Source organism: Pseudonaja textilis, chromosome 3, assembly GCF_049901715.1.
Source record: "Pseudonaja textilis isolate UNSWEBS1 chromosome 3, rPseTex1.2, whole genome shotgun sequence".
NCBI classification, from domain to species: Eukaryota; Metazoa; Chordata; class Lepidosauria; order Squamata; family Elapidae; genus Pseudonaja; species Pseudonaja textilis.
In genome coordinates this window covers 5,833,008-6,121,365 of record NC_141992.1, presented here as the reverse complement: position 1 = coordinate 6,121,365, position 288,358 = coordinate 5,833,008, and the positions used below count along the sequence as shown (strand labels likewise).

Genomic DNA, 288,358 nt, shown 5'->3' with positions numbered 1-288,358 from the left:
AGTGGAATCTGGATCCCCCATTTGACTTTGCTTCCCAGAAGGTCACCAAAACGGACCACAGGACTCCGGGAAAACCGTCCTAAATATGAACAAAGCGCCTGAATTTGGATCCCGTGGCCACGAGGAGCCTGCCACGGTGGTAACGGTGGGAAAAAAACGGTCCCAAGTCCCTTTTATTTTGTGCCGTTGGAACGGTCACTAAACGAACTGCCGTAAGTCAAGAACTACCTGTATTCTACTTCTGTGGGTTGTGTATTTGCACACGTGGAGTGTTCGTTTGGTTCAGTGACTTTCAGTGAAGGTTAGCCATATAGACTGCGGGCCAGAGCCATAACCAAATTTTCCACCAACACCGTGGTCTGCACCGCCGAGTAAACGGTGCTGCTTGAGAAAGAAGTCTCATCGCGAGTATCTTCCGGTTGTGGGGCGCAACGTCAGTTGTAAGCCAAAACAGCCGGCCAAAAAGTCCCTCTAGAGGAGGCCACCCAGATTCTCTTCCAAGTGCCAGCAAGGCGGCTGTCCGAGTAGCAGATTCATCCTGTGATTCGTTGCTATGTCGAAAATGATCCCTGGTTACGACCAGCTTCCACTAACAGGAGTTTCCTTCCGTGGTTTGCGACACCTGGCAGGGCTACTTCCTTTTTCTAAGGGCCGCTCTTAGGCCACAAGGTGGCTTTCCTCTGAATTTGGCAGTTTCCTCACAGAATAGGTTTATGGGATATTGGCACAGGCTGGTGAAAACCGACGGAAGATTCCCGCCCTTTTCACCGAATAAAAAGCGGAAGCTTGCTGCTTTCTCAATGGAGCCCAACATTCCCGTTGCTAAGTTAGACCTTCGTTAAAGTTGAGTTTTGCCCCATGTCACGGCCCTTCCTGCCACCGTTGTTAAGCGAATCACTGCAGTTGTTCAGTTAGTAATCCGGTTGTTAAGTGAATCTGGCTTCCCACCGTTGCGTTTCCTTGTCAGAAGGTCGCAAGAGAGGATCACGTTGCAACCGTCCTAAGTACAGTTGCCAAGCATCCAAATTTTAAATCATGCAACCATCAGGGTGCTGCTTGTGAAAAAACGATCTGGAGAAGTCACTTTTTTTTCAGTGTCGTCGTAACTTTGAATAGTCACTGAGTGAACTGTTGTAAGTCAAGGATTATCTGTAATGGAATTTTGTGGAAAGGCACCTCACTTTGTTCCTTGAAACTCAAACAGAAGCAGGCAGTTCCTCTGTATTAGGGCCCAGGAGGGTTGTGAAGATTTTGATGCTGAATATGCCTGGGTCTTCTCCTCCTCCTCTTCCTCCCCTCTTTCCTTCATTCTCCTTTTCTTTTTCTTCCTCTGTTTCCATTTCCCTTCTCTTCTTCTCATCCTTCTCCTTCTCTCCCCTCCCTCCCTTTCTTCCTTGCTTCTTCTCCTTTTTCTTCTCTGCCTGCATCTCTGCCTCTTCTTTTCTCTTTCCTTCCTTCTTTCCTTTCTCTCTCCCTCCTGCCCACCCTCCCTTCCTTATTCCTTACTTCCTCCTTCCCCTTTTCTTTCTTTCTTTCTTTCTTTCTTTCTTTCTTTTTCTTTCTTTCTTTCTTTCTTTCTTTCTTTCTTTCTTTCTTTCTTTTTCTTCCTTTCCCTCCCCCTGTCCATCCTTCTTTCCTCCCTCCCTTCTTTCTCTCTCTCTTTCTTTTCCTTCCTCTCTACCTCCTTCCCATCTTTCCTTTCCTCTTCCTCCCTCCCCCATTTCTTTCTCTCTCTCTCTCTCTCTTCCTTCCTCCCTCGCTCCCCCTTTCTCTCTCCCTCTTCCTTCCTCCCTTCCCCTTTCTCTCTTTCTCTCTCTACCTTCCTCCCTCCCTCCCCTGTCCACCCTCCCTTCCCTCTTCCTTCCTTCTTTCCTCCCTCTTTCTTTCTTTCTTTTCTTTCTTTCTTTCTTTCTTTCTTTCTTTCTTTCTTTCTTTCTTCCTTCCTTCCTTCCTTCCTTCCTTCCTTCCTTCCTTCCTTCCTTCCTTCCTTCCTTCCTTCTCTCTCTCTCTCTCTCCCCTCCCTCCCTCCCCTCCCTTCCTTCCATGGGATGGATGTAAAACAAACTTCTGAGAGAAATTTTCTCTGAATCAAAGAAGAGAGAAGGGCTGGATGGGAAGGCAAGGGACCTGCAAGTTTATTTCTGTGCCAACAGTCGAAGGACAAGAAAGGGAGGCAGGATTCTGGAGGCAAAAAGGGTGTTTTCAACAAATAATTTGGGTTCAAAGACCAGGCCCTGCATCCGTCACAGATGGGTCTCTGGTAGTGATGACAGAAGGACAGAGAAAAAACGTGGGAGGCAGGAGCCTTGCAAACTTAGCGAAGGTTTACATTGGCTTGCTGGAGCTGGATAGACATCATTTGAATTTAAGGGACGAGTAGGGGGTTGGACTGGATGACCTCATGGCTCCTTTCTTCCTCATCCACACTAAAGATTCCTTATGATGCAGAGTCTCTGTGTATTGGACGGCTTTTAGGAGCAACTAAGAGGCTCTCTGGTTTTCTGGCAGCCAAAGCGAGGGTGAAATTGTCCTTTGTGTTTTTAAAGGCGGAAATAATTGCAGTTAGTTATGCTTTCTTTTAAAATATTCCAAATTATTATTTTTTCCCTGAATCAATAAAATGTCCTTGTTTTTTACTATAAGGCAAAGGAAAATGCTGGCAAAGTTGCAAACACCGGGGATATTTCTAAAAGCCCTCATTTTTTTTCCCAACAGCACCAAGCCATAAAATCCGTCACGGGTCATTTTCTGCATTTACTGCCTGCGGTTTGAATGATTCTTGGCAAAGCACAAAGATTGGGCTTGTTCTCCCACATGCAGAGAGGAAGCAGGAAGTCTTCCTACGAAAGGATATTAAAATAAAATAAAATAACCATTTCCTGATCCTTCCCCCCCCTCCAAAATTAAGCATTGGGACAAATCACTCTACCTAACTTAACGCAAAATTGCCTGGTCGCCTTAACACAACACCCTTAGCCCAGGTCCATTCAGGACTTCGTAGCTGCAGATACTCAATTTTGCTAAACTTGGTTTGGGTTAACTTGGATGACAAGGAGTCCTTGACTTATGGCCATCATGGAGCCTGGAATTTCTGGTCATAAGTTGAGCCACCCTTGTGACTTATTGGATTCTACGACCTTGTTTGCAGTGATGAAGCAAACAGAGACAGGTTAACAGACAGGTGTTAACAGAGAATCAGAGTTGGAAGGGACCTTATAGATCATCTAGTCCAACCCTCCACCCAAGTGGGAGACCCTACACCATTTCTGACAGAAGGCAGCCCAGTCTCTTGAAAATTTCAAGTGATGGTGCTCCCACAGCGGGTTGGAGGTCCCTTCCAACTATTCTGTTGCTCTGCTTCTTGAATGAGACAACCAGCAGATACAGTTGTGTCTTTCTTTAGGCCCATAATAAATATTACCCACCTCTTAGGGATGTAGATAAAGGCTGAAAGACAATAGTTTAGATCAAGGGTGTTCAAACTGGGCAAAGTTTAAGACTTGTGGACTTCAACTCCCAGAATTCCTGGCCTAACCTGACTGGAGGAGGAATTCTGGGAGTTGAAGTCCACACGTCTTAAAGCTGTCAAGTTTGAAGAGCCCTGGTTTAGATGAACAGGTCCAACCGGATAGTACAGTTTGCCCTCGGAAGTTGTGGGAGCGCCATTACTTGAGACTTTCAAGAAGAGATTGGACTGCCATGGTGTAGGATCTCCTGCTTGGGCGGGGGGGGGGGGGAGAGGGTTGGACTAGATGACCTACAAGATCCCTTCCAACTCTGATTATCTGTTAAAAATCTGTTACCTTGATAGCAATTGAGGTCTTGTGACTAATTTGCCTGAAATTCAGCCTCTTCTCAAAGGTGCATGTCATATTCTCCAGAGGATAATTTACTGGTGTATAGGACTCCATGGCAACTGCTGCCTCTTAAGGAGTCGTAAGCATCTTTTTAGCAGCTGCCTGTGGAATTAACCAGTTGGATTGGGGCCATGTGTGATTTTTTTTTGCTAGCCGTGTAAGCCGGAAAAAATGCAGGCAATCCTCAACCACAATTGATCCCAAAAAACTTGCTAAGTTTGGAGACCTCCGTTCTATACAGTTGCTAAACGAGACAGCTGTTAGTAGATTGCTGCAGTTAAGTTGGTATAGAACGGAGGTCTCCAAACTTGGTAACTTTTAAGACTTGTGGACTTCAACTCCCAGAGAATTCTGGGAGTTGAAGTCTACAAGTCTTAAAGTTGCCAAGTTTGGGGACCCGTAGTATAGAATCTCCTGCTTGAGTAGGGGGCTGGACTAGAAGACCTCTAAGGTCCCTTCCAGCTCTATTCTGATTTTTAAAAAGTTAGCAAGTTAGCAACAGGATTGTAAAGGGAGCCTGGCTTCCCTGCACCTTACAGAACTCAAAACAAAATCATTCTTCTGATTCATTCCAAATTTTTATTTTACGGTAAATCCAACAGGTGACTTAGTTCATTTGTAATTTTCCAAAAAAGAAACCCCAATGTTTTAATCACCCTTTTGCTGTTTATCCTGAAAGGATTATTTTAAATCAGGGCTCTTCAAATTTGACAGCTTTAAGACTTGTGGACTTCAACTCTCAGAATTCTTCCTCCAGACATGTTAGCTGAGGAATTCTGGAAGTCCTAAACTTTCCCAGTCTTGAAGTCTTAAATTTGCCCAGTTTGAAGACCCTTGTTTTAAATCCTTTAAACTTGCATTTAAAACTGATTGGTTGAAGGAATCACACCCATGCTGCAAAACCTGTCAATCCAAAAGTTCCTGAGAGCTGAAAAACAATCAGTAAGCCATATCCAAAAAATGATCCGAAAAGGAAATATAAAAACTTAACTTTCCTTTTTTAAGGCCCCAATCGTAGTTTGAGCAAAAAACGATGTCTATTCTTTCGTCTCTCAAAGCTGGAGACTGCTGTTTTATGAGGAATAGCTGATTCTGGAGCATTTGTGGGCCACCTCAAGTCTTTTCCTTGTCCAGAAAGGAATTAAGAAGAGTCCATTTTACTTGCTGGATCTTCATTCCACCTCAGTCATCAACTCCGCTTTCAGTAGAGCCATTTTCAATTTACCCTGTACATATTCACCCTGTACATATAGTCTCCATATTCAGTTACCACTTCTTCCAAAATTAACCTAATACCACTTTTTAAGGCCTTGGTAAGTGGTGTAGGGTTTCCTGCCTAAGCAAGGGGTTGGACTAGAAGACCTCCAAGGTCCCTTCCAACTCTGTTATTCTATTCTAACATTGACAGTCTTAGCATGGTGATGTCCAACTTTAACCTATTTACAGTTGGTTCATGGTACTGTTGTGCGATGCTCTATGTCCCAAGGCAAAAAGCTGCTTTGAGATCTACTGGGCGTGCAAATACCTCTCTAAAACATTATAATTTTTCTCCAGAGTCGCATAACTGCCTTCTCTGCAATTAAAGACAGTTTAGGTTGAAGGATTTGCAGAAGGATCCATCCTTTCTTGCTGGGTTGTCTTTGGAATCCAAAACTGATACTTCAGACAAATCTGGAAAAACTAAGTTAATTATGTTGCATCCACACAACTGCTTAATTTTTCTGAATTATTGGAAATGTCTGTTTCTGGAATGCCATTGTCCTCTTCCTTTAATCAATACATTTGAAAAAAAAAAAGATTAGCTACATTATTTTTATCAGCTTGGAGGTAAGCCAATATATCCATAATTTTATTCCTGCAGAAATAACCATTATTAAAACAGGTCGGTGAGGATGGATTCATTGCTGATTAGGAATAAACACGTGTCAATATTAAATTCCTTTTAACGTGTCACAAAGAGGAGAATTCCTTGTGTCTCCAATCACACTTGGCCAATATTCTATTCTATTCTATTAAAATAGTAGTTGTGTAAAGACACACGTGCCTGTTCTTAGCTTATTATAGCAAGTGCATTCGCACAACTGTTTTTCCCAGTATGGTTGTGATTCCCAGTCCTGTTAGTGAATTAATTTGCATGGTGATCATCAGTCAAGGTAGTCTTTAAAAATAGTCTTGAGTTCTTGCTGAAACTTTAGAATGATTTATTTTTATAAGATGTTTCCAACGGTCTATTTGAATTCAACTCTTTAAATTTGCGTTGGAAATTTAATGAGTAATCTGTCACATGGATTAATCTCCCTGTGGCTCTCCAGCAGATGGTGATCTTAAAAAAACACACACACACACACAAGCCAAGCAGACACCTAATGCAGGCAAACATAAATGTGATGGAATGTAGTCTGGATTCCTAGGAGGGAGGAGCTACATTACAGAGGAGCAAGAGACAATTCAGTCCAGATAGTTTGTGTGGGAGAAAGAAGGTGAAGACAGCTCCTCCCTAATAGTTCCCAGAGTAAGTACTTGTTGGGGATATTAGCATGCTTTAGTTTGGCAAGATTCTGTCTATGGGTGAGGAACAATAAAGAAATCTGCTAGGAAGAATCACATGGTGTCTTTCTTGATTTTGGGAGCCTCCTTCCTTCCTCCCTCCCTCCCTCTCTCCCTCCCCAGATTCCCAGAAGGGAGAGACAATTTAGTCCAGATGGTTTGAGAGAAAGAGGGTGAAGGTGGCTCCTCCTTAATAGTTCCCAGTGTACATGCCTTATGGGCTGGTAACCGGTTTTAGTTTGGCAAGATTCTGTCCAAAAACAATAAAGAGATCTGAAGAAACACAATGCGTCTTTCTTGGTCTCTGGAGCCTTACCATAAACATGATTAAAAGCCAAGTTTCTTCACGTTAACGACCATAATTGTTCGCTTCTTATTCTAAGACATTTCAGTACGAAGTGCTTGCAGAAACATCCTTTAGCGAATGACGGAAATCTCTTCCTTATATCTGTGTGAAGGTTTTAAGGTGTTTTGACAATCAGCTTCTCTATGGGACTGGTGAACTGGGGTGGAACTTGTGGATCTAGTTGGGCGACCCTGATTCTGGGTGGAATTAGGTGATGTTCAGCCAAATGCTTCCCAGGTTTGGCGCGTCCATAGGGTAGAAATCCGTTTGGGCCATGTGCAGAGTACGAAAGCATAGGTTTCTTGCGTCCGTCAAACTGAAGGGGTTGAGTTTGGTTCTCGCCACACGCGCAAACTTTGGAGATGAGGAAGCCCCAAGCAAAAACTGACACCTCCTCCGGGAGACAAAGTCTGGCCAGAAGGCAGAGGATGGCACCAAGGTCTGTTTTGTAAGTCCCCCTGGGTTATGACCCAAGACGGGGTTAGGTATTCCTGTAGATTTCTCTGGCTTTGCTCCACAGAGACCCAGTGTTGCTCCTTGGATACTCTAATTGTTCTGAGCAAGAACTGAAAGCTTGGGATCAGATAAGGGGCTGGTGGTGCCTGTAATAGAGTGAGAGGATATCACAGTTCAGCAGGATTTGGGTTTTGGTGCAAGAGTGTTAATTTAAATCTGCCTGGCCAGAGGGCTGTATAAGCCCTTCAATATTGATTCATACACATGCCTGCCATCTTCCTTCTTTCCTTCCTTCCTCATCAAGATCGTCCTTCCTTCCATCCTCCCTCCTTCCCCTACTTTTCCTTTCTCTCCCCCTTCTCCCTTATCAGTCTTCCTCCCTCCCTCCTTCCCTATTTCCTTCCTTCCTTCCTTCCTTCCTTCCTTCCTTCCTTCCTTCCTTCCTTCCTTCCTAAGATCATTCTTCCTCCCTTCCTCTTCCTTCATCAGTAACTTCCTACATTCCTCCCTCCTTCCTTCTCTTCTCCCTGCCTCCTTACTTTTCCTTCCTTCCTTCCTTCCTTCCTTCCTTCCTTCCTTCCTTCCTTCCTTCCTTCCTTCCTTCCTTCCTTCCTTCCTTCCTTACTTAGATCTTTTTCTTTCCTTCTTTCCTAGATCATTCTAGGAATAGTTAGGAGCCTCGGTGGCGCAGTGGTTAGAGTGCAGTACTGCAAGCTACTCCTACTGTAGTTTGGCAGATCGAATCCCACCAGGCTCAAGGTTGACTCAGCCTTCCATCCTTCCGAGGTGGGTAAAATGAGGACCCAGATTGTTGGGGGCAATAGGCTGGCTCTGTAAACTGCTTAGAGGGGAATGTAAAGCACTGTGAAGCAGTATATAAGTCCAAGTGCTATTGCTATTCTTCTTTCTTCATCAATTTCTCCCTCCCTTCCTTCTCTCTCTTCATCAATATTTTCCTTCTTTCCATCCCCTTTCTCCATCAATATCTCCTTTCCTCCTTCCTTTCTGTGTGATATTGATTCCGGGGCATCTCCAAATATCTCTCTGTTTCTCCCCAATGCCAACATTAATGTATAAGTGTATTTTGGAAAATTAAAAAAAAAGAATGAGTTTCAATCTATCACTTGTAATCATATAAATAAATATATATATATAAATATAAATATATATTAAGAAGTGTTTATTTGCAAAAAAAAAAAAAAAGGAGAGAGAGAGAGAGAGTGAGAGAGGAAAAAAATGTTTTAAATGTAAAGTATCTTATAAACTCCTGATTTGTGATGATCTGTCTTTTTTGGTAATCATTTGGAAAAAAAATTCTCCGATAGAGTACTGTAATAAATAAATATTAATATCAGCACCACTGAAACCCTTGATGGGACAAATCTATGTACTGTATGTATTAAAAAGAAAAAGAAAAACCCACAGCTGTATCAAATAAATGTTTATTGACTTTTTTGTACTTTGGCCTGAGTGTCTTTTCTGGAAAAGCAGGGGGCTGAAAAATAACTTCGTTTTTAAATCCAGTACTTGGTATATTGGTATATTCTGCCCCTCAAGCAGAAATTAGATAATCTACTGTCTGTTTAATCATGACTTATCAAATAAATAAATTTTATCAAATAAAAACATTCACGTAAAGTATTAATACCACTTCATAAAGCCTTAGTGAGGCCACTCCTGGAATCCTGCATCCAATTTTGGTCACCACACTACAAAAAAAGATCTTGAGACTTTGGAAAATGTCACAGAAGAGCAACTAAGATGATTAAAGGGCCTGGAGACTAAAAAAATACGAAGAACGGTTGCAGGATTTGGGTTTGACTAATCTAGAGAACTGAAAGATTAGGTGGTGACATGATAGCAGCCTTCCAGTATTTGAGAGGCTGCCCCAAAGAAGGGGGCGTCAAATTATTTTCCAAAGTACCTAAAGGCAGGATAAGAAACAATGGATGGAAACTAATAAAGGAGAGAAGCAATCTAGAAGGAAGGAGAAACTTTCTGACAGAACAATTAATCAGTGGAACTGCTTGCCTCTAGAAGTTGTAAATGCTCCAACACTGGAGGTTTTTAAGAAGAGACTGGACAGCCATTTGTCTGAAATGATATAGGGCCTCCTGCTTGAGCACAGGGCTAGACTAGAAGACCTCCAAGGTCCCTTCCAGCTCAATTCTGATAAAAGTAAATACAACAGCTATTCAGTTTCATGCTTAGTCCTGCTTTATTTATCACAAATGCATACACGTAGCCCTTGACTTAACAACCATCCGTGGAGCGATGGTTTATAACACCACTGTAAACAGTGACTTGCAACCAGTCCTCACACTTACGACCGTTTACAGCATTCCCCGTGGTCCTGTGATCAGAATTCAGGTGCTTGGCACCTTTATTGTCATTGCACCTCGTACAACGAAATCAAACACCATCTTCAGTGCACGTCATGACCATGAAAATAAACACACAAACATCCTTCACACTCCACACATTGAATTGAAAAACCTCTGATATTGCATTCATATTGCACTATACAGTAGAATTCAATAGAGTTACTGCCCTGGGATAGAAGCTGTTTTTCAGGCTATTTGTTCTTGTTTTTATTATCCTGTACCGTCTGCCAGATGGTAATAGTTCAGAAACAAGGGTTCCCGGGATGAGATGGATCTTTGAGAATGTTTTTAAGGCAGCGGGAGCTATGAAGCTCTTCCAAAGAGGGGAGAGGGCAACCCATGATCCTCTGGGCAATGACATTCACCCTCTGAAGCGCTGTCCTATCTGCCACTGTGCAATTGGCAAACCACACAGAGGTGTAGTAAGTTAAAATGCTCTCTATGGTGCAGCAGTAGAAAGTCACCAGCAGTTTTCCATTCATTTGGTTGTTTTCCAAGAAGCCTCAGGTAATATAATCTCTGCTGGGCCCTTTTGACCAGGGCTGCAATGTGAGCCCCCCAGGTCAGGTCCTCTTAAACTTAAAACTGGTCACTTGCTCCACTCGGTCTCCATTGATAAGCAAGGGCTGGATGTCTGATCTGTTCCTTCTGTAATCCACTATAAGCTCCTTGGTCTTATTGGTGTTGAGGACCAAGTTATTGTCTCCACACCACGAAAGCAACCGTTGGTCCACCTCATCTCGATAGGCAGACTCATCCCTCCTGGCATGTATTCACAACGGTTGCTGGGTTTTGGAGTCCTGTGAGGGCCAGTTGCAACTTTCCCAGCCGGCTTCCAACACACAAAGCCAACGGGGGAAGCCGGAATCTCTTAACAATTGCAGTGGTTCACTTAACAACTGTGGTAACAAAGGTCACAAAATCAGCTTGGATTCTCTTAATCTCCCCCGCCCCCCTTTGTTTAGGAATAGAAATACTAATCCCAGTTGTGGTCGTATGCCAAGAATTGCCTGTCTGCATCGAAAGGATAAGAGAGATGCTTTTTAAAAATGCAAGTAGTTCTTGACTTACAACCACCATTGAGACCAGCATTTATGTTGCTAAGTGTGATGACCCAGGGTGGGATACAAAATAAACACGGTCACAAAAAACAGGTGAAGCCCCTTTTATTCCTTCACTTTGATTCCAAGCTCCAAATATCCTTGACTGGAGATAAAAAAAAAACTCCCACACAAGCAGTTACCAGAAGGAGGAAATGCCATTTAAATTATAAAGAGTAAAAAACAACACAAACCAGGCAAAATAAGGGCTGGAAGACGTCCACAGATATCAGAACACACACATCAAACTCAGAGAGGAACAACAAACTAGAGATATTTCCATGCTTTGTTTCCAGCACTGTACGCATGTCTGTCCTCTTATCCAGTTGTCACAGCTGCAGCCCATGAAGAGGATCAAGGCCCTTTCCTCCCCCATAGACCATGTCTCTCCTTTATCCTCTCCTCCCTGCGTGCCCTAGGATGGAGAGGGGATGGGCCTGGGTCTTCCTCTGACTGCCCAGCCGGCCTCTGCCCTTCCCCAGCCTCCTCCACAACCTCCAGAGCCACACTTCCACTCCCTGTCGGCTGTTCCTCCTCTCCCTCAGAGTCAGTCTCCACCAGGGGCATGACACTAAGTGAGACATTTGGTTAAGTGAGTTCGTTTTATGACTTTCCTTTCCAGAGTTGTGAAGTGAATCGCTGCAGTTGTGAAATGAGTAACACGGTTGTTAAGCGAATTGGACTTCCCCCATGGATGTAGGTCGCAAAAGGGGATGGTGCAGCCCCGGGCCCCTGCAACTGTCATAACTATGAGCCAGTTGTGAAGCAACTGAATGTAAATCATATGACTATGGGGATGCTGCAATGGTCACCAGTGTGAAAAATATAAGAGCTGTGGGGGTGCAGTGGTGAGAACGCAGTACTGCAGGATACTTCTGCTGACTGCCGGCTGCCTGCAATTTGACAGTTCGAATCTCACTAGGCTCAAGGTTGACTCAGCCTTCCGTCCTTCCAAAATGGGTAAAATGAGGACCCAAAATTCTTTGGGGCAATAGGCTGACTCTGTGATTCAGGTGCTTTGGAAAATAGCTTGACCTCCTCCTCCTCTCTGTGGCAGCCCCCCTCAAATATTGGAAGACTGCTCTCCTGTCTCCCCTGGTCCTTCTCTTCACTAGAGTAGCCAGGCCCAGTTCCTGCAACCATTCTTCATGTTTTAGTCTCCATATCCCCGTATTTTAATAGATCTTACAACCCCGACTCCTAAATTTGGGGGCAGCTGTCTTTTAAAAGGCCCCATTGACCCCGGTGCTATTAATGGCTCCCTCGGACAGCTGCCCCGATGTGCCAGCAAGGAGGCAGTCTTCTTCAGCGCTGCGGCTTGCGTGAAACGCATGTTTGTGATTTACAGGGGCAGATTTCAACACCTGTTCCGTTTTCTAGGCCAGTTGGTGCCAGGGGTGCCCAGTTTGGAAACTGGCAGCGGGGCGTGTGTGTGTGTGAGAGAGAGAGAGATCTTTCTTGTTTCCTGCAATCAAGATGGGGAAATCTCTTTGCTAGGAATTTTAATTCCCAGGCTTCATTAGCTCAGCTTTGAATCGCAACAGGCTGTAGTCACACAGGTACAGAGAGATTAATGTCTCTGGTTTGCCTTAAATAAAAAGTAGAAGCAGCAGCCAGGGGGCTTACTAGCACCTTTACCTGATACATACAATAAAAATTTGAAATATTTGATTGTAAATGTATTAACAGCGGCTAGGATTGTATTTGCTAAAAATTGGAAGAGTGAGAAAATACCATCACAGGAAGAAATTATTAAGAAAATATTGGAATGTGCTGAAATGAGTAGATTGACATTTGAAATCGGAGAACAAGAAGATAAACAATTCTATGAAGTTTGGGACCTTTTCTATCAATGGCTAGATAATAAAATATAATAATAGAATATTTAGAACCTTAGGGAACAATGAATACATACTTCTTTTTTTTATTTGATACTATCTTTATAAAATTCTATTAAGATAGACTTGATAGGACTTTATGATTTGCTATAAAATAAATTAAGTAAACTATAGTTATCTCGTTAAAGTATGAACTAACAAAATTATAGTCAAATGATTGTTTAATAATGATATTAGGTTATATAATTGTTGATTGATAATATGAGCTATTTTGTAGTATAACTACAATGGAGACTATGAAATGGATGCACAAAAAATGGTAAACCAACCGACACACTGTCTGTAAACTCATGAAAGAAAGGATGATGTTTCTATGTTTTATGTGTTTTTGTTTGTTGTTAAAATTAATAACACTGTTTTTTTAAAAAAAAGCGGGGGGGCTTACTAGCACCTTAAATTCTGTGAGGGAGAGTGAAAGGATCCAATGAAGCAGGGATACAGAGAATCAACAGCACTGTGAGTTCGAGTCCTGCCTTAGGCATGAAAGCCTGCTGGGAGACTTTGGGCCAATCACCAGGAGACAGTGAGTTCTAGTCTTGCCCTAGGCATGAAAACTGGCTGGGAGACGGTAAGTTCTAGTCCTGCCCTAGGCATGAAAACCAGCTGGGAGACTTTGGGCCAATCAACAGGAGACGGTGAGTTCTAGTCTTGCCCTAGGCATGAAAACTGGCTGGGAGACTTTGGGCCAATCACTAGGAGACGGTGAGTTCTAGTCTTGCCCTAGGCATGAAAACTGGCTGGGAGACTTTGGGTCAACCACCAGGAGACAGTGAGTTCTAATCCTGCCCTAGCCATGGAGAACAGCTGGGTCAATTTGGGCCAATCACCAGGGGACGGTGAATTCTAGTTCCACCTTAGGCATGAAAGCCAGCTGAGTGACTTTGGGCCAGTCTCTATCTCTCTCAGCCTAACCAACCTCATTGGGTTATTGTGGGGAAACTAGGAGGAAGAAGCACATGTTCTGTGCTTTGAGTTATTTATAAAAAACTATAAAAGAATATAAATAAATAAAATTAATTAAATCCTGTTGAGAATCCCCTTTCTTCCTTCCTTCCTTCCTTCCTTCCTTCCTTCCTTCCTTCCTTCCTTCCTTCCTTCCTTTCTCTCTCTCTCTCTCTCTCTCTCTCTCTCTCTCTCTCTCTCTCTTTCTTTCTCTTTCTCTTCTTTCTTTCTTTCTCTTCTTTCTTTCTTTCTTTCTTTCTTTCTTTCTTTCTTTCTTTCTTTCTTTCTTTCCTTTCTTTCTTTCTTCCTTTCTTCCTTCCTTCCTTTCTTCCTTCCTTCCTTCTTTCTTTCTTTTCTTTCTTTCTTTCTTTCTTTCTTTCTTTTTTCTTTCTTTTCTATCTCTTTCTGACCCCAATAATTAAAACTAAGTGAGAATGACCGTTTTAAAAGGAAAAAGCTTTGTGAGATGAAACTTTCTATCCAGATAGTTTGTCACTCCCTTCTTCTGGGGTGGTTTCCCCTCCTGCGCCCCCCTGCCCTGCCCGGGGCTGCCCCCAATGTGCCAATTTAGCCAACATCCCTGGGATTTCCTAGTAGTGAGGCTGTTGGTTTGAGCTCTGAGCTTGGCCAATTTGATTGCAAACATTTCGTCACCATGTGAGGAGACATTGTCTGTGCATTTGGAGTTTTGCTCGTCTGTCAGATCACAGGTCTTTAAATACCTTTTTATACCTTTTCCAGAGCTTTGTTCTGACAGATGAGCACAACTCAAAATGCACTGACAATGTTTCCTCGAATGGTGACGAAACGTTTGCAACCAAATTGCCAAGCTTGGAGCTCAAACCAACAACCTAACCACCAACCCGAGTTACTAATATTCAAATGCATTTCAATTTCCTGGTGGTCTACCATCCAAGGAGAGCGCGCCACAATTGCGGTACATCCCTATTTCCCCCATCAAGTCCAACAGAAACCCGCGAAAGCAAAGAAGCCAAAACTTTGCGAATTTGCAAGATCTCCATTTTAGCTGGAAAGAAATATTCCCTAAGCCAGAACCCCTGAAAAACACACAAGCGGGTAAATTGCAAAATTTCGCCCCTTTGGCTGATTTATTCTCTGTTCTTTCAACATTTTCTCCCTGACGGGTAGTCCTCGACTTATGAGCACAGTGGAGCCCAACATTTATGTTGTTAATTAAGACAGTTGTTAAGGGAGTTTGGCCCCATTTCAATGACCTTTCTTGCCACCGTTAAGTGAATCACTGCAGTTGTTAAGTTACACAGTTGTTAAGTGAACCTGGCTCCCTCATTGCCTTTGCTTGTCAGAAGGTTGCAAAAGGGGATCATTTGACACACACCCCCGGACATTGCAACTGTCATAAATACGAGTCGGTTGCCCAAAAGCGTCCAAATGTTGATCCCCTGATGATGGCGATGCTGCAAAGTTCGTCCCTGTAAGAAATGGCCATAAGTCACTTGTTTTGGTGCCGTTGCATCTTTGAACGGTCACTAAATGAACTGTCGCAAGTCGAGGACGAGGATATTTAAGGGCAAGGGTCAAAAATGGATATTCCTAAGGGAAAGTGTTAAGACTGTAAGATAAACGCTGGGGAAATTCCACATAATATGCCTGGAATCTTGAATGGTCACTAAACAAGCTGTTGTAAATCGAGGACTATGTGGGATTTGCTTTCTGGGGCCGTCCCACTCCCGCCAAAGCGAGGCGCCGTCGTTAAACGGCAACTTCCCCCCCCCACACCCCGCCCTCCTTTCGCTTTCCTTTCCTTTGGCGCCGATCCGCCTTCCCCAGCCGGGCTCCAAGACTACAACTCCCGTCAGGCCCGAGGCCGCGAAGCTCCCTGGGCCGCGTAGTCCATCGAGGCGCCTTTCCGCCTCGGCCAGAAGGGCTTTCCTCAGCGCGGGGGAACTGCAACTCCCAGAAAGCCGCGGGCGGCGGAACGCCAAAACCCCGCCTCCCCCTCGCCCTGCCTTGGCTCTCAACAGCTGATCGGAGGAGCGACTATGGCTGCAGCTGCTCTCGCCGCCGCCGCCGCCGCCGAGCAAGGAGGGACCGACGGGGCGGGCAGAGGCGACGGCAGGTCAGAGGCCTCGCCGGGCTGGAGGGTGTGTGTGTGGGAGGTGTTGGGGGGAGTGCGGGTGCGGCGGGACCTGGGGCCCAAAGCTGGGAGGACGGGCTTCCTCTTCGGGGGTCTGGGTGCGAGATCGGACGGGCGCCGCGCTTCGACTTGGGGACGCCTGTTGCTTTGCTTTGGCTTCCTCCCGGGGGCGCCTTTTGGGCACCAATTCCGGCTTAGTTAGATTTCTCTTTAAAAAAAAAAAAAAAATATGTAGCCTTTCCTAAGGCAAGGTTTGCAGGTAGACTGCTCCTGGAGTGGGAGGCTCTGCCTCAAGGGGTGTGGGGTGTGGGGGGTGGGAAAGAAGGCGGGTTGGGATGGGGGAAACTGATCGAGGAGAGAGAGAGAGAGAGAGAGGGAGGGAACCTTTTTTTTAATTTTAAAAAAGCAAACCTAAAGCGTGGGAGGTCTTCAAACTTGGCAGCTTGAAGACTTGTGGACTTCAACCTCCAGAATTCCTCCTCTGGTCATGTTAGCTCAGGAATTCTGGGAGTTGAAGTCCACAAGTCTTAAACTTGCTAAGTTTGAAGACCCTTGCTCTATTCTATCTATCTATCCATCCATCCATCCTGTCTATCTGTCCTATCCTATCTATCTATATCTCTGTCTGTCCATCCTATTCTACCTCTCCTGTCTATCCTATCCTATCTATCTCTTTTTCATCTATTCTTCTCTCTCTTCTATCCATCTATCCATCCATCCATCCATCCATCCATCCATCCCATCCCATCCCATCCTTTCTATCTATTCGACCTCTCTATCTATTCTGTCTGTCTGTCTGTCTGTCTGTCTGTCTATCTATCTATCTATCTATCTCTATCTATCCATCCATCCATCCATCCATCCTATTCTATCTCTCTTTATTCTACCTCTCTATTCTCTCTATTCTCTCTCTCTCTCTATTCTCTCTCTCTCTATTCTATTTATCTCTCTTTATCTATTCTATCTCTCTTTCTCTCTCTGTTCCAGGGGTCTTCAAACTGGGCAAGTTTAAGACTTGTGGACTTCAAACTCCCAGAATTCCTCCTCCAGTCAATGTTGGCTCAGGAATTCTGGGAGTTGAAGTCCGCAAGTCTTCAACGTGCCCAGTTTGAAGACCTTTGACCCAAAGCAAGGAGACCTATGTGAACCATTTGAACCAGCAAGGAAGGCTGGCCACCAGAGGTGGTGGGTGCTACTTGGCTCCATCCCTGGGAGGTTTGGGAGAGGAATGAGACAACTGTGGTCAAGAATGTCTGTAAGGGAGATGCTCAGGCATCCAGATCGTAGTGGTCTCAAAGGGGCTTTATAAGAGGCAACTGGACTTTCTGGTTGGTGTTGTTGTTTTTCTTTGAAGAGGTTTCGCTCCTCATCCAAGAAGCTTCTTCAGCTCTGGCTAAGTGGTGGGGAACAGAAGGTTTTATGCTCCTTGCAGACAGCTGGTCATTTGCATCCTTTTCAGAGAGGCGTTGAGGCCACCTGGCGGTTGATGTGTGTCCTCGGGGTCACCTGAGTAGGAATACCATTTGCCAAGAATGGTAGAGGAGTCTGCTGCCTGGGCAGGGTGGGGGTTGGACTAGAAGACCTCCAAGGTCCCTTCCAACTCTGGTATTTTGTTCTTTTCTGGGGTTTTCTGTGCCTCCTCTCCTTTTTAATCCCTCACCCCTTCTAGAAGCCTTTGATGCAGGGGGGGACAGTGAAATTGTGGTTTGGCGGCTGATGCAGCGGGCGTGGCTTTTCTTTAACGGCAAATTGGTGTGAGACAATCTAGGATTAAGATAGTTAATGCACAGAGTTTAGCATGTTGTCTGGGGGAGAGAAGGGGTCTGTGAAGTTAGGCATTTTGGGGTACAAAAGTCCAGTGGGGGCTGAGGAGGTGTGGAGTTGTTGTTCGTGATATTCCTGTTGTGATATTCCTGTTGCGTGCCCATTCATTCATTCATTCGTCCAATCAATCAGTCAGTCAATCAATGTCTTTATTAGATTTATTTATTAGATTAATTTAAAGGTAGTTCTCAATTTACAACCAACATGTGTTAATGACCGTTTGAAATGAAAATGACACTGAAAAAAGTGACCTGACCAGTTGTCACACAGTCCTTGCAGCCCATTCATTCATTCATTCATTCATTCCATTCATTCCATTCATTCATTCATTCATTCAAATTCTTTATTGGATTTAGTTATTAGATTAGCTTATGGGTAATCCTCGATTTACAACCATTCGTTTAGTGACCATTCAAAGTTACAATGGCCCTGAAAAAAAGCAAAAGTCAAAGCGGGCATCCAGATTCACTTAATGCCTACATCATTCACTTGAATCTGCAGTGATTTTTGTTATAACAACTGTGGCAAAAAAAAAGTCATAAAATGGGGCATAACTCAAGTTAACAACTGCCTTGTTTAGCCACAGAAATTTGGGGCTCCATTGTGGTTATATGTTGCGGACTACCTATGTATTTTGTTCATTTTGAGAAAGGAAAAGGAGGTGTGAGGTTATGGTTTTGAGTCAAACTCTTCCCTCCAAACATAACAGAAGCATGGATTTTGCGGTCACCTGCTCCAAACTTTTATATGACTCACTGAGCATGGAATTATTTTATTTTTTTTGAGTTTTCACAACACACCAAGCAGTGTTTGTGTGACATGCAAAATCAAAATGAAAAGTTATTGAGCTTTGTCGTTTGAGTTGTTAATTTGGAGCCGGTTAATTTTAGTGGTTAACCACCAGGCTGGAAAGCAGGAGACAGTGAGTTCTAGTGCCGCCTTAGACATGAAAGCCAGCTGGGTGACTTTGGGCCAAACACCAGGAGACAGTGAGTTCTAGTCTCTCCTTAGGCCTGAAAGCCGACTGGTTGATTGTGGGCCAATCACCAGGAGATAGTGAGTTCTAGTCCTGCCTTAGTCATGAAAGGCAGCTGGATCACTTTGGGCCAGTCACCAGGAGACTGTGAGTTCTAGTCTCTAATTAGACCTGAAAGCCGACTGGCTGATTGTGGGCCAGTCACCAGGAGATGGTGAGTTCTAGTCCTGCCTTAGTCATGAAAGGCACCTGGATGACTTTGGTCCAGTCACCAAGAGACGGTGAGTTCTAGTTCTGCTTTAAACATGAAAGATGGCTGGGTGACTTAGGGCCAGTCAGCAGGAGATAGTGAGTTCTAGTCCTGCTTTAATTTTGGGTTCAATTGTGGTCATAAGTCAAGAACTACCCATATATATATATTGTTATTCTTATGCCTTACGCCCTCGTCAAGTTTTTGTCGAATTTCCAGATTCTGCAAAACACAGTTTGCAATCCTCGTTTACACCTTCCCTTATTATGCATAGCCATGCTTGATTTATGACACCGGATTAGCTCCGTACAAGCCATGGCCTGCCATCTCTTAATGGAACAAAGTGCATTTCTTTTCCACAATGCCAAAAGAACAGAGCAAGTGGAACAGATGTGTTCGCACTCCTGGGAGAATAGAGAGATGCAATTTTTCCCCTGACATGTTAAATTTCAGTCCATGCTGTGTCGTTTCCAATGGGAAATAAATTTTGCCTTCTTGGCAAGTTCTTGATTATAGCTAGTCCTCTATTTGCGACCATAACTGAGCCCAACAATTATTTATGTTGCTAAGCGAGACATTGGTTGAGGATGTTCTGCCCCATTTTACGGATTTCTGTTGTGGTTCACCGGCAGCAGGCGAGGAGCCTGTGCCCAATGTGCATGTGCTCAGGGCTGCTCATAGGAAAGAGCAGCTGCATCGGCACAGGTGACTCGGGAGTAAGGTTGTAAGATGATGCCCCCCCTCCCTTAAGGGATAAAAGCCAGCCCTCAGAGGTGGGATTCTTTGCAGGAAGCAAAGAAGTTCTTACACTTCAAGCCTTGTGGAAGTTCGGACTCTCTGGGTTAGGGTTAGGGAAGGACGGAAGGAAGGAAGGAGAAAGAAGGAAAGCGGGAAGGAAGAAGAAAGAACGGAGAATGAAGAGGGGAGGAAAAAGAAGGGAAGGAAGGAAGGTTATTATGAGAGGGAGGGAGGGTCTTGGGGAAGTCTTGCCTTAACGCTTGGCCATCACAGGTCCTCCCAACACGAGTCCTATGTCATGTCACCCCAGCCCTCCGAGGTCAAACACAACCCCGATTCAGCCCTCAATGAAATCCAGTTTGACACCCCTGCTCTAGGCCTTTCTCACACATCATTACAGGGGGTCCTCAACTTACGACCACAGTCGAGCCCGACATTTCTCTTGCTGAGCGAGACATTTGTTAAGTGAATTTGGCCCCCGTTTTATGACCTTCCTTGCCATGGTGGTTAAGCGAATCGCGGCCATTCGTCAGTCCGCAACACAGTCGTTAAAGTGGAATCCGGCTTCCTCCATTAACTGTGCTCGTCAGAAAGTTGGATGTGACCCCCGGGACACGGCGAACGTCGTAAACACGAGCCAGTTGCCAAGCGTCTGAATTGTGATCACAGGGATGCTGCCGTGAAGCAAGTGTGAAGAACGGTCATAAGTCACCTTTTTTTTCAGTCCCGTTGTAACTTTGAACGGTCACTAAACAAACTCTTGTAAGTTGAGGACTACTTGTATACTAGACCAGTGGTTGACAACCAGTGGGCCGGGGACCACTGGTGGTCCGCAGAGAAATCTCCTGTCCCCCCCAAAGCAATTTATCCAGGCTGCGCAGGAACACAAGGCATTTCTGGCAGAGTTTGGGGGAGAGAAAGAAAGACTTCTGCTGCTTCTGCTGCTTTCCTTGCACGAAGCCAAAAGTCTCTCTTTTCTCTCTCTCTCTCTCCCCCCCTGAGAACGGAGCTGGAAATGGTATCCTGCAATCCCAAATAATGATTGATCGGTAAGAAAAATGGGATGGGGAATTTTCCTGCAGCCTTTTGGGGGGATTTTCTCAGGGTCTCTGGTTTGCGGGATTGAAAATTATGACTTTGGTGGTCCCTGAGGTCCAAAAGGTTGTCGACCCCCTGCTGTAGTAGCCATCTGTGGTACTGTATCAGGGGCTGCTCATATCTGCCGCTAGGGGGCAGTTTAATCCTTCCACTGTGTCAGCGTTCCAGAAAACCTCCACTCCAACAAATAACTCCGAGACAGACATCTTCTCAAGTTTCCCTTTTATTAGAGTAGGAGTAAACTGGCACATCTGGGAAATCCTGAATCGGAAAGTTCCGTGTTTCCCTCCAATAAGTAAAAAAAAATTACAAATCCACCCCCTGCACCCGTCACCGCATCACATGCCCCAATCACCATCCGTCCCAACTTGAGACGCCCCCTCAACCACTCCTCAGCCAGGTGCCGAAACAACATGGCCTTGACTCTAAAGAAGAATGCTATTATGTCTAACCACAGACGCTCCATGCAATTCTCCCTTCCCATCTCCCCAGGCTCAAGAATGTGGGAGCGTGGAAGCTTCTGGTGCTAATATGGCTTCCAAAGCTGACACACTGATTAGAAAGCAAAGGTGAATCAGGAATAGAATGGAATGGAATGGAATAAGGAGTAGGGTAGGGTAGGGTAGGGTAGGGTAGGGTAGACTAGACTAGACTAGACTAGAATAGAATAGAATAGAATAGAATAGAATAGAATAGAATAGAATAGAATAGAATAGAACAAGGAATTGGAATAGAAATAGAGTAGAGTAGAGTAGAGTAAAGTAGAGTAGAGTAGAGTAGAGTAGAGTAGAGTAGAGTAGAGTAGAGTAGAGAGTAGAGCAGAGTAGAGAGTAGAGTAGAATAGAATAGAGTAGAGTAGAGTAGAGAAATAAGAATATGGAATAGGGATAGGGATAGGGATAGGATAGGATAGGATAGGATAGGATAGGATAGGATAGGATAATAGAATAGAACAGTATAGAACAGAATAGAACAGAACAGAATAGAATAGAACAGAAAACAGTTGGAAAGGACCTTGGAGGTCTTCTAGTCCAACCCCCTGCTTAGGCAGGAAACCCTATATACCACTTCAGACAAATGGTTGTCCAACATCATCTTAAAAACTTCCAGTATTGGAGCATTCACAACTTCTGGAAGCAAGTTGTTCCACTGGTTAATTGTTCTCACTGTCAGGAAATTCCTCCTTAGTTCTAGGTTGCTTCTCTCCTTGATTAGTTTCCACTCATTGCTTCTTGACCTGCCTTCAGAAGGTGCTTTGATTCGCTCTTCTTTGTGGCAGCCCCTGAGATATCGGAACCCTGCTATCATATGTCACCCTAGTCCTTCTTTTCGTTAGAGTAGACCAGGGGTCTTCAAACTTGACAACTGTAAGATTTGTGGACCTCAACTCCCAGAATTCCTTCTCCAGTCATGTTAGCTCAGGAATTCTGGGAGTTGATGTTCAGAAGTCTTAAACTTGTCAACAAAGACTTTGGTAAGCTACACCTGAAATTACACAATTCTAAATAAATAACCTATTTTTTGTAGCGTGGTGACCAAAACTGGATGCTGTACTCTAGGTGTGGCCTTACTAAGGCTTTATAGAGTAGTATTAGTACCTCTCTTCAGGACTACCTGTAACGAAGGGCTAACTTCCGTAACCAAGTAATTTAAGTAATAATTAACTTTAAAGTATTAAAGCTTAAAACACTTTAAAACATTAAAGTAATAATTAACTTCGATAATAAATAAAAGTGCTCAATAAAACTTAACAATGGCTGCAAACAACAGCGTGACACAGTAGCAACAATGGTGCATTTTGTGGATTTGCAAGAAATAACATTTTGCCTGCAGGCAAAAACCGTGGTGGGATTCAAAAAAATAGAGACGGTCGTAGAAAGTGAAGAAGCTAGATTGGGATTTAGAATCGAAACACACAGGCCCCTGCCACGTAACACACACAACAATTGTCAATAAGCAAGGCAAAAAAAAAGGTCAGGATAACGGAGGTGTCAGCATCTGGAGAGAGCAGAAGAGAAGAGAAGGAACTGGAGAAAAATCACAATATACACAGACCTGCAAATAGAGAGAGAACGCCCGTAGAAGGAGAATGCAAAGATGGCACCGTCATAAAGAGGAACCAGTTGCCCAGCGGATGGGTGTTGATCACGTGACCCTAGGGATGCTGAAACGGTCGTAAGTGTGAAAAACGGTCATAAGCTGCTTTTTTCCAGTGCCATTGTCGTAACTTAGAACAGTCACGAAATGAACTGTAGTTAAAACTCTTTTGGTGTACAGTATCAAGGACTGCCCATATCTGCCACTAGAGGGCAGTTTGATCCTTCCATGGATTAAATGAAATATAGACTTTTTTTTTTTTGCCACTTACCCCAAATCCAGAGAACCTGCAATCCCCCAAAAAACCGCCCCTGCAACAACTGTAGGCGTTGATAAAATCACCATCGCATCACCAAAATCACCATAACAGCCGTGGTGACGCAGTGGTTAGAATGCAGTACCAGAGGCTAATTCTGCTGGCCGCTGGCTGCCTGCAGGTTGGCAGTTCAAATCCTGCCAGGCTCAAGGTTGACTCAGCCTACTGTCCTTTCAAGGTGGGTAAAATGAGGACACAGATTGCTGGGGGCAAGAGGCTGGCTCTGTAAACCGCTTAGAGAGGGCTGGAAAAGCACTGTGAAGCAGTATGTAAGTTTAAAGTGCTATTGTCCCTCTCTCTCTCTCTCTCTCTCTCTCTCTCTCTCTCTTTCTATCTAACAATAGCTATTGCTATTGTTCTCTCACCCCCCAACCCACTCATCCATCCATCTCCCTCTCTCTTTCTCTCCTATCTATCTATCTATCTATCTATCTATCTATCTATCTATCTATCTATCATCTACAGTATCATCTATCATCTATCCATCCATCCATCCATCCACCCATCCATCCATCCATCCATCCATCCATCATCTATCATCTAGCTATCCATCCATCCATCTATCATCTATACATCCATCCATCCATCCGTCTAACAACAGCTATTGCTGTTGTTCTCTCTCGCCCTCCCCCTCTCCTTAACCTATCCATCCATCCATCCATCCATCCATCCATCCATCCATCCATCCATCCATCTAAATGCAGCATTGCAGGCTAACTCTGCTCACTGCCAGGAGTTTGATCCTGACTGGCTCAAGGTTGACTCAGCCCTCCCTCCTTCCGAGGTTGGTAAAATGAGGTTACATGAGGCCGACTCTGTAAACCGCTTAGAGAGGGGCCGTAAAAGCCCTGTGAAGCGGTATATACGTCTTAAGTGCTGTTGCCATCAGTCGATGGCAAACGGACGCTTGACGTTGGAAGAGATTACCTCCTGCCACGATACCTTTAGATGCCACCAAACCTCCGCCTCTGCCTCTCCCAGGGCAGGACTGCAGAGCTGCTGCAGAAAAATGCCAAATCCAGTCTGAACATCTGTCTGACCCCATCCTATCTCTTCTGGCCCAGAGACTTGCAAATACTGGGGAAAGGATGTCGACGGAGAACCGCACAGTCTTTTTGCAATGCCACACCTTCCTTCCCCGTATCCTTCCCCTGCGGCTTTAAGACCTGGTCTAAATGCCCGATGCAACCACAGTGTCTCTATCCCTGGGTGTTTGTTTTGTTTTTTGCTTTTTCGTTGTTGTGCACCATAAGGGACTTCAGGCCGAGCTGCCGTTCTCTTTGGAAAGCCAGAGCTATTAATATATCAGGTAATGAATCTAATCTCTTGGTTGAAGTTATCCTCTTAGGCATGCTGGCTGATCCAGTTCTCGGTCGCTGCTGCGTTAACTCTCTTTTTTCCCACGTCCGTCTTGGTGTGACAACATCAGGTCTCTTCGGGCGTCCTGGGTGGGCTCTAAATTGCACCCCCACAAGAAAAAGAAAGCGTCTTAAAGACCCCCGAATGCTTCTAAGGCTAAGATGAGACCTCAAGGCGATAGGTTTGAGCCCATGACCTGAATCAACCCCAAATTTTTTCCTCTCTCTTCTCTTTGCCAATACCTCTCCTCATCCCTTCCCATCTCTCTGAGATTATTTAACCAAGATGAACCAATCGGCGGCATATTCAGGGGTCAGGATTTCCGGCTTTAGGGCTTTGGGAGCTGACGGTGGCAGGTGAGTATCGGGCATCCAGAGTGTGGGTAAACCTCAATTATTATTATTTCCCTAAATTGCTTTTTCCTGGCTTTCTGCAAAGGAAATGCATGTGTATTTTTTTACAGGAAGGCTTGAAGAAAAGGAGATAGGTTGTGGTGCTTGGTTTAAATCTGGGGATCCCTCAGACCAGGGGTTTTGAGTCATTTTGGGGGAATATAGCCGTATTTGGGGTGCACCAGAAAGTTAATAATCCTTAGAAAGATGTTTTTAAAGGGTTAAGATATAGAATAGAATTCTTTTATTGGCCAAGTGTGATTGGACACACGAGAAATTTTGGTGCAAATGCTCTCAGTGTACATAAAAAAGAAAATATACATTCATCAAGATTCATGAGGTACAACACTTAATGATAGTCATAGGGTACAATAAGCAGTCAAGTCATACTAGGAAACAGTCAATAAAAATCATTAGGATACAAGCAACAAGATTACAGTCTTAAGTGGGAGGGGATGGGTGAAAGGAAGGATGGGAGGATTAATAGTAATACTAATAGGTTTTTTTATATTTATTACCTTTATTGAAAAATTAAAACATTAAAATACAAAATACAATACAAATATTTAAAATGAGAGTGCTATGTATGTTACAATCCACTTTGACAGAGCTTATATTTCAGTTATTATTTCAGTGCATATTTTATACTCCTATTTGTTCTTATATATATATGTCACTATCTTTCTAAATTATACATTCCTTATTGATTGATGGATTGCTTATTTCTATCTTTTATTCAGTGGTACCAATACTAATAGTAATGCAGACTTAGTAAATAGTTGAACAGTGTCGAGGGAATTATTGGTTTAGCAGAGTGATGGCATTCAGGAAAAAACTGTCCCTGTGTCTAGTTTTATGGGCTGGGGGCAAGTTATAATAATCTTTCTTTCTGGCTTCTGCGTTGCATTGGAAATAGGGATTATAAAGAATGTACAGGTAGTCCTCGAGTTATGACCACAATTAAATCCAATGTTTCTGTTACTCAGTGACACAGTGAGTTTTGCCCACTTTTCCGACCTCCCCCCGTTGTTAATTGAATCACTGTAGTTGTTAAATGAGTCATGCGGTCATTGAATGAATCTGACTTCTCCCTTTGACTTGGCTTGTCAGAAGGCAGTTGCCAAGCGCCCAAATGTTGATCACAGTACTACGGGGATGCTGTGACGGTCATAAGTGCGAGGACTGCTTGAAAGTCACTTTTTTAAAGCACCGTTATAACTTTGAACAGTCGCTAAATTAATGGTTGTAAGTTGAGGAATACGGGTAGTCCTCAATTTACAACTTTTCATTTAGTGACCCTGGAAAGTTGAAAGAAAGGGACTTATGACTGTTTTTCACATTTATGACCGTTGCCGCATCCCCGTGATCCCATGATCAAAATTCAGACCCTTGGCAACTGACTCGTATTTATGACGGTTGCAGTGCCCCTGGGGTCACATGATCCCCTTTAGCGGCCTGCTCTGGTCATCCCAGAGCAGCTCCTCCAGTCCATGGCAGGCCGTTGCACACGGGTGGAGGAGCAGCTGCTCCGGGATGACCAAAGGGCCAGTCCTGTGACTCCTGCAGCTCTGGAATATGGGACCGACTTTCCCACCAACGTCAGCAAGCCACCGTCAGTCAAAATTCATGTTAGTGGTCCGCGGGATTTAAAATTATGAGTTTGGTGGTCCCTGAGGTCCAAAAGGTTGGCAACCCCTGCTCTATAGTGTTCTATCCACGGCTGTCAAGCCAGCATTACTACACCGTAATGCAATATGTGAGTACGCTTTCTATTGTAGACCGGTAAAAGGAAATTTAGTTGCATCACACTGAAGAACTGGTTGGGAGTTGTGGGAATTGCGGGAGGGGGAGGTGTTGTGGGTTTGTAAGCTATTTTGGATGTCCCAAAGCTGGGTTTTTGTTTTTCCCTTTGACGAGGTTTCACTTCTCATCCGAGAAGCTTCTTCAGCTCATCGGAAGGGATGGTATTTATTCGAAGCTGATGAAGCTTCTCGGATGAGAAGTGAAACCTCTTCAAAGAAAAAAACAACACCAGAAAAATCCAGTGGCCTCTTGAAAAAAACACACACACAAAAAAGTACCTTTGGGACAACCATGACCTGGATGATTGAGAATCTCCGTAGACTATTTTGGATGTGTTTCTGCTGAACTGTTTCGGTTGCTTCTCTGTCCTGCAACCTTACCCTGTGAACAGAAACTTGGCATCCAAATCTCTAAGCCAACTCAAGGCTGCTGTAAACAGCTATATCCTTAAGATACCCTCTTGACATGCCGGACCTTTGCATGCTACTCTTCTCCAATCTGGTTCCTCCTAGGTGAGCTTGCCGATTTCCCAGGGATTCCACAAAGTTCAGGATTTTGCTAGGGACTGAGTCCCAACCGAACTGGGGAAAGGCTGGAAGGGCGGGAAACCTGTTTATACGTATATAGCACGTGCTCGATTAACATAATAGTTGTTCGGTATGTGCAATTCTGCATCTTTTTAAGAGGTTTATTACTCTTGGTATGTGTATACGCACACATCATCTTCAATTCGGCTGTTGCACACTTGTATCAGGCCCATATTTTACCTAGTGGGGAAGGTGATTGCCTAGAAACCAGGAGATGGTGAGTTCTAGTCCCGCTTTAGGCATGAAAGTAGGCTGGGTGATTTTGGGCCAATCACCAGGAGATGGTGAGTTCTAGTCCCGCTTTAGGCATGAAAGCAGGCTGGGTGATTTTGGGCCAATCACCAGGAGATGGTGAGTTCTAGTCCACCTTAAATATGTTGAGCTGCCTGGGTGACTTTGGCCCAATCACCAGGAGACGGGGAGTTCTAGTTCTGCCTTAGGCATGAAAGCTATATGGGAGACTTTGGGTCAATCACCAGGAGACGGTGAATTTTAGACCTGCCTTTGGTGTGAAGGTTGGCCAGGTGACTTTGGACCAAACACCACGAGACAGTGAGTTCTAGTCCTGACTTAGTCATGCAAGCCAGCTGGGTGACTTGGGGCCAGTCACCAGGAGATGTGACTTCTAGTTCACCTTAGACATGTGAACTACCTTGGTGACCAGGAGAAAGTGAGTTCTAGTCCTGCCTTAGGCAGGAACGCTATATGGGAGACTTTGGATCAATCACCAGAAGACAGGGAGTTCTAGTCCTGCATTAGGTGTGAAAGCCAGCTGGGTGACTTTGGGCCAGTCCCTCTCTCTTAGCCCAACCCACTTCCCAGAATTATTGTTGTGGGGAAAAGAGGAGGAAGAAGGATTAAGTATGTTTGCCACCTTGAGTTACTTACAAAGTAGTAAAAGCAAGCTTTAAAAAAAATCTAATAAATAAACTATTACGCACAAATGGAAAAATCAGAGCTATTTTTTTTTTAAAAAAGAAACCAGCCACAATAGCATCGTGCATCAATTACCTGTAGATATTGATCTAGATCAGAAGTCTCAAAAGTCCCCTTTACAAACTGAGTTGCGTTGAAAATCTTAACCAAGCGCCTGGTGCGTAAATAAGTCACAAACTTTCCAGGCACTGATTTGTTCGTGGCATCGTTTGCTCCTCTTGACGTCACTCTGGGAATAACAGCCGGTTTGTTTACCGCTCGTGGAACAGTTTAAAGCATTTGGGGGTTGTCTTTTGCTCTCCAATTCTCTGCTGGGGGACTTTGCTGATTGCTAAATACTTCGCAGATGAGAAGAAAAATAATGGCCGGATTGCTTCCCCCCGCCCCCAAGGGATTGCGATTTGTGCTGGGAATGGTGCAGTTTTCCCAATTATTTTCCCTCCCGGTTGTCCCCTTTGTGTTTAGTTCGCTTGAAATTTAGAAATTTCAAAGGATTGTGTCCAAACGTAGTGGGGGTTTTTTTGGTGCCCGTTTCCCCTAGCGTGCTTTTGCAATTAACAGTTGTGATTGCGATTTGGCTTCTCAAGCACAGGTTTTGCAGATATTTCCCTTCAAAGAATATAGAATAACAGAGTTGAAAAAGACCTTGGAGGTCTTCTAGTCCAACCCCCTGCTCAGGCAGGAAACCCTACACCACTTCAGACAGATGGCTGTCCAATCTCTTCTTAAACACTTCCAGTTTGGGAGCATTTACAACTTCTGGAGGCAAGTTGTTCCATTGGTTAGTTATTCTCACTGCCAGGAAATTCCCCCTCAGTTCTAGGTTGCTTCTCTCCTTGATTAGTTTCCATCCATTGTTTCTTGTCCTGCCCTCAGGTGCTTTGGAGAATAGCTTGACTCCCTCTTCTTTGGGGCAGCCCCTCAAATACTGGAACCTTGCTGTCATGTCCCCCTTAGTCCTTCTTTTCATCAAACTAGACATACCCAATTCCTGCAACCGTTTTTCATACATTTTAGCCTCCAGTCCCCTAATCTTCTTTGTTGCTCTTCTCTTCTCTTTTCTAGAGTCTCAACACTTTTTTTACATCATGGCAACCAAAACTGGATGCGTTATTCCAAGCGTGGCCTTACCAGGGCATTATAAAGTGGTATTAACACATCAAAGAATTCATTCATTTCACTATTGTCATCAACATTTTTTATGCTTAGTAAACTTTTCTCTAATTTTCTTTTTCTTTTAAATGGGGTAGGAGAACATGTATGAATGGTTTTTGTAAAATAAAGGAAATGGTGCGTTTGGAAGAACATCTTAATTTTGCCTTGGGTATTCTGTTTCGTGCGCTTGAAAATTCAAATGCAAACGGAAACATATTTTTTCTCGCATCCCGAATACCCAACAAGATGCAGTTCCGTGGTGAGACATGTAAGATCCTGCACTGAGGCAAGAAAAACCAAATGCATAGGTGTAGAATAGGTGTTACCTGGCTCAATAGCAGTAACTGTGAGAGGGATCTAGGAATACTAGTGGACGATCACTTAAATATGAGCCAGCTGTGTGTTGCAGCTGCCAAAAAAGCCAACACAGTCCTAGGCTGCATGAACAGAGGGATAGAATCAAGATCACGTGAAGTGTTAATACCACTTTATAAGGCCTTGATAAGGCCACACTTGGAATCCTGCATCCAGTTTTGATCATCACAATATAAAAAAAGATGTTGAGACTCTAGAAAGAGTGCGGAGAAGAACAACCAAGATGATTAGGGGGCCGGAGGCTAAAACGTGAAGAACGGTTGCAGGAACTGAGTATGTCTAGTCTGATGAAAAGAAGGGCTAGGGGTGAAATGATAGCACCGGTCCAATATTTGAGGGGCTGCCACAAAGAAGAGGGAGTCAAACTATTTTCCAAAGCACCTAAAGGCAGAACAAGAAGCAATGGACGGAAACTTATCAAAGAGAGATCGGACCTACAATTAGGGAGAAATTTCCTGACGGTGAGAACAATGAATCAGTGAAATAACTTGCCTCCAGAAGTTGTGAATGCTCCAACACTGAAGGGTTTTAAGAGGAGATTGGACAGCCATTTGTCATGTCGGGGCTGGACTAGAAGACCTCCAAGGTACCTCCCAACTCTGTTATTCTGAATTCTGAAACAGAAGAGCCTCTGTGGCAGGAAATTTTGCAGGGAAGACGTTTGGGTTCAAATTTCCACAGTGACCTTGTTTTGATCTCCTATCCTGCCAGCTGGCCAAAACCCAGCCTTAATCTCATTTTAGCTGGGTGGAGGTTTCCTTTTTAATTTGAGTCCCCATCTGGAATCTACAGATAAGAATGAACTCACTTAAAAACAAGCAAGAAAAAAAAAACACCATTTCCTGGTTTTGCACTGGTCTTCTGTCTTTAATAAGTCAACTGCAAGCAGACCTTTAAAGCAGAAATAAAGATAAGATTATATGCATCAAAAAAAGAAATAAGAACGGCTGGACCAATGCAAATTCTATGTAAGAGGTAGCTATTAAGAAATTCCTAGCAAGCGACTAATCATAAAAAGGAAAAATTGAGACCATTTTGAGGACAGTAATCTCTTAAAATCTACTCTTTTTTCCCCTTTCATGTCCAGTTTTCTTGAATTAGAGGTGCGTTCAGACTCTGAAATCCTGAAAGAATACAGTTTAGCTTATTGATTGATGAGGGAAACTTTTTTACCTGGAAACCGAAATGTTTTTACTTTTTTAAAAACATGCTTTTACTGAAATTTTTATCGTTTTTTACAATACAATACAATATAAACAGAGGCATAGAATCAAAATCATGTGAAATATTAGCAGTACCACTTTATAAAGCCTTAGTAAGGCCGCACCTGGAATTCTGCATCCAGTTTTGGTCACCACATGACAAAAGAAAATGCAAAGAGCAGCGAAGATGATTTAAGGCCTGGAGACTAAAACATATGAAGAACGGCTACAGGAATTGGGTATGTCTAGGCCAGACAAAAGGGCTGGGGGTGATATGATGGCAGGATTCCAGTATTTGAGGGGCTGCCCCAAAGAGGAGGGCGTCAAATTATTCTCCAAAGCACCTGAAGGCAGAACAAGAAACAATGGATCAAGGAGAGAAGCAACCTGGAATTAAGGAGAAACGTCCTACCAGTGAGGACAATTAGCCAGCGGAACACCTTGCCACCAGAAGTTGTGGGTACTTCATCACTGGAGGCTTTTAAGAAGAGACTGGACATCCAACCTATCTGAAATTGTGTAGTAGCTCCTGCTTGAGCAGAGGGCTGGACTAGAAGACCTCCAGTGCCCCTTCCAGCTCTATTCTGATTCAGTGTTTGGGGTTTTGGCAGTTTAAAGCAAACAAAAAAAAAAAGCCCATTTGGAAGAATGGGTTCGGACTTACGACTGTGTGATATGCTTAACAACTTCATGATATTCAAAAAAAAAAAAACAGTTGTAAAATGGAGTCCAGTCAGATGGGTGCCTCGACTTACGACTGTCATGACTTATAACCAAAACTGGGGTTCCGATTGGGGTTGTGACTTGAGGGCTACATGTATAAGGAGCCTCGGAGGCGCAGTGGTTAGAATGCAGGATTGCACGCTACTTCTGCTGCAGCCAGCTACCTGCAATTTGGCAGTTCAAATCCTGCCAGGCTCAAGGATGACTCAGCCTTCCGTCTTTCCGAGGTGGGTAAAATGAGGACCCAAATTGTTGGGGGCAAGAGGCTGACTCTGTAAACCGCTTAGAGAGCACTGTGAAACGGTATATAAGTCTAAGTGCTATTGCTATAACAGTGCTTTGGCCTCTTAAAGATACCAACAAGCTAAAATAACCCGTGGAAAGGTTTTAATTTCGGCTGAGGCCACAGCCAGAGTTAAATGATTTTTCCAGGACTCCCAACTCAGGTAGTCCTCGACTTAGAACCATTTAGTGACCTTTCGAAGCTGCAACAGCAGTGACAAAAGTGATTGATGACTGCTTTTCACTTGACCATTGCAACGTCTCCATGGTCACATGAGCAAAATTTGGATGCTTGGCAACTGGCTCATACTTATGACCGTTGCAGTGTCCCGGGGTCAATGTGATACCCTTTTGCGACCTTCTGACAAGCAAAGTCAATGGGGAAGCCAGATTCAGTGAACAACTGTCAGGATTCAGAATCAGAATAGAGCTGGAAGGGACCCTGGAGGTCTTCTAGTCCAGCCCCTGCTCAAGCAGGAGACCCTATACCCGTGATGGTGAACCTATGGCACGTGGGCCACAAGTGGCACACAGAGACATTTGTGCCGGCACGCCAGCCGCAGGCAAACCTACCTCACCGTGCATGCGTGTGCATCAGAGCTGATTTTGGGGCTGGTTTGAGGCCTTTTTCGGCCTCCCAGGCTTGGAAAAAGCCTCTGCAAGGCTTTTCAGGATGAATAGGCCCATTTCATCACTTCCTGTGATACCGGAAGTGATGAAACAGGCCTATTTTTTAGCCTGCCAAGCCTGCAGAGGCTTTTTCCAAGCCTCTGGGAGGCCGAAAAGGCCTCAAATCAGCTGAAAAATCAACTGTGAGGCACAGTGCAGATAACAGGGGTGGGGTGGGGATTGCGAGCGCATGCACAGGGGGTGTGGGGGGGGGCGCGCATTGCATTCTGGATGCTGGCACCCAATTTTTGCCACAGGAACCCCAAAAGGTGAGCCACCACTGCCCTATACCAGTGATGGCTAACCTTTCTGTCCTCGCGTGCCAAAACCCATAAGGCAATGTGCACGCACGCCCCACGCCTCTCTGCACATGCGTGTGCATCTCCCCCAGGCGCCCCGCACGTGTACAGCAGCTACCTGATCTGGCAGGCAGGAGGTAGGCACGCATGTGCAGTGGAGCTGCTCCGGGGTGACGGCTTGCGTGACGGCGAAGATGGCTCTGCGTGCCACTTCTGGCACACCTGCCATAGGTTCGCCATCACGGCCCTATATAATTTCAGACAGGTGGCTGTCCAGTCTCTTCTTCAAAACCTCCAGTGATGGAACACCCAAAACTTCTGAAGGCGAGCTGTTCCCCTGGTTAATTGACCTCACTATTAGGAAGTTTCTCCTTAATTCCAGGTTGAATCTCTCCTTGTTCAGTTTCCATCCGTTGCTTCTTTTCTTGTCTTCAGCTGCTTTGGAAAATAACTTGACCCCTTCCTCTTTGTGGCAGCCCGTCAAATATTCTAATCCTGAGATCACGTCCCCCTTAGACTTTATTTTTTCTAGACCGGCCAAACCCAAATCCTCCAACCGTTCTTCTTACGTTGTAGACTCCAGTCCCCTCTGCACGCTTTCTATAGCCTCACGATCTTCCTTTTGTATCGTGATGATGATCCACTTAATAGCTGTGGCAGGAAAGGTCATAAAATGAAGCATTAAACAGCTGCCTTGCTTAGCAACAGAAATTTGGAGCTCAACTGTGGTCATAAGGGGAGGACTACCTGTAGCACGCAAAGCAGGGCAGAGGGTGTAAAATGTGTGTTGCGATAGGGTGAGTCACAGGTGTTTGCAGGGTGGGTGACCTACAAAAATTGGAGGGGAGGGGAGAGGAATTGAGGTCCTGACCTCAGCAACACGACTGCCGTGATTTGTGCGGCCACGATTACATCAGGGTGTGCGTGTGAGACACCCTCCTGTGGCTGCCACCCAAGGCCTCTGGGCCTTTAATCCCAGCAGCATGCAAACCGACGCTGGCTGAGCTCCTATTCCGACAGCGATAATCAGGCTGGGCCAACATGAATGGCAAGAAGACCTCCGGCCGTCGGGACACGACCTCCGTCATTGAGGTCCTTGTGTCAGATAACGTCCCTGGGCGCAGGATCCTTGCATTATCCTACCCGTTGTGGAGGTTGTGAGGTCTGCAGGCGGATTACAACTTTGTTCTTTCCTGATTAGCTCCCAAATCTGATATTTTGGGGGTGGGAGGCATCTCCAGCCTGGGGGCTTGCAAACCCCATCAGCTCCAGCCAACAGGGGATGATGGAAAGTGAAGTTATGAGTGGTGCCAGGTGGGGAACTTCTCATCTCCTCGTCCTTCTTCTCCACCTTCTCCTTCCCTTCTTTCTCTTTTTCCTCTTCTTCCTCCTCCTCCTCTTCTTTTTGTCCTTGATTCCTTTTCTCTTCCTTTTCCTTTTCTTCCTTTTCCTTTTCTCCTCCTTCTATTCTTCCTCTTTCTCCTTCTCTTCCTCCTCCTCCTTCTCCTCATCTGTCTTCTACTCCTTTCCTCCTCCTCTTCTTCCTCTCCTCCGCCTCTTCCTCTTCTCCTCTTCCTGTCCTTGCCTGTCTTCCTCTCTCCTCCCCCTCCTCCTCTTAGCCCCCCTCCTCTTCTTCTTCTCCTTTTCCTCAAACACCTGGAGGCTGGCATGAGAGGCGTCACTCATCACCTCAAACACCTGGAGGCCGCCCGTTGAGACCAAGGAGTCCTTGTTGGCTTTGATTCTTTGCCCGAATGCAGAATCCTTGATCTCTTTACCTGAAACACCTGAAGGCAGGACAGGAAGCCATGGATGGAATCTAATCAAAGGAAGAACCAAGCTGCTTAGTTAATTCTCCGAAAAAACAATTAATCAGTCTAACGGACTTTAAAAACTTGGAAGTTTTAAAGAAGCGATTGGACAGCCATTTGTCTGAAGCGGTGTAGGGTTTCCTGCAAGGTCCCTTCCAACTCTTGTTATTCTGTTATTCTGTTATTCCGCTTCTTGAATGAGACAACTAGCAGATACAGCATTCTAAGACTTGCCTTCAGACATTGCAGGTGCTTCGTCACTGGAAGTTTTTAAGAAGAGATTGTCTGAAATGATATATAGAGTTTCCTGCTTGAGTAGGGGGGTGGGCTAGATAAAGGACATCCACCCAATTGGTTGCTGAACAGTTTTGGTAGATACATTCGTGTGTGTTTATATACACGTTCACAAGTGCAGCAAAAAGCAAATCCGTTTGTGAATTCTCCCGCAGGCTTAAAAGACCTTTAGCCCTGTAATCCCAAATAATTCCAAAAAATTCTTGCCCTTCCTTCCAACGTCTCTCGATGCCCATCTAGGGGCTTTTACCTGCAGTCGTAATCGGCGCAGTTCTCAGTCTGGTTTATTGAGCGGTCATCTGAAACATACTACCAGGAGTTGTTTTGAAGGAAATCCTGTTTTGTTTTATTCTTTTTTTAATGGCCTATTTTAAGGAGCCTGAAGCTGCTGTTGTGCTGAAGTTAAGCAAGCCGCAAGAAAGTTTGTGCTCTTTTTCCCTTGGTGCGTGTGTGTGTGTGTTTTATTAAAGTAAATAGATTCCTTGGGTTGAGCAAGGACATTTTAGGAAGGACAAAGGCAAAATGGACTGCTAAATTGTCCATGCCTACCCAGTCACATGACCACCTAGCCACGCCCACCCAGACACATGACCACATAGCCATGCCCACCCAGCCAGTCCGTCCCCCACAACAGTCTGAGGGACTGCGAATCGGCCCCCTGTTTAAAAAGTTTGAGGACCTCTGGGTGTCCACTCATAAAATATTTCTATGGTCTTTTTACAGTTGCCAACAGAAAGGGAGGGGGAAGCAGCGCAGCAGCTTGGAAACCGAAAGCGCATTCCATAAATGTTTTCAAAGATAGTAACTAGGTGACTGAAGTTTCTGCCGTGCAAAATTCTAACTGGAGAACATGATTGATGACTCTGGGCTATGGAGGTGTCCCATTGGAGAATATGAATTACGATACACCCAGGGGTTAGGGGGAAACCAGGGTCAAGGGTGACAATGAAGGATGTGTCTCGGAGTCGGCTACACCCAGGCAGTGCCGGACATGTTAACTCCCAATAAATCTTTAAGTTTTGGAAGTTCGGCTACAGCAGTGGTGGCTCACCTTTTCGGGCTTGTGCCAAAAATTGTGAGCACGCTTACGCGTGGCCGCTCACGTGCCAGCACTCAGAAGGCGCGTGCCCCCCTCACCCCCTGCACATTTGTGTGCAATCCCCCACCGCCGCCCCCTTCCTGCACTGCGCCTCCCAGCTGATTTTGGGCCCATTTGAGGCCTTTTTCGGCCTCCCAGAGGCTTGAGGACAGCTTCTACAGCCTTTGCAGGCCGAAAAATAGGCCCATTTCATCACTTCTGGTATTACAGGAAGTCACGAAACGGGCCTATTTTTCGGCCTGCAAAGGCTGCAGAAGCTGTCCTCAAGCTTCTGGGAGGCTGAAAAAAGGCCTCAAACGGGCCGAAAATCAGCTGGGAGGCACGCGCATGAACATGAGGTAAGTTTGCCTGCAGCTCGCGTGCCAGCACAAATAGCTTTGCCTGCCACCTATGGTACGCATGCCGTAGGTTCGCCATCACGGGACTAGAGTCTTATGATTTAAATGGGGGTAACTGCCAGAGGCCTGACACTGGGCTAAAAGACCTCCAAGGTCCGTTCCAGTTCTGTTATTTCTGTCTGCTGATGATCCAAAACTGATCTCTCTCTCTCTCTCTCTCTCTCTCTCTCCTCCTTTATAGCAACCACAGTGCAGATACCTTGGAACGTCTGCTGCCCACAATCGTCGGAACCAAATCCCCCCGGAAACGTACCACCAGCCAATCCAAATCGGAGCCCCCCCTTCTACGAACCAGTAAAAGGACCATCTACACCGCAGGCCGGCCCCCCTGGTACAACGAACATGGCACACAGTCCAAAGAGGCATTTGTTATCGGTGAGGGGGCGCCGTGTTGAACTGGAGGGGGAGGGGTAGTTTGGGACAGGAGGTCGGAGGGAGCTTCAAAAAATGTCAGCAATGGGTTCTCTGCCCAGTTGTTGGGTGGGCACGGTCATGGTGGGCGTGGCCTAGACAGCCTCCTGCACCACAGCAGGGGCTGTTTTCAACTTCCCCAGACTCCGGAGGCTTCCCTCGAGCCTCTGGAAGGGCCAAAACAGCCTCCCCCAGGCTCCGGAGGCATTCCGGAGGCTGGAAACGGGCCCATTTCCGGACTTCCGGAACTTCTGGGAGGGCCGTTTTTCCCCTTCCTTGAGCCTCCACGTGGATCCTGTACTTAGCTGGCATCCAAAACAGGCTGCATGGAGACTTGGGGGTGTGTGTGCAGAGGTGGGTATTCAGCAGGTTCTGATCAGTTCTGGAGAACCCGTAGCAGAAATTTTGAGTAGTTTGGAGAACCGGCAAATCCCACCTCTGACTGGAGTTTTTACAGTATCCTTCCCCTGCCACGCCCACCAAGCCACGCCCACAGAACCAGTAGTAAAAAAAAATTGAATCCCGCCACTGGAGGGGCAGGGTGGGAGGGGCAGGGCCTGTCAGGAGTGGGATTCGGCGGTTCTCCGATCCAGCCATAACATTAGCAACAGGTCCTCCTGAATCCGGGCGAATCCGTAGCAGCCCACCCCTGATGGACCACCCATTGAGGCATCAGGGTGGTTTGGATTTAAATCAAGACAATTTAAATCACGACTTAAATCACTAGTAAAAGGGCTTGATTTAAATCAACTCGATTTAAGTCGGTAATTTTTAAAGAGCAACGGTCATCTCTGTCCCACAGCAGCTGCTCCTCTGATCCGCTCTTGACTCACCGAAAGTCCCAATATTGCAGAATATACACCCTCCTGCCACGTAACTCAACTCCGTTTCCTGCGGAATAAACTAAATGTTTCGTATATCTTAAAGAGAAAGCTATCTTGAGATGGATTTTTATTCCAACAGCATTTTATAAAAAATATATTTGGTAAATTTTAAATTTGTTAAAAAAAACCAATTTGTATTTTTTTATTTTTTTTAAATTATGATTTTTTTATCCACCCTGGATGGCGGTTGGGCCCCGATCCCTATAAATAAAGCAGAGATGGGCAACTATGAACAAATTTGCAACGTGTGGACTTCAGTTCTCAGAATTCCTGAGCCAGCATGGTCCTCAAAACGTCATAGTTGCCTGTCCCTGAGTGAAAACAATGGCAACTAAGAAATTCAAGGTGAGGTTTACAGGTTGCAAGCCGGTGTGGGATTCTACCGGTTTGGACAAACCGGATGTTAAATTTGCATCTGGTTTGCCAAACCGGTATTTGAACCGACCGGCTGGCCTCACCCACCCCGCCCCTCCCGTCCCCGGAGTCTCCACATGGCCCATTTTTCAGTGGAGGTTAAGTGCAGGGCCTGGCATGGAAGCTCTGAGAGAGGAAAATCCGGCCCTTCTGGAAGTACCGGAAGTCCGGAAATAGGCCTCCAAAGCCCAGTGGAGGCCATTTTCTCCCTCCCAGAGGCTCGAGTGAAGCCGAAAAAACAACCCTTCCGGAAGTTCCAGTAGGCCGGGCCCACCATGGCCACGCCCACCCAGCAACCGGGCAGCGAACCGTTTGCTGGGATTATTGAATTCCACCTGTTCTGACCCAAACCTTGTTCCAAGGAAACAAACACCAAACGGAGGTAACAGCAAAACCTTTTAATGATTCTTTATGAATTCCGTTCCTTCACGGTTAAAAAGGTATTCAAACTAATTGTCTCTGATAAGAATGAGCCTCGCCAAGGTTGTGCAAGGCTGCCAAGGACACTAGATAAAGTTGCCAAGAAATAGTTCAAACACAAAGAGCCTCCAAACACCAAGTAAGAGAGTCCGAACGTCCACAAGGCTTGAGTGCAAAAACTTCTTTGCTTCCTGCAAAGAACGTCTGATTCTCAGCTGGCTTTTATCCCTTAAGGGAGGGGCCATTACGCAGGCCCCTCACCTGAGTCCTCGCTCTCCGAGACCTCAGCCATCCGCACCTGCTGCTGGCAAACCATAACGCCACCCCTGGTTGGAAGTCTCCCTTTTCATCAGGGTGGAAAGCATTCTTGATCTGAGCCTACCTTGCAAGACCATGGCCAACCTTCTGCCTTGGGCCTTCGCTCCTCTCCAGGTCTGGGTGGGGGCAGCGCTTCCGGGAAGACCACAGTGGCCAGGATGATCATCGAGGCGTTGGACGTGCCGTGGGTGGTCTTGCTGTCCATGGACTCCTTTTATAAGGTGAGAAGAGCCCCACGGATCCTCCAGGGGGGGGGGTTGAAAATCCAGACAGGCGGGATGAGGGGGCCACCAGTGAGAATCCTCCCTCCCCTTCAACAGCTCAGGTGGTGGGTACGGAGGAGTCAGGTAAAGAAAGAATCAAGAGAACAGCAACCAAAGAGGATGAGGGGGACGGGAGGCTGGAACACACCAAGAACGGTTGCAGGAATTTGGGGCTGCCTAGTTTAATGAAAAGAAGGGCCGGGGGTGACATGAGAGCAGTCTCACAATATTTGAGGGGCTGCCTCAAAGAGGGGGGGGGGCGGTCAAGCTGTTCTCCAAAGCCCCTGAAGGCAGGAGAAGAAGCAATGGATAGAAACGAATCGAGGAGAGAAGCAACCTTGAACTAAGGAGGAATTTCCTGACAGGAAACAACCAGGGGAATAGCTTGCCTCCAGAAGTCGTGGTTGCTCCAGCGCTGGAGGTTTTTAAGAAGAGACTGGACGGCCATTTGTCTGAAACAGTATAAGGTTTCCTGTCTGAGCAGGGGGGTTGGACTAGAAGATCTCCAACCTTCCAACTCTTGTTCTGTTCCTTTCCTTTCCTCTATTTCCCTTTCCTCTCCTCTATTTCGTTTTCTTCTCTGTTTCCTTTCCTTTTCCTTCCTTCTTTATTTCCTTTCCTTCTCTATTTCCTTTCCTTCTCCTTTCCTTCTCTATTTCCTTTCCTTCTCCCCTATTTCTTTTCCTTTCCTCTATTTCCTTTCCTTCTCCTCCATTTCCTTCTCCTCTATTTCCTTTTCTTCTCCATTTCCTTTCCTTTCCTTCTCCATTTCCTTTCCTTCTCTGTTTCCTTTCCTTTTCCTTCCTTCTCTATTTCCTTTCCTTTCCTTCTCTATTTCCTTCCCTTTTCCTTCCTTCTCTATTTCCTTCCCTTTTCCTTCTCTATTTCCTTTCCTTCTCCCTATTTCTTTTCCTTTCTCTATTTCCTTTCCTTCTCCTCCATTTCCTTCTCCTCTATTTCCTTTTCTTCTCCATTTCCTTTCCTTTCCTTTCCATTTCCTTTCCTTCCATGTTTCCTTTCCTTTTCTTCCTTCCTCTATTTCCTTTCCTCTTCCTTCTCTATTTCCTTTCCTTCTGTTTCCTTTCCTTTCCTTCCTTCTCTATTTCCTTTCCTTCTTCTCATTTCCTTCCCTTTTCCTTCCTTCTCTATTTCCTTTCCTTCTCCCCTATTTCTTTTCTTATCTTCTATTTCCTTTCCTTCTCCTCCATTTCCTTTCCTTTTCCTCCATTTCCTTTCCTTCTTGTCTATTTCCTTTCCTCTCCTCTATTTCCTTTTCTTCTCCATTTTCTTTCCTTCTCTATTTCCTTTCCTTTTCCTTCCTTCCTCCTCTATTTCCTTTCCTTTCCTTTTTCCTTTCCTCTTTTCCTTTCCTTTCCTTTCCTTTCCTTTCTATTCTATTCTATTCCTATTCTATTCTTTATTCTATTCTTTTCTATTCTATTCTATTCTATTCTATTCTATTCTATTCTATTCTGTTCATTCCATTCCATTCCATTTCTATTCTATTTCTATTCTATTTGTCTTCCCATTTCTAAATGTTGGGCTCAATTGTGGTTGTAAGTCGAGGACTACCGGTACTTTTCTTGGGCTGTCCATTACCCCCCCCCCTCTAAATCTCATTGTTTTGGGGGACAGATTCTGACCAAAGAGCAGCAGGAACTGGCCGCCAGCAACGATTTCAACTTTGATCATCCGGATGCTTTTGATTTCGACCTGATGATCGCCACTCTCAAGAAGCTCAAGCAAGGGAAGAGCGTCAAGATCCCCGTTTATGACTTCACCAGCCACAGCCGCAAGAAGGAATGGGTGAGCCCGGCTTCGGGGGTGGGGGGTGGGGGCTGGATCCCCTTCATTTTAGTCCTGCCCCTTAAGCCCCGCCCCCTTTAGGATGACATCACTCCTTTGCCTGGACAGCCTGTCGACTCCGTCACCTGCTTTGGTTGTGAATTCTTGGTTTCGAGTGTTGTGATTCGCCCAGAGGGTTGGCAGTTGGGCAGCGCATGACTTTAATATTTAGTTATTTAGTTATTTTTTAGTTATTTAGGTTTTTTTTAGTTATTTAGTTATTTTTTAGTTTAGTTATTTTTTAGTTATTTAGTTATTTTTTTAGTTATTTAGTTATTTTTTAGTTATTTAGTTATTTTTTAGTTATTTAGTTATTTTTTAGTTATTTAGTTATTTATATGCCGCTTTTATTATTTTCACAAACAACTCACGGCAGCAAACGTATTCAACTCACCTTCCTCCTCCTGTTTTCCCCCAAAACAACAATCCTGTGAGGTGAATTGGGCTGAGAGGGAAACGTTTGGCCCAGAATTGCCCAGCCGGCTTTCACGCCTAAAGCGGGACTAGAACTCCCAGTCACCTGGCGATTGCCAAAGTCGCCCAGCTGGCTTTCACGCCTAAAGCGGGACTAGAATTCCCAGTCACCTAGCGACTAGCCAAAGTCACCCAGCCGGCTTTCATGCCTAAAGTAGGACTAGAACTCCCAGCCACCTGGCGACTGGCCAAAGTCTCCCAGCCGGTTTTCATGCCTAAAGCAGGACTAGAACTCCCACTCACCTGGCGAGTGGCCAAAGTCGCCCAGCCAGCTTTCATGCCTAAAGTGGAACTAGAACTCCCAGTCACCTGGCAACTGGTCAAAGTCTCCCAGCTGGCTTTCACGCCTAAAGCAGGACTAGAACTCCCAGTCACCTGGCGATTGCCAAAGTCACCCAGCCGGCTTTCACGCCTAAAGCGGGACTAGAACTCCCAGTCACCTGGCGATTGCCAAAGTCGCCCAGCTGGCTTTCACGCCTAAGCGGGACTAGAATTCCCAGTCACCTAGCGACTAGCCAAAGTCTCCCAGCCGGTTTTCATGCCTAAAGCAGGACTAGAACTCCCACTCACCTGGCGAGTGGCCAAAGTCACCCAGCTGGCTTTCATGCCTAAAGTGGAACTAGAACTCCCAATCACCTGGCGACTGGTCAAAGTCTCCCAGTCGGCTTTTATGCCTAAAGCGGGACTAGAACTCCCAGTCACCAGGCGACTGGCCAAAGTCGCCCAGCCGTTTTTCATGCCTAAAGCAGGACTAGAACTCCCAGTCACCTGGCGACTGGCCGAAGTCACCCAGCTGGCTTTCATGCCTAAAGCAGGACTAGCTGTAATCAAATTTTGACAATCTCTGTGTAAAATTCTTGTTTCCAGAAAATGCTTTATGGCGCCAACGTGATTATATTCGAAGGTATTATGGCATTTGCTGATAAGGACCTCCTGAAAGTAAGTAAGACTGGATTCCCTTCTTCCTCCTCCTCTTCCTCCTCCTCCTCCTCTTCCTCCTCCTCTTCCTTCCTTCTTTGTTTTTCTTTGTCTTTTTCTTTCTCTCTTTCTCTTCCTCTCTGCCTCTCTTTCTTTCTCTCTCCCTCTCTCTTTCTCCCCTTCTCCTTCCCATCCACTTCCTTCTTGCATGGTTCTAATGATCAATACTTCTTTTAGATTTATATTTCCCTTTCAACAAGTCTAGACAGCTCATCCAGCACCCCCTCTTCCTGTTTCCCCCAATAACAACAACCTTGTGGGATTGGTCCATCTGGAGGGGTGTGGGGGAGGGACTGGCCCAAAGTGACTGTCCCAGGAATTCTGTGGCTGACGGGAGGGGAACAGAGTCCACTTCTAATCCAACCCTCTTCCCGCCAACCTCCTGGCATTTCCTAAAGCAGTGTGTCTTTCAACCTTGGCACTTTTAACATGCCTGTTCTGACCAAGGCTTCTGAGATCATAATTACGCATACGCTTTTTTTAAAAAAAATTCTTATTTTATTGCAGCGCTGGGAATTGTTTTCATTCCCAGCCGGTAATTAATCTCAAACAGTCCCTCGAGATAAGCATCCACCTTTCTTTCCTGGGAAGTGTTTAATGAACTAGAAAAAAAAAACCCCAACTGAAATACAGAGAGCTTCAAGAATGAATCTGAACTGACTGAACGACTTTGCTTCCTGCAAAGGTTTCTCTACATTTGCCTGTCCTTTATACCTGAAGGAAGGGGCAATCACCTCCCAGCCTTACTCCCGAGTTGCCCCTTCTGCTTCAGCTGCTCTTGCCTTCTAGCAGCTCTGTGCACACACACACTGGGAACAGGCTCCCTTTGTTCCTCTGCCTTGCTGCTGCCAGACTCTGGAGGCTCCGGAGTCAGCACACAACTCCCAGATGGTCCAGGCCCCATCTCTGCATCGGTCGCAGGACCCTTGTCCGAGTCCTCTTCAGACTCCCCACTGTCCGATTCCGCTATTGTCTGCACAGGCTGCCGGTGAACCGCAACAATGCCCAGACTTCAACTCTCAGAATTCCCTGGCCAATTGTGAATTCTGGGAATCGAAGTCCATGTTAAAGTTGCCGAGGTTGAAAGACACTTCTCTAGATGTAGTGATGGTGAGCCTTTTCGGCGCCATGCATGGAAAAGGTTGCATGGAAACGTCGCGCATGCAAGCATTTGTCAAGGCCACACTCTGAACTTCCCTGTTCTAGCGCACATGCACACTTGACCATCAGCTGACCGGCGATCGCACGCAGGCCGGTTTTTGGCACTACCGCGCACGCGAAGCAATTGCACTCTGGAAAAGTTGAACTTCCAGCTTCTGGCGCGCATGTGCACCTGACATTCACCCGGGCGGCACACATACACAGTCCGGTTTTCGGCACTGCCGCCCACATGAAGGACAGCGGATCGTCGTGCACACATGCACACCAGAAACCCGGAAGACAAACGGGCAAGGCTGCGCGTGCCAGGCGACATGGCTTCGCATGCCACTTTCCCGTGCCATAGGTTTGCCATCACATGGTTCTGGAAGGATCTGGTTTGGACCCAAATGTCACTTTTTTTTTTTTTCCCCTCTGCAGCTTCTGGATATGAAAATATTTGTGGACACCGATTCGGACATCCGTCTGGTTCGGCGTCTGCACAGGGACATCAGTGAGCGAGGCCGAGACATTGAGGGGGTCATCAAGCAATACAACAAGTTTGTCAAGCCAGCCTTTGACCAGTATATCCAGCCCACCATGCGACTAGCCGACATTGTGGTCCCGCGAGGTAGGCCTCTTTCTATTGGCCGCTGGCTGGCCCGGCTGGATTCCTGACCCTGGGGATCCCTTTGCCAGATCTCTTGCTCAAATTGGCCTGATTTTTCAGCTTCTGAAAGTGTTTGGGATCCAGTTAGAGCCAGCTTGCAAAAAAATATATATATTTGAAAGGATTTGGTCTCTGGGACCTTAAGGTAGAGTGCCACTGAATCTGGAGGCTCTGCTGACAGCTGCCAATGGACCACTCCAGCCTGCCCTGCAATTTGCAAATTAGCCTTGCCATAATTTCAGGGATGTAATTTTTTTTTTTTAAAAAAAATTCTACATCAAATCAAATTATATTAAAAGAAGCTTGGAAGGGCTTTCTATCCATTTTGTTCTCTTGCTTCCAATAGAAGCGAATTTTTACTTCCTAAAGGTTTGCATTTGTATATTTGCCAAATACATTGTGATGTTGTTGTTGTTGTTGTTTTTTGCCAGAAACTGGCATTTACTTCCAGGTTTTGACAAAATCGGCCCGTGGTGAAAAATGGGTTCATTTAATGACGGTAGCGGTTGCTTAACAACCATAGTGGTCATTTTACGATCACAGTCCTTTGCTTAGCAACTGCTGCAAAAATGATTGTAAAGTTGGGTCCTCATTTTACAGCCGCCGTGACTGCAATGGACAGGCTCCATTATGGACATAAGTCGAGGAATAGCTGTACAGGTAGTCCTCGACTTATGACCCACAATCAAGTCCCAAATTTCCACTGCTGAGCAAGTTTTCCAGTCTTTCTTCCCACAGTTGTTTAGCAAATCGCTGCAGTGGTTAAGTTAGTAACCCGGTTGTTAAGTGAATCCGGCTTCCTCCATGGACTTTGCTTGTCAGAGGGTCACAAAAGGGGATCACGTGACACCCCCCCGGGGATATTGCAATTGTCATAAATATGAGTCAGTTGCTAAGCGTCCGAATTTTGATCTCACGTGCCCATGGGAATGCTGCAATGGTCGTAAGTGTGAAAAATGGCCATAAGTCCCTTTTTTTCAGTGCCATTGTAACTTCAAACTTTTTTATGTTGAAAACTACCTGTCAGCATTCCAGCAAACTGTGATGACCCAGAACGTGACACAAAAATAACCAAGTCACAAAAGTAGAATAAATTCCCTTTAATGCCTCCAACTTGGACCCCCAATATCCAATTATCCTTGGCTGGGTAACAAACTCTTCAAAAAACAGTCTACAAAGGGCAGAATTGCAGTCCGAATCCAAAGTAAAGATAATTAGAATTTTAAAAAACCCAACACAAACCATACTGAATTAATTAACACAGCAGGCCAGGATGATAAATTACAGACTTTCAAAGGATAAAGCGGCACCCACGGTTGACGCCAAATTCCAGATAAGCCTCGACCAAGATAATGCACGTGTCAGATCCGTGTATCTGCCATTCTTCAATGGAAGAAGGAGTGGGGGTGTGTGGGGGAGTTGGTACTAGTAATCCTTTTTGATGTAACCTGAATATATTAAATCTTATATTGACTCTGTATAACTGCACATGATATACAACTGGAGGACTGGAGCTAGGTGGCTAGAAACTTGTCACCTCTTGGAGAGATAGCAAGAGGAGAAGAGACCATAAAAATTCCAACTCTGGAAGATACTCCAGATAATGGAGATGCGAATGCTCCGATGGTCGGTAGGCCTCACCCTACTCGATCGCGTCAGGAACGAAGAAGTGCGTAGACGGTTCAACGTCGTGCCCATCCCCACGGTCATGAGGCAGTCCCGGCTACGATGGTTCGGCCACGTGAGCCGCGCCAAGGAAGAATCCATCATCAAATCTGCAATGAAGGTGACTGCCGGAGGAGTGAGACCGCGTGGTAGACCTAAGCAACGCTGGATGGACACGATCAAGGCCGATCTAGAGATCGCGAAGGCAGACCCGACATACGTGGCAGACAGAGAGGTGTGGAAGCAGTACTCAAGGACATTAGCGGACCTCGCCAGAGCGCGAGACAAACGCTGAAGAAAAAGAAGAAGAAGACTTCCTGGGAAAATCCTCTAAGATACGTTCCCAGGAAAGGGGAGGGAGGAATTAAAATGTTGGTTCTTTGTTTGAGTAAATCCATATCTAAATAAGGGAGGGGTTCTAATTCCCTTTATCTATTACTGTATGCCTGGAAGCACCTTAGATTCTGCTTTCGCTAGTACTGGATTCACTTCCTTTCAATAAAGGATTCGTAGTTTTCAGAAGTTCGTTCTTTTCGGTTGAAGGGGAAAAGTCCATGGCTTCCAGCACGCTTTGCTTCCAGCAAGGAGCCGTGTGCAAACGCCCCACTTATATCCTGTTCTCCCAGCTGCAACTAATGAAAGGGATCAGGGCCTTCTTCTCTCTCACAAGCCAGGTTGCTCCCTTCTCCATTCCTCCCTGCATGCCCTAGGATGAAGAGGGAGCGGACCTGGGTCTTCCTCTGAATGCCCAGCCGGACTGTGCTCTTCCCCGTTTCTTCCACAGCCACCAGAGCCACACTCCCACTCCCTGTCAGCTGCTCAATCTCCCCCTCAGAATCAGACTCCAACAAGAGCATGACACAAACCTCCATTTCACTCAATAACTCCGGGACAGGCATCTCTCAAAAATTCCACTTATTTAGATAGTAACTGGTCCGACCGTGGAATCCCGAATCTGAACGTTTCTACAAAATCCATCCCCTGCAACCATCATCGCGTCACATGGCCCAATCACCACCCGTCCCAAGTTAAGACTTCCTCTCACTTATGCGCTAACATGATCTGACCTTGAATCAGAAAAAGAATGTTATTATGTCTAACTAGATATACTCCAATATATTTTTCCCCCCTCCCGCTTTCTCAGGCTCAAAATGTGGGAGCGTGGGAGCATCGGGTCGCAATATGACTTCCAAATCTGACACTACCTGTAGTTGTGGGCTTGTTAAGTAGGAAGTTGGTTTGAGAAAAGTACAACTCTATACAGATGGCGTTTCGCCCCGGCAAGACTGGCAAAGATGTTTAAAGACAAATCAGCGAAATATTGGAAATGTCATCAGACACCTGGAACATACTACCATATGTGGTGGACATGTAAAGCTAAAAGATATTGGACAAAAATACATACATGGTTGGAAAAGATGATAAAGCAACATATAGATTTAAAACCTGAGATATTTTTATTGGGGATTTTACCTGAAAATTATAGTAAATAAAAAAGCAAATTTAATTATACATAATATCAACAGCAGCTAGAATTGTATTTGCACAAAATTGGAAAAATGAAAAGATTCCGATAGAGGAAGAGGTAATTATGAAAATGTTGGAATGTGCAGAAATGAGTAGATGAACATCAGCAATTAAAGAAAAAAGAAGAAGCAGAATATTATATGATATGCGATTTATTTTATAAATGGTTGGAAAATAAAGAAGTTAAATGGTAATTTTATAATGATAAGATATATATGGTTGAGGAGGTTGTAACATGAAGTAATCCTAGTAAAAAAATCTATACAAAATATAAACAAGATATATGTACCCAGATGACATAAGGTATAACTGAAAGATGGATTTGTTTTAAAATTTAAAAAAATTAATATATATATAAAAACAGAAAGAAAAGTACAACTCTTAATTTTTGTCTTGCATGGGGATCTGTAGGCTGCTTGCGCCCTCTAGGGGTTTTCCCAGGTCATTACAGGAATTAAACTGACATTCATTTCTCTGAGTTTGGTTGCTTTCTTGCAGACGTTTCATTACCTAATTAGGTAGTGTCTTCAGGGCTATTAGGGAGTGGGGTTTGGTCTCAACCAAGAGCATCAAGGACCCCTCCTTCCAACCCTGAGCTACAAGTCTTCTCCTTCATCCGTGACATTAACTCTTTCTCTCTCTCTCTTATTTTCCTTTTAGGTAGTGGAAATACCATTGCTATCGATTTGATCGTTCAGCATGTGCATAGCCAACTAGAAGAGGTGAGATGTGATGGATGTTTAAGGAAGATCCTGCATTGGGTGGTGTCAGGTTTTCCTCTTTGCTCTGAAGCCCTGGTGGAGCAATGGTCAGAAGGCAGTATTGCAGGATAATTCTGCCCGCTGCCAGAAGTTCAGTTCTGACCGGCTCAAGGTCGACTCAGCCTTCCATCCTTTCGAGGTCGGTAAAATGAGGAGCCAGATTGTTGGGGGAAAGAGGCTGACTCTATAAACCGCTTAGAGAGGCCTGTAAAGCACTGTGAAGCGGTGTATAAGTCTAAGCGCTATTGCTATTGTGTCGGCCATTTTGATGCAAAGTTCAGGATCTATTCCAAACTGTTTTCTGTCTCGCTTAGCAACACCAATTTTCGGGTCGGTTGTGGTCATAAATTGAGGATTATCCATTTCTAAGATTTTAGGGGGAATCAAAATCGCCCTACATTTTTACTGGAGACTTCCTATTTGGGGCCAGGCAATTTAAGAGCTCCAGGGAAAATTGGAAGAATTCTATTAGACAACATTTATTGATGAGACAAATGTATATGGCTGCCCAGCTCACACACGGGTGAGTCCTGATGGTTTACAACGTTAAAAATCCACAAACTGAGCAACATGGTAGATGCAGTACAATGCAGCGAGACATACGGAGCTCTATACCTTAGGAAAACAAAAACAGCCACTTCATAAACGCATGGCACAACATAGGAGAACAAATCCACCAGGACTAGATTTAGCAGTCCATCTGCTTTTAAAAGACACAGGCCACCCTTTGGAAGACAGCAAAGTCCATGTTGTGGACAGAGAGGAACACTGGTTTGGAAGAGGAGTTAAAGAGGCCATCTATGTCAAAATTGAACAGCCTTCACTCAACAGCTCTTGATAACTCTTGGTCTAGTCTTAAGGTTCTAGGCTAGAAAGCCGAAGACTGCAAGTTCTAGTCCCACTTTAGGAATGAAAGCCCGTTGGGTGACTTTGGGCCAATCACAGGAGCCTGTGAATTCTAGTCCTGCCTTAGGTGCAAAAGCTGACTGAGTTACTTTGGGCCAATCACCAGGAGACTGTGAGTTCTAGTTCGGCCTTAGGTATGAAAGCAGGCTGAGTGATTTGGGGCCAGTCACCAGGAGTTTTAGTTCTCCTTAGACCTGTGAGCTGCCAAGGTGACTTTGGGCCAATCCCCAGGAGACGGTGAGTTCTAGTCACCCCTTAGGCATGAAAGCCTGCTGGGTGACTTTTGGCCAATCACAGGAGATGTTTCCATCTCCTGTGATTGGCCAAAAGTCACCCAGCAGGCTTTCTAAGGAGTTCTAGTTCCACCTTAGACGAATTTTAGTCCCACTTTAGGTGTGCAAACAACTAGGTGACTTTGTACCAATCATCAGGAGTCTGTGAGTTCTAGTCCCATTTTAGGCATGAAAGCCGGCTGAATGCCTTGGGTCCAGTCACAGGAGATGGTGAGTTCTAGTCCCACCTTAGACATGAAAGCCAACTGGGTGACCTTGAGTCAATCACCAGGAGACGGTGAGTTCTAGTCTCTCCTTAGACCCAAAACCTGTCTGAGTCACTTTGGGTCAGTCTCTCTCAGCCCAACTCACCTCACCGAGTTTTTGTTAGGAGGAAGTTTGAAGGAGGATGGTACGTTGGATATGTTCACCACCTTGAGTTACTTGTTAAAAATAATAATAATAATAAAGGCAGGATAGAACCAAACAAAGAAATGACAAATATTTGAAACCAACACTGAACCGAATTGTTCCATAAATTTGTTCTGAGCAAAACTGAGACCGTGAATCCTTTAAGAAAAAAGACTAAAACATGAATTTTGCAGGGCAGTGAATAGAATAGAATTCTTTATTGGCCAAGTATGATTGGACGCATAAAGAATTTGTCTTTGGTGCAAATGCTCTCAGTGTACATAAAAGAAAAGATACATTCGTCAAGAGTCAAGAATCATCAAGTGCAACACTTAATAATACTCATAGGGTACAAATAAGCAATCAAATCATACTAGGAAACCGTCAGTATAAATCATAAGGATACAAGCGACAAGGTTACAGTCATATAGTCGTAAGTGGATGAATATGGAAGGCCTATTCTTGTTTTGTTTTGATTTTTTTGAATTAATTTCCTTCCCGGCTTCCTGTTTCCCTGCTGGTATTTTAATAACTGATTTTGCTGTCTGTGTTGTGTTGTTCCTGCAGCGTGAACTCAGCGTCAGGTAAGGATGGGTGCCTGTTTACCCCCTTGTCTTGTCTCCTTCCTTCTGCATCCCCCTCAGAGGCATTTGAAGCAGGACAGAGGCCAGCTCCGTTTGCTCCTGGGTGCCAAAATCTAGCAAACCGTATAACAAGAAATATTTCTCTTACGTATTTGAGGATTAAAATGTCCTCAAATCGTGGGTCCGTGTTGGCCTTTTCAATTTTAAAAAACAAACAAACCCAACTCTTTTAGTTTTAAATTCAACTTATTTGGTCTTTGCCTTGTTATCTTAGGGCAGGAGTGGGATTTGGGACATCTCTGAACTACGCAGAATCTTAGCTAGGGGTCCTTCAACTCTGGCTGAAGAATTCTGGGAGTTGAAGTCCACAGATCTTGCTCTGAGTCTACAATCCCCCCCTGGCATATTTGGGTCTGGGAGTGGGGGTGTAGACTTCTCATTGACATCCTGTGGTCCAGGTGGGGTGACATAGCCGGCTTGGAAACTGGAACAAGGACCAGATGATGAACAGGTTGGGAGACCACTAGAAAATGCAAAGTTTTTAAGATGTGCAGATTGAGGAAAATATATCCGGGAAGAAGATCTACAAGATCTGTCCTCGACTTAAAACCACAATTGTGCTCAAAATTTCCATTTGAGCTAAGCAGATAATTAGAGTTGGAAGGGACCTTATAGGTCATCTGGTCCAACCCCCTGCCCAAGCAGGAGACCCTATACCATTTCTGACAGATGGCAGTCCAATCTCTTCTTGAAAGTTTTAAGTGATGAAGCTCCTACAACTTCTGAAGGCAACTTCTGTTCCATGGGTTGATTGTTTTCTCTGTCAGAAAGTTTCTCCTTATTTCCAGGTTGAATCTCTCCTTGTTCAGTTTCCAGCCATTATTCCTTGTCTGGCCTTCGGGTGCTTTGAAAAATAGCTTGTCCCCCTCCTCCTCTCTGGGGCAGCCCCTCAAATATTGGAAGACTGCTATCCTGTCTCCCCTGGTCCTTCTCTTCCCTAGACTAGCCAGGCCCAGTTCCTGCAACCGTTCTTCATATGTTTTAGCCTCCAATCCCCTAATCATCTTTTTCTAGAGTCTCAATATCTTTTTTATAGTGTGGTGACCAAAACTGGATGCTGTACTCTAGGTGTGGCCTTACTAAGACTTTATAGAGTGGTATTAGTACCTCCCTTGATCTTGATTGTATCCCTCTGTTAATGCAATTTAGGATTGCATTGGCTTTTTTGGCTGCTTGTGCACACTGCTGGCCCATATTTAGCTGGTTATCCACTAAGACACTGAGACACTAAGCAAGACAGTTGTTAACGGAGTTGTGCCCCCTTGTTAAGTGAATCACTGCATTTTTTAAGTTAAGTCACCCGTTTGTGAAGTGAATTCGGCTTTCCCATTGACTTTGCTTGTCAGGAGGGGGTCACAAAAGATCCTCCGATGACTTTGGGACACAGAAATGGTCATAAAAAGTGTGAGTCGGTTGCCAAGCATCTCAGTTTTTGATCATGGGGCCCTGGAGATGCTGCCATGGTTGTAAAGTGTGAAAAACAGAAGTTCCTTTTTCAGAATGGTTTTTGTTAATTTCAAGCGGTCACTAAATGAACGGCTGTAAGTCAAAGGCTGCCGATAGTTAAACACAGGAATTGTACTCTGTTCATCCTGGCTGACCCCCACCTGACCCCAAAGCTAAGGACTGACCAAAAACGTTAGCAAAGGGTTCTGTGGCCCAGGGGTCACCAACCTTTTGGGCCTGAGGGACCACTAAACTCATGGTTTTAAATCCCGCGGACCAGAGACTCTGGAAAAAAACCCCAAAAGTCTGCAGGAAAATTCCACACCCCGTTTTCCTACCGATCGATCATTCTTTATTTGGGATTGCAGGATACCGTCTCCAGCTCCGTTCTCAGGGGGAGAGAGAGAGAGAGAGAGAGAGACTTTTGGCTTCACACAAACACCAATCAAGCAGAACACAGCAAACTCCAAGACCAATAAACACAGACCAAAACTCCCAACCAATCAGGATGAAGAAAAAACCATTCTGGCACAGCAGTAGGCTAGCCCCAAATTTAAAACTGAAACCACTGTAAAAGTCTGACTCACAGATGAACACAATACAGAAGCCTGATGATGGCAGATGAGATTCTGCTGAAACGTTGCTACAACTTTAAAAGCACAACTATAATGGCGTGGGAAAATACCCGAACAAAGCTGAATGCCATACATACATTCATACATGCATACATATATGCGCTTTAATGTTTTTATGTTGTAAGCCACCTGGTATCCTTGGATGCGAGTTGGGCGGCAAATACATTTCACAAATTTATAAATAAATAAAGTAAAATTTCATAAATTTCACAAATATATATATACATAAATTTATAAATAAAGCAAAAATTCATAATAAATTACACAAATAAATGTCCTAAATTTCATAATAAATAAATGCCATAAATGAATGTCATAATAAATAAATAAATTCCATAAACAAATTTCTAAATAAATAAAATTCCATAAACAATTGCACAATAAATAAATAAATTGGATAACAAGCAAAGAAACCAAATCACCGCCCCGGTTCAAAAGACTGGAGCCCATTCAAAGCAGCCTCTGTCTTTGCTTGAAATGCCTCTGTTGGTTGGTATCGTTTTATCGCCTTGTCTTAGGTTTTCTTTTTCTTTTTCTTCCGTTTCTCTCTTCCTGCCATCAGAGTCTCTTTGCTTGCACTCTCCAATTCGAGCTTTGGTCTCGTGAAGGGAAGTTGAGGAGGAAGGACCGAACCGCCGGTTTTCAAACGGGGTTTCTGAAACATCAAAGCGGAAAAGAACAAAAAGAAAAAAGAAAAGCCACACACAAACCAAATGACCAGATTTTTCCACTGCCCCTCCCCACACCCCGAGTAGAGATGAGACAGAAAAGAAGGCGATGGAGGGCGAGAGGCACTTTTCAGGTCTTGGGTGGAGACCTGCTACCTCTTTTGAGTATATGTTTACAACCAGGGGTGGGATTCTACTAGTTCGCACCTATTTGCTAGATCCGGTTGTTAACATTCTAAGCAGTTCGGAGAACCGGTTGTTAGAAGAAATGACTGGGCTAATCCTGTCAGGAAGGCAGGAAGGAAACATTCTGGTGTTGCTTACAGAAACTGCCTCTCCGTCAACCCTTATTATATTCTTGGCAGGACTAGACTTCCTGTCTCAGGAACTTCTCTGGAGTTTTTTTCCCCCTCCTTTGCTGATACTTTGCTTGTGTGGAGGGACCATTCAAAGTTACAATGGCACTGAAAAAAGTGACTTACGACCATTTTTTCACACTTACGCCTGTTGCAGCATCCCCACAGTCACGAGAGGCCAGGCGAGGAGATGCATGCCTCGATGTGAGTGATATTGAGTTGGCCACGCCCAGCCAGTCACATGACCACCAAGCCATGCCCACCTAGTCACATGACCACCAAGCCACGCCCATCACCTAAGCCACGCCCACAGAACCGTTGTTAAAAATTTTGAATCCCGCCCCCGTCTACAACTCACATTTCCTGTGCAGGGGTGGGCTTCCAAAATTTCAGCAACGGGTTCTCTGCCCGGTTGCTGGGTGGGCGTGGCCATGGTGGGCGTGGCCTAGTCAGCCTCTTGTACCACCGGGCGGGGCATTTTTTTTTACCTCCCCGGGCTCCGGAGGCTTTCTTCGAACCTCCAGGAGGGTGAAAATGGCTTCCCCAGGCTCCGGAAGGCTCTGTGGAAGCCGGAAATGGGCCCATTTCCGGCCTTCCCAAACTTCCGGGAGGCCCGTTTTTTGCCCTCCCGGAGGCTCCACGCTCGCCCTGCCCTTACCTACATCCAAAACAGGCCGCGTGGGGACTCCTGGGAGGGGAGGGGAGGGGCGGGGTGGGCATGGCCATCCAGGACTGGGATTTGGGGGTTCTCTGATCTTCAAAGAATGTTAGCGAGGGGCTCCCCCGAACACCTGCAAACCCCCAACAGCCCAGCCCTGCTGCTACCTTTTTGGAGGATAGGTCTACAACTCACATTTCCTGTGTCATAAAAAGTGTTCCCCCTCCCCACAATAAAGGTAACCTTTGAGTTACAACCAAGTGGATCCTGAAATGTATGTCGGTGGGTGAAATATTTGTTTTAAGTGAGTTTGTCCCATTTTCTGCCATGATTGTTAAGAGATTGGACTACCATTTGTCAGAAATGGGGTAGAGTCTCCATCTTGGGTGGGGGGTTGGACTAGATGACCTATAAAGCCCCTTCCAACTCTGATTACCTGTTATCTGAATCCCTGCATTTGTTAAGTGAGTAACACGGCTCTTTTCAGTGAATCCGGCTCCCGCTTTTCTGAAGGTCGTAAAAGGGGATCGTTTCACTCTGGGAATACTGCAAGCATGATCAATATGAATCGGTTGCCAAGCGTCTGAATTTTGGATCACGTGACCGCACGGGGGGTGCTGCAACAGTCATAAGTGTGAAAAATGGTCCTAAGTGTGAAAAATGGTTAGAAGTCCCCTTTTTCAGCGCCGTGGTAACTTTGAACGGTCGCTAAATGAGCTGTTGTTAAGTTGAGGACTATCTGTAACCTTTCCAAACAATGTTTGCAGGTAGTCCTTGAGCTACAACCATTCATTTAGTGACTATTTATATAAACAATGCTGTGCTTCAGTGGTTAGATGGCTTAGAGGACATTGATATTTGAACGTAGATTTTTAAAAACATTTATATTTTACTGGGATCCACTAATCTAAAAGTAGAAGTTCCCCTCGCACATACGTGCTACTCGTTTCCGACTCGGGGGCGGTGCTCATCTCCGTTACAAAGCCACAGAAGAGCCAGTGCTGTCTGAAGACGTCTCTGTGGTCATGTGGCTAAACACCTTCGAAGGCGCATGGAACACTTTTCCCTTCCCACCATTGCTTGCATTTTTTACCTGCTTTCGAAATGCTCGGTTGGCAGAAGCTGGGACAAGGAACGGGAGCTCACTCCATTACACGGCGCTAGGGATTCGAACCGTCAAACTGCCGACCTTTCTGATCGACCAGCTCAGCGTCTTAGCCACTGAGCCCCCTCCTCCTTTTCCACTAATCTAGTCGAATATTAATACACATTCCTAGTCCACATATGACACGCCGTATGTGAAATGATAATAGGGACTCTTTGACATCACAACGGCACTGAAAAAAACCTGAGTTATGACCATGTTTTACGCTTAAGGGCCATTGCAGCATCCCCGTGGTCAGGCGATCAACATTCAGGCGCTAGGCAACCGGCATGTACTTATTGACCGTTGCATTGTCCTGGGTCTTGGCGTCCCCTTTTGTGACCTCAGCCAGTTTCTGACAAGCAAAGTCAATGGGGAGGGAAGCGAGATCCGTTTAATGACCACATGATCTGCTTAACGACTGCAGCAATTCGCTGAACTGTGGCAAAAAGGTGCAAAATGAGGCACAGCTCACCAAACTGCCTCAATTGTGGTCATACATCGAAGACTACTTGTATTTGATTTTTGGCTGTGTCGCCGATGCTCCTGGTGGTTCGGCTGCCTTCCTAAAGTTCCTTAGGACAGAAAATTCTTATCAGAATCATCTTCTCGTCTCAATCACAGATATTTTTGGATGGGAAGCTCGGTGGTGGAACTCCCAAAGGTGCTTTTTTTCTTTCCCCAAAAAAGCAACTGGACTTACTTTCTTTGTTTTTCCTTGAAGACGTTTTGCTTCTCATTCAAGAAGCTTCTTCCGTTCTGTTCTTCCGTTCTGTTCTCCAGAACGGAAGAAGCTTCTTGGATGAAGAAGCAAAACGTCTTCAGGGAAAACCAAAGTAAATCCAGTTACTTTTTGGGAAAAAAAAGCACCTTTGGGACAACCATGACTGAGAATCTCCACAGGGACATTCAATGGTCACCCTTCCTTCCGTGTCCTGTCTATTTGAACCCTGAACCATCTCAACAGGACTTCGATGGTGAAGGTGCTGGCCTTGGTGCTTGACCTTCACACCTCCACCCGTGTTTCTACTTGCCTCAGAAGCCCATTTTCGTTCTTCATCGGGAGCGTTCTCATTTGACTTCTTTTTTTCTTTTGATTTCTCTCTCTCTCTCTCTCTCTCCTCCACCCTCTCCCCTCCCTAAACCTCAATTCTCTGGCACGGGGGACTGCTCTGTCGGTTTTCCTACCTGGTTTCATCCCAAATGTCTCAACCCTCCTTGATGATCAGAGGAAGCTGCGCTGGGATATGTGAGGAACCAATTGGCATCCTGGCTTGATCTGAGTACTAAATTGTGTGAGCTTCTGCTGCTGCTGATCAAAGATGCAAGGGTGTGGTTTAGCTTGGCCTTCCTCTAACCCAGCTGGTGTGTGGTTTTAGGGTTGTCTTCTCTAAGCAAACACAGGGTTTTGTGTCTCTGGTCCCTCAACAAAGTCAACCTGCCAACAATGACATCACTGGGAAAACATTTGGAGTAGGTTTCCAACTTCTGGACTCGAACTTGATTAGGTAACTTCTGGAGGCCCATCAACATGATGAGGTGATTCCACAGACATGGGAGTCACCATGGTTTAGGTGAGGTCCATGGACCTCAGAAGGTTCATGAACAGGGCTGGAAAGGAGAAGAAACCCAAGTCGGGGCTTCCATTCCAGATAGCCTCCATCTTAGGTGGCCTCAAACACAGGTCTGTGTTTGAGGTCATTTAAGATGGTAGAATTCAGTTGAAGTCAATGAAGACTGTCTAGCAGCCTTGTTTTTAAGGGAGTGGATATCTTCACAGAGGGAGTATAACATGTAGTTTGGCCCCGTTCTTGAAATCAAAGCATGAGGTGATTTTTGTGAGGTGGAAACTTGATACCCTGTTTCCCCCCCCAAAATATGACCTACCCTGAAAGTAAGTTCTAGCTTGATTTTACACATGCACCCAATATAAGTCCTACCCCTCAAAATAAGCCCTAATTAAGATCCTGCCCCCTCCAGAGCGCACAGGTAAAAATTAAGCTAGGGTGAGGATGTGGAGGTTGAAGCTGTCCTACTACTTTGGACAGTTGTAGTCAGGCCTCGCACACCTCGACACCTGCCTTACCGGCCCATTTCTTCTGCAGCTGGCAAGGCTGGAGGCCTGGAGGCCTCTGTAGCTGATAACAAAGCTCTGGATCGATCCAGAGCTCTGTTACCAGGTGCAGAAGCCTTCAGGAAAGCCTTACCGGCCGCAGAAGTAGTAGTTCCTGAAGGCTTCTGACAGCAAAAAGGAGGCTGGGAGTGACGTGCACAAGTGAGGTTAGTCAGTGGATTACATCCCTCGAAAATAAGACCTGGTGCCTTTTTTGATGGCAAAAAAAACCCCACATAAAACAGGGTCTTATTTTTGGGGGAAACACGGTATTATAGGAGGATTCTTCAATCTTTTTTAAATGGAAAAGCAGAAAAGAGCCCTATGAAGTAATTTGGTGGGTTAGCGCAGTGTCTCTAGCAGTGTTTTCCGAACGTAAGTTGTATGGACTTCAATTCCCAGAATTCCCCAGCCAGAGAATATTATCTCCAGAAACTGTGTTTTCCTCAAGCTTGGCAACTTTTAAGATGTGCGGACTTCGACTCCCAGAATTCCCCCTGCCAGCCCTGAGGGAATTTTAAACTGGTGATGCCAAATGGACCGAAATGCAGAGCTGATTCCCCTTGCTACACGCTGACGCTTTCAGAGAATTTTGCAAACTTATTTGGACTCCTGATTAATCCACGTTGTTGGGATCTCTGTCTGTCTGTCTGTCTGTCTGTCTCCCTGTCTCCCTGTCTGTTGCTTTGAAACCAGTCTGGCTTTTGAATGACACCTGCTTTCATTTGTGTGGGGGTGGTTAAAAGACAGCATCCTATTTTCTTGCAAAATCCCGGGGCTGAGGGTGTCCTTGGACCCATCCCAACCAACCACACAGAACTGGCAGGGTGGCTGACCCGTTCCGTTTTCCTGGTTCGGTTCCCGGTAACTTTCTTTGAGACAGGATAAGGGGGCAGCCCCCAGATATGGGAAGGATCAGAATAAGGCACGTCTTGAATAAATCATTTTTGAGTTTTTTTCAACTTTCTGGCCAATCCCTTCCTCCGTCGTTCCTGTTGTCTCCCTTCCCTGTATAATTATTGGCAGCCTGAATTCTTAGCTGTCATTCCTTATAAAAATGTTCTTGCTTCACCTTGTGCCCTCAGAACCGCCGTCTTCTGGAGAGATCCCTGGTCCTCTCTGAGCTTGGTGGGTTTTTTGCAGACATTTCGTCGCCCAACTACATAACATCCTCAGTGCTCTGTGCCTACCTAGTTTGGTAATGAAACGTCTGCGAGAAAACCACCAAGCTCAGAGAGCACTAAGGAACGTACAGTCGTTCTCTTCCTCCTCCTCCATTCTGTAAATCCCACTTTCTTCTAGCACTGATGATGGTTACCTAGTTGGGTCATGAAACATCTCCAAGCAAACAACCAAGCTCAGAGACTATCAAGAACCGCACAATCCCTCCTCCTCCTCCTCCTCCTCCTCCTCCTCCTCCTCCTCCTCCTCCTCCTCCTCCTCCTCCTCCTCCTCCTCCTCCTCCTCCTCCTCCTCCTCCTCTCTGTATCCTGCACTCCTTTCTAGCACTGATGATGTTACCTAGTTGGGTCATGAAACATTGCAAGAAAACTACCACGCTCAGAGACTATTAAGAGCTACACAATCCTCTTCCTCCTCCCTGTAGCCTGTACTGCTAGCACTGATGACGTTACCTAGTTAGGTCATGAGACATCTGCAAGAAAACCACCCAAATCAGAGAGCGCCAAGGACCCCACAGTCCTCTTCCTCCACTCCACAAACCCCACTCCCTTCTGTCACTGAGGAAGTTACCTAGCTGGCTCATGAAACGTCTCCAAGAAAGCCACCAAGCTCAGAGAGCACTGAGGACCCCAACAGTTCTACAAATATTCTTCTTAAAATGTACGAAGTAGAACAATATTGAATACTTCACACTACCTAATAACTTGGGTAGTGTCGCGAGACTACCGTGTTTAGCTCAAAAGAAGGCTCAAAAGTGTCTTCAGGGAAGACACTTCTTCCCTGAATAGCCCAGGAAGGGTGGCCAGGAAAGCCTGTGTGGTTAGTTGGGGTGGGAAAAAGGAGACCTTGGGGAGATCTATCCTCAAGTTGACCCGTACTTTCTCTTCATTTCCAGGGCAGCGCTGGCTTCTGCTCATCAGTGTCACCCCCTTCCCAAGACCCTCAGTGTCCTGAAGAACACCCCGCAGGTCAGGGGGATGCACACCATTATCCGGTGAGTGTTCAACCTCCAAGTTGGTGCAAATGTCCACCCTCATTATTTTGCATATTCATTTAGTCATGTTTATGTATAGTGTGTATTGGAGGTGGAGACCCTTTGAGAGCTGGATGCGACTGTTGGAAGGAATATCCTTCTGAGTTCAGTTCCAAGTGGGGAAGGAAGACACTGGAAACATGGCGACTGCTTGGAAAGATGGTTTAATGGTGGACAAGACCACGTGGATTGGGGGATCCTGGGCAAAAAGGGGGAGAGGTGCTAAGAGTCCCTGGGTTTTATGCCCTCTCTGGGCTTTGAACTTCCTGGGGCACAGGAAGAGCATCCTGATTGGTTGCTGCCAGAGGTCATAGCTAGCTTTGTAGGTTGTCTTGTCGGCTAAGTTTGCTTGAAACTTGGTGGGCGGTGCAATGAAGGGCAATTAAATGGCTCTGTCTGAAGGAGTAGATCTTTGTTATGTAGAATAAGACCTAGGCCCCAGGACTTAATGGCCCGTTAACAAAGGTTGGGGTGTGTGTGGGTTTCTGCCTTCTGAGTTTCTACTTCCCTTTTAGGGGACATATTCTACCTTTTTAGTATATTCTAAAATATTTTGTTTTTCTAGGAGATGGGTGGGTTTTAATTTCCAACACAACGAAATTTCATTTTAATGTATGCCGATGTCGACTAAAGAGAGACTCCTTTGGTCTTTTTAGCTGCTAGAAAAAGGGAGTGGGGAAAAACGGTGCATTCCTTAAGTGCCTAGATAATCATCCTGGCAGCCCAAAGTTGTCAGAGTGCAAGAATGTTACTGGAGAGCATGATTGATGACTCTTGGCTATGGATGTGTCCCATTGGAGAATATACATCCAGGGGGTATGGGGAAGACCTGGGTCAAGAGGGAAATGAATGATGTATTTTAGTATCGGCTGCATCCAGCCAACACCAGCATGGCCTCTTCTAATAATAAATCAATTTTCTTTTCTCTGAGATGTGGCTAGAGACTTATGATTTGAATGGGGGTAGATTTGTTGGGAGTCCTGACAGCCGATTCGTGTACATCCAAAAGTGACGATAAAGTTATTCTAAGTTCTAAGTCAATTCTAAGTCTTCTAAGTCTCCTTATCCTCCCTTCCTCTACTCTGCTATCAACTCTGGTGTGTGTGGAATACAGGTTGTCTTTGACTTACAACAGCTCACTTAGCAGCTGTTTGAAGTTGCAAAGGCCCTGGAAAAAGTGACTTAAGACCGTTTTCACAACTACAACCATTGCAGCATCCCGCAGAATCGCGTGATCAAAATTCAAACCCTTGACTCATACTTATGATGGTTGCCATATCCCGGGGCTCATGTGATCTCCTTTTGCAACCTTCCGACTGTCAAGCGTTCCAGAAAACCTTCACTCCGAGACAGACATCTTCTCAAAAGTTCTGCCTTAATTGGATAGTAAACTGGCGCATCTGAGGAATCCCGAATCTGAAAGTTCCAGGCTTCCTTGCAATAAGTAAAAACTACAAATCCATCATCCCCTGCACCCATCATCGCATCCCATGCCCCAATCACCCTCCATCCCGATTTGAGACATCCCCTCACCCAGGTGCAGAAATAACATGACCTTGAATTAGAAAAAAGAATGTTGTTATGTGTAACTACATATACTCCCAAGAAATCCCCCACTCCCATTTTCCCAGGATCAAAATGTGGCAGTGTGGGAGCCTCTGGTCTCAATATGGCTTCCAACAAGCAAAGCCAATGGGGAAGACAGATTCACTGAACAAGTGTAAGTGTAAAAATAGGACATAAATCAATTTTTTTCAGTGCCATTGTCACTTCAAATGGTCACTAAACGAATGGTTGTAAGTCAAGAACTCCCCGCAATGTCATTCTACTGTATTATCAAGCAGCATTAACCGAATCTGGCAAGTTCCACTGTACAATTCCCTCACCATCACCTTTGCAGCCCGGTCACTTGGACCGAAGGTCAGTTTTGAAGCCTAAAATTGGTGGTTGAGGGGCGCTGTGCAGGCGCGCGAAGCACTCCCTCATAGAACCGGTAGTTTTAAAAAAGGGTGAATCCCACCACTGTTCCCATCCCTTTTTTGCTTTCCAGAAACAAGGGGACAAGCCGGGATGAGTTTATTTTCTACTCCAAGCGGCTAATGCGTCTTCTCATTGAGCATGCGTTGTCATTTCTGCCCTTCCAGGTAGGTTACTCATCAGAGAGAACAAAAAGAAATGTCTGCTTTATACGTTGGTTTAATGATGGAGACCTGAACATAGAATGGAATGGAATAGGATAGAATGGAATGGAATAGGGACAGGGATAGGATGGGACGGGACAGGACAGGACAGAATGAGGAAAGAATGAATAGAATAGAGAAATAAGAATATGGAATGGAATAGGAATAGGATAGAATAGAATAGAAAAAAAGAATAGAAAAAGAATGGAATGGAATGGAATAGAATAGAGAAATAAGAATATGAAATGGTATAGAAAGAAATAGAAATAGAATAGTATGGAATAGAATGGAATGGAATGGAATGGGAATAGAATAGAATAGAATAGAATAGAATAGAATAGAATAGAATAGAATAGAATAGAATAGAATAGAATAGAGAGATAAGAATATGAAATGGAATGGAATAGAATAGAATAGAATAGAATAGAATAGAATAGAATAGAATAGAATAGAATAGAACAGAATTCTTTATTGGCCAAGTGTGATTGGACACACAAGGAATTTGTCTTGGTGCAAATGTTCTCAGTGTACATAAAAGAAAAGATACATTCATCAAGAGTCAAGAATCATCAGGTCCAACACTTAATAACAGTCATAAGGTACAATAAGCAATCAAATCATACTAGGAAACAGTCAATATAAATCGAAAGGATACAAGTGACAAATTGAACATCATTGAACACTGGGCCTTATCTAACAAAATGCAGTTCAGTGGTGAGAAAAGTTAAGACTTTACTCTTAGGCAAGGAAAATAGAATAGGTGGTACACAGATCAACAGCAGTAAATATGCGTGGGATCTTGGAGTCCTAGTGGACAGTCACTTAAATGGGAGCCAGCCATGTGCTGCAGCAGGCAAAAAAGCCAACGCAGTCCTAGGCTGCATTAACAGGAGGATAGAATCAAGATCATGTGGAGTTTTAATACCCCTTTATAATGCCTTGGTTAGACCACAGTTAGACCAGTTCTGTCTGCCATGATACAAAAATGATGTTGAGGTTCTAGAAAGAGAGGTATAAAAATGATGATTAGGAAACTGGAGGCTAAACTATACGATGAGCAGTTGTAGGAACTGATGTATTTAGTCTAACAAAGAGAAGAACTAGTGTGACATCTCTGTGGAGATTCTCAGTCCTCCAGGACATGGTTGTCCCCAAAGTGCTTTTTGCAGGAGGAAACTGGACTTTCTGGTTTTTCTTTTGAAGACGTTTCCCTTCTCATCCAAGAAGCTTCTTCAGCTCTGGCTGGATGGTGGGGAATGGAAGGATTTATACTCCTTGCAGACAGTTGGTCATTTGCATCCTTTTAGCAAGTCACTGAGGCCCCTTGGAGGTTTTATCTGTGTCCTCAGGGTCACCTGAGTAGCGCAAATGCGTGTGGAGTCTTCTTGGTCCTGCTGAAAGGACAATTCCCAGAAGGTTTTCAACAGTTCCAAGAAGGCTCCACACTCATTTGCACCACTCAGGTGACCCTGAGGACACAGGTAAAACCTCCAAGGGGCCTCAGTGACTTGCTAAAAAAATGCAAATGACCAGCTGTCTGCAAGGAGTATAAATCCTTCCATTCCCCACCATCCAGCCAGAGCTGAAGAAGCTTCTTGGATGAGAAGTGAAAGGTCTTCAAAGAAAAAGAGGGAAGTCCAGTTGCCTCTTGAAAAAGCACCTTTGGGACAACTAGTGTGACATGTTAGCAGTCTTCCAATATTTGACGGGTTGTTGCAGAAAAGAGCGGGTCAACCTATTCTCCAAAGCACCTGTGGGCAAGTCAGGATATAATGTATGGAAACCAATCAAGGAGAAATTCCAAACTAGAACTAAGGAGAATTTTTCGGACAGCGAGAACAATTAATCAGTGGAATGACTTCCGTCCAGAAGTTGTGGGTGCTTAATCACTGGAGGTTTTTTAAGAAGAGACTGGACAGCCATTTGCCCAGCAAGGTAGAGGGTCTCCTGCTTGAGAGCAGGGGGTTGGACTAGAAGACCTCCAAGGCCCCTTCCAACTCTGTTATTCTGTATCTCTCCAAAGGAGAGCAAACTATGTTGAGTCACAGCATGGATGCTGCAACAGGCAACCTAAGATGGGCATGGATGCAACCCTTTAATAAGGTTACTTTAATCTTAAGGTAAATGACCCTTAAGGTTAAAGCAACCTGTTGTCCACAATGATGCTTTTTTTTTTTGCCAGAAACAGGAAGTAAACTCCACATTGCAGTCATGGGACCATGAGGCAATGCAAACCGCCACCAAATGTGGGCCAGTTGCGACCAAGTGTCCAAAATGCGGTCGGAGTGTGTGTGTGTGTGGCTCTTTGAACTTTGAATCCTGCTTGTCCAGGACCTTTTTTGGCATTGGTCACAACTTGGAATGGGTCGCAAAGACAAGGACCAACCGGAATGTATGATTAGTTTATGCCGTTCTCCTTTTGTTTCCAGAGCTGCACGGTGCAAACGCCACAAGGCGAGGACTACGAAGGTTGTACATATAGTGGGAAGCAAGTAAGTCCAAGCCGCAAGAGAATCCTTGAAAGGGAAATCATGTGACTGTTTGTTAGCATGTGTTTTTTTTTAACGGGGAAAAAAAAATCATTTTTGTAAGGCTGTTTTAATACGGAGAGGGTTGGGCAGTTGCTAAAATTGTTAGAGCAGTAGCAGAACGAATTCGGAGCAGAACGAAGATGTAGAGCCACCCCCCAAAAAGTGCGAAATGTAATGCAAATGCTTCGCTCTGCCCCGGGGTTTGGATAATATCAGTATCCTCTTCTTTGCGTCTGTGACTAAAAAGAGAAAGAGGGCGAGAGAGAGAGAGAGAGAGAGAGAGAAAGAGGGTGTGTGAGAGAGAGAGGGAGAGAGAGAGGGAGAGATTCGAAAAGAGTTTTAAGTATTTTTATAACTGCAGTTCTGAATTCACTTGGGTTACGTCTGGGCTGATTTAGTTTGATATGTCTTCAATTTGGTTTTTCAGCGTTGCCCAAAGTCACTGTATTGTGAGATGGGGGAAGGAAGGAAGGAAGGAAGGAAGATAGGAGACATGGGAGGAAGGGAGGAAAGGAGGAAAGAAGGGGGAAAGGAGGAAAAAGGAGGGAGGGGGGAAGGAAGGAGAAAGGGAGGGGGAGGAAGGAAGAAGAGAAGGAAGGGAGGAAGAGGCAGGAAAGGAGGAAGGAAGAGAGGGAAGGAAGGAAGGAAGGAAGGAAGGAAAGGAAGGGAGGAAGGAAGGAAGGAAGGAAGGAAGGAAGGAAGGAAGGAAGGAAGGAAGGAAGGAAGGAAGGAAGGAGACATGGGAGGAAGGGAGGAAAGAAGGGGGAAGGGGAAAGGAGGAAAAAAGGAAGGGAGGGAGGGAAGGAAGGAGAAAGGGAGGGGGAGGAAAGAAGGAGAGAAGGAAGGGAGGAAGAGGCAGGAAAGGAGGAAGGAAGAGAGGGAAGAAGGGAGAAAGGAAGGAAGGAAGGAAGGAAGGAAGATAGGAGACATGGGAGGAAGGGAGGAAAGGAGGGGGAAGGGGGAAAGGAGGAAAAAATGAAGGGAGGGAGGGAGGGAGGGAAGGAAGGAGAAAGGGAGGGGAGGAAGGAAGGAGAGAAGGGAGGGAGGAAGAGGCAGGAAAGGAGGAAGGAAGAGAAGGAGGAAGGGAGGAAGGAAGGAAGGAAGGAAAGGAAGGAAGGAAGGAGACATGGGAGGAAGGGAGGAAAGGAGGGGTAAGGGGGAAAGGAGGAAAAAAGGAAGGGAGGGAGGGAGGGAAGGAAGGAGAAAGGGAGGGGGAGGAAGGAAGGAGAGAAGAAGGGAGGGAAGGAAGGAAAGGAGGGAGGGAGGGAAGGGAGGGAGGGAGGAAAGGAAGGGAGGAAGGAGGCAAGCAATGAACTAAAAATGTTGTTCTGTTTTCCTTATAAAAATGACACTCTGGGATTCCATAGAGAGGATGGTTGTCTGACTGGAGGCAACAAGTCAAATAATAATAATAATAATAACAATACTCTGAGCTTTTATCTAAGCCGGAGAAGATGGAAAGCAAAGAGGATCTGGTTCTCTGAAGTGCCGTTAAAATGGCGCCTTCTCTCTCCTAGATCACGGGGGTCTCCATTTTGAGGGCCGGAGAGACCATGGAGCCAGCCCTGAGGGCTGTTTGCAAGGATGTCCGGATCGGCACCATCCTGATTCAGACGAATCGATACACGGGGGAGCCTGAGGTAAAGTGCTCAAAACGGGAGAAGACGAGGAAGCCCCAGAATGATCCAGGACCCCTTTTACGAAGTTGTTCTTGACTTATTTACATTTATTCTCTCACCTTGCCTCAACCTCAGCAGCTTTTAAGATAGGTGGACTTCAACTCCCAGAATTCCCCCGCCAGCCATGCTGGGTCTGTTTAATGTTTGTCCGCCTGATAGAGAAAAATTAGGGGATTCTAGCTGCTCTAACTCCTCCAATTTCATGTTACCAATACCTTTTTCCATTTTTAAAACAGTTCCTTTTCCCCCCAGTATCTTATTTTTTAAAAGTTTGGATCAAAATTATACATAGTATTTTCTGCTTGGTCTGACGTTAATCCCTGCTAATCTGGGAGTAGGTTATCATGCGTGTGTGCATGCGTGTGTGTGTGTGTGTTGTACATATACATACATGTATATGGGATGAGCCGGAGGGTCCCACAAATACAACAAAAACCAAAATATAAATAAACGTTCTTAAGTGCCTTCAACTTGGCTTCACTGTTCAATTGATCACAGTTGGAGATTAAACTCTTTCCAAAATAACATTCCAAACGAAAGAAATACAGTCCAACTCAAAAAGCATTAAAAAACCAGAAACAAAACGCACTGAAGTAAGTTCCAGGACAGATCAGGATAATTAATTATAAACTTCAAGAAGATAATCCGGTATAGTCCATTGGAAGAGCACTAACCAAGATAAACCTCATCCAGAGTTTGTTTCCAGAGTTTGCTAGCACGCAGGTCCTAACTCTTATGCAGTTCTCACACCTGCATCCCATGAAGAGGGTCAAGGCCCTCTCCTCCCGAGTAGACCACGTCTTTCCCTTATCCTCTCCTCCCTGCATGCCCTAGGATGGAGAGGGGATGGGCCTGGGTCCTCCTCTGCCTGCCCAGCCGGCCTCTGCCCTTCCCCAGCCTCCTCCACAACCTCTGGAGCCACCCTTCCACTCCCTGTAGGCTGTTCCTCCTCTCCCTCGGAGTCAGTCTCCACCAGCGACATGACAGTATATGTGGTGACGTAATAGTTCAGCAATTAAAGATGCTCAGTTTGCCATCTGGAAAGCAGCCAGCCTTTGGTTCAAGACCCAAGTGCCGTGCGAAGGGAGGAGGTTCGAAAGCATGCAAGTGCGAGTAGATCAATGGGTACCACTTCAGCCAGAAGGTAACAGCATCCCGTGTTTGGCTCCATCATGTTGCAGCGTGATGTCATGCTGGCCACATGACCGCACAAAAAGGTCTTCGGACAACACCGGCTCCTTCAGCTAAGAAATGAAGATGAGCGCTGCGCCCTAGATTCTCACACGACGGGATAGGGGAAACCTTTACCGTTATATCAAACAAAGAGACCAGAACACATTCTCTCCAGCAGCTTACACCAGTGGTGGGATTCAAAAAATTTTTACTACTGGTTCTTTGGGTGTGTGGCTTGGTGGGCATAGCAGGGGAAGGTTACTGCAAAATCCCCATTCCCTCCCGACCCCACTAACCTGCTTTCCAGCTCCATTCTCCTGTGCAGGGCAACCAAAGGAGACCCAGCCAATCAGCTGGGACTCAATGGGAGTCAGACAAGAGAGGGGGGCGGAGCCATTCAGAGGTGGGGTTTGCCAGTTCTCCGGACTACTCAAAATTTCCGCTGCCGGTTCTCTAAAACTGGAAAACAATACCATAATCGAGGAGCTACTAAGGAGAAAAGCCATCCTCCCTCACGGCAAGCTACTGCATATAAACAGGGAGCAAACCCCACACTCACTAGCACTGATGGTGTTACATAGTTGTGTTATAAAAAGCAAACAACAACTGAGCTGTTTGTCCTTTGTTTTCAAGTAATATTGGGGCATTGTTGTGCACAGATCTTGATGGCACTTTGAAAACTGCTTTGGGAGGAATTTTACCCTGGAAAGCGTGATACAAATCCTTTGCAAGGAATAAGTAGACAGGCAGTCCTCGACTTATGACCACAACAGAGCCCAACGTTTCTGTTGTTAAGAGAGACACTTGTTAAAGAGAATTTCGTCCCATTTTACGATCTTTCTCGCCTCTGTTGTTAAGTGAATCACTGCAGTTGTTTAAGTGAGTAACCCGGCTGTTAAGTATATAATGGCTTCCCCCTTGAAGGTCGCAAAAGGGGCACTGCAACCGTCATAAATGTGAGTCAGTTGCCAAAGAGTCCGAATTTTAATCACGTGACCATGGGGGCGGGGGGAATGTTGCAACAGCGTGAAAAAATAGTCCTTAGTCACTTTTTTCAGTGCCGTTGTAACTTCGAGCGGTCACAAAATGGACTGTTGTAAGTCGAGGACCACCTGTACGTAAATGAATACATCAATAAATCTCTCAGCTGCTCCGTGTTTACACCTTGATGTCTTTCTCTTCCCTTCCAGCTACACTACCTGAGGCTCCCAAAGGACATCAGTGAAGACCACGTGATTTTGATGGACTGCACCGTCTCCACGGGGGCAGCGGCGATGATGGCCGTGAGGGTGTTGCTGGTAAGGGGAAAGGAGAATCTCTGTAGTCCTCGACTCACGATAGGTCGGTTAGCGACCGCTCAAGTTTACGACAGACTTACCTGGGGGCTACTTATGACTTGGATTCAAACGTACAGATCGACCTCCGCTTACAATCACCATTGAGCCCCGATTATTATGAGCCCTGGTGGCGCAGTGGTTAGAATGCAATACTTGCAGGCTACTTCTACCGACTGCCGGCTGCCTCCAGTTTGGCAGTTCAATCCCGACCGGCTCAACGTCGACTCAGCCTCCCGTCCTTCTGAGGTTGGTAAAACGAGGACCCAGATTGTTAGGAGCAAGATGCTGACTCTGTAAACCGCTTAGAGAGAGCTGTAAAGCACTGTAAAGCGGTATATAAGTCTAAGTGCTATTTCTATTGGTATTCGTTCCTTCCTCTCTCCCTCCCTCTCTCCCTCCATCCTTCCTTTCTTCCTTCCTTCCTTCTAAAAGTTGACTCAGCCTTCCTTCCTTCCGAGGTGGGTAAAATGAGGACCCAGATTGTTAGGAGCAAGATGCTGACTCTGTAAACCGCTTAGAGAGAGCTGTAAAGCACTGTAAAGTGGTATATAAGTCTAAGTGCTATTTCTATTGCTATTCCTTCCTTCCTCCCTCCCTCCCTCTCTCCCTCCATCCTTCCTTCCTTCCTTCTAAAGGTTTCCTCAGCCTTCCTTCCTTCCGAGGTGGGTAAAATGAGGACCCAGATTGTTAGGGGGAAGGTGCTGACTCAGTGTAAATCACTTAGAGAGGGCCGTGAAGCGGTATATAAGTGTAAGTGCTATTGAATTGCTATTTATTTGCCCCTCTCTGGGCAATTTACAATGTAGAAGTATTATTTGCATCTCACCCCCAACAATCTGGGTCTTAAGTACTATTCATCCTTTTTTAACAACCCCATAATCCCTTGCGGAGTGGAATCTGGGCAACTGAATGGAACTGAGTGTTTTAATGGCCGGATGCCCTTCCTATCACCAATACGGAGTTTTGTTCAGCAGATATATTCTCATTGTGCCAAGAGAGGGAAATATCTGCCTCTACCTAGGATCGAACTCATAGCCTCCTGATTGTGAGGCGAGAGCTCCACCTCTAGGCCACCACACCACTCATAAGTCTTTAAGTGCTATTGCTACCTGCAAACCATGTGTGAATTGGCGGCTCACAGAGGGTCAGATTAGGTAATCATGCCTCTTCAGCCCTTATTCTTAACACTGGTCCACCACAGGGTTGTGTGTTGAGTCCTTTACTCTATACTCTTTATGGGCATGGCTGCATCCCCACTCACGCTAGTAATACTATTGCTAAATTTACAGATGATACAACAGTGGTGGGACTCATCTCCAAGGGGGATGAGTCTGCCTACCGAGATGAGGTGGACCGGTTGCTTTCGTGGTGTAGAGACAATTAACTTGGACCTCGACACCATTAAGACCAAGGAGCTTTTAGTGGATTATAGAAGGAACAGATCAGACATCCAGCCCTGGCTTATTAATGGAGACTGAGTAGAGCAAGTGGCCAGTTTTAAGTTTCTGGGTGTTACCTTAAAAGAGGACCTGACCTGGTGGGCTCCCATTGCAGCCCTGGTCAAAAGGACCCAGCAGAGATTATACTACTTGAGACTTCTCAGAAAATAACCACTGGATGAAAAACTGCTGGTGACCTTCTACTGCTGCACCATAGAGAGCCTTTTAACATACTACGCCTCTGTATGGTTAGCCAATGGCACAGTGGCAGATAGGACAGCGCTCCAGAGGGTTAACGTCATTGCCCAGAGGATCATGCATTGCCCTCTCCCCTCTTTGGAAGAGCTTCATAGCTCCCACTGCCTTAAGAAAGTTCAAAACATTATCAAAGATCCATCTCATCCTGGGCACCTTTTTTTTTAACTATTACCATCTGGCAGACGGTACAGGATAATAAAAACAAGGACAAACAGGCTGAAAAAACAGCTTCTATCCCAGGGCAGTAGCTCTGTTGAATTCTACTATATAGTGCAGTGTTGGTGCGGTGTTGGGGGTTTTCAATTCAATGTGTGGAGTGTGAAGGATGTGTGTTTGTGTTTATTTTCATGGTCATGATGTGCACTGAAGGTGGTGCTTGATTTCGTTGTACAGGGTGCAATGACAATAAAGTAAAGTAAAGTAAATTAAACCAGAAAATAAAGCTAGGAATGAAAGAGAAGCTTAAATCCCATTGTTTCCTTTAGGATCACGACGTTCCGGAGGATAAGATTTTTCTCCTCTCCTTGTTGATGGCCGAGATGGGCGTCCACTCTGTCGCTTATGCTTTCCCGCAAGTCAAGATCATCACCACCGCGGTGGACAAGAAAGTAAACGACCTTTTTCGCATCATCCCTGGCATTGGTGAGTGGTTCCGTCAGGGATGTTCAAATAATGACGGCCATGAGACACGAACGGAATGGGAGAATTTAGGGGAAAAGCCATTCGGTGTGTGGGGAAAATACCGGTAGTCCTCGACTTACAACAGTTCATTTAATGACCGTTTGAAGTGACAACAGAGCTGAGGAAAGTGACGTATGGCTATTATTCACACACGGTGAGTAGGCCAGTTCCTTGGGCTCTCTCTGGATCAGGTGAAGACGAGAGATAACCCTCACGTGCTCTGGACAGCTACTTCTTGCAAGAAGACAGCGGTTTTCCCCTCCAGTTTGAAGGCTGAGAGGTCACGTCATGTGACTGCACCACTTAGTAACAGCAGTTCTAGCACTTCCTGGTTGCCATCGTTAAGGGAATCACTCTAGGTCGTTAAGTGAGGACCTCACATGAGCACGATTTGCAACTTCCTGCCTGCTTTCCCGTCGTCTCCCAAGTCCATTAAATTAAGCGTGTCACGTCAACCTTTGGGGCATCAGGGACCGGTTCCATGGAGGAAGGTTTTTACATCGACCGGAGGGGAACACGGTTTCGCATCCTGCCTGCACGCCGCAGACGGGGCTTCACTTATTTGCATGGACCAGTTGCTGGCATCCCGTGGCCTGGTGCCAGACAATGGACCAAGGGTTGGGGATCCCTGGTGTTATGTGAACGCAGTTTATGGGTGTTTTAGAATCCTACTGGATAGGTTAGGATAGGATAGGATGAGGATGAGGTAAGGTGAGGTAAGATAATAAGATGATAAGGTAAAGCAAAAAGATAAGAGCATCCTCCTCCTCTTTCAACAACTCCATAATCCCTTGTGGGGGTGGAGTCTGGGCAACTGAATGGAGCGGAGTGTTTACTGGCCAGATGCCCTTCCTGCTGCCAATGCGGAGTTTTGTTCAGCAGATATATTCTTATTGTGCCTAGAGAGAGAAATACCTGCCTCTACCTAGGATTAAACTCACAGCCTCCTGATTGTGAGGCGAGACCTCCACCTCTAGGCCACTGCATCACGTAAGATAAGATAAGATAATAAAATAAAGCATAAGATAAGATGCAGTAGGTAAGATAGAAGATAAGATAACATAAAGATAAGATAACCTCTATTGACACTTTTCTGTATATACAATGGCACACATTAAAATGAAATCCTTATGCCTGCTCTCAAAAGAAATATATATTATATTATATTATATTATGCTATGCTATGCTATGCTATGCTATGCTATATTAATTATTGCATTGCATTGCATTACATTACATTATACAATATACATATATGTACATGTATATGTGTGTGTATATATGTATGTATGTATGTATGTATGTATGGTATTCAGCTTTGTTCGGGTATTTTCCCACGTCATTATAGTTGTGCTTTTAAAGTTGTAGCGACGTTTCAGCAGAATCTCATCTGTCATCAGCAGGCTTCTGTATTATGTTCGTCTGTGAGTCAGACTTTTACAGTGGTTTCAGTTTTAAATTTGGGGCTAGCCTACTGCTGTGCCAGAATGGTTTTTTCTTCATCCTGATTGGTTGGGAGTCTTGGTCTGTGTTTATTGGTCTTGGAGTTTGCTGTGTCCTGCTTGATTGGTGTTTCTAATACCATCTCTCTGTTTTGTAGCATTTTTTTTGTCTTGATTGGCTGACAACATTGTGTTTCCTGTATTGGAGGCTTTTAGTGCAGCTTGGCTTCGGGTGAATGGCCAGCTATCATTTATTAGGAAGCTAGTTAGAATAAGTACCCCGCCTGGATGAACACAAAAATGCAGTAAAAAAGCTGGAACACACTTCCTCACTAGTCTAACACATGAAAGCCACAGGTCATAGCATCAACTTCAATGGCACCAAAACCCTAGCCACTATAGAAAACCCCAGCCACAGAATCATCAGAGAAGCCATAGAGATCGAAAAGAGACCTGAAAGCATGAATAGAAGAGATGACCCCACCAGACTGTCAATTATCTGGAAGCCTGCACTCACAAACAAAAAAATCTCCACACCACAAGCCAGGCAAACACCTGGGCACAAATAGACCCTCCCTGACACCTCCAGCTCAAACACACTCCAACCAGGCACCCAGATGAAACCTAGCTTCCTAATAAACGATATCCGGCCATTCATCCAAAGCCAAGCCGCACTAAAAGCCTCCAATACAGGAAACACAATGTTGCCAGCCAGTCAAGACAAAAAACGCTACAAAACAGACAGAAGATATTAGAAACACCAATCAAGCAGAACACCGCAAACTCCAAGACCAATAAATACAGACCAAGATTCCCAACCAATCAGGATGAAGAAAAAAACATTCTAACACAGCAGTAGGCTAGCACCAAATTTAAAACAGAAACGGCTGTGAAAGCCTGACACACAGACGAACACAATACACAAGCCTGATGATGGCAGATGAATGATTTTGCTTGTCAGAAGGTAACAAAAGGTGACCACACAACCTTGGGACAGCACGAAAGTCATTGTTAGTGTTTGGGGATAAACCCCCGAGCAGAGTGCACAGCAGCAGTCTAACCAGGCAGCCAAATGAGAGAGAGAGGCTGGGCCCAAGAGTATACACACACTATAGACAAAAAACACTGTTTGTGATTTTAAATAGATATTTAATTCACACAGAGATTAAGAATAGTCATTCAGTCCATATGTCAGTATCCAGTATATCAATCCAGTTACCTAGTCTATTAACAGTAATTACAATGTCTTTATCTGCTTGTAAATCTTCTTCTTCTGATAACTCTCTCTCAAAGACAATGCTGAGTATGAACAGCTCACCAAGTAAACACAGTCCTTTAGTTCAGTAGAGAGAAGTATCTTGCACAGTAGACATCTCATACAGGAGTAAAGCAGTAGGCAGACAGCAGACAGACCATAGACCAGTAACACCAGGAACCAGGAACTCGAAAACCAGGATCAGAAACCAGGAAGTGTTACGTCTCTCTCACTGCCTCTTATTGCAACTTACAACCGCACCCATAATTATGCAATGACATTGCAGTTTTGAGCTTAAAGCTGCAAACACTTAAACCTAGGATTTATATATTCATTCACCCAAACCAGTTGGTGTATCCATATACCCAACATACTCCCCTTTTGGGTGATATAAATATATAATGCCTTTACAATCTGAACCCATATTTTTCACAACTTTCTAGATGCTTAATGGCACCTTGGGCTTTAGTAAAATTATCAGCTATATTGTCCTCCGACATACAGTACTCTAGCTGTATTAATTTACTATTTACAGATTGCCTTACATTTAGATATCTCAAATCTTTATGCTTGCTCCTAGTTTTTACTGCAATACTTGTAGCCATTTGAATTGCTGCCTGATTATCCTCATGTACAACTATAGGGTAATTTACAGTTATACCCATATCTTTTAACATTTGTTTATACATAATCAACTCAGTACATAGTAGTGATAAACAGGAGAATTCTGCCTCCATAGTAGACAAACTTATATGCTGTTGTCTAATTGACTTCCAACCAATTAATGTCTTACCCAGCATTATGGCTGTTCCTGAAGTCAACTTTCTTGTGTCTCTTTCTGATGCAAAACTAGCATCTGCATAAGCACTCAATATGAGATCACCTTCTGGTTCAAGATACAGTGCATGGTGTAATGTTCCTTTAAGATATCTTAAGATTCTTTTCAATGCTATCCAGTGACATTGAAGCGGGTCATTATTGTGTCGTGCCAGCTGATTAATACTAAAAGCAATATCTGGCCTTGACCAATTGCTAATATATGATAGGCTACCAATCAAAGATTGATATATTGCCTTATCAAACTTGGGACTTTGAGTATCCATTTTGCAAATATCCTGACTCATTGGAGTCTTTACAGGCTTACAAAGTTCCATTTTATAATCTATTAGCAATTTAGATATCTTATCTTCCTGAGATATCTTATAACCTTTCTGTGTTTTCACTATATTTAAACCTAGATATCTCTTTATCTCCCCTAATTGCTTGATTTTTATTTTCTTACCTAATGATGCTATAATTCTATTTGCTTCATCATTAGTCTCAGTAATCAAGGCAATGTCATCAGTGAACAATAATAATAATGATATTTTACCATTTGTCTCCCTTTTAAACAGACATGGGTCGGCTAAACCAGCTTTAAAACCTATATTGTTCAGTTCCTTCACAATATACTGGTTCCATTCATAGCCCGATTGTTTAAGACCATATAGACTCTTCTTTAACAACCAACAATCATTATTATTATCACCTTTCAATCCACTAGGCTTTTTCATATATACAGTATGTCTTAGTGGAGCATGCAAGTAAGCAGTTTCCACATCTAAATGGTTAACTATATACTTCTTGCTTGCTGCCCACACTAAAGCTGCCCTTAACGTTGCTGCTTTAAGACTAGGTGCAAATACTTCATCATAGTCATTTGCACTTTGTCTAAAACCTTGGGCTACTAATCTTGCCTTATGGATTATATTTCCATCCTTATCAGTTTTTATCTTAAAAATCCATTTGCAGCCAATGGGTTTTACATCTGCAGGTAATCTCACGTTTTCATATACCTTCATATCCTTCAAGGATTTCAATTCCTTATTCATTGCTGCATTCCAATTTTCTTTCTCTTTAGAAGGATACCTTTCTATCTCATCCACAGTAGATGGAACTCTATTTACCTGGCACACTGTGTTAGCCTGGTATCTATCAGGCGGTCTAGATACACGTGTAGTTCTTCTGGGAATTACAGGGCTTGTTTGAGGACTTTCTTGAGTTACTACCTGGTCATTTTCCTCATCTTGCTGAGCTATTTCTTCCTTTTCTTCTTCTATGGGCACAATCTCTTCCTGTACTTCTGTCTTTACTTTATTTTTAAAGTTACAGGGATACTTGATGGGATTTCTGTAGGATTCAATAACCACCTCTTTATTGTTATCCTGCTCTAACTTATCCCATCCTACGTGCTCTAGAAAATTGGGCATTGGCACTACATAACACCTTAGATGTGCCTTTCTCCCAAAATCTATATGCCCTATGGTTAGCTTGGTAACCAACAAAGAAAAATTGTTTAGCTCTGTGTTGCCCTTTACGCCTGAGTTGTGTAGGGATATGCACCCATGCTGGTGCACCAAATGTGTGCAGGTAACTCAAATCAGGCTTCCTGCCATGCCACATGGTGAATGGTATTTCACCAGTAGTTGAGTTAACCACGTTGTTCAACAAGTTATTAGCACACATTGCAGCCTCCCCCCACAAAGAATCAGGTAATCCAGAATCAGTTAACATTGTTCTAACCATTGCCTGTAGTGTTTGGCCTCTTCTCTCTATAAATGCGTTGTGTTGTGGTCTGTATGGTGCAGATTTCTTATGCTCTATTCCAGCTGCCTTTAATCTATTCTGGAATTTGCTGTTAACAAATTCCATACCATTATCTGTCACCAGGGTTATCAGTTGCCGTTTAGTCTTTCTTTCAGCAAACTTTAACCAGTTGAAGAAATGTTGATATGTTTCAGTTTTGCTTTTCATTAAGTAGCAAAACCCATATCTAGAGTAATGGTCCATAATACTCAATATATATCGAGCACCCCCCATACTGGGTTTCTTTGGACCTATAATGTCTGCAAATACTACTTCTAAAGGTTCTTTAGTTTTAAAACCATTTAGCCTATTTGCAGGCAATATTTTACTCTTATCTTCACAACAGACATTACAACGCAAATACTTATCACAGGGTTTTAACCTTATACCTTCAGATAACTCAATTGTACGTTTTAGCATTTTAAAATTTACATGCCCCAAATGCCTATGCAATAAATGGATACATTCATCATGAGGCTTGATATTGTTAAATACAGTCTGTGCCTCCCCTTTCTTACTATCATGTAAGACATACAATGCTCCATTTAAAGCTGCAGTTACCTTTTTGTTATCTCTTTCCAGTATGCACTTATTATTCTTAAATGTAACCACATATCCTAGTTTATCTAATTCTCTTACAGAAAGTAAGTTCATTTTTAACTGTGGTACATATAACATTTTTATGTTCTGTTTTAAACATGGACAATATGCAATACCTTCACCCTTGGCCTTGAGGTGCCAACCATTAGCGAGTGATATATGCTGAGAGCTTGTAGACATTTTTATAAACTTTGTCTTATCTCTCGTGATGCAGTGGGATGTCCACTGTCCACCACCCATATATCATTCTTCATATCACAGTTGCTGTATGTGGCTAGTTCAAAGGATTTCCTTGGCTTCTTTAAATTCTGGCGTTTTCCTTTTCTGCAGAATCTTGCCAAATGTCCTCTGCCTCCACAATTAAAACACTTTTTAATTGTGTATGCCATTGAAGATAACTTCTCTTCCTCTGGGTGCTTTACCTTGCATAGCTGGTTTCTTTCAGGCTTTGAAGATAATTTCTCTTCCTTATTAGGCTTATCTGCTCTCAGCTGGTCACGTTCACTCCTTCTTCTGGCTTCTTCTAATAGCCTGCCAGTTATCTCAGTTACTGATAAACTGTCTTTTGGCAATACCTCTAATGCAGTCACAAAATCATCATAGCTTCGTTCCAAAGAAGACAGTATGATGTATACCTGTTGCAACTCATTAAATATAAGCTCTTTTTCTTGTAATTCTTGAAAAATGCTTTTCATACAGTTTAAATGAGTTAACATGTCTCCATTGCTCTCAAGATGTGTTCTAAACAGCTTCCGTGTAAGATTGATATGAGCTCCTACACTGTCTCGAACATAAATCTTCTTGAGATTATCCCAGCACTTGGCAGCACTTTCCTCTCCACGAATATGTATCAGTTGCTGGTCTGAGAGAGTGAGTCCTATGATGCACAAAGCCTGTTCATTCTTTTGTTTATAGTCCTGTATTTTTCTGGCATCCTCTTCAACAGTAGGATCTAAATTAGATACATCTGGTGTGTTTGTAATTATATCCCACAAACCTTCTCTTCGTAGCAGTAAACTACACTTCATTGACCATGAAACATAGTTTGTTCCATCTAACCTGGATATCATGGACAGACTTGGCAAATTTACTTGTGCCATTGCTCTGCAGAAAAATAACTATTCAACAAACAGTTTGTCTTTACAGCAATGTGCAACTCACCCCAAATCTAACTCTCACAGGTATATCCTGGTTAGCTAGACTGTGCACACTGCTGGGCCCATAACCAATGTTAGTGATTGGGGATAAACCCCCGAGCAGAGTGCACAGCAGCAGTCTAACCAGGCAGCCAAATGAGAGAGAGAGGCTGGGCCCAAGAGTATACACACACTATAGACAAAAAACACTGTTTGTGATTTTAAATAGATATTTAATTCACACAGAGATTAAGAATAGTCATTCAGTCCATATGTCAGTATCCAGTATATCAATCCAGTTACCTAGTCTATTAACAGTAATTACAATGTCTTTATCTGCTTGTAAATCTTCTTCTTCTGATAACTCTCTCTCAAAGACAATGCTGAGTATGAACAGCTCACCAAGTAAACACAGTCCTTTAGTTCAGTAGAGAGAAGTATCTTGCACAGTAGACATCTCATACAGGAGTAAAGCAGTAGGCAGACAGCAGACAGACCATAGACCAGTAACACCAGGAACCAGGAACTCGAAAACCAGGATCAGAAACCAGGAAGTGTTACGTCTCTCTCACTGCCTCTTATTGCAACTTACAACCGCACCCATAATTATGCAATGACATTGCAGTTTTGAGCTTAAAGCTGCAAACACTTAAACCTAGGATTTATATATTCATTCACCCAAACCAGTTGGTGTATCCATATACCCAACGGTCATAAATACCATTTCCCCCAAAATACGACCAACCCTGAAAGTAAGTCCTTATATTGCACCCAATATAAGCCCTACCCCCAAAATAAGCCCTAATCAAGATCCCGCCCACTCCCAAGTGCACAGGTAAGAAATAAGCTAGGGTGAGGATGTGTGGGGGGGTGGAACTGCCCTACTACTTACCTTTGGACAGCTGTAGCCAGGCCTCGCACACCCCGACACCTGCCTTTCTGGCTTGCTGGCCCATTTCTTCTGCAGCTGGCATGGTTGGCAAGATCCAAGATCGATCCTGAGCTTTTGTTATCACCTGCAGAGGCCTTCAGGAAAGCCTTGCCAGCCTCAGAAGAAGAAGTTCCTGAAGGCCTCTGACAGCAAAAACGAGGCCAGGGGTGACACGCACAAGTGAGGTTAGTCAGCGGGTGACATCCCCCCAAAATAAGACCTGGTGTCTTTTTTGGTGGCAAAATATATATATATAAGACAGGGTCTTATTTTCAGGGAAACACGGTATGAGTCAGTCGCCCATTTTGATCACGTGACCACAGGGATGCTGCAACAATCGTAGAGTGTGAAAACGATCCTAAGTCCCAAACTTTTTTCAGGGCCATTCCTTTGAACGGTCACTAAAGGAACCACTGTACGTTGAGGGCCACCTGTAAATAAATGTGAACCTCACTACTTCTCCCGCTGTTTTCTAGGAAATTTTGGGGACCGTTACTTCGGCACAGATGCCCCGCCGAATTGGAGCGATGAGGAAGACACCTTGGATTCTTCACCACCTCTCTGTTCTAGAAACTTCTCAGAAGGAGTGGCCCATCCTGCAGCCACACCTTAACCCCCAACTCCTCCGTATATCTCCAAACCCTAACAAAAAAAAGGAATATTTGGAAACGCAGCTGTTCATATTTTCTTCTGCTTCGTTTTGTGTCAAAAGCTGAAGCAGTATTTTTTTAAGAAGTTGGGGGGTTGAGGTGGCCGTGGAAGAGTGTGGCTCCTAGTCTTGTTTCTTTCTTTTTTTTAAGTATGCTCGAGTGTCTTTGAGTCCAGAAGCAGTTTATTTTAATTTTTTTTAAAAAAAGTAATATAACTTATTTTATTAAAAAAAAAAAAACCCACTTCCTTGGCAAAACTGTGGAGGATTTCACTCCAGTGTCTGTCATTCCTTACACAGAATTGCAAACCATGTCAAGACCATTTCACCTGACCTTTATGAGATAACCTATGAGCAACACACAGCACGTAGAGACTTTGACAGTTACAGTGGGTTAATATACAACAGGTCTATACAGACAATATACATCTGGTAGCAAAATACTTTTTTTTCAAGCTTTTCTTCTTCCTAACACGCGAACTTCTTCACTGAAGTTCACAAGGAAAGAGAACCAAGCCTTCTAATGGCTGCCTTTTATATACACACCTCTTAAAGGGAACTTTACTCTCCAGCCTTAAAGGGAAAATACTCATACTATGCTGAATCACTCTTGTTACATCAGCCTACATCTGGCAGCTATTCACTGTTGGTCAGTTTTTAAATCTTAATACCTTAACAAATCAGACTGGGACAAGATGAGTTTGTTGCCAGCAAAACAAATGAACAAACACATAAGCAGAGTTGATATTCAGCCAGTTCTGAGCAGTTCTGGAGAACTAGTAGCGGAAATTTTGAGTAGTTCGGAGAACCGGCCAATACCACCTCTGACTGGCCCCGCCCCCATCTATTCTCCGCCTCTTGAGTCCCAGCTGATTGGCTGGCTCTTCTTTGGTTGCCCTGCACAGGAGAATGGAGCTGGAAAGCAGGTTAGTGGGGTGGGGAGGGAATGGGGATTTTGCAGTATCCTTCCTCTGCCACACCCACCAAGCCACGCCCACAGAACTGGTACTAAAAAATTTTTGGATCCCACCACTGCACATAAGTACTTGTAGCCACTTGTTTAGTGATCGTTCATAGTTACAAAGGTACTGAAAAAAGGGACATGACCATTTTTCACACATACGACCATTGACCCCCATGATCACGTCAGGATTCCAGCAGTTACCCCCCCATTTAAATCATGAGTCTCGAGCCAAACTCCCAAAACTTAAAAAGGATTTATTGGGAGTTAAACTATCCGGCCTTGCCTGGACACCCCCTGGGTGTATCGTAATCCATATTCTCCAATAGGACATGTAGAGTTGTAATTGCAGGAATGTTCCAATCTCGGATGGCAAGCCTAAGATAAAGAATGCTTCCAAGCAAATACAACTCAGGTAAACAAAGTCACTAATCTAAAGGAGGATTAGAGAGAGGAAGTAAACATATGTTAGACTTTAGAGATAATTAATTGTATGGATTACTGTGCTAAACAGTAACCAAAGTTGAGCAGTAACCAAAGTTAACCAGCGATGGAGGATAACTAAAAATGTGTATAAATGCAAGATTAGACTCCAATAAAGATCTCCCATAGCCAAGAGTCGTCAATCATGCTCTCCAGTTAGAATTTTGTGTGGCAGAAACTTCAGTCACCTAGTTACTATCTTTGGAAACATTTACGGAATGCACTTTCGATTTCCAAGCTGCCACGCTGCTCCCCCCTCCCTTTCTGTTGGCAACTCTAAAAAGACCCATAGAAATATGAGTTGACCTATGTGATCAAAATTCATATGCTTGGTAACTTGACTCCTATTTGTGACGGTTGCAGAGTCCCAGTGGGTCACATCATCCCTTTTGGCCACCTTCTTGACGAGCCAAGTCAACGGGGAAGCCAGATTCACTTAACAACGGTGTTACCAGCTTAACGACTGCAGCGATTCACTTAATGGGGGAAAGAAAGGTCGTAAAACAGGCCAAAGTTCCCTTCACCCCTGTCTCGCTGAGGGGAAATTTGGACCTCCATTTTGGTCGTCTGTGTTTAGAATTTCCATCGGCTCAGGAATTCTGGGAGTTGAAGTCCACATGCTGTAAAGGGCCTAGAGTTGTTCAACCCTGCACTAAAAGAGCAGGAAACCCTAGATACCAGCGATGGTGAGCATTTTTGGCATCGAGTGCCCGAACTGGAATGTGCGTGCATGCGCACATGCCAGAGCACCCGAAAATCAAAGACTAGGTGGCCGATACATGCACGCCTGGTATTTGACTCTTTTAGGGGTTATTTTCAGACCGATTTTGACACCAAAACCAGCCTGAAAACGTCCCAGAAATGACAGCGCTTTGAATCTCCCGCGATCGGCTCGGCCAATCGCGGTAGATTCCAGGCGCACCAATCACGGCCGTTTAGTCAACCAATCCGGTTGCGGCCTGTGAGGGCCAATCAGATTTTAGGATTTGGAGTATGTTAACACAGAACACCAAACACGGCTCAGAAATCAGCTGGGAAACCAGTCTGTTTTGGGCTGTTTTTCGGGGTGTTTTTTGGCTATTTACATGCCATTTTCCCACTAAAAATGGCCTGAAAAACAGCCTGAAAACGGCCTGGGGTGGGGTTTTTGGCCATTTTCAGGCTGTTTTCGAGCCATTTACAGGCCATCTTTTGCACCAAATATGGCCTCAAAACAGCCGGAAAATAGCCTGAAAACGGCCTGGAAAATGGCCTTGTCGAGAGGGCTCTGCATGCCACTCCTGGCATGTGTGCCATAGCAGCCTCATGGCTATATACCATTTCAGACAAATGGCTGTCCAATCTCTTAAAAACCTGCACAACTTCTGGTGGCAAGTAGTTCCACTGGTTAATTGTTCTCACTGTCAGGAAATTTCTCCTCCGTTCTAGGATGGTTTTCTCCTTGATCAGTTTCCAACACTGCCCACATCGGGCAACATCTGGGCCAGGGTCCAAGGAGAAAATAAAATTGATGTAGTTACACGATCGTAGATCAAAGCTCCAGCCTTTTTTAAAAAAAATCTGCATTTGTTCTGACCCAAACCTTGTTCCAAGGAAAAAAAAACACGAAACAGAGGTAACAGCAAAACCTTTTCATGATTCTTTATGAATTCCTTTCCTTCCCAGTTAAAAGACTGTTTCAAACTAGTTGTTTCTGATAAGAATGACCCAAGGTGGTGCAAGGCTGCCAAGAACACTAGATAAAGTTGCCAAGAAATATTTCAAACACAAAGAGTCTCCAAGCACAACTAAGAGAGTCCGAACGTGCACCAGGCATGAGTGCAAATACTTCTTTGCTTCCTGCAAAGAACTCCGGTTTCTCAGCTGGCTTTTATCTCTTAAGGGAGGGGCCATTACCTAGCAGCCTTACTCCCAAGTCTCTTGTACTGCTGAAGCTACTCTTTCCTTTGAGCAGCTCTGCATGCACGCACCCTGGGCACAGGCTCCTCGGGGTCCTCTTCCTCACTGCTGCCAGCCTCCACAAGCTCCGAAGGCAGCAATCTCCACTCTCTGATGGTCCTGGCCCCATCCCTGCATCACACGCAGGCCCCTCACCTGAGTCCTTGCTCTCCGAGACCTCAGCTGTCAGCACCTACTGCCGGCGAACCACAACAGCATCGTGCAGGTAGTCCTCGACTTAAAACGATTCATTTAGTGACTGTTCAAGTTTTCACCTGTGACTCATGACCATTTTTCGCACTTAAGACCATTGCAGCATCCCCGTAGTTAGGTGATCCAAATTCAGGCACTTGGCAACCGACTCGTATTAATGACGGTTGCAGGGTCCCAGGGTCACATGATCCCCTTTTTGTGACCTTCCGACAAGGCCAAGCCAATGGGGAAGCCAGATTCACTTAACAACTGTGCTACTGAATGTGTGGCGATTCACCCAACCCCTGCGGCAAGAAAGGTCATAAAAATGGGTCAACTACATTCACTTAATAAAGTATCTTGCTTAGCAACCAAAATTTGGGGCTCAGTTGCGGTCGTAAGTCAAGGACTACCTGTACAGCCATTGCCTGATGTAAATTCAAGGCCTCATATACAGATTAACAGAGTTGGAAGGGACCTTGTCAGTCATCTAGTCCAACCCCCCCCCCCCCCCAAGCAGACCCTACACCATTTCTGAAAGATGGGAGTCCAATCTCTTCTTGAAAGTCTCAAGTGATGAAGCTCCCACAACTTCTGAAGGCAACTTCTGTTCCATGGGTTGATTGTTCTCGCTGTCAGAAAGTGTCTCCTTATTTCCAGGTTGAATCTCTCCTTGATCAGTTTCCATCCATTGTTCCTCATCTGGCCTTCAGGTGCTTTGGACAATAGCTTGACCCCTTCCTCCTCTCTGTGGCAGCCCCTCAAATATTGGAAGACCGCTATCATGTCTCCCCTGGTCCTCTCTTCACCAGACTAGCCAAGCCCAGTTCCTGCAACCATTCTTCATATGTTTGAGCCTCTAGTCCCCTAAATTACCCTGGTTGTTCCTCTCTGCACTTTTTCTAGAGTCTCAACATCTTTCTTATAGTGTGGTGACCAAAACTGGATGCAGTACTCTAGGTGTGGTCTTACTAAGGCTTTATAGAGTGGTATTAGTACCTCCCTTGATCTTGATTGTATCCCTTTGTTAATGCAATTTAGGATTGCATTGGCTTTTTTGGTTGGCACTGCAAACTGCTGGCTCCTATTTAGCTGGTTGTCCACTAAGACTCCAAGATCCCTCTCACAGTTCCTGCAATTGAGCCTGGTTTCACCCAGTCTATATGTGTCTTGCTTCCTTTTGACTTTTAATGCAGCTCGGTGCCGACGGTTGCAATGGAAAAAAAAATTGTGTGGGTGGCTGCTGGCCAGGGCAGTGAAACGACGTCCTGTTCGAATCTTGCCTTGCCTTTCCTCTTCACCAGTGACCAGAAAAACCCAGTCGCTGAGAGAATTGAAGCAAAACCAAGATACCAATCTCGCCTCTCTCACTTTGAGCTCTGAAAGAGAAAGAGAGACAAAAAAACACGATCAGCTGAAAAGCAAAAGCCCCCAGAATGGAAAAAGAAAAAAAAAAGCACCCCGAAAGAGATTTGGTGTAGGCGTAGGGTGGCTTGGACGGAAAGACACGGTTCAATTAAGCAAGGAGGGTTTAATTCAGACAATGTTAAGCACTGAAAAAAAATGGGGTGGCTGGAAGTCTGGGGCATTCTGGTTGCTGAAGTCTACACATGCTTGCTGGAGGGTTCTGGGAGAGGAAGTCCACTGTGAGGAATTCTGGGAGTTGAAGTCCATTATGGTCCCTGGCAGATTCTGGGAAATGAAATCCACTATGATGACTGAGGAATTCTGCGAATTGAAGTCCACCATGATAGCTGTGGGATTCTGGGAATTGAAGTTCACACATCTTTAAACTTTGTAGAATGCTCAAACCACCAAGAAACGTTTTGGCTTAACCGGATGGGCTGCCTGACACAAGAAGCTGAACCACAAAGTACCATTTTCTTTTGTTTGCTTTCGGTGTGACTCAGTGTTGACCCCTGCGTTTCACAGCTCAGTGAGTAGGTGAATGTGGGTTTCCAACTGTTATCCCATACCCAAGAGCCTCTTCCTCCCTTTGCCCACCAGGGAGGCACCAGAAAGTTTGTGTTTATTGCCCACCCATTTTCTTTCCGGTGACATATTCTGCTATAAATAGATGATAGATAGTAGGTATAGGTGCGGGGGAGACAGGGGGGGAGGGAGGGAGAGAGATGATAGATGGGTAGAGAGAGAGAGAGAGAGAAGTAGATGATAAGTAGGTAGATGATAGACAGATGATAGATAGAGAGAGAGGCTAGCTAATTAGGTAGATGATAGGTAGGTAGGTAGATTATAGATACACACACATAGGCTAGGTAGGTAGGTAGGTAGATGATAGGTAGGTAGATGTCAGATAGTAGGTAGGTAGGTAGATGATAGGCAGACAGAGAGAGAGGCTAGCTAGTTAGATGATAGGTAGGTAGATGATAGGTAGGTAGATGACAGATAGTAGGTAGGTAGGTAGATGATAGACAGACAGAGAGAGAGGCTAGCTAGTTAGATGATAGGTAGGTAGATGATGGGTAGGTAGATGACAGATAGTAGGTAGGTAGGTAGATGATAGGCAGACACAGAGAGAGGCTAGCTAGTTAGGTAGATGATAGGTAGGTAGGTAGATTATAGGTACACACACAGAGATAGGCTAGGTAGGTAGGTAGATGATAGGTAGGTAGATGACGGTAGGTAGGTAGATGATAGAGAGAGAGAGGCTAGCTAGTTAGGTAGATGATAGGTAGGTAGGTAGATTATAGATACACACAGAGATAGGCTAGGTAGGTAGATAGATGATAGGTAGATGACAGATAGATAGTAGACAGGTAGATGATAAACCGACAGACAGACAGAGATAGATGAGAGAGAGAGAGAGAGAGAGGCTAGGTAGGTAGGTAGATGATAGAGATAGATAGATAGATAGATAGATAGATAGATAGATAGATAGATAGATAGATAGATAGAGATAGATAGATAGATAGATAGATAGATAGATAGATAGATAGATAGATAGATCCTCCACCACCCACCATTCAGTCAGAACTGAAGAAGCTTCTTACACGAGAAGCAAAAAGTCTTCAGGGAATCCAGTTGCCCTTTGAAAAATCTCCTTTGAGGCAACCTTGATCTGGATGATGAAGAAATTCCACGGACATTTATCTAGTGAGGCTTTAAGCCACCATCTTAGAGCTGGAGAGTCCTAAGTCTTTTTTAAAAAAAGAAAAACCTGGCACAGCACAACTTTTAAAGAAACACCAACATTTTAAATTTAAAATTAAATTAGAATTAAATTAAATTAAATTAAATTACTTTTTAAAATTAAATTTAAAAATTTAACTAAAAACATTAATCTTTTATAATGTAATAAATATTTCTGTAAAATCTATATATATATAAAAGTGGAATACCACTCATGCATCATCACAAAATCTCCAGAACCGTAAAGCCTACAAACTTGAAATTTGGCACATGTGTTCCTCTTGGCTTCTAGGTGCTCACTAAAAAAGGATTTTTCAAAACAACCATCAGAGCCTTAGTATTTCCTAAATTATTATTAACACACTCTGATGCTAAGGTGTTCTACTCCCCCTCCTCACCTGAAAATAAACCTCTTCCAAATGCAAAACAGAAGCAGAGGAAAGGAATTTGTTTCAATTTTAGTTTCACAGCAGCAACCAGCTTTAGTACAGAACAGTTGAGCTAAGCCACACCCAGGTGCCTTGCTGTCTCCTTGCTCACACAGCAAATACTGTTTCAGTTTCCAAACAGCCCTCAACTCTCACACAATGTCAGGTGAATACCAATGGATGCTGGTAGGCAGAGGCAGAATTTTTCCCCTTATTTTCCTCTCTGAAAACTAAGCCCAACCACATAGTTTCATAGCAAAGCACGGGTATCGAGCTAGTAACTAATATGATACCAAACCTGGCTGGGGGTTGATGCGAAGCACGGGTATCGAGCTAGTATAAAATATTTTAAATATTTTAAATTTTAAAGTATAAAATATTTTAAAGAAATTCCCTTTCAAAGTCTGTCTCACCTCTGTTTCCACATGAACCCTGTGGCAATGACTCAAATTCTCCACTTGATCTATTTAAAGCCTCCCTTTCTTTTTCAAAATTCTCACTGATTTTTTTTTTTTTTTTTGGGGGGGGGTATCGGCTGGGTTCCCCTTTTAGTGCCGAGAGACACTCATTTTTAAAGCACGCTTATCACTTTCTAGAATCGAGATTCTGTCTAGCGTCGCTGCATCTGAAGAAGAGAGGAAACCTCATGGAAACGCCTGCCTTTTACTAAAACCTGATTCAGCTGGTCCTTGACTTACAACCGATCACAGAGCAACCGTTCCAAGTGATGACGTACAAATTCGAAGATCCCCGGGGTTGTGGCAGGGGAGGGTGCAGTCATGTGACTGAACGTGGAGTGCTTGACAGCCGGGCCACATTTATGGTTCACGTGGCCCCATTTTACAACAGTTTAGCCCGGGTGTCAGCAACCCTCGGCTCTGGAGCCTCATGCGGCTCTTTGGGCCCTCTGCTGTGGCTCCCTGTTGGGTGATCCTACCAGTCGCGTTCCCTTCCCAGTCACTCCTCGCTTGGCTTGAGAAAGTAAAACACAAAAAAATGGAAATGAGAGGGAGGGAGGGAGGGAGAGAGAGAGAAAAGGGGAGAGAAAGAGAGAGAAATAAGAAAATTATGGAGGGAGAGAATGAGAGAGGAAAAAGAAAGAGAAACAAATGAGAGGGAGAGAAGGGGAAGAGGGAGCGAGAAATGAGAAAGAACTGGAGGGAGAGAATGAGACACAGAGAGAAAACAGAAGAGAAATTTGAGAGAGAGAAGGGGAAAGAAAGAAAGAAAGAAAGAAAGAAAGAAAGAAAGAAAGAAAGAAAGAAAGAAAGAAAGAAAGAAAGAAAGAAAGAAAGAAAAAGAAAAGAGAGGGAGAAGGATAGGAATAGGAAAAAGAGAGAAAAACAAAAGTGGGAGGGAGAGAGAAAGAAAGAGAGAGAGAAAGAAAGAAAGAAAGAAAGAAAGAAAGAAAGAAAGAAAGAAAGAAAGAAAGAAAGAAAGAAAGAAAGAAAGAAAAGAGGGAGAAGGAGAGGAAGAGGAAAAAGAGAGAAAAACAGAAATGGGAGGAAATTTGAGAGAGAGAAGGGGAGAGAAAGAAAGAAAGAAAGAAAGAAAGAAAGAAAGAAAGAAAGAAAGAAAGAAAGGAGAAAGAGAAAGAAAGAAAGAAAGAAAGAAAGAGGAAGGAGAGAAGAAAGAAGAGAAAAAAGAGAAGGAGAGGAAGAAAGAAATTTGAGAGAAAGAAGGGAGAGAAAGAAAGAAAGAAAGAGGAAGGAAGGAAGGAAGGAAGGAAGGAAGGAAGAAAGGAAGAAAGAAAGAAAGAAAGAAAGAAAGAAAGAAAGAAAGAAAGAAAGAAAGAAAGAAAGAAAGAAAAGGGAGGGTGAGGAAAAAGAGAAAAACAGAAATGGGAGGGAGGGAGAGAAAGAGGGGTGGGGGGGACCCATTTCCCACGGAAAGTCACAAAACCTAGGTAGATGTGTGTGTGTTCATGTGACTGAACTGGTAGATGGGTGGGAGTGACATTGAGTTGGCCACGCCCACCCAGGTTTTGTGGCTCCTGGTGTTTTGTTTTCTGTGGGAAATGGGTCCAAATGGCTCTTTGAGTGTTTAAGGTTGCAGACCCCTGGTTTAGTAGCCTTGATTTCTGGGTTTTGGCAAAACCAGCCCATAGTGAATTATAGGTTTACTTAATGACGCAGCATTTGGTTAACCCCTCCCCCAAAATGATCGTAAAATAGTGTGACTGACTCACTTTAGGACCATCATGACTTATGACCGCAATAGACAGATTCCATTATGGTCATATAACTCAAGGACTACCTGTAGTTGCAACAAAGGATACCGTACACCTCCCGATTTTTTGGCTATCCTAGACTAAAGAAGTTTTCGTCCTACAGTTTCAGTGTTTCTCAGCCTTGGCCATTTTAAGATGGGTGGACTTCAACTGGCTCCCAGAATGGCTGGCTGGGGAATTCTGGGAGTTGAAGTCCACTCCCAGAATTCCACCCAACTTAAAGTTGCCAGGGTGAGAAAAACTGTCCTACTGTCATGCCCCTGTCGGAGTCTGAATCCGAGGAGGAAGACGAAGGAGCTGACAGGGAGTGGCTCCGTTGGCTGTGGAGGAAACTGGGGAAGGGCAAAGTCCAGCTGGTCAGAGCAAGGAAGAGGTAGAACCAGGGAGAGGGAGTCCAGAGGAAGACCCAGGCCCATCCCCTCTTCGTCCTAGGGCACGCAGGGAGGAACGGAGAAGGGAGCAACATGAGTTGTGTGACTTACGGGGGAGGAAAGGGCCCTGATCCCCTTCATTAGCCACTGCTGGGAAGAAAGTTTAAAAGAGATGCAAATTGAATGCAGTGTCTTCTGGGAACAAACATGAGTTTATCTTGTGTTGACTTTGCTTATCTGTGCTCCTGGCATCCTCCCAACTGTGTTAAATTACTGCCGTTCCTTCGCATCTGGAATTCCTTCTCTTGCCCTGCCAGAGTAATTACTTCATCTTGCCTTGATTGGACTTATAGTTACATTTTTTGTTGATGAAGTTTTGGACTTGACTCTGTGCAGTCAAAGGCTGTTTCTGGGAGAGATTTTTTCCAGCCCAGAAGGTAACCAGGACATTGGGGGCAAAGTTGGAGCTAATAAAGGGACTCCTACTGATGATCTATCTGTGTTGTCTTTGTGCCATGCCCCTCTGGGTCATTACACCTACAGTCACCAGACCTTGGAACTAGACTTAGAATAACTTTATTGTCATTTTGAACGTAAACTGGTCGGCATACATTAAAATGAAATTTCGTTGCATACAAGGGGTCACCATCTCCTTTATACACTACTTCATTGTGGGCTGCATCAGGGTTGGTTTGATCTTGGGGTGGGGGGGCATGGCCCAGCTCAACGTCACTCATGCTGGGGGCACCTGTGGTGGACAGGACCCTTGGGGCTCTCTGAGTTGGGTTGCTTCCTTGCAGGCATTTCATGACCCAACTAGGTAATACCATCAGTGCTAGGAGGGATTGGAGAGATGAGGAGGAGGAGGAGGAGGAGGAGGACTGTGCGGTCCTTGGTGCTCCCTGAGCTTGGTTGCTTTCTTGCAGACGTTTCATGACCCAACTAGGTAACACCATCAGTGCTAGAAGAGAGTGTGGACAGGAGGAGGAGGAGGAGGAGGAGGAGGAGGAGGAGGAGGAGGAGGAGGAGGAGGAGGAGGAGGAAAAGGAGGAGGAGGAAAAGGAGGAGGAGGAGGAGGAGGGGGAAGAAGAGGAGGAAAAGAAGGAGGAGGAGGATTGTGGGGTCCTTGGTGCTCTCTGAGCTTGGTTGCTTTCTTGCAGATGTTTCATGACCCAACTAGGTAACACCATCAGTGCTAGTCACCAAATAACCAAGCTCAGAGAGAGTCCCCTCACTAGTTTTCTGGCCTAACAGAATTTCAGACTTGGGCGTCATCCAATCTCAAGTTTCCCTTTGTGCCAGCCCAAGTATACAATTTGCTTCTACACCTTTTAAACATTCACAACTGACTTCATGCCTGGTCAACACCCTGCAGAAATGACAACACACTTGCTAGAAGCTGAGGTTGCACCGCTGGTTGGCTTAAAATAGAACTGACCCCAAACTGCAGAACTTAAATCCAAAGGCAAGATATATTTATTATTTTATTTTATTTTATTTTATTTTATTTTATTTTATTTTATTTTATTTTATTTTATTTTATTTTATTTTATTTTATTTTATTATATTATATTATATTATATTATATTTTATATTTTATATTTTATTTTATTTTATTATTTTATTATATTTTATTTTATATTTTATGTTATTATTTTATTTTATACTTTATTTTATTTTATTATATTATATTTTATTATTTTATTTTATTTTGTCAAGCAATTATAAGATAACAGGTATAAGTGTAAACATAATTATGAATACATGAAATGGATACAAATAAGAAAAATAAAAAGAAACAATAGGACAGGGACGATAGGCACGTTGGTGCGCTTATCTGCTGGTCCATCATGCTGCTGTTTTTGAAGGCGTGCAAAACTCGACACAATTCAGTTACCGACCATTGAAGGGAGGTTCAGAGGCCACAGACAGATTAATATTAATCATTTTTTTTAAGTTTAAAGGCTGCCCTTCTCACTGCCAAGCTACTTGGCCACACTGTAAAAAGCACAGTGGAAAACCATGGAAAACAATCCAGGAGTAAGAAAGCCTTAAAATATGGATACTTTATTTGGCCAAATGTGTTTAGAAACAACGAGGATGAGCAAAAATGTGCAAATGAACAAATGAGCAAAAACTGAGATACGAAGGGGCCAATATATAAACATAGATGTAGTTCTCTTCACCCCTTTGATTATGGTTTTCTCAAGGGTGTGGTTGTGTGTGTGTGTGTGTGTGTGTACAACACATGAGCTCCTTTCCCAGGTGTGCTAAAAATGCACATCTGTCAAACATATGAAACAGAAAGTAACAAGAGTTGTATTTGGATGGAGGTTAGGTTTTTTTACAAGGGATTGGCTTGGTAGGATGAGGAGATACCTACTTCTCTAGTATTCGTCTTTTGGGCTTACTTCTCATCTTCCTTTCCTCTTAACGACTTACTCCTAGTGTCCTGTCCCTCTGTCCCTTTGGTCAGATCGAGTCTGTCTTCTCCCTCCCCCAATACCTCTAGCTTCACTCCTCTGCTACTTTTCCTCCTCCTCCTCCTCCTCCTCCTCCTCCTCCTCCTCCTCCTCCTCCTCCTCCTCCTCCTCCTTCTTCCTCTTCTTGCACTCTTGACCTGGACAATTCCCAACTGTGTGATCTTCAACTTCCAGAATTCTCAGCAAGGGTCATCCTGGAAGTGAACAATAGAATAACAGAATTGGAAGGGACCTCGGAGGTCTTCTAGTCCACTCCAATCCCCTGCTTAAACAGGAGACCCTATGCTATTTCAGATAAGTGACTGTCCAGTTTCTTCTTGAAAGCCTCCAATGATGGAGCAGTTACAACTTCTGGTGGCAAGCTGTTCCATTGCTTAATTGTCCTCACTGTCAGGAAATTTCTCCTTAGTTCTAGGTTGCTTTTCTCCTTTGTTGATTTCCACCCATTGCTTCTTGTCCTGCCCTCAGGTGCTTTGGAGAATAGCTTGACTCCCTCTTCTTTGGGGCAGCCCTTCAGATATTGGAAGACTGCTATCATGTCTTCTCTAGTCCTTCTTTTCATTAAACTAGACATACCCAATTACTGCAACAGTCCTTTATATGTTTTAGCCTCCAGTCCCTTAATCATCTTTGTTGTTCTTCTCTGCACATTTTTTTCCTAGTGTCCCAACATTTTTGTTATATCGTGGCGACCGACATAAAGCAAGGCCAGTTGTTTAAAAAAAAAAATACCCAGCTTTTTATTTTATCTTAATTGTTAATTATTTTTATCCTGTGCTTCCTTTTTGACTTCCCCCTGTTGTCATTTCTGAATCAAATGTCCGTCTCTCTGAGTCACTCTGCACACGCTCAGATTTCTTTGATGGAAGGTTACACAAAGAAAAGAAACGCTGCATTTTAAAAATCAAATTTCACTCAATTTGTGAAAACATTCGTTGTCGTAATCATTCAAAGGATAAGATCGGGGAAGTCTTTTTTTTTTTTTTTCCTGCACAGAGCTTGTGTTGGACTGGAACTGGTTTCTGGGATATCCAAGCTTTATTTTTTCTCTGATTGCAAAGGAATGATAAGTGTTGCTTTACGGGGCAAAGTTGTAAATTGGTCCCCACCTTCTCTTAGAGGCCACAGGAAATGTTTGCTTTCTGAGAAAATCCTGAGGCCATCTGAATATTCTTTTACTTTCTGTGTAACACAGTAACCACCGTTTGTGGTTACTGCCCAAAGTCCTGCTGTTATTTTGTTAAAATAATTATCTGATTTGTAATGTTTTTGTTTCAAATTCCTTAATCAGCTAGTTGCACAGAAAGAAAGTCTGGGAAATGTAGCTGCAGTTATATCCTTCGCCTATCCTTCTTCTCCTTTTCCTTCTCCTTTTCCTTCTCTTTCTCTTTCTTCTCCTTCACTTCTTCTATCTTCTACCTTCTCCTTCTCCTTCTTTTCACTCTCCATCATGCTCCCTTCTTCTCTCCTCCTTCACCTTCTCTTTCTCCTTCATTTTCTCCTTCTTTTCCTACACCTCCTCCTTTTATCTTCTCCTTCTCTCTCTCCTTCTCCTCCTTCTCTTTCTCCTTCTTTCTCCATTTTCTCTTTCTCCACCTTCTCCTTTTCTTTCTCCCTCATTCTCCTTCATTTTCTCCTTTTCCTCCTTCTCCTCTTCCATCTTCTCCTTCTCTCTCCTCCTCCTCCTTTTCACTCTCCATCACGCTCCCATCTCCTTCTCCGCCTTTTCTTTCTCCTTCATTTTCTCTTTCTCCTTCTTCTCCTTTACCCCCTCCTTCTGTCTATCTTCTCCTTCTCCATCTACCTTCTCCTTCTAATCACTTGAGTTCCCTCCAAGAAAGCAGAACTGAAGCAAAACAGATTTCATGCATTGTGAAGTTACCCTGGTATCAAAAATGGGAATACAAGGGTCCAGTTCCATCAATATAGTTAAGATGCTGGATTAATCAGGAAGGAAAACTGAGTTCCAGTCCTGCCTTAGGGATGAAACCAGTTGGGGACTTTGGTACAGTTCGTCTCTTTCAACCATAATAATAATAATAAGGAAGCTTTGACAAATCATAGTCAAAAATGCTGCCTAGAAAACTCCAGGAAATCTTTATGTATTTGCTAAGAGTAAAAATGGACCAAGACACATATACACACAGAGAGAGCTAAGCATAATGAAAACCTTTCCTAGGATAGGAAACAAGAGAAGGGAGGTAGGAAGGGACGAAGGAAGGGGAAAGATGGAAGATTAGAAGATAGAGGGAGAGAGGGAGAGAGGAGCAGGGAAGAATATGATTTTGATATGGAAGAAGAAGGAAAGAGGGAGGGAGGGAAGGAAGGGGAAAGATGGAAGATGAGAAGGTAGAGGAAGGGAGGGAGGAGGAAGAAGCATTGGGGGAGAGGGGAGGAAGGAATATGATTTTGATATGGAGGGAGAGACGGAAGGAAGGAGGGAAGGAAGGAAGGAAGGAGGAAGGAAGGAAGGAAGGAGAGGTTTGATAAAATGAACAGGATAGAAGTATGGAAAGTTTTGCATGAATACAGAGCTGAAAGCTGCTGGCTGAGTTTGATACAAGCAGTATGGGATAGAAATCCAGTATATTTAAGAAGAAATAGAAATAAACACTGAGCGGGAATAAGTCAAGGATGTGTGGTGTCCTTTTGACTGTTTAAAGTCTTTAAGAGTAAAAAACAACAAAACTATATACACAATATCTGAATATTGAGGGTATCATCATCATTGAGGTTTTTTTTTTTTTTTGGCTAGTTTTCAAAAAATTTACTGTCCAGTTCTTAGCCCATCAGAGCCAGGAATGGCAAGAAAACTTATCCCTAATAATGCAATTAACACAATTTCAAACAAAGAGCAGAAAAATCCCCAAAGACAAAGCGGAAGATGCCAAATGAATTCACCAACATGGCGTAACCACCAACCCGTCAGTCTTATTTACACACCCTCCAAATCTTACAAGGCAGTCGCTAAAAATTCTACCTACAGCCCCTGAAAGCAAAGAGTCATCTCATTTGTTGTGGGTTCACTGAATCACTGCAGCACTTAGCAATGGAAAAATTCTCCTTTCTGGTCAAAAGGGGCACCACCATCCTACGTTTGGGCTGACCTTGGAAGTTTCTAACAGGGACAGACTTGGTTGGTATTTGAATAGTAAACCACTGAGAAATGTTGACTAAGCTTGGAAGGTGTAGAGAAATTGTAGAAGCCAATGGAGTTCGTTTCTGGACCAAAGACATCTAACAGAATACCAGAATAATAGAAAACAGGTAGTCCTTGACTTACAACCATTCATTTAGTAACCGTTTGACATTACAACAAGCACAGAAAAAAGTGGTGATTGTTTTTCGCACTTTCGACCATTGCAACATAATCATGCGATCAAAACTTGGACGCATGGCAACGAATTCATAGTTATGACGGTCGCAGTGTTCCCGGGATGATCCCCTTTTGCGTCCTTCTGACAAGCAGAGTCCATGGGGAAGCGCGATTCGCTTAACAACCATGCCACTAACTTAACAACGGTGGTGATTCCCACAACAACTGTGGCTGAAAAGGCCGCAGAATGGAGCAAAATTCACGCAACCAAATGTCTCATTTTAACGACAGAAATTTGGGGCTCAGTTGCGGTCATCAGTGGAGGACTGCCTGTAACAGAACAGAACAACAGAATAATACGAGAAGAAGAGAATAACAGAGCTGGAAGGGAACTTGGAGGTCATCTAGTCCAACCCCGCTGCTCAAACAGGAGCCCCTATATACCATTTCATACCATATTCACTAAAACAATTAAAATAGAAGTCCCAATCCAGATGAAATTATAATGAAAAGATGAGGATACGCCCTCAACTTTTCCTTCATATGCCGCCAGCAGGTATACTTTCTTCACCTGTTACTATAAGTTTGTTTTACAACTTAGTGTGTGGTGTGAATGGATCGAAGAGGTCTTCATCATTCCTTTTGTATTGTTTTTGTTTCGTTTTGTTTTTAAGGCAAATTCACCCGTGCTTAAGGTTGCCAGGATTTTTAATTTTTTTAAAAAAATATTGTTAATTTTTTATGCTATCCATTTCCCTATCTAAAGTGTCTCTGAGTGGCTTTAACCTGCAGTAAAAGTAGTAATATAATAGGTAATATATAATATAATAATAATATCATGTAGTATCATATCATATACCATAGAATGGAATACAATAGAATAGAATGATATAAATAATATAAAATGCAATGCAATGCAATGCAATGCAATACATATCATTTATACTTTTTACTGCAGGGTAAAGCTGCCCAGAGTTTTATATATATATATAAAAAAATAACAAATACTGTATAAAAATAAATTAAACTTCCAAAAGTAAAAATAGCTCTGTTTTGCTGCTGGTGCCTTTAAGCCTCACAAATTCACTTGTGTCTACTCAGCCTCCATCTTATAGGCCATTCCTGCATATAAAAAGAATATTAGGGGAAGGAACGTATGATGAACCTGAAAAGTAATAATAAAGATAATATGACAGCCAATTTGGCCTAGTGGTTAAAGCACCAGGTCAAAAACTAGGAGACAGTGAGTTCAAATCCTGCCTTAGAGATAAAAGCAGGCTGGGTGTCTTTGGGTCATTTACTAGGAGACTGGGAGTTCTAGTCCCACCTTAAGTGTGAAAACTGGCTGGGTGACTTTGGGACAAATCCTTCTCTTTTAGCCTAACCCACCTCACAGGGTTGTTGTTTTTTGGGGGGGGGGAATAGAAGGATGAAGGAGTATTAGACATATTCTCTGTCTTGAGCTATTTGTAAAAATAATAAAGGCGGGATATAAATAAATAACTAATAAAAGCAGAATAATAAGAAAAGGATGGATGAGAAAACAGAGAAAATAGCTGGCAACCCTTCACCTGCATAGAAATTTTTTAAAAATGGGTTTTTTTGTTCAACTCAGCTACCACTTATGGGTAGAACTGGTGGGTTAGCCGAACATGGGGTGAATCACAATTGAATGCCCGTAATATGTGAATCATCGAAATTATATAGAAAACAGAAAAGGGGGGTAGGTGGGTGAGAATTCAGTCTTTATAGCCTTCTGCAATTTTGTCCTATGCCTGCCTCTTCTGAGTTCATTCCAGAGGTTGTTCAATGCTGAGTTTTTGGGTGTCATGGAAATTTCACCTCAGGCGTTTCTACGAACAAACAGGAAACTGGTGGCTGCTATATGGCACGACACAAAGCACCATAAAAGCAGATTACCTGTCAGAAGAGAAGAGGCAGCAAACAGCAAGAAGAAAGAAATGAAACCGGGGGCGGGGGGGGGGTCTGATTTGTTTGTTTTTTGCAAACCTGTTCCCCAACCACCAAGTCTCCCTTGGCCTCGCCTCCAGGTAAGGAAGAAAAGGATAAATTCGCCACCTTTGGCAAACGTGGTCTCTTGAGTTTGTGGGTTTCTTTGCGAAGGCTGCTTTTGTCGTTGTTGTTTCTGTGGTCCCTGGAATACCTTAGAAAGAGTGCAGAGAAGAGCAACAAAATTATAAGTCTGGATGAATGACTTAGGGAACTAGGTTTCTAGTTTAACAAAGAGTTCGAGAAGTAGACGTCTTCTGGTATTTTGGGTCACCAAGTTCTAGAAGTCTTCTGGTATTTTGGGTCACCAAGTTCTAGGAGTAAAAGTCTTCTGGTATTTTGGGTCACCAAGTTCTAGGAGTAAAAGTCTTCTGGTATTTTGGGTCACCAAGTTCTAGGAGTCTTCTGGTATTTTGGGTCACCAAGTTCTAGGAGTCTTCTGGTATTTTGGGTCACCAAGTTCTAGGAGTCTTCTGGTATTTTGGGTCACCAAGTTCTAGGAGTAAAAGTCTTCTGGTATTTTGGGTCACCAAGTTCTAGGAGTCTTCTGGTATTTTGGGTCACCAAGTTCTAGGAGTCTTCTGGTATTTTGGGTCACCAAGATATTAAAAAAAGATGTTGAGACGCTGGTGGGGGGAAAGTGCAGAGAAGAGCAATGAAAATGATCAGGGAGCTGGAAACATAAAGAATGGTTTCTGGAATTGGCTATGTCTAGTTTAATGAAAAGAAGGACTAGGAGAGACATGATAACAGTGTTCTAATATCTCAGGGGCTGCCCCAATGAAGAGGGAGTCAAGCTATTGTCCAAAGCACCTGAGGGCAGGACAAGAAGCAATGGATGGAAACTCACCAAGGAGAGAAGCAACCTAGAATCAAGGAGGAATTTCCAGACATTTAGAACAATTAATGAGTGGAATGACTTGCCTCTAGAAGTTCTGGGTGCTTCAACACTGGAGATTTTTAAGAAGAGCTTGGACAATGGGGTCTCCTGCTTGAGCAGGGGGTTGGACTAGAAGACCTCCAAGGTCCCTTCCAACTCTATCATTCGATCATACCTGAGGGGCTTGTCACAGAGAAGATGGGATCAACTTATTTTCCAAAACACCAGAGGGCATGATAAGACGTAACCAATGGAAGATAATTAAAGAGAGATCCAACCTAGAACTAAGGAGAAATTTCCTAACAATGAGAACAATTAACCAGTGGAACAACTCGCCTTCTGAAGTTGTAGGTGCTCCATCACTGGAGGTTTTCAAGATTGGACAAGCATCTGTCTGAAATGGTATAGGGTTTCCTGTCTGAACAGGGGGTTGGACCAGATGACCTCCAAGGTCCCTTCCAGCTTTATGATTCTTTGAAGAAGGATAATGGAACCTTTCTATATAAGAGAAGTCTATCTGTAAATCCCTCATCACTTGATTGGTCGAACACCATTCTCTAATTGTGTTTGTTTGAATGTGAAACCAGGTTAGTTAGAAATCTAATGGCTGCCAATGACATGTGAAACCACATTGGTGTCACGCTGGACTTTGTGCAAATTGTCTCAACCTAGAAAGGGAGTTTATACCAGTTCAGCATCCTTGGTAGAAACCTAGTCTTAGAATATTCTGCTGATCGACCCTGGGGAAAACAAATAGGCGGAGTAATTATAGTAATATAATTTATTGATGAAAGGCCATTCATGAATATATTCTTTGCACAATCCTTTTCTGGTTAGTACAAGATGTTTAATGCTGGCAATTTTAAGACATGTGGATTTCAACTCCCAGAATTCCCCAACCAGCATGGCTGGCTGAGGAATTCTGGGAGTTGAAGTCCACAAATCTTAAAATTACCAAGGTTGGATGCCTCTGGCTTAGATCACTGTGGTTATGACTTAAAACGTAAGTCTTTATTTTTGTATCAGAAAGGGAAAAACACAGCTATGTTGAAGACCCTGAGCCGTATTGTTTTTTAAAATGAAATTTTAACCAATTAATCAACTTAGAGTTTATGAACTGCACAGCATTCCTCAGAAAACAAGTGCAAGAAAACCTCTAATATATTGAAGGTTGAAGTTCAGATTGTTATATTTGTCATTCTTAAATCGTGATGAACTTATCTGGGGTTTGCAAACTCTGTCTGCCTTTAAGGTTCAGCTTAACACAGCTGTCGGCCTGCAGTGGAAGGTCAAAAAAGTCAAGATGGTGGGCTACATCTTAATAGATGTGGTTGCCAGCTGCAGAGCTACAGATGCTCGGTTTTATTATTTTTATTGGTAAGATTGGTCTAGAAACTAAGCTTATTCCCATCGCTAATTTCCTGGTTCCCATTGTTGCTTGATTAAGTCTCAATCAGGAAATGTGGCCACTAAGTATCAATTAGGTATCAAGTAGCTAATGAATTATCAATAGTTGCTTAATTGTTTGCAGAGTATCAAAGGAATGCAATAAGCTAAATTTTCATTACAATCCACTCATCACGAGACACTATATAGAGACTTAAACGAGATTGAAAAACGTTAACCGTGCAGATTCATTTCAAAGATAATTAAGAAAGAAAGAAAAATAAAAAAGCTAGAAATGTTGAAGTGTCTACAGGGCATAGAACTGTAGCTGAGGATAGCATTTAAAAAGACATTTTTTATTATCGACCTCCTGCCTAAAATAATAGGCTTGCAATAATATGCCAGTGTACAACCTGATCTGTGAATTGCAACTCCCAAAAATTTGGAAGACAAGTTAACAACAATAACAACAACAACAAAATTTGGCTCTGCAAGTTCCAGACTGGGACTGACTCTTGCAAGAGGACAAATTTAGAGAAACATTTGGAGAAAGAAGACAATATATTATAGTAGCTAAGAATTTGGAAAGTATGGAAAAGGAGACATGATTTCAGCAGCTTTGTAAGCCGTAGTCTTATCTATCTGGAGAACTCTATTTGTTCTCCCACAGATTTCTTATTTTAGGGGCGTATTTAATTTGGTTTTTTTTTACCTTCAGTGTATGTGGTACTCTCCAGATGCAGGTGAGATAAGTTAGGAATGTATGGGGTTTTGGAGCAGTTCATGGGCAGGTGACACTTGGCAAGAAATTGAAACGTAGTTTTTTTTCTTTTTCTTTTGATAGAAAAATGAGAGGGGCAGAATAATGGAGGACAGAGTTTTTCAATGTTAAGATGTGTAGACTTCAGTTCCCGTAATTGCCCAGCCAACAGAATGGATGAAGCATTGTGGAAGGTTTGTGGAAACATCAAGAATGAATGAATGAATGAATGAATGAGAAGGAAGGGAGGGAATGAAGGAAATAAGGAAAGTGTGGGAAGGATAATGGGGAAGGAAGGAAAATAGAGAAAGGAAGGAATGAGAGGAAGAAGAGAGGGAGGGGTGGGGAAGGAAGGAAGGAAGGAAAATGGGGGAAGGAAGACAATGAGAGGAAGGGAGGGAGGGGAGGAAGGAAAGGAAGGGAGGAAGGAAAATAGAGGGAGGAACGAAGGAAGGACAATGAGAGGAAGGAAAAGGGAGGGAGGGAGGGATGAAAGGAAGGAAGTGGGGAAGAAAGGAAGGAAGGAAAGAGGGAAAGAATGAGAGAAGGAAAGGCATGGGGGAAAGAAGGCTAACTGTTCCTAGTAGGACCAGCCATTGAGGACAAATGTCCCAACTGATGCCTTGTGAATGATGCTCAAGACTCAGAGGAAAGGAAAGATGGAACTCACAAAGAAGAGGCGAGAAGTTTGAAGAACAAAGAGCAATGTCTGAAATGGTCGAAACAAAGATGGTGGAGAGGCTGAATGAATGATGCTGATATAAAATTTAGCTCCATTTCTTTTCTTTTTCTCTTTCCTTTTTAATTTCTTTTGCTTACTCCTTGTTTGCATTTTGCATAATGTTTCTTGCTTTTGAAAGAAAATAGCATGATGGGTATACAGTCACCTTGTATCCCTAATGCTGGTGTGTGTGGCTTCCTTTCGCTTCCTTTCCTTTCCTTTCCTTTCCTTTCCTTTCCTTTCCTTTCCTTTCCTTTCCTTTCCTTTCCTTTCCTCTCTCCCTCCCTCCCTTCCCTTCCTTACCAAGTCCTTCCTTCCTCTCTCCCTCCCTCCTTTTCCTTTTCCTTTATCCTTTCCTTTCATTAAAACCTTCCTTCATCAAGATCTTCCTTCCTTCCTTCCTTCCTTCCTTCCTTCCTTCCTTCCTTCCTTCCTTCCTTCCTTCCTTCCTTCCTTCCTTCCTTCCTTCCTTCCTTCCTTCCTTCCTCCCTCCCTCTCCCCTCCCTTCCCTTCCTTTACATCCTAACTTGCAGTCCTTTTTCTCATCTTCCTCCCTCCCCACATTTTCCTTCCTTTCTTTACATCAAACTTCCTCCCCCTGATTATCTTTCCTCCCTCCTTCCATTCCTCCTTCCCTTCCTTCCTAACTTTCATCCTTTCTCTCATCTTCCTTCCTCCCTCCCTCCATTCCTCCCTCCCTCCCTTCATAACTTTTAGTCCTTTCTCTCCATCTTCCTTCCTCCCTCTCTTCCCTTTCCTTTTTTCCTCTTCTGCAATCTGCAGTCCTCACAAAACACACAGATGACTTCCAGGTCCCCCTCATGTTTCAGGCAACCGAAGCTCACAACTAATGCGGATCAGTATTCTGGATAAGGTGTTGGTTACAGTAATTACACTGCCAACAGATGCCGCATCCTGTCTTAACAATATGGATAGAATAGATGAATTCTGACATATTTGGGTCACTGTGCCATAAACACAGAGATTGGTTTGACCCCAGGCAAGTTCCTCCTAATCAAGGAAAGCTCAGCTTTGTAATCTAGATCTAGAAAGGATCTTGCAAGATCACTGTTTTCCCACTTGCAAGCAAACGACGAGCTGTGAGCATGACATACGACGCATTTAATAAACGGACATTTTTAAAAATCGAATATATCATTTTTTAATATCTCATTCGTCCTCTCATCCTCGTTCACTGTTTACTGCTACGTAAAAGCTTGAAGCTTTTCTTGCGACGTTTAAAAGATTGCTTTTTAGTGATTGTACCACTGGTCTTTTATTATGTTTGGCATTCAAACCGTAAATAAATCTTGGCTCGATTGATGAATAAATGCACTTCATAGGAAAGAAAAGTATTTCTTTCAAAATATTACATGTGTTTAAAAATAGTAATCCAAACAGTTTAAAACAGAAACATGGAATTTTAATTTTTAAAAAATGGCACGTAAACTCTGGATAGTGATTGATGGTTTTTTAAAAATAAATAAATAAATAAAATGTTAAGGTGTCTGATTTTTCTGGGAACACATGGATAATTTTTTTCAATTAGAAGATGTTGCCTTCAACTGCAATTGTGGAATAGACTTTTCTGAATTTTAGTTAAATATGTTTCTCTTTTCTCTCTTCATTTCCTTGCTCGTTCCCATTGCAGTAAGAACAAATGTTCTTTATTGCTTTTAAATTTTTCATGTGTTTACTTTTAAAGTTTTAATATGATTATGCATGCTGTTTTAAGTTTTGATTGGGAGGTGCCCAGAGTTGGTGAGAAGATTTGTAGCTATACAAATGTTTAAAATAAAAAAGAATAAGTTTTCTATTAAGTTAAATTCAGAAGAAATGTAAAAGAAAATAAATTCAAAAGACATTTAAAAGAAAATTAAATATATCCAGGTCTGGGGCTTGGAATATGTTAAGGTCGCCATTACTTGGTTTTACTATTAGTTCATTATTAATCACGGCTACTGTTTATACCTATTGATTTTGTGGGCGTTTTTATTGTTTTAATGTCTTTTAAATTGTTTTGTTTTATAGTTTTAGAATTGCAAGCTGCCCAGAGTGACGGGGCTGAATTGGGCAGCTATGGAACTTGAATAAATAAATAAACAAAATTTGAAATAAAATTTAAATTAAATACATAAGTATCAAATAAAATAAAAAAATGTAAAATTAAATAAAAATGTAAAATAAAATAAAATCTGGGCCTTGAGTTCAGAATGTGAGCCCTGTTACATGGCTTTACTGGTATTTGCTTATACTTATTGATTTTTGTAGATGTTTTTATTGTTTTAATGTCTTTTAAATTGTTTTCATTGTTCACTTGGTTGAATTGGGCAGCTATGGAAATTGAATAAACCCATAAATAAAAATTAAAAACAATTTAAATTTTATAAAAAATAAAATAGTAAAATAAAATAATAAAATAAATAATATAAAGAACGGAATTTTTTTATTTACATTTTTTTATTTTATTTGACCAGAACAGGACAAGACAGGAATAGGAATAGGAATAGAAATGAAATAGAATAAAGAATAGAAAATAGAATAGAATAGAAAATAGAATAAAATAGAAAATGGAATATGGAATAGAATAGAATAAAATAGAAAATAGAATAGAATAGAAAATAAAATAGGGAATAGAATAGAATAAAATAGAAAATAGAATAGAATTTAAAAATTCAACCACCTCTTCAACCACCAATCTCTTTCTTGTATTCCAGGCAGGGTCACCCAATAGGGTACCTGGCTGTTACTGAGTGGGCAGGAAGATTAACGCAGAATCTGCACCCAATCAGATTTGAAATTCTCCGCACGCTTTTGTGGCCTTCCTAGATAAGGAGATTTGCATTTCCTCCTGCCTGCAGCCTTCACAGTCTTCACCCGATGATGGTTGCTTGTTGGCCTCCTGGCCGTTCCTGCTTTCCCATCCAGATGACGTCTTCCACCACCAGGTAGGAAGAACTGGGCTGAAGACTAGCTGGGGGATGTTTCAAGGACTGTCTAACCTGAGAATGGTGACACCAAAAGCTCAATCTCAGGTCCGTCAGCCCATGAGACATTCCTTCAAGAACATCGGAGAAGATAGAAGCGCTGGGATCTTCCGTGGAGATCTATGGGCTGTTCTCCTCTTCCCTCACCAGGTGACTATCTACACAAACCAAGATCTATTGCCTCCGCGAGCTCCTTCTGTCAGACTTCCAAGTAACCCACCATTGAAAGAAAAATCCCCAAGGCAGGTACATTCCTCAAAGAACAGGTTAGAATAGAATAGAACAATAATAGGGTTGGAAGGGACCTTAGAGGTCTTCTAGTCCAGAGGTCACCGCCAACCTTTTGGACCTCAGGGACCACCAAACTCATAAGTTTAAATCCCGAGGATCAGAGACCCTGGGAAAATCCCCCCAAAAAGTCTGCAGGAAAATTCCCCAGCCCATTTTCCTATCGATCGATCATTCTTTATTTGGGAACGCAGGATACCGTCTCCAGCTCCATCCTCTGGTGGGGTGGGGGGAGAGAGACTTTTGACTTCATGCAAGGAAAGCAGCAGAAGCAGCAGAAGTCTTTCTTTTTCTTCCCCAAACTCCTCCAAAAATAAGTCTTTGTGAGACTTGTCGTGCCAGCGCAGCCTCTTGGAGCAGGAGGCCTTGCAGGGTCCCAAAGGCTAATTTCTGATGGAGTTTGGGTGAGAGAAAGAAAGACTTTTGCTGCTTTCCTTGCGTGCAGTCACAAGCAGAAGAAAGAAATGGAAAGAAGCAGCTCGGTGGCCAGGCCAGGTGTGGGGCAAATTCCCCCTCTCTGCCCTTCCCTCCTCACTACCTCCTGTTGTTCGCAATGCAAGCGATGCAAGCCTTGTGTTCCCATGGGCCATGTGGGCGGCACAGCCTTGTGTTCCCGCGCAGCCTGGATTAATTGCTTTGGGGGTGACGTTTCTCTGCGGACCACCAAAATTTTCTCATGAACCACCAGTGGTCCCCGGCCCACTGGTTGGCAACCACTGTTCTAATCCAACCCCCTACACCACTTCAGACAAATGATTATCCAATCTCTTCTTAAAACGTTCCAGTGTTGGAGCATTTACAACTTCTTGTGGCAAATTGTTCCACTTATTAATTCCTCCTCCTCCTCCTCCTCCTCCTCCTTTTCTTTCTTCCTCCTCCTCCCCTCCTCCTCCTTCTTCTTGTATTTTATTTATACATTTTCCTTTGGTATACAAAACTCAATATTCACATTGACAGGGTGTTTTCTGGGTACAATTGATTTTGAATAATCATAACAAATTTTTAAATGATGCTACTTATAACAATTATCATCAAGACACGTTAATAATATTTGCTTGTCCTTAATTATTTGCCTTACATTATTTAATTAAACATTCTTTTCAATTTTAAGTTTCTAACTTCTGCTAATAATTTACTGTTCTCTCTGTCAGACCCGGGGCATGGCACAAAAATAACAAAGTCACCAAAAGTAGAATAAATTTCCTTTAATGCCTCCAACTTGGCCCCCCTATGTCCAGTTACCCTCGCCTGGAGATCAAACTCTTCCAAAAACAGTCTACAAAGGAAAGAAATGTAGTCTAAACTCAAAGTGAAGATAATTAGAAATTAAAAAAACTAACACAAAACCACGCTGAAGTAATTAACACGACAGGCCAGGATGATAAATTGCAGACTTTCAAAGGATATGGAAAGCTTATAATTGTTCCCATAGAAGAAGTATGATATTTAATTGAAAAGTAATGTTAAAGATATTAAGACTTTAATGAATATTAATATTAATGATAGAATTGGAATTGAATGTTGTTTTAATTATATATATATTTATATATCTTTTTTCTTTTTTTAAGAATACAGTGTGTATTTTAAGAATGTACCAAGCAGAATCCGAATGGAAGTTATGTATTATATTGAATGTTACAACTTTAGGGAAAAGATATAAAGGCGTCATACTCCAATCAGTAACTACAGGAGAAATTTTGTTTAAGGAGAAAAGATAATAGATAATTGAAACAGGACAGACAAAAAATATAAATACAATGATTTGAATTGAGATGAGATAATTAAAATAAAATTGAGAAAATTAAAAGAGGGGAGAAGCTATGCAGAAAATGTAAAATAGTAATAAGATATGGAATAGAATATAAAAATGAGCATGAACCTGAATTTGTGTCTGTGCGAAGAAATGTAACCCGGGATTATGCTGCTTTCAAAAAAGATATTTTATTTGTATTTTTTTTCTCTTTGTGAAAACTCAAATAAAATTTACAAAAAAGAAAAAAAAGAGGATGCAGTTGCTTGTAAGGTGAAAATTCATAACTTCCATTCGGATTCTGCTTGGTACATTCTTAAAATACACACTGTATTCTTAAAAAAAGAAAAAAGAAATATAAATATATATATTTAAAACAACGTTTAATTCCAATTCATTTCTATCATTAATATTAATATTCATTAAAGTCTTAACATCTTTAACATTACTTTTCAATTCAATATCATACTTCTATGGGAACAATTATAAGCTTTCCATAGTTAATTCCCCTCCTCTTCACTTATATTTTATAAAACATTAACAAATTAAAATGTTCCCGTTCCTTCTTAATTCAATTTTCTCATTTATTTTATTTCACTTATTTTATTCACAAACATTTCACTAAATTACACTAACTATTTTATCCCTCATTTTAATCATAGGTTGTTTCCAATTTTCTAAAGTTATTTCTATTACTAATATAACAATACAATCTTATGTTCCTTACAGAATCCCTTCTTCAGTTAGATTTTCACCCATTATCTCTAAATACGTCCTGTTTCTCTATATCTTGCTCCAGTCCTTTTTAACTTCTTTTCCTTTCCTTGTTCCCTCTCATCTCTCTCCCCTTTTTACCCCCTTGTTTCTCTACCTCTATTTCTCTCTTCTGTATTCACCTTTTCTGTTGCTTTCCAGTATTATACTTATTTTTCGAATTATTTTTCTTTTCTTTGGTTGTTTTTAAGTCTTAAATTCTCCATTCTCTTTCCCCCCTTTCCTTTTTCTTCCCCACATAAAAGTGCTTGTTCATTAAAGATGGCTTCTTCTTTGTCCCAGTCTTCTTGTTTTGCAGTCTTTTCTTGTTGTTTCTCATACTTCCAAATCTTCATTTCTAAGAATTGAAAGACGAAGCCAAAAGAACCCTTCCCTTCTTGTGCATCTTCTTTGTACTTTTTAAGTTCCATTTTCAATTCATCCAGAAGTGGTGCCATTGTATAAATTTTTAAACAACCACCTGATTGATTTTAGTCATTCAAATATAATTACCAAGAATCCAAAGATCACCAAATAATCCAAATACATGCAAGGTGTTTCTTTTTTGCTGTTTTTTTTTTCACTTTCTCTTCCTGGGGTTACTATTTAGTTGCAAAGTTTCAGTTAAAATGTATCTTTTAGAAGTCTTGTTGAAGTTTTACTTTAGATTCCTTTTAATTCCAGGAAGTCTCCTCCCTCTTCCAGATCCTGCCCTTATTCTTTTTCTCTCCCTTCCTGCTTATGAAAAAGAAAGTTTTTAATATCCAGAAATCTTTATTATCTCTTTGGCATTTTGTTTTATTTTCAGCAATTGCCTATTGATGCTAAAGCGGATTTTTCCGATTTCTTATTTAAGTCTCTTAGTTGTCAGTATGGGGAAGGAGAGAGAAGAAGAAAAAAGCCAAACCTTTCCCTTTTAACTTTCCTTCACTGCTTCCAACTCTTCTTTGGGAGCGATGTTATTTTTTTTAATTTTAAATCCCAGGGTACCTTGGTTGTTACTTTTACAATTTAACCCGGTCAGCCAAAACTTTCACTTCTTATCTTCCTCCTGCACATTCTTTTCCAGTCGAGTTCTTCTTTGTGGTGGCCATTTCTGACCACTGCTGCAACTGTCTTTGGGAAAGGGAGTAATGGCCAGCTGAGGAGGAGAGATGAGGCTCTCCTCGACCCTGCTGGCGGTCTCCCCCTTCTTCACCACCTCTACGGGGTGGCTTAGCCCTGAAACCAGCCGGCTTGGGGTGCTCCAGCAGCAAACCCAGACGGGAACCGCGCACAATCGCAGATTTCTGTCTGTCGCCGAAGCCCTTCAAACTGGAAGCCACTCCTACCAATTGCATCCTCTTTGCGGATGACGTAAAACTATTTAACACCACTGACAATGCTACTATCCTTCAAAGAAGCCTTGATTATGTGTCTGAATTTTCAAACAATTGGCAACTCCAAATATCAACGAACAAATGCTCTGTCCTACACAAATACAAGCTAGGTGGCTATGACTTTGTTTATGATCCTCACTCTGTCAAGGACCTTGGAGTACTCATATCAAATGACCTATGCACCAGAGCTCAGTGTAACAGCATTGCCAAAAAGGCATTACGAGTTATAAATCTAATCTTACAAAGCTTCTCCTCCAATTGCTAACTAGGGCATACAAAACCTTTGCTAGACCAATACTTGAATACAGCTCATCTGTCTGAAATCCGTACTGTATATCGGACATTAATACAGTTGAATGAGACCAGAAATATTTCATGAGAAGAGCACTACACTCCTGTGCTCACAACAGAATACCCTATATCACCAGGCTTGACATCTTGGGCTTGGACAACCTTGAACTATGCCGCCTACAGTTAGACTTAATCATAGCACACAAAATTATCTGCTACAATGTCCTACCAGTCAATGACTATTTCAGCTTCAACCACAACAATACAAGAGCACACAACAGATACAAACTCAATGTAAACCGCTCCAAACTTGATTGCAGAAAGTCAATGCCTGGAACGCCCTACCGGACTCTGTAGTTGCATCCTCAAACCGCCACTCCTTTAACCTCAAACCATCCACTATTGACCTCACCCCATTCCTAAGAGGTCTGTAAGGGGCGTGCATAAGTGCATCATCGCGCCTACCGTCCCTGTCCTATTGTCCCCATTGATTTGTTCCTATTTCCTGTATTCTTACTCACGCTTATACCTATACCTATTATCTTGTAAGCAATTGACAAATAGAATAAAATAAAATGCTTTATGAGTTGACACAGACAGTGTGACTCAGTTTCCCAGATGGCGAGGTGTAGACCGTGGATGTTCTCCAGCACCGGAAAAGATGAGATGCTCTCTCGGCGCATTAATTGGCAAACTCCACAGTCCTACGAGAGCCCCATGGTTGTTTTTGCAACCCACTCCTAAATGCGTCAACCGGGGGAGTGGGGCAGGAAGGGCAGAAATGTGGCCCGAAGATGCCTTGAGGACTTTCTTTCCACGGTATTTATTTCTTCTGAAGAGGGTCCATAGCGCTTTGCTGTCGTGGCTTCCGTTGATTAAAAAGTGGCATTTGAGACGCTTAAATAGACATTGGTTTCTAATTAATCCCCAGGGGATCCTCTTAGATCCACCGCTTTCCTGTCCAAGACAGGAGGCGAACAGAGGGGGGAATGGAAGGAGCTCGACCCCAGATTTTGCCCATGGAAAAACAACATCAAAATGTGGCTTTTGGGGCTGACCAAATGTTCTAAGCGAGGCGTGTGACATTTCTGCTTTGGCTGGCTGGTCTCAGAAACTCAAAAGCAATCGGTCGTGAAATCTTCTGAAAGATTTCGTTTAGGCTTTTTTCCAACCTAGGTTTAAAACTTTGGCAGGCTAAAGGAATACAGGCAGTCCTCGACTTATGATTGCAGTTGAGCCCAACATTTCTATTGCTAAGTGAAACAGTGGTTAAAGTCAGGGGTGGGATCTGACCAGTGTAACTACCAGTTCAGTGATTCACGTGTGTGAATCATCATCGGCTTGCTGCCTGGACAGCTGAGCAGCGCTGCATGCGGGGAAGCAGCGTTTGAAAAAGCACTTTTTTCCTGCTTTTTCAACCGCAGCTGTGCCGCGCAAAGCAGCTGAGATGGAAAAACCAGGAAATAAAGGTCAGGTAAAAGACCGGGCAGACGGGTCGGCCAAAACAGCAGCAGACATAGAACTGGTTCTATGTCTGCTGCTCTTCAGAGCTTCCGGTTCTACATAGCTGGACAGAACCGGTAGAATCCCACCCCTGCTTAAAGTGAGTTTTGTCCCATTTTACCATCTTCCTTGCCACCATTGTTAAATGAATCATTGCAGTCGGGGATCTCCTTCAAAAATTTCAGCAATCGGTTCTCTGCCTGGTTGCTGGGTGGGTGTGGCCATGGTGGGTGTGGCCTAGTCAGCACCCTACACTATGGCGGGGCCGATTTCTAGCCTTCTGGCACTTCCAGGCAGCCCATTTTTTGCCCTCCATGGAGTCCAGAGGCTTTTTTCGTGCCTCTGGGAGAGCAAAAACAGCCTCCTAGGCTCCAGAGACCTTCTGGAGGCCAGAAACAGGCCCATTTCCAGCCTTCTGGAGCCTCCAGGGGGGCGTTTTTAACCCTCCCCGAGCATCCATGTGGGCCCTGTGCTTACCTGGCACCCAAAATGAATGACATAGGGACTCCTGGGTGGCAGGGCGGGGTGGGCAGGGCCAGCCAGGGGTGGGATTTACTGGTTCATTGAAGCGGTCATTAAAAGTGATAAACCGGGGGAACATGGAGCAGCCCACCCTTGACTGAAGTTGTTAAGCTAGTAATCCGGTTGTTAAGTGAATCTGACTTCCCCATTGATTTGGCTTGTCAGAAGGTCTCAGAAGGGGGTCATGACACTGCAACCGTCATAAGTACAAGTCAGTTGCCAAGCCTCTGAATTTTGGTCACGTGACCACAGGGGATGCTGCTGTAGTCGTAAGTATGAAAAATGTCCCTAGTCACTTTTTTTCAGTGCCACTGTAACTTTGAAGGGTCGTTAAACGAATGGTTGTAACTGGAGGGCTTCCTGTAGGAGCGATGTTCCATCTGCAGACTTGCAGATTCTGATGGGCCCTGAAGTCCAGCTTCTCTGCTTTTTATATTCTATATTGCCGTGATGGCGAACCTATGGCGTACAGGTGGCATGCAGAGCAGTTTGTGCCGGCACGCAAGCTGCAGGCAAATTTACCTCACTGTGCGCCTCACAACTGATTTCCAGCCAGTTTGAGGCCTTTTTTGGCCTCCCAAAGGCTTGAGGAAGGCTGCTGGAGGATTCTACAAGCTTTGTAGGCCAAAAGCTAGCTCCGTTTCGTCTCTTCCGGTATTTTCAGAAAAAACAGGAAGTGATGAAACGGGCCTAGTTTTTGGCCTGCAAAGCCTGCAGAAGCCTTCCTCAAGCCTTTGAAAGGCCGAAAAAGGCCTTAAACCGGCTGAAAATCAGCTGTGAGGCACAGTGCAGGTAAGGGGGCGGCAGGGTAAGTGGGTGGATTGCACGCACATGCGTAGGGGATGTGGGGGCGCACATTGCCTTCTGGGTGCTGGCACGCGAGTGCGAGCATGCAAATGTGCGCACAATTTTTGGCACAGGAGCCCAAAAAGGTTAGCTACCACTGATATATTGCTTCATTTTACTTGATTGTACTTAGTTTAATCAGTTATATATGGTTGGATAGATTTTGTAGGGCCTAGATATTATATTATATTATAACACAGATAGTCCTCGACTTATGACCATTATTGAGCCCAGAATTAAACTTGCTGAATGAGACATCTGTTAAGTGAGTTTTGCCCCATTTTACGATTTTTCTTGCCACCGTTAAGTGAATCACTGCAGTTGTTAAGTGAATAACCCAGTTGTTAAGTGAATCAGGCTTCCCCATTGATTTTGCTTGTCGGAAGGTCGCAAAAGTGCATCCGGGGGACTGCAACCATCGTAAATATGAATCAGCTGCACAGCGTTTAAATTTTGACCCCATGACTCTGGGGGTGCTGCAACGGTCATAAGTGTGAAAAACAGACATAAGTCACTTTTTTTTCAGTGCCGTTATAAATTTCATTGGTCACTAAATGAACTGTTGTAAATCGAGGATTACCTGTATTATATATTATATGATACTATTTTCATTGTAAAGGGGCAATCTGCTTGGTATGGTCCTAGTCCTTTAGCACTTATTTAATTTATTTTTATCCTGCCTTTATTTTAGTTGTTCCACCTTTATTAATTTATAAATAGCTCAAGGCTGTTAACATACTAAATACTCCTTCCTCCTCCTGTTTTCTTCCCAAGAACAATCCTTTGAGGTGGATTGGGCTGAGAGAGAGAGTGACTAGTCCAAAGTTACCCAGATAACTTTTATGGCTAAGGTGGAACTAGAACTCACTGTCTCCTAGTGATTGGCCCAAAATCACCCAACCAGCTTTTATGCCTAAAATGTGACTAGAACTCCCAGTGTCCTAGTGATTGGCCAAAAGTCACATAGTTGGCTTTCACACTTAAGGCAGGACATGAACTCACAGTCTCCTGGTGATTGTCACCCAGTGGGCTTTCATACCTAAGGCAGGACTAGAACTCACCATCTCCTGGCGATTTGCCCCAAATCACCCAACCAGCTTTCATGCCTAAAATGTGACTAGAACTCCCAGTGTCCTAGTGATTGGCCAAAAGTCACACAGTTGGCTTTCACACTTAAGGCGAGACTTGAACTCATAGTCTCCTGCTGATTGTCACCCAGTGGGCTTTCATACCTAAGGCAGGACTAGAACTCACCGTCTCCTGGCGATTTGCCCCAAATCACCCAACCAGCTTTCATGCCTAAAATGTGACTAGAACTCCCAGTGTTCTAGTGATTGGCCAAAAGTCACACAGTTGGCTTTCATGCCTAAGGCGAGACTAGAACTCACCATCACCTGGTTTCTAGCCTGGAGCCTTTATCGCTATTCCAAACTGACTCTCTTAAAGATTCCTTGATTATCTCCCACTGTGGTTCTAATCAGACCCGACTGTGCTAAACATTTGGAGAACAGACAAGGCCATTCAGGGACAACCAACTGCAAGGAAAAAGGAATCTGTTCCTAGCAAGATTGCGGAAAAATCTGGAGGCATCTGCTTTTGGACAACTCATGGAAAAAAAAAATAGTACATTGTCGAAAGCAGATTTAGAAGTTTCCGGATTCATCAAAAGTGCAAAGCCTGATGGCTATCAACCCCAACTTGTTTCATTTCCCTTCTAGTCAAATTAGAACAAAGTCAACCTACATGACACACAATAATCCAGATATTGAAATAAATCCATTTGGTGGGGTTACTACCATATATTTACCCTTTCAAGAAGGCCACAGACTGATGAAATCCATTTAAAAAGCAAAAAGCAAAGTCCGCCTTCCAAAACAATTTCTTTTATTTAGGAAAGCATCAAATTGGCAAAGTCTGTTGTAAGTCCAGAAATATATAATAAGGCTAAATAAATGGCTACGTACATGTCAGTTTCGGGTTTGACACTGGATCCTACTGTAAACATGAAGCCATCCATCAATCTTAACCAAGGAGAATTCTAATCAACTTTCACATCTAGTATGAATGCATCTGACAGATGTTGGCCTATCTACATACATGTGTGCGAGGCAATCTAACCAATGGATTTCCTCAAATGTATTTTCTGATTGTTTGTTTGTTTGACTTTTACCCCACTTTTAAATTATTCAAAGTGGTCAACATGTATAATATTCCTTCCTCCTCCTATTTTCCTCACAACAACAATCCTGTGAGGTGGGTTGGGCTGAGCGAGAGATTGGCTGAAAGTCACCCAAAAATAGCTTTCATGCTTAAGGCAGCACTAGAACTCACTGTCTCCTATTGATTAGCCCAAAGTCGCCCAACAGGCTTTCATGCCTAAACTAGACTAGAAATTAACTCTTGGTGATTGGCCCAAAGTCACCCAATTGGCTTTCATGTCTAAGGCAGGATTAGAACTCCTACTTTCCTGTTGATTGGCCCAAAGTCACCCTGCCAGCTTTCATCCCTCAGGCAGCACTAGAGCTCACCATCTCCTGGTGATTGGCCCAAAGTCACCCAGCCCTCTTTTGTATATATACAATATATATACACGTGAAAAGCAGTGTGAAAAAGGGAGGAAGGGGTTGTGAGAACTTGGCTAAAGTCCTACAAATCTCTGCTTAAAGCTACATCCTGGTTTAATTAAATTAAATTTATTCTTGGCTCCTAGCTCTGACAGTGCATAATTTGTTCCTAGATCAGGAATTATGCCATTAAAACAGAATTGGCTCCACTTTGATGACTCCTACGATGTGTTGACTTCAACTCCCAGCCAGCTACTTTCCACCCATCCTAGAGCTGACAAGGTTGGGAAACACTGCATTAAAATAAGCAATATGATGAAACCCATGCATTCGTGTTTGCGAGAAACTACTGATCCAATTTGCACTTTAAATCTTTCTATTCCTTGGTGGATTTTACTTGTGGAAAATAAGCTGTCTGAATCGCGAGCCGAGAGCGGCAATATTGCTTTCAAAAGGCTTTCCCATCTGGGATTCTTAAGTGAAGCCTTAAACTGTCCATGCTCCTAAAATGAATCACAATGCAATATGGATTAAATAATAATAATAATATTTTTTTAAAGTCAGAAATGAGAGCCTGGCAGACTATCTAGATTACAGGAGGGATTTCCATCCCTGAAATTCTGAGGAATGAATTAAACTGTCAAAAATAAGAGCATGTTCTACTCTCTGATTGAAAATTATCTGAAATTTTGCAATAGTCTGAATGTCTTCTCAACATCATTAGCATAACCTTGGATAAACAGCACATCTGGTTATCTGAATAAAACATTAAGCTGCACTACAGTGGCTGCATTTTTAAATTAAATTTGTATGCTGCCCGGAGTCGCTTCGGTGCTGAGATGGAGGACATGTACATTTAATTAAAAATACACTTGCACAATGTATTTGAACTCTGTGGACCCAATTTCTGGGTTTGTGCAAAATGGGTCCTCCTCAACTTACGACCATGATTGAGCCCCAAATTTCTGTTGCTAAGTGAAACAGATATTAAGTGAGCTGAAGAAGCTTCTTGGAGGAGAAGCAAAACGTCTTCAAAGAAAAATCACAAAGTCCAGCGGCCTCTTGAAAAAAGCACCTTTGGGACAGTTGTGAAGTGAATTTTGCCCCCATTTTATAATCTTTATTGCCGCCGCTGTTAAGTGAATCACTGCTGTTATTAAGTTAGTAACGTGGTTGTTAGGTGACTCTGGCTTCTCTGTCAACTTGGCTTGTCAGCAAAAGATGATCGCATGACCCTGGAATACTGCATCCATCATAAATAGGAGTCAGTTGTCAAGCAGCTGACCAATGCAATGGTTGTAAGTTACCTTTTTCAGTGTAACTTCATATCACAGACCTCAAATGAACACCTAACATCAAAAAGGTCATCAAAAAAGCCCAACAAAGAACGTTCTTTCTCCGCCAACTCAGAAAGCTCAAACTGCCCAAGGAGCTGCCGATACAATTCTACAGAGGAATTATTCAGTCTGTCATCTGCACCTCTATCACTGTCTGGTTTGGTTCTGCAACACAACAAGACAGACACAGATTCTAGGGAGCAATTAGGACGGCAGAAAAAAAACCAAAATTGTTACCAACCTGCCTTCCATGGAGGACCTGTATACTGCACGAGTCAAAAAGAGGGGTGTGAAAATATTTACAGACCCCCTCACAACCCAGACATAAACTGTTTCAACTCCTTCCCTCAAAACGACACTACAGAGCGCTGCACACCAGAACAACTAGACACAAGGACAGTTTCTCCCCGAACGCCATCACTCTGCTAAACAAATAATTCCCTCAACACTGTCCAACTATTTACAAAGACTGCACTACTATTACTATTAATCTTCTCATCACTCCTTATCACCCACCCCCTCCCACTTATGACTGTATGACTGTAACTTTGTTGATTGCATCCTTATAATTTATATCGACTGTTTCCTAGTATGATTTGATTGCTTATTGTACCCTATGACTATCATTAAGTGTTATACTTGGTGATTCTTGACTCTTGATGAATGTATCTTCTCTTTTATGTACACTGAGAGCATTTGCACCAAGACAAATTCCTTGTGTGTCCAATCACACTTGGCCAATAAAAAATTCTATGGTCTATGGTTGCTTTGAACAGTCACTAAACGAAAAATTGTAGGTCAAAGGCTATCTGTACTTTGCGTCATCAGCTAATCAAATGGGTTAGTTTCACACAACATGCTAAATCAGAAAAATACCTAAACAAACAATACTGGAAAAAGTTTACATGTTGTACAGAAACATTTCTCAGATCTTTAACTGGTGAAACATGGCTCTAAACCAGTGCTAGCACACCTATGACATGTGTGTCAAAGGTGACATGCCATGATATTTTGAGTGATATTCTTGAAAGCCTATCCTTTTCTCCTCAAACGCTCTAAAAAGGACTTTGTTCTAGGCATTTTTGTAATTATGTCACCTTTCTTCCCCTATAGTTGGATTGTATTTTGTTTGAAAAATAAATGAATAAATAAACAATTGCTTCTCCTTTATTTGGAGAGGTGGGGCGGGGACACTCCAGTACAGTCGAGTTAAGCATTTTCCCAGTTTTTGAGCCCAAAGGTATCGTAATTCATGATGCGAAGACAACCACACTCTTCTCTACGATCCAGGAAGATTTCATAACCAAGGACAGCTCCCGTTCTGCCCATTCCCGTAGTTCTTCTAATTTCACAGCAGGCGCCAATCATGTTGGGTTTCTTTTACAGCGGTCTTCCAAAGAGAAGTAACCATCATTGTTTGTCCCATCCTGGTTAAGTAGCTAATTCCAAAGCCAGCAGCTGCTTTTACCCCCACTGCTGCTAAGTTTGGTTAGTCATAACTTTGGAGGTTCTTCTTTGCTCTGCCCCAATAGAAAAAAGATGCTGAGGCCCTAGAAAGATTGCAGAGAAGGGTAAGAAAATTAACAGAGAGCCTGGAGGTTAAATTGTAGGATGAACGGCTAAGGGAAATAGGTATGTCTACCCTAATGAAGAAAAGAAGTAGAGGAGGCTGTCAGTTACCTTCATTTAAATCATAAGTCTCTAGCCAAACTTCCAAAACTTAAAAAGGATTTATTGGGAGTTAACATTTATTTATTTTATTTATTTATTTGATTTGTCAATTGCTTACAAGATAATAGGTTAAGTATAAACATAGTTATGAATACACGAAATGGATACAGATAAGAAAAATAAAAAGAAACAATAGGACAGGGACGGTAGGCACGTTGGTGCGCTTATGCACGGCCCCCTACAAGCCGGCACTGCCTGGGTGTTAGCTGACTCTGAGACGCATCATTCATTGTCACCCTTGACCCTGGTTTCCCTCCACCCCCTGGGTGTATTGTAATTCATATTCTCCAATGGGACACCTCCATAGCCCAGAGTCATCAATCATGCTCTCCAGTTAGAATTTTGCACGGCAGAAACTTCGGTCACCTAGTTACTATCTTTGAAAACATTGATGGAATGCGGTTTCGGTTTTGCAAGCTGCCACACTGCTCCCCCCTCCCTTTCTGTTGGCAACTCCAAAAAGACCATAGGCATATTTCATGAGTTGACAGAGACATTCAGAACAGAACAAGACAGTTGGAAGGAACCTAAGAGGTCTTCTAATCCAACCCCCACCCCACACCCCACTGAAGCTGGAGATGGTACAGGATAGCAGTCTTCCAGTATCCAAGGGGTGGCCACAAAAAAGAGGGGTCTCATGCTATTTTCCAAAGCACCTGAGGGTCGGACAAGAAGCAACAGATGGAAACTAACCAAGGAGAGATCCAACATAGAACTAAGGAGAAATTTCCTGACAACAAGAACAATTAATCAATGGAATAGTTTTCCTCCAGAGCTTGTGGGTGTGCCATCATGGGAGGTCTTCAAGAAAAGATTGGACAGCCATGTATCTGGGAGGGTCTATAAGGTTTCCACTCTTAGGCAGGGGGTTGGACTAGAAGACCGCCAAGGTCTCTTTCCAGTGCTATGATTCTGCCCATTTGGTATGAACAAAAAAGGGTATGCCTAATCCAGAGGTCTCCAAACTTGGTAATGTCAACTGCTAAAATATTTCTATGGTCTTTTTAGAGTTGCCAACAAAAAGAGAGTGGGGAGCAATGGACAACTTGCATTCCATAAATGTTTTCAAAGATAGTGACTAGGTGACCGAAATTTCTGTCATGCAAAATTCTAATCTGGGGAGCATGATTGATGACTCTGGGCTATGGAGGTGTCCCATTGGAGAATATGAATTGCAGTACACCCAGGGGGTGGGGGGGAAACCAGGGTCAAAGATGACAATGAATTATGTGTCTCAGAGTCGGCTACATCCAGACAGCGCCACATCTTTTAACTCCCAATAAGTCCTTTTGGAGTTTGGCTAGAGACTCATGATTTAAATGGGGTTAAGTGTTGGAATCCTGACAGGCAACTTTAAGACTTGTGGGCCTCAACTCCCAGCTGGCTGGAGAATTCTGGGAGTTGAAGTCCACAAGTCTTAAAGTTGCTAAGTTTGGGGTCCCCTGGCCTAGTCTCTTGAAAAGAAGGACTAGGGGAGATACGATAGCAGTGTACCAGTTTTGAGGGGCTGCCACAAAGAAGAGGGGGGTCAACTTATTTGCCAAAGCACCAGAAGGCAAGACAAGAAACAATGGATGGAAACTAATCAAGGAAAGAGAAGCATCATGGAAGTAAGGAGAAATGGCCTAACGGTCACAACAGTTAACCATCCATGAAGAAATGGTTTTGCCTTTGGAAGTTGAGGCCATCACTGCAGGCTTTTAAGAAGAGACAAATGGACAAATTTGTCTGAGGTGGTATCAACTCTTCTGCTTGAGCAGGGGGCTAGATGACCTCCAAGGTCCCTTCTGTTATCCTATGTAGTGTCATGGCCCTGTTGGAATCTGATTCTGAGGGGGAGGTTGAACAGCTGACAGGGAGTGGGAGTGTGGCTCCGGTGGCTGTGGAGGAAACTGGGGAAGGAAACTGCATTCAGAGAAAGACCCAGGGCCACCCCGTCTTCATCCTAGGTCATGCAGGGAGGAACAGATAAGGAGCAACATGGGTTATGGGGGAGAAAAAGGCCCTGATTCCCTTCATTAGCTGCAGCTGGGAAAACATAAAAGGGGTGTTTGCGCACAGCACTTTTCTGGAAGCAAAGCATGCGTTATCTTTGTTTCTCAAGTCTTCTCTGGGTTTTGGTGTCCTCCCAACTGTGTGTGTTTCGTTATCTTTTGAGTTCTGCAATTCCTTATCCTGCCCTGTCTCATTAATTGCTGCAGCGTGGTTTGCGTTGGTTTCTATTTATAATTTAAAAACTGTTTTGGGAAGAGTTTTTTCTCCAGCCGATGATCACTGGACATCGGGGGCCAAGTTGGAGAAATCAAAGGGACTTTACCTATTTTTGTGACTTTGTTTCTTTTGTGACATGCCCTGGATCACCACATGTAGGTTCTCTCCAGTGTGAAACTGGGATATGGCTTAATTCCCTAACCGGATGAAATGGGCTGGTGGTGAAATCCAGCTACCGAGTTTCATCGCAGTGTCTGCTACTCTGCAACCTCCCCCCCTTACATCACCACCAACATCACAACTCCACCAATTTTATTCCTGCTCCCACGGCAGGCGGGTGGGGGGTGGGGGGAGAGTAAGGGAGCCTTGAAATCTCTCTGCTATAAATAGCATCAGAAGCGTTACATCGCTGACAGTCCGGGACTGCGATCCAGCAGAGGAAAAAAAGAAGGTGAGTTCAAACCCACCTTGGGAAAAGCCCCCATTTGGGTTGGGGGGTCTTTGAGGGAAACAACTGGTCCCAAAGAAAGCATCTCACTAAACGGCAAGTGCAGGAAAATAGGGGATGCTTGCAATTTAAGGGATGGAAAGGAGAGATGATAGAAAATGGAGGAGGAGGAGGAGGAAGATGGCTTTATAAATGATAAGTGGACTCACGGGCAAAGGGACAGGTGAGGCCGGAAAAGAGAAGGAATTCTTTGCCCACCTGGGCAAGGGAGAACGTCGAGCGAGAGGATGGTGAAGAGAAGAAGCGTGTGGTTGTGTGTTCACACACCAGACTTAGCTAGGTTCTTGAACTCATCCTTTTTGAGAGATTGGGGCAGACCTTCATTAAATGGTAGGCTGGTGGCTATTTAGCAGTTTACTTGGGGTTACCAAATACGTTGGAAGGAAAGATCAGAGAGGAGTAGCCAGCTTTCTGTTACGTTTGGTAAGCTGCTATCCCATCCCAGCGAGTTCTGTTCCGATGTAGAGAGGCTAGTGGAAGAAAACCCTTTCAGAGGATTAATGAATGTGTGGAAATGTCAGATTCAGGTCTAATCGGGGCTTAAAGGCTGTGAATTTTGAACAGAGGGAGGAAGGGAAGGAAGAAGAAAGGAAAGGGGAGGGAGGGAGGGAGGGAGGGAGGGAGGGAGGGAGGAAAGAAGAAAGATGAGAGAAAGAAATGGTAGGAAGGAAGGAAGAGGGAGGGAGGAAGATGAGAGAAAGGAATGAAAGATAGGAAGGGAGGGATGGAGGAGGAAGGAAGGAAGGAAGATGAGAGAAAGGAATGAAAGACAGGAAGGGAGGGACAGAGGAGGGAAGAAGGAAGGAAGATGAGAGAAAGGAATGAAAGATAGGAAGGGAGGGATGGAGGAGGAAGGAAGGAAGATGAGAGAAAGGAATGAAAGACAGGAAGGGAGGAACAGAGGAGGGAGGAAGGAAGGAAGATGAGAGAAAGGAATGAAAGATAGGAAGGGAGGGATGAAGAAGGAAGGAAAGAAAGAAAGAAAGATAATTAGGGAAGGAAGGAGGAAGTTTGATAGGAAGGAAGGAAGGAAGGAAGGAAGGAAGGAAGGAAGGAAGGAAGGAAGGAAGGAAGGAAGGAAGGAAGGACAGGAGGATTATCTATCCTTGTGGAGTCAACCTGTTTAATCAGCTCTCAAAAGATAAGAGTTTTTACCATATTCAAAAGTTAAAGGAGCATTTAAATAACCATATATGGAGTTTACCCCTTGTATTTTGAGACCTGCAATGAGCAATGTTCTTATCTGAATTATTAGCTTGATGTCAAATCCTCCTTAAATGCTGTTCCTGCTGTTAGATGCTTTGAAGCCTCTGGACCCAAACAGAAGCCTTTGGAAACCGAGGCATTTCTCAGAGTAATTTCTGGATTCTGTCCTAGGGTTTGGCCATGGCCTTCAAGATTTCTGCTGGGCTTCTCGTCCTTCTGCTGTTTCTCCCAGGGACATCCTGCCTCCCACTGGCCCAGTTGCTACCAATCAATGATGTGGTTTGGGAGCCAGCGTGGCTGAACCCCTCGACCTGGAGAGATCCATCTTTGGGACCTCTGCCCAGCTCCGGAGCGGGGATCTTCCCGGCATCAAGCTCTCCCAGATCCTGCCCAGGCACAGGTGACCGATCCCAGCCACGGAGACCTGCAAGATCAGCCTTCTCCAACCAGAGACGAGACAGCCGCCCTAATTCCTTAGACTTAACTTTCCACCTTCTCCGAGAGTTCCTGAAAATGGCTCGAGAAGAAAAAATGTCCCAGCAGGCACGGAATAATAAAATACTTCTGCATAATTTAGGCAAATGAGGATTGGGAGGGAAGGGCGGGGCAGGGGGAGGTATCAGTTATCCGATAGTCCAATGGATCGTTCATTTGATAAATGTGCATTTTGTAGAGAGTGGTGTGTCGTTTTGCAGATAGGTTAGTCCTCAGTCAACGATCACAGTAGGGACTGACATTTCCATCGTTGAGCGAAGCCGTTGTTTTGGGTTTATTTGGGGTTTTTTTGAATTTTATTTTTATTTTTAAAGCAAAAACAACAAATAAAAACCATCTTTCAGTTATACAGTGTGTCGTCTGGTACATCTATCCTGTGCACATAATAATATTTCTCACTGAGTTTACATCCTTCCTAAAAGACAGGAAGCAGCAGGTGAAGGTAGGCAGAATCACACCTGATACCTGTACAATTAGCACAGGGCCCTCCCCAAGGCTGTGTGCTTTCTCCACTTCTCCCTATATACCAATGACTGCATCTCAAAGGATCCATCCGTTAAAATACTGAAGTTTGCAGAGGACACAACAGTGCTTGGTCTCATTCGAGACAACGATGAATCCGCATACAGACAGGAGGTTGTACAACTTGCCTCGTGGTGTAACCGGAACAATCTGGAACTGAACACACTCAAAACCGTAGAAATGGTGGGTAGACTTGAGAAGAAACCCTCCCATACTACCACCTCTTAGAATACTAGTATTGTAAGATACAGTAGAGACCTTCAAATTCAAGTTGTTCAGAGAAGCGTGCAGTCATGAACCAAACCAGCTTCTCTTATTGATAGTGCTTGTTGAAGGTTGAAAAACGGACTCTGCAAATCTTCGACGATGTACGCCAATTGCCAAACAGCTGAACGTTGGCCACAACGTGGCCACAAGGATGCTGTGATGGCTGCTAAGGGGGTGGATGGGTTTTGAGTCACTTTTGTCAGCGCTGGTTGTAAGTTCGAAGGGTCCCTAAATGAACAGTTGTAAGTCAAGGACTAGCGATAAAGGTTAGAATGTCTGGTCTTGCCCTCAGAGCAATGTTTCTCAACTGTGGCAGCTTGACAATGTGGGGACTTCAACTCCCAGAATTCTCCAGCCAGCTCAGGGAGGGAGGGAGGGAGGGAAGGAGGGAGGGAGGAAGGAAGGAAGGAAGGAAGGAAGGAAGGAAGGAAGGAAGGAAGGAAGGAAGGAAGGAAGGAAGGAAGGAAGGAAGAAAGTGTCATGCCCCTGGTGGAGACTGACTGAGCAGTCAGATGCTATCCATCTTAGGGCACACAGGGAAGAGAGGATCAGGGTAAAACGTGGTCTACTTGGGAGGAGAGGATCAGGGTAAAACGTGGTCTACTTGGGAGGAGAGGGCCACGATCCTCTTCATGGGTTGCAGGTGTGAGATTTGCATAAGAGTTTGGACCTGCGTGCTAACAGACGCTGGAGACAAATTAGTGTTTTATTCCTAAAGAAGGTTTTATCTTGGTTGGCGTTCTTCCAACGGACTGTCCCTGGTTATCTTCCTGAAGTTGGCCATTATCTATCCTGGTCTGTCGTGGAACTTTATTCAGTGCGGTTTGTTTTTGGTTTTTGCTTCGTTATCGGCTCTTTGAATGTGAACTGTGTTTCTTGCCTTCCAAATGTTGTTTTGAAAATAGTCTACTCCTCCGCTGTGAACAATTAAACAGTGAAGCCTAGTTGAAGGCATTAAAGGACTTTTAGTTACGTTTTGGGTTTTGTTATATTTCTGATATACTCTGGGTCATCACAGGAAGGATGATAAGAGAAAGGGAAGGGAAAGAAGGGAGGAAGGAAGGAAGAAGGAAGGAAGATGAGAGGAAGGGAAGGGAAGGAAGGGAGGGAGGAAGGAAGGAAGGAAGGAAGGAAGGAAGGAAGGAAGGAAGGAAGGAAGGAAGGAAGGAAGGAACTATCAATATCTAATAATAGTGTTGGAAGGGACCTTGGAGGTCTTCTAGTCCAACCCCCCTGCTCAGGCAGGCAATTCTATTCCATTTCAGACCAATCTCTTCTTAGAAACTTCCAGTGTTGGAGCAATTCACAACTTCTGGAGGCCAGTTGTTCCATTGATTAACTGTCTTCACTATCAGGAAATTTCTCCTTAATTCCAGGTTGCTTCTCTCTTTGATGAGTTTCCATCTGTTGCTTCTTGTCCTGCCTTCAGGGGCTTTAGAGAATAGGTTGACCCCTCTTCTTTGGGGCAGCCCACCCAAATATTGGAAGACTGCTATCCTGTCTCCCCCAGTCCTTTTCTTCCTTAGACTAGCCAGGCCCAGTTCCTGCAACCATTCATCGTATTATTTTAGCCTCTGACAGTCTCCTCATCCTCTTTGTTGCTCTTCTCTGCACTTTTTCTAGAGTCTCAACATCTTTTTTACATCGTGGTGACCAAAACTGGATGCAGGATTCCACTTACCAAGGCCTTATAAAGCAGTACTAACACTTCACCTGATCTTGATTCTATTCTTCTGATTATGCAGCCTAGGGCTGTGTTGCCTTCTTTGGGCAGCTGGCTTATATTTAAATGTGACTTATGACCATTTTTCACACTTACAACCGTTGCAGCATCCTTGTGGTCACCTGATCAAAATTCAGACGCTTAGTAAAGGACTCATATTTATGACGGTTGCAGTGTTCCGGCGGGGCCATCTGATTCCCTTTTGCGACCTCCTGACAAGCAAAGTCCATGAGGAAGCCAGATTCACTTAACAACCGTGTATGCAACTTAATAGCTGCAGCGATTCACTTAACGGATGTGGCCAGAAAGGTCATACAATGGGGCAAAACTCTCTTAACAACAGTCTCACTTAGCAACAGAAATGTTGGGCTCTTTTGTGGTCGTAAGTCCGAGGACTGCCTGCATTGGAAGATCTGTGCTGTCCTCCCTAATCCTTTTCTTGGACAGACTAGACACAATTTCAGTATTGGTGTCAGATGTCATGCTATCATTTGGACAAGAAGCTCACAACACACAGGTTAAAATTTTTGTTATGGTCACTTATTCCAGATGCTTCTAGAAATCCTGAAAATCCAGGGCTTTCTTCTCTCTCTGGTTTCTCTCAAGCATCTGAGTATGGTCCTGAGAATTAAAATGTATATATCTAGGTATATCATATATCTATTTATCTATATCTCTATCTATCTATCTATCTATCTATCTATCTATCTATCTATCTATCTATCTATCTATCTATCTATCTAATATATATCTCTATCTCTATATCTCTCTATCTATCTATCTATCTATCTATCTATCTATCTATCTATCTATCTATCTATCTATCTATCTATCTAATATATATCTCTATCTCCATATCTATCTATCTATCTATCTATCTATCTATCTATCTATCTATCTATATCTATCCATGTCTGCATAATTACCTACCTAATATCTATGTCTATATCTATCTATCTATCTATCTATCTATCTATCTATCTATCTATCTATCTATCTATCTTTATGTCTATATATCTATCCATATCTACCTACCTACCTTCCTACCTACGATCTATCTATCTATCTATCTATCTATCTATCTATCTATCTATCTATCTATCTATCTATCTAATATTTACGTCTATTTCTATATCTATCTATCATCTATCTATCTATCTTTATGTCTATCTATATCTATCCATATCTACCTACCTACCTTCCTACCTACGATCTATCTATCTATCTATCTATCTATCTATCTATCTATCTATCCATCCATCCATCCATCCATCCATCAATCCATCTATCTATCTATCATCTATCTATCTATCTATCTATCATCTATCTATCTATCTATCTATCTATCTAATCTATTTCTATATCTCTATCATCTATCTATTGATCTATCTATCTATCTATCTATCTATCTATCTATCTATCTATCTATCCATCAATATCTATCTATCTATCTATCTATCTATCTATCTATCTATCTATCTATCTATCTATCTAATCTATTTCTATATCTCTATCATCTATCTATTGATCTATCTATCTATCTATCTATCTATCTATCTATCCATCTATCTATAATATCTATGTCTATTTCTATATCTATCTATTGATCTATCTATCTTTATGTCTATATATCTATCCATATCTACCTACCTACCTATCTAATCTCTATGTCTATTTCTATCTATATCTATATCTATCTATCATCTATCTATCTATCTATCTTTATGTCTATCTAACTATATCTATCCATATCTACCTACCTACCTTCCTACCTATCTATCTATCTATCTATCTATCTATCTATCTATCTATCTATCTATCCATCCATCCATCCATCCATCCATCCATCTATCTATCTATCTATCTATCTATCTATCTATCTATCTATCTATCTATCTATCTATCTATCTATCTATCTATCTATCTCTATCATCTATCTATCTATTCATCTATCTATCTATCTATCTATCTATCTATCTATCTATCTATCTATCCATCAATCCATCTATATCTATCTATCTATCTATCTATCTATCTATCTATCTATCTATCTATCTATCTATCTATCTATATCTATCTATCTATCTATCTATCTATCTATCTATCTATCTATCTATCTATCTATCTATCTATCTATAATATCTATGTCTATTTCTATATCTATCTATTGATCTATCTATCTTTATGTCTATATATCTATCCATATCTACCTACCTACCTATCTAATATCTATGTCTATTTCAAGATTATCTCTATTTATCTATCTATCTACCTAAAACTCAGACACAATATTGTATATATATTAAATATATTGTACATATATATATTCTGTTGCAAAAAATGCCCCCACAAGAAGGTTTAGAAATCAGCAACCATTTCTAGAACATAACAAAACAGGATTTTTTTAATCTTGAGAGCACAACATCTCAGCTGTTATCATTCTTGAACGCTGTCCGACATACATCAGCTTTGAGCTCACATGTGTGGGATCACAGCAATATGTGCATTTAGTGTATCATCCGTGATGACTCAGTTGCTTGGGCTGGCGATCGCAAACCAGATTTGCTAAATTGCGTAGGAATTGTTTACTTCTGTCGTATGCATTTCCTCCCAAATGGATTAAAGCCACCGCTTTGTTTAAGAAATGGACACGTAAAGTGTACTCAATAAACTTTATTTTAATCATTGTCTCTCTTCTAAAATTGGGGTTAAGACACAGGCTTGGCCTGACAGCAGCAAAGATCACACAGGAAATTTCTCCCTGATTCAATCCTTCAAACAAATAGAGAAAGAGAGTCCTCAAGAACCACAGTTAGAGCCCAGGATTCAGAGGTGGTGAATTCAGCCAGTTCTGACCGGTTCTGGAGAACCGGTAGTGGAAATTTTGAGTAGTTTGGAGAACTGGCAAATCCCACCTCTGACTGGCCCCGCCCCCACCTATTCTCTGCCTCCCATTGAGTCCCAGCCGATCGGCTGGGTCATCTTTTGTTGCCCTGCACAGGAGAATGGAGCTGGAAAGCAGGTTAGTGGGGTGGGGAGGGAAGGGGGATTTTGCAGTATCCTTCCCCTGCCACGCCCATCAAGCCACGCCCATCAAGCCACGCCCACACAACTGGTAGTAATAAAATTGGCATCCCATCACTGCCAGGATTCATGTTGCTGAGAAATTCGTGAAGTGAGTTTCGCTCCATTTTATGACTTTCCTTGCCGCGTTTCTTAAATGAACCCCTGCAGGGGTTCAATTAGTCACACGGTTGTTAAGTGAACCCCATGGACTTCCCTGGTCAAGAGGTCGCAAAAGGGAATCACCTGACACCCCGGGATGCTGTGACTATCATAAATACGAGTGAGTTGTCAAGCATCTGAAAACGAACTATTGTAAGTTGAGGACTACTTGCACACTTTTTCTATTACCGTGAGCTTCTATTTAAGAAAAAAAAAAATCCCCTGACTTCTAATATTTTCAATTGCAAATGTTCTTGGTAAGCCCTGTTTATCGCTTAAGCACCTTTGATTTGCAAATAGGTCCCAAACCTGTGCATTATGCGTGCAAATAAACCCAAAGGCCCCGAAAGGGGAGCGATCCGACATCAAAAGCATTAGCATAAATTTGAATTTGAATTTATTTACCCCTCTCCCCCTAAGTGATAGACAGGGTTCCAACAGGTGGCACAACTTACAGAAGCCTGGGGTGGTTCTATTGAGGCCAGCGTTTCTCGGTCTTAGCGTGCTGGCTGGGGAATTCTGGGAGTTGAAGTCCGTGTAGCTTAAAAATGAAAAGGTTGAAAAACACTGATTTGGACTAGTCAGTCCAACCCCCTTGTTTAGTTCAAGGACCCAGATTGAAGCATCTCTAAGAGAGAGGGAGGGAGAGGGAGGGAGGGAGGAAGAGAGAGAGAGAAAGGAAGGAGGGGGAGAGAGAGAGAAAGGGAGGGAAGGAGGGGGAAAGAAAAGGGAGTTAGGGAAAGAAAGAGAGAGAGCAGGGAGAGAGGGAGGGGAGAGAGAAAGGGAGAAGGAGAGAGAGAAAAGGGGGGGAAGGAGAGAGAAAGAAAAAGGGAACAAAGGAGAGAGAGAAAGGGAGGGAGGAAGAGAGAGGAAAAGAGAGGGTAGAAGAGAGAGAGAGAAAGTAAGGGAGAAGAGAGAGAAAGGGAGGGAGGAGGAAGAGAGAAAGAGAGGGAAGAAGAGAGAAAAGGTGAGGGAGAAGAGAGAGGAAAAGTGAGGGAGAAGAGAGAGAGAGAGAAAGGGAGGGAGGAAGAGAGAGGGAAAAGAGAGGGTAGAAGAGAGAGAGAAAGTAAGGGAGAAGAGAGAGAAAGGGAGGGAGGGAGGAAGAGAGAAAGAGAGGAAGAAGAGGAAAAGGTGAGGAGAAGAGAGAGAGGAAAAGTGAGGGAGAAGAGAGAGAGAGAGAAAGGGAGGGAGGAAGAGAGGGAAAAGAGAGGGTAGAAGAGAGAGAGAGAAAGTAAGGGAGAAGAGAGAGAAAGGGAGGGAGGAGGAAGAGAGAGAGAGAGGGAAGAGAGAGAGAAAAGGTGAGAGAGAGGAAAAGTGAGGGAGAAGAGAGAGAGAGAAAGGGAGGGAGGAAGAGAGGGAAAAAGAGAGGGTAGAAGAGAGAGAGAGAAAGTAAGGGAGAAGAGAGAGAAAGGGAGGGAGGGAGGAAGAGAGAAAGAGAGGGAAGAAGAGAGAAAAGGTGAGGGAGAAGAGAGAGAGGAAAAGTGAGGGAGAAGAGAGAGAGAGAAAGGGAGGGAGGAAGAGAGAGGGAAAAGAGAGAGGGTAGAAGAGAGAGAGAAAGTAAGGAGAAGAGAGAGAGAAAGGGAGGGAGGGAGGAAGAGAGAAAGAGAGGGAAGAAGAGAAAAGGTGAGGGAGAGAGAGAGAGGAAAGGAGAGGAGAAGAGAGAGAGAGAGGGAGGAAGAGAGAGGAAAAGAGAGGGTAGAAGAGAGAGAGAGAAAGTAAGGGAGAAGAGAGAGAAAGGGAGGGAGGGAGGAAGAGAGAGAGAGAGGAAGAAGAGAGAAAAAGTGGGGAGAAGAGAGAGAGGAAAAGTGAGGGAGAAGAGAGAGGAAAGGGAGGGAGGAAGAGAGGGAAAAGAGAGGGTAGAAGAGAGAGAGAGAAGTAAGGGAGAAGAGAGAGAAAGGGAGGGAGGGAGGAAGAGAGAGAGAGAGAAGAAGAGAGAAAAGTGGGGAGAAGAGAGAGAGGAAAAGTGAGGGAGAAGAGAGAGAGGGAAAGAGAGGAAGGAAGAGAGAGAGAAAGGGAAGGAGGGGAGGAGAGAAAAAAAGGAGGGAAGGAGGGAGGGAGAAAGAAAAAGGGAGTTAGGGAAAGAGACAGGGAGAGAGGGAGAGAGGGAGCGAGAGAGAGAGAAAAGGGAGAGGGAAGGAGAGAGAAAGAAAAAGGGAGAGAAGGAGAGAGAGAAAGGGAGGGAGGAAGAGAGAGGGAAAAGAGAGGGTAGAAGAGAGAAAGTAAGGGAGAAGAGAGAGAGAAAGGGAGGGAGGAGAAGAGAGAAAAGTGGGGGAAGAAGAGAGGAAAAGAGAGGGAGAAGAGAGAGGGAAAGAGAGGGGTAGAGAGAGAGAGAAAGGAAGGAGGGGAGGGAGAAAAAAAGAGAGGGAAGGAGGGAGAGAGAAAGAAAAAGGGAGTTAGGGAAAGAGAGAGGGAGACAGGGAGAGAGAGAGGAGGAGAGAGAGAAAGGGAGAGGGAGGGAGAGAGAGAGAAAAGGGAGAGGGGAGGAGAGAAAAGAAAAAGGGAGTGAAGGAGAGAGAGAAAGGGAGGGAGGAAGAGAGAGGGAAAAAGAGGGTAGAAGAGAGAGAGAGAAAGTAAGGGAGAAGAGAGAGAAAGGAGGGAGGGAGGAAGAGAGAGAGAGAGGGAATGAACGAGAAAAAATGAGGAAGAAGAAAGAGAGGGAAAGGGCGGGAGAGAGAGAGAGGAAAGGGAGGAAGGGAGAGAGAGATAAATGGGGCAAAACTCATTTAACAACTGTCTCGCGTAGCGACATAAATGTTGAGCTCAATTGTGGTCGAGGTCTACCATACGCAAGAACTGTCATTTAGGCAAAGAGGGATGAAACGCTTCTGAGAAAGTTCTGACCAAAAAGATTATAGTCAGAATATTATAATATTCCAATAATATCCAGGGGCTCTTAGGACCAGGGTCTCCCTATAGGGGAAGGAGTGACAGAAACAGGAGGAGGAATTAAAAGAGGCATCAGCTTAGAATCATTATATAGGCATAAACAACTGAAGTCCAGCCCTTCTTGAAGGCCATTGATCCTTATCTAGGACTCACAAGATGCTAATCAGTAGTCTGAGAAGATTCCTGCGTGTAGGCTTTAACAATAAATTAGAACAGGTAGTCCTCAACTTACAACATTCCTTTAGTGACTGTCACTAAATCACCATTTGTGACCTTCCCAGCCAGTGTCCAACAAGCATGATTGATGGAGCAAGCCAGATTCACATCGCCACTGTGTTACTCACTTAAACAACTGCAGGGATTCACTGAACAACTGTGGCAAGGAAGGTCGTAAAACGGGGCAAGATTCATTCAACAGACGTCTCGCTTAGCAGCAGAAATTTTGGGCTCAGCTATGGTCCTACGTTGGGGACTCTCTGTATCTCCTGCAACGGGGCTTCTTGCCTTCCTTCCAAACTCTGCTAGAAATTCAAACGCTTTGCGGAGCAGGAAAAAAAAAGTGTCGACGTCGACCGAGAGGAGTTAGGTAGACCTGGATCTCCCACCAACTTGTCTTAATCATGGAGCCAAAGGGTGGGGTTGAAACAGCTGCTAAGCAGAGGTTCCGTGAAGTCCTCACTCCTCCACCGGTCCGTTGTGGGACTGGAGACAGAAGCCTGGAGGGGAGAAAAACAGAGAAAGGCTGGTAGGATCAAGAACAGCTTCCATACACAAAGATGCAAACAAGAAGGTCTAGACTTAAGTCCACATAGTGTATCAGGTCCAGTAAAAGTCCAGTAGCTACAACTGCATAACACACTAAGGTTCCCAAGAGAAGAGACTAGCTCAGGGTTGAACTGTTGGGCCCTTGGGGGCTCTCGGAGCTCGGTGCAGAGGTGGGATTCTACCGGTCCAGACCGGTTCTATAGAACCGGTTGTTATGATTCTACGCAGTTTGGAGAACCGGTAAATCGTGCAACTGGCTGGCCCCTCCCCGCCCCTCCCCTCCCTTTTGACTCCCTCTTCTTTGGGGCAGCACATGAGACCCTAATGCAGGGGTAGGCAAATATGGCCCTTTTATGAATTATGGACTTCAACTCCCAGAATTCCTGAACAAGCCAGGCTAGCTCAGGAATTTTGGGAGTTGAAGTCCACAAGTCATAAAGGGGCCATAGTTGCCCACCTCTGCCCTAATGCAATCCTAGGTTGCATTAACAGAGGGATACAATCGAGATCAAGTGAGGTACTAATACCACTCTATAAAGCCTTAGTAAGGCCACACCTAGAGTCCTGCATCCAGTTTTGGTCACCACGCTATAAAAACGATGTTGAGACTCTAGAAAAAGTGCAGAGAAGAGAAACCAGGATGATTAGGGGACTGGAGGCTAAAACATACAACGAACGGTTGCAGGAACTGGGCCTGGCTAGTCTAAGGAAGAGGAGGACCAGGGGAGACAGGATAGCAGTGCTCCAATGTTTTGAGGGGCTGCCCCAGAGAGTAGAGGGGGGTGGAGTCAAGCTATTTTCCAAAGCACTGGAAGGCCAAACGAGGAACAATGGATGGAAACTGATCAAGGAGAGATTCAACCTGGAAATAAGGAGAAACTTTCCGACAGTGAGAACAATCAACCCATGGAACAGAAGTTGCCTTTAGAAGTTGTGGGAGCTTCATCACTTGAGACTTTCAAGAAGAGACTGGACAGCCATGTGTCAGAAATGGTGTAGGCTCTCCTGCTTAGGCGGGGGGTTGGACTAGATGACCTACAAGGTCCCTTCCAACTCTGATTATCTGTAATCAGATATTGGAGCCCCGCTATCATGCAGAAGAAGACATATGAATAAACCTACGTCTCCTAAAGTCAGGTTAATTCATGGCTGATGTCCTTAATTACTCATCCGGATGACTCATTGCAACCAGTTCTGCAGAAACCTCCCCAGCTGCTTTGGGACGAGAATGGGAAGGGGTGCACCTCAGGGTATAGTCTTAAAAGTCTAAATGCCAATCATCAAGATATGATCAAAGCTCTGCCTGCCTTTAATGTATGTTGTAGGCTTTCTTTTATAATTCCCTACACCAATAAAAAGCCTTTTAAAATCCCTGCTGTAGCTGTTTTTTTTTAAAAAAAAAACTTTAAGTTTATCTCTATCCCGTCTTATACCAAACTGCATCACGACAACTTTAAACTTTACTAATTTAGTCGTGTTATTTGTTTAAATTCCTGCCACTGTTATTTTAAAAAAATAATTGAAGGTGGCCAACATGTTCAAGTCATGTTCCTCCTTCTAGTTTATCCACAAGAACAACCCTGTAAGGTGGGTTGAACTGAGACAGAAAGACTGGCTCAAAGTCACCCAGCTGGCTTTCATATCTTAAGGCAGGACTAGAACTCACCGCCTCCTGGTGATTGGCTCAAAGTCACCCAGCTGGCTTTCATGCTTAAGGCGGGACTAGAACTCACCGCCTCCTGGTGATTGGCTCAAAGTCACCCAGCGGGCTTTCATGCTTAAGGCGGGACTAGAACTCACTGTCTCCTGGTGACTGGCCCAAAATCACCCAGCTGGCTTTCCTGCCTAAGGTGGAACCCATCCTCTTTTGCTGATTGGCCCAAAGTTAGCCAGCCAGCTTTCATGCTTAAGGTAGGATTAGAACTCGTGCTTTCCCACTTTCTAGCCCTTTCTGTCCTAATCACTAGGAACCAAACTGGCTTTATTTTGATCTATATAAAAAATAATTGCATAAGATTTGTAAGATAAAAGAAATGTGAATTTCTTAAGTTTTCTTCTTCCTCAAAACTAAGTAACTCCTCTTTCCATTGGACCCTCTTTTGTCTGAAAACGTTTGCCTGAAATGGTATAGTCAGGGTTTCCTGCCTAAGCAGAGGGCTGGACTAGAAGACCTCCAAGGTCCCTTCCAACTGTTATTCTGTTATTCTATTCATAGGGTCAAGTGTACATAAAGATCCAACACTGGACGTTTTTAAGAAGAGATTGAAGAGACAAATGGTTGTCCAACATCATCTTAAAAACTTCCAGTGTTGGATCATTCACAATTTCTGGAGGCAGGTTGTTCCGCTGGTTAATTGTTCTAACCGTCAGGAATTTTCAACCTAGAACTGGAAGTTGTTAAGAAGAGATTAGACAACCGTTTGCCTGAAATGGTATAAGCCAGGGTTTCCTGCCTAAGCAGCGGGTTGGACTAGAACAGTGGTGGCTAACCTTTGGGGGCTCTTGTGCTTGCGTGCCAACACCCAGAAGGCAACGTGCACGGCCCCCCACCTGCTGCCCCCTTACCTGCACTGTGCCTCCCAGCTGATTTTTGGCCCTTTGAGGCCTTTTTTTTGGCCTCCCAGAGGCTCAAGGGAAACCTCTGCGGCCTTTGTAGGCCGAAAATTGGGCCCGTTTCATCATTTCCGGTATTTCCAGAAATACAGGAAGTGACTAAACAGGCCTTTTTTTTTTCAGCCTCCAAAGGCTGCAGAGGCTTCCCTCAAACCTCTGGGAGGCTGTAAAAGGCCTCAAGCAGGCCGAAAACCAGCTGGGAGGTGTGCGCATTCACAGTGAGGTAGGTTGGCCTGGGGCTCGCATGCCCACACAAATGGCTCTGCGTGCCACCTGTGGCATGCGTGCCATAGATTCATCATCACGGGACTAGAAAATCTCCAAGATACTTCCAACTCTGTCCTTTTCTTTTCTTTTTATTTTATACACTCTCCTCCAGGCAAGCTTAAGAATAAAATACATTCTTTTATTAGTCCTCAAGTTCTTGGTGGTTCAGAAGTGAGAAAAGGACACTTTTATGTTGATGAGGGGATGTTGCTGTTAGAAATCCTGATGCAAGAAAGGTTAAAAATGCAAGACTGGTAGTCTTTGACTTACAACAGTTCGTTCAGTGACCATTCGAAGTTTTTTTTAAAAAAAAGCACCGAAAAATGTGATTTATGACCATTTTTAACACATATGACCATTGCAGTTTTCCCATTGTCACGTCATCAAAACTCGGGCGCCTGGCAACAGATTCATATTTACGACGTTCGCAGTGTCCTGCGGTCACGTGATCCCCATTTGCGACCTTCTGACAAATAAAGTCAAGGGGGAAGCCAGATTCACTTAATAACCTGTGACTAACTTAACGACTGCAGCGGTTTATTTAACAACCATGGCAAGAAAGGTCATAAAATGGGGGAAAGTTCCCTGAAGAACTGTCTCACTTAACTATTGAAATTTTGGGCTCAACTATGGTCATAAATCAAGCACTACCTGTACTGGAGGTCTATGGTGATTCTCTGTTGTGGTTGGCCGGCAGCAGGTGCGGATGGCTGAGGAGAGTGAGGACTCAGATGAGGGGCCAGGACCATTAGGGAGTGGACTGCTGCCTTCAGAGATTGTGGGGGCTGGCAGCAGTGATGAGGAGGTTCCCGAGGAGCCTGTGCCAAGGATTGCTCACAGGAAAGAGCAGCTGCAGCAGCACGAGCAACTCGGGAGTAAGGCTGCAAGGTAATGGCCCCTCCTTCAAGAAGATAAAAGGCAGATGTGAAGCGAACGTTCTTTGCAGGAAGCAAAGACGTCTTGAAACTCAGCCTCGTGGACATTACAGTATCTTAAGTTGGTATTTGAAGACTCTTACATTGTGAAATATTTCTTATCTGTGATTCTTGGCAGTCTCGTACAGTTTTGGCAAGGTTTGTGCTTATCAAAGTTAATTAGTTTGCAGCAGCCTTTTAACCGGGGATTCATAAGAATCATTAAAAGGTTTCTGTTCCCTTTGGTCATTGTTTGTCTTATTGGAAAAGGGTTTGGGTCAGTACATTCTCAATCATCCAAGTCATGGTTGTCCCAAAGTGCTTTTTCAAAAGGCAACTGGATTTTCTTGGCTTTTTTTTTTCCTTTTGAAAATATTTCGCTTCTCATCCAAGAAACGAAATCCCACTCATGCATCATCCCAAAATCTCCAGCACCGGTAAAGCCTACAAACTTGAAATTTGGCACATCTCTTCCTTTTGGCTTCTAGGTGCTCACTAAGAAAGTATTTTTTGAAACGATCATCAGAGTGTTAGCATTTCCTATATTATTATTATTAACACGCTCTGATGCTAAGGAGTTCTACTCCCCCTCCCCACCTGAAAAAATGAAATCTCTTCCAAATGCAAAACACAAGCAGAGGAGATGAGTTTCAGTTTCACAGCATCAAGCAGCTTTAGGACAGAACAGTTGAGCTAAGCCACGCCCAGGCTCCTTGCTGTCTCCTTCTTGCTCACACAGCAAATACTGTTTCACTTTACAAACAGCCCTCAACTCTCTCACACACTGACAGGACGCTAGCCAGATGAATACCGATGGATGCTGGTAGGCAGAGGCAGAATTTTTTCCCCCTTATTTTCTTTCCCCAAACGCTAAGCCTAACCACATAGTTTCGTAGCGAAGCACTAGGTATCGAGCTAGTAGCTAATTGGTACCAAACCTGGCTGGGGGTTGATGCCATTCCGACTTGTTGTCCTTCGGGTTCTTGTTGGCTTTCTTCGTCCTCTGCTGAGCTCTCCGTGGTGCTGAAGTCTTGCTCCATGCTTTGAGGAGATCCGTTACCTCGGTCACCCTCAGACAGAGGTGAGGGGGAAGTGGATTCGGTCAACTGGAGTCCTCCATCCGGCTGACCCTAAAACATATGCATATCCAGAAGACGACAAAAACAAAAAAAAAGGGAGTGTGAAACTGGATATTCAACAAAATCTTGGATTTGAGAATATTGTGGTGGCTTTGGGCCCGTTTCTATATTTGGATTACCTGGCATAAATCAATCCACGATAGATTTGTTTAAAAATAAATCCACCTTTGGGGGGGAAATGAAAGAGTGTAGAGTTTCTAAGACACTTCTTCACTGGGTGTATAACACACATTGAACTTAAATCCTAGTAAATCACTAGCGCTCGCATAACATGTCTCTCAAAACAGGCTACATCACAGTAAAATCTTGATCTGATGATTAACTCAAGGGAAGAACCATCGGTTGTTGGGTGCAACTCACACTGTTGACCGTGCTTAGCAAAACAGATTTTGGTCCCAATAATGGTTGTGTGTCAAGCAGTACCTGTATCAGGAATTTGAAAAATGTGGCATAAGAATCATTGGGCGCATGAGAATCTAACTAACATACCAACATGAAAGGCCATTCGTGGTTAACCTGATTGCTGAACTAATTATTCTGTGTCCTCGGCTTCTGCTATGAAATCATTTTTCAGGTGTTTGAAGAGCAGTAAACTACCAGAATCACTACCAGAGAGGGGTGACAATATAAATGTGGTAAACTGTTTGTTTGTTTGTTGTATGGATGGATAATTGGAGGAAGGGAGGGATATTTGTTTGGATGGATGGATGGATGGATGGATGGATGGGTGATTGTATGTATAGTTGGTTGGTTGATTGGTTGGTTAATTGGATGGACGGAAGGACGGATGGATGGACAGATGTTTGTTTGTTTGGAGGGAGGGAGGGAGGATGGATGGATGGATGGGTGATTGTATGTATAGTTGGTTGGTTGATTGGTTGGTTGGTTGGTTGGTTGGTTGGTTGGTTAATTGGATGGACGGAAGGATGGATGGATGGACAGATGTTTGTTTGGATGGAGGGAGGGAGGATGGATGGATGGATGGGTGATTGTATGTATAGTTGGTTGATTGGTTGGTTGGTTGGATGGATGGATGGATGGATGGATGGATGGGTGATGGATGGACAGATGTTTGTTTGGATGGAGGGAGGGAGGGAGGATGGATGGATGGATGGATGGGTGATTGTATGTATAGTTGGTTGATTGATTGGTTGGTTGGTTGGTTAATTGGATGGACAGAAGGATGGATGGATGGATGGACAGATGTTTGTTTGTTTGGAGGGAGGGAGGGAGGATGGATGGATGGATGGGTGATTGTATGTATAGTTGGTTGGTTGATTGTTTGGTTGGTTGGTTGATTAATTGGATGGACAGAAGGATGGATGGATGGATGGACAGATGTTTGTTTGTTTGGATGGAGGGAGGGAGGATGGGTGGATGAGTGATTGTATGTATGTATGTTTGTTTGGATGGATGTTTGGATGGATGGATGGATATTTGTTTGGATGGATGGATGGACAGGTGGGTGGGTGTCATGCCCCTAGTGGAGACTGACTGAGCAGTCAGAGGAGGACCCAGGCCCATCCCTTATCCATCCTAAGACATGCAGGGAGGAGAGGATCAGGGTAAAACGTGGTCTACCTGGGAGGAGAAGGCCATGATCCTCTTCATGGGCTGCAGGTGTGAGATCTGCATAAGAGTTTGGACCTGCGTGCTAACAGATGCTGGAGGCAAATTAGTGTTTTATTCCTAAAGAAGGTTTATCGTGGTTGGCGTTCTTCCAACGGACTGTCCCTGGTTATCTTCCTGAAGTTGGCCATTATCTATCCTGGTCTGTCGTGGAACTTTAATCAGTGCGGTTTTGGTTTTTGGTTTTTTTTGCTTCATTATCGGCTTTTTGACGTGAGCTGCGTTTCTTTCCTTTGAAATGTTATTTTGAAAATAGTTTACTCCTCGGCTGTGAACAATTAAACAGTGAAGCCAAGTTGAAGGCATTCAAGGATTTTTATTTACGCTTGGGTTTTTGTGATATTTCTGATATACTCTGGGTCACCACAGGTGGGTGGGTGGGTGGATGTTTGTTTGGATTGGTAGATGCAAAATGGATGGTGTTCTGACCCAAACCCTTTTCCAATAAGACAAACACGAACCAAAGGGAATAGGAACCTAAACTGGCTGCTGCAAACTAATTAACTTTGATAAGCATGAGCCTCGCCAAAACTGTGTGAGGCTGCTAAGAATAACAGATAAGGTTACCTAGAAATATTTTACAACACAAGAGTCTTCAAATACCAACTAAGATACTGCAATGTCCATGAGGCTCGAGTTTCAAAACATCTTTGCTTCCTGCAAAGAACGTCTGATTCACAGCTGGCTTTTATCTTCTTGAAGGAGGGGCCACTACCTTGCAGCCTTGCTCCCGAGTCGCCCGTGCTGTTGTAACTGTTCTTTCTTCTGAGCAATCCTGTGCACACGTGCACTTGGCACAGGCTCCTCAGGAACCTCCTCATCACTGCTGCCAGCCCCCACAATCTCTGAAGGCAGCAGCCCACTCCCTAATGGTCCTGGCCTCTCATCTGAGTCCTCGCTCTCCTCAGCCGTCTGCACCTGCTGCCGGCTAACCACAACAGATTGATGGGTGATTGTATTTATGGATGGATGGATGTTTGGATGTATGTTTGCATGGATGTGTGCATGGATGGATGGATGTTTGTTTGGATGGATGGATGGAGGTTAGATGGATGGGTGATTGTATGTATGTATATATGTGGTTGGGTGGGTGGATGTTTGTTTGCTTCAATGGATGGATGGATAGATGTTTGTTTGTATGGGTGGGTTGGTGTGTATACACACACACACACACACACAGGGGGGAGGGAGAGACAGAGAGAAAAGGCAATTATTTCCTTTTCCTTCAGTCTTCTATTCTCAAGGTCAAAACCATCTGCTTCCTTCAAACCTCTCTTCTCCTAAAACTTAATTTTTAACCCCTTGATCATACCCATCCTCCTTCTCTCTTCCTCTTCCACTTTCTATAAATCCTTTCTTAGTGGTGCCCACTGTATGTATTGATGTATACATGTATGTATGTTTGGATGGAGGATGGATGGATGGGTGGATGAGTGATTGTATGTCTTTGTATGTACTTTGCATAGAAATTGAATTCAGCCAAGAGAAAAGGAAGTAGACAAAAAAAAAGAAGAGAGAGAAGACGACGGAAGAAGAACCAAGAGGGAGGAGTGGAGTTGGAAGAGATGGCTTCCAGCTTTTTGAGTGGGATTTCTGGATTAGGTGACCGGGGTCTGGATCTTACCTGCTGGGTGGCCCCTAGATTGCTTTCCTGGCTAGTTTCAGCCAGAGATTGAGTGAGCTCCGGAGTTGAAAATCCTGCCCCAGCTGCAACACCCTTCCTTACCCCGTTGGCCAGGTGAGATCTTCCTTGCCATGGGTCTTCCTTTCTGAGGGCAAAAGGGTCTTTGAGGTCCTCTTCCTTCTCGCCACCTTCAGGTTCAGCCTCTCCTGAAGTCTCTTCCGATTCGCCACCGGCCCCTTCTTCTTCAGCCGCCATTTCGGGGTCTTCCACTAGAATAAAGACACAACTGGTGGGATGAACATCTTTGTTTCAAAGGGGCTTTTGTTTTTTCCTCCCAAAAAAGACAACTGGACCTTTCTCGGTTCTTTGTTTTTTTTTTTTCCCCTTTGAAATCGTTTCGCTTCGCATCCAAGCAGCTTCTTCCGTTCTGAAGAAATGAAGAAGCTTTCTGGATGAGAAGGGAAATGTTTTCGAAGAAAATAAAACCAAGAAAATCCGGTTGCCTTTCGGGGGAAAATAGAACCTTTGGGACAACTCTGACTTGGATGATTGAGAATCTACCTAGACGATGAACCTCAAAGCAACTTTCATCGCTGAGCGTAGCGCGTGGTAATCACATCAGCCCTCCTAAAATTCTGCTTTCGAGTCATGGTTGAGGCTCAGCCAACCATGGCTGTCTAACAACACCTTCAACCCTCTGGGTCGCAAGATCGAGAATTGCCTCTATTGATGGGTGGCAAACTTCAATGACCTAAGCTTAAGACTGAAAATCAGGCCTGTTGTCACTTCTATTCTGCTCTACGGAGAGTTGGTCTCAGACAGGAAGCCACTTGAAGACATTAGGTGCAGCGGTGGGATTCAAATATTTTTTTTTACTACCGGTTCTGTGGGCGTGGCTTGGTGGGTGTGGCTTGGTGGGCGTGGCAGGGGAAGGATATACTGCAAAATCCCCATTTCAGAGGTGGTATTCAGCAGGTTCTGACCACTTCTGGAGAACCGGTAGTGGAATATTTGAGTACTTCCAAACACCACCTCTGACTGGCCCCGCCCCCATCTATTCTCTGCCTCCCATTAAGTCCCAGGTGATTGGCTGGGTCTTCTTTTGTTGCCCTGCACAGGAGAACGGAGCTGGAAAGCAGGTTATAGTGGAGTGGGGAGGGAATAGAGATTTTACAGAATCCTTCCCCTACCACGCCCACCAAGCCACGCCCACAGAACCGGTAATAAAAAGATTTGAATCCCACCCCTGCCCCATACCCTCCCCACCCGACTCACCTGCTTTCCAGCTCCGTTCTCCTGTGCAGGGCAACCAAAGAAGACCCAGCCAATCAGCTGGGATTTGGGAGGCAGAGAATAGATGGGGGCGGGGCCAGTCAGAGGCGGTATTGGCCTGTTCTCCGAACTACTCCAAATTTCCGCTACCGGTTCTTGAGAACCGGTCAGAACCGGCTGAATACCACCTCTGATTAGAAACATTTGAAATGTGGGTTTGCAGGCAGCTGTTATGTCTAAGTGGCTTGACAAAATCAGAAATGAGGAGGTGATAAGCCACCTGGGAAAAGCCAAGGGAAATTACCCAAACCATTAAAAAGAGAAAGTTAGAATATTTTTGGTCATGGGATGAGACAGCCGGAAAAATACGGCATCCTACGCCTAATCCTCCAGGGAAAGATTGAAGGCAAACGCAGTCTAGGCAGAAGAACATCAGGGCTTCAAAATCTAAAGAGACTTCTGGTTTGGACAAAACTCAGGAGCACTTTTGAGCTGTTGATAAAAATAGGAATTGCCAATACGATCGCTAACGGTCTGATGACAGATATGGCACCAGAAGGAAGAAGCTTCACCTGGGAAACCGTGTTGCCCTGAGAAGCTGAAGGTCCTATCCTTCTGTCCCATTCTAAGGCCCATTCTTTCCACTGACTTCACCCTGTGGGCGCAGCATTGGTGTGATTTGGGTGGGAAATGCCACCGGGTGACATTCAAATATTGGCTTCTTTGTTGCTGTTGTGGCTCGCCGGAGGCTAATGGAGTTGGCAGCAGATTCAGACAGTGAGGAGTTTGTGTGTGGTGGTGGGGGGACATGGGCCAGTCCTGGAGTCTGGGGAAGGCTCTGACGAAGGCTCTGTGTTGGAGGCAGAGATGGGGCCAGGGCCATCCGACAGTTATCAGCTGCCTTCGGAGTCAGAGATCAGTGGGGAAGAAGAACAGCTGGAGCCTGTTCCCAATGGGCACATGCGCAGAGCTGTCAGAAGAAGGGTACAGTTAAGGAACAAGAGTTGACTTGGGAGTAAAGGCTCAGGTGGACGGTGAATGGCCCCTCCTGTAGGGAATAAAGAGGAGGGAAAGGGGAGTGGGGTTTGCAGGAGACAATTAGTTCATTTAATTAAGGTGAAGATTTGTTCCTGACTCCTTGCCAAGTATTTTCTGGTACAGCATTGCGCTTCGAAGCTATCGGCCTGGCAACTCCAAGCCTGATAAGGTCTGTGCTTGTAAATCACCCTTGAAAGACTGTTTGCCAGGACTTTGTTGCAGATGAATTCACCGTAAACTAAATGAAAGGGGTTTATTAGGATGAGGAGTTCGGCTTCAGAACAGTTGCATGGACCTCTCTGGCAATTAGGAACTTCATGCTACTCGTCATACTCATCAAATCCCAGATTTACATGGCTATTTGGGGTTTTGGGAATATCCTTTAAGTAATATATATGGATTTCCCTTCCTAAAACATACACCTAGTGGTAACCTTACTATTGGGGCCAGGAAAATTCCATCTTATTCTCTTGGGCTTCTAATAGTATTAACCTTGAGACCACGATTGGCCAAATAGAATACAAAATAACAAAATTGGAAGGGACCTTAAAAGGTCTTCTAATCCGACCTCTTGCTCAAACAAGAGACCCTTTACCAGGGGTGAGCAACGATAGCTCTTTGATGAGCTGTGGAGTTCAATTTCCCAGGATTCCTAAACCGGCCATTCTGGCTCAGGAATTCTGGGAGTTGAAGTCCACAGCTTGTAAGGGGCCCATACTGTAGTTTTATTTATTTATTTTGTCAAGCAGTTACAAGATAACAGGTATAAGTATAAACATAGTTATGAATACATGAAATGGGTAAATATAAGAAAATTAAAAGAAGCAATAGGACAGGGACGGTAGGCACGTTGGTGCGCTTATGCACGCCCCCTACAGGCCTCTTAGGAAAGAGGTGAGGTCAATAGTAGACAGTCTAAGGTTAAAGTTTTTGGGGCTTGGGGAAGAAACCACAGAGTCAGGTAGAGTATTCCAGACATTGACCCACTCTGTTGCTGAAGTCATATTTCCTGCAATCAAGTTTGGTGCAGTTTACCTTGAGTTTGTATCTATTGTTTGCTCTTGTGTTGTTATGGTTGAAGCTGAAGTATTCGTTGACAGGTAGGACATTGCAATGTATGATTTTATATACTGTACATTCGGGGTTGTCCACTCTATTTTGGAAAACTTCCCACAACTTTCGGAGGGAAACTGTTCCACTGATTAATTATTCTCACTGACAGGAAATTCCTCCGTAGTTCTTGGTTGCTTCTCTCTCTGATAAGCTTCCAACTATTACTTCTTGTCCTGACTTCAGGTGCTTTGGATGAAATGTTGAAGTGGTTTACATTTTATTTTATTTTATTTATTTATTTGATTTGTCAATCATTTACAAGATAATAGGTGCAAGTATAAACATGAGTAAGAATACAGGAAATAGGTACAAATAAATGGGGACAATAGGTCAGGGACGGTAGGCACAATGATGCGCTTATGCACGCCCCTTACAGACCTCTTAGGAACGGGGTGAGGTCAATAGTGGATAGTTTGAGGTTAAAGGAATGGAGGTTAGAGGATGTAAACAACAGAGTCAGGTAGTGCATTCCAGGCATTGAGCACTCGGTTGCTGAAGTTGTACTTTCTGCAATCAAGTTTGGAGCGGTTTACATTGAGTTTGCATCTGTTGTGTACTCTTGTATTGTTGCAGTTGAAGCTGATGTAGTCATTGACTGGTAGGACATTGTAGCAGATAATTTTGTGTACTACGCTTGCGTCCAACCATAGGAGGCTTAGTTCAAGGTTGTCCAAAAATTTCAAGCCTGGTGATATATCTTCTTAATTTTCATGCTTGAAGGGCTTTCTCATCACTGAGAATCATTAATTATTTTCCAAAGCAATTGAAGGCCAGACAAGGAATAACAGATGGAAACCGATCAAGGAGAAAGATTCAACTTAGAAATAAGAAGAGATTTTCTGACAGTGAGAGCAATCAACCAATGGAACAGAAGTTGCCTTCAGAAGTTGTGGGAGCTTAATCACTGGAAGCTTTCAAGAAGAGACTGGGCTGCCCTCTGTCAGAAATGGTGTAGGGTCTCCTGCTTGGGCAGGGGGTTGGACTGGATGACCTACAAGGTCCCTTCCAACTGTTATTCTGTCTAATCAGTAGCACAGCTTGTCTCCCGAAATTGTGAGGTCTTCCTCACTGGAGGTTTTCAAGAAGAGACTGGACAAACATTTATCTGAAATGGTATAAGGACTCCTGCCTTGGGCAGGGAGGGTTGGACAAGAACAGTGGATGCCAACCTGTGGTCCATGGTCCACTGGTGGTCCATGAGAAAATTTTGGTTCGATATTTACATACATGGTGTGTTGTAGGTTAATTTTGTGAATTTGCTTGCTAGCAAATTCTATATGACAGGCTCAGGAAGCCGATGGCAGAAAGATAGATCTCTGAATGAATCTGTGATTCTGTGAGCAACTCAATCTGCCTGCCTGATTTGCCTGATTTGGTGTAAAAGTTGCTCTTTTTTATAAAAAATTCATCATTTACATAAATATTTATAATATGCCCAGCCAGTCACATGATCACCAAGCCACACCCACAAATTAGGTCACAACCACAGAACCAGTTGTTAAGAAATTTGAATCCCATTCCTGCCTCTGTGTGTGTGTATGTGTGTGTGTGTGAGAGAGAGAGCGAGAGTGAGAGAGGTTAGATCAGATCTCTCTCTCTCTTGATCTCTCACTCTCTCTCTCTCACCATCAGCAAGCCACCGTCAGTCAAAATTCATATTAGTGGTCCCCAGGATTTAAAATTACGAGTTTAGTGGTCCTTGGCAACCCCTGGGATAGAAGAGCTCCAAGGTCCCTTCCAGCTCTAGGGTCCCATGATTCTATGACCTTTAATGAAATCCAGTTGATAGAGGATTCGTTCCTCCGCGTTGAAATCCACCGTGTAGTGTTCCATGTTGTCGTATCCCGATTCCAGGACTTCTGGCTGGCAGCTGTGGCTCATCTCCACGACCCTGAAGGGAGGAGAAGGCGCAAAGTTACGGATGGAAACCTTTGAATTTTCTTTCTTTCTTTCTTTCTTTCTTTCTTTCTTTCTTTCTTTCTTTCTTTCTTTCTTTCTTTCTTTCTTTCTTTCTTTCTTTCTTTCTTTCTTTCTTTCTTTCTTTCGATTCCCAAAGGCCTGGATATTATTAAGATAATAAATCATACTCACTTTCGGATGAGAACTTTGGCATTCTGGTATGTTGGGAGAAAGAGACAAAAGGAAGATCAATTCCAAAAAAAAAAGAGAGAAATGATTAAGAAAAAAAAAAAACAGTGTGAGAAAAGATACAGGTTATCTTTGACTTAGAACACCAGGTGCTGGGGGGGTTCGCAGGGGTTTGGGGGAGCCCCTAGCTAAGATTCTGCGCAGTTTGGAGAACCCCCAAATCTCCGCTCCTGGCTGGCCCCACCTATCCCCTGCCCCTCCCCTCCCAGGAGTCCCCAGGTGGCCCGTTTTGCAGGCAGGTAAGTGCAGGGCACGCATGGAGGTTTGGGGAAGGCTCTGACAATCCACCCCCATTCAAATCATAAGTAGCCACATCTCCCAAAGTAAAAAACATTGATTTATTAGGAGTAACCATGTCGGCGTTACCTGGGTGCAGCCGACACTGAGACGCATCATTCATTTCCCCCTTGACCCTGGTCTTTCCCTCCCCCCCACCCCTTGGATGTCTATTCTCCAATGGGACACATCCATAGCCAAGAGTCATCAATCCTGCTCTCCAGGAATACTCTTGCGTGCCAGAAGCTTTGGCAGCCTAGCCATTATCTACGGCATGCATTACTCCTCTTCTGCTGACAACTCTTAAAAGACAAGAGAAATATTTCTGACTTGACACGGGCCTCCTGGAAGTTTGGGAAGGCTGGAAATGGGGCCGTTTCTGGCTTCCGGAGCACCTCCGGAGCCCAGGGAAGCCGTTTTCACCCTCACGGAGGCTCGAGAAAAACCTCTGGAGTCTGGGAAGGGCAAAAACGCTCCCCCCCCCCACCGTGGTGCAGGAGGCCGACTAGGCCACGCCCACCATGGCTACGCCCACCCAGCCACTGGGCAGAGAACCCTTTGCTAATATTTTGAAGCCCACCCCTGCTTAGAACCCTATCTATCTATCTCTATTCCTATGTATCTATTCCTATCTATTTATCTATCTATCTATCTATCTATCTATCTATCTATCTATCTATCTATCTATCTCTATCTCTATTCCTATCTATATCTATCTATCTATCTATCTCTATCTCTATTCCTACCTCTTCTCTATATCTATCTATCTATCTATCTATCTATCTCTATTTCTATCGATCTCTCTATCTATCTATCTCTCTATCTATCTATCTATCTATCTATCTATCTATACCTATCTATCTATCTATCTCTATCTATCTATCTATCTATCTATCTATCTCTATCTATCTATCTATCTATCTATCTATCTATCTATCTATCTATCTCTCTCTCTCTTTCTATCTATCTATCTATCTATCTATCTATCTATCTATCTATCTATCTATCTATCTATCTATCTATCTATCTATTTATCTCTCTCTCCCTATCTATCTATCTATCTATCTATCTATCTATCTATCTATCTATCTATCTATCTATCTATCTATCTATCTATCTATCTATCTATCTATCTATCTATCTATCTATCTATCTATCTATCTATCTATCTATCTATCTATCTATCTCCATCTCTCTCTGTCTCTGTGTGTGTGTCTCTGTCTCTATCTGTATCATCTATGTATCTATCTACATCTATCTATCTATCTATCTATCTATCTATCTATCTATCTATCTATCTATCTATCTATCTACCTATCCATCCATCCATCATCTATCCATATCCATATCAATCGATATAGACAGACAGACAGACAGGTAGATACATGATAGACAGATTGATTACATCTTGCTGGTTTCAGGGGCTCTTACCTGGACAAAAACGGACATCTGAGGCTCTTCCATGGATTGCAGGGCTGTGTCCACCAGTTTGGAAGACGACTCGATGTGGTCACTGCATACTTTGCTCAGCCCATTCAGATGTTGGCTCTTGCTCTCCTGTTCATACATGATCCTTTGAAGCATGATCTTCCTCCGCTCTTCCAAAATAGCCCCCATGCGGTCAAACTTCTCACACAGCGCCTGCTTCTGAGCTTTGCAATTCGCCTGCTCGAGAGGGAAGAATCAAGTGATACATCCAGGTTAGACGGTTTATCCAGGCTAATCATAACCTTGGTTTGTTGCTGAGGCTGAGTTTGCCAAACAACACACTTTGGTCGGATGGGGACAGATGCAACTGGTGGATTGTCTTATATGAATCCAGGGTTGTGAATGAATGACCTCAGAATAACAGAATAGCAGAGTTGGAAGGGACCTTAGAGGTCTTCTAGTCCAACCTCCTTGTCATGTCCCTGTTGGAATCTGATTCCAAGGGAGAGATGGAACAGTTAACAGGGAGTGGGAGTGAGGCTCCGGTGGCTGTGGAGGAAACTGGGGAAGGGCACAGGCCGGCTGGGCATTCAGAGGAAGACCCAGGGCCACCCCCTCTTCATCCTAGGGCATGCAGGGAGGAACAGATAAGGGAGCAACGTGAGTTGTGTGGTTATGGGGGAGGAAAGGGCCCTGATCCCCTTCATGGGCTGCAGCTGGGAAGACTGTTTAAAAGGGCAAACCACATGACAAAGTAGCTGGAAGCAAAGCATGAAATTATTCTGCTTTGTCAAGTCTTATCTGAGTTCTGGCGTCCTCCCAAGCGTGCGTATTTCATTATCTTTTGACGTCTTCAATTCCTTATCCTGCCCTGTCTCGTTAATTGCTGCAGCTGTGGTTTGTGTTGGTTTTTATTTATAATTTAGATGTACTTTGAGTTTGGATGGAATTTCTTCCCTTTGAAAACTGTTCTTGGGAGAGTTTTTTTCTCCAGCCGATGATAACTGGACATTAGGGGCCAAGTTGGAGGAATTAAAGGGACCTTACCTATTTTTTTGACTTTGTTGCTTTTGTGTCACGCCCCTTTGGGTCATCACACTCCTGCTCAAGCAGGAAATCCTAAACCATTTCAGACAAATGGTTGTCCAATCTCTTCTTAAAAACCTCCATTGATAAAGCACCCACAACTTCTGGTGGCAAGCAGTTCCACTGGTTAATTGTTCTCATTGTCAGAAAATTCCCCCTTAGTTCTAGGTTGCTTCTCTCCTTCATGAGTTTTCACCCATTGTTTCTTGTCCTGCCTTCAGGTGCTTTGGAGAATAGATTGACACCCCCTCCCCTTCTCTGGAGCAATCCCTGGAAGATTGCTATAATGTCACCCAGTGGTGGGATTCACCTTTTTTTACTACCGGTTCTGTGGGTGTGGCTTGTTGGGCGTGGCAGGGGAAAGATACTGCAAAATCCCCATTCCCTCCCCACCCTGCTAACCTGCTTTCCAGCTCCGTTCTCCTGTGCAGGGCAACCAAAGGAGACCCAGCCAATCAGTTGGGACTCAGGAGGCGGAGAATAGATGGGGGCGGAGCCAGTCAGAGGTGGGATTGGCCGTTTCTCCAAACTACTCAAAATTTCCGCTACCGGTTCTCCAGGACCAGTCAGAACTGGCTAAATACCACCTCTGATATCACCCCTGTTCCTTCTTTTAAGTAAAGTAGACAAGGGCAACACCGGCAGCCATTTTGTGAAGGTGCCCACTGCATACATTTGCGGTCTAACCCCTGGTTAGAAAAATGTGGAGTTTCTTGCTATTTCTCAATCTACTTTTTTAATCTATCAGCACGGAAAGGTTTCCAACTGGAAAGAGGTAGCATGCTTTTAAAAATACATGATAGATTTTGCGTTTGAAAAGCATCTAAATTCCACCCACTAAATAAATTCCGGAGATTTATTCGGCTTCATTTGCTTAATATTTTTTTTTTAAAAAAGCTACTTATTTACAGTCAAATGAAGTAGGAAAGTGGCAGAAAAAACTTGAAAGAAACTCCAGAGTGTTTGAAATTGCACTGGGGAGATATTTTTCCCCTCGGTGCCTTCGTAAATACTTGATTCATCCTGAATCACACCTAGAATGACGGCATCAAACAAATTTAGATAAAAGTTTTTTTATACCTTCTATTTTTTCCTTCTTTTATATCCAGCTTGTGGGTAAAGAAGTACAGGTAATCTTTGACTTACAACAGTTAATTTAGTGACCGAACTTATAACAGCACCAAAAAAAAAGTGACTTATGACCATTTTTCATACTTATGACCATTGCACCATCTTCATGATCACATGATCAAAATTTGGATGCTTGGCAACTGGCTCATACTTATGACGGTTGCAGTGTCCCAGGGGTCACATGATCCCCTTTTGCGACCTCTCTGACAAGCAAAGTCAATGGGGAAGCCAGATTCACTTAACAACCATGTCCCTAATTGAACAAGTACAGTGATTCATTTAACAACCGTGACAAGAAAGATCGTAAAATGGGACAAAATTTACTTTATAAATCTTTCACAGTGCTACAGGATATTCTGGACTCAATTATCGTTGTAAGTTGAGGAGTACCTGTACAGTATAGATAGTCCACAACTTACAAACACAATTGGAAATTTCTATTGCTAACCAAGACAGATGTTAAGTCAGTCTTGCCTGATGCTTTCATTTAGTCCCTTGCAGGCAGGACTAGAACTCACCATCTCCTGGTGATTGGCCCAAAGTCACCCAGTTGGCTTTCATGCCTAAGGCAGGACTAGAACTCATCGTCTCCTGGTGATTGGCCCAAAGTCACCCAGTTGGCTTTCATGCCTAAGGCGGGACTAGAACTCACCATCTCCTGGTGATTGGCCCAAAGTCACCCAGCTGGCTTTCATGCCTAAGGCAGGACTAGAACTCACCGTCTCCTGGTGATTGGCCCAAAGTCACCCAGCTGGCTTTCATGCCTAAGGCAGGACTAGAACTCACCGTCTCCTGGTGATTGGCCCAAAGTCACCCAGTTGGCTTTCACGCCTAAGGCGGGACTAGAACTCATCGTCTCCTGGTGATTGGCCCAAAGTCACCCAGCTAGCTTTCATGCCTAAGGCGGGACTAGAACTCACCGTCTCCTGGTGATTGGCCCAAAGTCACCCAGCTGGCTTTCATGCCTAAGGCAGGACTAGAACTCACCGTCTCCTGGTGACTGGCCCAAAGTCACCCAGTTGGCTTTCATGCACAAGGCGGGACTAGAACTCACCGTCTCCTGGTGACTGGCCCAAAGTCACCCAGTTGGCTTTCATGCACAAGGCGGGACTAGAACTCACCGTCTCCTGGTGATTGGCCCAAAGTCACCCAGTTGGCTTTCATGCACAAGGTGGGACTAGAACTCACCGTCTCCTGGTGATTGGCCCAAAGTCACCCAGCTGGCTTTCATGCACAAGGCGGGACTAGAACTCATCGTCTCCTGGTGATTGGCCCAAAGTCACCCAGCCGGCTTTCACACTTAAGGCAGGACTAGAACTCACAGTTTCCGGGTGATTGGCCCAAAGTCACCCAGTCAGTTTTTCATGCCTAAGATGGGACTAGAACTCACTGTTTCCTGCTTTCTAGCCTGGTGCCTTACCCACTAGATCAAATTGATCAGTTTGCAGTATTCAAGGGTCACATGACCCCTTTTTGTGATGGTTTTTGTTGAAAAATTCACCTTTTTCAGTTTTCAGCAAAACCGTACTCGTAGCAAACAATGGATTTACATTTATGACCGCTGCATCCCCTTAATGACAGCAGCAAAAATGGTGATAAAATCTGGTCAGTTATGGGGTTGGGCAGGCAGTATTGTGGCTGTAACTCAAGGACTACCTGCATTTCTCTGCTCCAGTTAATCATCTTGTGTGAATGCAGCCAGTTAAAATATTTGGGCGTGTGAAGAAGCCTGGAAGACATTCCTGATTTTCAGGAAAAGAAAAAAAAAAACAGGAAGAAGGATTAGGACACACCTCAATATTCCTGCACCTGCCTTGGAGTTCCGTCACGTAGGTTTGGATCCTGTCATTGGCTGCCACGAGGGCTGAGATTCCATCGGTCAGCTCCGCCTAGATAGGAGAGATTGCAAGGAAGATGGCCTTGGGGTCAAGAGGTTTTATTTATTTTATTCATATCCCACCTTTATTATTTTCTTTCCAGGGACACGGTGGCTCGGGAGCTAAGACGCTGAGCTTGTCGATCAGAAAGGTCAGCAGTTCGGCGGTTCGAATCCCTAGCACCGCGTCACGGAGTGCGCTTCCGTTACTTGCCCCAGCTTCTGCCAACCTAGCAGTTCGAAAGCATGTAAAAAATGCAAGTAGAAAAATAGGAACCCCATTGGTGGAAAGGGAACAGCGTTCTGTGCGCCTTTGGCATTCAGTCATGCTGGCCACATGATCACGGAGATGTCTTCGGACAGTGCTGGCTCTTCGGCTTTGTAACAGAGATGAGCACTGCCCCCTAGAGCCGGAAACGACTAGCATGTATGTGCTAGGGGAACCTTTACAGGTTATCTTCTTATAAACAACTCAAGGCAGCAAACATCTTATTTTTACTATTTCCCTCCACAACAGCAACCTTGTGAGGTGCGGTGGGCTGAGAGAGAGGGACTGGCCCAGAGTTACCCAGCTGGCTTTCATGCCTGAGACAGAAGTAGAACTCACAGATACCCAGTGATTGGTCCGAAACCACCCAGCTAGATTTCATGCTTAAAGTGGATTAGAACTCTTGAAAAAAGCACCTTTGGGACTACTGTGAGCTGGATGATGGAGAATCTCCGTAGATTTTTAGCCATGCACTTTGGGATGAACACCCTTCGAATGGTGTAGAAGTGTGAATGGATTTCTAGAGAAAAAAAAATTGTAGACTACAGGAACATTTGCACCACTTAGGTGACCCAGATTAACCTCCAAGTGGCCTCAACGGCTCTCTAAAAGGATGCAAATGACCAGCAAGGAATATAAATCGTTCCATTCCCCACTATCCAGTCAGAGCTGAAGAAGCTCTTGGATGAGAAGCGAAACGTCTTCAGAAGAAAAACCAGAAAGTCCAGTTCCTCCTGAAAAAAGCACCTTTCACTGGCATCAGTTAGAGCAGGCAGCACATACTGATCAAAACCTTTCCTCTTCAGGCTTATGTATGTAGGTGTGTGTGTGTGTGTGTGTGTGTGTGTGTGTACGTGGATAGATAGATAGATAGATAGATAGATAGATAGATAGATAGATAGATAGATAGATAGATACCCTGTTTCTCCAACAATATGGCCTCCCCCAATAGGAAGCCCCAGCTAGTTTTATAGCCATGAAATGAAATTAAGCCCCTCCCCCCAAATTAAGGCCTCTATTAAAACATGCGAAATGGGGGGGGGGATGGTGGGGGGGCTTGCCATTAGGAAGTACTTTTGTTGCACACCCGGATATGGTGCTGCCTGCATTGACCCCGATACGAAGTGCCCCACCAATGCCGAGGTCAACATCCAAGCCATTGCTGCCCACCCGCCCAAAGATGCAAGGGGGGAATTAAGTCACCCTGAAAAACAGCCTAGCCATTTTTTCGGGTTCAAAAAAAAAAGACCCAAAGACCGGCCTATTATATAGAAATAGAACGGTAGGTAGGTAGGTAGATAGATAGATAGATAGATAGATAGATAGATAGATAGATAGATAGATAGATAGATAGAAATAGACATAGATGTAGGTAGATAGATAGATAGATAGATAGATAGATAGATAGATAGATAGATAGATAGATAGATAGATAGATAGATAGATAGGTATAGATATATGATAGATAGATAGATAGATAGATAGATAGATAGATAGATAGATATAGCTAGAAATAGATAGATAGATAGATAGATAGATAGATAGATAGATAGATAGATAGATAGATGATAGATAGATAGATAGATGATAGATGGATATAGATAGATAAATAGATAGACAGAGACAGACAGACAGACATATAGATATAGATAGATATAAATAGATAAAGATATAATATGGTAGAAGTCAGTAGAAGTCAACAAAGGCTGTCTAGAAACCTTGTTTTTAAGGGAGTGGATATCTTCACAGAGAGAGCGTAACATGTAGTTTGGCCCTGTTCTGTCTCTTGAAAACAAAGTCTGAGATGCTTTTGTTGTTGTGGAAACTTGATACCTTGTTTCCCCGTAAATACGACCTACCCTGAAAGTAAGTCCTAGCTTGATTTTTACATGTGTGCTCAATATAAACCCTAATTAAGGTCTCGCCCACTCCAGAGTTCACAGGTAAAAATTAAGCTAGGGTAAGGATGTGGGGTGTGTGTGTGTGGAACTGCTCTACTACTTACCTTTAGACAGTTGTAGCCAGACCTCGCATCCCCAGAGACCTACCTTGTCAGCCCATTTCTTCTGCAGCCGGCAAGGCTTTCCTGAAGGCCTCTGTAGCTGGTAACAAAGCTCTGGATCGATCCTGAGCTCTGTTCTCAGCTGTAGAGGCCTCCAGGAAAACCTTGCCGGCCGCAGAAGAAGTTCCTGAAGGACTCTGACAGCGAAAATGAGGCTGTGGGGGGGCGACGGACGACGTGCGCAAGTGAGGTTGGTCAGTCGATGACATCCCCCAAAAATAAGACCTGGTGCCTTTTTTGGTGGCAAAAAATAAATAAGTCAGGCTCTTATTTTTGGGAAAACACAATGTATATATATATATGTGTGTGTGTGTGTGTGTGTGTGTGTGTGTGTGTATTTTCTGAGGTTCTGGGTATTTGTATGTGGATCTTTGGTTGTTGGGTTTTCTCCCGCGTAAGATTCGAGTATCTAGGCACCGTTTCGATGAAGTCTCATTCATCATCTTCAGGCTTCTGTCTTCACTCTGAGAAGCACAGAGCCAAGACAGAAGCCTGAAGATGATGAATGAGACTTCATCGAACGTTGCCTAGATAATTTGAATCTTACGGAGAGAAACCCAACAACCAAAGATCCACATACAAATACCATGAAACCTCAGAAAACACATATATATATATATATATATATATATATATATATATATATTCTTTTGAGAGTGGGAATCTGAATTTCATTTTAATGGGGTGCCGTTGTACATACAGAAAAGACCATCAAATTTATCCTATCCTATCCGATTGTTTATTTTATATCTCGTATCTTATCTCAGATCTTATCATCTTATATCAGTAGGCTGGACCACACCTTCTGCTTTGTGCAGATGTCCGAGAGTGGAGCTACTTCGCACTCCTTGTGTTCCCCGAAAACCTTGCACAGGGAGCACGTGGGAACAGCGCACGTCACACAGTAAATGTTGATGCTTTCCTCCTCGTGCTCTTCGCAAGTTGGGTGCTCGGTTTTCAACAGAGGTCTGTTGGAGAAGAAAGAAAAATATCAGGGGGTGGGGGAAAGAATATACGATGTGAGGAAGTGTCAGAGTATATCCATGAACTGGACTGGAACTTGGTAACAAGGTCAGCTAAGGAATAGGCATAGCAACTAAGTCAGCCAATGAGGACTGTTTGGAAACTGAAACTAGAAGTAGCCTAGGCTTGGCTCTGTATTAAGCTCTGCAACTCTGCAGCTATGTTAAGCTCCGAGTCTGTCTGTTGAAAATAAAACGGCTTCTCTCCTCTGGCTTGCCTGCTAAACTACAGTATGTGGTCAAGCTTAGTTTTCGGGGAGGAAAATAAGGGGGGAAAATCTGCCTCTGCCTATCAGCATCCGTCGGTATTCACCTGGCTAGTGTCCTGTCAGTGTGTGAGAGAGTTGAGGGCTGTTTGGAAAGTGAAACAGTATTTGCTGTGTGAGCAAGAAGGAGACAGCAAGGAGCCTGGGTGTGGCTTAGCTCAACTGTTCTGTACTAAAGCTGGTTGCTGCTGTGAAAGTAAAACAGAAACTCCTCTGCTTGTGTTTTGCATTTGGAAGAGATTTCTTTTCAGGTGGGGAGGGGGAGTAAAACTCCTCAGCATCAGAGCATGTTAATAATAATAATAATATACAAAATATTAGTGCTCTGATGGCCATTTTGAAAAATTCTTTCTTAGTGAGCACCTAGAAGCCAAAGGGAAATTACGTGCCAGATTTCAAGTTTGTAGGCTTTACGATTCTGAAGGTTTTGTGATGATGCATGAGTGGGATTTTGCTTTTATATATATATATACAAGATGGATAACAATAATCTTTCTTCATCTAATTTCTACCTCTTATCTCTAACTCTTGATAAAACCTATTCGAAGTTGAATAGATCCCTGAGTCTCCTTTGTCTTTTATTTTCCATGTCAATCTATCCATCTCTGCACAGTCCAATATTTTCCCAATTATGTTTTCATCAACTCTTCTTTCATTCCGTATCGGGTCAAATCCGCTGCCCACTTTTAAGAGTCTACCCAGATCTAGCACGCTGGAATGACCTCGTGGTGGCCAACAAATTGAATAAACAAATCAATGAAGACTGCCCACATTTTAGGGTGTGACATGAAAGACGCCCCCCTGGAATATCTGAGAAAGACAGCCAACCTTTCTGGTCCCCTCGCTGACGCTTGTTTGTAGATGTCAATGATGTTCTCCACCAGCAGATTTCGTTGCAAGCCGTAAATGCCGTGCCTGTCCAGGACAACTTCGTGGCGGCACGATGGGCAGCGGAATCTCCCTGCGGAGCCCAGGGTTGTCCCTCGAGACTGTGGGGCAGAAGAGATAAATACACCGATAGGTAAGGGAGAGGACTGGTTGGATTTATTTTTTTAATTTATTTATTGTCAATCGCTTACAAGATAATAGGTAGAAGTAAAAACATAGTTATGAATACATGGATCCATATAAGAAATAAATAAATAAATAAAAAGAAACAATAGGACAGGGACAGTAAGCATGTTGGTGCGCTTATGCACGCCCCCTACAGATCTCTTAGGAAAGGGGTGAGGTCAATAGTAGACAGTCTAAGGTTAAAGTTTTTGGGGTTTGGGGAAGAAACCACAGTCAGGTAGAGTATTCCAGACATTGACCCCTCTGTTGCTCAAGTCGTATTTCCTGCAATCAAGTTTGGTGCGGTTAACCTTGAGTTTGTATCTATTGTTTGCTCTTGTGTTGTTATGGTTGAAGCTGAACTATTCATTGACAGGTAGGACATTGCAATGTATGATTTTATATACTATACTTAGATCGGACCGAAGGCGGCATAGTTCTAGGTTTTCTAGGTCTAGAATTTCGAGTCTGGTGGCATAAGGTATTCTACAATGAGTAGAGGAGCGGAGAATTCTTCTTGTGAAATATTTCTGGACTTTCTCAACTGTGTTAATATCAGATACGTAATGTGGGTTCCAGACTGATGAGTTGTATTCGAGTATTGGTCTAGCAAATTGTTTTGGATGCTCTAGTTGGTAGTGTGATATTACTAGAGAAAAAGCTACGTAAGATTAGGTTAACAACTCTTAATGCCTTTTTGGCTATGTAGTTACAGTGGGCTCTAGCACTTAGATCATTAGAGATGAGTACTCCAAGGTCCTTGACAGAATTTGGATCATCAACAAGGTCTTGACTATTCAGCCTGTAATTTATTTTCTGATTTTTTCGCCAATATGTAGGACAGAGTATTTATTTGTTGAGATTTGAAGTTGCCATTTGTTTGACCATTCTGATACATAGTCAAGGTCTTTTTGAAGGGCAGCAGTATTATCGGTGGTGTTGAATAGCTTTACATCGTCAGCGAAGAGAACGAAGAGAACGCAGTTGCTCTTGATATTGTCACAGAGGTCATTTATGTAGAGTATGAAAAGAGTTGGTCCTAGAACACTGCCTTGGGGGGACACCACTGTTGACAGGTACAGAATTGGATAGGACGCTCCCAATTTTGACCATTTGTTGTCTGTTTGACAGGAATGCTTCTATCCAGTTATGCAGTTGTCCAGAGATACCGTAAGGATGCAGCTTTGCTGCTGTACAGTTCTCCATGGAGCTCTCAAGGGCAATTGAAACCATCAAAATATTCAGTTGGGTAAAGCTGTAATTTGGGAGGGGGAGAATAATGGGAGGAGAAGGAGGGAGAGGAGAAGGGGAAGGGGAAGGAGGAGGAGAGGGAGGAGGAGGAGGAGAAGTAGAAGGAGAGGGAGAGGGGGAGGGAGAGGGAGGAAAAGGAGGGGAGAATAGGTAAAGGAGAAGGAAGGAGAGAGGAAGGGGAAGGAGGAGAAGGAGAGGAAGTGGGAGGAAGGAGAAAGGAAGGAGGAGAAGGAAAGGGAGAGAGAAAGGAGAAGGAGAGGGAGAAGGAGAAGGAGGAAAGGGGGAGGGAGGAAGAGGAGGGGAGGGGGAGAATGGGGGAGGAGGGAGAGAGGAAGGGGAAGGAGGAGAAGGAGAGGAAGTGGGAGGAAGGAGAAAGGAAGGAGGAGAAGGAAAGGGAGAGAGAAAGGAGAAGGAGAGGGAGAAGGAGGAAAAGGGGGAGGGAGGAAGAGGAGGGGAGGGGAAGAATAGGGGAGGAGGAGGGAGAGAGGAAGGGGAAGGAGGAGAAGGAGAGGAAGTGGGAGGAAGGAGAAAGGAAGGAGGAGAAGGAGAGGGAGAAGGAGAGAGAGGAAAGGAGGGAGGAAGAGGAGGGAGAAGGGGAGGAGGAGGAGAGAGGAAGGGGAGGAGGAGGAAGAGGAGGGAGGAGGGAGAAGGAGGGGAGGAGGAGGGGAGAGAGGAAGGGAAGGAGGAGAATAGGAGAGAAGTGAGGAGGAAGGAGAAAGGAAGGAGGAGAAGGAAAGGGAGAGAGAAAGGAGAAGGAGAGGAGAAGAAGGAGAGGGAAAGGAGGAGGGAGGAAGAGAAGGGAAGGGGAGGGAGAGAATAGGGGAAGGAGGGAGAGAGGAAGGGAAAGGAGGAGAAAGGAGGAAAAGAGGAGAGGAAGGAGAGGGAGACGGAGGAGCAGAGGAAGGAGGAGAGGGAAGGGGAAGGAGGAGGGGAGAATAGGGGAGGAGGAGGGAGGGAGGAAGAGAAGAAAGGAGAGGAAGAAGGAGAGGGAGAAGGAGGAGGAGAAGAAGGAAGGAGGAGGGAAAGGAGGAGGGAGGAAGAGAAGGAAGGAAGAAGGAAGGAGAGAATAGGGGAAGGAGGGAGAGGAAGGGAAAGGAGGAGAAAGAGAGAGAAGGAGGAAAGGAGAGGAAGAGAGGGCGAGACAGACAGGAAGGAGGAAGGAAGGAGAATATGAAGGGGGAGGAGAGAGAAAGAAGGAAAAGGCAGGTGGAGGGAGGGAAGAGAGAAAGAAAGGTGAGAGGGAAGAAGGAAGGTGAGAGGAGGGAAGGACGGAAGGAAGGAAGGAAGGAAGGAATCAGATGTTCTTGTGGGGTCTGTTTCAAAGGCATCAGATAGTCATTAGTCCTTTGGACTAATCCCCAAATCATTCTCCACTTGAAATTTAAGTCTTCAAAATGGGACCAAGCTGAGATTACACGACCGACCACTTTGAGACACCTTATCCCGAGCGCCTCCAACCTGTTCGGCTTCTCCATAGTGTCGTTTTGTGAGAAAAACCCTCCTACCCACCCTCATCCTCAGTGGGCCATTTTGGGTACATCAGCTGCCCATGTGCGAGAAACTCCCCCTCTCCTTTCTCCCTCTGCTCCTCCCTGCAAAGTTGCTCTGAGAGCAGAAATCTAGCAAGCTTCGGGCTCTCCTTAACTCACACGTCAGAATGCTTTCTCCAAACCACCTTGTATTCCCCTCCACCCTCCCCGTCTCACATTTCAAAACCGGGGCACCTTGAGGAGCGCAGCAAAACGGTTCCAGGCAGTGGCGGATTAAGGCTCCCTGGCGCCCCTAAGCACTGACAGATCTTGGCGCCCACCCTCCTCCTTTGACCATACTGCCCAAATGAAGCCATATTCTCAACTTTGTGGGTGCTCCCTTTGGGCCTGGGGCCTTACCAGCCCATGCTCAGTCTCCTCAATGGTGAATGCAGCCACTGGTTCCAGGATTTGAGATATACACCCCTCTTTTTCTTTGCAGCCCAGACCTCGCAAAGTTCAGTGGATCGATGCTCAGCTGTCTAAGGAGCTAGGAGGGGGCCTAACTAGATCAGCTCCGGCAAAAATGAGCACATCATTTTGGCAAGGACTCCAAGGACTGACCCAGGACTGACCGGAGCCAAGCCACGATATCCAATAATAGCACAAAGGCAGGTGTCCGGAATCCCCAAGGGAAGACAAAGGGCTAGAAACCAAAGCATTTCAACGACCTTCAGTCATTGTGACTTGGGGGCCACGAATGTCTGGGAAGAAATCTCGATGGTTTATATTGCGCGCGCGCACACACACACACACACACACACACACACACACACACACACAAGGTTGGACTTGTGGAAGGTCCCAATCAGATGTTTATTTATTTATTTGTATCCTGGCTTTGTTGTTTTTATATATAACTCCAGGCAGGAAGCATATCCAATACAGGGATGGGAGGTGTTATTGTTTTTAACCGTTTGTATTTTGGGTTGTTTGTGTATTGTTATTGTTGTTATTATTATTATTGTTAAAGCAGCTAAGAGTTACTCAGATTAAGGGAGCGGCTATATAAATTCTCATAAACGAATAAATAAATAAATAAATAAATAAATAAATTCTGTGAGCTGGGCTGGGCTGGGCTGAGAGAGAGAGAAAGAGAGACAGAGCGACAGAGATAAAGAAAGAGAGAGAGTGAGAGAAAGAAAAAGAGAGAGAGACAGAGACAGATGGAGAAAGAAAGAGAAGGAAGGAGAGACAGAGAGAGAGAAAAGAGAGAGACAAAGAAGAAAGAAAGAAAAAGAAAGAACAAAGGAATGAAGGAAAGAAGGAAGGAAGGAAGGAAGGAAGGAAGGAAGGAAAGAAAGAAAGAAAGAAAGAAAGAAAGAAAGAAAGAAAGAAAGAAGGAAGGAAAGAAAGAAAGAAAGAAAGAAAGAAAGAAAGAAAACTAGCCCAAAGCAACCCAGCTGGCTTTCTGCCTAAGGCAGGATTAGATTTTACTGTCTCTTGGTAACTCTTGTCCAGAAGTCACCGAGCCGATTGTCATGCCTAAGGTGAGATTAGAACTCACCACCTCCTGGTGATTGGCCCAAAGTCACCCAGCTGCCTTTCATGCTTAAAATGGGACTAGAACTCCCAGTCTCCCACTTTCTAGTCTGGTGCCTTAACCTGTAGACCAGACTGGCTCTCTATGTCATGGCTTTCTTGACTTGAATTCACTAATACAGGTGTTTCTTACTTCAAGCAGAGAAGCATCCCCAGGTCAAGAGTGTGTTAAAAAAAACCAAGATAGCCCTGCCCCCTTTTTAAAGAGGGGCGGGGCTTGACTAGGAAGATTGCAGCTGCCATCTTGGATACTTTTGACTACAAATGAGGATGTCTCTGCTCCAAGAAATATAGAAATGTAGGGGTTTTTTTGAAGCATAAAATATGGCAAATGAGAAGACTTTGGCCCTTGGGGTTGAGTGCAGTGGTGGGATTATTATTATTATTTTTACTACCAATTCTGTGGGCATGGCTTGGTGGGTGTGGCTTGGCTTGGTGGGCGTGGCTTCATGGGCGTGGCAGTGGAAGAATACTGCAAAATCCCCATCCCCTCTCCACCCCACTGACCTGCTTTCCAGCTCCGTTCTCCTGTGCAGGGCAACCAAAGAAGACCCACTCGATCAGCTGGGACCCAATGGGAGGCAGAGAAGAGATGGGGGCAGGGCCAGTCAGAGGTGGGATTTCCTGGTTCTCCAAACTACTCAAAATTTCCACTATTGGTTCTCCAGAACTGGTCAGAACCTGCTGAATACCACCTCTGGTTGAGTGTTTTCTTAAGCATAGACCCTTGAAGGGGCGTGGACTTCAGGCTGCCACAACTTAATACAAGGAACACAATTGTGCCCCTTCCCAATTGCGTTATAACATCAGTGTAATTTATTTTCAGAAGGGATCCTTCCCAGTATCCCTTGCAGGACTGCTTCTGAACTTCAGCCATTTTAAGATGCGTGGACTTCAACTCCCAGAATACCTCAGCCAGCAATGCCAGTATCCCTTGCAGGACTGCTTCTGAACTTCAGCCATTTTATGATGCGTGGACTTCAACTCCCAGAATACCTCAGCCAGCAATGCCAGTATCCCTTGCAGGACTGCTTTGAACTTCAGCCATTTTAAGATGTGTGGACTTCAACTCCAGGAATACCTCAGCCAGCAATGTTGGCTGAGATATTCTGGGAGTTGAAGTCCACACATCTTAAAATGGCTAAGGTTGGGAGCTGTGTGGACTTCAACTCCCAGAATACCTCAGCCAGCAATGCCAGTATCCCTTGCAATACTGCTTTTTAAGATGTGTGGATTTTAAGATGTGTGGACTTCAACTCCAGGAATACCTCAGCCAGCATGCTGGCTGAGGTATTCTGGGAGTTGAAGTCCACACATCTTAAAATGGCTAAGGTTGGGAAGACGCTGCTCTCAAGTTTATCTGGGTGCAGGAATGCAACCTTAAGTCTCCAAATCCATTTTTTTCCCCTTTCCCCGCTGAATTTCTGTTTCCTGCCTTTTTGAGGAAGAAATGCGTAAAATTCAAAGTCTAAAGTAGACTTAATATTGTTTTTTTTAAATGGACAACTGTATCTATCCTCTGAATAACAGAATATCCCAGCCACCCTGAAACACACATAATACATTCCCAACCACCTCGTTCTCCCATCCGCTGTGATCCTTGGAAACCTCTGAAGGCACCATCCCAACTCCCCAAAGGGTTGACCCAACTCTGCTCTCCAATTCGGAGAGTCAAACTGTTCCAACAACTATCCCCTGCTTCGAAAGGTTTCCCCACCAACACCAACAACTAACCTGAAAAATGTCATTGGCGCATTTCCGGCAGAGGTTGTGCTGGCATGGAAGAATGACCACAGGTTTGGTGAACATCTCCAAGCAAATGGGGCAGATGAGTTGCCTCTCCAAGTTCTCCATGGTGGGACAATCTCTTGGGTAGGAAGTGTACTCCATGTGCTTCGACATGGCAAGGGTTCGAGGCAGCCGTTCGCGGAGGTGCAGCTCCTTCTTGTGTGTCCTTGCAGGGCAAGGAGGTGTGAAAAAGCTGGAGAAGACCAGAAGCACCTGACGGCTTGGGGTTCCCCAGGGATCTGCCACATGTCACTTGAAGGCTCCAGAAATATAACCGCGGTGTCTCATATGCTCTCCCCACCAGTGGTTTAGGTTTCAACTCGGTCTTAAAGGGCCATTTCAAGATGAGGTGAGGTACTAATACCACTCTATAAAGCCTTAGTAAGGCCACACCTAGAGTACCGCATCCAGTTTTGGTCACCACACTATAAAAAAAATGTTGGGACTCTAGAAAAAGTAGAGAAGAGCAACCAGGATGATTAGGGGACTGGAGGCTAAAGCATATGAAGAACGGTTACAGGAACTGGGCCTGGCTAATCTAGGGAAGAGAAGGACCAGGGGAGACAGGAGAGCATCTTCCAATATTTGAGGGGCTGCCACAGGGAGGAGGAGGAAAGGATGAAGCTGTTTTCCAAAGCACCCAAAGGCCAGACAAGGAATAATGGATGGAAACTGAACAAGGATTCAACCTGAAAATAAGGAGAAACTTTCTGACAGAACAATCAACCCATGGAACAGAATTTGCCTTTGGAAGTTGTGGGAGCTTCATCATTGGAGGCTTTCAAGAAGAGACTGGACTGCCTTCTGTCAGAAATGGTGTAGGGTCTCCTGCTTGGGCAGGGGGTTGGACTAGATGACCTACAAGATCCCTTCCAACTCCGATGATCAGTTATCTGTTATTTCAGCTCCGATGCAAAAGTTGGTGTCTCAAAGGTAGAAGCCAGGATTAAAATTTTGGAAGGAAGCCAGAGAAGAGACTAGGACTGGGGGTGACGTGATAGCAGGGTTCCATTATTTGAGGGGCTGCCACAAAACATAATCACCAAACCGGTAGTAACGCCGGTTGAATCCCACCCCTGATTTTAATGATCTTGGAAAGATGGAAGGCTGAGTCAATCTTGAGCTGGTCAGGATCGAACTGCTGGCAGTGCGCAGAGTTAGCCTGCAACACTGCATTCTAATCACTGTGCCATCATAGGCTCCAAATCAATGGATGAAATTTGCAATTGAGACAAGGGGAGCAAGGAATTTGAAGTGGCTGCTTTTTCGCTTTCTTTTGGGGAGAAATTTAAGTTAATTCTACTTTTATCCACAAGGATGGAAGGTGCTTAGTTGCTGAGCAATATGGAGAAGAATCTTTCTCTTTATTTCCTACAGTTTGAGCTTGACTGGCGGTTTGTGTTTTTCAGCCAGAATTCCTCAGCCAGTACAGATAATCCTCGACTTACGACTGCAATGGAGTCCAACATTTCTGTTACTAAGACGTTTGTTGAGTTAATTATGACCCATTTTATGACCTTTCTTGCTAGGCGAATCGCTGCAGTTAAGTGAGTCACACGGTTGTGAATCTGGCTTCCCCATTGACTTCGCTTGTCAGGTCGCAAAAGGAGATTATGTGACCCCAGGGACAGTGCAATGGTTATAAATATTGATCAGAACAATCACAACGGTCGTTAAGTGTGAAACCTGGACATAAGTCACTTTTTCCAGTGCTGTTGTAACTACCAATAGTCACTAAACAAATGGTTGTAAGTCGAGGACTGTCTGTACAATGAACCCGGCTACCACTTATGGATTCCCTCTTCAATTAAAATCCATATGGGCTAGAAAACAGCAAAGATTGTACGAAAGAAGGGGAAAAAATGCAAATCAAGCCAAGATTTGGGTTGGGTTTTTTTTTTTGCCATGAAAACATTTATTTTACAATCTTGGTTTCTGGTAATTTACCAATATTTATTTATTTATTTATTTATTTTTCACTTTTAAGTTCCTACTCAGACATACAATACATAAATTACCATGCTAAAACATAATAGAATTCCTTCTGGAACTGGAGGTATGTACAGGAGCTCAGGACCTGCGTGTGTTAACAATCCACAAAGTGCTTACAGCCACAGCTACTTACATACAATTTAAAGGACGACCCTTTAAATAACATAACAAAATATATATATAGATAGGTATTCTATGTATATATATATATTTATATAATTGCTTTTCAAATGCATCTATACTTTGATTGTTTTTTCTTCCTTTTTAATAATTCACTTTTTGTTTTTATTTTTTACTTTTTAACACATTGGGATTCCCCCCGCCCCCTTTCTCCCATCCCGCAAATACAAGTGCAAAAAGGAGAACAACAAAAAAAAAACAGTTACCTCGACAGGTTACATGGATTTCAAGAAGAGATCACAGTAAAATCTAAAAATCGGCATTAAGTGAAAGATGTGCGCACACCCAATGTTGCTGTTTCAGAGCCTTGTTTTTGCAACGTTACTGAACCCAACCAACACTGTAAAACAGATATACTGGCCAACTACCCCTTAGTCCAGGAACCTCCAACCGTGGCACCTTGAAGACATGTGGACTTTGGACTCCCAGAATTCCCATGCTGGCTGAGGAATTCTGGGAGTTGAAGTCCACAAGTCTTCAAGGTTGGAGATCCTTACCTTAGACCAAGGGTCTTCAGACTTGGCAAGTTTAAGACTTGTGGGCTTCAACTCCCAGAATTCCTGAGCTAACATGACTGGAGGAGGAATTCTGGGAGTGAAGTCCACAAGTCTTCAAGGTTGAGATCCTTACCTTAGACCAAGGGTCTTCAGATTCTGGCAGAGTTTAAGATTGTGGATCAACTCCCAGAATTCCTGAGCTAACATGACTGGAGGAGGAATTCTGGGAGTTGAAGTCCACAAGTCTTCAAGGTTGGAGATCCTTACCTTAGACCAAGGGTCTTCAGACTTGGCAAGTTTAAGACTTGTGGACTTCAACTCCCAGAATTCCTGAGCTAACATGACTGGAGGAGGAATTCTGGGAGTTGAAGTCCACAAGTCTTCAAGCTGTCAAGTTTGAAGAGCCCTGCCTTAGACTATCAAACTTTTTCCTTAAATATATGAGACCCCCTAAAATTGACTGAGAACTAACTACTAGGGAAATAAATTCACCCCCACCCACCCCCCAAAGTAGCAAACCTTAAGAAGAGCAGGCATATGAGGAAGGGATGACTGGAACAACTGCTTAACAAGATGAAGCTGGCATACATTCACACAGAGACAACATCCACACCCAACAAGAAAAACCTAACGTCTGAAGGGCTGGTTGCTTGATAGAGCTTCAAGTTTAGGTCATCCCTAACTTCCCAAAGAGACATTTTTTAAAAAAAGTGGTTCAAAATATCTCCAACGGGATAACTTCTTGTGACCTGCACGGTGCAGTTAAAATGATTGTGCTGATCGCCTCCAGTAAAAGTATATATAAATTTTCCTTTGGATGGTGGTGATGACAGCGGGAGGAATGAAAAAGCAGGACACGATCTTTAGACAAGGATCTCAATATAACGGTACTCCGTACGTCTAATTCTCAGCTGTTTCTCAGGTCATCTCTGAAGGCCTCCCTTTCATCATGGATTCTTCTGGAAAGCCCCATTTTTTTTATTTAGCCATAAAAGAATCCTAATTCAGGGATGCTTGAGATCATTCCTGCTTGGAGCATGAGCTGCAGAAATGTGTATTTGCAGATGATTGGCAGGACGTGAGCCAGAGTTAGACTCCAGATTTTACTTAGGTTCTGTCTGAGAGAGCACAGGACTGGAGAATGCTGAGCAAGCATGCTATGCGATTCCACAGGGTATCTTTCTGTGTACACAGCCAGGATTGGGGTGGGTTTCTACCGGTTCTGTCCACCTCTGTAGAACCGGTAGCTCTGAAGAGCAGCAGACATAGAACCGGTTCTATGTCTGCTGATGTTTTTGCCCACCAGGGCTTTTACCTGACCTTTATTTCCTGATTTTTTTTTCAACTTCAGCTGCCGAATGAGGCACAGCTGCAGTTAAAAAAGCAGGAAAAGGGGGCTGTTTCAAAGGCTGCATCTCTGCACACAGCATGCTGATGAGGACTGCCGTGCAGGGAAGCTTGTAAATCCCCAACCCTGTAGTTAACCCTATCATATCCCACCCCGATCAGGGTCATTATCCAAAGTCATAAAAACAAAGGATGCTAAACTAAAACGACCACAAATTATAGCTGCTGCAAGCATAAGATAGGGCAAGGTATACACATAACTGCTTTGAAGATATTTACATAATTGTATCTACAAATATAAAACTCAAGAGTTCCTACATATGTGAGATTTTTAATGAAGCCTCTCAGCTTGCTAGTAAAAGCCCTGTATTCCTCTTACCCTTTTAAGCAAATGCTCCTAATTTATGTAGAAGGGGAGGAAAGGGAAGGGGAATGGGAAGGAGGAAAAGATGGAAACAGTGAAAAAAAAGGAGAAAAAGAATGAAGGGGAGGTAAAAGAAGGGGAGGAGGAGAAGATGGACAAAGAAGAAAGAAGACAGAGAAAGAAAAAGGAGGAGGAGAGATGGAGAGAGAAAAAGGAGAAAAAGAATGAAGTGAAAGTAGGAGGAAAGAAAGGAGATGAAAAAGGAGGAAGAGGAGGAAGAGAGATGGAGACAGAAAGGAGAACATGAATGAAACAAAGGTAGGAGAGAAGAAAGGAGATGGAGGAGGAGGAAGAGGAGGAAGAATAATCAAGAGAAATTTGGCTACTCAAAAAGAAAATCTGAATGTCATCTGGATGAGTTTTCAGGTTTGGAATACATGAGCAATTTGCTAAGTGCAAAGGGTCAGAAAATTTAGCAGCAATATATATGTTGGCAAGACTGCCAAATCAGAAAACAATTTGGGAAACTTATCATGTTTAGTTGAATCAGAGAAAAAGAAAATGCAAATATTATGTACTGGCAAAGTTCTGGCTTCAAATTTATTGGCACTGGGTCTTCTCATAAACCAAGATCAGTGGACTTTCTTTAAAAAAAAGCATATACTGATTGAGGGCCATCTTGGATCTCAGTAACTTCTTTTGGCTTTCAAAGGGGATGTTAGGTTTCACCAAATGGATGACTGAAATACAGCTTGACCATAACTTTGGGGAACATTAATTCTGGGGTATAATACATTTTGGGCCATATTTATACATACCACAAACGCATTAATATCTATTGCCAAAGTTAGAAAAGTCTGAAGAAACAGCTGCTGAAGGTATTGTGGCAACACACAACAGTTGGTAAATTAAAAACAATGTCAGGCTACTTGGGGGAAAAAAATCCTCGGCTTGAATTTGCATCTTATTCATTACTGAAAAATCAGGGAAAGCCAGTACTGTGCTGAATCGAACACAGAACCTCTGCAAAAGATAGGTCAAATGATTTTAAAGTCTCCACTGCTCAAGGCACAGGCAGCCATCTCTCGGGATTTTGATATTTGGGCTTGATTTAAAGAGAAAACAAATCTATGTACTAACAAGATTTCAGAAACCTGTCTACACCACGGAAGGGAATCTTTGGCTTTGATTAACTTTAAATTAAAGTAAATTAATCTAAAACATAAAAACTCTTGAACAGAAGACAGCACTGACTGGAGTTGGGAATCTGGCTTTCATTTTATACTGGAGATCAGGGTCCAGACTAATCAAAATCTGTGTACCTGCTGAATAGAATTAAAGCAGTGTTTCCTAACCTTATCCATTTTAAGATGTGTGGACTTCAACTCCCAGAATAACCTATTGTTGGCTGGGGTATTCTGGGAATTGAAGTCTATAAATCTTAAAATGGCTAAGGTTGGGAAACAATGAGTTAGAGAGGAATCAAGAAAGTTTACAAGAACATGATAATGGTCCTGCAGAAAAGAATTAGCATAAGGAGAACACAAAGAATCGAATAAACTTTGCGATGTAATTACTAGAATGGTTATGGTACCACCTAAAACACATCCCTGACAGGGGATACTTCACTTTTGGTGAGTGAACTCAAGAGTATAACTGAGCTAGCAGGGCAGTACCCAAATGGTAATTTTGAGAAGTGGGTTGGGTTTACACATCATCCTTCAAATTGTTAAAAAAGAATCAAAATTATATCTAAGTCCAGAAGCGGGAGAGGAAGCCACAGAGAAGCATTTAAAAAGAAGCTGTAAAAAGCAAGAGAAGGAGAAATTCATCCACACCAGGGACCTTGGTGACTTGAAGACTTGTGGACTTCAACTCCCAGAATTCTAGGAGTTGAAGTCCACAGGTCTTAAAGTGGCCAAAGTTGGGATACCACTGAGTTACTCAGAGAGTGAAACAACAACCAGATAGATTGACCAACTATTTCAAGTATTATGTGAGATAAAGCTGTGGCCTGTTTTTAACAAAAACAACCCGTGACCACCTTAAAATAGAAAACCTGCAAGAAGAACCCCGAAGCGCTTCCTAGAGGGAACGTTTTCACTTTGCGATGATTCAACACATGCATAAATATACACACCGGGGACCCTTCAAACCTGCCCTCAGAAATTGTACGGTCCTTTCTGGAGCAGGTGCCCGGTAGATGTTACGACAATGTCACAACGGGCCATGACAACCTCACGCACGTGATACGCAAGGGCGGTTGCTGGTGACAGGATTTCGTGGGCGTCCACTCCCAGAGAGAATGCAAAGCAGGAATGAGATTGTGAGACAAAAAAAAGACGGTGGGGAAGTGATTGAAGTGGAAGCAGCTCGCAAAATAGAGGAGGCTTGGACTGATGCCTTTATTAACAAACCTAGTGAATTCTACTGCAAAACTCTGGACAATAGAGGAAACTTTGAGATGCCCGCTGCCTGGATGAACACACAACTTCCATTTGTGGTGGACTCTCCCACTCATCACAGAGAAAGCGTTCAATAGAAAGAGCCCAACTGGGATTTGGTCCGGAAGAACATCCGCAGAACACAAAAGGTGTCCAATCTTGGTGGCTTTAAGACCAGTGGACTTCAACTTCCAGAATTCCCCAGCCAGCCATGCTGGCTGGGGAATTCTGGGAGTTGAAGCCCACAAGCTCAACCTTGAAGTCACCAAGGTTGGATATTCCTGCTCTACACAGATACATGGACGAGCAAGTGGGTTTCCTTTTTTTTTAAAAAAAATCACCATTTAGACATACAGTTCTACCATACACTGCTTCAAATATGTAAAGTACCACACAATGAAATCTGGACATTTGAGACAGACCCCTCCCATTTTATAAAGGTGGAACTGAGGCAGAGAAAGAAACCAGTCAGCCAGCCAACCAGATAAATTCAGGCATGGATTCAAGGTTGGTCCGGCCACCTCAGGTCCTACTTATTCCCCCACCTGCTCAGTTCTAGTCAGTTTCAAGCTGATTCTTGCCCTTGCAGAGAAGGTTGGGAATGGAAAAAAATGGAAGCCAATTTTACAATAGGAATCACTGTCAAAATCGTGACCTGCCAGTTCCCTCTTCCTCCACCTGGTGGCTTCCAGATGTGTTGGAACTCCAAATCCCAAAATCCCCAGCCATGAACATTGAGAAAGAGAGGGGGGAGCCGAGTGGCATTGCATGCATTATGTTGAGGTGCAAAAGACGTGAATTATATCCTTGACATCAGCCTCATGATACTATGACGGCCACAATAGCACATATCAGTGGCTGAGAGCAGAAACCAAGATGGTATCAGCCCAGTTGTGAGCAATGGGCTCAAATTATATCAACAGACTGATGCCCATCAAGGCATGGCTTGACAATCACTGCCATACGGTTCCAGAACAGGAATTCAACCCTGCTGGCTGGTGAACACTGAGGGCTGCACCCCAACCCCTGCTAGGTGATGGCACCAATTTAAGGAACTGTGAGCCGGGTGGCAGTGATTGTTTTAAAATATAAATTAAAAATAAATCTAAGTATATATCACTAGAACACATCGTTTATAAAGTGGGACTTGATAAGATTTATTATTATTATTTTTAAAAGAGTAATTTGAGAACAATTCTCAGATCGATTTATATATATATATATATATATATATATATATATATATATATATATATATATATATATATATATATATCTTTTCAAAAATCTAAAAGTTGCTCTCAGATATCACTAACACTTCATTCTGACTGGGCAGTGAAAACATGCATTTGTACCGAAAAAGCCCCAGCGGTTTAACTATAAATAGTTTGGGGAATGCTTTTTTTTTTTTTAATTTAAACAAGAATAATGTGCACTTTAATTTAAATGTCAAAGAGACGATTCAAGTCATTTCTAGTTTTGTAGTAAAAAAAACACAAAACACTACTACTTTGGCCCCCTCCCACACAAGAAAACTACAAAGAAAACTTTGCAGAGATGATTGCCCTCCAGATACAGTGAATTACAACTTCCTGCTCCGTAGAGAAGGTTGAACAAGATGCCTGTGAAGCATCAGACAGCTTTGAAAGAAAAAAACGGAAACAACATTTCCAGAAAACAGAATCCCCCCACTTAAAATCCACCCCACTCCTCTTCCCTTCTTGGCAACATCCTCGTTTTTCAAAATAAAAGTTACGGAGGCAAAAAGTCAGGTACCAACGGGCAGGTGGAAATCTCTGTTGCTCTCCAGTGGAGCGGGAGGGCAGTAGCTCAACTGTATGGAAGTTTTGTGGCTCCATTTGATCAATTTTAAAGTTCTCTGTGAAAAAAGTGCCTCCTCGTTTCTCACCCCGTTTGACTGCTTAAAATGCAGAATGTAACCGTCACACTTGTCATGATAAACTCCTTAGTACATTTACAACACAAAAAAACGTTTATAATGTAAACTTGACACATGCTATTCTTCCTTTTAAAAAACAGAACAGGAAAACAACAAAAGAGAGAGAGAGAGAGAGAGAGAGAGAAAGAAAGACTAAAGCTAAACAGGTTCAGATTCGGCATGCTACAGTACTTCCATGTCTCATTGAGATACGACACTGAAGGTGACAAAAAAGATGACAAGGGGATTACAAAATATTTTGCCAGCAGGTTATGAAGCTGCCCAATTGACCATCGGCGAACACTTTCCCTTCCCCATAATCTATTCCTAATGTCCATGATTCTAGTGCTGGATTGGCCATTTATTTATTTATTCTTATCCGTTCGGGTTAAATAGGTGCTTCCTTAACTTAGTTAAATCCATCGGTGTGGTAGCTGGGGTGAGAATCTGCCGTGAGCTGAGTCGTCTCTGTGGCCGAGGCTGGCTGGATCACGATGGGGCCTTCGTTGTTCTCTGAAATAGAAACAGCAACTTTCTGAAAGCTGAACATCAAGAAGGCTCGGCTACCACCTTTCCTGGCCAATTTTCGTAACTTAGTAAAGGTTTGTTTAAGCACCCACAGAATATGCCAGGTGTCATCGCAAGGTGGAAACGAACATTTGCCAGAAATTCCAGACCTATTGTAAGAAAAGTACTCTGTGGCTACTCAGATGGTACGGGTCGTCTTTGCCTTAGGACCACAATTGAGCCCAAAAGTTCCACTGCTGAGCAAGACAGTTATTAAGTGAGTTCTGCCCCAATTTACGACCCTTTTTGACAGTTGCTAAGTGAACCAGTACTGTTGTTATGTGAATCTGGCTTCCCCCATTGACTTTGTTTGTCGGAAGGTCACAAAAGGGGGACCGCAGGAGGGTGCAAATATCGTAAACACAGGCTGGTTTCCAAGCACTGGAATTCGGATCATGTGACCACAGGGAAGCTGCAAGAGTTGTAAGCTGAAAACTGGTCATAAGTTCGTTTTCCCAGTGCTGCTGTAACTTCGAATGGTCGTTAAAAAAAATGCTTGTAGCTCAAGCGCTACCTGTAATGGCTGGTGTTAAACAGGCTCGTGGGAGGAAATTTCTATGACATTCTATTTTGAACATTCATTTTACAGATTTCACCCATTTCATCTTGTTTTTTTTTTTTAAATTGTATCTACTTGAATGCTCAATTTATGAATTTGCTGTATTTTTTTATATTAAGTCCTGTCTGATGAATTGTAAAGCTATTAAGCCAACATAAGTAAAAGAATCTGTCGATAGTTCATGCTTAAGTACCTGAGGAAGAAAAGTTTTGTGCTGCAATTTTTGAAAAGGAAATGAAGTCCTTTGACTGGATGCAGAGAGTGGCTGCACAACAAAAGCCCCGTGAGCTGGGTTGGGCTAATAATTAGCCCAAAGTCACCCGGCGGGCTTTCATGCCTAAAGCAGAGCTAGAACTCACCGTCTCCCAATGATTAGCCCAAAGTCACTCAAGGGGCCTTCATGCTTAAGCTAGACTGGAAGTTATATCTTAACGATTGGCCCAAAGTCACCCATCAGCTGTCATGCCTAAGGCAGGACTACAGCTCAGTCTCCTGGTGCCTGGCCCAAAGACAGCCAGCAGGCTTTCATGCCTAAGGCAGAACTATAACTCACTGTCTCTTGATGATTAGCCCAAAGACACCCAGCCGGTTTCGAAGTCTAAGGTGGACTAGAGCTCACTGTGTCATTGTTTCTAGCCTGACGCCTTGACCACTACACCAACTGGTTCTCGCACCTTAAGCCACATCATGTCATCTCTTTCCCCTTTTCTGATGTTTGGATGTGTTTCTGGCGATTTAACTACCAGAGCAACCAACACTTACCCCTCTCGTCTGATTGTACTTGGGCCTCCAAGTCTTCTGGAGAGACATAACATTCTGGTTCATCTCCTTCGGGGGGTTTTGGTTTACACTTTCCACAGCAACAGTTACAGCAACAGCAGAGACAGCAGAGACAGTAGCACCCAGTTATGAGCCCACAGAAGATAAACAGCGCCTGGATAGCGGGGAAAAGAAACGTAGATTATCTATATGAAGCAAGCAAGCTTGCCTGGGGAGGTCAAGTTAGAGAAAGGTGGTGACCAGAATTGGGTGTTCTGAAAGATTGAGTGTTGAATTCTGAGCAGTGGAAAGATCTGCTGCTGATCACATGTCCTAAGAGCTGATGATGGCTCATTGGGTGTGATCTTCCACCTTAACTATACTGATTTATGACAAATACTCAGCAATTCTAGAGTCCTGCTTGTCAGACATTGATCCAAACGCATTCAATTAGTTAATCAGCCAATTCTACACAAGGCAGCCTTGGAGGACAACTCAGAAGGGGTGAATAGCTATAAAACATAGTGCCAGGTTAAGAAAATCCGACATTGTAGAATCATCTTGGGGCTGCTGACCCAGGTCCAATGCTGGATATTATCTAGAAGACCTTTTAAAATTTAGCACTGGGATAGATAGGGAACCACCTTGCTAAACAATGAGATCTGCCTGTCCAAACTGAATACCGAGGGAGGATCTGCTAAGGATCTCCCTACGCTCAAGGGATACTGTTCGTGGAGAATGGGCCACCACAGGCCTTTTCAGTGATGGCCCTAGGAGAACTTGTAAACAAGCTGATAAAGAAACAAGAGGAACACTAGGCATGCATACTGGTCTATCTCAGAAACAGTCATTTGGTCTCCAGGCAAAAAGAGATTAAAATTGCTCAAAGAGACATCACCTTAATGAACACGCTTATAAAAGAGGGCTTGGGGTCCTACCAAGGTTTTCAGAATTTTGTGATCTTCGTTAATTCTTGCACCAAAATTCCTTATCAAGGCCTGCGGGATTCTTGCTTTCTTGATGAAGCCTTATTGTAAATGCTGGCTGGAGAATTCTGGACGTTGAAGTCCACCAGTCTTAGGAGTGGCCAAGGTTGGACACCCCTGCCAACCTTGTCCGTTTGAGCCCATCGTGTCTCTCATATCATAACCCTAACAAGACCGTCGTAATCCCAACATGCCTTTGGGTTTGAATGATTGTGGGTGATTATATTAACGTCATTAATACATTAACAATATTGTAACATTTTATTCTCAGTCTATCTTGCTTTGTGAATATTGCCCTGTGTCACCAATGGATTGGGATGAATAAAAGCATAGATGAATTTAAAAATATTTCTAAACCTACCTTCTTGACCAACCTTTCCAGCACTCGGGCTGTCATTATATTACCAAAATATATATCTGACCTAATACATCTAAACTGCACCATTAGCATAAAACTCTTTCTTATGTATAGGAGAGTAGCAATGGCTTAGCATGACCAAACTCTTGGATGGAGTTCAAAATGCTTCTATCGTGGAAGAGAATCCAGGAAAAAGCTTAAAAGTCATAGACAAGTGTGGCCGACTCACCAAAACAGGAAAGCAGAGCCCTCAAACCTACAGGAGGCTTAAAATGGGTGACATCATATGATATTCTTAAGCTAAAACACCAGCAAACCTTTCTGTTTACTAGATTTAATTAAGATGTATTTCGAACTTCAATAAGCCTGGTAATCTAGAAATCTAGTAAACAGAAAGGTTTGCTGGTGTTTTAGCTCAAGAATATCATATGATGTCACCCATTTTAAGCCTCCTGTAGGCCCTCCGAAAGCAACCTAGAATTTTCAGGAAATTGTATAGGGAAGATCATCATCATCATCATTAGGTCTTGTGCAGGCCATGGAGGGCAGCAAGGGGTTTTCCAGTGTTTGTGATCATTTGCAGCATGTTTGACATCGTCCCAAGGGACATTAATGTAATCAGAAAGATGTTGCTCATGAAAAATTTGTCAAATTAAAATGCGTCGTTGGCCTCAAAATGGTGTGCCTCGCCACGAAAGATGAAAACGAATCCATTTTAGAAAAGCCGATCATAATTACAATGAATGTTGGAAAACAGGCCTGCAAATGGCAGACTTAAAAAGAGAAGATTTTTTAACCAACACCCTTGTAAAATTATAAATGGCAATTCACAGTCCTCTTCTAAAGTATTTGCTTTTCCTAGACTGAAGCGGGCATCTAGAAAAATAGGATCTCTTATGACCTTTCTGCACCCCTTAAAAAAGGCAAGGCTGCTTCTTGCTCTGGAAATCTTTATGACCCCCAGGAAAATTAACTGGCGCACAAATCATATGTGATTTAAAATTTCTTTAATCATGCTGCAGTTAGCATTTTTACAAGCCTCAGCAGTTATTCAATTTATAGAGGGGGAGAGGGAACAGGACAAAGAGGCCAAGGAAACTGGTCTGTGGTAGCTATATGGAAGCCCAAATATTTACTGATAATCGCTTTTTTCCACGTTAGAAAAAAGGCACTTCAATCCTTGAAATGAATGAGGCAAATTTTGTTTCAAGACAAAATTAAATTAATTTCAGAACAGAATCCACTCGGTACTCACCTTGGCCCACCAGCTGGATAGCACAAAATAGGTGTTCACATTCTCTTCTCCAAACTGTTCTGCTACGTACAGCCCCAAAGAGCCATACTTATCATAAATATTTCTTTTTGTGGCATCAGTCAATATTGCATGTGCGTTGTTAATCTCTTTAAATTTATCTGCGGCTTCTGGATTATCTGGATTCTTATCGGGGTGATATTTTAATGCAAGTTTCCTATGGAAGAAGTAAATGATATTTAGGGGGCGGGGGAAAGTTTGACAAAACATTAAATATAGCTGCTGGAACAAGTCACTAGGGAGTTACTCTTCAAGCAGTTGGAATTCTGAGAAAAATGAAGCAAGAACGCCCTCTTACACGCAACACTCATTTAAACACCAAACGTGTGTGTGTGTGTGTGTGTGTGTGTGTGTGTGAAACACAGACTCCACATTCTGAGGATGTCGCTTTTTGGTGTCTGTTGTAACTTCGGATAGTCACTAAGTGAAGACCATATCTAGTGGTGAAGGCATCAAGCTAGAACTCCGGAGCTATTTGTGATGATGGCTGCATCCCCTTCATGCAGTCACATGATCACATTTTGAATGTTGAGAACAGGCTTGTCTGTATGGCCGCTTGCCATCTCCACTAGCCATGTGGTGGCAATTTTTGACTCTTTTTTGCCAGTTTTGCTGGTATTTATTTCCAATTTCTGACAAAAAAAACAACCTCCACCTGTTAGGTAAAATGGATTTCCTTAATGACCAGCATAAAAAATGCCAGCGATCAGATCTAGTCACATGGTAAATCCATTTAATGACCACCATGACCTACGACCATAAATCGAGGCCCAATTACGGTTGTAAGTTGAGGATTAGCTATACCTGACTCTCCAAGAAAGCCGACACCACAAACAGCCAAATTGTTTTACTTTTATTCAACTCTGCCAGTGCAGCTTCTTTTTGGAGACATAAACAGATGGGGCACAAACACCCCTCCCCACTCTAAAGCACCTTTCCTGTTTGAGCCCTTGTTGGAGAATGTGCTCCTGAGCATATGCAGAATGCTAAAAGAATAGCAAGTAATTAAGTAGTGGAAGTTCCCATTAAAAAGAAAAGCTGGATGCAAAGAATGGGTTTATCCTAGCCATAAATGAATGTGGTTCATTAGTATTTGAAGTAAATTATAGATTTATTAAGAAATATTAAGAAAGCTTAAGTTCTGCCTAAACTGCATTTTGAACAGAAGGACCTCACAGTCCTCCTTCCTCCTCCTCTCTGCAAATTCCAGCCCCTTCCAGCACTGATGATGTTACCTAGTTGGGTAATGAAACATCTGCAAGCAATCAAATTCAGAGAGTACCAAGGACCCCGTTACTGGCTCATAAGTGCAATGGGGATGATTCAATCTCCGTCACAAACTGTCAACCCTTCAAATCAAAACTTTAGAATAACATTTACCACCAATAGCTCATCATCCCCTAAAAGTAGATGATTCCCATCCAGTGTTTTTTTTAAAAAATACATTATTCTTGATCAGCCTGAGTTACAGACAGATTTGGAAATACCTGATACATTTTAAGGAGAAATACTGCAACTTTATTTTTGCAATTCATTGGCAGAATTTCTAACACTCACTGATGAGAAACAGCCAAAGAACAAGATGACCCAATCCCCTAATTAGATGATTGAAAAGACAAAAAAAGGTTAAAGTAATTAGGCTAAATTCTGGCATGGAAAGAATAACAACACGTTCCAAGTTTTGGACCTGCTTGCTTCTATTTTTAATTCATGTTTTTGCATGTATGTTTAAGCTAATACTAAGAGGGAAACACCAAATTGATTTTCCATTTTCTTTTTGCTCTATGTGGCAGCATCCTTGAAACCTGGGGTTCTTGATTCTTTCTTTACCTCAATCACAGCTGTGAACCCACAAAAATATGCCGCTTATTTTGGGGGCACAACTGCACCAAAGCACTTTTCTTCAGATTTCAAGTATTCTACATCCCCATTAAACATAGAAAAAAAAATAGTAAAAAAACCCTAGTGGTCCATCAAGTCTGCCCTTTGAAGTTTTTATTTATTTTTTTTGTCGGATGATGGACATGTGTTTATTTCCAAGCATGTTTAAACAGTTATTGATGATTGACTCACTACCTCTGCTGGAAGTTGGTTCCAAGCTTCCATTACTCTTTCTAAGAAGTGACACTTGCTAACATTACTTTTGAGCTTTCCACCTGTTGCTGAGAGTTTATGCTCCTGTTTTCTTAATATTTGCTTAGTTTTTGCTTTATATTGAAATCAAACAAGATTTTTTAGAGCAAAAGCTTATTATTTAACTAAGGTAAATGATAATATATCTTGAGTTGCAAAAACCTTGGAAGATCACAGTTGGTTGAATTTTTGTCGACTCCCCAGTTCGAGAAAGTTGGGTAGGAGATTAGAATAGAAATAGCTGTTAAGTGCATTTACTGGCCTGTACACCAGCTGACCTCACACAGGTAGACCTCAACTCACAAATGTTCATTGAGTGACTGTCCGAAATTATAACAGCACTTAAAAAAAAGTGACCGGCAACAATCCTCATAGTTACGACTATCACAGTGCTTGGCAACCAGCATGTGTTTACAAGGGTCGCAGTATCCCAGAGTCCTGTGATTGTCAGTTGCAAGCTTCCCAGATAGCTTCCAACAAGCAAAGTCAAGGGAAGAAGCCAGATTCACTTAACGGCCATCTGATGTACTTAACTGCAGCCATTCACTTAACAACCACATTACTTAGCAAAAGAAATTTTGGTCCCAGATGTGGTTCTAAGTTGAGCACTGTTGAGGTAATTCCCCGTTAGGAGAATGAGCGCATACAGGGAAACGTATTTGAGAGAAGTGTTTGAATAATACACACACAGCACACAGAAACCCTGTACAGTAAATGTAGGTTTTTACTTCCAGAAACGGTTTAAGCAAAGTCCAAAATAAGCAATCCAAAATCATTCACTGGTAAATCAGTCAGTTTTTCAATCCAGGAATAATCCAAATATCAAAGTCCAGTGTCAAAAAACATTTCAGTATCAGACTTACATTAAATCCAGTAATATCAGTCAATTGGAAGAAATGGAGCAACGGCAATACTTTCCAACAGAAGGAAACAGAGACACACTCACACTCTCTTCTGAGACAAAGACTAAACAACCCAGGTTTCTGGCTCCATCTTATGGCTGTTTGAGAAACCACACCCAATTGCATGCTCTTGCACTCCCTTAAAGATACAGTACTAAAATGTTTATCCTGGTTTATTTATTTCTAACCCAAATACCTGTTAGGTGACTTATATTCCTAACAAGCACTACTCGTTTTAGGGTCTAGAAATTCGGAGATTCAAAATCACAAGGTGAGCTGGTTGTATCAACAAACGTTTGTTTGCCACATACTTATGTGCCGCTTGGAGATGTTTGAAACTGCAAATGTTTAAAGTGCATCTGGAATCCATACTACCTTTAGGATGAGGTTCCACCTCCTTACCTGTATGATTTCTTAATATCATCTGAGGTGGCATTCTTGTCCAATCCTAGAACAAGGTATAGTGATTCTCCGGACGTGGATAACGAACGTTGCCTCTGATCTCCCATCCTGAGCTACCCTGTCAGGAAGAAAAGTGTTCAAAACATGGCATGACATTGTCTAGGGAGAGCCTTAATCATCCTAGTCGTGTTTGTCCCAAAAGATGCTTTTTCCAAAAGGCAACCAGGCTTTCTTGGTTTATTCTTTGAAAACATTTCGTTTCTCATCCAAGAAGCTTCTTCAGTTCTGGTAGGGAATGGAAGGATTTCTAGTCCTCAGCAGTCAATCTGGTTGTTAGCACTCTGAAGGCTGGATTGTTAACTTTCTGGAGGTTGGTTGTTAGCTCTCTCTTGTGAAGACAGCAGAATCCACATTCTGGACAGAGAGGACCGCTGCATTGAAAAAGGGGTCAAAGAGCCATCTATATTAAGCCCCTCTCAACAGGGATATGACACCACCTATCTCCTGTCTACAGAAGGCCTCCCAGCAGTCTCAAAAAAGCTTCCTTACCTATTTGCACTCTGATTCAGGAAGCCCAGAGGGTACAGATTAACCCCCCAAGTGGCCTCAATGACTCTCAGAGAGCTAAAGACCAACCTTCAGAGTGCTAGCAACCAGGTGACTGCAACGAATATAAATCCTTCCATTCCCCACCATTCAGCCAGAACTGAAGAAGCTTCCTGAATGAGAAGTGAAACATTTAAAAAGAACAAAACAAAATAAGAAAGTCCAGTTCTCTTTTCAAAAAGCACCTTTGGAACATAACATAAAACTGGTTTCCTATCTCCATCCGATTAGCACTCTGCAATAGGCAGTGCTGAGTTGGATTAAGGAGTCCAGACCTCCCGACCCTCTAGAGCCATAAAGTTCATCCGGAAGACACTCCAGGGTCTTCTGGCTGCCGGATCAACCTTATCCCATGTATTTTGATTACAGCACCATGAAGGAAGGACATTATCAAGCTTTGAAATTTGCTTTTGCTGTTTCAGCCATTTTCGATTCTCAGGTTGCCAACAACCTGGGGCGGAAAGGAGAGGAAGACTGGAATGTACACTCCCAGGAATGAGACAAGGGAACCAAGGACACTTCAACAGGTGTTTGCCAGAGCCAACAAGATGTTATCACAATATTAAGAAATACAATAGGACAATGTGACCTGGCCTAAAAGGGGGAGGGAGAATCTATACTTTAACTATATGGGTATGCACGGGAAATAGCTAGATCTGGTTCTGCTTTCGTATGTGCCGAAATGATGTAATCAACAAAGCTTTGCACATAAGGAGATGGGATTGTCCCCGTTGTGCCGGCTTTGCTTGGGTTTCTTAGTTGGAACTTTGACAGGTGTGTTTCTTCATCATGAAATTAATATACTTAATCTTAAGCATCCATTCCTTTTTCTAAAGGAAAAAGAATTAACCATAGTTTTAGTGATGAATATTATTTCTGTGACCTTGATAAGATGTGAATTTATTATACAGGTATTCCTTGACTTACAACCATTGATAAAATGTGAATTTATTATACAGGTATTCCTTGACTTACAACCATTGATAAAATGTGAATTTATTATACAGGTATTCCTTGACTTACAACCATTGATAAAATGTGAATTTATTATACAGGTATTCCTTGACTTACAACCATTGATAAAATGTGAATTTATTATACAGGTATTCCTTGACTTACAACCATTGATAAAATGTGAATTTATTATACAGGTATTCCTTGACTTACAACCATTCGTTTGGTAACCATTTGAATTTACAACGGCGTTGAAAAAAAAGCGACATGACCGTTTTTCACACTTGCAACCACTGCAGCATCCCCGGGTCACATGAGCAAAATTCAGATGCTTGCCAGCTGGCATGTATTTCTGACGATTGTGGAGTCCCCGAGTCATGTGATTCCCCTTTTGTGACTTTCTGACGAGCAAAGTCAACGGAGAAGCCAGATTCACCCAACAGCCATGTTGCTAACTTAACAACTGCAACGATTCACTTAACAACTGCGGCAAGAAGAGTTGCAAAATGGGGCAAAACTCACTTAACAACTGTCTTGTTCAGCAACAGAAATCTTGGGCTCCGTTGTGGTCGTAAATCAAAACTACCTGAAATCCATGTGTTGACTACGAACCACCAAATCTCTCGTCGAAGTTTTCCAAATGCATGTCAAGAATGACACTTTGGCAGCCACCTGCCTCTTTGTTTCAACTTGCTATTAGAGTAAGGGGGCAGGTGGAGGGGTTGCTTTAGAAGGGGTTAGGTGGGGAAACGAAAGCTCCACGATTCTGCTGAAGACCCGGGAGAGCCTGAAACCTTTTCAAGGAGATCGTAGAAAGGGTGGAGCTGAAGCAAACAGTTCCCATAACAAAGTGAACGTGTTTACATGGACTACATGAGAGGCTGGGGCTTTGGCTGGGAAAAGTATAGTTTAATTCTATAAACTGGTGTTTGGGAAACTCAAGAGTTAGTTTTGCTTCGACATTGCCACGCAGTGTATTCAATAAACAGTAAGATTTTCGGAAACAGAATGAACCTGGATTCTCGGAATGAAGCTTGGATTCTCCAGCCAGATGTTGACAATACATTCTGCTAGTTTGCATTGGCAACGTTTATTTATTTTGAGTTCAAAGCTTTTATAACCCCAGTTTTCAGCCTGAAAGATTCTTAGGCAGAAAGAAAAGGTGACAGGGAGAGAAAGGAAACCTATGTAAGTCACTATATAGTACGGGTTAATTTGCTAGCTGCCAGCTAGGGACAAAATAGACTGATCAGGAAAGTGCAACAGACCCCATCGTTACTAGAGCACGGTCTGTTTTTTAATTCCCTAGAGGAGAACCCAATGACTCATGTGAAGATGACCTGATGGGTTCAGCAAGCCACAATAACAGGGGGCCATAGGGTAGCCCCGAGGACGCCTTGCTCATAACTCACATCATTCCCTTCTGGTAAAAAAAACTGCTGAGAAACAGAGATGACAGTTTCCTGTTATTTCCACAGAGAAAAAGCAAGGAAAAAACAGGCTAGTCCTCTTATCACAACAAGAAAAAACAAAAGGAGCAATGCTTTCCCAGCCTTATGGGAGGAGGTGGGGAACCAGCTCATCCTCCTTCAGGAATGTTACTGCAACCTCTGATTGCTCCTCAATAATAATAAAAGTGCAAGGCTCCACCACTAAAGGCTGCTGTGTCCCCTTCTAGCCCAACCAGCTCGGTCGCTGGATAGCAGCCAAGGTGTGCCCGAGCCATTCACAGGCTTCTTGCAACAGCATAGAAAGAGCCCTGGTGGGGCAGTGGTTAGAATGCAGTATTGCAGGCTAATTCTGCTGACTGCACGAAGTTTGATCCTGGCTGACTCAAGGTTGGCTCAGCCTTTCATCCTTACCAGGTCGCTAAAATGCAGACCCAGATTACTGGGGGCCATAAGCTGACTCTGTAAACCACTTAAAGAGGGCCATAAAGCATTGTGAAGCGGTATATAAGTCAAAGAGGTAATGCTATTGTTTTCTGTCTGTCTGTCTGTCTGTCTGTCTGTCTGTCTGTCTATCTATCTATCTATCTATCTATCTATCTATCTATCTATCTATCTATCTATCTACCTACCTACCTACCTACCTACCTACCTACCTGCCGTGGTGGCCCAGTATTGCAGGCTAATTCTGCCAACTGCAAGGAATTCTATCCTGACTGGCTCAAGGTTGATTCAGCCTTCCATCCTTCCGAGGTCAATAAAATGAGGACCCAGGTTGTTGGAGGCCATATATTGACTCTGTAAACTACTTAGGGAAGGCTGTAAAGCACTGTAAAGCAATATTTGTCTAAGTGTTATTGCTATTGCTATCCTCATATTTTCAAACTAACATGATCATATATATACCTCAGCACAGAAGGGGTGTATTTCCAGCCTTGTTTGCCTTACCAAATACCAGATTCAAATTTCTTAACAACAGGTTCTGTGGGTGTGGTCTAATTTGTGGGTGTGGCTTGTTGGTCATGTGACTGGGTGGGTGTGACTTGCTGACTGGGCATGGCTTGGTGGTCATGTGACTGGGTGGGCATGGCTTGTGTGTAAATATTATAAATATTTATGTAAATATTGAATTTTTTATTTAAAAAAGAGCAACTTTTACCCAAAATCAGGCAAAGCGGGCAGGCAGATTGAGTTGCTCACAGAATCATTCAGAGATATATCTTTCTGCCATCGGCTACCTGAGTCTGCACTGGAAAGTAGAAGCTTCAGTCCTAAGGAAGGTTCGGCTCTGCTTTTAGATTAGCTAGAAAGCAAGAAATTAAAGGATTTAAATTCAAGGATCTAAATCTCCCGGCAGAGCAGAACAACTAATGATCGGGGGGAAAAAAAGATAAAAATAGCAACTCACCAAACCAGGCAAGTTGGATAGCTCGCATGCCAGGTAAGGGGTGAGTGGGTGGGGCTAGACAGTGGAGCGATTTGCCAGTTCTCCAAACTATGCATGTATGCAAGAAATCAGCGGTTTGCAAGAAATCAGCTGTGCCATCTGATAGCTGACAAGCGCTGCGCGAGAGCTGAAAATCCTCGTTTCCTGCTTTTTCAACCTTAGCTGTGCCACGCAAAGCAGTTGAGGAGGGAAAAGCAGGGAATGAAGGACAGCCTAGAGCCCGGGCAGGTGGGTGGGCGAAACACCGAACTGGTTTGGTGTCAACTGCTCTTCACAGCTACCGGTTCTATAGAACCAGGCCAAACCGGTAGCATCGCATCCTGCCAAATGCCCTTAAGAACAAGTCCATCTCCAGCTTTGCGAATAGGTTGCTGTAAAAAACATTGTTTAATTTTGGGACATTTGATAGAGAGAGGCCATGTTTGTTATTTCTTCTGCCAAGACCCGCTGAATTTCTGGACCAAGCACTAAGGAGGAATAATTTGGTGGTGGGTGTTAACCCTTGTTTTATTTCTTCTCCTGCCTCCTTTTCTACCTCCATCTGCTCCTCCAGGTGGCTCAAATCACCATCAAGGAATTCTGTGTATTTACCTGTCTCAAAGGTGGCCACCAGGCTAGGGGTGTTCAATCTTGGCAGCTTTAAGACTGGTGGATTCCCAGCCAAGGGAATTCTGGGAGTTGAAGTCCACAAGTCTTAAAGCTGCTAAGGTTGGACATCCCTGATTTTGAGAGAAGACTGATTCTGTTGTGACAACTATGACCTCTGAACCCCAATGCTGAATTCCTTCCACTCACTGCGTTTTCCGTGATATATTTGCCTCTCATGTTAGACCTGTGGCTTTTCCACTGCAGCTGTCTTACTATGAGATACCACATCTGTCCAAATAACCCAGGGCCTCCTCTTCTTCCCCCATTCTCTCTCTCTCTGATTGAAGACTTTAGTTCTTTTTAACAAGCATCTCAACTGTTGTTGCTCATCTTGACAAAACAGTCTTTCCAGATCCCCAGGTCACATCATCTCACTCATTCTCATTTCCCACCTTCTTCCCACCTGGAACTGTTATTAACTGCATGACTCTGTCAGAGTGTAAGCAAGCCAGACTTGCGCACCATGAGCAAAAGACCAAACAATAATTTTTCCAGCTAGTCCTCGACTTACGACAGTTCATTTAGTGGCTGTTCAAAGTTACAACAGCACTGGAAAAAAAATGACATGACTGTTTTTCACACTTATGACCATGGCGGTATCCCTGTGGTCACATGATCAAAATTCAGACGCTTGGTACCTGATTCATATTTATGATGGTTGCACTATCCCGGGGTCATTTTGAACATGTCACCATAGGGATGCCGCAATGGTCGTTAAGTGTGAAAACAATCATAAGTCACTTTTTTTCAGTGCCGTTGTAACTTTGAACGGTCACTAAATGAACTATTATAAGTCAAGAACTATCTGTATACTGTGTTTTATTTAAACATGTAACTTTTCAGTAAGGTCTGATCAAAACATACCATAAAGGAGAGAGTAGTTCTCTAATCGCATGTAAATTCAAAGATTAAAACGAGGGGTGGTTATAAAAAAAACACACCTAGCATGTCAAACTTAACCTATTGCTTTTGTGCCATCAAATCAGTGTTGACTCTTAATCACTGTTTAGTTTTTCTCCATGTCAATCTGCCCCTCGCCTGCTTTTTTCAGGCCTGTTCTTAACAGCGTACCCACCACTGGTATAATCTTGCTGCTGGTTGTCTGAATTTGTAGTGCATGCGCACATAATTAATTCCAATTAAAAAAAAAACCGAGAACCTCATTCCCCCTTCTGTCCAATTTTTTAAAGTTCTGCACTACAGAGTTTCAGTTTCAAACCAAGCTAAATCACCATCTGTCATTATTTAGCAGCAAATACTCTGAGAGAAGAGACACTGCCAGCTATTTTGGGATCAGGTCATTGCAGCTAGCTATGCTAGATTAAACAGGCCTGACGGAAAAAGTATTTTTAAAGCCCTCGGATTAACTCTTGTGTTTTCTCTTGCTTGGGGGCCTTCTCCTTGCAAAACAACAATAGCTAAAGAGATGAGGATCAAAATAATTTTCTCACCTGATTTTCAAAATTGGTTCTTCTAAAACGATTGGGCACCTGGCATCGTAGATACAAGTAAGCCAATGATGCTCAAATCCTAGGGAAGGTAGCATCAGCCTAGATAATCAAAACTCAAACTTTGCCTTTTAAAGACACAGGAGACCAAAAGTGGCAGAGAGCTTTCTGTGAGCCTTTTTCTCAACCCAGTTAAAATATTTAGGACATGTCCAACATGGAAGGAAGTTCTTTTTAACACCAATTTCCCTTAAAAATTAATCTGTATTTTGTCGAGCTTGTTTTCTTGGTAACAGTACAGAAAAAGCATGCCAGGATATTGGTTCATCTTCCCTGTCTAATCTATAGCCCTGGGATCTGCACTCCCAATTTCTGGAGAAAGTGGATATTAAATTAAAATAAAATTAAATTAAATTGCTCGAGTTGTTCCGAGAATCAAAACTCCACAAGGATCCAAAATCTTGCTAACAAACGTATATGAAATTATCAGCGTCTTCGTTCAAAAACCATTTGGTTTGAAAAATCTACTTTTTTTGCTGCATTGAGAAATGTATCACTAATGTTTGTATTATTGTTATATGAGATGTTTTATATCTATATGCGATGTTTTACAGCACTTCTCAGCCTTTTGGCTAAGATCAAGCGTAGGGTGTGTGTATATCTACCCGGCCCACCAAGACGAGAAGGCAGAGCGGAACATGCTACAGGTCCCATTGATTAGGGATTGCTATTTAGTGGGGGTCTTCTCAGTGGTGGCCCCTTCTTTATAGAACATCATGCCCCCCTTGCCCCCCGAAGTATGGCTGACCCTCACCCTGCTGTTTTTCTGAAAGGCCCCCAAAATGTAGTTTTGCCAGTAGGCCTGGAAGACCAAGAGGGAGCAATCAAGTCATTGTGTTATTCCTGCCATGGGGGAGATAGTGAGGTTTTTTTTAAAAAAATGTGCTTTTATTATATAATGGATTTTTTTAAAAAATTGTACGCTGTCCAGAGTCACCTATGTGTGAATGGAGGGGGGGGTGCTATATAAATATATTTAATAAACTGTTTTTAACCATTTAGCTGAGTTCCAACTCTTGGTGACTTTATAGGCAAGTGCCCTCCATGCTACCCTGTCAATCACAGCTTATTTCAGTTGTTGAACGTTCAACTTTGCCTCAGAATTGATGTTATCAAGCCAGCATGTTCTTTGTTTGCTACTTTGGGTTCCGCTAACCATTCCTAGCGTCACTGTCTTCTCCAATGAATTTGCATGTATAACATGGCCAAAGTAAACCAGATGGAATCTGATGACCTTAGTTTCTAGTGATGTATCTGGTTTTAAACGATTTAGTAACTCCGTCATGGTATATGCAGTAATTTATGCCGGCCCCACAGTTCAAAGGCTTCAATTCTTCTTCCATCACTGTGTTTACTGTCTAACTCTCACACCCATACATCATTACAGGGAAGAAGACTATTGCTCTAACTAGCTTGCTTTTTGTATTTATATCGATATCTCTGCTTTTCCAGAGCTTTTTCATAAGGTGAATAAGATCTGAGTAAACTAAGAGTAAATATCTTTGCCAGCATTTAAGAAGGCACTTGGAAAAACAACAACCATGATTTGTGTATCTTAAGCACAGGGACAGCAATCAGCAATACTTTTTAGAGGACACATTTGAAAAGAGAAGCCGCTCTTAGGACAGCAGAGAACTTGATATGTCTACAATGCAGGCAGAGCTAATATAAAGTAATAAGTTAACACCAAAATTGTGTTTTGTGCCAAAAAGAACAAGGAAGAGAGAAAATCATTATTTAGAGGCGGCCTGACTACAGATAGAAGAAACAGACATCAGCATTTCCCTAGTTTTATTTAGATTGAATGAAAGTAGCTCAGCCCAGTTTAGAAGCAGTCCTCGGTTTACGACTGCAATGGAGCCCAAATTATTAAGTGAGATTTTGGCCCATTTTACAACCTTTCTTGCCACAGTTTTTAAGTGAATCACTGCAGCTGTTAAATTAGGAACTCAGTCACTAAGTGGCTTCGCTTCCCCATTGACTTTGCTTGTCAGAAGGTCACAAAAAGTTACAACATGACCCTGGGACACTGCAACTTGGCATAAATATGAGTCAGTTATCAAGTATCTGAATTTCGATCACATGATCCCAGGGATTCTGCAGAGGTCATAAGTGTGAAAAGTGGTCTTTACTTTTTTCAATGCTGTTATAGCTTTTGAACGGTCATTAAATGAACTGTTGTAACTGGGTCTGTTTGTGGGTCATGACCAGGGGCGGTTAGGGAGGCGTTTTGGGGTACAGGCTGGCTCAGGAATTCTGGGAATTGAAAGCCACAGGTCTTAAAAGTTGCCATAGTTGTACCCCTGATCAAAACCAATCGTAAAAATACAGGTAGTCCTTGACTTACAATAGTTCATTTAGTGACTTTTTGAAGTAACAATGGCACTGAAAAAAGTGACTTATGATCATTTTTCAGACTTACGACCATTGTAGCATCCCCATGGACATGAGTTACATTCAGATGTTTGACAACTGACTCACATTTATGACAGTTGCAGTGCCCCGGAGTCATGTGATCCCCTTTACGACCTTCTGACAGGCAACGCTAATGAGAGAAGCCAGATTCACTTAACAACCGTATTACTAATTTAACAACTGCAGCAATTCGCTTAAGAAATATGGCAGGAAAAGTCATAAAATGGGACATAACTTTCTCCACGAATTTTGGGCTCAATTGTAGTTGTAACTTGAGGACTGCCTGTATTACATTTATGCACACATTCCCCTTCCAAATGTATATGTTACAATGTAGGCCTGAAATAGTTAATACTGTAAAGAAGGCATCCAATGATTTATATAAACCACAGTCAACAACAGACATTTTTGGAGCTATGGAAACATGGTTGCATAGACCGAGAATGGTCTATGTCTATGAAAAACTAATCAAGGAGAGAAGCAACCTGGAACTAAGAAGAATTTTTCTGACAGTTAGAACAATTAATCAGTGGAACTACTTGCTTCCAGAAGTTGTAAATGCTCCAACATTGGAAGGCTTTTTTTTTGTTGTTGCTTTTGTTAACAGCTCCAACACTGGAAGTTTTGAAAAAGAGATTCGATAACCGTTTGTCTGAAGTGGTGTAGGGTTTCCTGCCTAGGCAGGGGGTTGGACTAGAAGACCTCCAAGGTCCCTTCCAACTCTGTTATTCTATTCTATTCTATTCTATTCTATTCTATTCTATTCTATTCTATGCTACTCTACTCTACTCTACTCTATTCCTATCCTATCCTATCCTATCCTATCCTATCCCTATCCTATCCTATCCTATCCTATCCTTATCCCTATCCCTATCCCTATCCCTATCCCTATCCCTATCCCTATCCCTATCCCTATTCCTATTGATAAATTCACGATCCTGGTATGGGAGGCGGTGATATGAGACCGGCTCAGCACTGAGTGTGCGACTACCTCAGCCAGAGGAAAGAAGCAGGAAGAGAGCGACAGGTTAACCTGGCTGAATTACAGATGGGGATGGAAAGAGTTGAACGTAAGGCTGGGGATACAGTGAGATCATCATTGGCATAATTGTTGGAAGTCCCTAAGGATAAAGGCAGACGAAGAAGAGGTGAGGGAAGGACAAGACGGAGAAGAGCTCAGCATCAGCAGGGTTGCTGGGCAACCGTGGGCATCAGAGGGCACGAAGGAGAGAAGCCAGAGGTTGAAACCAATGGTGGGTAGAGAAAGTCGGAGCTAAGGCAGTGGCTGAAAGTTTGAAGTCTCCGCAAGCGGGAGATTTAACCAGGATGGACATTCTCCAGGCTACAAAGGGAGCATGGTGAGAAGCCACCAGTAAACACAACACTGTAGGCTAGACTAGGGGTCCTCAACCTCTGGCCTGTGGACTGGCACTGGGCCATGGCATGCCAGAAACTGAGTCACGCAAACAAGCAAAGCCCGCATCCGAGGGATGCAGGCAGCACATGAAACCACATCCTTCTAGTCCACATTAAAAAAAAAACTCTCTCAACAGAACTGGTGCCTGGTACCCAAAAATTGGGGGCCGCTGGGTTAGACCATATATTACAGGTAGTCCTCAATTTACGGCCACAACTAAGCCCAACATTTCTGTTGCTGAGCAAGACATTTGTTAAGTTTTGCCCCATTTTACGGCCTTCCTTGCCACAGTTGTTAAACAAGCCACTGTGGTTGTTAAGTTAGTAACGTGGTGGTTAAGTGCAACCATCATAAATGTGAGCTAGTTGCCAAGCATGCAAATTACGATCATGTGATTATGGTCATAAGTGTGAAAAACAGGAACAATCACTTTTTAGGATGCTGTTGTAACTTTGAATGGTCACTTAACGATGGTTGTAAGTCAAGGACTGCCTGCATTCTGGACGCCAAACGTCTGTGAGGCAAATGCGAGTCCTGAACAGTCTCCATTGTCATAGAGGTTGTCCTCAATTAACGACCACTCATTCTTTGACTTTTCAGACTTATGGAAGTGCTGAACAACCTGCCACCAGAAGTTGCGAATGCCCCAACACTGGAAGTTTTTAAGATGGGATTGGACAGGCATTTGTCTGGAATGGTCTACGAGTTCCTGCCTTAGCAGGGGAAGGACTAGAAGACCTCTAAGGTCCCTTCCAACTCTGTTATTCTATCCTTTATGACTTATGACCAGTTGTTCAAGTTCCAGTCATCACATTGCTCCTGAGATCAAGTGATCACCATCCAGGCGCTCAACCTCTGGCTCACATTTCCAGCTATGGTAACATCCCAGTCACATGATTGCTATTTGTGAGCTTCCCAAGCGACATCAATGGGGAAGTCAGCAGGAAATTGCAGTCCCGTGAGGTCCTTGTTGAACGACACATGGTGATTTGTTTAATGACAGTAAGTGGGGACTGCTGGAACCACTGTTGCTAAGTGAGGCAGTCAACATGTTGTCGAGCTTTACAATGGTGTTGCTTAGTGATAGAAAATCTGGCCTCAATCACTATGGTTATGCTACATTGCCTGCTGGATCAGCCAAGGTTAGCTAGGCATTGCAGCTTCAAATCATGAATTTATAGGGAGCCCTCAACTTACAACAATTCACTCAGTGACCATTCAACATTATAATGGCAGTGAAAAAAGTCTTATGATCGTTTTTCACACTCCAGGCTGTTGCAGCATGCCCATGGTCACATGATTAAAATTCAGATGCTTGGCAACTGACTTGGTTATGACTGCAGTGTCCTGGGGAAGCCACATTCACTTAACAACCATGTTACTAACTTCACGACTGAAGTGATTCACTTAACAACAGCGGCCAGAAAGGTCATACAATGGGGCAAAACTCCCTTAACAACTGTCTCGCTTAGCAGCAGAATTTTCGGGTTCCATTGTGGTCGTAAGTCAAGGACTATCGATACTAAGACATCAGCCTTGAACATCCCATGGAGATCTACCTACTATTTAAGGATACCACCAAAAGTCAAGGAATAAAAAAAAAAAAAAACCCAGCCCACAGTGGAATCCTTTCTGGAAGGCCATAACCAGATAAGCAGGAAATCACACCAATTAAACTATCAAGGAAGAAACCAAACCCTAATTTAAGGAACACTGAGGAAAATTGATGCCACACCCCAATCAAGACCGGCCAGGCATATATAACCAGCAAACTTTAATCTCTGCTGCGCTGGTGATGTTCCCTAGCCTGAAACATTTCCAGGAAAACTGCCGGGTTCAGAGAACATGACGATTATCAGCTGTATTTTGTGAGCATAGCTCATTTGTGGATAAAGTTGCTCAAAGTGATATACAAGGTATTTCTTTGCCCATAGTTCTCCAACGAGCAACTCACTAGCCTTCTCATTAGCTTATTCATCCCAAAGCTTCCCCTTCTTCTAAGTTAAATATAGGATAGACATTACCCTTTGAAAGCAAAAGTGCCTCGTGGTCACTCTTTTGTTCCTGTACAAGGGGCAAAAGAAACTACCAGCTAGGAACAGGATTATTAACAACCTGGAAACACATAAAAAGTAAAGTGGCACAGATGGAAGACGGAATAACAGAACTGGAAGGGATCCTGGAGGTCATCTAGTCCAACCTTCTGCTCAAGCAGGAAAGGACAATCATCCTGTAATTGGGATATACAGATAGTCTTCAACTTATGAGCCGTGAATTTCCATTGTTAAACAAGGGAGTTGCTAAGTGAGTAACAGCCAAATTTATGACCTTTTTACCATGATTGTTAAATGAGTCGCTTAGTTAGTAACACAATTATTAAGTGAATCTGGCTTCCCCTTTGACTCTGCTTGTCAGAAGGCCGCAAAAGGGGATTACATGACCCTGGGACACTGCAACTATCATAAATACATACACAGCAGTAGCCAATATATCTCGAATTTTGATCACAGGATGATGGGGATGCCACAAGGATAATAAGTGTGAAAAAATGGTCGTAAGTCACTTATTCCAATGCTGTTCTAACTTTGAATGGTCACTAAATGAATCGAGGGCTAAGGACTAAGTCAAGCACTGCCTGTATTTGGTTAAATGCAGTATGTTCGATCTTGCTTTTTTCCTCTCCACCATCATCTCTTATTGCTGTTTTCAGTTAAAAGATTAATGGGCAGCCTAAGAAATTGATTAAATAAAAAGCAATTGGCTAGAATGCCAATAGTAACACTACGGTGTGCCTTGTTTGATTTCCAAGGATCACATACAAAGAGGTAATCATACACCGCTTTCTCAACCTCATCTACTGTAATTCAGTAAAGGGATTCAAACATTACACTGAGACACAATTTAATCTGGTGCCATGAAATTGATGAATGGTGGCTAAAACTGGCTATGATTTAGTACAGGTAGTTCGCAAATTGTGACCGCAATTGACTCCAAAATTTATGCTGCTAAGCAAAACATTTGCTAAGTGAGCTTGCCCCCATTCTATGACTTTTCTTGCCACAGTTGTTAACTGAATCATTGCATTTATTAAGTTAGTAATATGGTTATTAAAGGAATCTGGCTTCCCCACTGACTTTGCTTGTCAGAAGGTCACAAAAGTGGATCATGTGACCCCGGGACACTGCAACCGTCGTAAATATGAACCACTAGCCAAGCATCTGAATTTTGATCATATGTCCATGGGGATGCTATAATGGTTGTAAGTATGAAAAACAGGTGTAAGTCACTTTTTTCTGTGCCATTGTAACTTTGAACAGTCACTAAACAAACTGTTGTAAGTCAAGGACTACCTGTATAATGTATAGGCCAGGTCATATAAGGCTTAACTAGCTACAAAGACATCCAGATCTGTTCAATCAAAGCTTCATAAACCACTTTTGAAAAGCAGAATGGCAATATTCAAAATTTTCAAGGATGTCATTTTTTGTGCCAAGAGTTCATAGTGGTATGTTGGCCAAAACTACCTATTGGAGAGCAGATTATGGTTTGGGGTCCTGGGTCTTGGACAAACACCTGCAAAGTAATTTCTAGTCATCAAGTTGTGAATAGGATGCAGAGAAAAATCTGAAGCTAATCTTCCTTTACTGTCTTCTTCTTCTTCTCTTTTCTCTAAACACTCCATTTTATTTTCATCCCGGTTTTGGATTTCCAGCATTACAGTCTCAAAAAAGTTAAAAGCAGGGTTTTCTGAAGGAAAAAGTGCTCAGCCAAATTAAATTAAATGCCAAGAAGTTTACTTCTGGAGCCTCGTAACTATATAGGCATTGTAGAGAGTGAGTTGTGAGAGGATGGCTGAGGAACTCTGGGAGTTGAAGCCCACAAGTCTTAAAGATGCCAAGGTTGGAGGCCCCTGGTCTAGAATAATGGTCCCAAAGGTGCTTTTTCCAAGAATCAACTGGACTTTCATGTTTTTTCTTTGAAGACATTTTGCTTCTCATTCAAGAAGCTTCTTCAGCTATGACTGGATAATCTAGAACAGGCCTGTCAAACTGGCCTGTCATGCACAGGCCACGCCCACTCCAGCTCTGCAAAGGCAAAAAAACATCACGATCCAGCCCGTGACATGATTGACACCCATTGGTCTAGAACAGTCAAAATTCAGGAGACTGGTACACTTTTCCTGACTACTTGAGTCACAAACACAACTGAGTCCAAATGAACTAAAATAGCTTCTTGGATGAGAAGCCAGTTAGGTGACCTTGGGCCAGTCACTCACTCTCAGACCAACCCACTCCCAAGGAGGATATTTTGGATATATTTACTGCCTTACTTGTAAAAATAATAAAGGTGGGGCATAAACAATCAATCAATCAACCCACATAGATTGAAAGATTTTCTGCTAAGGTCTCAACAAATACAATGGGTTTTTAAACACACTAGTTGTTAATGGATAATGGACTTTGTCTCACATGTAATCTGTATTTGCATAATCAACCTGTCTGTCTCTCTCCCCCTTCTCAGTTTAAATCCGCTAACCAGCTAGCCTTTCTAGGCATCTGAGCTGAAGCTCACAAAAGCTTTTGCCTTAATAGTACTTTTCAGCCAGGGATGACTCCATCCAATTCCTGATTTTGAGGGGAGGGGGCTAATTTATGTGCACTGATTTTATATGTGAGGTCACAAATAAGACTGGAATTTTTAAGTCGGTAGCATTCTGTACCTTTAATGCAGGTGGCATGCTAAGTGCTTGCCCTCCATCTGTTATGGTTTCTAGCCTGGGAGAATTCTCTCTCAATGCACAAAGAAATATAATCTCTGGGATTAAACAGCCCACTTTTAACTGTCTACCAATCAGTATGATTGAATTAAAACCCCGACCTTCCTCTATTTTATCCATGCTTTTCAGAGCATTTATTCCAATGTTTAAATGACAGATTAACAGGATGCTTCTCAACTACGGCAAATTGCAGATGTGGGGCTCCAGCTCCCAGAATTTTAGGGAAGACTAACATTGTGTACCTGTAATACAGGTGGCATGCTATACCATCACCTAGGATTGGATATCCCTGGTGGAGTTTTTGTCACCTGCAATCAGTTCAATAGCTAGACCAGGGATTCTCAAGCATGACAACTTTCAGATGTGTGTGGACTTCAACTCCCAGAATTCCCCAGCAAGCTTTGCTTGAAGTCCACACACCTCAAAGTTGCCAAGCTTGAGAAATACTGGAATAATGTGTAATTCAGGCCTATAATTCCTGATGTGTTCCCCAATGATCATCATTGTCCCCTTCACCCCCCCCCCCAGCACTGATGATGTTACCTTGTTGGGTAATAAAACATCTGCAAGAAAAAAAAACATGCTCAGAAAACACCAAGGACCCCACAATCCTCCTTCTCTTCTCCACACACCACTTCCTTCTAGAACTGATGATGTTACCTAATTGGGTAATGAAATGTCTGCAACTAAATAACCAAGCTCAGAGAGCAGCAAGGATCTCTCAAGACTGAATCTATTTAACTTCTGGCTGTAACCAGCTACCCTCACTACAATAGTTCTGTAAGTAACATGTCCAAAATGTAGGCAAAACCATGTCTAGAAGAACACACTGTAAATATTTTCACATTATCAGAGATGCATAATTGGGCATATCTGAGAGATACAATGGCAAAAGATCAAATTATACTTCAGTATTCATTTTTAAAGTTAATAATGTATTTAGGTTTCCTCACCCGACAAATCTAACCATTTTGTTTTATGGGATGGTTGAAACCATTGATGTTTCAAATAATAGGAAAAACAGGAGTTTTCTTCTAGATTCTGTAAACAAGCCCCATCCATAATTTATGCATTCTATGGTGATTGCATCAGCAATGACTGTCTTTTACACACTTTGTTGATGTTTTTAATTTTTAAGTTATTTTTAATCTTTAAAATCTAAGAATCAATTAAACATGTTTAACTGATTTTCTTCAGCCACTGCTCCTGCTCAGTTATAAATGATACCTTTGGAGCAGTCAAAATACATTTCCTTCCAGGGAATTTTGAATTGGGGGAACCTATGTATGTATGTATTTATTTATTAATTAAATTTATATAGTGCTCATTTTGCAGTTTGTGTCAATCCTAGGTGGCTTACAATGTAGTAAATACATATAAAAACTATTATGAATATAAGAACAGATGACAATTACAGAGGATAAAGAGCAGTCTAAAGAAATCCCAGGTTTGGCGCAGAGCAGTGATGGTGAACCCATTTAACTATTATGCAGTCTTTTTGGCTACAAACTCTTTTTCAGCATAATATACTAACTCCTACATGGAGATGTTAACTTTGCCACACTAGACCATTGATTGCAGCATCAGACCACTGCAATGCAAACAGTCAGGAATAATTGTGTCAATACTTGCTAAATGAATAACGCTGTAAGTTATTTGACTTTGCAATCTGGTGTGTGTGTGTGTGTGTGTGTGTGTGTGTGTGTGTGTGTGTATAAAAACTCAAGGCAGGGAATATACCTAATACTCCTCTCTTTGATTAAAGTGCCAGTTTTGGCAACAGATGATACTTAGAAAATATTGTTTCTATCATCAGTTACGCTGAGGATTCTCAGCCAGGTGCATTGAAAGAATCAAAGTCATGCATTTGATTTCTTCTGTATCATCTGCCTGTGTGTTATTTGCAAGCCCTGAAAAATATAAAAGAACTTTCACTTACTGAAACAATGCCGTCCTTGTGAAACGAAGCAAAACAGATCCCGGGTGTGGATCCTGGAGTTAAATCTTCGTAGATATGTGAGCAAGATTCTCCTAAAGACAGAACAAGAGGGAATGGTGATCTATCAGATTTCTGACCATTCCAAATGTTTGTCACAGTGCTAAACCATTTTGTGCCATAATAATAATAATAATAATAATAATAATAATAATAATAATAATAATAATAATAATAATAATAATAATAGTACAGAAATTCAACTAGCGCCATCGATACATGGAAATTGGAAGAGGGATTCCACTGACAGTATAAAGATCTATACAATCAAAGGTGTAACACTTGTAAACCTACTTTTTGATGAAATTCAGAAAGTGGTAAAGTTTCATGAAGCTCAATGTGCTTAGCACAGCATTCCACAGGCAGTGGCCTCCTTTCCTGGACCAACAATCCCTTCTCATGGTCACTCGTGCCCTAGTCACTTCCCATCTTGACTATTGCAATGTGCCCCTGAAAAGCATCCGGAAGCTCCAGTTGGTGCAAAATGCAGCGGCCCGCATGGTTTTGTGCAGACCTGTGTGCACATATTGTCACCTCTCCCACCGGAAATGCATGGGTTGCCAATTTGCCTCCAGCTGCAATTCAAGATGCTGGTTGTCACCTTTAAAGCCCTTCATGGATTGGGATCAGGTTGTCTGCCAGTCAGATCTACCCAACCCAATTGAGCGGGGAGGAAAGAAATGTTGTGTCAGGAGATATATCTGGTGGGACCCAGAAGAAGGGCCTTCTTCGTGGTGGCTCCCTCCCTCTGAAGTATCATCCCCCTGGAGATTAGACTGGCCCCCTCTAACACTCTTTCAGAAGTTCTGGTGGCCTAGAGGTGGAGCTCTCACCTCACAATCAGGAGGCTGTGAGTTCGATCCTAGGTAGAGGCTAATATTTGGAATATACTCTCCCACTTGAGCAGGGGTTGGACTAAATGACCTCCAAGGTCCCTTCCAACTCGGTTATTCTATGAAAGGACCTGAAGATGTGCTTCTCTGCCAATGGGCCTGGGGAATCCAGAGCTGGATGGAGCCCATCAAATGGCTAGTATGAATATGTGTTGTCACCAGGATGTGTGTGTTATTATTTTATTCTTTTTATTTTTTTTTCTTATTTCTTTTATATGGTGTTCTTGTGTCCTTATAAGCCACCTTGAGTTGCCATGTGCAAGTAGGGGGCAATATAAATTTTCTAAACAAATAAAATAATAAAAATAAATAAAATAAAAATAAAATTAAACAATGTGAACAGTGCCAGGAACATGGGCAGCTCCCTCTGGGTTGATTAAGTAAACATGGAATGAAATAACAATGAGTTACTCAAATTACTAGCAAATTTTCATCCCATAAGAAAGTACAGATACAAAAGAAACAACCCTAGGATAAGATTAAGGCACAAACCAGGGATATTAACGGGTAAATAAAAGGGTTTCCACTAACACTTTGTTTAGTGCATTGATAGCAGTGCAGAATGAAAAGAAAGCAGTCCTCAGTTGACTGCTTCATATTTTTGTCAAAATCTCTGCTCACATCTCTATAAAGTGCTTTTTACACAAGTGAATGTGGCTTCCCCATTGACTTTGCTTGTCAAGAGGATCTCAAAAGGGGATCACGTGAGAATGGGACACTGCAACGGTCATAAGTATGAGTCAGTTACTAAATGTCTGAATTCTGATCACGTGACCATGAGGATGCTGCAAACCGTCATAAATGTGAAAAATGGTCACAAGTTACTTTTTTCTCTACCACTGTAAATGAATTGTTGTAAGTCGAGGACTACCTGTTTAACTGACGCAAAGCAATTTCAACCACCCCCACCAGCCTGGGCCCTGAATCACACCTGAAGCTGCTGCTCTTACTAAAGTCCCAGCACTTTTGCTCAAATCTCTCACATAAAGGTAGTCCTTGACTTACAACAGTTCATTCAGTGACTGTTCGAAGTTACAATGGCACTTTTAAAAGGTGACTTATGACCATTTCCCCACACTTATGACCACTGCAGAATCCCCGTGGTCATGTGATCAAAATTCAGGCACTTGGCAGCTGACTTGTATTTATGACGGTTGCAGGGTCCCGGGGTCATGTGATCCCATTTTGTGACCTTCAGAGAAGGAAAGTCAATGGGGAAGCCATGTGACTAACTTAATAACTGCAGCGATTCACTTAACAAATGTGGCAAGAGACAAAATAAAATGAGGCAAAACTCACTTAACGAATCTCACTTAGCAACAGAAATTTGGGGCTCAACTGTGTTCGTAAGTAAAAGGACTACCTATATTGCCATTGAGGAAGAACCCACTACAGCAAGTAATGAGATATGGATATTCCAAATCAGTCATGTTGTGTTTGTGATCCTATACACTGTTCAAGTGTCTACTTTTTTTTTGCAAGGTACTTATTAAGCGAGGAAGCAGCAGCCATATAGATTTTACTTAATGCTTCTTTCATCCTCTTTCGTTAACATAAAATTCATCATTCTGTAAATTGAAGAAGGGGAGGTCAGCATGAGCGACGGACATGAAATGTGGATTTAGAAGCCCACTGTGGAAATACGAGAACCAAAAATCTTCTAACTCAGTTTCATTAAGAAAAGGATAAGCTTCGCAAGTGATAGCAATTTTTTGTGAGATCTATCACAATTACAGATTTTTTAACCATTTACATTCCCTATTTATTTGACTTAAAAAGCAAGAAATTGTCTACAATTAGCTCTGCTGAATATAGTAGCCTAAATATTATTGCTTTAATAGGCTTAGAGGATTAAATTCAGCTATTTAAATCTAATTGACCAGTGTCTTGTAAAGATTTGTGACCTTGTACTCTCAGCAAAGGTATCATGTAAATACAGGACAAAACTACCGGTGGGTATGAATTCAGGGATCAAAACACTTTGCTTTGATTCATTTATGTTCATCTGCGCTAAAGTCTGTCGGATAATACTATATTTCCAAGCTCCATCAAGAAAAGTAACAAAGCCTATTTTCTGACTCTTTTAAAGCCAAATGAATTCTGTGTTTTGTTTTTAAAGTCTTTTTAACCAGGATGCAATTTAAGATTTCAAACATGCAAATCATATCTTTCTGCTACTGTATGTTCTTCTCTGATCCTCTATTCTTGGTGGATAAGAATACTGCTTTTCTTTTCAAAGTGACAAAAATCAAAGCAAGCTCTCTACTACATATCTGAAAATCTAATAGGAATTCCTGCAAAAACTCTAGTCTAGTCAGATATAACACAGTAATTATCACTCATTTGGAAGTTTTCAAGAAAAGATTGGACAACTGTTTATCCAAGATGGAATAAGGTTTCTTGCCTTGGGCAGGGGGTTGGACTAGAAGACCTCCAAGGTCCCTTCCAGACCTATGATTCTACATCTAAAAGCTGTGATTGAAGAAGACCAGCACACTGGACTTGTGAGCTACACCACTCCCCTAAACAACCAAGCACTCTTGTCTGCCAGGTGATTGCAGATTTTGTGTGCAATGTCATTTCTAAGAGCAAAACTCAGGATGACAGACAGGATGGAGGACTTCAAGATGTTGCATCCAGAGATACCATCTGGGAGCAGCCTGGCAAAGTATTAGCTGCACGTAACAATAGGCTTAACAAGCAGATAAGAGACATAAAAACATTAATACTTCATGTGGGATATGTGTGATGGGGTAACATGATAGCAGTGGTCCAATATCTCAGGGGCTGCCACAAAGAAGAGGGGGGTCAATCTATTCTCCAAAGCACCTGAAGGCAGACTGGAAGCATTCTCTAGTGCTAGGGAATTTCTAGAAGCCTGGCACTCTGACAAATTAGCCATCAATATCAATATCATTAGACACAAATCATATCATAGAAAGACCTGCACATGGATTAGAGAACAAACAAAATATACAATGCCATCAAGAGAGTAAAAGAATTGAAACGGAAACAGGCCTGGTCACAGTGCAAGAACTGATGGCAGGTGGACCAAGGCAGTCATCGAATGGATCACACTTGATCAGGAAGCATTCACAAAAGACACCTGAAACAAGATGGATCAACGACATCAGCAAGTATGGCGGGCCCAACTGGCAAAAGAAAGCTCAGGACCATATTGGTTGGAAACATGTGGAAGAGGCCTTCATCTTGCAATGGACAGATAATGGCTAGAATGATGATGATGATCAATCTATACTCTGCAAAAGAGACTATCGACCAGGCCGAGAGAGAAAGAGAGTCCAGAATCTCTCCACCAGCAATCAGCACCCAGATGAGCATCGATTAACTCCAAAATTAACACCACCCCAGTCAAAACACTGCCAAAGGAGAACCCAAAGAATCTTTAAGACCATCCCCATCAACACTGACAGAACAAGACACCAGCATATAAACTGACAGCAAATCCCACTTCCCACCAACACTGATAACATTACCTAGTTGGGTCATGAAACATCAGCAAGCTCAGAGAGCATCAAGGATCCCTCTGGAGCTTCCCTAAGGTCCATCAAGAAGACAAATCTCTTCACTGACAGTGAGAAGCATGCAGTAACAACTGCATTACCATCTCCCGATTCTTGATCAAGCCCATTTATACATCTTTTCTTTTCTGGAGCAGAGGTTGAAGATGTTGGTTTTGCTCTCTGAAGGACCACCCCTCCTCTTCATGATTCCTAGTACATCCCCTCTGGAAGGACTAAGAGGGTACTTGAAATAAGGATTATTTGGGAAATTCGGCTTCATTAAATCTAATTTTACAAAATCTTTGCCTTGGGACAGCTGTAATTTACAGCACATGAAGACATAAAATTCGCTTTTTATTTCCAGCTGCTAATTTATTTTGTACCCTAAGCTTTTTAACAACGGCCAATATTAATTATCACCTGTAGGCAGGGGATTATGGAGGACCTCAACTGTGTTTCCCATGAAGCTGCCAATAATAAATCTTTAAAAATATACTAAAAATCTTACAAGATCCCCAAAGCCTTAAATATTTTGGTTTCTCACTCAAAACCTTACAAGATTTGGGATGGGTACATTAAAATATAAAGTGATCTCACACTGTTTTGACCATTTGTATCTTAAAAATAGCTTTAGTTTTTATTTGAGTGTTTTTGGTTGCAAACTATAAACAATTGTTGTAGCGGCTGTAACTCTTGCAAAGAAAGCTCTTTTCTTTTTGTAAAAAGCTCAGAGAAGCCAGATGTGCTGATCCATTAAAGAAGGGGTGTCCAACCTTAGCCGCTTTAAGACTTGTGGACTTCAACTCCCAGAATTCCCCAGCCAGCATGGACTTGTTGGAAGTCCACAAAAGAGTAGCCAAGCGTAGACATCCCTGGCATAAAGGAAAAGATTGGGAACTGATGATGTAGATGGAAGCTTTTATTTCATTTTCACTTAGGTGAAATTCTTAAACCTTAAATAAAGATAACTGCTGCTACCAGTTCAATTGACAAGCTTTTTAAATGTTGCCAGAGGGAAAATATTGTCAGATGTTAAAATCTTTGAAGTATCTATGTTCCTAAACTGCGCTGCTTTTTCCCCTGCCCCTATACATCTTTTGCTTCTTTGACTCATAATTTTTTAAGTACAAGTATTCTGCATTTACTGATCATTTGTTTGGAAACTGTACAAATTAGCAATATTCTGTCTCCGCAATCATGTGAACGGAATCTGGGCATTTAGCACCCAACTTAAACTTACAAGGGTTGTAGCATCCTATAGTTGTACAATCACCATTTGTGATCTTCCCTGCCAGCTATTCCCCCCACCCCACCCCCAAAAAGTCAACGGGGGACTTTTTGCAAGTCCCTCTGGTAAGTCTGTGTTTTCTGAGCTTGCACCACGCTGTACATACGTGTACACACACACACATACACACACATACACCTTCCTGCATTCGTGCCCAGCCACCCCATCCATCCACGGTCTTCCTTTTTTAAAAATATGCAATAAAATTAATATATATTTTTTATTACATTTAACATTGAACAGAACCTGCAGTTTTAATGCAGTAAAAATATAAGCCACTTTATTAAGTTTCAAAGACAGATAAAATACAAAGTATTTTTTTAAAGGGGGGAAAAGGGGTGGGGGTGGGGAATAGCTACTCCTTTCCCATCCCTGGCCTATGTTTGCACCATTTGTCCTCTGGATTTCCTGCACCTGTGTGTAAGCCTCCACCAGACCTCCCAAACCTTCAACTCACAACTGGCTGTGTTCGCTCTCTGCTGCAGCATCCGTCCATCAGTCTTCTTGGCCTTGTGCTGTACCTTCCAGCCCGCCAGCCTTCCTGCATTTGCAGCCTCCCTCACCACCCATCCACCTCTGGTACGCAACCTGCATTAGGGCTCACCCAATTAACATGTGGCTTGAGCGCCTCCCCCAACCTCCTTGCAACATCCCCCTCGCTTCCTGCTTAGCAACAAGGCCTGCTAAGATTGTTGCCACGGTGATGCAGTCCCCTGACATAACTCTTTTATGACAGTTGTCCCTTGACTGCTGTCATAAACAGAGGACTACCTGCAATTTCCCTTCTCTGCAATAAGAAAACTTTCAGTCCGGAACCAAGACAGCAGAGTATATAAAACGCCTTTCCCATAAATACAACAAAAACAAACTTCTGTGTTGTAAACCTACATTGGAGAACTTACTATGGCTTTCCAGAAATATTTTTTACAATTTAGCTTCCTCTCCAATTAGGTGCCTTCAAGAAGCATTTGGACCACAACACCCAGAATTATCCTGTCAGAAAACTACAGTCCAGTTATTCTATTCTATCAACTGTTCCCCAGAGTCTCCACTCTATTCCACAAAGCCTAGTTTGTACTCCCCCACCCACCCATCAGAAAGCAAGCCAGCATTCTGGGCCTGCAGTGACCATTCAACTCCCCCAGGTTGTCTTGGGGTTCTTTTTGGCATCTATTTAAATTCCTTTTAAGTCATATTAATTTTGACATTTTCCTCTGCAAACAAACACCCTCAAAGAGCCACCTAATTTTGTTCTTTTATACAGCATATAAACCTTTGCAAGACCCAGTGGCTCTGGGTTTGGGGTTCGTTGGTTCAGGGAGAATTACCACCTTTAGTCTTGGATGGGGTGGCACTACCCCAAACAGTCCCTATGCATAACCTAGGGATTTTCCTGGACTCACGACTCCTGTTCGAACAGCAGGTGGCGGGCGTGGCCAGGAGGGCCTTTGCGCAACTGTGGGGTTGTCCTCCAGTTACGCCCTCTCCTGGATCAGCGGTCCCTACTCATAGTCACTCATACCCTGGTCACTTCCTGTCTTGATTATTGCAACACGCTCTACATGGGGCTGCCCTTGAAGAGCATCCGGAACTCCAGCTGATGCAGAATGCAGCAGCCTGCATGGTTTTATGCAGAGCCCGGTGTGCACATATGTCACCTCTCCTGCAGGAGCTGCATTGGTGGCCGATTTGCTTCCGGGTGCAACTCAAGGTGCTGGTTGTCGCCTTTAAAGCCCTTCATGGCTTGGGTCCAGGTTATCTGAGGAAACATCTCTTGCCAGTGACATCTACCCGACCCATTAGAGTGAGGAGGCAGGGAATGTTGCGGGCCCCACCCCTGAGGGAGATACACCTGGTGGGACCCAGAAGAAGGGCCTCCTCCGTGGTGGCTCCGTCTCTCTGGAATATCATTCCCCAGAGATTAGAATGGCCCCCTCCCTAATACTCTTAGTGAGGCACTGAAAGGCACTGAAGATCTGGTTTTGCCAGCGGGTCTGGGGAACCCAGAGAGGGATAGAACCCATCAAATGGCTCGTGCGATCTGCTGTTGTCGGGGTGGGAGTTGGTTTTTGCTTTTTGCTTTTTGTTTTGTTTTTTTGTTTTCCCAAATTTTGTTCTATTGCACTTTACTAATTTATCTGATTCTTTTTGTTAGTTTTTATTGTTTTTATTTTTTGTTTTAAATATGATTTTACATTGTGTAAGCCACCTCGAGTCCCCATGGGCGAATAGGCGGCCATATAAATCAAATAAATAAATAAATGCTATAAAATTTGAAAATGGATGCCTTTTTTCCCTTTCTTTGCATATGGTATGTGCTCATTTAACTCATATAATAATACATGTAATAATGCAAACCACAAAGGAACATAGCCAAATGCATGTTGCATCCACAAAATTAGGCAATGTATTTTACACAACAGGAAAACAACTACCCAAAAAGTTTTATGTGATTAACACACAAGTTTTAAAAATCTTTTGTAATACAACAGCCAAAAGTGCCATTAAACCCAAGAACATTAACACATGCTGTTCTGTTATCAACTGTCCATTTTAAATCATCAGCAACCACTAACTCACTGGCTGCTAATAGCTATACAGGTAGTTCTCGACTTATGACTAAAATTTCTGTTGCTAAGTGAGACAACTGTTAAGTGAGTTTTATCCCATTTTACAAATTTTCTTGCCGCATTTGTTAAGTGAATCCCTGCAGTTATTATGTTAGTAATATGGCGAACTGCTTTTGCTTGTCAGAAGGTCGCAAACCCAGGGACACTGCAACCGTTATAACTATGAATTAAATATGAACTAGATCTGGATGACTGAGAATCTCATAGACATAAATATGAAAGAGTTGCCAAGCATCTGGATTTTGGTCACATGACCACGGGGAGGCCACAACAAGTCGTGAGTGTGAAAAATGGTCATTAGCCACTTTTTTCAGCGTCTTCATAATTTTGAATGGTCACTAAATGAAGTCAAGGCCCACCTGTATTTTATGGAAAAGAAACCGTTTCAGAACAGTACCAGCCTCTATTTTTAATTAATTGCTTTTTGTAAAAAAAGAAAACCTCAGCAAAACGAAAAACTGGTTGCAAAACAATTTAAACCGCTACTCCATAACTACTTGTGTTCTAGAGCCACGGTTCCCAACCTTGGCAACTTTCAGACTTGTGGACTCCAATTCCCAGCAAAGCTGGCTGAGGAACTCTGAGAGTTGGAGTCCACAAGTCTTAAAGTTGCCAAGGTTGGGGACCCTGGCTCTAGAGAGCTCACTTACTAAAATTCACTGGTCGCTTTTCATGAGGCTGCAAAAAATATTGGCAGTTGTTTTTACTATAGTGCCACAAATCAGCAGAACCGATGCAGCTCGAGAAAAGAATGACTAAATCAGCGGTGGGATTCAAATATTTTTACCACCGGTTCGGTGGCCGTGGCTTGGTGGGTGCGCTTTGCACGTGTGCATACACCGTGTGCACACATGTGCCAAATGCACACTTTGCGCAGACGCAGAGGTGTTCTAACTCACTTCCTGCAAGCCTGCACGATCCCAGTTGCTTCAGCAGCTGCTGGGCGGTGCTATTCTGTGCCGCGCAAAGCAGCTGCGCTTCAAACTCAGAGGATAAAGGTGAGTGTGGGAGCCCGGGCAGGCGGGTGAGCCCAACAACACGTGGAGAGAACCAGTTTGGTCTCCGTTGCTCATCACTGTTACCGGATCGGCAGGACCGGGCCGGAGCCGATAGAATACCACCACTGGACTAAATGCAACTCCTTACTCCTCTAAAGAATCCCAATTAAAACACCACCATCACTTCGGGTCATTGGCTCCTGTTTCTTGACTGCTGTTTAGAAACATTTTTCTAACATTGTCAAATCCATTATTGTGTGCCCTACCCTCTGGAATGAGGAAAAAACAGGGCTCTGTGTGTGTGTGTGTGTGTGTGTGTGTGTCTGTCTTCTGGATGGCATTCCCACAAAGGTTCTTCAAGATGCTATCATCCCCTCCTCAACCTACTCTTCTGAAAGCAAAAGTCAACTCCTTCCTTCTTTTGACACAGGACTGAAATATCTACACTCATGATCACCTCTGAATCAGTTTCAATTCCACAGAATGCTTGTTAAAAAAAAAAAACCAAGGTGCAATGTGACTAAAACATGAAATAAACTGGATTAACTGCTTCTCACGGTTTGGAAAATAAATGACGGTCAAGATGGCTTTTACTTCTGTTTCCCCCTCCCCTCCAGTCACATAAAAACTGCTGACTCAGATTCAGCTTGTAATTAACTACCTGTATTATATTGCAAGATCCTTCTCACAGATAGTACTGCCAAACCGAACAGCCCCATTTTGTATTTGCACATTCAATGTTTCGTAAGCATTTAGCTCTAATTCTCTGTAAATTTAATTGTGTTATTTCCACCCCACTAATCTAGCCTATTAAGAATCATTTTGAATGTTATTTCTGTTTGCAGAGTATTAGCTGATCACTTTTTTTTTTCAAAACTGCATACTTTTCATTTTATGATACACTCTAAATTATTTCCAGGTGAAGAGGTCAATATCTACCTACCTTTGCGAGACAGATGGGCAGTTTTAAAAATTTGATAAATAAAAACAAAAACAGCTATACTTGGTTTTGGGAGGGCTCATTCACATCTTCTCAATGACTGGGAAGGAGAAACCAACAATAGTATTTTTATTATTTCCTCTGCTCCACTTTTTTTTTAAACTCAATATACTCCATTTGCACCACTTCTGGGGATACTACAATATCTGCCCTCTTCCAATAATCTGCTAATCCATTGTCCAGATAATCGACCAGGCCATCAGACAATTCCTTCAGGGCCCTCAGAGATAATTCATCTGGCACTGAAGACTATACATCATTGCAAGGAAATAGATATATCCTTTCATGAAGAAGAACAAACATAAATATAGAAGTAAGGAGAAATTTCCTGACAGTTAAGACAATTGATCAGTGAAATGGTTTGTCTCCGTAAGTTATGGGTGCTCCATCCCTGGAGTCTTTTAGGAAGAAAAAGGACAACCACTCGTTGGAAATGGTATAGAAACTCCTGCTTAAGCAGGGGGGTGGACTAGAAGACCTCCAAGGTCCATTCCAACTCTGTTATTCTATTATAATTCAAGTTGATTAGTTCTGCCTACAGTATTCTTTCTCAGTATCTTGCCATTTTCACTCAGCAGCTGGTTAACCACTTTTTTTCTCTTCTTTTTATTTTGAAAATACCTGAATGAGTCCTTCTTGGTATTCTTAGCATCTTTCACCAACTTCAACTCATTCTGCGTTTCAGCTTTTCTGTTTAAGATGGTCTCCAAGTTTGGGCTAACTGCTCATTCTTTTTCGTGGTGAGCTCTTCCTCTTTCTACTTCCTGTACATGTTGCCTTTTTTTCTCAGTTCCTTATTACGGTTTTGGGATAGTCGGATAGCTTACGCTTTCTGTTCTCTGCCTTACTGGAATTTTGTGATAGCCATATTCTGAGCAATTATTTTTCTCTGGACCATCCAACCAGCGTTTTCTTCTCTACAGTGCCTTCCTACAATGAAATCACAATCATCATTCCTCTGAGCTTATAAAAATCTGTTTTCATGCATTCAACTACACCCAACTTTAGTTTCCCTTACCCTCAAGAACATTCCCCCAACTGTTCCCATTACTTCCATTTCATCGATTAAGTTTTATCTGTCAGTTGGCTCTAAATAAGATAGCTGGGTTTTTTTTTTTACCTTCTGCCATTCTCTGTCTGACAAAGTCAGCAAGGCAGATCAGGAACAGCCACGAAGGACCAAACTTTGCCTCTACCTCAAAAGAATAATACTACAATTTCATGCTCTCTTCGAAGATCTCTATTTTGGTGGGGTCCTTCATGTTTTTCTCAATGATGGGGGGAGGGGGGGGAGAGAGAAAACAACAATAGTATTTTTATTATTTCCTCCTTTCTACTTATTTTAACTCAGATTCTTTACTGCCAACTCCGTTTTCTTGGCTTTATGAGCAAGGATAGTTTCCATCTGTAATGCAATACTGCAATTCTTCTCTTTCTATTACTTAACTGAACTTATATACATTAAAAGATTTCAGAACAAACACAATGGATTATCTATGTTTTTATGATATTATGATATTATAGACCAGGGGTGTCAAACTCGATTTCACTGAAGGCCGCATCAGGATTGTATTTTACCTTGGAGGGCCAGAGAGTGGGTGTGGCCAGAGTGGGTGTGGTCAGCTCGACATCACTCGTGTCAGGGGTGCCTGTGGTGGCCCAAGCCCTCTGCCAGAGAAAACAGGCTCCTGAGCTCCGTTTTCGGCTGCAACGGCCTCCCGTAAGTAACCCTCTGCCAATGAAAACAGAGCTCAAGAGGGCTGTGTGCAGCCCACCTGAGTTCTGTTTTTGCTGGCAGAGGCACCGCAGGCCAGTCTTTCGCCATTTCCAGGGTGGTCCTGCGGGCCAGATCTAATCACCCCGTGGGCTGGATCTGGCCCCCAGGCCTTGAGTTTGACACCCCTGTTATAGACAATGGAATGTGCAGTCTAATGAAAAGGACTAGGGGTGATAATATTTGAGGGGCTTCCACAAAAAAAAGAGAGGGTCAACCTATTCTCTAAAGCACCCGAAGGCAAGGCGAGAAGCAACAGGTGGAAGATCATTAAAGAGAGAAGCAACCTGGAACTAAGGAGACATTTCCTGACAGTGAGGACAATTAATCAGTGGAACAAGTTGCCGACACAGGTTGTGGGTGCTCCGACACTGAGGGTTTTCAAGAAGAGACTGGACAGCCACTTGTCTGAAATGGTATAGGGCCATGATAGCGATACCTATGGCGTTAGTGGCACGCAGAGCCATCTCCAGGCACGCCAGCCGTCGCCCATTTCCCTTCTGGTTTCCGGTGCTCCCCCAGGCGCACATGCATGCTTCCAATTCAGCACTCGGTGCTGAAAAGGTTTGCCGACACTGGTATAGGATCTCCTGCCTTAACAGGGGGTTGGACTACTAGAAGACCTCTAAGCTCCCTTCTGACTTTGTTATTCTGACTTTAGCACATTTGCAACTGTTGACTGATAGAATAACCTGTAATATCTCTCACATTTACACAACGAGCTTGTCTTCCCTTCTATCTCAAACCAATTTGCAATAAATGTCACCTCAGTCCAGCCACTCTGTGCATCTGATGAAGTGAGCTATGACTCACAAAACCTATGCCTTTTAATACATTTTGTTAGTAGGAAAAAGTACCACCGGGCTCCTTCAATTCCTTCTGTTTCTTCAGCCGCTAACATTCCAGTTATAGGAGAGATTCCCTCAGGTTTCTGTTGTACTTATTGAATTGTATCTACCTTTCTTGTATTAGGTGCTTAAGATCCTCATATTTAATTCTCATGCATTGAGCATTAATCTACACACAGTAAAGGCCATGAACTCTATGAGCCAATATTATTTCTGATTTATCACAATAGTTTAATAGGACCGACTTAAATTTTAAGTCACATTTAAAAAGAGACAAGAAATAACTAAATGGTTGTATTCAGGTATTCAATGTTGTCTTGAACTATTGTTTTCAGTAATTTCCTAAACCTACTTACCTATCTACATATCTACAAACACACACACACCAACACAGTCACTTGTCGCTACATAGACAAATCCCTGTAGTTTTCTTGGCAGCATTTATGGAAGAGATTTGTCCTTCCTAGGAGCAAAACTCATGGTTTTCCAATTTCTGTTGCCTTTAATTGGCTTCTCAAGAAATCACTGCAAAAGAAAAAAAATAATTACCATACTGTACTACTTTCATTTGAACGTATGGCTTACAATCCACATTTAGGGTTACCATGTGCAGTTCTACTTCAGCTATAATAGCAAGAAATGCTATAAAAAGGAACCAGCAAAATGGTAAAGGGCAGGAACACCTTTGCTCTAAAAGGCACGAGAATATTTGGAACTTTCTAATTTACAAAAATAATGTGAGTGTGGTGCTTTGGGTTAGGATTTGTTCCTCTTGAATGCACATGGCTAAATGGGTCCATTGCTGTGCATAATGAAGAGTTCCTCATCCATAATATAACAGATTAACAGAGTTGGAAGGGACCTTGTAGGTCATCCAGTCCAACCCCCTGCCCAAGCAGGAGACCCTAAACCATTTCTGACAGATGACAGTCCAGTCTCTTCTTGAAAGTCTCAAGCGATGAAGCTTCCACAACTTCCGAGGGCAACTTCTGTTTCACGGGTTGACTGTTCTCACTGTCAGAAAATTTCCCCTTATTTCCAGGTTAAATCTCTCCTTGTTCAGTTTAGTTAATTCTTGGAAAGCTTGGAATACACCCAGCAAAGTTATTCCTTCATGCTTTATTTGCAAGTATCTCAAGATGCTTTTGTTGACCATGTTGGCTACAGAATGCTAGTACAGGTAGTCCTCTACTTATGAGCTACTGTTTAGCAAGCATTCAAAATTACAACGGTACTGGTCCTTATGGTTATGATTGTCACAGCATCCCCACAGTCACGTGACTAAAATTTAGGCACTTGGAAACCGGCATGTATTTATGACGGTTGAAATGTCTTGGGATCATGTAATCACCCTTTGTGATCTTCCCAGCTGGCTTCTGACAAGCAAAGTTAACAGGGGAAACTGGGTTCGCTCAACAACAGCAGTGATTCATTTAGCAACCATGACAAAAGAGTCATGAAATCAGGCACCAGTCTCTTAACAACTTTCTTGGTTTACAATGGAAATTCTGGTCGCAGTTGTGGTTGTAATTCAAGGGTTACCTTCTGATTCAGCAATGCTGAACACAGCAGATATCTGGATTTCTAAGACTTGCTCACTAGTTCTTATTGTTTTGGATCAATATTACTGCAACACATTCTCCTTCCCCTATGCTCAACTCCAAATAATTATCTTGGCTTGAGCAAACCATATGATTTTGATTGCAGTTTTCAGCCTTTTCCAAGTTGGTTCAAACCGTGCTTACAACTTGCCCATAAATTTTACAGAGATGCTAGCTTTGATGGACAGAACAATAATTTGTTCATTTTAGAAATGTACGTCCTGTATCTTTAACATCAATGGATATAACAAATGTAAAAATTCAGAGCCACACATGTTAAGGTTCTCATGAGATTATGACATTTTAAAGTAAACAACAGCCTTATAAGGACACCCTTAAACATAAAAATACTTGTCAGCCATTCAAGATAGACCAGATCAAGAAACAAGCTTTTGATAGAAGAGAATATTTGTAGCTCAGGGTTGAACTATGGGGTTCTTGGTGCTCTTTGAGCTTGGTGGTTTTGTTGCAGACGTTCCATGACCCAACTAGGTAACATCATCAGTGCACTGTACCTACCTAGTTGGGTCATGAAACATCTGCAACAAAACCACCATGCTCAGAGCACCCGCATATAATATTTGATCAGGCTAAAATAGCAGAAACATGAAAAACTATTTTTTCCCCTGCCCCTCCAAGAGTTAAAGTACAGCCAATCTGAGTCTCTTTCTAGTTTTCTTCTTGTTCCGAACTTAAATCATATTTTGACACGGTTTCTCTAAAGTCATCTCTATGGTTTTCTACGTTGTTATGCCTATCTTGACTTCCTTTTATAATATCCATGCTACTAATGCCTTTATCCTACCCCGAAATGACTAGGTTTATTATAAGGAAACTACCCTATGTATTTACCTCAGTGAAACATATCAAGTCTGCTATCTTAAGGATCTCCCTCTGAGAACCACTTCAATGAAATAATCTCAAAATAATATTCTCATCCTTATTGCTTCATTGTTCGTTCAATGCCATCAATATTGTACAGCAACAGTTTTCAAACATTCCCCATGTTGGAATGTAATCATGGGCATCTTGGTGTTCCTTAATTCTATATTTATAGACAACCAATCTGTTTTCAGCATATGTGCTTTTAGAAGTCTGTGGTAGTCAATAAGCTAAAGAAACTATGCCAGGTATTTTGTATGGATTTTCTTGTTAGAATTCAGGACTATCTTACATAAGCTGTCTGAGTTAATTATTCTATTTGGTGCCATGAAAGCATGTTGCTGTCAAAAAAATTAGAACTAGAAAAAGAGTAATTTAACTGGAAAGACTTTCATTTGCAAATTTATGGTACATTCACACCAGAGGGATGCAATTTTCTTCCATGCTGTATAAATATTACAAACCTGCAATCCTTCTGTGTTTTTCTCATTCTCTATTTATCCAATTTATATCTCCATCCACCTCACATTCATGTCTCTGGACTGTTTCCAATTAAAATATAAACAATACCAAAACACAAAAAATGAAATAGCCATACAAGCAGTACGAACATTAAAAACAATTCAACAATTAAAAGCTATACAATACAATCACCAGGAGGGCGTAGCCATTCAAGAACAATACAGCTGTTTTATGGGATCTATACCACTCTCTGATTCCCGGGCCAGATGGCAAAGCCAGATCTAAAGCCCTTCCGGAAGACTATTAAGATGGGGCCCAGTCTGATGTGGGGGAAATGAGGTTCCACTGGATAAGTGCAGCAGCAGAAAAGGTCCTCCTTCTAGGTCCCACCAAATAACATTTTCCACTGGATGCAAACTTCTTCTGCTGCACCTGATGGGATGGGTAGATGAGGAGAGATGGTCTCGCAAATGATAGCAATTAGAACTTACATACCACTTCACAGTGCTTTTATAGCCCTCTCTAAGCAGTTTACAGAGTCAGCCTCTTACCCCAAACGATCTGGGTCCTCATTTTACCAACCTCGGAAGGATGGAAGGCTGAGTCAACCTTGAACCGGTAAGGATCGAACTTCTGGCAGTGAGCAGTCACCCTGCAATACTGCATTCTAACCACTGTGCCACCAGGGCCCCTATAACCCCATTTTATGCTATGGAAGGCTTCCTTATCAACTGAAGACTGGTTAAAACCTTAGACTGAGTACAACACATGACACACAAAAGCTATATTAAATCATGAATCCATAGATTATAGCTTATTTCCCAATTCTGAATAAAATAATCTACATATTGCTTTTATTCGTGTGAAGATGACAAAGAAAAAGGAAGAGGGCACATTTCTATATTTTAACATTTGATACTACACCCTCATATTCGTGGAAATTGAACCTGAATAGAAAGAAACATTACATTTTTAATTAATTACCAAATGCATACTCCCACTTTCTGTTTGTGAGAAAAGCTAGCTTTATTTTTTTTAAAAAAAAAAATGCCACCTTTTTCCCCAACAGGCGGATTAAAATAAATTTAAAAAAATACAAAAATAAATATTGGTCACCAGATTTTCATTTTTTTTTCTCCAAAAACCTCCTTAAAGCTGGCATTCTTAATGCTGTTTAACATTCAACAGAGAAAAAATACTGAACTTTTACCTAACTTTCCACAAAGCAAACAGGCTAAAATTAACACCAATATCAAGAACCAAAAACTCCAAAAATTGCCACTCACATAAAAGTATGTGATAGGTGAATTATTTATTTCCATATAACATTTTCCAAAAACATTAGGCCATAGGAGCAATTTTAACAGCCTGGTCTGGGCCCCCAATAAAAGGCCTTTAAGGTAGAATCACATGAGACGTACAAACGATTGTAGCTCCTTCTCAATAGCTCCTTTCCCCTCAGCAAAGTACTCTAGAAGAGAAATGATCAGTTTTCTCTTTCTTCCAGGCTTCGTTTTCCAAATGTCTATTTATCTCATTGAACTTCTACAGGGAGGAGGACAAGAAGAAAAGAAGTGATAGTGCATCAAGGATGAAAAGGTTGACGCACACCTCTTCTACTTTCTCTCCTTCCATTTCTCTGCTTCTGACAATCTTGAAAGTTGATTTTTCTCCCTACCCCCCACAGGGAGAGGTAGTCCTTGTCTTACAGCCACAATTAAGCCCCAAATTTCGATTGCTAGATGGAACAACTGTCAAGTGAGTTTTGGGCCCATTTTACAATTTTATTGGCCACAGTTGTTAAGTGAATCACTACTGTTGTTAAAGTAGTTACACGGTTGTTAAGTGAATTGGGTTTCCCCATTGACCTTGCTTGTCAGAAGGTCTCAAAAGGGGATCACATCATCCGGGGACACTGCAACCATCATAAATATGAATCAATTGCCAAGCATCTGACTTTTTATCACATAACCGTGGGGATGCTGGGGATCATAAGTGTGAAAAATAGTCATAAGTCACTTTTTTCAGTGCCATTGAAACTTTGAAGTCGCTAAGTCAACGCTTGTAAGTTGAGGACTATATGTATTCAACTCAACTCAGAAGACCTTCAACTAAATCAAAGAAACTAAGAACTGGAGTTCATTTCAGTATTACATGCTGGACAGCTCCACTAGCAATGCATCCAAGATAAAGGCCTATTTTTAAAAAACTACCACTGTTATTATTATGACGTGATCCTCAGCCTGAAAAGGCCACATTTTATTTTGGCCTAAGAGAGCATTTATAAAGCACAAAGACAAAGCCACATTTAAAATGGCAGGAAGACCAACTTCACAAATTAAGTAATTTAATAAAGCGTATTCATTTATTCTCATTTGGAAGCTGAACTTCCCCAACCTTTTGCTTCCTAAGTAAATTGAATCAATTCTCGATACCTTTGGCCAGCAGGACCATCAAATAAAACTCTGGTGTGAGTGTACTTGACCCACACAGCTGCCAAATAAAATGTGCTGATAAGCAGCAACTCAGCTCCCCTCTCTCATGCTGTCGCTTCACTTCTGCCCTCAAAACAAGAACACTTAACATTTATACACTCAATTGTTAGTCAACAATGTTTGAGGCTGCTTTCTAGAGATGTTGGATAACTCTCTCCTTTACTTGGAATTACGAAAGTAGGAGTCCAAAGAGAGCAAGTTGGGGAACAGTGTGTGTAAGAACTGGTTTATCTGTGAAATTCTTGGCAGTTCTGACACACCTGAGCTTTGGAACAAATTGACCAATGAGCATAACATGGATTCTCTAGTGCAGTTTCTCAACTTTAGCAACATTAAGATGTGTGTACTTCAACTCCCAGAATTCCCTAGTGAACATGCTGACTGGGGGATTCTGTGAACTGAAGTCCCCATATCTGAAAATTGCTCAAGTTGAGAAGCATTGATTTGGTGCATACAAAAGAAAATTGCTGGATCACCATACTGTATGTAATAAAAACTTACAGCTTTCCTTCAGACTTTTGCCACTAGCTAAAATCTACAAGTAGTTAAGTTTCCATGGAAACAGACAGAGATGCCTCCAAGGAGAGAGATATTAAAATGTTTCACTCAGCAAGTGGTCATTTCACTACCCACAACGGACAGAGGCAAACGTGTGAATAGCTGCTTGCATGAACCAAATCTTGTAAGAAACACATGAGCAAATTCATGGCAAAGGCAAACCCACCCCAGTAACTATTTAGTTTAGGTTCTAAATATCAAAACAACCTATCCAAAATAAGCAGACTTTTATCATTCAATTCAATAGTGTTGAAATACAATACAAACAAATTCATATAAACTGCTACATGCCCAAACAAATCATTTTATGGCTTCCTGAAATAGATGGTTTATATGACAAACTAAAATAATGAATTCTCACAACATACTAAACATCCTTTCAGTCTGTTCAAAAGTCTAGACTGTAGAAATGTGCAGTCACTATGAATCTAAATGCCATGTCTTGCTGCATTTGTGTGGAGAGGGTGAAGGGGGAAGATGGGCTTGAAAATGTAACTGATTCCTAACATGTATTGAATTATAAATATTCTATAGCCTTTAATATTTTTGTTTACTCTGCTTATAGGAAATAAAGGTGGTTGTCAGCCTTCAGGATCTTCTACTATTGCTTTGCATCTTTCGGCTGCCATAAGTAACGGGAAGAGTGAGGGGGGACAAGTTGGGAAGCGAGCTGGAGGTGGTATAAACTAGCACTGTATAAAATGAGGAGGGGGGGGAGGGTGCATTCTTGCTTAGGTTTCTATTCCTTGCTTAGCTTTCTCTTCTCTGCGCAGCTGCAAACCTTTATCAAAGTATGCCAAGGTCAATGGACAGAAACTTCATCGCCACCTGAAGATGTCCACATGGTGTTATTCACAACTTTTAATTGGAAGAACCATTTGAACTATTGGGGATGGGAACGTTTCCATCACTTTGTATATGTGATTTACGCACCTATTTCCTCAGATTCAGAATTTTCGCGTTGCTACCGCTTCATTTCCAGTAAAAGATATCTTTTCTCTTATTAAAAGAGTCTTAAGTATTTCTTTCTTGGATTTTGAATGGAGCACCAGCTGACAGTAGTCCTCAACTTACAACCATCTGTTTAGTGACCATTCAAAGTTACAATGGCACTGAAAAAAGTGAGTTACGACCAGTCCATGGACTTACAACTGTTACAGCATCCCCATGTTCATGTGATCAAAATTCAGGCATTTGGCAACCAGCACGTCTTTACGATGGTTGCAGCCTCCTGGGGTCAGGTCATCTCCATTTTCGACCTTCCCAGTTGGCTTCTGATGAGCAAAGTCAATAGGGGAACCTGGATTCACTTAATGACCATGTGATTCATTTAACTTTAGGGATTCACTTAATCACCAGGGCAAAATAAAGGTCTTAATATTCAGCACAACTCACTTCACGCTTGCCTTGCTTAGGAACGAAATACTCTGGTCCCAATAAGTTGAGGACTATCTGTATTGAGAGAGATTCTTTATCCAAAGTGGAAAGATTATCAACATGTTTATTTATTTATTAAATGTGTACATCCATCCCAAGACTCTACTGGGTGAAGCCAATGTATTAATATTGTCATTCTTACTGTAATGGACATCAACAGTATTACTGCTACAGTTTCCATTAAGAAAAGTATCGTGGTTTCCATAAGCAGGGAATTGGATTATTTTTAAACAACTCTGAAATGACAGCAATAATGTTTGTGGAGATTCTCAGTCATCCAGGTCATGGTTCTCCCAAAGGTATTTTTTTCAAAAGGCGACTGGATTTTGTTTTTCCTTGGAGATGTTTCACTTCTCATCCAAGAAGCTTCTTCCGAAGAAGCTTGCATGAGAAGCGAAATGTCTTTAAAGGGGGAAAAAAAGTCCAGTTGCCTTTTGAAAAAGCACCTTTGGGTCAGACAGCAATAAGTTAAAATCAAAGGAAGCAAAGTTTAGCATAACTTTACCGACAGCTTCCTTGTTATATAAGGAATTGAACCTAATGAAAAAACCATGAAGTAGCTCAACCAATAAACAACAGACACACCCACAGCTGATAAGAATGAAAATGCAAGAAATGAAACTCAAGACAATTTTGTTTCCTTCTCCTGCCTATTAATTCAACCTGAAAATGTGTTCCAGGGATAACTTAGATCCCACCCGAAGGAGTGAAAATTGGGGAACAGGACAAAAAATATCAAAGCAACACCTGCCACCATTAATGGGGTTAGGAATGCTACTTTTTCTCAAAATTCAGCTCTACTTTGTTCTCTGAGTTTGTGAGTTGATTTCCAAATATTTCATTGCCAGGTTAGGTAATATCTTCAGCAGAATTTAGGAAATTCTGAAACGTTTGGAAACCAACCCACAAGCTCAGAGAATGAATCTCCACCCTCATCCTCCACCTGAGCTACAGATATTTGCCACTATCACAAAATGATTAATATTCCCAAAGCAGAGGTCTTGGTCTTCTTACAACTGGGGATCCTATCCCGTAAGGATGACATCCCCTGGAAATGATACAAATATAACTCCCAGAATTCCGAAGGAATTCCTGGAGAATTCTGGGAATCTCAGCACATCAGGGGACCGCTGTGTTAGGGAAGGCTCTTTGGCAAAGAGTTGTAAACGGCAGTAATGAAAAATATTTGAAAAAGGAAAGAAAGACAGGTGGGCGAAATCCATTTCTGAAAATTATCTCCTCTCATTCCACAGGATCATTCCTATGAACTATTATTCCACAAGAACAAGTTTTTCAAAAAATATCATTTCATTTGCAATATAGGTAGTCCTCAACCTACCACCATTTATTCAATGACCATTCAAAATTATACCAGCACTGAAAAAAGTGGCTTGTGACCGGTCCTCACGCTTATGGCCACTGCAAAATCCTCACGTGATCAAAATTCAGGCATTTGGTAACCACTATCTATTTACAGCAGTTGCAGCATCCTGGTGTCATGTGATCACCATTTATAGTCTTCCCAGAAAGCTTCTGACAAGCAAAGTCCGTGGGGGAAGCCTGGCTTGCTTAATAACCACGTGATTCACTTTGCAACTGCAGTGAACTGTGCCCAAAAAGGTGGTAAAATCGGGTGCAACTCAATAGCTGCCTTGTTTAGCAGCAGAAATTCTGGTCCCATATATGTGATCATAAATTGAGGACTACCTGTTTGATGCTACTTATACTCAACCTTGGTAAGGCTGTTTTCTGGACAGGCAGGATGTGGATAAATTAAAAGTAAATATTGTGGGTGGGAAGGGCAGACATTTGTACAGGTGTATTTACCTGAACTGCATATTCAGCTCACCAAATGACTCACACAAGGCTGTAGAGGATCTAAGACAGTCATTCTCATTATTCTAAGTTTTAATCTGGAATAACAAATTGCCCTTTCTCTTTAGAGGGCCTTTCATTTCAAGGCAACCATACTTCTTAATCCTGGCTCTACCAGGCTTTTGACTGAGAAAGGGCAAAGTTGGAAGAAGGAAGAAAAGGCACAGTATCCTAGGGAGATCTATCGTTTCCACCTTTATGTAGGACTATGATTTCATGATTGGGTTCATTTTGATTAGGTTCATTTGAATTTGGAGCAAGAGAAACAAATAAAGATAGCCAGAATTGGAAACAAGGCCCTTTGAGATTAGCCCAAATGGGGTAAGCATTGCAAAGGCCTGAGAAAACAATGTAGACTAAAAGAAGAGCTCAAAGTAGAACACAATAACAGCATTGAAAGGGACCTTAGAGGTCTTCTAGTCCAACCATCTGCTCAAGCACAAGACCCTATACCATTTGTTAAATGGCTGTCCAATCTCTTCTTAAATACCTCCAGTGATGGGGCGCCCACAACTTCTGGAGGGAAGATGTTCCACTGATTAATTCTGTCAGGAAATTTCTCCTTAAATCTAGTTTGCTTCTCTCCTTGATCAGTTTCCATCCATTGTTTCTTGTCCTGCCCTCAGGTGCTTTGGAGAATAGCTTGACTCCCCCACTTCATTGTGGCAGCCCCTGAGATATTGGAACACTGCTATTATGTAACTCCTGGTCCTTCTTTTCATTAGACATATCCAATTCCAGCAACTGTCCTTAGTTTTAGCCTCCAGTCCCCTAATCATCTTTGTTGCTCTTCTGTGCACTCTTTCTACAGTCTCAACATCTTTTTTGCATTGTGGCGACCAAAATTGGATGCCAATTCAAGGCATCATAGAGTGATAATAACACTTCACGTGGTCTTGATTCTAATCCTGTATTGATGCAGCCTAGGACTCTGTGGACTTTTTTGGCAGCTACAGCACACTGTTGACTCATGTGTAAGTGGTTGTCCACCAGAATTCCCAGATCACTTACTGCTGTTGAACCAAGGACCACCTATTCTATACCTGTGCATTTGGTTTTTCTTGTCAAAGTGTATACCTTACTTTACTCATCACTGAATTTCATTTAATTGGATAGGACCCAGTGTCCAAGTCTCTGGAGATCATTCTGATCTTGAGCCTATCTTCTATAGCAGGGGTGTCAAACTGGGGGCCCGCAGATGCGTTATGCACAGACCACACCCAACCAGCTCCGCAAAGGGAAAAAACATCATGAAACATCACGAGTTAGCAATGTGGTGCGAGTTTGACACCTGTGTTCTATAGTGTTGGCCATTCCCACCGGTTTGGTGTCATCTGCAAATTTGATGAGTTTTATTCTCTCATCTAAATCTTTTAATATTAATTTTCAATATTAACACTGAAATAATGTAATATTTTAATAAATATTTACAAAATATTTGATGTAATATTTTAATAAGTCATTCAATAAGGGTGGTAAGCTGCTAATTTTGTTTTGCAAAAGTGTATTGACAGTAACACAGGATGTGGTGCTGGCTACCAACTTGGTTGGCTTTTTAAAAAACGGTTAGACTAATTCGTTATAGTCCTGGGCTGGCTCTTAACCTTGAGAGTCATGGGAGTGCTTCTGAAGACCCTCTACTGAGAGACCAATAGGCTTCCTTGGGCAGTTGGTCGACCACAACTGAGAACTGACTGTTGAACAAGATGGGCCAGGGAATTGCTTATGTTCTCAACAACAACCTCACAACAGATCAGTGTTTACAAAAATTCCACCTTCTCTTTTAAACATCCAAGCTCAGCTTCCTGTTCTTTTTAATACAGCCATATGCACGTATGTCTGAGCTGTGCAATTGTACTCCCCCTAGCCTACTTAAGTAAATTCCTTACGCACAATAAAAGACTGCCCAGGCAGCATGAGCGCTTTTCATTCCAAAATACAAGGAAACAGTATTAGTAACATCCCAAAAAGCTTATGCTACATGAAATGTGATAATAAAATGCTCTGGCCTCAATATTTGTGCAACATAGGGGTGCTCAGCAAAATAGCAGGACAAATGGACAAATGTTTGCAATCCTTCCACAACCCAGTGGTTGAGTAGAATAGCAAGAAAAAAGGCATAGCCTTCAAAAGTTTTAAAAGCTGGCTTTTAAATATGCCTGGCAATAAATACTGTTTTCTAAATTTGATCAATTTTGTAAGGCAGGGTTATAAAAATCCTGTTCTGGAAAAAATAGAATAGTTATAGCTTTCATTGGTTAAATCCTGAACATTCAGCTAAGACAAACCTCAAATGTTAACAGAATGTCTATTATCAGACAAGTAGAGAATAGCAGAAACTTCATTTTGGATAAGAATTAATTAAAACTCAAAGCAACACGTAGTCAAAAATTGAAATATTCAATATAGTCTACAGTATTCCAGAATATGTGTTGGAAAGAGGATGAGATGCTTACAAGCAATACAAAGGAGAAACACAAAAATATGGAAAGAAAAATTAATGAAGTATTAAATTAATGAGTTCAAGTTCCACCAGTCTCTCTCTCTCTCTCTCTCTTCTTGGTCCAACCAATTTCACAGGGTGGTTGTTGTGGGGGAAAAAGGAAGAGGAAGGTATGTTGGATATGTTTGTCACCTTGAGTTATTTGTATAAATAATAAACAGGAAAATGTGTGTGTGTGTGTTGTTTTCTTCCTCCATTTTTAAATTCCTGGTCTTTTAGGCCTCAAAATTATGAGTATTTGTGTGCGTGTGTGTGTCATAATTTTGAGGGCCGAAAGACCAGAAATTAAAAAATGGAGAAAGGCAATTGAATTTACTATCTTATCAAGAAGCTACCTCAGCTAAGCATTTCTAAGAAGTCCAAAAAGGCAGATTATTAACAAAATGAACAGAAGAATTTAGGGAACAGAAACATAATGCCCTGGATGCCCTTTCACTTCCTGTTTTTCTCCCAAAGTTTTTCTCCCTTTCAGTAACACGGAAAACATAAGATGTGTTAATTCAATTAGCTTTATGCAGAACTGTAAAATAAATGAATCATGCACCACTGGCAATATTCAATTTAACCCCATACGTTAAATAGTTCCCCTGGCCTTCAGTCAAAAGTCCTGGGAATCACAACAGACTTAACTGCTGCCAAAGGGGGGGAGGGGGGTGTAGGCAACTGACCCAATTTGTAGCCTTCATTCCTCTTGTAGTCAAGTGAAATGAAATCAAGAGGCAGTAAAGATTTCATCAGGGAGATTGTTAAGGGGACCCTATGTCTGAAATAGCTAGCAGTGAATACCCCTTTCATCGTATGCAAGTAACTAGCTCCTTTCTGACCTCCCTTCCAAGTGAATTTAAATAGCAATTTATTTATTTGCAATGTTTATAGGCCCTTTTAGTCAACTGAGCAAATCCACAGTTAGTTAAATACATATCAAAGGTTAAATCCAAGACCATACATTATAAAATACCCAGATACACTAGGTATCTAACAATGCCCTATCAAAAAACAAACAATCCAATTTAAATCTGGAAGGATAATCAAGTGGCAGCCACAGTCAAGAGCACCTTTGCACAGTTCCATCTTGTATACCAACTGCAACCTTTTGTGTAATCTTTGCCTAGATTGGCCTACTGTGATGATCTCTATTTGGGATGCCATTAAAAGGCAGTTAGCAGTAGAAGCTGTTCCAGATTGTGGCAACTGGATCACTGAACAGCTCTATTTTGATTTCTGTGGGGGAAAACCTCCCTCTAAAAATCATCTCCCCCCAAACCCTTAAGATAAAGTAGAGTAGGATCTTTAAAGATCCTCTTGATCACAGCTTGCCATGGGAAAGGACCATAGAAACAGGCCTCTTTAGTTGCTGTTCCCCACATCTGGAATAGGATCCCCCCAGATATCTAATTCATCCAGCAAGACTGCTGTAACTATCCCTCCACATTTACTTTTAATTAGTTTTTGTTTTTATTTTTTTGGATGGGGAGATGTTTAATTCCTAGTAAATCTGGTGTTTTATAATGTATGGTCTCGATTTTAACTGACTGTTATGTATTTATTTTTATTCCAACTATGGATTGGCTCGCTCAGTGGATTGTAACTGTCTATAAAGTCTGCAAATAGATAAATAAATGTCTTTCGGTACAGGAATTAAAGATGTTGCCAAAGCTCACGGAATGACCTATCTAGCTCAGTCTTTGCTTCAGTAACCAGCCAGAAAGACACCCTCACCATTACACATCCCAAGGAGAAAATTGCAGCTATAAAACAGCTTGAACTGATAAAAGCAGATTTTATCTCCTACTGGCCCAAAGTGATATACTGATTTTGTCTCTCCCCCACCCCAGCCCCCATTCCACACCCAATGCAAAAGGCAGAAATGAGCATCAAACATTAGCAGTGCATTTATTAATTGCAATATTGCAAAACCGATGCTTCCCCAGATATCCAGGTGCGCAAGACATAAAGTTGATACAAGCCCCTGCTGTGTTCCAACAGCACCAGCATTCAGCCTTTTTTTTTTTTTTCCCCTCCAGAAAAAAAAGAGCTCCCTAATTCCAGCCACAGGGATAATGAACTGACCGGTCTGGGCCATCAAGTCTGTAATTCTGAGACACAGATAAAATGTAGGAATGACGCACGTCTTTGATTCTTCATCCTCCTCCGCTCTGGTTAGAGACAGCATCAGCCACTGAACGCTCAGCACCCAGGAAGGTACCAAACGTTCATCATTCTCCATCCTCATCAAATGCATAAGGTCAAAATTGCTGTTCAAGGACCCGGTTCCCCAACCTCCAAAGAAATTTGGAAGCATCACTAACGGGGCCCCGTTGAATTCTCCCTCCACACCCCTCCCAATTCTTTTTTTAAAAAATGCAAGCCCGGCATATATGCAATGATAATACCCCCCCCCCACCCCTTTGAAGCTCGTATCTCCCCCACCACCACCACCAGCAGGGAGATTTTGTTAAAAAAAAGCTCCTTCTCAGCCCAAGAGGCCCGAAGGATGCGCCCGTCCGCAAAGGGCTGGCCCAGCTTCCCACGAATAACCTGAGAGCAGCTCCTCCTTGCAAAAGCCAACTACCTCTTTGGGCGGCCACCCGACCCAACATTTGAGGGGGGAGGGGGAGGCGAAGAGATTGGGGAGGGGGGCTTCCCGGGCCCAGCAGCATGTCTCCCCCCCAAAAAAAAATCCCGGGGCCTTTCCTTGGCCCGCTCGCCTGCCTCCTTCCAGCATCCGCGGGCTCCTCCTCATTCATCCCTACCAGCCAAGCCTATAAAATGGGGGAATGGCCACGAAGGAGACCCCCCCCACAACCCACCCCCCTCCAATTCAACGCCGGTTCCTCAAGGCGGCAACGACCCCCCACACAATGGGACTCCCCTTTTCTTCACCTCCCTCCACCCCATTTGCCGCCCCCGCCCCGTATCCCCACAGCCGCCCCCCCTCCCCCCAATGACCGCCCCACTGCGCCACCGTCGCCTCAACTCGCCCCGACTCGCCGGCTTTCGCCCGGCCCTCCTCACCTGCCGCCTTCGACTTCGGCGGCGCCGCCGCCTCAGGGCGGCCTCCGCGAGCCGCGACGGGGCGTGAGGGGCGGGCCCGGGTGTCCCTCAGCCGGGGTGGAGGACGGGCGGTGTGGGAAGGAAGGAAGGAAGGAAGGAAGCAGGGCCGGCGACGGGGCGTGAGGAGAGGGGGAGTGGGGATGGGGGGGGAAAAGGAAAGCAGCCGGCCGGCCGGTGCTGCCAACCGCCCCCAAAAACAAAACAAAACAAAAAAAAAACCCCACGGAGCCCTCGCGCCTCACGATCAAGCCGGCCCGGACACAAGCGACGTGCGCGCCCACGAAGCCGGCAGCAGCGAGATTGAGGACGCGCGGGCAGGGGAGCGGGCGCGTGAGGAGGCGCGAGCGCGCGAACGGTGGAGGGCGGGGGGGAGCGAAGCGCGCGCGAGGAGGGCGGCAGGCAGTCAGGCAGGCGCGTGAAAGGGGGGGGAGGGTGGAGGGAAACGGGAGCGCGCGCGCCTCCGCAGTCTGCCTCTTTCTCTCTCTGAGGGGGAGGTTTGGCGCAGGCGGTTCGGGGGGACGGCGGGGGCGGGTCTCGTGCGCGCGCTGGCGCGCTCCTGAGGGGAGATAAGAGAAACGATTTTAATATATATATATATATATATATATATATATATATATATATATATATATATATATATATATATATATATATATATATATATATAAAATATATATATTAAATATTAATATTATTATATATGATATATATAGTGAACGATGTGAAGCGCCGACGAGGCTGGGAAAGGAGAGCGGCGGGCGAAGGCGCCGGCTTTCCCAGGGGCGCGAGGAACGTGGATGGACAGGAAGGGGGTGGGGGGGATAGTGTGAGAAGAGAGAACGCAAGAGCGTGCCCCTCCTCCTCCTCTCTGGCGCGTGCGCACAAGGCTTTGCTGCTGCTGCTGTTTGCTGCGGGATTCCCGGGTGCTTCCCCGGCTGGCTCGGGCATGGCCGAGGCGCAGTGGTTCTGCGGCAGGAGGGGTAGACCCCCCCACCTCATCCCAATCCGCCTCGTGTTCTGGCTGGCTGGGGATGATGGGAGATGGTGTATAACTCGCGGAGATGCAAAAGAGGCGAGAACTTCCCTTTGACGATCGGATTGCATCTTCGCCCTTGTAAAGCTGCGTCTAGTAAAACTGACTGTTCCCTGACCGGGAATCGAACCCGGGCCGCGGCGGTGAGAGCGCCGAATCCTAACCACTAGACCACCAGGGAAGGTGACAGCAAAGTGTTCTGTGAAGCCTTACCAAAGTTAAATTTTCAGGCTTTGCAATTGCTTTATCTACAATTTCTATAGATCTGTTCTGCTCCTGTGGAGGATGGAAGAGAAAGCAATGTGCAATTAAGCAAACGTTGCATACCTGTCCACATATGTGCAGAGAGAGAGAGAGAGAATGAGGTCCATGTGTTAACAGGGGTTGTCAAACTTGGCATCTTGAAGAACTTGTGGACTTCAACTCCCAGAATTCCTGAGCCAGCATAGCAGGGAATCCAGATTCACTTAACGACCATGTTACTAACGTAAACAACTGCACTGATTCACTTTAGCAACTGTGGCAAGGACAGTCGTAAAATTGGGACAAGCTCACTTAACAAAGGTGAGCAACATAAATGTTGGGCTCCTCTGTGGTCGTAACTGGACGTACAGCTGACAAGGAGTGGGAGTGTGGCTCCTTTGGCTGTGGAGGAAACTGGGGAAGGGCAAAATCTGGCTGGGCAGAGCAGGGTGGAGGTAGAAGAAAGGAGAGGGAGTTCAGAAGAAGACCCAGGCCCACCCCCTCTTCATCCTAGGGCAGGCAGGGAGGAACGGAGAAGGGAGCAACGTGGGTTGCATGGCTTACAAGGGAGGAAAGGGCCCTGATTCCCTTCATTAGCCACACCTGGGAATAAAAGTTTAAAAGAACTAAATGCTGAGTGCGGCAGCTGCTGGGAGCAAACGAGTTTATCTGGTGTTGACTTTGCTTATTTGTGTTCCTGGCGTCCTCCCAACCGTGTTGAATAATTGCCGTGCCTTTCACATCTAGAATTCCTTCTCTTGCCCTGCTGGACTAATTACCTCATCTTGCCTTGATTGGACTTATACAGTTTTGTGTTGACCACGTTTCGGACTTGATTCTCTGCAGCCAAAGGCTGTTCCTGGGAGAGTTTTTCTCCAGCTAGAAGGTAACCAGGACATTGGGGGCAAAGTTGGAGCTAATAAAGGGACTTTTATTGATTAACTGACTGTATTGTCTTTGTGCCATGCCCAGGGTCTTCACAACCTGTATTAACCTTACTCGCTGAGAAATAATTTGATAGCTAAATCTGGACATTGCATGTTGCTTGAGTGTCTGGCATTGATGTCTTGGGACACAGAAAAGTTTCCAAATGGCCTCTCTAGTCCCCCTCCCCATTCTTTACCCCTGAGATGGGCTAGGACTACAACCCCCAAAATGCCCACCCAACTCTTGGAGGAAAAAAGCTTCTGCACTATCAAAGCTGTCTCAAAGAACAAAGTTTAGGGCCGAGGACATCCTATAGTTTTTTTCCACTTCCTAGTCTAGCCTACAAAGGAGAAATTTCCTGGTGGTCCCCTGTCCATGTATTTACTGTCAGATTTGCTTCACCTGCTAAAGTCTGACATAAGCAGCAACTTCTGATTACAGCTAGTCCTATAATTATGACCACAATTCAGCCTACAATTTTGATTGTAAGTCATGATGGTGTAAACCAGAGATTCTTGACATCAGTGTTTGTTCGCTGGATAAGTCCTGTGAATGCTGAAAGAACATTCACACAGCACTCCAGTGTTCGTGCACCTTGGCAGCTTGAAGACATATGATCTGACAGTTCATACTTACAACTGGTTGCAGAAAATCACTGGAGAAGCCTGCAGGAAAGGTTGCAAGTCCCTGAGTAAGTCTCCACCATCCGCACACACATACACACGCCAACCCACATCACACCTCTTGCATACCCCCTCACCCGCTGTTCTGACCCAAACCTGGTTCCAAGAGAGTAAACACAAGACAAAGGTACCAGCATGACCTTTAATGTTTCATTTACGAACCCCGTTTCTTCACAGATAAAAGGCTGCTTCCAACCAATAAGAAGGAACCTTGCCAAGTTTTTTGCAAGGCTGCCAAGAACAACAGATACATTTCCTAAACAATAAATCAAAGAGTCTCCAAACACCAACCAAGGTATTCTGAACGTCCACATGGTTTGAGTGCAAAAACTTCTTTGCTTCCTGCAAAGAACTGCAGCTTCTCAGCTAGCTTTTATCTTCTCAGGGAGGGGCCATTACCTTGCAGCCTTACTCCCGAGTCACCCATGCTGCTGAAGGTACTCTTTCCTTTGAGCAGCCCTGTGCGCACACATACTTGGCACAGGTGCCTCGAGGGCCTCTTCATCACTCAGAGGTGGTATTCAGCAGGTTCTGACCAGTTCTGGAAAACCAGTAGCGGAAATTTTGAGTAGTTCGGAGAACCAGCAAATCCCACCTCTGACTGGAGATTTTACGGTATCCTTCCCCTGCCACGCCCACCAAGCCACGCCCACAGAACTGGTAGTAAAAAAAAAAATTGAATCCCACCACTGATTCCAATCCCTACATCACATGTAGGCCCCTCATCTGAGTCCTTGCTCTCCAAGACCTCAGCCGTCCACACCTACTGCTGGCGAACACAACACCCACCCTGACCCTTGCTATGCCTCTAATGTCCCCCTTGCCACCCCTCCCTATGCCTCCCCACTGCACACCCCCTCACTCCCTTCTCCCACCTGGCAGCAGTTGTTGAACTGGGACTTGCAATTTCCTGCTGGCTTCCCCAGTGACTTTGCTTTGCCAGCAGGAACTTACGTTGCCTAAAAATTGTATGATTCACTTAACGGCAGCTGCCACGGATTGCTGTTGCAAAGCAATGCGGACATGTTTTAAAACCGTGTGCCTTAGCGATAGTAACTCCAGTCCAACTGCTGCCACAAGTCAAGGACTTCCTATATTTTTATTTGTACAAGTACTCCTCAACTTACAACCACAATTGAGTCCAACATTTCTGTTGCTGAACCAGAAAGTTGTTGAGTTTTATCCCATTTTAAGGACTTTTTTTTTTTGCCATATTTGTTAAGTGAATCCAGTTCTTAAGTTATAACACAGTCGTTAAGTGAATCTGGTTTCCACATTGACTTACAAAAGATGATCACGCGACACTGTAACCATCATAAATACATGCCAGTTGCCAAGCATCCAAATTTTGATCACGTGGCCACGGGAACGCTGCAACGGTCATATGTGTGGAAAATGGTCAAAAGTCACTTTTTAGTGCTGTTGTGACTTTGAATGGTCACTAAATGAATGATTGTAAGTCGGGGACTACCTATACTGTGTTTTTACTGCACTGCTATCAAAAGAATAAAAATCACAGTGTAAATTTGCACCATACTTACAGTACATTAATCTTAAAACATTACCTAATTCCAGTTCTGACATAATTCGAAATAGTATCCACTGCTATCTCCGAAAACAATGCTTAACAGCTGCAGCTGTAAGAGAGCATGGTGCATTGAGCACAATACATCCCAAAATTCATGCATCAGCAACCACGATAAGTTGGCTTTAAGAAAAATGTCATGAGTAATTACAAATTTGGCAAGGAATGTGAAAAGCTAGAGCAAACAAATGATGTTATGTACATCGGTAGAACGTTTGCTGACGTTGGAACTATTGATGGAATAATGCAGACTTGTGGACTTGCCAAGTTTGGGGACCCCGGTGTAGAATGTTATACTTCGGTGGAGCTGCTGGCTTGGGAACGCATTCAACTCTGCCCACTGCCAGGAGTTCGATCCTGACCAGCTCAAACTCGACTCAGCCTTTCATCCGTCCGAGGTGGGTAAAATGAGGACCCAGATTGTTGGGGCCAATAGGCTGACTCTGTAAACCACTTAGAGAGGTCTGTAAAAGCACTGTGAAGCGGTATGTAAGTTTAAAGTGCTATTGCTATTTCTTCACCCAAGTCCTTGGCATCATACACATATTTTGTATTTAGTTTAGTTTATTGTCACTGCACCTCGTACAACAAAATCAAACACCATCTTCAGTGCACATCATGACTATGAAAATAAACACAAACACACATCGTTCACGCTCCACATAGAATTGAAAACCCCGACACCACACCATACAGTAGAATTCAACAGAGCTCCTGCCCTGGGATAGAAGCTCTTTTTCAGCCGATTTGCCCTTATTTTTATTATCCTGTACCGTCTGCCAGATGGTAATAGTTCAAAAACAGGGTGCCCGGGATGAGATGGATCTTTGACTATTTCTCTGCTACCTATGTTCTCCCCCACCCCACCCAAAAGAAACCTATCAAATGCACATTGAATGACTGCACATTTTCAAAAGGCACGGACCACAGGCAAAAGCTTCCAACTTGTAGCCCAAATGCTAAGACTAATGGCATAACGTTGCTGCAGAATTAAGATGTATTCTCTGCCTAGGTTAGAAGGACACGTCGGGCTGTTGTTCACTGAACTGTTTTCGGACTCTGCATCACTGAACCATCATCCTCTCGCTGCGCTCACAATAATCAGCAAGCCGTAAGATTGCCCGGAGAGGGTATTGTGTGAAGTTGTGTCTGCTTCTTGTCATTCAGGTGTTTGTAAGCACAGCAAGGTGGATTTTTTTTTTGTTATTTTCCAAAAGCAAAGCTGAAACTCAGCCGGGCGTGACATGAATGATGCAAAGAAACCACTGGCTCAACCTCTTTCATGTAAGGCCAGTAGGAATTGTGCTCAACTTATGACAATGGGGGCCAGAATTTCTGTTGCTAAGCAAGGCGGTTTTTACGACCTTTTTGGCCAAAGTTGTTGAGCGAAATCACTGCAAGTTGTCCAGTAAATCAAGTTGTTAAGTGAATTTAGCTTTCCTCCACACCCCCCACAACATGCAGGTTGTGCCAAGCACCCATAAAGTGGGGATGCTGTAAGGGTCGTAAGTGGGAGGACCGGTTATAAGTCGGGAGTTTTCAGTACCGTTGTAATTTGGAACGTTCGCTAAACAAATGGTTGTAAGTCAAGGACTATCTGAACAGTATCTAACATTCGCACATGCTAAATTGTTTGATGTTAATCTTGGTTAGGGTTTTTTTTTTTTTTCCAACTAAGCCTTTTGTAGTAACTCAGACCATTTGGGTATGATCAGTGTATTTGTATGATGTAGAAAACAGCTTCGTTCATTAACCATGTTAGACGTTGGGAGAATAGGGCAAACCTAGTCTCATTCTCCTTAAGCAATGGTTTAGCATCACTTCAGGGCCTCCATGTGGCTTTGACGAGTGACAAACAATATTCAAACATACAGGAAAAAAAGAAGGGGTTGGATTTTGCTTTGGGATTTGAGATTCTAGTGAACACGTGCAAACCTTAACCCACAAGCCATCGATCTTCCCAGGACCCTATAAGTGCTATGAATCCTGTAACGTGTTATGCGTAATAAATCACGTATTATTTTGCATGGATATAATCGGTGGGTGTGCTTCCATTAGGGCAAGGGTCTTCGAACTTGGCCAGTTGTAGACTTGTGGACTTCAACTCCCAGAATTCCTGAGCCAACGTGGCTGGGGGAGGAATTCTGGGAGTTGGAAGTCCACAAGTCTTAAAGCTGTCAAGTTTGAAGACCCCCTACATTAGGGCATCATAGGAAGTTATCTGGCCGGGGACATTTCCTATGAACGTATCTAATAGCATGCATTCACACATTTCAGTACGGCAACAAGGTGAGCCACAGGCCCATGTCTTAGGTTTCCTCCCAGCAACAAAAACGTAGATTTACTTATTTTTATTCTGCCTTTTATTATTTTTAGAAATAACTGTTGAGGTGGGTTAGGCTGAGAGTGACTGGCCCAAGGTCACCCAACTGATTTTCATGGCTAAGGTGGGATTAGAGTTCACCGCCTCCAAGTGATTGGCCCCAAATCACCCAGCTGCCTTTCAGGGCTAAAGCGGGATTAGAATTCACGCTCTCCTGCTCTCTAGCCTGGTATCCTAACTACTAGATTAAGCATCGATACAATCTGAGGACTGTTGAATCATTCCCTATTTGGGTGGCTTCACACCAGCCGAAACCGTGAGTACAATCTGTGAGTACAGCCGAAACCGTGAGTACAATCTGCAAGCTTGGGCAGCGTGACATCCCCATCTTGTTAAGTCTTTAGGTTCCCAGGACCGATATTCTCAGGTAGTCCTCGACATACGGCAGTCATGGAGCCTGCTCATTATTGGTTGTAAATGAGGCCAGTCGTGTGACAGACCAGGCTTTTTGCAGCAGTCGTAAAATCGATGCCACCGGTCATTCAACAAAGGCTGCAACTGTCAAGCGAACCCATGATTTTGTCACGCGATAAATCCCCTTGTGCCACCTCCCGACAAGTCAAGTCACGGGAGGCCGGATTCACTCAACAAGCGTTTTACTAACTTAACTGCAGTGATTCGCTCAAACAACTGTGGCACGAAAGGTCGTAAAAGGGGACAAAGCCTGCTTAAGATCTGTCTGGCTTAGCAAGGGAAAAATTTTGAGTTCAACTGTGGTCGTAAGTCGAGGACTACCTGAACAGTGCAACCATGGAGCAAGGAGAAGGGTTTGACAGCAAATGTTTATGTGTTGGATCCGTTCACTGCCCATCTGGTTTTGAGGCGACTCGAAGTTGCTCTGAACCTTTAATTGGGAAACATCTGACTTTCGGGCCGCGCCAAAAAGATCACCGCGCCAACTCTTAAAAGCCAACCTGGCTGGGGCCATTTTGGAGGCTTCGGGGTTGCCACAATGCGAAGAAGGGATTGGGAGGGGGAACATAGTTAGATGGGGGGGGGGCGGTTGTAGCCAAAGCAAGAGAGTTTCCTGTGGGAACCAAGGACATTTCCACAGGTGGCTGAAGAAGGGAGGAGTGAGGTAACCAGGCAACAGATCAGCACTTTGATTGGACCATGTGACCGTTTGGGGAACGGTGGTGGGACTTTCACTTTTAATTAGGTGGAAACTGCAGGAACTTTCGGAGTTGGTTTTCACCCATTGTGCCAATACGATATCTCCAATAAAACTGTTTTTTTTAGGAATCCATCTGCCTCAGAGTTCTGATTTCTATGGGGTTATGGACTTGGAACGCTGATCCACCTCAAGCCAGGGGTCGTTCCCTGCAACCAGGATTTGTGGATCCAAAATATAAACAGGACAGACAAGCGCTCTGCTTTTCCAAAGGAACATTTTATTGACAAATTTCCTCCAGACCCATTACAGGAGAAACAACTTAAGCCTCGTCCTGCAGCACCCGGTCACATCCACACCAATTCTCCCTTTTTTTCTTTTTCCAAACGCAGGTGGGCTAACCTCCTAACCTCTTCAGAAACTACAATAAACCCCCCAATCTTAATCTCTGTGCATCTCCTGACTCTCTCGAGCCAGGTTCTGACCCAGGAAAGTATTCGGCCAACAGCAACAGAAGGACGCAGGAAGGAGGTCACCACCCGCGTTTTTTTAAGTCTCAAAACTTGCTTCTCGGGCGACTGGAGAGACAGAGGAAGGGTCCCCAAATCCTCCTTTCTGGGTGCTAAGTGTCACTGTTGGTATCTATTGTGGGGCGCACGGCTTCCCATCCCACTGAGCCTCTAAGGCACAGAAAAGTCTGGATCGCTTCGGGGCGCCTCTGCCTTCAAGCTACGAGGTCGGGAGAACGCCGCGTTCTCGCCCTTCCCTCAAAGTATTAGTGTTTCCACGCGGAATCGCCAAGGGCTGCCAAGGCACAGTGCCACCCACGACCACCACGGGTTGCAGAAGCCGTGAACAAGATTCCCGCCATCAGGATCTCGAAAACATCGGACGGAAAGTTCCCTGGAAGGAGCAACGAAGGAAGAAAGAAAAAACCCGGCAGAAGGGAATTGTGGGGTGTGCCCCGATAATCCCGGTGGTTTCCCTCGCCGCCTCCGGGACTTTCTAAGGCGAGACCCAAATCCAGAGGACAGAAAAGCAAATTCCATACATTCGAAGGGAGAGAGAGAGAGAGAGAGAGAGAGAACGAACATGCGTGCAAGCGAGTATGTATGCAACACGCCGAAATGAACGTTTAAAGAGCCACATGCAGTTTCTACGGTAAGATGCCTCGACCTGTTTGTCCTTTCTTTTCCTTCCCTTCCTCACCCGCGAACTTCTTCATGCTTCCGAGATATAAAAAGATTACAAACGATTAAAGCAGGTGGTGACGTAAGGCTCATGTTTCAGCTCCCGCGTCCGAGAGACAAGGGGGGGGGGACGCCCTAAATCGCGATGCGAAAAAGCTGATGCGCTGTGGAAATGTCCCACACACACACCCCAACCCCCACCCCTGCAAATGCCTCCCGCAAAAAATAAACTTTCTGAGATTGATTAAAGCTTAAGAGAAGCCCGGGTGGTAAGCCTCAGCTGGGGCTAAGAAGAGATTCCTTTCTGGGAATCCCAAAAGAGACAGGGGGGGCGGGGAAGAAGGGGGAATATCTTTAATCCTCCCCCCCCCACTTGATTTCAATGGTTTATCGGTCTAAACGAGAGATGGCAAAGTTTCCAAAGCCGCCATGGACACTAACTGCCCAGAAAGGAAACGAGCTTGAATAACTGAAAGCGAGCTAGCTGGTTATAGACCAAGAAGATACAAGGGTATATGGAGCGCTGGGCTGTTTGGTGTACAGCTAAATGCCTCCTAAAACGACCCTTTCCTCCATATTGCATTAAAAAAAAAATCGAATTTCCGCTTGCCACTGGAGGAGCGAGGAGGGGGCAGTGTCTACAACCCTCTGAAGCCCCAAAAAAGAGGGGAGGTATCTTTTTAGGCTCAAACGGCAGAATCCCCCCTCTCCGCTGATGGCCCTTCCAAAAGGAAGCGCAGCACGGGGCTCCTTCTGGGAAGCCTTTAGTGTAAAATAGGTATAAGTGTACAAAAAGCTGTCTGTTCACTTTATTGGACCTGAAGATTCCAGCAGCGAAGAGGGAAGTATGGACGTGTCTCTCTTCCGAGTGGGACCGCAATTCTTCTTCTTTTTAATTTTTTTTTCCTTTTTTTTTGTTTTTTTTCATCTTGCGTGTTGGGAAGAGGCAAAGGGTGGGGCTCTGGCAGCCATGCACTGCCACGCGGCAGTAGGACTTAGAAAGGCGCGTTGTCCTGGGGTGGCTTGTCACCAGCGGCCGTCGGCGAATGGAGCTGGTTGGCGCCATCGTTATCTTTGCCACCCACAACTTTGGACTGAACGAGAGAAGAAAAGAGGTGTTAATAAAAAAAGTTAAGCGGATCGACGTCTCCCCTGGGTTTTCCGCCCATTTGAGTGCATTTTTCAAAATCTGTATCTGACCTTTTTATCTATATATATAAGAGCAGAATACCACTCATGCATCATCACAAAATCTCCAGAATTGTAAAGCCTACAAACTTGAAGTTTGGCACATATGTTCTTCTTGGCTTCTAGGGGCTCCCTAAGAAAGGATTTTTCGAAATGACCACCAGAGCATTAGTATTTCCTATATTATTATTATTAATGCTCTCTGATGCTAAGGAGTTCCACTCCCCCTCCCCACCTGAAAAGAAATCTCTTCCAAATGCAAAACACAAGCAGAGGAGAGGAGTTTCAGTTTCACAGCACCAAGCAGCTTTAGGACAGAACAGTTGAGCTAAGCCACGCCCAGGCTCCTTGCTGTCTCCTTGCTCACAAAGCAAAAACTGTTTCAGTTTCCAAACAGCCCCCAACTCTCTCACACACTGACAGGACGCTAGCCAGATGAATACTGAGGGATGTTGGTAGGCAGAAGTAGAATTTTCCCCCTTATTTTCCTCCCCCCAAAACTAAGCCTGATCACATAGTTTCGTAGCAAAGCACGGGTATCGAGCAAGTCTTCTGATAAACAACTCAATATCTGATACTCCTTCCTCCTAGTTTCCCTGCCACAACACCCACCTGTGAGGTGGGTTGGGCTGAGAGAGTGTGACTTGGCCCAAAGTCACCTAGCTGGTTATCATACTTAAGGCGGGACTAGAACTCCCAATCTCCTAGTGACTGGCTCATAGTCACCCAGTTGGGTTTCGTGACTAAGGCAGGATTAAAACTTCAAGTCTTTTAGTGATTGGTCCAAAGTCACCCAGCTGGCTTCCATGCCTGAGGTGGGACTAGAACTCACCATCTCCTGGTGATTGGCCCAAAGTCACTCACTTGGATTTCATGGCTAAGGTGGGACTAGAACTCACTGTCTTCTGGTGATTGGCCCAGGGTCACCCAGCTGGCTTTCATGCCTGAAGCGAGATTACAATTCACGGTCTCCCATTTTCTAGCCTGGTGCCTTAACTGCTAACTGGAGGAGGAGGAAGAGGAGGAGGAAGAGGGGGAGGGAGGATGTATGGAAGGAAAATTACCTTTATGGTTCCAACTCTGTCTTCGAAAGACTTGAAAGTTGCAGAATTTCTTGCAAAAGAAAAAAGAGATACGTTTTTTTTTAAAAAAGGAAGAGAATACTACAAGTTTGCATTCTTTGTTCAGGCAGGTCATCCAAGGGTCGTGCTGAGATATCTGGAGAGCACTCCAGAACCCACTTCTCACAACTGATCATCTTCACAATTTGCTGAACTCTGGATAATTATGATCTGGAAAACTAAGGGAAGCTACACAAAAGCATTCTTAAAAGCCATAATTCTCAGTTGAATGAGAAACATAACCCCTTTTTTTTCCAGAAAGAGAATGATGTCTTTAAAACTTCTAGGGAGGCTCATTTTAAAAAAACAAAAACAAATTATAGATAGTTCAGAAATTTTAGGTTCAAACTTTCCTAGAAAGCAGTTCAAAAGCTGGAATAGAATAGAATAGAATAGAATAGAATAGAATAGAATAGAATAGAATAGAATAGAATAGAATAGAACAGAACAGAACAGAACAGAAAATAAAATAAAAGAAAAGAAAAACAATAGAATTCTTTATTGGCCAAATGCGGTTGGACACACAAGGAATTTGTCTCCGGTGCAAAAGCTCTTAGTGTACATACAAGCAACAAGTGATAAATCATGACCACAATCATAAAATACCATCATCATAAATTATAAGATACAACAGAGTCAAAACCCTCCAGTTTCAATAGGACGAACAAAAACTTGGTCACCACTAAATGCTCAAGACCTGGGACTCCAGAAGTTTATTATCCTGTTGACAAACATGCTTTCCTGTGATTTATTATTTATTTAGAAAATGTATATGGCCGCCCCACTCATTTTCAATGACTTTAGGTGTTTAAATGATTGCTATTTCACCAAACTGAACGTGGAATCAACAAGGAAGAGGTGCCAAAACCGTATTTTTCAAGTTTGACAAGTGTAAAATATTGTGGACTTCAACTCCCAGAATTCCCCAACTGGGGAATTCTGGGCATTCTGAAGTCCACATATCTTAAACTTGCCAAGGTACAGAACTACAGGTATAATAAATACATTAATATTTCTTCAGCAGATCCCTTGAGGACCTTCTGGAAGATGAAGTGTAGGCTACACAAATGATTATTAATGCTCCGTGCAGCTCTGAGCACTTACATGGCCTCCAACCAATCGTACCCACCCAAATGCCCCTCGCCAACACGGTTTTGGGAAGACAAATGGAACATTTGCTACGTTACCTCATTGCTGGCATACTTATCGAATGACGGATGGAGTAACTGCTACTCGGAGGCATTAAGGGGAAAGGAAGGAAACATTAGAAGCATTAAACCACGGATAGCGACACACCCTGCGCATTGCCACCCTCGCAGGGTGCAAGTTGTGAGTTGCAACGCCCTCTGGGACCATCTCAGCAGAGGATCAGGAGAATTATAGGCAAGTCTTCCACTTACAACCATTCATTTAGTGACCGTTCAAAGTTACAATGGCATGGGAAAAAGCAACTTAGGGCAGTTTCTTCACACTTACGACTGTTGCAGCCTCCCCGTGGTCACGTGATCAAAATCCAGCTCCTCGGCACCTGGTTCATATTTATGACTGTGTCCCTTTTGTGGCCTTCTGACTAGCAAAGTCAAGGGAGGAAAGCTGGGTTCATTTAACAACCCTGTTACTAAATTTAACCATTGCAGGGATTCCCTTGGCAACTGTGGCAAGGAAAGGTCATAAAATGGGGGCAAATCTCTACAGCAGTGGTGGCTAACCTTTTGGGGCTCCTGTGCGCACGCTTGCATGCTCACACTCACGTGCCAGCACCCAGAAGTCAATGCGCGCCCACCCACCCTCCACCCACCTCCCCGCCGCCCCTTTAGCTGCACTGCACCTCACAGCTGAATTTCGGTGGGTTTGAGGCCTTTTCGGCCTCCCAAAGGCTTGAGGAAGGCTGCTGCAGGCTCCTGCAGGCTTGCAGGCCGAAAACTAGCCCCGTTTCATCACTGTCGGTATTTTCGGAAAAACAGGAAGTGATGAAATGGGGCTAGTTTTCGCCTGCAAAGCCTGCAGAAGCCTTCCTCAAGCCTTTGGGAGGCCGAAAAGGCCTCAAATCCACCGAAAATCATTCTGCGAGGCACGCGCATGAGCAGTGAGGTAAGTTTGCCTGCAGCTCACAGGCTAGCACAAATGGCTCTGTGTGCCACAGGTTCGCCATCACGGCTCTACAGTCTTGCTGAGCAACAGAAATTTTCGGCTTAATTGTGGTCGTAAGTGGAGGATGACCTGCATTCCAGAATAAAGACCTGGCTGAACCGGAGTCCCCAACCATACAGATGACCAAGCCTTACCTAAAAGAATGGGAGAACGGATGGGCCCTGGCAGAATCCAACGGAAGCAGAAATGAAGAACAAGGAAAGAGAGAAAAGTTAGGGGCAAATTGCAAGACCCACCTCTTCTATACCCGATACTCGGGCCTCAAACAACCCACCAAGAGAGGCATTTAAATGGGGAAGGAGAATATCTGTCGTAGTTAGTGTCCATGCCACGAAGTGAAAAGTAAAGTTTGCTTCCGTCAATGAAGTCACTGACCCCTCTGAACGTCCCTGGCAAATCTCAAACAGCTCTGATGAGTTCAGACAAGGATGCTGGAGAACGTTTGCTGCCCACCCAACTACACCAACAGGTCCACCAACATCTGCTAGGTGGCCTGTAGGCCGTCTTCACGCCGGGCTGTGGATCAGAAATGGCTCGTTCAATTGTCTGTGGAGATTCTCAATCATCCAGGGTCACGGCTGTCCCAAGGGGGCTTTTTCAAAAGGCAACTGGACTTCCTTGTTTTGCTAGAAGACATTTCGCTTCTCATGCGAGAAGCTTCTTCCGTTCTGGATTCAGGTGACCGAGGGCACAGATAAAACTCCCAGCGGCCTCAACAATCACTCTCAGAAGGAGTGCTAACGACCAGAGGACTGCAAGGAATATAAATCCTTCCATTCCTCCACCATTCAGTCAGAAACTGAGGAAGCTTCCTGGATGAGAAGCAAAATGCTTTCAAGGAAAAAAAACCCAAAGAAACTCAAGTTGCTCTTTGAAAGAAAGCTTTGGCACAGCCATAACATAAGACGATTGAGAACTTCCAAAGACTAACGGTTGTTTCTTTTCGATTCGCAGCCAATTCCACTAGTCAAGCTGTAGCTGTCTGCCTTTGGTCTATAGAGATTTCCAGGCCATGGTGCTTTTTTTCCAAAAGGCAACTGGACTTTCTTTTTGCTTGAAGACATTTCGCTTCTCATCTAAGAAGCTTCTTCAAGAAGCTCCTTGGATGAGAAGCGAAGTCTGGCTGTGTTTTGAACAGCACCTTTGGGCTCGTTTAATTGTGAATTATAGAAGATTCCTCCCCTCCAAGACTAAAATTATGCTTGAATGTACAATGAAGGAACGCCCTGGCATCACCAACACGCTGCTCAAGATAACAACGTGAGACGGCATCTTCTGGTACGAGAAACCTAGAGGATACGGCCAAGTGGCAAGGAAGCAGCAACTGGGAAAACCAGTTTTCTAAGAGAGACATTAGCAAAGAAACCTGGGAAACTTTAACGAAGGCCACCATCATTTCAGGTAGTTTTAGTGCAAACTTAATAAAATAGTTGTTGTTTTTTTAACTGTCCCTCTTGTTCGTCACTGGAGGAATGAGAAGAGCAATTAGCAGTGGGGTTATTTATTTTATTTATTTTATTCATTCATTTGTTTATTTTCCACCTTTATTATTATTCTTTCCAGAAACATCTCAAGGCAGTGAAGGTATTTCGTACTCCTTCCTCCTCCCTACGAGAACGAACACCCTGTGAGATGAGAGCGATGGGCCCAAAGTCACCCAGCCGGCTTTCATGCCTAAGGCAGGACTAGAACTCACCGTCTCCTGGTGACTGGCCCAAAGTCACCCAGAGCTGGCTTTGATATCGAAGGTGGGACTAGAACTCGCAGTCGCTTGGCGACTGGCCCAAAGTCACCCATTTTGGCTTCCATACCGAAGCAGGACTAGAACAACTCACACTCTCCTGGTTTCTGGCCTGCTGCCTTAACCCACGAGACCAACCTGATTCTCGCCTGAATCTAAAGGAAGTTCATTCGACAACTAACTCCCACTGGATCGAACCCAATCGATTTAGCCGCACTTGGATGTTTTGGATGTAGACCAGCTGGTTTCTCCCACCATCCCCAGCCAGGAGAGCCACACTGGACAAAGGGGAGATGGGAATCACGCGACACATCTAAATTGGACTGAACTAGAATAACCTGGTTTGGAAATGATATGGAGCTCTTGGCCGTTTCTACCAGGTGACTTACGCACCAAAGCCGTTTAGATTTGCCAGGCTTTTCCTGGTTTCCCCAATTCGGAGTGACCTCCAGAACTGTTTTAAGTAGCCAAACCTCAGGATCACACCGCAGGCACACCAGGAAAGTAAAGGAGCACACACAGTTTGGGTGGGGGTGGGGGGGGAAGGCCATAAAACCTTAAAAAAAGACCACACAATAAAGGCAAGCTGAGCAGGGATGACTTCTGCCCTTCAAAGAAAAGGAATCACCACAACACTTAGCCTCTGATCACATAAGATAAACTCGAAAAACGGGACCGATTTAATCATTTGGAGTCTTTTCTGCACCACAAAAACTGGAGGCGTTTTGGTGGGAGGATCTGGGGCTGCAAAAGAAACCTAAATTTGCCCCCCATCGAAGAGATCCAATAGCAACATCCCGTGGCTGGCTATCTTTCTCCACCGTGGTAATGTAAATGAGGACTTCATCTCCCAGAATCCCCTAGCTAGCATTTTCTGGGCATCAAAGATCACACAGGCTAGCTGGGAAAATCTGGGAATTCAACTCCGCGCATCTTAAGCTGCGAAGATTAAGAGGAAGAGAAGGTGTTTCCTTTGACAAAAAAAAAGGTGTGTTTTCTTCGTTCTCCTAGCTTTAATCTTGACCGTTACTCACGGCCGGTTAAATATTATCTATTTGGAAGACTCAACGCTGTGGTGCTCTCTGAGCTTGGGGGTTTTCTTGCAGGCGTTTTATCACCCAGCTAGGAAACATTATCAGTACTAGTAGGGGGTGGGTTTTGCGGAGAGGAGGGGAGGAAGAAGAGGGCTGTGGGGTCGTCTTGATGCTCTCTGAATGTCAGCCTCCGAGTATCCTTCTTCTGCTTGTCTTTCCGGCTGCCATAGAAACCAGGGGAGGGAAGAATTATTGGGCTTCATGGAGGGAAGAGTGCTGGAGGCTTAAGTTGGTGAAATATAGAAATTGGGATGTTTTCCTGACTATGCTTACTTGCTTACGCTGCAGATGTAGCCTCTTATCTGTATAGGACAAGGCCAACTGTCTTGGCATACCAGATGTCTGAACCACCACCTGAGAAGGCCTCAAATGACGTTATACCCACCTCAGATTGAACTATTGGGCATGAAAACACGGGATAGCTTTCTCGATGTGATTTTTGTGCCTGTTGCCTCAGATCTTCTATTCCTCTGATGATACCAGTTCACTTTTCAGTAAAAGTCCTTTTCTCTATAACAATGGAGTCTTAAGTTTTTCTTTCTTGGGTTTTGAATGGAGCCTCACCTGACACTGAGCTTGGTGGTTTTCTTGCAGACATTTTATCACCCAGCTAGGAAACGTTATCAGTGCTAGAAGGGAGTGGGGTTTGCGGAGAGGAGGGGAGGAGGAAGAGGACTTGGTGCTGAGTTGGTGGGTTTTTGTTTTTTTTTTACAGACATTTCGTGACCCAATGATGTAACATCATCAATGCTAGTGAGCGTGGGGTTTGCTATTAGTTTTACACACCCTCTCTACCAACCAATGCTCAGATAAGCAGGGATTCACCCCAGACAAACAATCAAACAGAAAACAGTACCATCATCAAGAAGCACTAAGGAGAAAACCCCACCCCGCCAACAGTGCCAGAGCAAGCTGCTGTATATAAAACAGGGAACAAACCTCACTAGTTTTCAGCACTGATGACGTTGCCTAGTTGGGTAGTGAAATGTCTGCAAGAAAACAACCAAGCTCAGAGAGCGCCAAGGCGCTCACAGTTCTATTCTGAGCTACACAAATATTCTTTTCGGTTGAGACTCAACATGAGCTCCTGGGGAGCCTAACAGGTCTTCAAAAACCATTTACAGGGGAGGAATGGCAGGAGAGGGGACGGTCTCCAACTGGTGCTTGTCAACACCCGATTGAGATCTGGTTGGCTATAGGAGAAACCAATACAGTATAGAAGGAGGGACTGGGGTCAAATCAAGGTCTGTTCTTATGTTTTAAAGCGGTGTTTCTCAACCATGACAACTTTTAAGAGGCGTGGACTTCAACTCCCAGAATTCTTGCAAGGATGAAAGACCCAGTTCTAAGGCCTTCCTCTGCTAAGATTAAGGGTAGACAGAGTCCACTCAAAAGTCAGCCAAGATCACCAACTCGTGGACACCGTATAAAGTGGCACAGAGCATTTTAATTGCCCCTCATCTCCCCAACAGCTTAATTATTATCAGGGTTTTAATTCTGTTCTGTTTCACAATTCATAATAATTGTGTGCTGCACAGAATTCAGTTTGGCCTTTGTGGGTTTAGTAATGCAATCAAACCAATATATGTGTGTGTGTGTGTGTGTGTGTGTGTATGTATGTGTGTGTGTATGTGTGTGCGTGTATATATATATATATATATATATATATATATATATATATATATATATATATATATATATATATATATATATATATATATATATATATGGATCTTTGGTTGTTTGGGTTTTCTCCGCGTAAGATTCAAGTATCTAGGCAACGTTTCGATGAAGTCTCATTCATCATCTTCAGGCTTCTGTCTCCGGCTCTGTGCTTCTCAGAGTAATGGAGATTGCAGCTGCTTCCTCCTTTTAACTGCCAGTGGGGTGGGACTTGATTGGGTGGGGGCTTGGCTGTGTTCTGATTGGGTGGGGGTGTGTTCTCATTGGTAGGGGTTTGGCTGTGTTCTGATTGGTTGGGGGTTAGCCGTGTTCTGATTGGTTGGAGGCGTGTTCTGTTCAGGTGGGGGCTTGGTTGTGCTCAGGTTAGTCTTAGTTGCTGGGGGATTTGAGCTGGAGAGTTGTGATCTGGCTGTTTGGCTTCTAGTTCGTGGTCCTGCTGCATCTTCATAGTGGGTGTCGGTTTGCTTCATGTATGGCTCAGAGGGGTTTGAAGTGGGTAGTGATGCAGCTGCAGTGCACCTTCTGGTCCATGGTCGTTTCTCATTTTCTGAATGGGTGGGAGTCTGTTTTCTACATGGAAGTGTGGTGGTGGTATCTTGTGTGGCTCTCATGGGTGTGGGTCCGGTGTCCTTCTTCATGTTAGGTACTCGTCTGTTCATGACGGCGGGTTTCCAAATGGCTGGAAGGCGGGAGGTGTCATCTCGTTTGTTCATGCTGTGTGGGCGTTTTTCTATCTCTATGGCTTCTCTGATTATTCTGCTGTTGAAGTGTTCGGTTTTGGCGATAGTTCTGGTATTTTTAAAATCAATTTCATGTCCTGTGGCTTTGAGGTGTTGGACCAGGGAAGAGGTCGTTTCTTCTTTTTTGATTGAGTTCTTATGTTCTTCAATGCGTGCACTTATTCTTCTGTTAGTTTGTCCAATGTATGTGGTAGGGCAGGCAGTGCAGGGGATTTCGTATACTCCTTGGTTTTCTAATTCGATTTTGTCTTTGGGGTTTCTTAGGATGGTGGATATTTTTCTGTTTGTGCAGAATGCTGTTTTGATGTTGTGTTTTTGGAGGATCTTGCTAATTTTGTCTGTAGTGCCTTTTATATATGGGAGGAGGGCTTTGCCATTTTCTTGTTCTCTGTCTTGGATTTTGGTAGGGGTTTCTTTTTGGATTAGGTGGGTAATCTTCTTTCTTTGGAATCCATTGGCTGTAAGTACGTTGGTGAGAGTGTGTAGTTCGGTTTTTTGGTGTTGTTCATCGGCTAAGCATTTTGTTCTGGAGATGAGTGTCTTGGCTACGGAATTGATCTGTGCTGGGTGGTGGTGTGAGAGTGCATGTAGATAGCGGTTAGTATGTGTTTTCTTCTGGTAGATGGTGTGTCCTAGGGAGCCATTGGATCTTTTGTATACCAAGACATCTAGGAAGGGAAGTTGGTTGTTGGCTTCTGTTTCCATGGTGAATTGTATTTTGGGGTGTAGGCTGTTGAGGTATGTGAGGAAGTTGTTCAGTTTTTCTTTCCCGTGTGGCCAGATTATGAAGGTGTCATCTACGTATCTGAGCCAGAGTTTGGGTTTGTGGTCGTATTTTTCTAGAGCTTGTGTTTCAAAGTGTTTCATGTAGAGGTTTGCGATGACAGGTGAGAGGGGTGATCCCATGGGTGCTCCTTCTATTTGTTTGTATTTTTGTCCATTGTAGGTGAAGTAAGTATTGGATAGGCAGTGGTTGGTTAGATCTAGGATGTGCTGGGGGGGTTGTATTTGTTTTGGATGGCTGTCAAGGCTTCTTTTATTGGCACTTGGGTGAAGAGGGATATGACATCGAAGCTTACTAGTAGGTCGCTAGGTTGTAAGTTTTGTTTCTTTATGATCTCGATGAACTGGAATGAGTTTCTTACGTGTGAGTTGATGGATTCTGCATAGGGTTGTAGTTGTTTGGCAAGAAATTTGGCCAGGTTTTGTAGAGGTGAGCCTATGGAGCTGACTATTGGTCTGAGTGGGGTTCCTTCTTTGTGTATTTTGGGGAGACCATAAAGCTTGGGGCATCTGGATGATTTTTCTCTGGGTATGATTCCTTGCTGGATTTCTTCACTGATGGGGGAGGCTTTTATTTTGGATTTGGTAGTTTTTTCTAGGTAGGTGGTGGGGTCTGTCTTTAGGGGTTTGTATGTGGGGTCTTGGAGTAGGTTGGTTAACTTGGTTTGGTAGTCAGATGTGTTCATTACCACTGTCGCGTTGCCCTTGTCTGCTGGTAGAATTATTATGCTGGTGTCTTCTTTCAGGTTAAGTAGTGCAGTTTGTTCTTCTTTGGATAAGTTGCTTTTGGGTGGTTTGCTAGTACAGAGGATGTTGGTGATTTCGAGTCTGATTTTGTTAGCATCATCAGGGTTGGTTTTGGTCAGGCTGGTTTCAACTCCGCATATGATGGTTTCTGTGGGGATGTGTTTGGGAGCGACAGCAAAGTTGAATCCTTTTGAAAGGATCTTGGTTTCAGCTTCAGTGAGGATCTTGTCTGAGATGTTGTGCACTGTTTGTTTCATGTGTGGCTGTGGGGGGGGAGGAGTTGGTTTCTGGCATTGTTGTAGTTTCCTGAGTTTGTTGGTGTGTGTGTCTGTCTTGAGGATGGTCTGTGTTTCGGCTCTCCAGACAGCGAGTTGTTTGGATTTGTCCCAAAGTAGAGGGTGAATCTTGTTGCTGAGTCTGAGGTGGAGTGTGAGGAGATCTTTGTTGATTTGGTCTAGGAGAAACCTTTTTGTGTGAAGTTCATTTCTAATTAGGGCCAGTTCTGTTCTTTTAAGGATGCGTTTGGTGGCTGCTGTGTTGGTGTGGAATTTCAATTGGAAGCTTGTGGGAATTAAATTTTGATCTCGGCAGTTGCATAGGAATGCAAGGTCACATAAAATGGAGGCTCTTTGGACTTCAAGTTTTTCATAAGTCCTGGTCAGATGGTGCAACTTATCCAAAGAAGAACAAACTGCACTACTTAACCTGAAAGAAGACACCAGCATAATAATTCGAATTTTACGCGGGAGAAAACCCGAACAACCAAAGATCCACATACAAATACCCGCGAGAACCTCAGAAAACATATATATATATATATATATATATATATATATATATATATATATTTGTTTTCTGAGGTTCTCGCGGTATTTATATGTGGATCTTTGGTTGTTCGGTTTTCTCCGCGTAAGATTCAAGTATCTAGGCAACGTTTCGATGAAGTCTCATTCATCATCTTCAGGCTTCTGTCTCCGGCTCTGTGCTTTTCAGAGTAATGTGAGATTGCAGCTGCTTCCTCCTTTTAACTGCCAGTGGGGTGGGACTTGATTGGGTGGGGGCTTGGCTGTGTTCTGATTGGGTGGGGGTGTGTTCTCATTGGTAGGGGGTTTGGTTGTGTTCTGATTGGTTGGGGGGTTAGCCATGTTCTGATTGGTTGGAGGCGTGTTCTGTTCAGGTGGGGGCTTGGCTGTGCTCCGGTTAGTCTTAGTTGCTGGGGGATTTGAGCTGGTGAGTTGTGATCTTGCTGTTTGGCTTCTAGTTCGTGGTCCTGTTGCATCTTCATAGTGGGTGTCGGTTTGCTTCATGTATGGCTCGGAGGGGTTTGAAGTGGGTAGTGATGCAGCTGTAGTGCAACTTCTGGTCCATGGTCGTGTCTCATCTTCTGAGTGGGTGAGAGTCTGTTTTCTACATGGAAGTGTGGTGGTGGCATCTTGTGTGGCTCTCATGGGTGTGGGTCTGGTGTCCTTCTTCATGTTAGGTACTCGTCTGTTCATGAGGGCGGGTTTCCAAATGGCTGGAAGGCGGGAGGTGTCATCTCGTTTGTTCATGCTGTGTGGCGTTTTTCTATCTCTATGGCTTCTCTGATTATTCTGCTGTTGAAGTGTTCGGTTTTGGCGATAGTTCTGGTATTTTTAAAATCAATTTCATGTCCTGTGGCTTTGAGGTGTTGGACCAGGGAAGAGGTCATTTCTTCTTTTTTGATTGAGTTCTTATGTTCTTCAATGCGTGCATTTATTCTTCTGTTAGTTTGTCCAATGTATGTGGTAGGGCAGGCAGTGCAGGGGATTTCGTATACTCCTTGGTTTTCTAATTCGATTTTGTCTTTGGGGTTTCTTAGGATGGTGGATATTTTTCTGTTTGTGCAGAATGCTGTTTTGATGTTGTGTTTTTGGAGGATCTTGCTGATTTTGTCTGTAGTGCCTTTTATATATGGGAGGAGGGCTTTGCCGTTTTCTTGTTCTCTGTCTTGGATTTTGGTTGGGGTTTCTTTTTGGATTAGGTGGGTAATCTTCTTTCTTCGGGAGAAAACCCGAACAACCAAAGATCCACATATATATATATATATATATATATATGGATCTTTGGTTGTTCGGGTTTTCTCCTGCGTAAGATTCAAGTATATAGGCAACGTTTCGATGAAGTCTCATTCATCATCTTCAGGCTTCTGTCTCCGGCTCTGTGCTTCTCAGAGTAATGGAGATTGCAGCTGCTTCCTCCTTTTAACTGCCAGTGGGGGTGGGACTTGATTGGGTGGGGCTTGGCTGTGTTCTGATTGGGTGGAGGTGTGTTCTCATTGGTAGGGGGTTTGGCTGTGTTCTGATTGGTTGGGGGTTAGCCGTGTTCTGATTGGTTGGAGGCGTGTTCTGTTCAGGTGGGGGCTTGGTTGTGCTCAGGTTAGTCTTAGTTGCTGGGGATTTGAGCTGGATTTGAGCTCCCCAGCAACTAAGACTAACCTGAGCACAACCAAGCCCCACCTGAACAGAACACGCCCCAACCAATCAGAACACGGCTAACCCCCAACCAATCAGAACACAGCCAAACCCCTACCAATGAGAACACACCCCACCCAATCAGAACACAGCCAAGCCCCCATCCAATCAAGTCCCACCCCACTGGCAGTTAAAAGGAGGAAGCAGCTGCAATCTCCATTACTCTGAGAAGCACAGAGCCGGAGACAAAAGCCTGAAGATGATGAATGAGACTTCATCGAAACGTTGCCTATATACTTTGAATCTTACGCGGGAGAAAACCCGAACAACCAAAGATCCACATACAAATACCCACGAGAACCTCAGAAAACAAATATATATATATATACACACACATATATATATATATATTTATTTATTTATTTCTTAAGTTTTCGTGGGTACTTACATGTATGGCATTCAGCTTTGTTCGGGTATTTTCCCACGTCGTTGTAGTTGTGCTTTTAAAGTTGTAGCAATGATGAACACTATACAGAAGCCTGATGATGGCAGATGAGATTCTGCCGAAATGTCGCTACAACTTTAAAAGCACAACTACAATGACGTGGGAAAATACCCGAACAAAGCTGAATGCCATACATGTAAGTACCCGCGAAAACTTAGGAAAACACACACACACACATATATGTGTGTCTGTGTGTGTGTGTTCCACCCTTTGCATGAATGACACACTGCTATTAGCACTGTGGGTGTCAACACTTACAGTCCTCACGCTTCCTAAACCACTTTCAGAGAACAAACAATATCGGTTTGCGGAAGAAATGTGGAGAGATTAAAGGCCAGCGTTTGAGCAAAAGTGTGCATTTTGGAGAAGTGCCCTATCGACACACGGAATTGTAGAAGTGCACGCAGACCTCAAAATGGCATTTAAAGTTTTATATTTTATGTGATCAGAGTATATCGCATGCGCTTACCACCCAGATAATCCCAGCCAGATGGGGAAAGGAGAGTTCCTGAAAAACCAGGGTTGTCGTGGTGAGTGAAACGTTCTTCTTCGGTGGATCACAATACCGTCGCAACACATAAAGACGGCTGCTCTATCTATGCGTTAATTTTACTTACCTGGTTATAGCCCACCATTATTATTTTTTTATAAACCACTCAAAGTGGTAAACAGACACAATGCTCCTTCCTCCCCCTATTTTCCCCATAGCAAGAAGCCTGCGAGATGGGCTGGGCTGAAAGAGACGGACTGGCCCAAGGTCACTAGCCAACCGTCATGACCAAGGCGGGACTAGAACTCACAGCCTCCTGGTGATTGGCCCAAAGTCACTCAGCCGGCTTTTATGACTAAGGCAGGACTAGAACTCACTGTCTCCCGGTGCTTGGCCCAAAGTCACCCAGTCGGCTTTCATGCCTAAGGCGGGACTAGAACTCACTGTCTCCTAATGATTGGCCCAAAGTCACCCAGCCGACTTTTATGCCTAAAGTGGAATTAGAACTCACAGTCTCCTGGTGTTTGGCCCAAAGTCACACAGTCAGTTTTCAGGTCTAAAGTAGAACTAGAACTCTCAGTCTCCTGGTGAATGGCCCAAAGTCACCCAGCCGGCTTTTATGACTAAGGCAGAACTAGAACTCACTGTCTCCCGGTGCTTGGGCCAAAGTCACACGGTCGGCTTTCATGTCTAAAGTGGGACTAGAACTCACCGTCTCCCAGTGATTGGCCCAAAGTCACCCAGTCAGCTTTCATGCCTAAGGCAGGACTAGAATTCACCATGTCCTGGTTTATCTCCCGGTGCCTTAACCATTAAATCAAACTGGCTCTCATTAAGAAAAAAACCCCAAAGGTGGGAAAAAAGGGAAACAGACCTAAATTTCATATATATATATATGTGGGAAATCCCAGTGCTAGAATTTGTCTACCTTCCTTCTCTCCGCTCAAAGGAAACCTCAACTCTGCAGGTTTTTTTAAGCCCAAAGTATATAAAAGAGATGTATTTCTGCATCCTAATTGTCCAATATCTTCCCAGAAGTGATTTTCCCCGGAACTTCCGGATCGCTTGCAGCATTTAAGGACGGTAATTTCGACGTGGGAAGCTGAATCCCTTCCCAAGCTAGCAGCTCCATCCAAGTAGAACATTCTACACCAGGGCTCCCCAAAACTTGGCAACTTTTAAGACTTGTGGATAACATAGCTGGCTGGAGAATTTGGGGAGTTGAAGTCCACCGGTCTTAAAAGTTGCCAAGTTTGGAGACCTCTGTTCTACATCACCGGAGTCACGTTAGAAAACTCCGAAGTCTGAAGTACTCGCAACGGGGAAGGTGTAACTAGACAACGAAGGGAAGTTCTGAACACATTTAACGATCCTAAAATGTCCAACCCCAACCCATGGACCCTTATCTAACCCCCAGCAGGGGCTAACCATGAGTGGAAGAGATTCTTGTGCACTGGCCGATTAGCAGTGAACCAGCTCAACTGGACCTTCACCTTTGGACCTGATCTTTCCCACCTGACCAGTGGTGGATTGCAAAGTAGGTTACCACCGGGTTCAGTGGGCGTGGCTTGGTGGGCAGGCGCAGAGGCTTTCCTGGTTCACCTCCTGCAATCCTGCACTCTTCCGGTTGCTTCAGCAGCTGCCGCGCAGCAAAAGCCGTGAATAAAGGTGAATATGGCAGCCCGGGCAGGCAGGCAGGCAGGCCCAACAGCAGCTTCTTCAGAGATAATTGGTTTGGTCTCCGCTGATCTTTGGCGCCAGAACCGGGCCGAAGCAGTGGAATAGCAGCACTGCACCTGACTCTTATCTGTGACGACCCGAAGGGGCGTGGCACAAAGGCAACACAGTCACAGAAGTAAGGAAAGTCCCTTTAATACCTCCAACTTTTCCCCTAATGTCCAGGTTACCTTTAGCTGGAGATAAAACTCTCCCAAGAACAGCCTTTAAGTGGAGGAAATTCGGTCCGAAAACAAAGTACGTACAAACTGTAAATAAAAATCCACGCAAACTACGCTGCGGCGATTAACTGGACAGGGCAGGAGAAGGAATTGCAGACTTCAAAGGCCAACAAAACATACGCGGTTGGGAAGCCTTGACAAACGAAGATAACTCACAGTCTGCTTCCAGCAACTTTGCTGTGTGCAACTTCCCTTTTTAAACACTGTTTTACCAGCTCCAGCTAATGAAGGGAATCAGGGCCCTTTCCTCCCCTGTAAGCCATGCAACTCACGTTGCTCCCTTCTCTGTTTCTCTCTGCGTGCCCTAGGATGAAGAGGGGGTGGGCCTGGGTCTTCCTTTGAACTCCCTCTCCCTTGTTCTACCTCTTTCCTGCTCTGCCCAGCCGGATTGTGCCTTTCCCCAGTTTCCTCCACAGCCACTAGAGCCACACTCCCACTCCCTGTCAGCTGCTCAGCCTCCCTCTCGGAATAAGATTCTAACAGGAGCATGACACTATCAACGCGATCTGTCTGGGAAGGAGTGGCAGAGTCAAAGCAGACATGAGCCTAGAATCTCTACGTAGCCACAAGTGAATTTTAAGCCCAACCTCCCTTGAATGCCATTGGCCCTTATTGAACTCCAAGTAGGTGCTGGTCGTGAGTTAAGAAGATTCTTGCGCATGGGCATTTTAGCAATAAGTCAGTTTAGTTGGACCTTTTCATTCGTGGGCCAGGTCTTTTGCGCCCAACAACGATTCTTTGGAAGAATTCGGTCAAAAAGAAAGAACTAGGAAAAAAAGACTCAAGCCCTTACCTCATATCTCCAAGCTTCCGGCTGATTGCAGAACCCACATTGGACAGAGCAGCTGAGGTCTTCTGGCCGGCTTGATACAGCGTTTCCTGGGTCTTCTTATAGCTAGAGAAAAACAAGAACAGGGGAGGGAGGCCGTCGTTAATTGAGAATGGTCTCTAAGGAGCAAAGGCAGACACAGCTGGAGCTTAAAACAACAGGAGGTGAGAAAGGCAAAGGTGCGTGTACGTATTCTGTGTGCACACTGGCGGGTTTGCAAAGCTTTACAACTGCGGCAGAGGGTGGAAACAGGCTAGCAAACGGGTTTAAGCAAGGATGCGTCACTTCTGAAGACGCGCCGGGTTGGGGCAGGATTTTTGAGAGAGGCTCAAGATACAGGCAGTCCCCACCTTACGACCAAGAGATCAGAATTTCCCTTATGAAGCAAGGCGGCTTGTTAAAAGTTGAGTCACGGCCAATTTTACGACTTTTATTTTTTTAAAAAACCACCACGGTTGTTAAGCAAATCGCTGCGGTTGTTAAGCTAACCATGCATCATTAAGCAAATCAGCCCCCCCCCCACCCAACCTGTTAGAAGCCAGCTGGGGAGGTCGCTAACAGCGATCACACAACACTGGAAGGCTGCAACAATTGAAAATAAAGGCCTGTTACTAAGTGCCTGAATTTTGATAACGTGACTGTGGGGAATGCTGTGACGGTCGTAAGTGCAAAGAACAGTTGCAAGTCACTTTTTTTCAGCGCCGCTGTTAACATCAAACAGTCCCTAAACGAATCCTCGTAAGTCAAGTACTCCCTGGACTTCAGTATTGCTGTATGTTCTCTGTCTGGTTCCCGATAATTAAGGAGGATTAACACTCTTTATTCTACTTTTTCTGCTGTTATTTCAAATACCGTATTTCCCCATGTATAAGCCACCCCTTTTTTCCAAAATTTTCAAGCCCAAAAAGTAGGGGGGTGGCATATACAAAGCAGGTACACTTTTTATACGTGAAAAATGCATAAAATAATAAAGTAGGAATAAACTGGTTTTCCAGCAGTATGCTATACTTTTTGTAAAAATTGTACGTGACGATACGATTACGAGTGCGAGTACGCGATAGAAATGCATACGCTAGGCATCGGCCTGAATGCTTCGTTCCTACTCTCGTTCCGATGCGTAGATTGCTAGCGTCGCCCGCACCGCTTTCGGCGTCATGACCGAAGTTGTAGATCTAGACGTCAAATTTTGTTTCTTTGTAAATTTTCTTTCTTCATAACTTGTTTCTCTAATAAAATATTTTTTTCAAAACTTCACAGTCCAAAAATTGGGGGGGTGGCTTATACAAAGGGGGTGCTTATACATGGGGAAATACGGTATTTCGTCTTCTTTTTTTTGCATTGTCCAAGGAGATCAGAACGAAGGGGGCAAAAAGCATAAATTCACACGATTGGTATCTGCCTATCCGCTCAGGAAAGGAATAGCTTATCGTCCACACGCCTTTCAAATTAACTACCAAAAATCCAAACCACTTCTAGATGGTCTCCCTATGCCCCCCCCGTGGTGGAGATCTTGTGGCCTTTGGCACTTCTATCACTCAGGATAAAAGAATAACAAGAGTTGGAAGGGACCTTAGAGGTCTTCTAGTCGAACCCCCTGCTCAAGCAGGAGACCCTAATACAATAAATAATAAATTTCGGACAAAATGGCTGTCCAATTGCTTCTTTAAAACCTCCAGTGTTGGAGCACCCACAACTCCTCCAGGCAAGCTGTTCTATCGATTAATTGTTCTCAGGAAATGTATTGAACAGATTTAACAGATTAACAGAGTTGGAAGGGGGGACCTTGGAGGTCATCTAGTCCAACCCCCCGCCCAAGCAGGAGACCCTACAGCGTTTCTGACAGAGGGCAGTCTAAGTCCCTTCTTGAAAGCCTCCAGGGATGAAGCTCCCACAACTTCTGAAGGCAAATTTCTGTTCCATTGGTGGGCAGCTCTCACTTGTCAAGGAAATTTCCTTAGTTCTAGGTTGCTTCCTCCTGGGTTAGTTTCCATCCATCTGTTGCTTCTTGTCCTGCCTTCAGGTGCTTTGGAGAATAGCTTGACCCGCTCTTCTCTGTCACAGCCCCCGCCTCCTCCCACCCCCAAAAAATAAAATATTGGAACACTGCTATTGTGACTTGATCATTTTCCTTTGCAGCATCAACAATAAACAAAGCAGTTGTTCAAGAAATTCCAAAATTCTTTTGAGTGTTGAGCGTTTAATGCATGAATAGCATTAAATGTTTAACTTTTTTTTTTTAAAAAAAAAGTCTGTATCAGGCATTAATCCAAACAAGAAACAAGCAGAATCATGCTCAGGAAGGGAAAGGCCATCAAAAAAAATTGCCATTTTTAACAGGGCAAGTAGCCTATCTTCTTTTTAAGGCCTGAACCGCCCATTTTTGAGATTTCTCCAACCATTGGGAGCTTCCAAGGTTGTAATCTTGGCTCTACTCTTTTTCCCCTCTGGATCACAAGATTTCAAAAATAAACGGAGGAAGTCGCTCACATCCACAGTCCTTGTCAGCACAAAACTGAGCTGCCCCGAAAGCCGGATACTGTGAAATCTCCATAGACCGCTTGGTATTTTGTAGAGAAAGACTTGAAACGGCGACTTGGGGTTCTCCAAAATAACCCTGAATTGCCAATTGCAGTGCAGTTGATCAATCTGAAAAGGCTACTACTGCAAGTAGTCCTCAACTTACAGCCATAGTTGAGCCCATAATTATAAGTGATGCAGGAAATCCAGCCGAGGAAGCAAAAATTAAAATGCCTGGATGAAGAAATGGGGTTGTAGAAATAAAGACAGGCCTGGGTTCCAATCTCAATCAGAACAGAATAGAGCTGCAAGAGACTTGGGAGGTCATCTAGTCCAACCCCTCGCTCAAGGAGGTCATCCTACCTCATGTTCCATCTTTTCTTTAAAAAAAAACAAAAAACCTCCAGAGTTGGAGCGCCCACAACTTCTGGAGGCAAGCAGTTCCACTGGTCCTCCCTGTTAGGAAGCTTCTTCTCGATTCCAGGTTGCTTCTCTCCTTGATTAGTTTCCATCTGTTGCTTCTTGTCCTGCCTTCTGGGGCTTTGGAGCATAGGTTGAACCCTGCCCCCCCCGCCCCTCTTTGTGACAGACCCTCAAATATTGGAAGATGCTATCATGCCCTCCCTGGTCTCTCTTTTCACTGGACTAGACCTATCCAATTCCTGCAACTGTTCTCCCTATGTTTTAGTCTCCAGGCCTTTGATCATCCTAGTTGCTCTTCTCGGCACTTATTCCAAAGTCTCAACATCATTTTTGTAGCTTCAACATGTTCTTTTGTTCCCTTATGAAAACTAATGGTGAGAGGTTTTGCCTTTCGGCCAATCCTATTCTCTCAGCCCAACTACCATCTTGTTATGGAGACAAAAAAATACAAGGAATTATATACTGTGTATGCCTTCCTAATCTAGATGACATAGATAAGATAGATAGATAGATAGATAGATAGATAGATAGATAGATATAGATAGATGATAAATAGATGAGAGAGAGAGAGAGAGAGAGAGATGATAGATAGATAGATAGATGTTTACTCATTAAAACTAATATATATGTATATGTATGTGTATGTATGTATGTATATATGATGGCAGATGAGATTCTGCCGAAACGTTGCTGCAACTTTAAAAGCACAACTACAATGACGTGGGGAAAATATCCGAACAAAGCTGAATGCCATACATATAAGTACCCGCGAAAACTTAAGAAAACATATATATACCTATATATCTATATCTATATATCTATATCTATATATGTACGTATATTATGCATGTATGTGTATATATATATATATATATATATATATATATATATATATATATATATATATATATATATATATATACATATATATATGTATATGTATATATATATATATATATATGTATATATATATATATATATATACATACATATACATACATATATATATATAGATATATATATAGATATATAGATATGTTTTCTTAAGTTTTGTATGTATATGTATGTATATATGTGTGTATTATATATATATATATATATATATATATATGTATATTTGTTTTCTGAGGTTCTCGGGTATTTATATGTGGATCTTTGGTTGTTCGGTTTTCTCCGCGTAAGATTCGAAGTATCTAGGCAACGTTTCGATGAAGTCTCATTCATCATCTTCAGGCTTCTGTCTCCGGCTCTGTGCTTTTCAGAGTAATGTGAGATTGCAGCTGCTTCCTCCTTTTAACTGCCAGTGGGGTGGGACTTGATTGGGTGGGGGCTTGGCTGTGTTCTGATTGGGTGGGGGTGTGTTCTCATTGGTAGGGGGTTTGGTTGTGTTCTGATTGGTTGGGGGTTAGCCGTGTTCTGATTGGTTGGAGGCGTGTTCTGTTCAGGTGGGGGCTTGGCTGTGCTCCGGTTAGTCTTAGTTGCTGGGGATTTGAGCTGGTGAGTTGTGATCTTGCTGTTTGGCTTCTAGTTCGTGGTCCTGTTGCATCTTCATAGTGGGTGTCGGTTTGCTTCATGTATGGCTCGGAGGGGTTTGAAGTGGGTAGTGATGCAGCTGTAGTGCAGCTTCTGGTCCATGGTCGTGTCTCATCTTCTGAGTGGGTGAGAGTCTGTTTTCTACATGGAAGTGTGGTGGTGGCATCTTGTGTGGCTCTCATGGGTGTGGGTCTGGTGTCCTTCTTCATGTTAGGTACTGTCTGTTCATGAGGGCGGGTTTCCAAATGGCTGGAAGGCGGGAAGTGTCATCTCGTTTGTTCATGCTGTGTGGGCGTTTTTCTATCTCTATGGCTTCTCTGATTATTCTGCTGTTGAAGTGTTCGGTTTTGGCGATAGTTCTGGTGTTTTTAAAATCAATTTCATGTCCTGTGGCTTTGAGGTGTTGGACCAGGAAGAGGTCGTTTTCTTTTTTTGATTGAGTTCTTATGTTCTTCAATGCGTGCATTTATTCTTCTGTTAGTTTGTCCAATGTATGTGGTAGGGCAGGCAGTGCAGGGGATTTCGTATACTCCTTGGTTTTCTAATTCGATTTTGTCTTTGGGGTTTCTTAGGATGGTGGATATTTTTCTGTTTGTGCAGAATGCTGTTTTGATGTTGTGTTTTTGGAGGATCTTGCTGATTTTGTCTGTAGTGCCTTTTATATATGGGAGGAGGGCTTTGCCGTTTTCTTGTTCTCTGTCTTGGATTTTGGTTGGGGTTTCTTTTTGGATTAGGTGGGTAATCTTCTTTCTTTGGAATCCATTGGCTGTAAGTACGTTGGTGAGAGTGTGTAGTTCGGTTTTTTGGTGTTGTTCATCGCTAAGCATTTTGTTCTGGAGATGAGTGTCTTGGCTACGGAATTGATCTGTGCTGGGTGGTGGTGTGAGAGTGCATGTAGATAGCGGTTAGTGTGTGTTTTCTTCTGGTAGATGGTGTGTCCTAGGGAGCCATTGGATCTTTTGTATACCAAGACATCTAGGAAGGGAAGTTGGTTGTTGGCTTCTGTTTCCATGGTGAATTGTATTTTGGGGTGTAGGCTGTTGAGGTGTGTGAGGAAGTTGTTCAGTTTTTCTTTCCCATGTGGCCAGATTATGAAGGTGTCATCTACGTATCTGAGCCAGAGTTTGGGTTTGTGGTCGTATTTTTCTAGAGCTTGTGTTTCAAAGTGTTCCATGTAGAGGTTAGCGATGACAGGTGAGAGGGGTGATCCCATGGGTGCTCCTTCTATTTGTTTGTATTTTTGTCCATTGTAGGTGAAGTATGTATTGGATAGGCAGTGGTTGGTTAGATCTAGGATGTGCTTGGGGGTTGTATTTGTTTTGGATGGCTGTCAAGGCTTCTTTTATTGGCACTTGGGTGAAGAGGGATATGACATCGAAGCTTACTAGTAGGTCGCTGGGTTGTAAGTTTTGTTTCTTTATGATCTCGATGAACTGGAATGAGTTTCTTACGTGTGAGTTGATGGATTCTGCATAAGGTTGTAGTTGTTTGGCGAGAAATTTGGCTAGGTTTTGTAGAGGTGAGCCTATGGAGCTGACTATTGGTCTGAGTGGGGTTCCTTCTTTGTGTATTTTGGGGAGACCATAAAGCTTGGGGCATCTGGATGATTTTTCTCTGGGTATGATTCGTTGCTGGATTTCTTCACTGATGGGGGAGGCTTTTATTTTGGATTTGGTAGTTTTTTCTAGGTAGGTAGTGGGGTCTGTCTTTAGGGGTTTGTATGTGGGGTCTTGGAGTAGGTTGGTTAGCTTGGTTTGGTAGTCAGATGTGTTCATAACCACTGTTGCATTGCCCTTGTCTGCTGGTAGGATTATTATGCTGGTGTCTTCTTTCAGGTTAAGTAGTGCAGTTTGTTCTTCTTTGGATAAGTTGCTTTTGGGTGGTTTGCTAGTGCAGAGGATGTTGGTGATTTTGAGTCTGATTTTGTTAGCATCATCAGGGTTGGTTTTGGTCAGGCTGGTTTCAACTCCACATATGATGGTTTCTGTGGGGATGTGTTTGGGAGCGACAGCAAAGTTGAATCCTTTTGAAAGGACCTTGGTTTCAGCTTCAGTGAGGATCTTGTCTGAGATGTTGTGCAATGTTTGTTTCATGTGTGGCTGTGGGGAGGGGAGTTGGTTTCTGTAAGCTTCGATGTCATATCCCCTTCACCCAAGTGCCAATAAAAGAAGCCTTGACAGCCATCCAAAACAAATACAACCCCCAAGCACATCCTAGATCTAACCAACCACTGCCTATCCAATACATACTTCACCTACAATGGACAAAAATACAAACAAATAGAAGGAGCACCCATGGGATCACCCTCTCACCTGTCATCGCTAACCTCTACATGGAACACTTTGAAACACAAGCTCTAGAAAAATACGACCACAAACCCAAACTCTGGCTCAGATACGTAGATGACACCTTCATAATCTGGCCACATGGGAAAGAAAAACTGAACAACTTCCTCACACACCTCAACAGCCTACACCCCAAAATACAATTCACCATGGAAACAGAAGCCAACAACCAACTTCCCTTCCTAGATGTCTTGGTATACAAAAGATCCAATGGCTCCCTAGGACACACCATCTACCAGAAGAAAACACACACTAACCGCTATCTACATGCACTCTCACACCACCACCCAGCACAGATCAATTCCGTAGCCAAGACACTCATCTCCAGAACAAAATGCTTAGCCGATGAACAACACCAAAAACCGAACTACACACTCTCACCAACGTACTTACAGCCAATGGATTCCAAAGAAAGAAGATTACCCACCTAATCCAAAAAGAAACCCCAACCAAAATCCAAGACAGAGAACAAGAAAACGGCAAAGCCCTCCTCCCATATATAAAAGGCACTACAGACAAAATCAGCAAGATCCTCCAAAACACAACATCAAAACAGCATTCTGCACAAACAGAAAAATATCCACCATCCTAAGAAACCCCAAAGACAAAATCGAATTAGAAAACCAAGGAGTATACGAAATCCCCTGCACTGCCTGCCCTACCACATACATTGGACAAACTAACAGAAGAATAAATGCACGCATTGAAGAACATAAGAACTCAATCAAAAAGAAGAAACGACCTCTTCCCTGGTCCAACACCTCAAAGCCACAGGACATGAAATTGATTTTAAAAACACCAGAACTATCGCCAAAACCGAACACTTCAACAGCAGAATAATCAGAGAAGCCATAGAGATAGAAAACGCCCACACAGCATGAACAAACGAGATGACACTTCCCGCCTTCCAGCCATTTGGAAACCCGCCCTCATGAACAGACGAGTACCTAACATGAAGAAGGACACCAGACCCACACCCATGAGAGCCACACAAGATGCCACCACCACACTTCCATGTAGAAAACAGACTCTCACCCACTCAGAAGATGAGACACGACCATGGACCAGAAGCTGCACTACAGCTGCATCACTACCCACTTCAAACCCCTCCGAGCCATACATGAAGCAAACCGACACCCACTATGAAGATGCAACAGGACCACGAACTAGAAGCCAAACAGCAAGATCACAACTCACCAGCTCAAATCCCCAGCAACTAAGACTAACCGAGCACAGCCAAGCCCCCACCTGAACAGAACACGCCTCCAACCAATCAGAACACGGCTAACCCCCAACCAATCAGAACACAACCAAACCCCTACCAATGAGAACACACCCCCACCCAATCAGAACACAGCCAAGCCCCCACCCAATCAAGTCCCACCCCCACTGGCAGTTAAAAGGAGGAAGCAGCTGCAATCTCACATTACTCTGAAAAGCACAGAGCCGGAGACAGAAGCCTGAAGATGATGAATGAGACTTCATCGAAACGTTGCCTAGATACTTGAATCTTACGCGGAGAAAACCCGAACAACCAAAGATCCACATATAAATACCCGCGAACCTCAGAAAACAAATATTGCACCTCTACGGGAGGAAACCCACCATCTGACCAGGACTTATGAAAAACTTGAAGTCCAAAGAGCCTCCATTTTATGTGACCTTGCATTCCTATGCAACTGCCGAGATCAAAATTTAATTCCCACAAGCTTCCAATTGAAATTCCACACCAACACAGCAGCCACCAAACGCATCCTTAAAAGAACAGAACTGGCCCTAATTAGAAATGAACTTCACACGAAAAGGTTTCTCCTAGACCAAATCAACAAAGATCTCCTCACACTCCACCTCAGACTCAGCAACAAGATTCACCCTCTACTTTGGGACAAATCCAAACAACTTGCTGTCTGGAGAGCCGAAACACAGACCACCCTCAAGACAGATACTCACACCAACAAACTCAGGAAACTACAACAATGCCAGAAACCAACTCCCCCCCCCACAGCCACACATGAAACAAACATTGCACAACATCTCAGACAAGATCCTCACTGAAGCTGAAACCAAGGTCCTTTCAAAAGGATTCAACTTTGCTGTCGCTCCCAAACACATCCCCACAGAAACCATCATATGTGGAGTTGAAACCAGCCTGACCAAAACCAACCCTGATGATGCTAACAAAATCAGACTCAAAATCACCAACATCCTCTGCACTAGCAAACCACCCAAAAGCAACTTATCCAAAGAAGAACAAACTGCACTACTTAACCTGAAAGAAGACACCAGCATAATAATCCTACCAGCAGACAAGGGCAATGCAACAGTGGTTATGAACACATCTGACTACCAAACCAAGCTAACCAACCTACTCCAAGACCCCACATACAAACCCCTAAAGACAGACCCCACTACCTACCTAGAGAAAAACTACCAAATCCAAAATAAAAGCCTCCCCATCAGTGAAGAAATCCAGCAACGAATCATACCCAGAGAAAAATCATCCAGATGCCCCAAGCTTTATGGTCTCCCCAAAATACACAAAGAAGGAACCCCACTCAGACCAATAGTCAGCTCCATAGGCTCACCTCTACAAAACCTAGCCAAATTTCTCGCCAAACAACTACAACCTTATGCAGAATCCATCAACTCACACGTAAGAAACTCATTCCAGTTCATCGAGATCATAAAGAAACAAAACTTACAACCCAGCGACCTACTAGTAAGCTTCGATGTCATATCCCTCTTCACCCAAGTGCCAATAAAAGAAGCCTTGACAGCCATCCAAAACAAATACAACCCCCAAGCACATCCTAGATCTAACCAACCACTGCCTATCCAATACATACTTCACCTACAATGGACAAAAATACAAACAAATAGAAGGAGCACCCATGGGATCACCCCTCTCACCTGTCATCGCTAACCTCTACATGGAACACTTTGAAACACAAGCTCTAGAAAAATACGACCACAAACCCAAACTCTGGCTCAGATACGTAGATGACACCTTCATAATCTGGCCACATGGGAAAGAAAAACTGAACAACTTCCTCACACACCTCAACAGCCTACACCCCAAAATACAATTCACCATGGAAACAGAAGCCAACAACCAACTTCCCTTCCTAGATGTCTTGGTATACAAAAGATCCAATGGCTCCCTAGGACACACCATCTACCAGAAGAAAACACACACTAACCGCTATCTACATGCACTCTCACACCACCACCCAGCACAGATCAATTCCGTAGCCAAGACACTCATCTCCAGAACAAAATGCTTAGCCGATGAACAACACCAAAAACCGAACTACACACTCTCACCAACGTACTTACAGCCAATGGATTCCAAAGAAAGAAGATTACCCACCTAATCCAAAAAGAAACCCCAACCAAAATCCAAGACAGAGAACAAGAAAACGGCAAAGCCCTCCTCCCATATATAAAAGGCACTACAGACAAAATCAGCAAGATCCTCCAAAAACACAACATCAAAACAGCATTCTGCACAAACAGAAAAATATCCACCATCCTAAGAAACCCCAAAGACAAAATCGAATTAGAAAACCAAGGAGTATACGAAATCCCCTGCACTGCCTGCCCTACCACATACATTGGACAAACTAACAGAAGAATAAATGCACGCATTGAAGAACATAAGAACTCAATCAAAAAGAAGAAACGACCTCTTCCCTGGTCCAACACCTCAAAGCCACAGGACATGAAATTGATTTTAAAAACACCAGAACTATCGCCAAAACCGAACACTTCAACAGCAGAATAATCAGAGAAGCCATAGAGATAGAAAAACGCCCACACAGCATGAACAAACGAGATGACACTTCCCGCCTTCCAGCCATTTGGAAACCCGCCCTCATGAACAGACGAGTACCTAACATGAAGAAGGACACCAGACCCACACCCATGAGAGCCACACAAGATGCCACCACCACACTTCCATGTAGAAAACAGACTCTCACCCACTCAGAAGATGAGACACGACCATGGACCAGAAGCTGCACTACAGCTGCATCACTACCCACTTCAAACCCCTCCGAGCCATACATGAAGCAAACCGACACCCACTATGAAGATGCAACAGGACCACGAACTAGAAGCCAAACAGCAAGATCACAACTCACCAGCTCAAATCCCCCAGCAACTAAGACTAACCGAGCACAGCCAAGCCCCCACCTGAACAGAACACGCCTCCAACCAATCAGAACACGGCTAACCCCCAACCAATCAGAACACAACCAAACCCCCTACCAATGAGAACACACCCCCACCCAATCAGAACACAGCCAAGCCCCCACCCAATCAAGTCCCACCCCACTGGCAGTTAAAAGGAGGAAGCAGCTGCAATCTCACATTACTCTGAAAAGCACAGAGCCGGAGACAGAAGCCTGAAGATGATGAATGAGACTTCATCGAAACGTTGCCTAGATACTTCGAATCTTACGCGGGAGAAAACCCGAACAACCAAAGATCCACATATATGTATATGTACGTATACATATGTATATGTATATGTACGTATACATATACATATACATACATACATAAATACATATATATATTTGTTCGGGTATTTTCCCACATCATTATAGCATTATAATGTATATTGTGTTCATAGACAAACACAATACAGAAGCCTGATGAGGGCAGATGAGATTCTGTCGAAACGTTGCTACAACTTTAAAAGCACAACTACAATGATGTGGGAAAATACCCGAACAAAGCTGAATGCCACACACACACACACACACACACACACACATATTTATATTAGTTTTCATGAGTAAACAAAAAACATGTTGAAACTACAAAAAAGATGTTGAGACTTTAAAAAAAAGTGCAGAGAAGAGCAACTAGGATGATTAAAGGCCTGGAGACTAAAACATAGGGAGAATGGTTGCAGGAACTGGGTTTGTGTGTGTGTGTGTGTGCGCGCGTGCACACGCACACACACACACAAATAAATAAATCATTGGTAGCATCTGGAAAAAAGGCAAGCTGTAATTCTGACAATTAAATGATTATAAATAAATCACCAACGGGCCCTTGGGAAAGCAGTCTGCAAATAAGAAATCACACCGTCCCTTTCCTGCAGGGAATCACGAAGAAGCGAAGTTATTATATTAGTTCTTTTCTCCTGCCTGAAAGCAGCAATCCAGCTCTGGCCCACCATTCATTTGTTGCAGGGTTCCTCAACTTTGGCCACTTGAGGATGGGTGGACTTCAACTCCCAGAATCCCCCAGGCAGCTGGCTAGGGAATTCTGGGACTTGAAGTCCAACCACCTTGGCGAGGCCAAGATTGAGGAACACAGATTTACAGAAATGACTTCAGTAACCCGAAGACAGAATGTACTTCCGATTCGCAGAATATAAATTGTCCTCCACTTTTGACAATTTAGCATCAGCAGCCCCGTCCAGCAGGCTTGCAGCCGCAATGGAGCAGGAGGCAGACTGATGCGCTGGTGCTGCCGCCATGAGGAGAAGGGGGGGGGAATGGAGCTGCCCCACGCTTCCCGCTCTGCTTACCTCAGGGCCCCTGCAACCAGGCCATCCACGCCCTGACACCTGCTTCCCCTCGCAGCTGCGGCACCAACACACCGCTCAGCACTCCTGCTGTCAACTCTGGAGCTGGCCTGACGGAGGCCATTTTGAGGCTCCAGGGTTGCCACCAGGGGTGGGATTCAAATTTCTTAACAACTGGTTCTGTGGGTATGGCCTAATTTGTGGGTGGGGCTTGGTCATGTGACTGGCTGGGCATGGCTTGTATGTAAATATTATAAATATTTATGCAAATATTGAATTTTTTTTATAAAAAAAGAGCAACTTTTACCCAAAATCAGGCAAATCAGGCAGGCAGATTGAGTTGCTCACAGAATCACAGATTCATTCAGAGATCCATCTTTCTGCCATCAGCTTACCTGAGTCTATCACATAAAATTTGTTTGTAAGCAAACTCACAAAATTAACTCACAACACATCATGTATGTAAATATTGAATTTTCTATTTTAAAAAAAGAGCAACTTTCACCCAAAATCAGGCAAAGCAGGCAGGCAGATTGAGTTGCTCACAGAATCACAGATTCACTTAGAGATCTATCTATCTGCCATCGGCTACCTGAGTCTGCATTGAAAAATAGAAGCTTCGGTCCTAATAGAAGCTTCGGTTCAGCTCTGCTTTTAGATTAGCTAGAAAGCAAGAAATGCAACGATTTCCTACTTTCTAGCTAATCTAAATCTCCTGCACAGCAGAACAGCTGAGGGTCGAGAGGAAACAAAGGAAAAATAGCAATTTAGAAGGCAAGTTTGATAGCACGCAAGCCAGGTAAGGAGTGAGTGGGTGGGGCGGGCCAGCCAGTGGCGCGATTTGCCAGTTCTTTGGCAGGTAGAATCCCACCCCTGGTGAGAGTGCATTTTGCGTGTGCGTGTGTGTAGACCATTTCCAAGAAAACCTCAGCTGTGCTGCCCGGACAGCTGATAAGCACTGCGCGTGGGTGCACAGCGTTTCAAACTCCTCTTCTTTCCTGCCTTTTCAACCTCAACTCAGCCGCGCAAAGCAGCTGAGGTTGAAAAATCAGGAAATAAAGGACAGGTATGAACCCAGGCAAGTGGGTGGGCTAAACAGAGCAGCAGACACCAAACCAGTTTCGTGTCTTCAGAGATACCAGTTCTATAGAACCGGGCCGAACCCATGGTTGCCACAATGGAGATGAGGGTTGGGAAGTGGGGAGTAGAGGTAGCTGGGGTTGTGTAGCCAAAACAAAATACTTTCTCCTGGGAACCAAGGACATTCTCACACCAGGTCCGAGAGAGGAGGAGCGACGTTACCAGGCGACCAGATGGCACTGTGATTGGACCGTATGATTGTTTAGGGGAAGGAGAAAAACGTTTTACTTCTAATTCGGTGAAAAGGGCAGAGTCAGTTTCCACCAGAATGGTGCCAATATGATAGGTCCAATAAAACTATCCTTTGAGGAATCTACCTGCCTCGGACTTCTTGTTTGCTATGGGTTCATTATTTGGCACCCTGACATCTGCTCCGTTGTGGCTGCGAGAAAGCAGCAGAAGTGGGGCCACATGGTGCTGCCACTGCGAGACAGTGTGGGGGCGTGGATGGCCTGTCTGAGGGGGCCCTGAGGTAAACCGGTGTGGGGCGCATTGGGCAGCTCCACACCACCCCGCTGTCACAGCGAGGAACCAGAGAGAATGGGTAGCTGTCCAGCCGTGCAGGCTCTTAAGTAAAGCTTATTTTGGGGGGTAGGGCTTATATTAGGCACATATGTTTAAAAAAAACATGCTAGGGCTTATTTTTGTGATAGGTCTTATTTTCAGAAAAACAGGCTACATAGGAGTAATTCAAAAAAGATTAAGATAAAAACCCGGAAAACAGGCACCCTGCAAAGCCCCCTTTAGCAGATAACAGGTAATCAGAGTTGGAAGGGACCCTGTAGGTCATCTAGTCCAACCCCCTACACCATTTCTGACAAATGGCAGTCCAGTCTCTTCTTGACAGTCTCAAGCGGTGGCGCTCCCACAACTTCCGAGGGCAAGTCATTTTTTTTTTTTGTTAGGCCAAAATTTTTGTTAGCAGGCAAGACACTTTTAAGTGAGTTTTTGCCCCGTTTTACGACCTTTCTGGCCATGGTTGTTAAGTGGATCGCTGCAGTCGTTAAGTTTGTCACACGGTCGTGAAGTGAATGTGGCATCCGCCATGGACTTCGCTTGTCGGAAGGTCGCAAAAGGGGTTCGTGGGAACCCCCAAGGACACGGCAACCGCCACAAGTATGAGTCGGTTGCCAAGCGCCTGAATTTTGATCACGTGACCACGGGGACGCTGCAACGGTCGTAAGTGTGAAAAGCAGCCGCCAGCTGCTTTTTTTCAGTGCCGCTGTAATGGTTGAACGGCCACTAAACGAATGGCTATAAGTCAAGGCCTACCTAGACAAGAATCTTCACCATATTTCTAAAACCCGAGAGAGAGAAATGCACAGCAAATCCCCCACAAGGAAGGAATTCCAGACTAAGGGAATAGTGATTTTTAATGCCGGCTTCCCCCGCATTACAGGTAGGCCTCGACTTATGACAGTTCGTTTCGTGACCAAAGTTACCACAGCACTGAAAAAAAGGGACCAATGAACATTTTATGACACGATCATCACACAGTCCAGTGATCAAAATTCAGGCCCTTGGCAGCTGGCTCCTATTTATGACGGTCGCAGGGTCTCACGTGATCCCCTTTTGTGACCAGCACAGTCAATGGGAAGGCCAGATTCACTTAACGACCGTGCTACTAACGTAACAACTGCAGTGATTCACTTAACAACGGTGGCAAGAAAGGTCATAAAATGGGGCAAAACTTGCTGAATTTCTCACTTAGCAACAGAAATTTGGGGCTTGATTGTGGTCGTAAGCCGAACTCTACCTGTATTCAGACTAGACCTGGAGGGACAGGACCTATTCAACCTGACTGGACAGGCAGATGTGACGGGGAGGGGGGGATCTTACCTTGATGAATTAATGAGAGAAAACAAGTTATTCATCTGGAGCTATATAGAACCTTAAAAGTCTAAAAGGTAAATGTAAAGGTTCCCCTCGCACCTATGTGCTAGTCGTTTCCGGCTCTAGGGGGCGCTGGTGCTCATCTCTGTTACAAAGCCGAACAGCCAGCGCTGTCCGAAGACGTCTCCGTGGTCATGTGGTCGGCATGACTAAACGCCTTCGAAGGCGCATGGAACGCTCTTCCCTTCCCACCAAAGATGGTCCCTATTTTTCTACTTGCATTTTTTACGTGCTTTTGAACTGCTAGGTTGGCAGAAGTAACGGGAGCTCACTCCATTATGCGGCACTAGGGATTTGAACCGCTGAACTTCTGACCTTTTTTGATCGACAAGCTCAGCGTCTCAGCCGCTGAGCCACCGCATCCCTTTTTATTAAAAAAATTTATATTAAAAGTCTAAATGGGACCATAAATCAGCCCCAAATCTCTCCTTTCCCGCCACCACCATCACCCAGTGGCCACCCACTCAGGAAAGAGACCCAAAATCCTCCCAATCCTGTGGAGGCGCTCCAGAAAGAGACCGTGGTTAGTGGGGTTAAAAGTCAGTGAGAAATCAAGAAAGACCAAGATGGTTGAACTTCACCCCTGAACCTGATGCTCCCAAGGCAGATTCTGGCCTGACATCTAACGGACAAGAGTTCCACTCGTCGGTTTACTCTAGGACAGGGGTGTCCGACTTTGGCAATTTTAAGACGTATGGACTTCAACTCCCAGAATTCCTCAGCCGACATGGCTGGCTGAAGAAATCTGGGAGTTGAAGTCCACACATCTTAAAAGTTGCCAAGGTTGGAGACCTCTGCTCTAGGACTCACTCGTTCAGTGGAAGGGGTTGCTGTCAGAAGTTGTGAGTGATTTATCACTGCAGGTCTTTAAGATGATGCTGGACAACCATTTGTCTGAAGTGGTATAGGATAGGGCCGTGATGACGAAACCTATGGCACGTGTGTCACAGGTGGCACGCAGAGCAATTGGTGCCGGCACGTGAGCTCCAGGCAAACTTACCTCACTGCTCATGCGTGTGCCTCACAGCTGATTTTCGGCCGGTTTGAGACCCTTTTCGGCCTCCCAAAGGCTTAAGGAAGGCTTCTGCAGGCTTGAAACTAGCCCCATTTCATCACTTCCTGTTTTTCCGAAAGTACCGGAAGTGACGAAACGGGCCTCGTTTTCGGTCTGCAAAGCCTGCAGAAGCCTTCCTCAAGCTTTTGGGAAGCCAAGAAAGGCCTCAAACTGGCCAAAAACAGCTGTGAGATGCAGCGCAGGTAAGGAAGTGGCGGGGCTGGGTGGGTGGGGATTACGTGGGCATGCGTAGGCAGCATGGAAGGGGCACGCATTGTCTTCTCGGTGCTGGCACGCGAGTCCGAGCGTGCAAGCGTGCGCACAGTTTTTGGCACAGGAGCCCCCAAAAGGTTAGCCACCGCTGGGATAGGGTCTCTTGCTTGAGCAGGGGGCTGGAATGGATGACCTCCAAGATCCCTCCCAGCTTTATTCTGATTGATCGATCGATCTTTGCAAGTTTAGGGCTGCCATTTTCTCCACAAGATTTCCCAGGAAACAAAGGCAAGTTGGAGATAGCTCTAGTGTTGATCCAAAACAGCTGGATGAAGGGAAGGTTTCTTCAGCAGAAAATACCCCATGGCGTTCTTGGGAGGTGGCCGACACACCCCTTGCTCAAAGACGCAAGACCCATAGATTCTGGTCTTTCTTCACTGCCGCTACAGGTAGTCCTCAACTTACGACCACAACTGAGCCCAACATTTCTGCTGCTAAGTGAGACATTTTGAGTTTTGTCCCATTTTATGACCTGTCTTGCCACAGTTGTTAAGGGAATCACTGCAGCTGTTTAGTGAGTCACGGGTTTGTTAAGCGAATCTGGCTTCCCCGTTAGCTTGTCGGAAGGTCACAAAAGGGGGATCACCTGATCTCGTGACACTGCAACCGTCGTAAATATGAGTTGGTTGCCAAGCGTCTGAATTTTGATCACATGATCATGAGGATGCTGCAATGGTCGTAAGGGTGAAAAATGGTCACAAGTCCCCCCCCTTTTTAGCACCGTTGTAACTTTGAACAGTCACTAAATGAATTGTTGTAAGTTGAGGACTACCTGTATAGGAGAATATTTGTAGCTCGGGGTTGAAATGAGGGGTTCTTGGTGCTCTCTGAGCTTGGTTGTTTGCTTGCAGACGTTTCATGACCCAACTAGGTAACATAGTCAGGGCTAGAAGGGAAGGGGGTTTGCAGAGAGGAAGAGGAAGAGGAGGAAGAGGAGGAGGAGGTGATGGAGGCGGAGGATTGTAGGTTCCATGATGCTCTCTGAGCTTGGTTGTTTCCTTGAAGACGTTTCATGACCCAACTAGGTAACAACATCAGTGCTAGAAGGGAAGGGGGTTTGCAGAGAGGAGGAGGAGGAGGAGGAGGAGGAGGAGATGAAGGAGGAGGATTGTAGGTTCCATGATGCTCTCTGAGCTTGGTTGTTTCCTTGAAGACGTTTCATGACCCAACTAGGCAACATCATCAGTGCTAGAAGGGAAGGGGTTTTGCAGAGAGGAGGAGGAGGAGAGGAGATGGAGGAGGAGGATTGTAGGTTCCATGATGCTCTCTCTGACCTTGGTTGTTTCCTTGCAAACTTTTCATGACCCAACTAGGCAACATCATCAGTGCTAGTAGTGATTGCTAGTCGGATAAGCGAACCACCTTACAATCAACCTCCCCCGGGGAAAATCATCAGCAAAAAACACCCCGAAACTCTAAAGAAAAGCTCAGGGTGCCGTTCCTTGACCCTTGGTCCCGATTTTGCCTTATCTTACACCCAGCACCTGGGAAGCGTGTACAGCCAAGGGACCGAGCGGAGGAGGGATTAGTGCAAGGAAGGAAAAGTTTAGTGGTGCTCTTGCGCAGAAGGCGTGCACGTTTTATGCAGACGGTTAAGAGACTCACGCTTCTGACTGTGTTAATTTGTCATTCCAGTCCTCCAGAGTATTGCTGGCCGAAACATATCTACAAATACAACAGATTAGAGAAATACCTCTTTCATTTGTTCATACAGTTTACTCAGGGCCGTCTATTAGGAGGAAATAATACGGCTTTTTTTCCCCCCTTCTCTCAAAACTGGGCAACTTTTTAAGACTTGTGGACTTCCAACTCCCAGAATTCCTCAGCCAGCTTAGCTGGCTGAGGAATTCTGGGAGTTGGAAGTCCACCAAGTTTCGCCAAGACCTCATAGAGCTACAAGGGACCTCAGAGATCTTCTAGTCTAGTCCAACCCCGTCTAGCCAACATCACTCAGACCTCCCCCCCCATCCCTTCTAAGTCAAAAAGCATATCTCCCTGTAACCAGGTGGTCTCTTTTCCCCCCCTGGGGTATTTCCCAGCATTCACTGCCCTGAGGCTGCAGAGGCTCAAACGGGAGGGTGTGCATTGATGGGTTGTTTGATGGATGGAATAACACAATGACAGGGTTGGAAGAGACCTTGGAGGTCTTCTAGTCCAACCCATGGTGGTGTTGGGTTTAAAGGTTGGACAAGGACCAGGTTTTAAGGGTATGGAAGGTTTACCTGCAATACCAAGATTTTACCGGTGGCCTCTGTACAAATCCTCCATTTTGAGGGTGGAATTTTATGCACGTGTATGAAACAGGCTTTGCAAACAGCTTTGCTGCTGCTTTTAGCAGTTTGAGAAATGCTTCGTGCTTAAATGTCTGTGGAGATTCTCCATCGTCCAGATCATGGCTGTCCCAAAAATGGTTTTGTTTTTTTTTTAACTAAGGGGCAACTGGACTTTCTTGCTTTTTTCTTCTGAAGATGTTTCTCTTCTCATCCAAGACGTTTCTTCAGCTCTGGCTGGATGGTGTGGAAGGGAAGGATTTATACTCCTTTGCAGACAGCTGCTCGTTTGCATCCTTTTTAGAGAGTTGTTGAGGCCACTTGGACGGGCCAAAGTCCACATTTTGGTCAGAGGGGACCGCTGGTTTGAAAGAGGGGGTCAAAGAGGCCATCTATGCCAAAACTGAACAGCCCTCTGTCAACAGAGGGGGTGGGATACAACATCATTTATTTCCTTCCTACAATACGGTCCTTTCGGCAGTTCCAACCCGTTTGCACCACTCAGGTGACCCTGAGGACAAAGTCAAACCTCCAAGTGGCCTCAACAACCCTCTAAAAAGGATGCAGATTACCAGCTGTCTGCAAGGAGTATAAATCCTTCCGTTACTCACCATCCAGTCAGAACTGAAGAAGCTTCTTGGATGAGAAGCGAAATGTCTTCAAAAGAAAAAACGAAGCCCAATTGCCTCCTGAAAAAAAGCTCCTTTGGGACTTCACGTTTAAAGCATCCTGCTTCACGCTCAGGAAGGGACAGATTCACACCCAAAGCAGAACGTTTCATAAACATTCCCTGTTGGATCTCTGCCTGCGAGCAGCATACCACAAGAGCAGAACTATAAAAACATACCTACCGATGATACCAGGCTAAGGATGGAAATGAAAATGACACCCAAAGTCAACAACTCCTAATTTCTTCTATTAAAGGGAGTCCTCGACTTAACAACTATTCGTTCGAAGTTACAAAGGCACGTGATAAAGGTGACTTATGACTGTTTTTAACATTTACGACCGTCGCAGCATCCCAGTGGTCACGGGATCAAAATTCAGCCGCTTTTCAAACTGACTTGTATTTATGATGGTCGCAGTGTCCCGGGGGGGTGTCACATGATCCCCCCCAGAAAGAAAGAATAGAGCAAGGATCTTCAAACTTGGCAAGTTTCAGACTTGTGGACTTCAACTCCCAGAATTCCTGAGCTAACATGACTGGAGGAGGAATTCTGGGAATTGAAGTCCACAAGTCTTGAAGCCATCGAGTTTGAAGACCCCTGGAATTGATAGAGAAAGAGAGAGAGAGTAGATATAGATAGATAGATAGATAGATAGATAGATAGATAGATAGATAGATAGATAGATAGATAGATAGATAGAATAGGGCAAGGGTCTTCAAACTTGGCAAGTTTAAGACTTGTGGACTTCAACTCCCAGAATTCCTGAGCAAACATGACAAGAGGAGGAATTCTGGGAGTTGAAGTCCACAAGTCTTGAAGCCATCGAGTTTGAAGACCCCTGGTCTACTTCAATTAAAAAAAAAACACCTTTAAAAGCAAGCTTAAACCCACCTTCACCTACCTGGAGCTCTCTCTAGGTGTAGCTAAGGATTCTGGGAAAAGAGACTGGAAGGCAGCCAGACTGAATATAACCAGCTTAGAAGAATTTCACCATGGAATAGTGTCAAAGATTTAAGCCAAATATTTAAGTCTTAAAGGAGACATTATTTTTTTAAAAACACAGAGGTAGTCCTCGACTTACAACCAATTGAGCCCCAAATTTATATTGTCAAGTGAAACATTTGAGAAGTGAAATTGGCCCCATTTTACGACCTTTCCTGCCTCGGTTGTTAAGCAAATCACTACAGCTGATTAGTAACGTGGTTGTGATGACCCGGGGTGTGACACAAAAATAACAAAGTCACAAAAATAGAATAAATTCCCTTTAAGGCCACCAACTTGGCCCCCAATGTCCAATTATTCTCGGCTGGATTTCAAACTCTTTAAAAAAAAAAACAGTCTACGGAGGGAGTAAATGTAGTCCAACCCAAAGTAAAAATAATTAAAATAAAAAAAACCAACACAAGCCACACTGAAATAATTAATACAGTAGGCCAGGATGATAAATTGCAGACTTCCACCAGATAACGCAGCAACCAGAGTTGGGAGGAAGCCAAAAACCCAAATTAGCTCCGACAAGAATGCACGCTTTGCTTCCAGCCACTTTGCCATACGCACTTTGTCCTTTTAAACAGTCCTCCCAGCTGCAGCCCATGAAGGGGATCAGGGCCCTTTCCTCCCCATAGACCACGCCACTCATGTTTCTCCCTTATCCGTTCCTCCCTGCGTGCCCTAGGATGAAGAGGGGATGGGCCTGGGCCTTCAGGGAAGCCCACAAGATACTTAGCGTCCAACACGGCCAAGAAACGCACTTCCCAGTGAAGAATAACTCTTGAAAGTTAAGAAGCGATAAGGCCCCGGCGGGAATCTGCCATATCCCAAGCGTGCAAGCAGCCTCTGCCCTCCAAATAACAGGGCGCAGGGCCAGGAAGGCGACAGAGCCAGGAAGAAGAAGGCAGTGCGTGCAAGGTAGAAGGAACTCACAAATCCGACTGCGTGACCTTTTCATTCCACTCTCCGAGTTTCTCAGAGGTTTTCATATAGCTGGGGGGGAAAAAACCCGGGGGTCAATCACACTTATACTTGAAAAAAATGGGGACTAGGAACTTGGGGAGAGGGAGAAAAACAATCCCAAGAGGGAAAAAAAAAAATCAGAAGAACAGAAGCGAAAGGGATCTTAGGTGTTTCTCAACCTTAGCAATTCTAAGATGGGTGGACTTCAACTCCCAGAATTCCTAGCCAGCCAGCAAGTGGCTGAGATTGAGAAGCGCTGCTTTGAAGCTGCCTGCCATATGATGTCCTAATAATAATAATAATAATAATAATAATAATAATAATAATCACCATCATCATCATCTCCTCTCTTAGCTCATCCAGGATCCCGGAAATAAAAGGGGGTCCTTTAACGAACCATAGAGAGGTGTTGGGCTGGGGAATTCTGGGAGTTGAAGTCCACACTTCTTAAAATGGCTATGGTTGAGAAATGCCATCTTGGATGAAGATGATGTCGATCTTGGTGGTCAAGAAGACCAAGGTGGATGTATTATCCATGAACAACAGAATAGCAGAGTTGGAAGGGACCTTGGAGGTCTTCTAGTCCAACCCCCGCTGATCAGGCAGATAGCCTGATACCACTGCAGACAGATGGATGTCCAAACTCTTCGTAAAAAAACTCCAGGGATGGATGTTTGTGGAGATTCTCGGTCATCCATGTCACGGTTGTCCCAAAAGTACTTTCCCAAAAGGCAATTGGACCTCCTTGGTTTTTAATCTTGAAGACGTTTCGCTGCTCATCTCTTTCTCCCTAAGAAAGTCCAATTGCCTTTTGGAAAATCACCTCTGAGACAATTAATCTTCCTGATTGTCAGGAAAAGGAGAAAAATGGCTGGAAGGGAAGATAGATCTGGATTATGTTCCTGAGAGGAAAAAATGCCATGCAGCACTGCAAGCTGCACATCATGTTGTCACCTGTGCAGAGTCAAACCGCAATTTATTAGCGATCCAATGAAAAATACAAAAAATGAACCCGTTTTGTTTGCTCCCTGGGTGGCACGCATCAATGAGGCTAATAGTGGTAAATACGTAGGTCTCACCTCCACCCCATTTTCAACTCTTTCCGTATTCCTTTTAACTTTTCCCTTTTAATGTCTGATGTTTTAATCATCTCGTGGTCTTATTCTGTTATTTATGGCACTGAGAGCTGCCCAGAGTCCTTTGTGAGGGAGAGGTGGACAGCATAAAAGTTTAATGAACAAATACATTAAATTTAATGGCTCAATATATGAAATTATTAAATAAATGAAATTTGTTTATTAAACAAATAAATGAAATTTAAATGAAATTTAATAAAAAGAAATTTTAAAAATGAAATTAAATAAATTAAATAAATAGATAAAAATTAATAAAGGAAATCCAATAGATGAAATTGAACGAAATTGAACAGATGAAATGGAAAAAAGAAAAATTCAATAGATGAAATTGAATAAATGAAATGGAATATAAATGAAATTTAAACAAAATATGAAATTGAATAAATAAAATCCAATAAATAAGTAAAATAAATAAATGAAATTCAATTAAAAAAAATGAAACTCAATAAAGAAATGAAATTTAATAAATATAGAAGTGAAATTTAATAAATAAATGAAGTTTAAGAAATGAATAAATAAATGCTCAAAATCACCAGGTTTTCTACTGAAACTTTGTCACCGTTAGAACACTGAAGCCTGTGACTGAGAGAAACTATCCTCTCCCAGATACACAGGCCTTCCACAGTTGGGACACACTAGGACTACAACTCCCAGGATGCCACAAGTGGTTCTAAGGCCCCTGGAGGGAGCCACGCTGCGCAAGGCCCTGCCTGCCCCAATGAGCAGCGGAAGCCCTACCCAGGGGCACCTCAGAATGCAAGTCCGTTGCCCGAGGACCGCGGAGGAAGAGGGCTTCACAGATACAACATGAGGCAAAAGGAAGGAAAGTACAGGCAGTCCTCAACTTATGACCGTTAACCACAGCCTGCCCGTCATGATCATACAATGCACACATGACCGACTCAATAATAAAATCTTTTTTGGGGTGATAGTTAGGTAAATGCTGAGGTTGTTATGTGAACCAACAACTTGCTATGGATGTCGTTTCCCTGAAATGGGAAATAAATGCCACTGTTCGGTGAAACCGTCGTGAGATCATGCGACCACGGGATGCTGCGAACGGCCGCAAATGTGGCCTGGTTGCCGAGTGACTGAAGTTTGGTCATGTGAATGCCTCTGTGGGGTGTGTGCGTGTGTGTGTGTGTTTCCAACTGCTGTAACTGAATTGTTCAGTACAGGTAGTCCTTGATTTACAACCGTTCATTTAGTGACCAGTCAAAGTTACAACAGCATTGAAAAAAAAGTGACCCCTTTTTCACACTTATGACCATCCCCATGGTCACAACGATCAAAATTTGGACACTTGGCAACTAGTTCATATTTATGACGGTCGCCGTGTCCTGGGGTCACGTGTCCTTTTGCGACCTTCTGACAAGCCAATTGTCATGCCGCTGGTGGAGACTGACTCTGAGGGAGAGGAGGAACTGCCGACAGGGAGTGCAAGTGTGGCTCCGGAGGTTGTGGAAGAGGCTGGGGAAGGGCAGAGGCCGGCTGGGCAGTCAGAGGAAGACCCAGGCCCATCCCCTCTTCATCCTAGGGCACGCAGGGAGATGATGATAAGGGAGAAATGTGAATGGTGTGGTCTAGAGGGGAGGAAAGGGCCCTGATCCCCTTCATGGGCTGCAGCTGTGAGAACTGGTTAAAAGGACGGACATGCGTATGGGCCAGTGCTGGAAACAAAGCATGGAAATATCTCTAGTCTGTCATTCCTCTCTGAGTTTGGCGTCCTTCCCAGTGTGTGTTCCGATATCTGTGGACGTTTTCAAACCCTTTATCTTACCTGGTTCCCTTAATTGCTTCAGTGTGGTTTGTGTTGTTTTTACTCTTTATAATTTATAGGCATTTTTAGTTTAAATGGCGTTTCTTCCTTTTTGTAACTGCTTGTGGGGGAGTTTTTTTGTCTCCAGTCAAGGATATTTGGAGCTTTGAAGCAAAGTGAAGGAATAAAAGGGGCTTCGCTTTGTTTTTTGTGACTGTGTTTATTTTGTATGCCACCCTGGGTCATCACACCAATAGGGAACCCTGATTCACTTAACAACCACATGAATAATATAGCAAATTCCACGATTCACTTAACCACCATGGCAGGAACATTCGTAAAATGGGGCGAAGCTACCTTAACAAATGTTTCGTTTGGCAATATCAATTTTGGGCTCAGTTATAGTCATAACTCCAGAACTTCTTGTCATCTCAAAGTAGGATGGTTGCAACTTTGGACAACTGCTAAGCAGCTAGTCGTAAGTCGAGGACTACCCATGCCTTCTAATTTTTTTGGCTGAGCTGCAAAAGATTACGTCTTCAGTGTTTTTATCTCCCAACTGCGTGCAACAACATACAAGGTCACAAAGGAGGGAACACCTACGCGTTAGAGACCTGGACATCGTGCCAACTCTTGGAGAGGTTTTGCTTCAGGTCATCCAAGGGAGTCAAGCCCAGCTTCCTTTTCAGCTCTCCGCAGTGCCTCTCCTTGGCCGCCAACACCTGGCGCAAGGTGCCAATCTCATCTTCCACCTGCACATTTGGGGCAAAAAGAGTCCAAGTTAGGCAAGAACAAGTAGAAGACAAATGAAACGGTTATAGGAACGGGAGTCATGGCTGGTCTAGGGAAGAGAAGGACCAGGGGAGACAGGAGAGCAGTCTCCCAATACTTGAGGGGCTGCCAAAGAGAGGAAGGGGTCAAGCCATTCTCCAAAGCACCCAAAGGCAAGACAAGGAATAATGGGTGGAAAGTAATAAGGGAGAGAGATTCAAACCTAGAAATAAGGAGACATTTTCTGACAGTGAGAACCATCAACATTATCCCCAGAGCTAGGCTGGGGCTTCGCTAGCGGTAGCGGCTCTTCCATCCCAAGGACCAGCCCATAGATTTCCACAGCTCTCCTCTCCTCTGCATTCTGTGCATCCACACCTCAGGCACTGGACCCAGCTGTTCCTGCTCTTCCCCATCACCCACCTCCAGACTGGGGGGCTGTTGACTCTCCACCTGAGGGCTGACAAATGGCCCAGGCTCTGCCTCTCTCTCTCTCTCTCTCTCTCTGACAGTTCCATTCCTTCTTCCCCCGTCAGAGGTCCCAGGTTGCCTTGATGCTAGCCCTGACTCCAAGGTGCCTTCAGAAGTTGTGGGAGCTTCATCACTGGAAGCTTTCTAGAAGAGACTGGACTGCCACTTCTCAGAAATGGTGTAGGGTCTCCTGCTTGGGCAGGGGGTTGGACTAGATGACCTACAAGGTCTATTCTATCCCTATTCTATCCTTATTCTATTCTATTCTATTCTATTCTATTCTATATTCTATTCTATATTCTATTCTATATTCTATTCTAATTCTCATTCTATTGTATTCTCATTCTATTCTAGTCTAATTCTATTCTACTCTAATTCTATTCTATCCCTATTCTATCCTCATTCTATTCTATTCTCATTCTATTCTAATTCTATTCCTATTCTATTCTAATTCTCATTCTATTGTATTCTCATTCTATTCTAGTCTAATTCTATTCTACTCTAATTCTATTCTATCCCTATTCTATCCTCATTCTATTCTATTCTCATTCTATTCTAATTCTATTCCTATTCTATTCTAATTCTCATTCTATTGTATTCTCATTCTATTCTCATTCTATTCTAGTCTAATTCTATTCTATCCCTATTCTATCCTCATTCTATTCTATTCTCATTCTATTCTAATTCTATCCTATCCTATTATTCTATTCTAATTCTAATTCTACTCTACTCTAAAGGGAAGAAATGCTGTCTCAGGAATCAATAAGAGAGGAAGGAGCCCACAGTCACTTAACGGTCAGAGGAAGAAACTTATACAGGACCAACCCTAATGGATCAAGCTATTAAAAGGGGCAGTGGGAAGTCTGCACCTTCAGACTCACAGGTACAGGTAGTCCTCGACTTATGACAATGGAGCCCCAGATTTCCATTGCTAAGCAAGGCAGTCGTTAAGTTTTGCCCTATTTTGTGACCGTTTTTGGCCTTGGCTGTTAAGCAAGTCATTGCAGGGGTTCATGTTAGCTGTTCAGTGAATCAATCAGTTAAGTTAATGCGGCTCCCACAAGGACTCTTGTCAGAATTTGGCTGGGAAGGTCAGAAATGGTGATCACATGACCCCGGGACAGGGCAACAGTCATATATATACTTGCCAGTTGCCAAGTGCCCGAATTTTGATCACATGACCAAGGGGAATCACGGACGGGTCGTGTGAAAAACTGTCATAAGTCACATTTTTTAATGTTGTTTTAAACTAGAACAGTCCCTAAATGAATGCAATGTACAATATAGTAGAATATGCTCATCTAGTCTTGTTTTCTGTCTGGTTTATGCTGACCAAAGTTCGGCATAGATGATAAGGAATAAATACCATATTTTCTTCAAGAGAAGTGTCACCTTAATACGGCGACTTTATAGGCACATTAAGAACACCAAAGCATCAGCTACTTTCAGCTGTGGGACTTCCTGGGCTTGTTCAGCATTAAAGTCATTTTAAGAGAGTTTACCTGAAGTGCAAATTCAGCTCTTTGGGTTAATTAGTTACCTGAGGCATAGTGCACACCTATTCAGGAAGTTAGGCACATTGCATGAATGCAACGAATGTGTTAGGCAGGGTTTCTCAACCGTGTCGATTTTAAAAATTGGGTGGACTTCAACTCCCAGAATTCCCCAACCAGCCATGCTGGCTGGGGAATTCTGGGAGTTGAAGTCCACCTATCTTCAAGTTAGCAAGGTTGAGAACACTGCCATAAACATTGTAAGGTGTGTTTTGAACATCTAAGATCATTCACAACAGGCTACCAGGGAAAATCCCTTACCTGTATACCTGCGATGAAGGACGCAGCCACTCACAAAATACCTATTGAATAAAATTCCCTCAATTCCCTCTCCGTATTTCCTACTTGGGAAATCTTTTATTTTTTTTTCTTTTTACAACCTGTAATCCCTTGCTTCAGGGTGGGGTCAGGACAATTGAGTGTTTACTGACTGCCCTTCCTGACGCCTACATGGAGTTCACAGCAAATATTTTCTTTTTGCACCCTGACAAAGAAATGTCTGTCGCTGCCTAGAATTGAACTCTCAACCTTCTGAGTGGGAGGCGAGCGTCTTCACTCCTAAGCCACCATGCTGCTCTTGGGAAATCTTTAGATAACCTAAGCAAATCTTGCAAATAAAAATGACGCTGCATGTTAGGTGTTTTGCAGGATAGCAGTTTCCTATCCTCTTGCAAAGCAAATGAAGCAGGGAAGATGATTGACAGCTGGGCCCTACAGTATTAGAACTCCAGATCCCTCTATGTCCCAGTGTTTACCTTCTGCCTGGAGAATTCTGGGAGTTGAAGTCCACATATCCAAAAGCTGGCAAGGTTGAGATATACCGGTCTATCTTAGATAGATAGAATTCTTTATTGGCCAAGTGTGGTTGGACACACAAGGAATTTGTCTTGGTGCAAATACTCTCATCTTATCTCATTATGAAGTGGCTTGTGTAAGTGCTTAAATACAAAATAAATTGTTTAGGGGCACAGGAAAGTAGAAAAGATAAGCCTAAATGTTTAGTGTAATGATTATATTTAAATCCCATCTTTATTGCTTTTACAAATAATAAAGGTTGGCAAACATACATTAATACTTTCTTTCTTTCTCCTGTTTTCCTCACAACAACCCTGTGAGGTGGGTTGGGTTGAAAGGGAATGATTGGCCCAGATTTCATGCCTAAGGCGGGACTAAACCTTACAGTCTCCTGGTGATTGGCCCAAAGTCACCCAGCCGGCTTTCATGCCTAAGGCGGGACTAGAACTCAGAGTCTCCTGGTGATTGGCCCAAAGTCACCCAGCCGGCTAATCCGGGAGTAGATCTTATCATGGTGATTGGCCCATTTCGCTGGCTTTCAAGTCTAAGGTGGGATTAGAACTCCCTCTTTCCTGGTTTCTAGCCAGGTACCTTAACCACTAGACCAAACTGGCTCAACCACATCGAACAAGGTTGCCGAGATTGAGCAAGCACCCAAAGAGCGGTTGGAAGGCCTTCTTTTACCTTGGCCAGCTCTGCCCGAAGTTCTTCTTCCTCGGCTTCGGTGAGACCGTTGTAGGGCAAGGTCCTTGATGGAGCAGCCATGGCGGCGGCACTGGGATTGTCCACGGGCACGTCGGTCATGGAGTCGGACAGGAGACCTTTGTTGGGAGAGTTAAGGTTGATGTCTGTCACGGACAAGAAGCAAAAGGAGGGAGGGAGCGGACAGGCAGAGAAAAAGCAAGCGGGTTAGTCGAGCAGAGGAGGCCCAGACAGGGAAGAGGTGGTTAGCGGCAGGGGCCCCTGTCCTTCGAGGCTCGCAAGCAGCTACCCGCAAGTCACACACACCATAAACCCGCTTCAACAGTAAAGATGTGGTATTTGCTCTCCCTCGCAATACTGCTTCTGGTTTTGATCACGATATAAAAAAAAGAGGTCGAGACTCTGGAAAGAGGGCAGAGAAGAGCAACGAAGAGGATTAGTGGGCTGGAGGCTAAGACATACAAGGAACGGTTGCAGGAATTGGGTGGGTCTAGTTTAATGAACAGAAGGACTAGGGGTGACGTGATAGCAGCCTTCCAATATATATGGGGCTGCTACAAAGAATGGGCCGGGGTAGGTGTCAAGCTATTCTCCAAAGCACCAGAAGCAATGAACGGAAGCCCCAGAGGACAGCGCAAGAAACAACGGATGGAAACTAATCGAGAAGCAACCCGGAATTGAAATTTCCTGACAGTGAGGACCAACGGAACTGCTTGCCACCAGTAATTGTGGGTGCTCCAACACTGGAGGTTTTTAAGAAGAGGTTGGACAACCCATTTGTCTGAAATTGTATAGGGTTTCCTACTTTAGTGTGGGGGGGGTTGGACTAGAAGACCTCCAAAGTCCCTTCTGATTCTGTTATTCAACATGGGGGATGAGAGATTTCCTTTAGCCGAGACTGTGGTCCTGATTGATTCTGTGGGCTACACAGCACAGCCTGGACCCACAACGTATGTTTAAAAGCAATCCAAAACAAAACACACAGTGCCAGGTTGTCTACCAGTCGGGAAGGTGGAGTGAGTGGGGTCCGCGGTGTTCTCTGAGCTTGTTTTCTTGCAGGCGTTTCGTTACCAAACGAGGTATCATCATCAGTGCTAGAAGGGTGCGGGGCTTTGCTATTGTTTCTATACAAGGTGTTTGCCCTGCCTGTTTCGGTGGGAGGGTTCTTGGGGCTTCCTTGTTTAAACTAGTCTTTGATTGCTTATCTGAGCTAGTACTGCAGGTCCTCAGTTGAAGAATTGTTTGCTGCAGGAACCGGGTACCTAACTGAGCTGTGAAACTTGTTTGCAAGGAAACAGCCAACTCAGGGAGCAGCAAAGACCTGATAGTTCAACCCTGGGGCACAAATATAGATGTTTTTGTAAAATTTATTGGTTGCCCAATAAATAAAATTTATATATATATTTTTTCCTATCGGAGAGAATAGTAAGTGACACCAGGCTATACCTGCCTGATAGGTGTTTGCCCTTCCATGCATCATAATTCAGGCTTACACATGGACATGAAAGAAGGTACAACAGGATATAAGGAGTCCTCCACTTACAACAGTTCTTTAGTGGCCGTTTAAAGTTACAACAGTGCTGAAAAATGTGACCTATGCCCGTTTGCTACCCTTACGGCCACTGAATCCCCAGGGTCACATGATCAAAATTCAGACGCTTGGCAATTGGTTCGTAATTATGACTGGCTGGGGAATTGTGGGAGTTGAAGTCCATGTACCTTAAACGTGCCAAAGTTGAGAAGTACTGGCCTGACTGACTATCAAGAGCAAATAAAAAGATTTTTCTAAACTTCTGGGCTCTCAAGACGGTTACTATCTCCCTAATATAGAGACTCTTCATACAGAGGTGGGCAGAGAACAGCTGCACATTCAAGATACACAAGAACACAGAGACACCCACATACCTTCTAAAAAGCAGAGCTGCAGCTGGAACAGGGGACAAGTGTCAACCTTAGGAAGCCTTTAGAAAACAACTCAAAAACTTGTGTGAAACAGAGGCCTATTGTCTGGCAATTTCGCATTGTGTGCTTTAACTAGGGGACCTAAAATACTTCAAGGGGATCACACATATAGTCCTCAACATATGACCAAACATGAGCCCAAAATTGGTGCTGCTAAGCAGGGCAATTCTTAAGGAAGTGCCTCATTTTACAACCTTTTTTTTGCTTTGTCGTTAAGGGAATCACTGCAGCTATTAAATGAATCTGTCCCCATCCCCAATTATTTTTGCTTGTCTGAAGCATGCTGGCTGGGAGATTCTGGGATTTGAAGTCCATCCATTTTAAACCGGTTGAAAAAAAAACAAACAAACACAGCTCTAAATTATCCATTACTTTTCCTGGTTTTTTTAGTAAGAGAAGGAACACATTGCCTTCCCTGTTCTTGTTCTCTTTGAGTAAAAATAACTTTTAAAGAAATAAAGCAAGGAAGCAATTCAGCAAAAAAAAACCAGGAGACATTTCCCCCTATGGCGTATAATGGAGGAAGAGATATTGATACTGACTGGGTAGTTGAACTGGGTTGCAAGGTGTACCCCACTGTTCCTTCAAAATTTGGGCGAAGCCAGATAGGATTTGTCAAAAGGACAGAGGTCCGAATCAGGTGTCACTTCACTTTCATTGACAAATTAAAAGATGTAGCATAGTTTTTGGCTTGGACCCTTGCCTTTTTAAAAAAAAAAGGTTCAGAAGCTTTGATTTAAAGCAGTGGAAATATCCCTATTGGGTAACGGATAAGTAAAATAAACACTTTTACCCACTTTGGGGTAATTTAATCTCCACGCTGAATGTGCCTTAAAACAGTGTTTCTCAACTTTAAGATGGGAGGACTTCAACTCCCAGATTTCTGCAGCTTGGGCAATTCTGGGAGTTGGAAGTCAAACCATCTTCAACTTGCCAAGTTTGAAAAAAAAAAAAAAAAAAAAAGCCGGCTCTAAACCATCAAACCTAATCTGGCAAATAACTGAGGGAAAACAGGCCCTCCGAGAGATTAAAGCTGCAGAAATTGACCCTTCTCCCAGGATTGCAACTTCCCACAGCCCCAAACCAAACTCAGCCTCCCCTCCTTCCAGGCAGGCCTTCCTAACCCTTAGTAAACCTTGAGTTCAGACTCCCTCCCGCATCCAAGGCCATCCTGGCCCAGCCAAACCTGCCCTACCAGCTGTTCCTAATCCAAAAGCCTCCTCCAGGTCTACGCTTCCATCCCGAAGCTTCTCCAGGGCTCCATGCCTGGGCTTTGAAGGAGGGTAGGGGGTCAAACAAGCCCTGCCCCCCCCCCACTTCTCCTTGCAACAGCTGGGGGCCCAGTTCTGGGATTCACTTCCTACAATCTTCCCACAAAAAGACTGCGAGAAGGGCTGTCCCCAAAGGCTACAGAAAGCAAAATAAACATAAAATAATAATAAAAAAGTAAGAGTAAAAGAATAAAATAAATTAATAAAAATAAAAGAATTTAAAAAATGAAATAAAGAATAAAATAAAAGAATAAAAGTAAAAGAATAAAGAATAAAATTGTACAATAAATCAATAAAAACAAAAGAATAAAGTAAACTAAATAAAATAAAAGTAAAAGAATAAAAAGTAAAGAATAAGTAAAAGAATAAAGTAAAAGTAAATAAAACCAAAGAATAAAATAAAAATAAAAGACTAAACAGGAAATAAATAATAAATAACAAAATAAAGTAAAAGTAAAAGAATAAAAAGTCAATAAGATAAAATAATAAAATTAAACATAAAATAATAAAAAGCAAATAATAAATCAATAAGACTCAACGTAAAAGAATGAAAAGTACATAAAGACTAAATACTAAAAGTAAAAGAATAAAAAGTAAGTAAAAAAGTAAAGTAAGAGTAAAATAATCAAAAAAGTAAATAAAAAATAAAGTAAAAGTAAAATAATTAAAAAAGTAAATAAAAAATAAAGTAAAAGTAAATAAAAGAGCAAAATAATAAAAAAAATAACGAAAATTAAAATAAAATAAAATGATATAATAAAGACCCCTTCCCCACTTCCTGCAGGGTCCTCATTCCCCCCCACAGCCCCCAACCCCAATTCCCACCGTTCTTCCCCTTTTGGGGGTGTCACGTGACCTTCCCCTCTGAGACGCTGGACCACTTAACCGCCCCCTCGGAACAAGCCCCCCCCCGCCCTAGAGACCCACCCCAAGATGCTGGATTTCTGCTTGCAGGGACGGCCAGACAGGCTAGAGGCGCCCCCCCGCTCCCCCCCCGGGCGGAAGCCTGAAGCCCCGCAGCCCCAGTCAAGGCCACGCGGGCTCCTCCCGGCGACCCCTACCCTGGCTGGCGCTCTCCATCTCGCCCAGGCCCGGGAACCGTTGCGCGGCTACGGCGGAGGGCAAAACAACCACCGAGGCAGCTTCTCGCTTGACGGTGCTACGTCACACGCCGCCGACGCTCCCTTCCGGCCTGCCGGACGTCATCAAGAAGCGTCGGCCCCCGCCCCGCCCTAAGAGATTAAGGAGCGCGAGCGAGGAGAACAAGGCGCCGTTTCAAACTTCGGGTTCCCAATGGACTCTTGGGAAGTGGGAAGCAGGGGACGGGAAGGCGGTGCCGGGAGTCCTCGGGAGCTCCATGTGATCCGGTCCCCATTAAACCATCTTTCCAAACAGCCTCCGTGTTTCCAGCCTCCTTTTTCCCCACTTGGAAGTGAACCCAGAAGGATATTTTATTCCAACGCCTGGGACTGATTACATTGGTATTAATAATTGGTTTTATTGGTGTTTATAGAAAACTGGGGTGTTGGAAATATGGTGGGATTTGAGTAATACTTAAAATATTAATTTTAATTTTAAGATATTCATATCTGGTTTGGTTCTGCAACTCAACAAGACACAAGACTTCAGAGGGTAATTAGGACTGCAGAAAAAACAATGGCTACCAACCTGCCTTCCATGAAGGACCAGCATACGAGTCAAAAAGGGCAGTGAAAATATTTACAGACCGCTCACATTAGGGACATAAACTGTTTCAACTCCTACCCTCAAAACGAGGCTATAGAGCACTGCACAGCAGAACAACTAGACACGAGGAGAGTTTTTTCCCAAACGCCATCACTCTGCTAAACAAATTGAATTCCCTCAACACTTCAACTATTTAACAAAGTCCGCACTACTATTACTGTTAATCTTCGCATCACCCATCCCCTCCCACTTGTGACTGTATGACTGTAACTTTGTCACTTCCAAGCTTACGATTTATATGGACTGTTTCCTAGTATGATTTGATTGCTTATTGTACCCTATGACTATATGATTCTTGACAAATGTAGCTTTTATTTTATGTATAAAGAGAGCATTTGCACCAAGACACATTCCTTGTGTGTCCAATCACACTTGGCCAATAAAGAATTTTATTCTATTAAAATATTGGTGACCTAAATACATTGAATGAAGAAATATAATTGATGTTTTAATATATTTTTGGAGAAAGCGATAAAGAATCATGGAGAGAGAATAGTAGGTTTTAAAGATAAAGAGGTGAATATGGAAGAACCATAAAGGGAGGGGAGAGAGAAATAAGTAGAAATTGGGAAAATCGTATGATATATATTGACAGATAAAATATATATTATAAAGAGCATATTAAGGTTAGAAGATTAAAAAAACCTATGTAAATGTAATTGCATTATGGTTAACACTGTCATTACACTGTCCAAAATAAAACTGCAAATAAAACATACAAAAAAAAAATTACTGTTGTGTTTGGGAATCGGAAGTATTGTGAGACGTCGGTCAGACAGCTCCTCTTTGACCCAATGCGAGTTTCACCCCCTCCCCCGTCTTTTTCAAAGACGAAACAAAGTCCAGTTGCCCTTTGAAAAGTACCTTTGGGATAGCGGCCTCTAGTGGCGGTAGGAACACACAGCACCAAGAATCACGTTCCGTGTTGTCGGTTCTAGAAGAGCACGCTTAAATTTTAAGAGTTGTTTTTTTTTTCAGCCTGCAAGCCTTATTAATGGAAATAAATAAATAAATAAATCCCGGAATTTCTCGTTAACAGACCAAGCTCTTGGTGGTGGAAAATTAGCAATGTAACAACGCGTGTGCTGCTTGTAACTTCTGCAATATGCAAATGTCTATAATTAAAAGTTATTTGACTTTCACAGAAACAGATGCCTCAATTAACTATTCCAGAAATGTCCTCCAACGTTCTTGGAAGTATAAAAAGGGGCATCTGTATTGTAAATGCAACATTAAAGCTTCCAGAGTGCAGATATTTCACAGTGGCCTGGGAAGTTAAAGTTTTAACCAAATAAACCGGTATTTAGTGAGATTTGATATCCAGGCTACATTTTAATGACATTTGTGAGGGGAATGACTTATTTATTCTTTTTTTAAAAAATCATATGGCTGCTCAGCTCACACACAATGATTGGACAGTTCCCAACTGTAGAAAGTTAGCACCCACCCCTCTCTTAGAAGAATGAAATATTTTGAGAAATATTAAAAAGGCAAAATATTATATTTCCCTGGATGAAAAATGGCGAAATGTGTTTTTTTAGAGGAAGAAAGCAGCTCCCACCTTTTCTTAATAGATCTCAGCAGATGTTTGCACTTAAGAGATAAAGAGCTTATTGAAAGAAGCCAAGTATCTAGATAGCTCTATTCATAGGCAAAGCAAATACTGCAGGCAGAAATCCATTCAAGACAGGACATTTTGAAATTCCCTGCAGTAAGAACTGAACAAAGGTAGGATTAGCCCTCAGCCACAATAGCAGAGGTGGTATTCAGCCGGTTCTGACCCGTTCTGGAGAACTGGTAGCGAGAATTTTGAGTATCTGTTAACTGGCAAATCCCACCTCTGACTGGCCCCGCCCCCATCTATTCTCTGCCTCCCATTGAGTTCCAGATGATTGGCTGGGTCTTCTTTGGTTGCCCTGCACAGGAGAACAGAGCTGGAAAGCAGGTTAGTGGGGTGGGGAGGGACTGTGGAATTTGCAGTAATCTTCCCCAGGAGTCGGGATGGAATGGAGATTTTTACAGTGTCCTTCCCCTGCCATGCCCACCAAGCCACGCCCACAGAACCAGTAGTAAAAAAAATTTGAATCCCACTCATAGCTTTCATCCTGCCATAGAGGACGGGGGAGATCCAGCAGAACTGAAGGACCCCTACTTAGGAAAAAGGGCACATCACCCAAAGACCACAGAGACACACAAGAGATCAGATTCTCCAAGACCTTCTCTTTGTCTGTCTGTCTGTCTCTTCCTCTTTTCTCCCTTCCGTGTCCGTCTGCCGCCTCTTCCTGCTACAATCGCCATGGCATTTGGAAATCGTCGGGCTTCAGAAGAGACCAGTGGCTGGCTTCCACGTTCTTCAGGTGCTTCCTGGCTAAGAAGACAGCCAGCTGTTGCTTCTCTCGCCGCTGGCTGTACTTCCCGACCTGCCAAGGGAAGTGATCCTTCAGCCCCACGATGGATTTGTAGCTCTGAAGCTCCTTCAGGCACCAGGCGTCGTTCACTTGGTAGCGCTGGTAAAGGGCTGTTTCTTGCTTGGCGTTGAAGGCTCGGAGCCAGTCGTGGACAGCTTCCAGTCCTTCCTGGGACATGACGCAGGGGTAACGGTGCTGTAGCAACTGGATCAGGAGCTCGTTGGCCCTGTTGCACCGGAGATTGGCTATCTGGTCCTCCAGACCCACCGGACATGTGCTGATGACCTCGTCCTTAGTCCTGCGAATGAGCAAGACGGGGCCACAGTACTTGCACAGCTGTTCCCCTACGTTGAGGTTGAAGTGTTCCTTCACCGTCCGCACCACTAGCTTATTCCAACTCTTGGGCATGACGTTCAGAGCCAAGGGGAGCAGGTCATCGAAGGTGGCATCCAGGACCAACGCGCCCAACGTTGGGTAGGACATGGCAGCGCAGGTGGCCGAGTAACCCCCTAAGGACCACCCGTACATCACAATGTCCTCCACCCGGAAACCCAGGCGGAGCATGGCATACCTCATCACCACATCCACCGCGTTGGCGTCGTTCTTCGGGTACGGCTGCCCAGTGCTTCCGGCGAAGCCAGGATGGTTCCACCCCAGCACCGAGTAGCCTGTCTTCAAGGGGGTGAACAGGCAGCCCCACTGATAAAAACTGACGTTCCCCTCGCAGCAGATCACCAGGCGGTTTCCCCGTTCAGTTCCGGGGACATTCAGCCTGGTTCTTCTGTCCACGAACATGGTGTCGATCTTATTCCCATCCCGGGCTACCAGTTTCGCCCGTCTCCCGTTATACTCTTGCAAGAGGCGAGTCTGGCCCTTGGCCAGGATGGGGAGCAAGGCTTGGTTCAAAAGGAAGACCGACCCCGGGTACAACAGCCACCGGCCTAAGGAGTGAGCCATGATGTAGCTGGCAACTCGACTGGGCAACTGTTTCAGGCGGCTGATCAGGTTCCATTGGCTGCTCTGATGCCCACAAGGACCTGCCTCAAAGGCCAGCTCTGGCGGGCAAGCTCCTGGCACAGCCTTGAGGAGAGGGTGCTTACGGGATTTGCCATGGTCGCCCCGAGTCGTCGGAAGGCTGCTGCTGCCGCCTCCTACATCGTCCCATCGAAATTCCACTGGCCAGTTAGCAAAATCGAAGTGATAACTGGCCGTAAAATAGGCCTTAAAAACCCGGGCTAGAGCTTTGGGAAAACAGAAGACACACATAGGGAGCCGGTGCTTATTCTCTAGGCGCTGCATAAAGAATTTTTTTTAAAAAACGGAGAGGGCAAGGCAAGGACCCCCCTGGATATTTCTGATGTCTCAGAGGTAGGACCTTCGTGGCTGCACCACTTCCTTCATAGCTGCATGGCGCTGGCTTTAGAAGGACACCTCTGTGGCCATGATGAACCCGTGTCCACGCAGGCCTCCTGGTGGCTCAGCATCTCCCCTCCCACAAGAACGGCGTAACAATGGGTGACATCGGCCCCCTTTGTGAGCTGAGACAGCTCCCAAATCAGGCAAGGGCCACTGCCTGAGCAGAGCTGAAGGCCCACCCACCCCACTCCACCCTGTGGGGCAGGAGGTCCAGAGGACCGTGATGGAGGATTGGCGGAGGAGAATGTCCTTCGGGTATAGAATAGACTCGCGCCTGTCTCAGTTGTAGTAACTGTAAAAGAGATCTCTGGGTCCTAGTGGACAATCACTTAAATAGGAGCCAGCCGTGTGATGCAGCTGCCCAAACAGCCAACACAGTCCTAGGCTGCATGAACAGAGGGATAGAATCAACGTCGCGCAAAGTGTTACTACCACTTTTTAAGGCCTTGGTAAGGCCACACTTGGAATACTGCGTCCAATTTTGGCCGCCACGAAGTAAAAATGAAGTTGAGACTCTGGAAAGAGTGCAGAGAAGAGCAAGCAAGAGGATTAGGGGACTGGAGGCTAAAACATATAACGAACGATTGCTGGAACTGGGTAGGTCGAGTTTAATGAAGAGAATGACTGGGGGTGACATGATAGTATCTTCCAATATTTATGGGGTTGCCACAAAGAAGAGGTGGAGTCAGTCAGTTATCCAAAGCACCAAAAGGCAAAACAAGCAACGGATGGAAACTCATCAAGGAGAGAAGCAACCTAGAACTAAGGAGGAATTTTTTGACAGTGAGAACAATTAACCAGTGGGACAACTTGCCTCCAAAAGTTGTAAATGCTCCAATGCTGGACGTTTTTAAGAAGAGACTGGATAGCCGTTTGCCTGAAATGGTGTAGGGTTTCCTGCTTGAGCAAGGGGTTGGACTAGAAGACCTCCAAGGTCCCTTCCAACTCTGTTATTCTACCTGGAGAGTTGGCACTGGGCAAAACCAAGGGCAACTTGGTGTACCCTTCTCATTGATCTCCAGGGTTGAAGTAATGGGGCTGGTGCGGAGCTGCCAGTTCCCAACTCATAGGGGATCGACCTGCAGGCTTTACCCCGATCCCAATTCCTTGGCAATAAAAATCGGTTCAGAAGTCTTGCTAAAAAAGATATTGTATATTTGGAAAACTAAAGAAAAGCTAAGTGGAATGGAAGGAGCTCTTGGGGGAAAAAATGGGTTGCTTTTGGGAAATATGTAGGTTGCCAGCTGTCGAGGCCCCGGAGTACCAAAATAAAAGACATAGAGATTTTTTTTTCCCGAGCAATTTCCTTTATTGTTCCTCATTTACAGACAGAATCTTGCCAAACTAAAGCACACCGCAGGTAATCTTGGATATACGCCCACAATGCAGCCCAACATTTCTGTTGCCCAAGGGTCCGTTAAGTGAGTTTTGTCCAATTTTATGAACTTTCTTGCCACGGTTGTTAAGTGAATATTGCT

General features: G+C 43.7%; 5 protein-coding genes, 1 long non-coding RNA gene and 1 other non-coding gene across 21 annotated transcripts; 2 read left to right on the top strand and 5 right to left on the bottom strand.

Annotated features, from left to right (window-relative positions):
- Positions 1–15,487: 15,487 nt before the first annotated feature.
- Positions 15,488–79,738, top strand: UCKL1 (uridine-cytidine kinase 1 like 1). 6 transcript variants are annotated; one of them, XM_087928849.1, is made up of 16 exons: positions 24,227–24,254; positions 24,590–24,660; positions 36,511–36,704; positions 38,891–38,997; positions 40,675–40,845; positions 42,226–42,297; positions 43,915–44,104; positions 47,996–48,057; positions 56,466–56,485; positions 59,427–59,525; positions 61,615–61,708; positions 64,174–64,236; positions 65,793–65,915; positions 68,318–68,425; positions 70,647–70,803; positions 79,308–79,738. In XM_087928849.1, exons 2-16 carry the CDS (start codon positions 24,590–24,592, stop codon positions 79,442–79,444), a joined length of 1,668 nt encoding a protein of 555 aa, XP_087784975.1. In that variant the 5' UTR covers positions 24,227–24,254; the 3' UTR covers positions 79,445–79,738. The 6 variants fall into 6 exon arrangements, with proteins under 6 accessions (XP_026553131.2, XP_026553132.2, XP_087784975.1 ...); XM_026697346.2 differs by lacking the exons at positions 24,227–24,254; positions 24,590–24,660 and adding an exon at positions 15,488–15,628; XM_026697347.2 differs by lacking the exons at positions 24,227–24,254; positions 24,590–24,660; positions 56,466–56,485 and adding exons at positions 15,488–15,628; positions 50,253–50,269.
- Positions 79,739–128,388: 48,650 nt separating this feature from the next.
- Positions 128,389–129,004, top strand: LOC148125998 (uncharacterized). Its single transcript, XR_015742667.1, has 3 exons — positions 128,389–128,436; positions 128,468–128,520; positions 128,887–129,004. It is a non-coding gene; the product is annotated as an uncharacterized LOC148125998 (long non-coding RNA).
- A 1,004-nt stretch (positions 129,005–130,008) lies between these two features.
- LOC113434518 (tripartite motif-containing protein 54-like) lies at positions 130,009–161,110 on the bottom strand. The gene is made up of 10 exons (XM_087928855.1): positions 160,830–161,110; positions 154,549–154,709; positions 153,235–153,400; positions 150,020–150,115; positions 146,013–146,246; positions 144,249–144,271; positions 143,924–144,048; positions 138,837–139,003; positions 135,281–135,472; positions 130,009–130,499 (listed from the first exon to the last, which is right to left on the bottom strand). The coding sequence occupies exons 1-10, from the start codon at positions 160,995–160,997 to the stop codon at positions 130,398–130,400; spliced, it is 1,434 nt and encodes a 477-aa protein (XP_087784981.1). The 5' UTR covers positions 160,998–161,110; the 3' UTR covers positions 130,009–130,397.
- Positions 161,111–169,986: 8,876 nt separating this feature from the next.
- DNAJC5 (DnaJ heat shock protein family (Hsp40) member C5) lies at positions 169,987–222,936 on the bottom strand. The gene is made up of 6 exons (XM_026697345.2): positions 222,624–222,936; positions 194,784–194,875; positions 177,625–177,742; positions 174,131–174,344; positions 171,535–171,706; positions 169,987–170,159 (listed from the first exon to the last, which is right to left on the bottom strand). Exons 3-6 carry the CDS (start codon positions 177,729–177,731, stop codon positions 170,056–170,058), a joined length of 597 nt encoding a protein of 198 aa, XP_026553130.1. The 5' UTR covers positions 177,732–177,742; positions 194,784–194,875; positions 222,624–222,936; the 3' UTR covers positions 169,987–170,055.
- An 868-nt stretch (positions 222,937–223,804) lies between these two features.
- Positions 223,805–223,876, bottom strand: TRNAE-CUC (transfer RNA glutamic acid (anticodon CUC)). The gene has a single exon. It is a non-coding gene; the product is annotated as a tRNA-Glu (tRNA).
- Positions 223,877–230,890: 7,014 nt separating this feature from the next.
- On the bottom strand, positions 230,891–282,493 carry TPD52L2 (TPD52 like 2). Of its 10 annotated transcripts, none has more exons than XM_087928825.1 (10): positions 282,372–282,493; positions 278,060–278,223; positions 274,389–274,537; positions 270,861–270,920; positions 267,605–267,664; positions 249,244–249,345; positions 236,412–236,438; positions 235,314–235,355; positions 234,070–234,118; positions 230,891–232,911 (listed from the first exon to the last, which is right to left on the bottom strand). In XM_087928825.1, the coding sequence occupies exons 1-10, from the start codon at positions 282,388–282,390 to the stop codon at positions 232,813–232,815; spliced, it is 771 nt and encodes a 256-aa protein (XP_087784951.1). In that variant the 5' UTR covers positions 282,391–282,493; the 3' UTR covers positions 230,891–232,812. The 10 variants fall into 10 exon arrangements, with proteins under 10 accessions (XP_087784951.1, XP_087784952.1, XP_087784954.1 ...); XM_087928826.1 differs by having other exon boundaries at positions 278,060–278,196; XM_087928828.1 differs by lacking the exon at positions 267,605–267,664.
- Positions 282,494–285,341: 2,848 nt separating this feature from the next.
- On the bottom strand, positions 285,342–286,730 carry LOC113434209 (ABHD16B-like). The gene has a single exon (XM_026697273.2). It carries the CDS (start codon positions 286,728–286,730, stop codon positions 285,342–285,344), a length of 1,389 nt encoding a protein of 462 aa, XP_026553058.2.
- Between the last annotated feature and the right edge of the window lie 1,628 nt (positions 286,731–288,358).

Coding starts and splice junctions, on each gene's coding strand:
- UCKL1 (XM_026697346.2), top strand. CDS start 15,552: ATGGCTGCAGCTGCTCTCGCCGCCGCCGCCGCCGCCGAGCAAGGAGGG. Junction 40,846..42,225: donor ACAGCCGCAAGAAGGAATGG/GTGAGCCCGGCT, acceptor TCTTGTTTCCAG/AAAATGCTTTATGGCGCCAA. Junction 64,237..65,792: donor GTACATATAGTGGGAAGCAA/GTAAGTCCAAGC, acceptor TCTCTCTCCTAG/ATCACGGGGGTCTCCATTTT.
- LOC113434518 (XM_087928855.1), bottom strand. CDS start 160,997: ATGTCGAAGCACATGGAGTACACTTCCTACCCAAGAGATTGTCCCACC. Junction 144,272..146,012: donor AGATGTCCGTTTTTGTCCAG/GTAAGAGCCCCT, acceptor CCAACATACCAG/AATGCCAAAGTTCTCATCCG. Junction 144,049..144,248: donor GCCAAAGTTCTCATCCGAAA/GTGAGTATGATT, acceptor TCCTCCCTTCAG/GGTCGTGGAGATGAGCCACA.
- DNAJC5 (XM_026697345.2), bottom strand. CDS start 177,731: ATGGGAGATCAGAGGCAACGTTCGTTATCCACGTCCGGAGAATCACTA. Junction 174,345..177,624: donor GATATTAAGAAATCATACAG/GTAAGGAGGTGG, acceptor CTTCTTCCATAG/GAAACTTGCATTAAAATATC. Junction 170,160..171,534: donor AGTACAATCAGACGAGAGGG/GTAAGTGTTGGT, acceptor TTTCTATTTCAG/AGAACAACGAAGGCCCCATC.
- TPD52L2 (XM_087928825.1), bottom strand. Junction 274,538..278,059: donor TTCGGGCAGAGCTGGCCAAG/GTAAAAGAAGGC, acceptor CCAAATGTGCAG/GTGGAAGATGAGATTGGCAC. Junction 236,439..249,243: donor CGGAAGCTTGGAGATATGAG/GTAAGGGCTTGA, acceptor GGATTCTGCCAG/GGCCCATCCGTTCTCCCATT.
- LOC113434209 (XM_026697273.2), bottom strand. CDS start 286,730: ATGTGTGTCTTCTGTTTTCCCAAAGCTCTAGCCCGGGTTTTTAAGGCC.